Source organism: Ornithorhynchus anatinus, chromosome 20, assembly GCF_004115215.2.
Source record: "Ornithorhynchus anatinus isolate Pmale09 chromosome 20, mOrnAna1.pri.v4, whole genome shotgun sequence".
Taxonomy (NCBI): Eukaryota; Metazoa; Chordata; class Mammalia; order Monotremata; family Ornithorhynchidae; genus Ornithorhynchus; species Ornithorhynchus anatinus.
In genome coordinates, this window is record NC_041747.1 from 20,859,771 (window position 1) to 21,123,260 (window position 263,490).

Here is a 263,490-nt window from a genome sequence, read left to right on the forward strand (position 1 = left end):
TGTTCATTTTTTTGGATTTGTCTGAAAATGTATCCTCATCATTTGCATTCTGTTTAACTGAGTTCCCTGGATAGGTAATACTCAGTCCCATGGATTTGCAGAGTATAGATGGTAGACTCCTGAGTGTTTTCATTCAATTCAATCATATTGACTGCTTTCTGTGTGCAAAACACTGTACTAAGTGCTTAGGAGAGTGCACTGTAACATAAACAGCACATTCCCTGCCTACAATGAGCATACAGTCTAGAGGTGGAGAATTTAATGAGACAAAACACACATTTGTCATTTGTCGCTCCCCAGCGTGGCTTAGTGGCAAGAGCACAGGCTTGGGAGTCAGAGATCGTGGGCCCTAATCCTGACTCCGCCCAAGAGCCCGGGCTTGGGAGTCAGAGGTCATGGGTTTGAATCCCAGCTCTGCCACTTGTCAGCTGTGTGACTGTGGGCGTCACTTCACTTCTCTGTGCCTCAGTTACCTCATCTGTCAAATGGGGATTAACTGTGAGCCTCACTTGGGACGACCTGATTACCCTGTATCTCCCCCAGCGCTTAGAACAGTGCTCTGCACATAGTAAGCGCTTAACAAATACCAACATTATTACTTATCAGCTGTGTGACTTTGGGCTAGTCACTTTACATCTCTTTGTCTCTGATATCTCAGCTTTAAAATGGGGATTAAGTCTGTGAGCCCCACGTGGGACAACCTGATTACCTTGTATCGACCCCAGCGTTTAGAACAGTGCTTGGCCCATAGTAAGAGCTTAACAAATACCATCATTTATCATTCAAGTCTCTGGGAGGCAAAGTTGGTCTGGAGACGATTTCAAGGCTTGTTGTTGGAACAGGCTGATGAGGGAACAACGTTTTACCTAATCCAAAGTACAGCTGTGGTGATTAATCACATGATATACAACCTACACACATTTAGAATAAACATTTAGAACGACAAGCCTTTGCTAGCTGGGATAGCGAACCTCGAGCTTGAATGGAAAAAAGAAAATCCCGAGCCCTCAATTCATGCCACTTGTCTGCTGTGTGGCCTTGGGCAAGTCGCATCACTTCCTCTGTGCCTCAGTTAGCTCAGTTATCTCTAAAATGGGATTTGAGACTGTGAGCCTCACATGGGACAGGGACTGTCCCAACCTGATTTGCTTGTATCCACCCCAGTGTTTAGTACAGTGCCTGGCACATAGAAAGCGCATAATAAATGCCCCCATTGTTGGTATCATAAACAGAGGCTCATGCGTGTATGGCACGGTAAGGTGAGTTTCATAGTTTAGCACAAAGTGTTCAACAGCTCCGGGGTGCTTAAGTTTGGACCGTTGACTGACTATAATTAGTTACTCTGTTCAGAGGCTCAGGGTAAGAGTTCAGAAATAATGGTCCATTCACTACTGCATAGAAATCATTTCTGGGAATATGGGTGTTTTTCTAATGCTGAATTCTAGCCAGAAGCCAACATTTCTAAATAATCTATTATTATTAGGTCAAAAGCTAGAGCCTCTTTGTGTTTCTACAACCCCAAAATAGCCTCTGAGTTTGAAGAAAAGCATTTTCCAACTCAGCACTCCTTAAAATCTCACCTTTCTTTTTTTTGTTCTTAACCCCGTCATCCAAACTAATGATCCTGTCTTTAACCGGTATTTCACCAATTCGAGCCCTTCTCCAATTCTTACTTGCATAAAAAAATATAAAACTACGTGATGGGGATTTTATTTTAAAATGAACTGATTAAGAATGTATTTTCTAGTCTCTGAGTAGTGAAAATGTTTTATTAGAATGCCCATCTCAGTTTCCCATTCCCATTTTCCAGTATGGAATTTATTTTCTTCTGGAGTCCCATGGGATTCTTGAGGTAGGGTCTGTATTCTGGTGTCGGCATTGAACAGGATAGTGGGGAATTTGGGGGGAATAGATTGAGCAGATTCAGGTGCACGTTGTGTTTGAGAATGTTCAGAGAACCACCCGGATGGAATGGCTTGGTCTGAAAGGCATGAGAACCGGGAATTCTAAGCTTGGTTTCAATTTCTGTGTGTCGAGTCTCCTTTGACGATCTTTATTCTAAAAACTTTTTTGACGATGACCGGCGGAGACCATTAGGGCTGCGGGGCGATAACGTTGTTACTGCTGACACTGTGGTCGCTGGTCTCCCGAGTCACAATGGGGAAGGCATCATTAGACCGTGAGCCCCAAGTGGGACGGGGACTGTGTTCCAACCTTATTAGCTCCTATTTACCTCAGGGCTTAGTACAGCACCTAGCACACAGTAAGCACTTAACCAAATACCTATAAAAAGACAGAGTGTGAGGCTGTCCTTGGGAACAGCTTCCTCTATGGGATCCTTCCGATCCTGTAGACTGTAAGCTCGGTGTGAGCAGGGAACATGTCTTCCGACTCTGTTGTACTCTCCCAAGGGTTTAGTACAGTGCTCTGCACCATGGTAAGTGCTCAATAAATATGATTGATTCCCAGTCCTTCTCCAGCCCTCCACCTCCACCCCACCCACCAGGTGAACCCCCTTGGCTTGCAGGCGGAGCTTTGGGTACAGCTAGATCATCATATCAACCAGTGTACTGAGCCCTGGGGAGAGTATAATACCTCAATTATAGACCTGTTCCCTTCCCACAAGGCAGTTACAGTCTAAAGGGGGAGACTGACTTTGTTTTTTCCTCAGTCCCCTTCTCACCCGCTTCTCCCCATTCCCAGGAGCTCCATCCCAAGTTCACCTACCGGTTCAAAATTCAAAATTGGCCGTTCAGGTTCCCGGTGGGCTTGATAATGAAAAGCGAATAAGGCATGTTCTTCAGCTGAATTCTGTTGAAATCCCTCTGTGCAGTCACTTGATACAAGGTTTTATTTTGGGATTCCCCACCCTGTTCCCTCTCCATCCCTAGGGAACAAAACAAATCCAACACCCACCGGAACTCCTCAGCTCGAGCTAAAGTAGATCGGGGGAGCAGATTTGATAACAACCTTCGAAAGATATGAAATGAGCATGATTTATCTGAAACGTAAGCTCAGCTTAAATTTACTCTGTGGTCCCATATTTCAGGAATATATCTTGTCAGGCTGCTACAACTTATGCCATCGTCTTCTTACCAAATCATTCTTTCCGAAGGGAATTTCTAAAATATAAAACACCTCTTAGGCCCTTCTCTGAGGGGAGAGGGTAGAATGACTTCACACTTCAAACATGAAAAGGTTAAGAGAAGATCTATAGTGCATTTCCAGTCATGAATTTCTAACAGAGCAGGTATAACGTGGATAAATTACTTTCATCTGCTCTTGTAAAATAAGGCAGAATAATCGTTGTAATGATCTTGGTATAGTATATGAAAAGAGTGAATGCTCTTCTTTTGTTCACCTCGACAGTCTTCAGCGTCCCTTGTGACAGTGGTTTGAAGAGCATTAAAAGGGTTTCGGGCAAATGTTTAAATACATGCCACTTTTTCTTTGTCAGTCCATTTTTTTTATATTGTCACCTTGTGTTATTTGAGTTCTATTCTTGGTCTTTTTTGGTAAATCAGAGGGGTGCTTATCCATTTCAGTTAATATTCGAAGATCCGTATATTGTTAATGTGAAGGCAGTTTGTTCCGGCGTCAGTTCTTTGGAAGGGAGAAGTCACCTTGGCTTATTACATCCTACCTCAAATCCCTCTAGAGCTTTTCCAGACATTGTGAAAAGCTCAAACTAGACGAAGAAAGGAATTTGGGAGAAGGTAGGTCTGCAGGTTTGGGATTTGGAGCCTCAGAGTAGCCTACCATGACAATGAAAGTAAAGTGGAGCCAAAAGTCACCCTCGTCGGTTTCTTAACGGCACCAGGTAAAACAGCACCAGGCACGGCAAACATTAAAAATAACCAAACCACAAGCGATGGCCCATTTTTGTGTACAACGTGGCCAGAAGGGTGAGTTTCGTATCGGTCGCTTGAGATCCAAATAACTTGATCTAAGAGAGGGGATTTCATCAGCAGAAGGAACCAATCAAGGGGACCTGAACCCTAAAATTCAAGGGGGAAGAATCCAACCTCCAGTGAGATGAACTGAGAGGAGCAGAAGCTAGAGTATTTATTAAGAGTCTACTGCATGCAAAGCACTGTACTAAACACTGGCAAAAGTACAAATTTAAGAATTAGGCAGGGTCCGCGGCCCTCAAGGGAATCAACATTTAACAGTGAAGGCGAGAGAGAGGGCTTAGTGATAGATACAGAAGGAAAGTTGAAATGATCCTTCTCTGATATTCATTGAGTGCTTACTGTAAGCAGCATGGTGTAGTGGATAGTGCATGGGGCTGGGAGTCAGAAGGTCATGGGTTCTGATCCTGGCTCTGCCTGGCTCTGGCCTTGGGCAAGTCACTTCACTTCTCTGGGCCTCAGTTTACCTCTCCTGTAAAATGGAGATTAAGACTGGGTGCCCTAATTGGGACAAGAACTAAGCCCCAATGCTTAGTACAGTGCCTCTCACATAGCAAGGGCTTAGCAAATACCATGGTTACTAAGCACTTTGGGGAGTACAATGTAACAGAGTTGGTAGGCACGTTCCCTGCCTGCAGCGTTCGCTAAAACACAAAACCCGAGTACTGATAAAATCAAAAAGAGCCACGGGGCTCCTCGTGGCTCAGATTCCCTGTGGTACAGCCACAGCTGTGATGTTCTAAAGGTTGAGTAATTCTCTTGCTCCGGCTTCTGCTTCTCCCCCTGTCATTTTGATACAGAGCAGGGGTTGGTGGAAAGTCCATGGCGTCAGGGGAGCCTTTCCCCCTCAGGCTGGGGGAGAAGGGTTCAGGGGAGACACCGCAGCTTCGGTTTCCCACCCAAGACACTGCACCAGAAATGAGGAACCCCAAAACCCCAGCACCCAACACTCAGGAGGTAAAACCATCATAGGTAGGGTTCAACAAGATTTATTGGCACACAGTAAATGCTCAATAAGTACGATTGAATGAATGAATTTGCCACCTGGAAGAGACCGAGCTTTGGGGAGCTGCAGTCTTCACTCTTGGGGAGAAAGCTGAAGGAGAGTCAGTGAATAATTGTTTGCACTTTCCCACGGGAGCTGGGTTGCCATTTGTTAACCAGGTATAAATACATATTACACAATAAAAGCTGGAATTTTGCAAAACTCTCTTGGCCGGTGCAGACTCTAAAAAAGGAAAAGACGAAAAAATCCCGTTCGTTTCCTTGCATTGTTCCGAATTAATCACTTTAAATAGAGCAGTTCAACTTTAGAAGAAGCTGACACCCTTTTGGTCCAAAGGCACTTGGAGATGAGCCGAAAAGACGTAAATCAGTGTCTCTGTAATTCCGATTCAAGACCTTAATCATTGCTGCTATGGCCATTATTCCGTTTAGCTATAAATTATTTAGAAGTTAGAAACAATTCTTCAAATCCCAAACGAATGACTGCATTTTTACTAATTGGAATTCAAGAAATTCAGGTTTTAAATTTTAAAAAAAGTCCTAAATGGATAGTTTTGGGAGGAAGTGATTAATATTTTCTGCCTCTCTCCAGGGGACGCTGCCCCATGGACCTTGAAAGGCAGTGATTTCTGGTGTCAGTTCTATCATCAATGGTATCTATTTGAGCGCCTACTGTGTGCAGAGTGCTTTACTAAGCGCTTGGGAGAGTGCAGTAAAATAGAGTTGGTAGACACATTTCCAGCCCACAATGAGCTTGGAGTTTATAAATTATGCATATGTACATAAGTACTGTGTGGCTGAGGGTGGGGTGAATAAAGGGTGCAAATCCATCTCCCACCTCTCCCTTTCGGATCTCTTACCTCTAATAAACAGTCTAGCTTAGTCCAAAAATCTTCCAGGAAGAGGTCACCCTTCCAGTGGTAAAGCAGTCCAGTGCTTAAAAAACCACCACTCTCCAAAAATTTCCCCAGAATCTAACTGAAATCTCTGCAGTCGACTGAGTCTATTTCCTCTTATCCTGATCTCCACGGAGAAGAGACGATGACCCATCTTCATATATGCCTGAGGACTGATTCTCTTCTTTGGTCTGTCATTCTGGTTATTATGTTATTATTATTATTATTATTACTAAGCATTTACTATGTGTCAAGCACTGTACTAAGCACAAGTTAATCAGGTTGGAAACAGTCCCTGGTCCATTTGGGATTCATAGTCTAAGTAGGAGGGGAAACAAGTATTTAAACCCCTTCCTACAGTTGGGAAAACGGAGGCACAGAGAAGTTAACCGACTTGCCCAAAGTCCCACATCAAGCAATGGGCAAAGCCGGAATTGAAATCCGGTTCCTCCGACGCCTAGGACAGATGCTCTGCACACAGTAAGCGCTCAGTAAATATGATTGAATGAATGAATGCTTTCCAATAGGCCACACGGCTTCTCTGGGCTTGTACTACTGCCGATTGGGATTGTCAAGCCTAAACAGAAGCCATTACTCTTGGGGAAGACGCTGCATTATTACCAAAACATCATTGCAGATATCCTGCAATTCAGTCTGTATTTTCTCCCAATACTCTTTTGCCCATCTGCTGCTGTTCTTTCTCGTTCCGTGTAGATGAATGACGAGGGTATAACCGTGTATGTATGTGTTGTGTGGGCGAGAGAGAGAGACTTTGGGAATTTTTTTTTTAATTACAGTATAGGAAGGAGTTATTGTTCTAGAGGAGCGTTTAGCCTTGATTCAATTGTATCTTCGAGTATTTATTTAACTACTTCATTTATATGTATTTTTATGTCTGCTTTCTCTGTTAAGAGTGTAAAAGCTCCTTGTGGGCAGGGAAGTTGTCACTTATTTACTTTGTACTTCCCAAGTGCTTAGCCCTAGGGCACGGCAGTACAGGGTTGAGGGTCAATAAATTCTAACAGAACTTTTAGAAGACTAAGCTGGTCTTACTCCCTGTACTACAGTGGTATCTGCTGCCCAAAGTGCTTTCTTTTCAAAATGCTCTCCTGCCATGGCTGCTTAGTTCAACCCGTTAGCACACTACCAAATCAAGCCCTCATATATAAAATGTTTTATTGGGGAAATTATTTCTCGGGTAGGAACAGTACTATCATTTAAGCTGCCTACAGAGGAAACAGTCTGTTTGAAAAGTCTAGAAATAAAGTAACTGTTACTCTGTAAAAAGCCTTCAGCCAATTTCCTCAGCCGGTGATAGAGAATATCTCCTGAGGTACTCGTAAAAAACAAACAAAACCGAAAATTTGTGAAGTGCATTTCTATTAGTGGATCCGAGGATGTTTAATGTGCTTCCTTCCAGCAATTTTTAAGTGGGATTTTGAGGTTAGGTTGACTTGTGTTTCCAAGAACAACTCCATTTATTAAGGTAAAACACCAAATATTAATAGACAGCTTAATAAGTATAAACTACTTGAGAGATTAACCTCACACATTCATTCAATTGAAATTTAATATTTGGCGACTGGGCAGCGCTGGTGGATGTATTTAAATTTGTCAATTGTCTTTATTTACAAAGCGAGTGTTCCCCTGGTAATGTGTTTTAGCTTCTTTCATATCCAATTAGACCAGGGGAAAACATGTTTTAAAACTGAGGGAAATAGTTGTATCCTGAATATATAATTCGAGGAGAGATTTATTTTCTTTAGTAGACTCGACAGTTTAGAAGATTGTACGCAGGCAGGAGTACCGAGGTATTCTCTTCTCCTGTCACACTGTCTGAATCAAAACATTTCTCCACAAACTGTATGACTTCAGTAACCTTTGTGGCCAGTATGTGGCTGTGATGAAACAAGTGACCATGACATAGATGTTCAAGGATTTGCTTGTCATCTCCATTGTAGATTCCCTTTGGGATGATTCGTGGGCTTCAGAAATCTGTCAGCGTCTAATCTGTTTGAATGTCAAGGAAAGCCGGGGCCGGAAGCTTGATGTATGAATCTTCTGGGCTGATCGCTCTCCGCGAGCTTGACGAATGCGTAAAAAAGCTGCAGATGAGTGGTGTTTTGATTACCTGTGCATACTCAAGCTTCAGTGAGATTGTATATTGTCTGCTGGCTGTCTCTTGTGGGCTGAATTCTCATTTAAAGCTTTCGCGTCTAGCTGGAAATTCAGAGTTCTCTCTCACACTGGAGTGTACAATGAAGATCCAAATCAGATGAAATGTAGTGTTAGGAAAGTTAGGTAATATTTCCCGTCCCTGTAAGTAGCTCTGAAATGGAATTTCTTCAGTGCTGAAAACTTTTGGTTCAATCTGCATAAATGCACTGCTGCTTAACAAAATACAAAACATTTTATCTCCACATCCCCGTGGGAGTTATGCTCAGGCATATATTTGTTCCCAAGCACTGAGCTGCTTCTGTGTAGCTAGTCGACATTAGCTTCTGTTAGGAAGGCAATTTGAATGCATTGGAATCGCTTCTAACACAGATGCGGTCACCGCATTCATCAGAACAACCAGGACTACCCTCACCGCAGGACCTGATTCACATGGAGTTTATGCAGAAATGCAAGCCAGTGTGTGTCTGTTTACCAGCAAATGGAGATCCACATTTAAGTCTTTGAAATTTAGCATTCTGTAGGAGGGCAAAATCAAACATTCTTTCGTGTAGGTCGTCGGAGCGTAGCTCATACGACTTTTCCAAAGAGTCATCTAGTTCTAGCTATACCCATATTTTAATGTCTGCCACCCGCACTGGATTGAAAGGTTCTTGAGGGTCACGTCTGCCGACTCTATTGTACTCTCCCAAGTGCTTGAGCAGTGCTCTGCACACAGTAAGAGCTCAATACATACCACTGATTTGACCGGTTCAGAGTCAAGGTAGACATTCCACTCACAAGCTCCTTTAGTAGAGTGCTCTGCACACAGTAAGCGCTCAGTAAATGCCATCGATTTGACTGATTGAGGGTCAAGATGTTCTACCCACAAGGCCTTGCACTGCAGCAAGGCTACTAATGTCAGTCTACCTAATGCTAGTGTGCATCCATGAGCCTCTCCTTTTCCGTAAAGAGTGTTAGGGTTGGGTTTTGGGCAAGTCAAAATCAGTCAAGGTGCCTTGGTTATAATGCAGTTGGACTTCTTGCACAGTTGGACCTAGAGCCTGTGAATGTGTTCCTGTGGCCAGTCTTCCCCCTGCTATCGGAACATGCTTCTTAATTATTAGGCGAATCAGAGAATCTCTTTTTCACCCAGGCCTAACACAGTCACACTGGTGTGTCAGTGTGGTGTTTGCGCTGTTTAGCTTTGGAGAGTGATTAGAGGTGAGGTTTAAGTAATATGCTCCAAAAAGCACTTGGTTCGATTGTCTGTTTCCTGTTTTAAAAAAAAAAATAGGTTCTGGTTTCAAACACTTTGCAGAGTAGCTATTGCTCCGTTGATAGAAGCAAGTTCTCTCTCTCTCCCCCCATTTCCTAATCAGCCCTTATTGTGTAGGGAAAGATTTTATGGACTACACAGCCATCATGCTGCTTTGAACATGCTGCAAGGGAGCTCAAACAATAGTATCTACTGAGCACCTATTGTGTGCAGAGCTTTAGACTCAATCAAATGTTGACAGGAAGGAAGAACCGACAGGAGGTAGAAAGGGACTGAATATAAGAGTTGAAAGAGAGGGAGGAGACAAAAGTGTCTCCAAATTATGGGATTGAGAGACAGGAAAGATGTGATGTTGACTGTGAAATCTAGCCAACCAGCTCCTTTACCAACCAGTTTTTGACCCAAGCTGATTGGGAAGGTGTGAAAGCACACTACTCGCACCCAAAAAATAACTAACAATAAGTGGGCTGGAAGGTTATGTGAGTATAGCCACACCCATATGCATGCAATGTATCTCAACATCAATAACAATAATTATGGTATTTGTTAAGCACTTACTGTGGGCGGAGCACTGTTCTAACACCTAGGGTTAATCGGGTCCCTGTCTCACATTGGGCTCATACCCTTAATCCCCGTTTTTTACAGATGAGGTAACTGAGGCACAGAGAAGTTGTGACTTGCCCAAGGTCACTCAGCAGACCCGAGCCAGGGTCGGGATTACAATAGAATCCTCTTTGATAGGAAGAGTAGCTTTCCCTCTCTTCCTCCCCTTCTCCCATCTTTCCCCTCCTTTCTTTCTCCCTCTCTTTCTCCCTCCTTCCTCTCCACACCCAAACACACACACACATGTATAGCTATATACCCACAGACATACTTGTGGACTGTCATTCCAGGGCATAAACATCACAAACTATTCTGAGTTGTCTACTCATACCTTGGATCCCTCAGCCAGTCTGATGATGGGAATTTGGCCCATGTTGAAAACAAAAATCAGGAAATTTCATTTTCCTGGAATTGCTATTTTCTAGGCTAATGAACACTATAAAAAAAAAACCCCAACAGCCTTTTGAAGCCTTTTTTTCCTTCTCACTGGAACGGGCCCCCTCTTGCCTTTTTTGAAATCCGATCAGCCTCTCCGGGGACCTCAAATTCTCCTCAGGTCTTTTGGACAGTGAGGCCTTCAGGGACATGGCTGAAGGCTGCAGCTGCCGCTCTCTAGCTGACCTACCGCTTTTTGGATGATTCAGCTCAAACCCGCTCCTTTGGCTCACTCTTTCCTTCTTCCTTGTTGACTTTGGCTGCCGCGAGGTCTGTCTGTCCATCCATCTGTCTGTGTTTTCGCCTGGAGTCTGGGCTCTCCCGGGGCTGGATTCCTTGGCTGATCCATCCTTCGGCTTGGCCGGGTCTCCACGGAAATGAATGGGTTCAGAGATGAGGGAAATGGGGCCGGAAGAGAGATGGGTTTTTTTAGGTGGTGTACCCTCTTCCCACGAGACACCCAGAGAAGGAAATGGAATGGGGAAAGATCACAAGTGCTCTGAAATAATGTTGGGAAGATGATCAAGGAAAAGAACAGCATGGCCTACTGGCAAAATCACGGGCCTGGGAGCGACCTAGTGGATAGAGCAGGGGTCTGGGAGTCAGACAGATCTGGGTTCTAATCCTGATTCTGCCATTTGCCTACTGTGTGATCTCAGGCAAGTTGCTTCCTTTCTCTGTGCCTGTTACCTCATTTGTAAAATGGGGATTGAGATGGGGAGCCTGTATGTGGGACAGGCACTGTGTCCAAACTGTATCTTGCACCTATCCCAGCACTTAGAACAGTGTTTGACACACAATAAGCACTTAACTCTTTCTTCTCTTCCTCTCTTCTTTCTTCTTTTTCATAATACTAACCATTCCAGCTTCACCACCTGTCTGCTCTACGACCTCGGTCCACTCACTTAACTTCGCTGTGCCTCAGTTACCGCATCTGTAAAATGGGGATCAAGACTAGGGGATCCATATGAGATTGGGACGGTGTCCAACCTATTTACCTTGTATCTACTCCAACACTTAGTACAGTGCCTGGCACACAGTAAGCACTTAACAAAAAAAAAACCAAAAACAACAAAAAGAAATGGTTGCCTAGAGCATGGAAATAGGGGTTATGCCAAACTCCAGCCCCTTCCCAACATTTCCCTCATGCTGTTCTCAGCCTCAGAAACCATAAGAAGCTCAGAGCCACCAGTACCCTCGCTGCTTCTGGACACATGCTAACACTTTCAGGATGCTCTATTTTTTTTTTTATGGTACTCATTAAACTTATTTTGCGCTATACTAAGCACTAGGGTTTATACAAGATAATCAGGTTGGACACAGTCACTGTCCTACATAGGACTCGGAGCCTATGTGGGAGAAAGAACAGGTATTGAATCCCCAATTTGCAGATGAGGGAACTAAGGCACATAAGTCATTTGGCCAAGATCACATAAGCAGGCAAGTGGTGGAACTAGGATTAGAATCCAGGTCCTTTCACTCCCAGGGCTGGGGTCTTTCCTAGTCCACGAGAGGAAAAAAAGTAGCTATGGAATGGTTGGATTTTCTTGTTTGGTGTTACATTCCAAGCAAGCACAGAGAGATCACCACCAGATTCTGAAGAAACAAAGCTTTGTCTCCAAACCTTTTTGGTTTCTGGGGAGACGGGGATACTTTGAGCAGCCTAGTCAGAGTGAAGTGAATTCTTTTAAGTTGTTGGCAAAACTATACTTCATCTGTTAAATGGAGATTAAGACTGTGAGCGCCATGTGGGACACGGACTGTGTCCTATCCGATTAGCTTGTATCTACCCCAGCACTTAGTACAGTGCCTGGCACATAATAAGTGCTAATAAATAGCATTTTAAAAAAGAAAAAAGGATGGGTTGATCGCGGGTGATATTTTGCATTTATTTTAATCCCTGAAAAATGGGGTGAGACCATCGAGTTCTTTCTAAACTTCTCAAGTATCAAAGGAAGAGTCAGAGAGGAGGAGAGTTACTCAGGCCTTGCGTGTTGGCATTGTGTGGAGATGAGGGGTGTGCCGTGATTGTGTGCCGTGTAATGTCCACAAGCTGCTAGCACTTTAATCAGCTCACAACAGGAGACCCCACTGTTGCTCTGGGGAAAGTTGGTCACTTCTCATTCCTTCTTCTCAGACTACGGAAACACTCTAGACTCTAAACTTGTAATGGGTAGGGAATGTGTCTGCTAATTCTCTTGCATTGCATCAATCATTCATATTTACTGAGCACTTATTGTGCGCAAAACACTGTACTAAGTTTTTGGGAGAGTGCAACACAACAATACAGCAGACACATGCCCTGCCCACAGCGAGTTTACAGTCTGAGACAGACCTGAATAGAGATAAATTACAGATATGTACAAAAGTGCTGGAAGGCTGGGGGGAAAGTGGGGTGAATAAAGAGCAAGGCAGGGCGACATAGAAGGGAGTGGGAAAAGAGGAAACGAGGGCTTAGTCAGGGAAGGCCTCTGGGAGGAGGTGGGCCTTTCAATAAGGCTCTGAAGTTGGCGAGAGTCACTGTCTGTCAGATACAAAGAGGGAAGGCATTCCAGGCCGGAGGCAGGACTTGAGAGGTCTGCGGCAACATAGAAGAGATGGAGGTAAAGTGAGTAGGTTGGCATTAGAGGAGCGAAGTGTGTGGGCTGGGTTGTAGAACTTTCCCAAGCCCTTAGAACAGTTCTCTGCACATAGAAAGCACTCAGTAAATACCGTTGATTGATCATTACCTGGAGTTTGGAATCCTGACTCCAAAAGGCAGAGCAGCTCCTGGGAAAGAGGTGGCAAACAATCACGCCCTAGCTTGTAAAGTCTCTGAGGGCAGGGATCATGTCTACCAGCTCCTCCAGCACTTAGTTCAGTGCTCTGCACACAGAAGGCACTCAGTAAATACCATCTACTGATTAATTGTATTCAATGGATGGAGCACAGGCTTGGGAGTCGGGAAGACCTAGGTTCTAGTCCTGGCTCTGTCACTTGCCTGCTGTGTGACCTTGGGCAAATCACTTAACTACTCTGGGCCTCAGTTACCTCCCTGTAAAATGGGGATGAAGACTGGGAGCCTCATTTAGGACAGGGACTGGACCCAACCTGATTACCTTGTATCCACCCCAGTGCTTAGAACAGTGCCTGGCCCACAGCGCTTAACAAACCATAAAAAAAAATCACTTTGTACAGGGGTCAGCATAGCAAGCACTCCATTCCTGTTTGCCATTAAGATCCCTACAGTGGAGAAAAAGTTCTTTGAATGCTGTTGTTCCAAGCAGCTTTTGGAGGAGGAAGCAAGAAAGTTAGTAGTGGAAGTCCTATGATCCTTACTTGTTTTCATTTGTCAAAAAATCCTGCGGTAGCTAAGAAAAGTCCCCGGCAAATGTTCAGAATGTCAGTGGGAGACTGAGGGAGGAGGTGCACCTCCATTTTGTCATGCACTGGGGGGAGGGTCAGAGGACAGTCAAACCAAGCTGAGTAACAGGCCTTTACCTACTTCCAAAACATCATTCAATCACCCACTGATTGATTCTTCTTCCGCGACTGCCGCCTTCTGAGATCTATTTTCTCACCTGAGCGAGGGTCGTGGTTTTCCACAGTAGGTCTCCTCCTCTTCCTTTCGCCCGGAGGGTCTGACTCCCTTCCACTGATTCTCAGGGCTCACAGTGCACAGCTCCAAAATAAAGCCCCTTCCTGCCTGCCTTATTGAGGTATTTACTCTAGCCAAGTCCGTGTTTCCCCTCCGCTTACTCGTTGAACTCTCCCGGATGGGGGGGGGGGGGGGGGGGACACAGGGACGAAGAGGAGTATGAAAAATCAGGGAAATGTCAACCCCCCACCCCAGTCCAGTGTCCTGAACTCAGGCCCTTCCTGCCTTTGAAGTGAAGCGATCTGTTGTTCCCTTGCCCTCTGGGTGGCCCTGGGTTTGAAGAAACAATAGATTCCCCCTGGTGCAGTTGAGTCCGATGAAGGAAATTTCCTCCTTCAAAGACGGTAGTCTTAAAATTGATGGTTTTTCCTCTGAACAATAGGTAACCGTGATTTTCCATGGAGTGGACCGCTTAGGTAGCTTCGTGGGGAGGAAGTAGGGAACGTTCTGTAAATCCAATGTCATTTTCTAAGGATTAAGGTTTGGGAGAGGCTGAGGTAACTCACTGGGCGCTGAAGGCTTAAAAGCGTGCTGCTCTTTGACTCCATTTATGTTCTCAGCTGTAGGCATTTTTTGTGGTATTTTTTAAGCGCTGAATATGTGCCAGGCACTGTGCTAAGAGCTGGGGGTAGATACAAGCTAATCAGGTTAGACACAATCCCGGTCCCACACCAAGCGCCCGGTCCGAATCCCCATTTTCCAGATGAGGTCATTGAGGACCGGAGGAGTGAAGTGACTTGCCCGAGGTCACACAGCAGACAAGTGGCAGCCAGGATTAGAATCGAGGTCCTTCTGATTCCCAGGCCTGTGCTCTAACCATTAGGTCGTGCTGCTGAGGCAAATGCTGGGGTAGATACAATCACGGGAGACACATCCCCTGTCCCACATAAGACTTTGAATCCTAAGTAGGAGGGAGAGCAGGTATTTAATCCCCATTTTACATCTGAGGAAATGGAGGCACAGGAAAGTTGCATCAGTGGTATTTATTGAGCACTTACTACATGCAGAGAGAGCACTGTACTAAGTGTGTGGGAGACTACACTGCAACAGAGAGAGCAGACACGTTCCCTGCCCACATTGAGTTTACAGAAATGACTTGCCCACGGTCACAAGGCAGGCAAGCGGCGGAGCTGGGAGTAGAACCCAGGTCTCCTAAGTCCCAGCTCTGTGCTCTTTCCACCAGGCCACATCGCTTAACTCCAAACCAGGGACAGCAATACCGTAAGCACTTACGCTTTCTACTGTCAAGGGTAACCACGTATCCAGTGTGTCTTAAAGGTTCCTTCCTTTCATATAGGACATGAAGACTGTGGACTGTAAGCTCTCCGTCCCCGTTTTACAGGTGATGCAGCTGAAGCACAGAGAAGTGAAGTGACTTGTCCAAGGTCACACAGCAGTCAAGTGGCAGAGCCGGGATCAGAACCCACGTCCTCTGACTCTCAAGCCCATGCTCTTGCCAATGTGGCAACAACTAGAGACAGGATGGTCTCCCTCTGCTCCTCATCCCCCCCGTGGCCCCCTCCCCATTCCCTGGAGTGTGGCTTAGTGGAAAGAGCCCGGGCTTGGGAGTCAGAGGTCGTGGGTTCTAATCCCGGCTCTGCCACTTGTCAACCGTGTGACTCTGGAAAAGTCATTTAACTTCTCTGTGCCTCAGTTACCTCATCTGTACTATGGGGATTAAGACGGTGAGACCCACCTGGGACAACCTGATAACCTCATATCTCCCCCGGGGCTTAGAACAGTGCTTGGCACATAGTAAGCACTTAAATACTATCATCATTATGATTATTATTATTATCCTGGCAGCCGGAGAGGGGGAGTCTAGGGAGCTTTCCATCTTTCCAGGCTCTGCTGACAGCGGGGCTGGATGCGCCTCTCCAGACGTTAGATCTTGAAAGGAGCTGAGCTTGGAGAATAAACCCAGGTTTGCCTCGTCATTATTGCCCGGATAACACATATGCTTCCTCTCGTTGGTTTGCCAGCAATGCATTATGAATTACCCTTTTAACTTTAGTGGGTTTTTAGAATAAAACACCGCTCGAGTATCATTTTAAGACTAAAAGCATCTTATTGGAGAGCTTATCTTTTATTAAATACCTTTGATAAAAAGGCTCGGCAGAGGAATGTACATCAATGAATCCCAAAATTCGCTCTATTCAGTCTTGTCGTAGTGGAGCAACATTTTAACAGGAATGACACGGCATTAAAGGGAAGCGCTCTTTACCAGTTAGTGATTTGTGTATTCAGCACGAGCGTCGTAGAACTAGGGTGTTCTCTGAACAGAAAAAAGTTTCCTTAGATCATCTCTCTCCAGAGAAAATTCAAATGCTTTCCTCAGTCTGGGAATGCGGCCCGGTATGGAAAATTCACCTTTCAGATGGAGACGGTGGAGCTGAGGTCTTCAGAGGTGTCTCGGCGAGGCCTGCCGTCCTTTGCCACTACTGATTCTTTAAAAACAGGGCGGCGCCGCACTGAATCCACTGGTCTGGATGGCCTCCACAGGGCACATCAATGTTGGTCACCACCTGCTCCCTCTCGGCACTGGTATAGACAGGCAAGGAGATGCATTCCTCCGGGGAATAAGGACCGTACGCGTCCTGTTGAACAAGCAGAAAGTCATTTACATCGGCAGAGATGGCAAGTGAAGGCCACCAAGTGGCACGATGGCTACAAACCATTTCCTGTTAGTAAGGAATGATAAAGCATCATCACCATCAATGGTATTTGAGCGCTTACTAATTTTAATTGTAACTAAGTTTAATTGTTACAAAATATATCAAAATATTCCTAAAGCCCTAAGGACTCAGACCTGCTTTTAAAATTTTTGTGAATCAAGACTAAGGAGAATTGATATTTATAACAGAAAAAGATAGGAAATTAAAGTGGTAACGTACATTTAAATAGGCATGTGTTAGGAGGGCTATTAGGGTAAAAATAAATATCTCAAAACAGGAAACAGGACTACATGCAAACAATGAATATTTTGAAACACTTTTTTCTGTTTAGAGTGTCTAGTTATTTTTGAATTGCTTTTTGTGGGGAAGCATTTCCCTTAGGTTTTTAATACAAAACTTTAACTCCTAATAGCATTGCAGAGAAAGAAAAAAAAATGGATGGAACCATTGCTATAATACTGCACTTAGAAGTTAAAAACAAAAGGTCAACCTATGCAGGAAGAATGGACATCTGTCTTTCCAGCTACAGAGCTATTTAGTGACCCTACCAGCCATACCATCTCTGAATATGAAGAGCAATTATAATGTAATACTAGATAAACAATTATATTGTGTACACAATATACTGTAAACATTCATTCAGTTTGCATTTCTTGAATGCTTACTATGTGCAGAGCACTGTACTAAGTGCTTAGGAGAGGACAATACAAGAAGAAAGGGACTCAATCCATGCCCACAACCAGGTTACAGTCTAGAGGGAATATATTTTTTCATACACTTACAAGGTAGTGGATATACAAAGCTTGAGAACACATTATTTTCAATCTATTCTTGCTGGTTATAAATCTGTTAGGTGACCAATTATTCTCCCCTTAAAAAAGACAGCAATGGCAGAGTTTGACTTTGGGATGAACAGCTTGCTCTGCCTGAATACCTGGTGATAAGTTGGCAGAGGAGCTGTTCTGGGGCAGTGAATTAGGAACCCATTAGTTATTTACACGATTGCTGCTTCTCCATGTGTAGAATGGAGACAGTTGCACTTTCCCCTCCTTATATTACAGACATATTTGTGCATGGGGCAGTGGTACCGTCTCAGCTCTGTCGGGGCCGACTCTTTCAGGGCACTGAAGTGCGTTAGTGATCTGGGATGAAAACTGCCTCAGTGTCACGAAGGGGCCACATGAGTCTCTCGAGACTCCATTTCTACTTGGGGATGTCTGTGTGGTGCTGGGGGAGAGGGAGGGAGAAAAAGTGTGGCCTGAAGTCAAAATGGAAGGGTGAGCCCCTTTGGCTTTGGAAAAGGAATGATGATATACCCACAGAAGGTATTTGTGTGTCTTTGTTGCTCTCGTTTGCAGACCAGGCTGGTCTCCTGCAAGGCCAATGTTGGGCGTCTGCCAGGGAAGGTACAGTCAGTCAGCTGTATTTATAGGGCACTTTCTCTTTGCAGAGCACTGTACTATTTGGGAGAGACTGACAGACTGACAGAACAAGAAACAGACACATTCCCGGGCCCCAACGAGCTTACAGTCATGATGGGGGCTTCCTTCTCCTCTTCCTGACATTGTCACTTCTATTACAGTTCCCAAATAATGTCCTTTGAGCAAAGCGGTGTCATTAGATGGTCAAAGGAGCAGCTGGTTGGTTGGTTCCTTCTGTTTGACCAATCCCGTGTTGTCATTTTAACAAAATGACATCCTTTTTTCTTCCTTAGGAAGATGTCATTTATGGATTTGTTGTCAGAATCTAAATTATTGCCAAAGATGAGTTGTTAAATAGTTCTAAGTGTTACAGAATCCTTATGAGGCACCTGCCCTCTTCAGATGAAACATCTGTGGCATCTTTAAATCAGAAATCTTGAATTTCAATTGCTCAAAAGCCACTGACTCAGTAAGTGAAGCTGGAAAGGGCCAAGAAAGCAAAGTGATACTGTGGTATATTTAAATCAGAAAAGTGCAGTATGGCCTAAGAACCAACATTTGTTGACACATTGCTTGAAAGTCAAGGTTACACGTGGAATGACTGCCGCTCTCGGCAACTCCGATCAACTTATTTCCCTCTTCCTTTCTCACGTTCTTTGTGAGCTGTGATTTCTGAAAACGATTATGGATTGTGTTTTTGTTTTCTTTTTTTAACTCCCCTCTGACCCTCACCCCTGGCAACTTTGAAAGGCTTGGAAACGATCCTATTGCTATTGCCCCAAGATCAGATTTGTGTGGGCTTCTATTAAGGACAACAAAAGGGTTAGCTGAGAATGATCTATGGGCATAATTCCCTGGGACCTGAAAGCTGAAAGTACATTTTTTGATGAAGAATAGAGGTAAAGTGGAATGTAACTATCGAGAGGAAAAAAAAGTGAGAAAAGAGTTCAGAAACTCAATATTCCAATAAACTTACAGAGGCTAACTGGATTCTCTAAACTAAAGAGTTGTATTCAGGGTGTGCCATTTAACTTGTCAAATGCTATTTCTGAATAAGTTTGTACTCTCAACATATAACTAGAAGCAGCGTGGCTTAGTGGAAAGAGCACGGGCTTGGGAATCAGAGGTTGTGGGTTCTAATTCTGACTCTGCCACTTGTCAGCTGTGTGACTTTGAGCAAGCACTTCACTTCTTTGTGCCTGTTTCCTCATCTGTAAATGCGGGATTAAAACTGTGAGCCCATGTGAGACAACCTGATTACCTTGTATCTACCCAGCGCTTAGAACACTGCTTGGCACATAGTAAATGCTAAACAAATATCATTATTATTCTAATTGTCAGAAGGAAATTGTACTTAGTGTTGATTTCTGCTGCAGTTTGGTTCTGACCTACCAGACTTGGTCAGCAGATCACTCACTATTATAAACATTTCGTATGTTCATTTTAGTATACGGTTCCGTGACCTTTCGGTAAAGGAAAGCCGCTTGGAGTTTTTGCAGATGAAAATAGGAAGGACTCCATCTTGTCATTAGAGGCAAGGCGATTTTATATGATGGAACCGATGAAAAAAAAAAACAGAACATAAGGGAAGTTTCCTCTCAATCTCAGCTGAAACATCTGCTATCACTTCAGAGAAAATCAAGAATGGGAAAAGGGAGAAAAAAAACCCTACCAAATTGTTCATTGGTAAAAACAAACAGTAAAATCTCCTTCTTTTGAACCTATACAGGAATAGAATTCCTGTGGCTACAGCAACTGTAAAATGTGATGAAATCCCCACAGCCCAGTGCAAACTGTCTCCTCCACTAGTTTATATTGAATTTCCACTTTAGTTTGACATACTTTTAGGCAGTTTCAACCCCTCGTCTTTTTCTTCTAGGGGAACTCACTATGCTTTCGTGGTTTGTCTGCATTTTCTGTCGCCTCAAAGGATGATAGTAACTGCTATTTAGGTATTATGGAATTAATTCAGTTCCCTAACTAGCCTGACATATACTGAGTTTTCTCCCTTCACCTTGAAACCGTGATAGCTGTTTTGACTTTAGTGCACAGTTTGTCTGTGCCTGTATTCAAACAAGCAGCCAAACAGGAACTGCAAATTCCTCTTCTGTTTAGGTGAAATTTCTGTGTTTTTTTTCCTTTTTGGTTCTCACAGGTTTACATATTTTAAATATTCTCACTTTGAAAGATTCATTCATTGTATCTGTACTGAAGTAATCCTATTTTTGATCTTTGCTGACAAAATTGTTGTGGAAATCACTACACTTTTTCAACTCTGAACATCTAGGCTGAACAGATTACAGACTCAATCAATAGTTTTTATTCAGTGTGCAGCAGTACGTTGTACTAAGCACTTGGGAGAGTAAGAATAATAATTGTGGTATTTTTAAAGTGCTTATTATGTGCTAGACACTGTTTTTAGTGCTGGGATAGATCGATAGATACAAGCAAATCGGGTTGGACACAGTCCCTGTCCCACATGGGGCTCCTAATCTTAATCACCTTTTTCCATATGAGGTAACTGAAGCACAGAGAAGTGAAGCGACTTGCCCAGGGTCACACAGAAGACAATCGGCAGAGCCGCACTTATGTATGTATCTGTAATTTATATTAAAGTCTGTCTCCCTCTCTAGACTGTAAGCTCATTGCAATCAGCAAATGTCTGTTCATTCTTATACTGTACTCTCCCAAGCGCTTAGAACAGTGTTCTGCACATAGTAAACACTCAATAAATATGATTGAATGACTATCTCAGGTTCTTCTGACTCCCAAACCCCTTGCTTTATCCACTAGGCCATGCTCCTTTTCAAGACACAATACCTGGCCTCCAGGACCTTAGAGTCTAGCAGAGGAGACCGAAACAAAATTATTTACAGAAAGAAGAGGAGAAAAGAAAATTGATCTGTAGGTGAGTGAATGCTTAAATAGTAGGGTAGGTTACAGCACTTCTGTAAGCTCTACTTAGAGGAAAATGACAAGGAGGTGATATTCCATTTTTATTCTGACTGATGCATCTGTAGCTTTTGCTAATTACTGATGTAAATTTTTCAAAGAAATAAGTGTTAGGTTCATCGGAAGTTACCTCTTTGTAACTCATGGAGTGTGTTGGTTTGCCTTTTCTGAAATTAGATTAAGAGATTGAAGTTATTATTCTGGTTTTAAGAAAATTTCTGGATGTGTGTGTTACTTTGCTGCATTGCTTCCTACCAAAACAATTATTAACTGGAAAAGTATCTGTGAATTGCAGAGATTTACTGGAACTACTTCCTTTGAGTAAAGGAAGTGATGTTTCGAAGGTTACTTGGTTTTATTTTTTTAACTCGGATTTTACTTTTTATTTGGATGGGTGCTTAGAAATATATTTTTAAATCATTAATTCTACCTCATCATTTTCCCTGAGCCAAGTTCTGAGTTTTATATTCTCCTGAGCTTTCAAAGAAGGGACATTAAAAAGAATAATGCTTTATGCAGCATTTTCCCAAAGATTTTGCTTCTTCTAATGGGCTATAAAATACTCCCCGCCTAATGACTAGAACAAATCTGATCCCGTAATGGGATAAAACGAAACAAAACAAAAAAAAATCCCTCCGCAACAACAAGAAACAGACAGTGCTGTTCAGAAAAGCTTGTTAAGTTGGAGATGTGATGTCTCTGAAAAAGAGGTCAAGGAATCCTGTTGGAAAACTACTACACAAAGTGCATTATACAACTTTAAAGTTGTCGATTAAGAATTTAGTACCTGAGGAATCCAGGCCATGTAACAAGGGAGCATTGATGACACGCTGGGGGAGTCATGCTGGTTTTCTGACAGTTGATTTCCGTCAAAACTGCATCCTTCCAGTTGCAAGCCGCTGATCTGCCGTGGAAACATAAAATATTCAAATCTGGACCGGGGTCTGAAATGTCAGGACTCATCACATTGGCCCTAATAGGGGCAATGATGCTCTTATTGTGTCCAAGCTTCCAAATAACAGGAAACCAAAGATTATGATACGTGTGAGACTTGGAAACCCGACATTAAACTGAGAGCTGGACTGTTCTTCCCAGAGGGCTTTCTCAGGCCTCGTTCTCAACCAAAGCTCCAAAAAAATACCTGTAAATGTCATCAGTTATGTCACTGTAGGTCCCTGGCATCAGATAAATGGAAACCTAGTGGCCACTGCCAAATCAACATTTATTAACAGTGCCAAGAGACGGGGGGAAAAAAAAGCCCAAACACAATTACTGGATAGCCACGGCTTCCTGCTGGAAAGTTTTGACATCATCTTTTGGAGAACTGAACGCAGCTCTCTATGGCTTTTTAAATAGAGAAACTCAAGTACCTCATATACAAAAAGGACGATGAACTTACCTGGAGAAGTCTGTATAAAGCTACTCAAAGTCTAACGGTGCATTTTTGAAAAATAGATAAGATCCTGGTGACAGTGTCAATCATTGCTCACCTAGAGTTACGTTTGCTCCATGCACTCTCTCTCCTTTAGGCCCATTCTTTCAACTTCTGCAAAGGAATTTTCCCCTGTATTTACCCAAAAGCAACAAAGGAACTGCCAGATTGTGACCTCTAGTTATTTGTTGTTTCTCAGCCTCCTGTTCAAAGCCAGAAATGGCATGGCCTAGTGGAAACTAGTAACAAGTATCTGGGAGTCGAAGGACCTGGGTTCTAAGCCCAGCTCCACCGCTATACTGCAAGTCACAGCTTCTCTGTGCCTCAGTTTTCTCATGTGCAAAATGGGGATTCAGTACCTGTTCTCCTTTCTTAGACCGTGGGATCTGATCACTTTGTTGTATCTTCCCAGCACTTAGTACAGTTCTTGGCACATTATAGATGCTTAACCAGGACCAAAATTATTATAAATAGTAGTACACTTAGCAGAGAGAAACCAAGATTCTTAGCAGTGAGAATATAAAACTGTATTTTTCTATTATAAAATGAATTCTCCCACAGCTTAAGCAACACTGCTTAATACTCTCAAACATTAATTCATTGAAAAGGACCTTTGGAAGCCTGAAGAGTCGATGCAGTTTAAATGTGATGATTATAATAATAATAATTGTGGTATTTAAGCAGTTACTATGTGCCAGGCACTATACTAAGCACAGGGATAGATAGAAGGTTATCAGGTTGGATACAGTCCCTGTCCCACTTGGGGCTCACAGCCTCAATCCTCATTTTACAGATGAGGCACAGAGAAGTGAAGTGATTTACCTAGACAAGGGGCAGAACCAGGATTAGAACCATGACCTTCTGATTCCCAGGCCTGCGCTCTATTCACGACGCCATGCTGTAATTCTCTTCACATCTTCCTGATTGTCCTTGATTCAACCAGAAGATTGACCTGCATGTCTAAGGCCTTAGATAAATCCTGGTGAGTTTAAGGAAGTCAGGCAAAAGGCATAATAAATCAAGCAGTGGTCCTTAAGTCCCCTAGCCTTCTCGGACCTCACACCCTGGCTTGCCAAAAAAGGCTTAATACCCCAGGCCTCCTCCCCTTTCCCCAAGCTGACTTTGAGTCAAGAAAAATTCTCTCCCACTAGCTGGGGTCTCTTCATGACACACCCAAAGGTACAATTGCCCTGGCTGCAGCTGCATCTTCAAACCACGGGACAACTCGACTGGTTTCCAGGTCAGCCCCCTTAGATTGCCATTTCACTTGCCCCAGGAGCTTCCGGCATGGGACGCGTGGGACTGAGGCGGAAGCAGTGTGATCAGCCAGCACTGCTGCGGCGGGCCCAATACGACACATTTGATTCCCGTTCAAGTGCAAGCTGAAGATCTGAGAAACTCTCGATGTCCTGAATGCCACAGTCCATTAGAATGGGGTCTAACAAGTACTGATGTTTAGGGGCAGTCGAAGTGAGTTTCGGATTATACTACTATTACCGCTTAACTTCTCTGTACCTCAGCCATAAAATGGGGATTAAGACGGTGAACCTCATGTGGGAGGAGGACTGTGTCCAACCCGATTAACTTGTATCCACCCCACCACTTACTACAGTGCCTGCCACATAGTAAGTGCTTAACAAATACCATAAAAAAAATTCACCTGCATTACCTTTCTTCTGAATAGCTTTGAGTGCTCTCTATAAACTAGATGCAGGTATTTCCATTTTTTTTTTTTAAACGGATGGAGGAACCCAGGCACGTGGATTTAACTCTGCTAAGGTTACAGAGGCATGAGCAGAAAATTTATCCCAAAGCTTAGTACGGTGTCTATCACATAGTGAGCACTTAACAAATACCACTAAAAAAGGGGGTGATGGCAGGGATGCTTATATTCAAATCTGGACCCGGGTCTGAAATGTCAGGACTCATCACGCTGGCCCTAATGGGGGCAATGATGCTCCTATTGTGTCCAAGCTTCCAAATAACAGGAAACCAAAGATTGATACGTGTGAGACTTGGAAACCCGACATTAAACTGAGAGCTGGACTGTGATGTCTTCGGGTTGTCATGCTACTCTTCCACAAAAGCAATTTCCGGATGGATTTCACCTTGTTCTGATAATGGGAATTTATATTGTGAGTAGAGAAGATGATCTCTGTTGTACTGCTACCGTGAGACAGGAGATGCCCTGACCACTTTTATTATACCCTTGCTAGCTCTTTGCTAGATGCGACGCAATGTTTACGTTTAGCCGCAGTTCAAAATTGGAATTAGTCCAGTACCTTAACTTGGAGTTTTGCTTGTAGTCGACCCTTCCAAGAAGCTACAAATTTCAGACCATCTATGGAACAGCTCATAGCCCTAGAAGAAATGATCACGGTCATTATTATTATTCTTATTAGTATTGTCATTTTTACGGCAGTTAAATTACTTACCGTATGCCAAACACTGTGCTAAGGGCTGGGGTAAAGTTAAGATAGTCACACTGGATACATACCTGTCCCACTTTTGACTCGCAACCCGAGTATTTGGAAAGGAATCATACACCCTATAAAAGGTGGACTTAGTCTATAGCCTAGGCAGTGTTTCAATGTACAAACAATCTTTAAAGAAATAGGTACTGTGTGAATAATAATAATAATGGTATTTTTCAAGTGCTTACTATGTGTGAAGCACTTTTGTAAGCACCGGGGGAGATACAAGGTAATCAGGTTGTCCCATGTAGGGCTCACAGTCTTAATCCCCATTTTTACAGCTGAGGTAACTGAGGCACAGAGAAGTGGCTTGCCCAAGGTCACACAGCAGACAAGTGGTGGAGCCGGAATTAGAACCAATGCCCTCTGACTCCCAGGCCCATGCTCTTGCCACTAGTCCATGCTGCTTCTTGAAGAAAAGAGCCAATTTCTTAAATGCTTAAAAGGTTAACCAACCACTGCATTATTTTCATTTGTTACATAATATAAATTTTAAAGAAAATGGATACCATATCAAAAGGAGTAATTTTCCTTATTTTAAAAGCTATCATCTGATTTACTTAAAAGAACAAGGAAAACCAGAGTGCCTACTAATATTTCGATGTATAATCTCTTTGTTTTCTTCCTCGGCAATCAAGGTTTAGGAATCAAAGGTGAATGAGAAGGAAGATAATTGCTCTAGAGCATGGACCCACAGATCAATTATCTACCTTACCTTGCAGTTTCCTGTCGTAGTGCATTAAGGAATGTGTCAGGGTGAAAGAGCTCTGAAAGGTCAAGTGTATCTGAGAGCAGCACTTGCTTTTCTGCTTTATCTACCCAACTCTGGAAGAAAAAAAAAACACGTACAAGAATTAGCAAAACAAGTAACGCACTTGTACCATACGGAAGACTAACACTGACCCTTAAAAAAACATTTTTCAATAAGACCCTCAATTTGAGAATGGCAACAAGAAATACGCAAAAACATTCCAATTCACAATCTGAAGGCTGCATACATATCATAGTTGGCATGACATCTTAACCTCTGAAAGCTTACTTGGTATAAATTTTCATTCCTACAACTCTAACCTGGATTGTCTTGAGTTATGCAGCGTGGCTCAGTGGAAAGAGCACGGGCTTTGGAGTCAGGGCTCATGAGTTCGAATCCCAGCTCTGCCATTTGTAGGCTGTGTGACTGTGGGCAAGTCACTTAACTTCTCTGTGCCTCAGTTCCCTCATCTGTAAAATGGGGATTAAGACTGTGAGCCCCACGTGGGACAACCTGATTCCCCTATGTCTACCCCAGCGCTTAGAACAGTGCTCGGCACATAGTAAGCGCTTAACAAATACCAACATTATTAACATTATTACATACCTAGATCAGCTTGCTAACTCTGACCTCTAAAAAGAGAGTAGTTGCCCATTGCAGTCATCATCCTGACCATTAATGAGAGTATTTGAGTGCTGGCTATGGGTACAATTAGTACAATAGCTAAGGATGTGGGACCTACAACCCTGAAGCGCCCAAAATCGAACGGGGGAGATAACCATAAGATGAGAAGCAGCATGGCCCAGTGGAGAGACCCCGGGCCTGGGAGTCAAAAGGACCTGGGTTCCAATCCCCCTTCTGCCAATTGCTTGCTGTGTAACCGTGGGCAAGTCACTTACCTTCTCTGTGCCTCAGTCTCCTCAACTGTAAAATGGGGACACCTGTTCTCCTTTCTTCTTAGATGTGACCCCTATGCGGGAGACAGGGACTGTGCCCACCCTAATTAACTGGTACCTAACCCCGTGCTTAGAATGGTGTTTAACACAATTCATTAAGAATTTATTTTGGTAGGAATGAAGGCCTTGGCTGGGGAGTCACTGGAGAGTGAATGCCTCTGTTTATCGTTATATTGTACTCTCCCAAGCGCTTAGTATAGTGCTCTTCACACAGTAAGCAAGGAAAGGAAATATGAAATAGGGAGAAACCTGGTGGAGCCTCAGCTCTTTTCTGTCTTGATCTTGTAGTACTATATTTTGGACCCCGACTCGAAACACTGACCAGAGATCGACAAGAGTCTAGATGTCAATAGATCAATGGTATTTGTGGAGGGTACACTGTGTGAAGAGCACTGTTCTAAGCGCTTGGGAGAACACAGTCCAAAAAAATAGATTTAGAAGGTCCACAAGGAGTTTACCTAGTGACTACTTATGCTGATTCCCTCTCCTGCCTTCTAATACTTTTAATATTCTCTTTGGTCTAAACCTTCTGACTTTGATTCTTTTGAGTATCAATCTGGTTTTCTAAGAAATTTGCAGCAGTTTTTGTGACAGTGTTAAGCAGCACACCTACAGAGGGGTAGTTGGTAAGATGGCGGGGGGAGAAAGGTCAAGAAATTCTCTACCTTCAAGGCTGCAATTTCAGCTGACGATTTTATGTCAGAAATGTTTTGTTGATATCACTTAGAACATATGCCTCTTAGGGCATGTCTGTGTCTTTTAAATCTGTAATCCAATACGCCGTCGTATTCAATGGCTAACCTAAAATGCCCTGGCTAATTCTTGTTTCTCCTCCTTTTTCCAGAGGTGTCAACAGGATAAGGGGCTCCCAAATCAATGATAGTTTGATCAGCATGGCACTCGTCCCAGAATTACATTAGCCTCTCAGGCTCTGCATCGACACGGCCACCTCCTATATTTCCATGTAAGTTGCTCATCGGACCTGCAGGTGACACTAAATGGCAGCGAGTTGCTTTGCTCTTTTCAAAAGAAGAAGAAAATGCAGAGTGACCTATGCAAATTGGAAAGGATGAGGATAAACCCAAAAAAACAGATGGAGTTCAACAGAGCCAAAGAGAAGAGAGTCCAAAAAGACCAACTCACCGAATACAGAATGAGCGGTACAGGCTCGGCACCAGGTTAGCAAAAGAACAAGCGAGCAAAGCCAAGGCCGAGCAATGTCGTAGCATTACTTAAAAAGCCGACGGGTCGCTGGGGTGTTATAAGAAGAATGGGACCTGCCCGATCTGGAAAATGGTCTTTCCGCTACAACCCTAAACCGAGGAGACCCTTATGAGGAGATATGTCATGCTCCAGCTTTAAAAATGATCTAAAGAAACCAGAGAGGATCCAATGAAGGAGGACAAAAAGAAAGAAATGGAAAATGGATTCAGGAGGAAAGGTTAAAGATAGAGAAGTAATAATAATGGTATTTGTTAAGCACTTACTATGTGCCAAGCACTGTTCTAAGCCCTGAACACTGTTCTAAGTAGCATGGCCTAGTGGATAGAGCATGGGCCTGGGAGTCAGAAGGACCTGGGTTCTAATCCCAGCTCCGCCATTCGTCCACTGCATGACTTTGGGCAAGTCACTTTTTAGCGCCTGGGTTACTTCACCTATAAAATGGGGATTGAGACTGTGAGCCCTATGTGAGACAGTGACTGTGTCCAACCTGATTATCTTCTATCTACCCTGGTGCTTAGTACGGTGCCTGGCACAATAGTAAACATTTATCATACACCATAAAAAAAAAATAGAGTTAGCTCAGAGAAGAAGCAGCCAAGGAATTACTTAACAGATGTTCTCCATGACCAAAGATGAAAAAAACAAAATGAAACACAACCAAAACAAATCGGCTTTAAAAATGATTTCAGCTGTAGGTAAGGAAGAACCCCTTAACTATCAAGGTAATAAAACCCCCAAAGAGCCTTCATCCTCAGACATATCTTAAAAAAGAAAAAGAACTGACATTCATTCGTCCTGGATAGTTTAGTCATTTACTGGCTGGAAAAGGGGTCTGCCTGGAGGGAGGTCTGAAGCAGATGATCTATTCGTCTCGAATTCTATGTTTCTATTCTAATTCCCCATTCCATTCTATTAACTCTGGCACAGAGAGCTGTTGTATATCAGCTGAACGATGATTGGTTGAGAGGGAGAAGGAGTCAAGTATTCCTTCTTGGAAGGCCAATTCAAGGTCCCGGTGATAAGGGAAATCTTAAATTTGATAGAGAATTCTATTAGCACCCAATGAAGGGGATATTAGAGCACAGAATGACCTTGGTGGTCTACTTCGACACCTATATCATCTCTAGCTTTCCAGTAACTGCCCTAAGGAAGATACATGATATTCATTCTGGATGTATCACCATGACAAGTCCTTCATTCTAGGTGACAGGATGTCACTTTTCATTTCTTAAAGATTAAAAACAGCTCTGCTTATGGCCACGGCAGCAACCTGGAAAATCGCTAGCAATGAAACAAGTTTCTTTTCTGTCTCATTATTTTGTTAGTGTCTCAAATGTAGCACTCAGCTTCCTGTTGCCAGAATTTCACATCAGAGTGCCCATCAGTGATGTGAAAAATAACAATTCAGTTTAAATACGGGTGCAGGCGGGAACTATTCCCTTATTTTCCTTTCAGGTTCTGAGTCATCAGGTGGTGCCAGTTTATTCTGAATTTGCAATGCTGCGGAATTCACCTCAATGTAGATGTTAGTAGCTCATATCTACTCAACTTAAGTGTTGAACCCACAGACAAACTGTATTTCTCAGGGGTTATTTCCTGCTTGCACTATTTCCTAGATATCTCAATGTAAAGAAAAGAACTGGGTTCCCAGCCCCAGATCCTAGATGAGGAACAAAAAGGTTAATTCAGCAGTCAGTTGTAAAACCAAATATACTCTCACATGCTAAAACATTCCAGAATGCTCATTCACCCTGCAATTTATTTTGCATTGAAAGGAGGTTGGAAAACATTCTGTTTAAGTTATTGCCATGCAGAAAGGATGACACAAGCTGTGTTTCTTCTACTGTAAAGCACTATTATCTACACAACCATTTAAATCTTTGTCAGCCAGAGCTAGGATGGGAGGAAATAAACTCTCCGAAGCCAATGTGTTTGCATAATAACGTATTTCATTGTAGCAAAGGCTCAGACATATTGAAAAATGCAAACTTCTCTGTTTGCCCACTCTGGTAAAAGGGAATCAGCACCAAAGTGGATGAATTTCATAAAAGTGTCGTTGAAAATATGTACTGAATGTAGTATAACTATTTCCTTTCATAAAGTGACAAAACGGTGCTTCAGAATTTTTTTATTTCTTCATTTAATCAAGTGACCTTTAAATGTCACGAATGTAGTTTGCTTACCCTTATCTAAAACTATTATTAATAAGATAGTCTTCTGTTTTCCTCAGCTAAAGGTATGCTGCTAATTGACTTATCTGCCTGGTCTTATCTTTCAAAGTTAATAATGACTCTAAATGCAGATTTTATTGCTATCTTGCCTTAATTATGGATGCTGAGTAGGAAAGATTTTTGTAAATTGAGGTTATCATAAATCTTATAAAACATAACATCGTAGGTAATGCATTTGTTTTGTCAGTAACCATAGAATTTAAATAACACTTAAGAGCTGCCAAGAGACACATGTGGGCATATTTAAAAAATACAAAGGTCAGTGTAAATGATGATCAGATTTCCACTACTTTAAAGTTGAAAAGTCTATGCCTTGCTAAGGTTGAAATATTCTAATAGCAAAATGTTTTCATTAATTTAGATGGGTGAAGAATTTACTAGTCTATTAGGTATGCATGAAAACTGGTGAAAAAAGATCACTTTCAGTATCATTTTCAACAGACTTCAAAATGAAACATTGAAACACCCTAGTTACCACTTTTAATTGGATCCATGAAAATAAAGCATAAAGCAAATGAACTCTAAATGAAGTATAGATTCCCAGAGGAAGCACTGTAATATACATTCACGTGTTCCGAAGATCCAAAAATCTGACCAAAACAATATGAACATTTTTCAAATGAATAAAAACTACACTCCGAGTTAACATAAGACACTAATTTACATGACCAAACAATAATGCAATTATGGTAGTGTTAAAAAATTAGTTTTTAAAATCTAATATTAACGGGCATACACATAAACCATAATTGTTCTCCCTATTTTCCCTGCCTCTCACCCTCAAAAAAAACCCCACCAAACAAGAAACAAAACTCTATGTACATGGGTACATATATTTGACATCCAATCTCAGCCCTGACATCTAAGCCCCTCTAATTTAACTGCCAGACTAACTCTAATGAAGTTGATTTTCTGAGCTGGCAATGGTAGATTTTGCTGTCACGAAGGCGTAGTAGTTGAGAATCCCCTGCATAAAATCAATGCACTCTACTAAGTGCTTCAGAAGTACAGGAAGAGTCAGTCGGTGGGATTTACTGAGCACTTCCTGTGTGCAGAACCATGTACTAAGCGCTTGGGTGAGTACAATACAACATAGTTGGTATACATGTTCCCTGCCCACAACGAACTTACAAGTCTTAAGGACAAGCATTCAAGTCTAAAGGTAAGCGATATGTTCTCTGCCCACATGTTGAAATGTCAACCAGAACCCATTCACCAAATATTAAATTTCCACTGAACACAGACAATTAACCTGAGTGAACAATTTATATTTAGTAGGCCTGACTGCCTCTGACTGGCCTGCCCATTTCTCTCACACTGAGCTACCTCTCTACCCCCACTTGGCATTTGTTCTAAGCGCTTGGGAGAATAACGATTATCTGCTAATATCTTTATTTATTCTAATAAACGGAGTTTTACGCCTAAAGCACAAGTCAACCCAATTTTAAGGTCTCAACACTGCTGGAAGGAAGCAAATTAGATGTATCTGGAGCCACAGACATGCACATTATCAAAACTTGTGCTTTGCTTGTTTTTAGGAATACTTCACCAAATACTCTCTATCATTGACTGAGGAAGTCATCATGGCCACTTTAAAGAGGTATCAGCCTACCCTTGTTTCTTAGACGTTTCAGACAGAATGTTTCCTCCGTAGAGGCAGCTTAAAAGGCAGGACTGTCCGTACTTTGCAAATGATTTCCCCAATAAAACATTTTACACGAGTGTTTCACTCGGTAATGTACTAACAGGCCGAGCTAAGCATCCCTGGCAGGAGAGCATTTGGAAACAAAAACACATACGGCGGCAGAAACTCTAATACTATAGGCATTTAATTAATTACTACAGGCTTAGTCTTTAGGTGAGCCCCAGGTGGCACAGAGATCATTTCCAACCTGATTATCTTATGCTTTCAACAAACAGCATAATTAAGTAGTAGTACTATGGGTATTTATTGAGCACCCACGTACTAAACTAAGGTACTTCACTAAGCACTTGGGAAGGACAAAACAATAATATGTTCCCTGCCTGCGAGGAGCAGTATGGTGTAATAATAATAATAATGATAATGTTGGTACTCGTTAAGTGCTTACTATGTGCAGAGCACTGTTCTAAGCCCTGGGGGAGATTCAGTGTAATCAGGTCCCACATGAGGCTCACAGTTAATCCCCATTTTACAGATGAGGTAACTGAGGCACAGAGAAGTGAAGTGACTTGCCCACAGTCAACACAGCTGACAAGTGGCAGAGCCGGGAGTCGAACCCATGACTTCTGACTCCGAAGCCCGGGCTCTTTCCACTGAGCCACCCTGCAGAGCAGTGGCCTGGGAGTCGGAAAGTCATGGGTTCTAATCCTGACTCTGCCACTTTTCTGCTGTGTGACCCACTTCACTTCTCTGCACCTCAGTTATACCTCATCTGTAAAATTGAGACTGAGCCCTACGTGGGCAGGGATACTGTCCAACCTGATAAACTTGTATCTATGTCCTGTGTTTAGTACAATGCTTGGCCCAAAGTAAGCGCTTAAATATCACAAATACTATTATTATTAGGATCTTACTCTCTACTTGGGGATATATATATATATATATTTACAAATAGAGAAATCAAGAAAAATAAGTAAATGTACAGTTGACTAAACCTACACCCAAAAGGACTGAAGAAAGGTAATTACGTGAATATGGGCTGCTGATGGGTCACACTGCAGACAAGTGGTGGAGCCAGAATTAGAACTCATGACCTACCTCTCATGCTCTATCTACTATGCCACGCTGCTTCCATTTTGACTCCCGGTTTTAGAAACCCTTATAAACCAATCTGGCCAAAATTTGTCTTACTAGAAAGTTCTCAAAAATTCCTATTACAATCCCTGCAGAGGACACTTAAACCATTCAATCGACGGTATTTATTGAGCACTTACTGTTTGGGAGAGCACAATATCAAATCCTTAATTGATAGCTTATTAAAATTCTTTTTCATAATAAAAATCTAGGAGGATTGTCTAAGGCAGGAAAGGGTAGACATTTTGCACATAACATCTATAGGGTGTTTTCTACTTGAAAACAGGGCCTCCTTATCTCCTATAATCACCCTCAGCAAACTGACTGCCTTTTATTGAGCGGCAGTGGAAAGAATTGAACAGATGCTGATGGATTTTCACATTATCATTTATACAACTTAAGGTTCAATTGAACTCCTGTACAGTTTGAATCATGTACTTTCCACTTCATCCTTTAGCTGGTTGGCTGGGGTTGTGAGTATTTTTTTTTAATCTAATGCCAAATGAAACCTTGTATCCAAAAGGCACTTGGAAGATTTTGCTCTTCTCCACTAACACTCTACTTTTCGCCAAACTTTTGAAGTTTTTTTGGCCAGTGTAGGCATGTATGAACTAATAAGGTGACAGCATTTTTATAATAGCTGACAAGAGAAAAATCGAATCCTGCACAATTCTTTTCACAATAATGTCCAAAAGGCAAATTACTTCATACAAGTAAATGCAATGTGTACTCTGTGGGTGTTACAGACTTAGGTTAGTTGTGCAAATCAGTGGTATCAAAGGAAACATGGACGATGAAGTCGAAGTAGAAACTAATTTTGCCTTTAAGTAACAGTGGGATAGAAAATTACATATCTTTATGTTGGGGTGGGCAAAAACATAGCAGTCATATTCCAAATAAGAAAACAAACCAAAAAAATCAACAAGGCCTGATTGTCTTTCTAATGGTGCAGACTCTACAAAGTCTTAGAGCATTTGGATAATTTGAGCTGTTGCAGTTTAAAACTGTATTGCCTGGAATAAACCTCCATGCTTTCCTCTCCAAATGATGTTTAGGAAACATCAGCTGTACATGTATGTTTCCATGCACCCTATGAAGGAATTTGAACCCTTAATCTCAAGGCTACTTTCCATTTCCATCAAACTCAGACCTAATACAGTTAAAACCTCATTTATGCTGAAAATGTATGGCCTTTCTGCTTCTGTGAAAAATCAGAAGATAAAATTACAAAAAAATTTTAATGTTGATGAAGTTGGGATTCTTTTCACTGGAGCAGTCCAGAATGTGAGATATATGTCCCTCAAATATGTAAAATTAAAATATGTCAGTGAACTACACTCCAACAGCATTGGTCTGGAATGCTTTAAATATTGTATTTAAAGATACCCAAAAGAACAACCTCCAAGGGTGTGTCTGCGTGTATACTCCTGGGATGAAATAGTGGCGTAATGCCATCAGCATAAGGCAGGCTTATAAGGAAGTCGATCAGAGATCAAAATGGTGGGGCTAGAAACAAGGTTACAGATAACATGTAATGCCTGCAGCTAAAACCAAAGTCATACATATATATATATATATATATATATATATATATATATATGTATATATCTTGTGTATACACAAACAAAATTTGCATTATTTGCAAATTTGCAAATTTGCATTTGCATCCGACTTGTTCATCCCAAGCGCTTAGTACAGTGCTCTGCACATAGTAAGCGCTCAATAAATACTATTGAATGAGTACTGAATGAATGCATTATATCTACTACATAATAGTTGTGTACTATGCTACATGATACTTGTAAGTATAATGCAAAATTTGTTCATTTATCTTTTTGATGAGCCAGTGTTGATGAACAACATTATCTTGTTGATGAGAAGCAGCGTGGCTTAGTGGAAAGAGCACGGGCCTGGGAATCAGAAGGACCTGAATTCTAATCCTAGCTCTGCCACACGTCTGCTGTGTCTCCTTGGTCAAGTCATTTCACTTCTCCGGGCCTCAGTTACCTCATCTGTAAAACGGGGATTAAGAGTGTGGGACAGGGACTGTGTCCAACCTGACTAACTTGTATCTACCTCAGCACTTAGAACTGTGCTTGGCACATAGCAAGCACCTAACAAGAGCTGTTATTATTAAGGGTTACTAGAGTCTATTCATTCAGGAAACTGGAAAACTTGTTACAGTCAGGAATGTTTGCATTCTAATGCTTTTGTTTGCCCCGGTCTACACAACAACTGGAAATATATTTCACTCTGAATATATTAGATTTCAGTTCAGGACAAATTGTCCTTCATTTCACAAAACTCCCAAGTTCCCAGCAATTTTGTTTGTTTAGACTACTTCCAAAATTAAAAAGGTATATTGATAAAATTCAAAGGTGAGACAGACTGTGGGAAGTAACCACTGAATGTTACTAGTTGACAGAAATCCAGAATGCCTTCCCCCGGCGACTACAAGTAGAGCAAAAAATATATCTAAGTCTGTGAGGAACAATCACCTAATTCATTCAGATATTTACCTGTGTCCAATCACTATGGAATCTAGAGCAGGAGCTGACAACTTTAAATCACATACTCAAGCTTAACAATTTCCAACCTACTGTCTCCTCTAAATGGATCCGAGAGTTCCTAGTTCTGGTTCCAATCCAACATTTGGCTAAGAGCATCTACCCAACATCTGTCCGGAACTACCCTAGCAGATCTAAGTTCATAAGCAGCAATTCTATAAAAAAAACAATAAGCAAGTAGGCACCCGAAACATCAGTCATGTGCACGAGCTCTTCCTCAAGATATGGAACATTGAAGAAATGCCATAGGATTTCCCAGATGCTACCAAGATCACCATTTTCAGGAAGTGGGAGAGCTTAGGGTGAGAAACTACCAGCCACCTTATTACTTCCCATTGCCCATAAGACTCTAGCCAGAATCCTTCTGAATTCCAATCAGACAGCAGAACAAAACACGGGAGTACTAAGTGCTTGGGAATGGTGACTGGAGAACAAGACACATTCCCTGTCCAAAAACAGCTGATGCTGTAATGGAAGAGCTTACAGACGTGAACTCTGTAGCATGACAGACTTGGGAATTGCGCTGGGTGGCAAACCAAGGCTTACAAAATGTTTTCGGAGACATTATAAAATATTTGACCACATCGACTGTTGTATTCTATTCTCCCAAGGGCTTAGTACCATGCTCTGTGCACAGTAAGCATTCAGTAAATACCAATGATTGTCAGACAGATCAACAAAATACAGCTCTGTCAAATTTTAAAGCAAATGAAGTCAGGCTGTGTGTTAAGTCGTCACATTCAACCTATTGGATGCCACTAGACTTAAAAAATAAATCGAGGAGAGGAAGTTAGAGCCAGAATATGCTTCCCATCCACTGAGATTTTCTCTTAGCTCAACTGGCAGCCAACACCATCACATGTCATTGAAGCAGACATCCCGGAATTACTAATAGATGATAATGACAGCTTTTTTTTTTATAAATTTGTTGAGCGCTTACCATGTGGCACATACTGTTCTAAGGGATGGGGGAGATGCAAGTTAATTAGGTTGTACACCCTCCCCATTCCTGATCGAGGCAAATAGAAAAGAAGACATACAGGTTATGACGAATCACTCTACAGAGTTGGCCCGGGGCTAAGACTTCAGAAAATTCGGATTATGTAGTTGACCACACTAAGAAATCAAACACTACACACTACAGAGTTGGCCCGGGGCTAAGACTTCAGAAAATTCGGATTATGTAGTTGACCACACTAAGAGATCAAACACTCAACCAAAAATTGTGATTGGCATTCTGCTCCTGAGGTGATATTCCCAGACCAGCAGTATAGAGCTAGACCAAGAGGTAGAAAAAGAGTAAAAAGGCCAGCTCAGTTTTTGACAGAGAGAAGGGCTCACGTCTCTCCTGAATCGATCCATCATTGGTATTTATGAACTCACTAACAATGCCACATTCCCACGAGGCAGAAGTCCAGGTGACCTCCCTTCAATGAGAGGGAACCATATTAAATATGGTACTTCTGCCTTAGTCTTCGGGTCACAAATAAAAGATGATGGAACAGAATAAACTTGCTGCTCGTTAACTTTTGTGGTACCACGGATAAAAAAACAGAAACCAATGACTTGGGTCTGCAGCTGTGCTGAGTCACAGTTCCTTCCGTATTATACTGACATTATTCTAGCAATGACCTTAACAAGCAATGCCTTCACATAACGCTAACCTCATTCTAATATCAGACATTTCCTATCCTCAAGAATGTGATCATTTAATAGGTTGGGGAATTGCTATAGGCGATTAATATTTAGTAATTTTTTAAACTTAAAATTTCAAACATAAAAATTCTACTCAACACTGATCGCCTATAGCAAAATATCACTCTTGTACTTACGGCATTACATACAAGAGTGGTATTTTGCAAGGGTGGGAGAACTTAATAAAATCTGCCAACCCAACAAAGACTGAGAATACCCGATAGTAAAGAACAAAGCAAAAGTCTAATCTTGCTACCCTAACAAGGACTTAGTCTGTCAGATTGAACAGAAAGCAGCTTATAGAAAAAACACAAGATTTAACTGGGGTGGTTGTATTTTTTAACCAACATCTGACAAGTTTCTATCCTCGGCCAGATTTCCCCAATAAAAACATAGGTGATATTCTGGTTCATAATTAGCAGTATAACCCCTGCCCTCAACCCCCCCAAAAATTATGTGGTTGCATTTTAAAGGTTGATTCAATCTGATATCTATTTTGGAATGTTTGTCGGTCTGTCGTATGCATTCGGTCCCTAGGGGAGCTGGTGCAACCAAATTTGGACAGGGCTCCCCTCGTTCCCGGGAGCATGTTTTAGGCTACTCTTAGACACACATCTGGAAACTGCCTCCTTCTCCAGCTCTTGACTGTAAACTTCTTCTGGACAGGGAACTTGTCCATCAACCCTGTTGTATTGTACTCTCCCTAGCACTTAATACTTTGCTCCACATTCAGTAAGCGCTCAATAAATATGATTGATTTTCTCACAGTTGGTTTCATGTTTCATGTTCAAGGGTTGGGATTGGGAAGAATCTAATAGTTGCTCCTAGGGGAAAAATGAAAAGCCCTATTTTACAACTTGCTTTATAAAACAAAGTTTGCTCTTGTCTTTGTCTAGGTCTAACATCCTCAGGGATTCTAGAGATACACTTTAGACAATACCTAAAATCAATTTAATTTTCCCAGGCAACACCGGAAAGGCAGCTCATTTTCTAGATGAATAGTATGTTGCACCTTTGGAAAGAAGAAGCACTGTCTTCACAGAATTCAGGTTGTTAGGGTCTTTGGAACCAAGGCTTTGTCTCAGTCTCCGATGGAGAAACTATTCAAAGCAATCCTTATCGTCATTCTTTCTTTTAATAGTATTTAAGTGCTTACTATGTGCCAGGCACTGTATTAAGTGCTGGGGTAGATACAAGCTAATCAGGTTGGACAAAATCCTTGTCCCTCACAGGGCTCACAATCTTAATCCCCATTTTACAGGTGAGGTAGCTGATACACAGAGAATAATAATAATAATAATATTGATGATGATGGCATTTGTTAAGCACTTAACTATGGATCAAGCACAGTTCTAAGCACTGGGATAGGTACAAGTTAAACAGGTTTAACACAGTACCTGTCCCACATGTGGCTCACAGTCATAATCCCCATTTTACAGATGAGGTAACCAAGACACAGAGAAGTGAAGTGACTTGTCCAAGGTCACCCAGCAGACATGTGGCAGAGCCAGAATTAGAACCCGGGTCCTTCGACTCTCAGGCCCGGGCTCTCTCCACTAGGCCATGCTCCTTCTCGGGGATCCTTTAATCAACTCAGCTAAAAACCGGGAACAAACAGAACTTCTTGGAAACCTAGGATGTGCGGCATTTTAGCTGAGCTTCCTCAGATAATCAAATTAAATACACAAACACAGAAATAATGAGATTTGGCAGAAGGAACTTGGGACCCCAGAGGCATCGGCCATGTGCAATTCCCATTATCATAATAGGAGTTGTGAATGTCAAACACGAGGAAAGTATCCCTCCTAGCCTTGGAATACAGTTAAATTGGGAGAAAACAGTTTAATTGTGAGATTTATCAGGCATTTAACTGATTTTATCTTCATCGATGCAAATAAACAGATAGGTGTAGAGGCAATTTATTGATTTTAGCAATAAAACGGAGTCTGCTAAGAATTCTGCATTTTCCTATTAGACACCCACGAGGTAGTTCCTTTTGCATTTTTACTGTTGTAGAATACCAAATTAATTTTTATTGGGCTAATTATTTTGTTTGTTCACTTATGGGTGCTTTGAGCCTTTAGAAGACCTCGCCGCTCCACGAAGGACGGGACAAATGAGAGTGGACTGAAATGTCCCAAGGACAGATTTAGGGAGAAGGCAGAAGGAGCCGAGGTGGGAGAAGACTGCATCCCGAGTGGTAGAGGAGGCTGAAATCAACCAGCTGAGGAGAATCTAAAGGAGGACCTTAAGAATTGGCAGGAGGACCAGTGAAGGGAGAAAAACGCCCATTTGAGGCTTGTGAAGCCAGAGTTGCAACAGACAGAAGGGAAGGGCAAGTCAGTCGATTACTCGAACGATCGATCGTATTTATTGAGCGCTTACCCTATGTAGAGCACTGAACTAAGCGCTTGGGAGAGTATGTATGACAGAGTTGGTAGACACTTTCCCGGCCCAAAATGAGCTTACAGTTTAGAGGGGGAGAAAGACACGATTAGAAATAAATTATGGCTATGGCCCGAGGGCTGTGGGGCTGGGGTTAATAAAGGGTGCAAATCCAAGGGCAAGTGCAATAAAGGGAACAATCCAAGTAGGCGGAATGGATCCTCAATCCCTCTTTCATTTGTTTGCTTTACTATGTGCCACGCTCTGTGATATCTACAGGATAGCCAGGTTGGACAGTCTCTGTCCCACAAGGGGCTAACAGCTTAAGTATAAAGGAGAAGGTCTTAATCCCCATCGTACAGATGAAGTAGCTGAGGCACAGAGAAGTGAAGTGATTTGCCGAAGGACACCCAGCAGACAAGTGCCAGACTGGGATAAGAACCCAGGTCCTCTAACTCCCAGGTCTGTGAAAATAGTTCTGGGCTGGTGGCTGGAATTATGATCTGCTTCCTGCTTGGAGAAGCTATCTGACTTTGGTTTCACTAAGATTTCCTCGTTCTCTCAATTAACCAATCCGTGGTACTTATTGAGCATTTACTGTGTGCAGAGCACTGTATTAAGCACTTGGAAAACTATCAGAGTTGGTACACAAGATGCCTGCCTCCAAGGAGCTTAAGCCATTTCCAACTGCTCTCTCTCAGTCTCCTTTCCTGGCTCCTCTTCCTCCCCTCACGCTTTAAATGTGGGTGACCACATGGTTCTGTTTGGGGTCCTCTCCTAACTCTCCTCGTTTTCTTGGGGAAGCTCATTTTCTCACACGGGAACTGAGTGACAGAGAAGTGAAGTGACTTGCTCAAGGCCACACAGCAGGTAAGTGCGAAGCAGAATGGCATAATAATGTTGGTATTTGTTAAGCGCTTACTAGGTGCCGAGCACTGTTCTAAGCGCTGGGGTAGATACAGGGTAATCAGGTTGTCCCACGTGAGGCTCACAGTTAATCCCCATTTCACAGATGAGGTAACTGAGGCACAGAGAAGTTAAGTGACTTGCCCACAGTCACACAGCTGTCAAGTGGCAGAGCTGGGATTCGAACTCATGACCTCTGACTCCCAAGCCCGTGCTCTTTCCACTGAGCCACGCTGCATAGTGGATAGAGCACGGGCCTGGGAGTCAGAGGGTCACAGGTCCGCATCCTGACTCAGCCACTTGTCTTCTGTGTGACCTCGGGCAAGTCACTTCACTTCTCAGTGCCTCATTTCGCTCATCTGTAAAATGGGGATTGAGACTGTGAGACCCACGTGGGACAGGGAATGCGTCCAACTCAATTTGCTTGTATCCAACCCAACACTTAGTAGTGGGTACAGTGCCTGGCACATAGTAACCACTTAAATATCGTTATTATTACGTGGCGGAGCTGGAATTAGCACCCAGGTCCTTTGACTCCCAGGCCTGTGTTCTTTCCACTAGGCCATGCTGTATCTAGTCAGAAGATGGGGTTAGGGTTAACCAGCAAGCCCATTTTTAGAGTCCAAGCTCCATCGTGTGCTGGATTAGCCACAAAACTGCCCTCTACATCAGTGATTTTGCTGTGCTTTTGTCCTAGCAAGCCACAGGAATGGTAATGTGGCTGCAGTCCTAGTTCTCTCTGTAAAAAAAAAAAAAAAAAGATTTGTCTGCCTTCTCTCACTGAGTTCCGTGTTGTCCTGTCCCTACTCTCCGCATTTTATGAGGGACACCATCTGTCGCCTACTGAAGCATTAAGCATTTTCTTCTTAACTCGCCTTGCCTTCTCCACCCTCCCTCTTCAGTTCCCATTTCACTCACCTCACCCCTCCTGTGACTCTTTGAAACATTTGTCCCCGTGGCTCTCCTGGACCTTCCCCTCGTGCCCCATACCCCGAACAAGTCCCACCCCGTCATTTCACCAGTTCCCCCACACTGCACTCTCCCCAGCCCGGCCTCCTGCCTCACAGGCCAGCCACATCACCTGGCTCTTTTTTCCCCTCCCTTTCTTACAGCACTGAGCCTGTTCCTTCCCAGGATTTCCTGTCTTTCCAGTGCTGTGTCTCAAGTGATTTCCCTCTTCCAAAATTAAGGCCCCTCACCTGCAGCAGACATAGGGCTTCAAGATGCCCTTCCTTCTCCTTCTAATGTGCCTCGATCCTACCGCCTCCTCTACGTTCCCCAGTGCCATCTACGATTTCTGTCCAAGCGCTGAGTTATTTTAACGCCGCATAACCTGACCTGTATTCCTAAACCGGGTCTTCATGCCACTCCAGGAAGATAGTGTTGGAATCATTGGTAAAGCCTGTGCGCTTGCATGACGTGAGAAGAGATGGTAAACTTACACCACCAGGGCCCTTTATAATTAATAATAATAATTAAGGTATTTGTTAAGGGCTTACTATGCACCAGGCCCCGGGGTGGACAGAGCAAATGGGGTTGGACACAGTCCGTCCCACGTGGGGCTCACAGTCTTAATCCCCATTTTCCAGATGAGGTAACTGAGGCTCAGAGAAGTAAAACGACATGCCTAAGGTCACACAGCAGACAAGTGGAGGATGACTCCCAGACCCGTGCTCTATACACTACACCATGTTGCTCCAGAGGAAGTAAATACAACGAAAGCACATGATAACAAAAGAATGGCCACTTTATCATTTACTTGCCACATTTGTAGAGTTCTGGCCTTGCACTCAGTGACTGCAAGCCTTTAGGGTAGAAGGTGTGCATCTCTCTTACAAAGTTCCTGATTGGTCATCACGGAGTTCATCCATTGGGCAGTTACTGTCTAGGGATCCTGGCACCTCCTCAGTGACCCTCATTCATTCATTCGATCGTATTTATTGGGTTCTTACTGTGTTTAGGGCACTGTGCTAAGCACTTGGAAAATACAATTAGGCAAATAAGAGAGAGAATCCCTGCCCACACAGGGCTCAGAGTCTAGAAGAGGGGAGACAGACATCAAAACAAATAAACATGCATCAATATAAATGAATAGAATTGTAGATCTATACACATCAGAACAAGGAAACAGCCTCCTGCACTTCCACTGGCCTGTCCAGTATCCGGAGCTGACCCTGAGGTGAGCTCATCCCTGGGGGGCAAGCAATAGGGGAGGGGAACAGTGGAAAAGCTCAAATTGCAGTGCATCGACGAGGCAGATGGGCCGTCATCAAAATTGCTAGGTTCTGGACACCACGCTGTCCAAACGAGCCAGTATTTTACACGTTGCATCAGTTGACTGAACGTCGTTATCAATCAGCAAGCATTTACTGAATTCATTAATTCAGTCGTATTTACTGAGCCCTTAGTGTGCAGAGCACTGGACTAGAGAGCTTGAATATCCCACGATGCAAAACCGGCCACCCTACTGATGGTGATATACTGGACAACGAGGGGGAGATTTAGTCACATTACTGTAGCATTGCATTATCAGGGAATATAATCCTGAGATGTTTAGTAGCCTGGATTTTTGCACTGATAGTAATTCCCTATCAGCTAGACAGAGTGCAGTACCACAAGATCTACATGTTATTGCTTCTTGGAAGAATTGATCACAATTGCTCCCAGTGTTCACCAGTACATACAGAAAAAATGATAGAGAAGCTGAAATGAATTGGATATTACACCGTACAGCTTGTATCTCCTTTGAAGCTCATCTAATATCAATTGCACAACAGAGTGAGAGGTACTTCTCTATACTAGTTTAATGGACTGTAAAAACTGATACCTACACAACAATAATTTGTACTGGAAAAAAAAATAATGTAGCGCTTACACTAATCCTTTAAAAATGTCCAAAGGCATTTAATTTCAAGTGTTAGGGGATTAAAAAAAAATCTTACCCAACAAATGATTTCTTGAACTAGAAACTGTGTATTCAAACAGAATTAATACAAAATACACATTAACATTCATCTTTTTTAGCCATTTCCCTATGGCAGAGTTTTAGGATAAAATTCCCTTCTAGTTGCGATGAGATAGCAGCATAGCACATGAAACATTTTACTATTTCAGGAAAATGTATTATGTTTTATAGACTTGCTTGCTGCTTAAAAGTGTCATTCAGTGGCCATTTCTCTGGGCTTGCGAGTTACGTGCTGCTGAAGCAAAAAATTATAGAATTCCATGCCTACGCATGCTGCTCAGAATAGCGTCGATTAAAGAAGCATACACATTCTGAAATGCATTTCAATCCATAATATTCCAGTGCTTGCTCTATGCAGAACGCTTTACTGAGCACTTGGAAGAGTACAGTAATCTACTAATTTCCCTCAAGGAGCCTACAATCTAGTAGGGGTAACAGAGAGTAAGAGAAAGTTTGAGTAGGAGAAGCAGGAGAGCTAGGTCGTAAGCAGCTCAAAGGCAGGGATCATGTGTCCTAACTCAACTGAACTCTCCCGCATGGGTAGTGTGGTGATTTGTACCGAGTAAGTGCTCAGCCAATCGATGGCATTTATTGAGCACTTACTGAAGTACGTGGCGCATCATCATCAGTGGTAAATACTGAGCACTTACTTTGCACGGACCACTGTACTAGGTGCTTGGAAGAGTATTCATTTATTCATTCCTTCATTCAGTTTTATTTATGGAATGCTTAGTGTGTGCAAAGCACTGTACTAAGCACGTGGGAGAGTACAATTTAATAAACAGACACATTCCCTGCGCACAACGAGCTTACAGTCTAGAGGACGAGCTGACACTACAGAGTAGATGGTCACGATCCCTGCCAAAGAGAAGTTTACAGCATAGAAGGGGAGACACAGTGGTGTAGTGGATAGAGCACGGGCCTGGGAGTCAAAGGTCATGGGTTCTAATCCCAGCTCCGCCACTTGCCTGCTGTGTGGCCTCGGGCAAGTCATTTCACTTCTCTGGGCCTCGATTACCTCCTCTGTAAAATGGGGATGAAGATTGTGAAGATTGCTTCTCCAATTTTACGGGAAGGAACAATGGAAAGGAATCCAGAATCCCCATGATATCCCGTTATTCCTGCCTGGACCATGCACTCCCCTTCCCACTCCCAACAATTAATCAATCAATGGCATTTATTGAGCAGTATTCCAAAATCCTGGGCCAGTACAGCACTAAATGTCCACTAAATCTTGACGAACTGGCAGAAGTGACTAGTCCTGTTCTGTTCAATTTCCTTTAATTTTGCAAACTTAGGCCTAAACTTATAAACTTTCCCTGAAACAACCAGCCTCACTTCCACCAGTTGACTTTATTAGGCAAGAACATGATCTCCCTTTCTCGGGGAGCGATGAGAGTTGAGTAATTCGTACTAGTACTTTAATCAACAGGCACATCGCCCCAGCTAGTGTGATTTCCAATACAAGCCAGAACATATGGTAGGTGCCTTCTTTTTAAAACTTTTATAAGTCAGTTTTTGACAAGCATTAGTCATCTGAAAAGCAATTCATCGCTCAATTGCTTTTACACTTGTTTTTCTTCTTCAGCAAAATGTACTGAAATTAAGGATTTAAGTTAAAATTAAGGAATTCACTGGGAATATCTATGGGACCAATTACTATAGGCTATACTCCTGTTGTTTTGAAAAAAAAAATTGCCTCTTTCCTAGGACTTCTATTGCAATTTTTTTTTTTTTTTTTACTGATTCCTGAGTTGTGAAATCTATTTCATTCTTTGAAATGACAATCTAATCTAACTTCAGTTAAAGGTGATGCCTGTCATGTGGATCGGAGAGGCATTAACTCACTTCTCCCAGCTTAATCACTTTATGCTCATGCTGTCAAGGCATTTTAATTTGCACTCTGGTCTATAAATAACAATTCAAAATCATTCAATAAGCTCACAACGATATGCTAAAATCATTCTTCAGTCCTACCTATAGTTGCCTTGGCAACCAGGAGCATGAAGCTCAAAAATAGATACTTCCAGTGGCCTCAAACTACAATTTAACTTTGGACATCATTTCAGTGGTTAAAAAGTGAGAAAAAAAATCTACAAAATAAGTGAAATTCAGGGATTTTTCAAGCTAAAAAAAAAGCTAACACTAAAAGTGAAGTCATTTTATTTTGAATTCATATTGAATTCCCAAAACACTACTACCGATTTATCATTTCTAGGAAAAGAACATCTACTCGGTGTGCAGGTTCAGATGACCAAAGGAAGCATTCCCAAGCTTTTTCCAAGAGGAAAAGGGAATAATGAAATATCACCTTTAGTACCTGTTCACAATATGAGGAAGTCGGCATGGGTCTCTGTGGAGTAGAGGTATAAATATTGCTAAATGATTATAACTGTAGGAAACATGGAACAAATCAACAGAGAAATCAAATTTTTTTTCAAAGATATTAAGAGATCACAGAATAACAAGGCTAGAAGAGACCTCAATTGGTGATTTAATGAATGTTTCTGCCCCGAGGCAGGCCTGCCCTTCAACAACACTGGAAAAGTAGAAATTTGAATAAGATGACAGAAAGGAGGGGATCAAATGTTGCTAATGGGGTTGCTTTTGTGATATGTAGCAGAAGTTCTTTAGACAAGTTTGTAAAATAAATCTATGACAACAGAAATATTGCCTCTTCTTTCAAAGTAGAAACCATTCTTCCAAGAGAAATCACATAGCTACTAATATAGAAAGGGAATTAAACAATTCACAAAGCATTTTAGGAAAGTCACCTTGGTCTAAAGAGAAAAGCAAATAAAACAACTTCATAGCTTGGGATGCTGAAATCAAGGACAAAACAAAACCGAAATGAGAGCATAGATGCAAAATTCAGAAACGGAATTCCAGGACTAGAGATCAAGCCTATGACAGAGACCAGCAGGAACAAGAAGAATCGGACACTTTTTCGGATGGAGAATTATGCTTGGTATGAAATGATCCATAGGTAATGCATCTTTTGAAAGACTGAAAATAAGGGAGTTCATGTTAAAGTGCTCTAAGGCTGTTTCACAGTAGCAGCCATAATCCTCTGAGAAGTTTCAAGGAAGTTTCAAGCAGACTATTGAAACTGGAGTAACAGAGTTTGTTGTGGCGGGATCAGTAACGGGAACTCCCCAGAAAAATCCTACTGCCCCTATTTCTTAATTTCATATGCTCTACTGCCCATACTTGCCTTTTGTCCTTAGTCAATGCGCTTTTGTACAAATCGACTTACACTCTCTTCAAGTATTCATCCACATATCCATCTTTCCATTCTCTTTCACCCTCCAATCTATACAAACAATTTTGTATTTCCTCCTCCGTTAAGACCGTAAACTCCTTGGGATCTTCTGACTCTACTGTCAGAAGTCAGAAGTTAGGCCTTCTGACTCTACTGTCCTCTCTCAAGTAAAGTGCTCTACATCCTTAAGTAATTAATAAATATTCTTGATTAGTCAACAATTTTAGAAGCAGTATGGTCTGGTGGGGGCCTGGGAGTCAGAGGACCTGGGTTCTAATCCCGGATCCACCCCTTGTCTGCAGTGTGACCTTGGACAAGCCACTTAACTTCTCTAGGCCTCAGTTACCTCATCGGTAAAATGGGGAGTTGTAAGAAGATAAGCCCCACGTGGGACATGGACTGTGTCCCACCTGAATAGCTTGTCTCTACCCCAGCACTTAGTTCAGAGCCTGGCACAGAGTAACACTTAAATACGCTTAAAAAAATTAATAAGGTCACACAGCACGCAGTTGGGCTTACCTGAATTGCAATGGCTCGAGCTATAAGACCTCTGAGATACTGCAGGGGATCTTCTGGACCTTCCCATTTGCTCTGCCAGGTCAAGGGACACTGAAATAAACACACAGGCAAAATTCTTTTTAAAATTAATTCACCTATATCGTTCAACACAAACACTTCTGTAGAACAGTGCAAAGGACTGCCTTCTGGAGATTTTCACTAATCATTACCATGGACTGTGAACTGAATATCGCCTTGTTAAATGAGATTCATAAGGAGGGAAAAAAAATATTATTAGAGGGTCCATCATCCCTTACCATATGATACCTAGAAAGTAGCCTTTCACGCAACCTGCTAGTGGAATATAAATCACCTTGAGGAGGTCAAAGGAAATCTACTATATATGTGCAACATATTTCTGCTTTAATACGAAAACCATTATGATTTATATATTTATACATTGTTTTCGACATCCATTCTTTCAAATGGGTCTGACTTAAAAAATGCTACAGTGAAATCCTTTGTTCCTACCAAGTCATTTTTCTAAATTAAGTTACTAGTGCAAAAGATCATCATTTTTAGTACGGTCAAAAAGGTTTTTTTTATCTTAGCCAAGTATTATGATGTGTGATGGGAAGATGAAGAAATCACCATGGGATGATCTATCCCAGTTTCAAATAGATAACACTGAAAAAGCACATGCCTTTAACAATTTTTAAGCTTCATCTTCACAAAGTAGGTCAGCTACGATCAGACAACAGCAACAAGCAAAACCTGGCATACAATGTCAATGAACTACATTGAAATAAAGGAGGATTTACAAGTATTCAATTACACATAATGAAATCGATGATATCCAGAATGTAAAGTCGTTTTTGAAGACATCACAAAATTAATAGCCATTACTTTTGAGCACTAGTGAAGTACCCAAGAGGAAAATGAAGCTTTAAAAAAAATCAAGAGACATAAAAGAAATACACAAATATATTAAAAAAAAAACATTTCCCCCTACGAAACAATGTATAAATACCAATTTGGCCGTGGGAGGAATAAATCCTAACTAATTTCATTTCCTTCCAGCAGAAGACCACAAGTGACTTTGGAAAAGGAGCAAAAATAATAGGTCTTATCTTTAGAAAGGATTTAGATTCAATCTTCCATGACATACTTAACAGGAAACTGGAGAAATTGAGTATATAAGTATTTCCTAAACTCAGTTTTTCCAGTTTCTTGGTAAGTATACACATGATTTCTGTTTTCAAAGATGTCTCTCCTAATGGTAAGATTCCATCCATCCATGTGAGTGAAGTTGAAAAGAGTAATGGATATCACCACCACATAGTTTGCACTTAGACATCAACCAAGCATTAACAACTAAAAGAAATCATACTGTTCATCGTGATTTCAAGGGTGGGCAAAGGTTTAGGAGGTTCAGGAGGAAGAATGTTCTTCTCTGTAGTGAGCATTAACTCCTGACCACTGGGTTTTCAAGCATGCAATCAGCAATGTTCTCCCTATTTATCCCCCCTTCCTGGTTGCTCTCTCACAACTACGCCTCAATCTCACCAACCTCTTGCTCACACCTTCCTCTTGTTTGAAACTGCCTTCCAAACTGCAGACTGCTACTTTCGCCATCTTCCAAGCCCTCTGAAAATTACATTTCCTCCAGGAGGCCTTCACTGACTAATCTCTCATCTCCTCTATTTCCACCTCTCCTGCCACTTCAATATTTACCCCTCTCCTATGCTTGAGTCCTCTCCTCCTAATAAATGGTACTGACTGAGCGCTTACTGTTTGCAGAGATAGTTTCTACTAGGTATAGTATACTCTCCCAAGTGCCGATTTCAGAGCTCTGCGCAAAGTAAGCTCTCAATGAATATTACTGATTAAGATGGTTCAAACACAAGTGAAAAGTACTCATAGGTTTAGAAGCTGTGACCTTTGCTTCTAGACTTCGTTTCTACCATCTACACTGTTCTTCTGTATTAGAAATTCTGCACAACAACATTTTACAGTGGACTCAGGTGCACTGACTGCAATTTGACATAGTACTAACCATTCGGTCAGGGAAAGTGCTTGTTTATTGTAATATGGTACACTCCCAAGCATTTAGTACACTGCTCTGCACACAGTAAGAGCTCAAAAAATACGACTGAATGAAAGAATTCGGCCCCAACACAAAGCTAATGATCTGATAGTGTTTCTGACACAGAAATACAATGTGAATTGTTTGAAGACATTCATGCTTTGGGTAGCGTTGCCTTAGGATCTCTCACAGCTGTTTGAAAGTGCTATGAGCCCCAATTTTCCTTTCTCATTCTATCCAAATCGGGCCCTAGAAAGTTGTGTTCTGGAGGGAATTATTGTATCATCATGCTTATGACCTTTTCTATCTCTGACTGCCTCAGGATTACTGACTCAGAGAAATTCAGTGGACATTTTACTGAAGGATTGTAAAACCCAAACTACTACGTGCTGACATTCTCAAATCAAAGGATGTGATCTTGGTCTGACTTTCCTACCAACTCCACTGTATTTTTCCCAAGTATTCAGTGCAATGCTCCAAATACAAGAAGTGCTCAATAAACTATTGATTGACTGGGTGAAAAGTCACCCACCCATAGGAGCTGAATCAATTTTTCTGGGCACGACAGCTGTGCAAATCAATTACGTTAAATATCTGAAAGCCCAGAAAAGGAAATTCACCTTATAAGGGAAAAGAGTTTACATTCTAAGAGGTGTTCACCCTCATTTAAAATAGGTTTTGTTAATAAAGATGTTGATTCAATAAATTCATTTGTTGGGACATTTGTTCAGGGTAACATTCTTGCACAGCTACTTCAGAATCACATTTTTGCCTTTCTTCAGCACTGAAAACAGATAATATGATGAGAGTTATTTGACAAAATCGTGGCACACATTTTGATCCCTACTTTCACAACATAGTTTTATAATAACAGACAGCATATTTGTCATCAGGTCTGCTGTGCTTTCAACACATCATCCTAGCTACTAATGAATACGGCATTTGCTTTATAGTCAATACTCTTTCGGCAGACTGACCTGCATGTCGATATATATTAGAGTTGCTGTAAATTAGCTGTCACGTAAATATTGTATTGCTGCAATGAACAGTTTTCTCCAGACTCTGATTTCAACGACTAAGAAGAGAATCCCTACTAGGTGAAAAGTTTCATTTGAACTTTTTGGAAGCTAAGCAGAAATGTGATAAGTGTGTGTATGACTATGATTTTATCACTGCTAAAGGTCAATGTGATTAAAACAAACTCATTCCTGTTCATCCTGTTTTGTACCAATTTATATAACATGTTTGTCTCCCTCTCTAAATTGTAAGCTCATTGTGGGCGGGGAACATGTTTGCTAATTCTGCTGTATTGTGCTCTCTCAAGCGCTTTGTACTGTGACCTGCACATAGTAAGCACTCAATAAATAGGATTGATTGAAGTTTGCTTGGCATATTTGATATTCTATGCCTTCCTCTTCTCTTAAACAGCCTTTTCCATATTTTCAGTGAATAGCTAATATTTTTCTACATAGACAAACATCAAGATATTCATTTCACCTTAAATTACAAAATGCATCCACATAAATTGCTTATGTTTCAATGCCGGCAAATTAGGATGAAACTAAATGGCTCTATGTAATTTATTTCACACTATACAAATGCCGGAGTTTTCAGGTCCGCACTAGCAGTCAAGCAAACAAAAGACAGGCAAATTGTAAGCATCTAAACTTGTTAAGTGCCCCTGCTATTTACCAGGCATGAGACTGCTTCATGAATATTATTTTCTGATGGTTGTGGTACCTCCTGGAGAGTCAAACCCTCAGTATAAACTGTTGGTAATTAACAAAATATTAGTCGATAATAAGTCCATGAGATATTTATATAACATCTTTCCACTTAACCATTCAAAATTCACAAATATAAGCTCATTTTCTTTTCACTACAACCCCGAATAAAAATAATAATAATAATAATGTTGGTATTTGTTAAGCGCTTACTATATGCAGAGCACTGTTCTAAGCGCTGGGGTAGATACAGGGTAATCGGGTTGTCCCACGTGAGGCTCACAGTCCTTATCCCCATTTTACAGATGAGGGAACTGAGGCACAGAGAAGTGAAGTGACTTGCCTAAAGTCACACAGCTGACAAGTGGCAGAGCCGGGATTCAAACTCATGACCTCTGACTCCCAAGCCCAGGCTCTTTCCGCTGAGCCACTACACATCTGTCAGTCAATCATATTTACTGAGCACTTACTGTGAGCACAACACTGTACTAAGTGTTTGGGAGAGTACAATATAGCAATGAACAGACACGTTCCTTGCCCACAACAAGTTTACAGCCTAGTTGAGGGGAGGGTTGGGGGAACAGATATCTCTATTATCTCTGTGGTGGAAAGACGTCTGGTGGTTATTCTCATCCTCTGCTCTTACTGGGCCAAGGTAAGAGTATATACGGCTAAACAAGTGTGATTGGCTACCAAGTCTCCTCCCCGAGGTTATACCACAGCACCCATGATGGATAGAGAGCCAGGATGGGTCTGGCTAGATAGAAAAAAGGAGTGTGGCTGAGCCACTAAGGCCCCCGACCTTTGGAATGAGGTGGTCACTGTAGCAGAGCTGCGTCACAGTGGGAGGCAGCATGGCCTAATGGATAGAGCACGGGCCTGGGAGTCAGAAGGACCTGGGTTCTAATCCCGGCTCTGCCACATCTCAGCTATTTCTCCTTGGGCAAGTTACCTCAGTTACCTCATCTGTAAAATGGGGATTGAGACTGTGAGCCCACTGTGGCGCGGGGACTGTGTCCAACCTGATTACTTTGTATCTCTCTACCCCAGCGGTTAGAACAATGCTTGACACATAGTATGTGCTTACCAAATACCATTGTCAGCAGCAGCAGCAGCAACAAATATGCTGGAAAATGAGATCAGTCAGCTGGTTTCCCTCCAGAGATAGCTCCCCAAACCACTTGGGCATGGATTCATTCAATCATTCATTCGATCGTATTTACTGAGCATTTACTGTGTGCAAAGCACTATACTAAGCGCTTGGGAGATTACAATATCACAATAAACAGACGATTCTCTGCTCACAAGGAGCTCACGGTCTAGGGCCGAGCTTACGGTCTAGAGATGAGCTTACGGATACCAAAATGTGCTCTGTCTTCTATACTTATATCTGTGAGCGCTTCGTAGGCTTCTAAACTGGCAACAGGCACTGACAGGCTTCCAATTCTGGCAGAGTAGATCCTCTCCAGCAAGGTCATTTCGAGATCATCTGCCGTGTCCTGAGATGGAGCCCTGGCTACAATACGGGGGCCCGGTCACCTTAAGATTCGCTCAGTGCTCCAGACTTAATGTTATTCCAGCCCAAGCCGAGGAAGGAAGAACAAAGGGAAAAAGGGGATCTGACGATGCTGCCTCTGAGGGTTTGAAATCTCAAACTGGCGGCCCAGAAGCTAGCGTGACCAGTGGTTTCCAAGTTGCTGCCAAAAGTCAGTTGCCAATCGGGATGTCTTGGCAGGCCACCTTGTGGCACATACAGCAGGGGGTTGGCAACACCTGCCAATTAATCAATTAATATTACTAATTACTCTATATGGCTGGCGGAGTCAAGACTCGTAGAGCTATTTGCTGTGCAAAGCGGAGAAGCTCACAGATTCCCAAATGCTTTTTCTACTTTTGGTTGCACTTGTAATCGGGTTGAAAGCTACCGAATCTGTGCATCACGGGTTCTATTACAGTGGGATGATCAAAGGGTAATGATACTGTGTTTTGATTTCAGTAATTTAACGCTAATCATGTCTAACGAGCCCGAACAATAAGACAAACTTAATTCATTTGTGAAATTCCGTCCCCCCAAATTTCTTGAAATCGTAAATCGGCAGCTAATATAAAATGGCAGAGTGATATTTTAACGGTAATTGTTCATCTCATCACGGCGCGAGTGGTTAATTAATATAAATTAGGGCTTCATTATGGATCAATTGCTAGGCCAAGCTCAACAGCTATTCCTCAGCATTAATGCAACTAATCAATCAGCTGTTGCTGTTGGAATAAAGGAACTTGGGTTCACCCATTGTTTTGATTCCCCCACCCCCGGGTCCACATTCCGCAGCTATTAATTTTGGGGTGAATCCGACCGTCTTCGTATGTATTACTGCTAAGCAGCAGTCTTGGCACTAACCTGAGCACCGGTGCTCTTAAAATTACTCTGGCCTTTGAGAAAATGGAAGTTAAGTAACCTTATTGTGGGCAGGAGACGTGTCTACTGACTTTTTTGCATTGTACTCTCCCAAGAGCTTACTAAGGTGCTCTGCACACACAGTAATTGCCTAATAAATACCACTGATTAAGTGCCTGGTCCAAGGTCACACAGTGGGCAAGTGCCTAGCCAAGTTTAGATCCCAGGTCCTCTGACTCCCAGGCCCGTGTCCTTTCCAGGAGGTTCCAGTTCACAGGCACGCTCTCCCCCAGCTTGCTGGAAGTCATAGATCCCGGAGATAGTTGTTGAGGAGGGTGAGGGAGGCAGCACTGAAACCACACAATTCCCAGGCCACAGTTTTCAAATGGAGGTTTTTTTCCCTCCGAGAACCCTAAAGCCTTCTACCATCGTTAATGTAGAGAGAGGAAAGAGAGAGATTAAATATATTTCCCCCACACATTCTATTTTGTAATTTTTTCTATTCAGGTTGTAGACGGATTTATCTCACAGTTGTGGCTGTTCATTCTCAGTCCCTTTCATAGGCTGTTTCTCTGCCTCCCACCCTCTAACTGTGGGGATCCCTCAAGGTTCAAATCTGGATCCCCATCTACACCCACTCCCTTGGAGAACTCATTCCCTCCCATGGCTTCAACTACAGTCTCTATGCAGATGATTTCCAAATCTACATCTCAGCCCTGATCTCTCACTTTCTCTGCAGTCTCACATTTCCTCCTGCCTTCAGGACATCTTTACTTGGATGTCCCACAAACACCTCCAACTTATCACATCCTAAACAGAACTCCTTATCTTTCCACCCAAACTGGGTCCTCCCTCAACTTTCCTGCTAACGGAGCCGGCACCACCTTCCTCCCCGTTTCAAAGCCCGTAACCTCGGCTCATCTCTCTCCCTCCACCCACAAATTCTATCTTTCACCAAATCCTGTCGGTTCAAACTTCACAACATTGCTAAAATCCACCCTTTCCTCTCCATCTGAACTGCCACCACATTAATCCAAGCACTGATCCTATCCTGCCTCGATTACTGCATCAGCCTCCTCGCTGGCCTCCCTACCTCCTGTCCCTCCTCACTCCAATCCACTCCTCACTCTTCTGCCTGGATCATTTTTCTACAGAATCGTTCAGTCCATGTTTCCCTATTCCTCAAGAACCTCCAGTGGTTGCCCACCATTGCCATTGTTCTTGTCTGTCCGTCTCCCCCGATTAGACTGTAAGCCCAAAGGGCAGGGACTGTATCTGTTACTGATTTGTACATTCCAAGCACTTAGTACAGTGCTCTGCACATAGTAAGCGCTCAATAAATACTATTGAATGAATGAATCCACCTCCATATCAAAGAGAAATCTCTTGCCCTCAGCTTTAAAGCTCTTAATCACCTTGCCCCTTCCTACCTTACCTCCCTGTTTTCCTACTACGATCCAGCCCCTCCTCGTTCCTCTAATGCTAACCTACTCACTCTCTCTCTATCTCGTCTATCTTGCTGCCAACCTCTTGTCCACATCCTGACCCTGGCTTGAACCATCCTCCCTCTTAACATCTAGTGCTTAGTACAGTGCTCTGCACATAGTAAGTGCTCAATAAATACTATTGAATGAATCCTACAGGTGATCACTCTCACCACCTTCAAAGCCTTAATGAAGGCACATCTCCTCCACGAGGCCTTTCCGGAACAGGGCCTTATCTCCTCTTCTCCCGATCCCTTCTGAATAGCCTTTGCACTTAGATTTTCCCTCTTCATTCATTCATTCAATAGTATTTATTGAGCGCTTACTATGTGCAGAGCACTGTACTAAGCACTTGGAAGGTACAAATCGGTAACAGATAGAGACAGTCCCTGCCCTTTGTCAGGCTTACTGTGTAATCGGGGGAGACAGACAAAAACATTAGCAATAAATGCTATTTGTACATATGTACATACGTGTTGTGGGATAAGTGCCGTCTTTGTCTTAAGGGCTAATAAAAATAATATCTTTATTCACCCCTCCCTCAGTCCCACACCCCTTAGGAACATATCCATAATTTATTTATATTATTGCCTATCTCCCTTTCTAGGCTGCAAGCTTATCTTCCAACTCTTATATTGTTGGCCTACTACAGTGCCCTGCCCACAGTAAGGGCTCAACAAATACGATTGAGAGAAATGAAATTAGGATGAAAAAGGGGGAGAGTTTCATTAGGTATTTTTTCAGCAGATTTGGATTAGAGAGTTTGGAATTCAAATATCAAACCTTGCAGACTGCCTTTGCTAATCCTTAACTAATTACTGCTCCCACCAGATAATCACATCACAACGTTGCACAGGCATCAATAAACTTGACTGAGAGTTTTGGTAATCGATCAATCAATAATCCATTGCAAGCTGACTTCTGATCGTTGGGCGACATACTTCAATTGAGATGGATACGATGTCATCTGTCTTGGATATGAATGATTTTAAAAGGACACGTGTACCCATACGTACTGGCTCACTGGTTCACAATATCACTGACAAAAGAAGGATCACAAAACCATTCATTTTGATTAAAAAGGGACATTATATGGATGATTATTCAGCAAGAAATGAAGCGATTCAGCTGAACGCTTTTTGCATGCTCTAATTTAAGAGCCCAAACCTTCATGCTTTTAACCACCAACATTGAAAGAGATACTAATAGAATTTTATAGTTCTTTTCTTCCCCCCCAAATGTTAGAAACGTTGTCTCTTTCTGCCATCCAGTGGCTCAATCAGCAAGGGGCAATATAAAACTATAGAATCACCATGCTCCTTATTGGCATAAGGCCTGTCAGCCTCATTTTCAATTCTTTAAATGGGAGGAGCGGGGGTAGGGATTTGCACTTGAATTTCATACAGCTCAAATGAAATCTGCCTCTTTGAGGGCTATTTACCATTTTTTTTGGTAAAATGGGTTGATAAAAATAATGATTTTCGGGTAGGCCCAAGAAGCTTTTGATGGCTGATTCCCACAAGCTACCTAGAATAGGATGGTAAAGAAGTAGGATTAAGTTTCAACGTAAGTTGGGTGTCCATGAATGAATAACATGGACTAATGTGACTTCTGTACTCTTATCTACCAAAGTTTCCTCCTGAGATTTTACTCAGCACGTCTCTCCACTCCTTAAGTCTCTCCACTCCTTAAAAACCGCTTAATGGCTGCTCATCTCCTTCCACATCAAAAAACAAACCAAAAAAACCTCCTTACCACTGGCTTCAAGGCTCTCTTCCAGCTTATCTTTCTAAGCTTATCTCCTCAACTGCATCAAACTCTTTCACTACATCAAACTCTTCCTCTCACCACCCCCAACCCTTTGGAGCCAGGAGTCCCTCCCCCACCAGCCCTCAGCCCTCCTATTTTCAAAGCCCTCCTAAAAATCCCACCTCCCTCTGGAACCTCCCCTGCCAAAATAAATCCCCAACAGGCCATAGGATATCCTCTCTGCAGCCCCCTCTAATGATAATGGTATTTGTTAAGTGCTTACTATGTACCAGGAACTGTTCTAAGCATTGGGTTAGATAGAAATTAATCAGATTGGACACAGTCCCTGTCCCACGTGGGGCTCACAGTCTTAAACCCCATTTTCCAAACAAGATAACTGATGCCCAGAGGAGTGAAGTGACTTCCTCAAGGTCACACAGCAGACACGTGGCAGAGCTGGGATTAGAACCCCAGTGCTTTTGGCTCCCAGGCCTGTGCTTTATCCACTAAGCCATGCTGCTTCTAGAACTTGGCATTTCTTTATACCCGTCCTCTGCCCTTGTGTATAAAGCGAAGGCCTGGTTCTAAACAACCGCAGATTGTGAAAATCGGAAGCGTCGTCGTGGAGAAGAAGCACGGGCCTGGGAGCCAGAAGATCATGGATCCCAATCCCAGCTCCGCCACATGTTTGCTGTGTGAACTTGGGAAACTGTGTGAACATGTTATTTCACTTCTCGGAGCCTCAGTTACCCCAACTGTAAAATGGGGATTGAGACCGTGAGCCCCACTTGGGACAGGGACTCTGTCCAACCCGATTTGCCTGTATCTACCTCAGCGCTTAGTACACCTGCCTGGCAAATAATAAGCGTTTAACGAATACCATCGCCATGCGCCGACATCTGATGCAGGCCGAGATCGGTCTGCCCCGTCTGCAATGCTGAGGCCAGTGGCTCCAGGGGAGCCATGTCCCGCTACACAAATGACATGCACAGGTGCCGCTCCTGTACCTAAGTCATGGCATCACTGTTGCAGTCATTCATTCACTCAGTGGTATTTACTGAGGGCTTAATGTGTGCAGAGCACTGTACTAAGTGCTTGGGAGAGGACATACAACAATAACCAGACACATTTCCCTGCCTACAACAAGCTGTTGCATCTGCAGGAGAAGGAGCACGACCAAGTGGAAAGAGCCCACGCCTGGGAGTTAGGAGACCCGTGGCTAGGGGAAGCAGCGTGGCTCTTTCCAAGCCCGGGCTTGGGAATCCGAGGTCACGAGTTTGAATCCCGACTCTGCCACTTGTCAGCTGTGTGACTGTGGGCAAGTCACTTCACTTCTCTGGGCCTCAGTTACCTCATCTGTAAAATGGGGATGAAGACTGTGAGCCCCACGTGGGACAACCTGATTACCCTGTATCTACCCAGCGCTTAGAACAGTGCTCTGCACATAGTAAGAGCTTAACAAATACCAACATTATTATTATTCTGACAGTGGCTCTGCCACTTGACTGTTGTGTGGCGTTGAGCAAGTCCCTTCTCTGGGCCTCGATTTCCTCTTCTGTAAAATGGGGATCCAACACCTGTCCTTCCTCCCTCTGCCTTCGGCTGTGAGCACCATGTGGGATGGGGGCTATGTCAAATCTGATTATACTGTATCTATCCCAGGGCTTAGTCGAGTACCTGCCACACAGCAAGTGTTTAACCAATACCTCAATTATTATTAATAGTAATAATAATCACTGTGGCATTTGCTAAAGCCTTACTATGTGCCTTACTAAGCGCTGGGATGGATACAAGCGAATCAGGGTGGACACAGTCCCTCTCCTCACATGGGGTTCACAGTCATCATGGTCCCCGTTTAACAGCTAAGGTAACTGAGGCCCAGAGAAGCCTTCCCTGACTACTCCCTCCTCTCCTCTTCCCAACCCCTTCTGCGCTGCTCTTACCTGTTCCTTCATCATCCTCCCTCCCAGACCCACCTGTGTGTATTACTGTGTATATCTGTCATTTATTTATTTATATTAACATCTGTCTCCCCCCGCTAGACCGTGAGCTCGTTGTGGGCAGGGAATGTGTCTGTTTGATGTTACATTGTACTCTCCCAGGCAGTGCGCGGCACACAGTAAGCGCTCAATAAATACGACAATGAATGAATGAGCGAAAGTTAAGTGACTTACCCAGGATCACACAGAAAAAACAAGCAGCGGAGCCAGGATGAGGACGCAGGTCCTTCTCACTCCCAGGGCCGTGCTCTATCCGCTAGGCCACGCTCCGGTGGCCCCCGGACATCTCAGCCGTTTCAGTCTCGACCCCCCGGCAGCTCGAGTCGTGACTGCGGTGGGCCCCGAGCTCCAGCCTCAGTCCACCAATCCCCAGCCACGCCAGCACCTCTAGGCGCCCGCCAGACGTTCCAGACACGACTAGAGGGTTCCCTACCAGCTTGAGCCACTACCCCGCCTCTCCCCTCACCCCCGCTCCTCGATGCCTGCAGAGCAAGACTTCCCTCCAGACTTGCCAAAGCGCGGGGTCTCCTCTCATCATCCCACGCCTGCCCTACGCAGACCTGGCCAGGGTCAGAGCAATGGGAGCTGTCAGGAAACTACAGCATTCACCGCCTTCCCTCGGCGCATTCCAGCTGGATTCCTGTCAGGCGTGGTAAAGGAAATGCCAAGTGCAGACTTTTGTTTCCTAAAGTAGATCTTGTTTACTTATCTAGACCATCATATGCTTTAATGAAGTAATAGGGATTGAAGTCACAGTCCTACCCGGGAAAACAAGTTTGCTGCCAATTGAAGCAAATAAACTGAATTCTCAAATATTGAACTCTCAATATTAGTGAATCATAAAGTGCATTCCTGACACTGGAGAAAGGCAAACTGATTGCCTTTTTGGGATCATCAAATTTCCTGAAGCATTTTTCTGAAATACTTTCGCTTTAAAAATTACTATGGAGCTTTTCCACATAATTTTTCCTTTTATCTTCAAGCTTCAGTATAATTCCAAGAAGATTTAACACAGACTCATTTCCACTTGTTACAGAAACAAAATCTTTCTAAGGGCTACGGGAATTCGTTTCAAAATAATTGATATTTAGAAAAATACATGTTCATAATGCAATAATATGAAGAGATTCACCCCTCTAGACTGTAAACTCGTTGTGGGCTGGGAATGTGTCTGTTTATTGTTGTAGTGAACTCTCCCAAGTGTTTAGTACACTGTTCTGCACAGAGTAAGCGCTCAATAAGTGATTGAATGAATGAACCCCCGCTGCCAAAGTGCTTTAGTTTAAAAAAAAAAATGTCACGAGGGGGTGTTTTAACAAGGGGCGGGCTTAGCAGATCTCATTTAAAAAAAAGCGAAGCCATACGAAAAACATTTATCGAAAATTCAAATTGTAACAGTCCCTCGTTCCAAATAGGGCATCGGAGCACAGTTCTTTAGAATTCCTGAGTAGCTCCCTTTTGTGGCAGAGAATCAGTTGCCTTAATTTATAACCATCAAGCAAAGTCCACAGATCAACAGGATCAAGGCCTGAAAGAAATTAGGGCAAGACTAAAAAGAAATTGGATGGTAGGCAAGGAAGAATAATGAAAATTGAAAAATATGACTTATAGCCCTAGCCGTTTTAACCCATGAAGCTCTGGAGCTAGACTCCTCAAGCAGGACTAGTTAAGAGGGGACTAGTAGAGAGGTGAGCTTGACCTGGGTGGGCCTCAGATGATAAGCAAGGGAGGGAGATTCCTCAAGGTGCCTAACCAGAAGGGGTGGCAGAACCACCGCAGAGGAGAGGCTTTCCAACTCTGAGAGAACTTTCAGTTGGGAATTTTTTGAAGCTACGTGGTTTGGAGATCCGCTGGCTACGTGGTTCAAATTGTAATAGGTCGCACTGATCCTTCATTTTGACTATAGCTGTATTAGAGATATCGGTTCAGAGGGGCTCCCCCTCGGACACCATTAAGTTGTGCTTCAGGTCCGGGAGAACACATACGAACTCAAGTGTCTGGCTGTGAGGGGGGAATTATTTCCCACCTCAGACAGCCAAATGTCAACCAGTCAGTCAATGGTCTTTACCGAGAGCTTACTATGTGCAGAGCACTGTACTAAGCAATTGGGAGAGCATGATACAACTGAATTAGCAGACATGCTCCCTGCTCATAACGAGCTTATAGGCTAGAGGGAGAAGAGGGAATGAATCCTATAAACTTCATCAACTTAGAGAAGGGCTGAAATAACCAGAAAAAGTATGAACTGTCGGCATATCTTACCTTTTGATTTAATAACGCGCTTGCCAAGCTTTGGACTTCAGAGCTCAAAAGCGTGGTGCCTCTGATGACTTTGCTGAGAGCTGCAAGGGATTGGTGGACACTCTGAACTAAGCGGATGGCGCTGAATTGCTCGAGAACGATGAATGATAATATCGGAGAGCCTTGTTTCTCATTAGGAGGTGTCACTTTCTGATGAATCAGGTTTGAGTTCTAAAACGAGAACAGATATCACTCCTTTAGTACATGAAATGGAAAAAGAGGGCAAACGTATTTTTCTATTTGGTGAGAGATGCAGAATACAATTTTAAAAGGTAAATCAGTTAAACTGTGACAATTCAATATAATCCCAGCATAATAATAGTTGAAAACTCTTTTAATTACCGCTTGGGAGTAGCATATTGTGATGGCCAAAAAGAAGTATGATTTGCTTGGGCATGGCATTTCATTCATCCCCCCTTCCAACCCCACAGCACTATGTACATACCTGTAATTTATTTCTAATAATTTCTGTCTCCCCCTCTAAACTGTGAGGTTGCTGTGGGCAGGGAATGTGTCTATTGTTATATTGTACTCTAAGCAGTTAGAACAGTGCTCTGCCCACGAAAGCACTCTGTAAATATGACTGACTGAAAGAACTGCAGCAGTGGACACAAAGTTTTTATCTCAGATTAGTTTCATTATGCTCTAGCAGACTGGGTAACCCGTGCACTCCCTGTTGCTATGTGTAGCCTCGTTAAGAAAGATGGGACATATTTCCTTGAAAACAATCTACAGTCATAGGAGCCGGTGAATAAAAACGGATGGCAGTGAAAAATCCATCATCAAATATCTGAAATATTACTGTGGTAGTCACAGATCATTTTGTCCCACTTTTGAAAAAGAAAGCTGAGATCTAAAAGGAGAAAAATTTACTCCACCAGTAGCTCTGAATTTTGATAACATAAATCAACTTAATTCACTTTTCATTAGCAATTTGTTTTGTTTTAATCAGAACCTCTGACATTTATTTTGCTCAGAAAAGTACCATGCTTAGGTGTGGGTTGAATTCAAACTTTTTGAGGGTCATGGACCTCTCCACTTAGTGACAATGGTGCCAGACATCAATGGCTAATGTTTAGCTGAACATTCACGAAAACAGGTGGAAATCTGAATTACGGGTAAAGATGGCACAAACAGAGCTGTTTTGAAGTGCCTCAGAGAGGATTATTTGAAGTGAATTGAGAAGGAATGGGAACTTGAAAGGTGTCAAAGGCTTTCTTTTCACCCATAGACCATTAAGTTTACAAAGAAATCCATTTTTATCTCAAGGAGACACACTTAAATGGATTCTGCGAGGCTCACAGGGTACGGAAGTGTAGCATCTGTGAAATACACAACCTTAGACACGGAACTCAAATTGGAAATAAAAAGCTCCGTGTGGATCATCATCATTCATTACCTAGGTTTCCATTATTCCTCTTTCCTGTAATCCTAATAACCAGGGGAGAACATTCAATTTCTTAAAACCAGCCGAACCTCTTCTTAATGGAAATTATTGAAGGTTTTGTCAGCAGAGAGGAGCAGCCCTACAGGTTTAACGCTATTTTTCAGCTCTTAAAGAAAGTCCTAGTGCATGAAAACGCACAGAAACAGCACGCTCTAGGGGTAAGAGCACGGGCCCGAGAATCAGAGGACTTGGGATCTAATCCCGGCTCTGTCAGTTGCCTGCTGTTACACCTTGGGCAAATCACTTCACTTCTCTGTGCCTCAGCTACCTCAAATGTAAAATGAGGATTCAATACCTTTTCACCCTCCTAACAACCTGTGAGCCCCTTGTGGTTACAGGGACTTGCCCAACTTAATTATCTTGTATCTAGACTGTAAATTTCTCTATACCATATGCATAATGTGGGCAAGGAATGAGTCTGTTTACTGTTATATTTTACTCTCCCAATCACTGAGTACAGTGCTTGCTCAATAAATACAATTTATTTGTATTTGCTTGCTTGCAGTGCTTGCTCAATAAATACAAGTGCTTAGTACAGTGTTTGGCACACAGTAAGCGCTTAATAAATATGATTGAATAAAATATGGGAGATTAAATCCTTAATCACTGGGGAAGCAAGCAGGGTCTGGGGGGGACTTGCAATCCAGTATGAACAAGAGATTCAATAGTTGGAAGTGATTAATATGCATAAAATAAGTACTGAAATACAGATTTATAATACAAGTAGGTGAAAATGGAAAACCATCTTTTCCTAAACATCAGCAATCTCCTCTTCTTCAAATAACGCTTGAAAATGCAATACTGAGAAGTCATGTTTTTCAAGCATCAAAGATTCTTTCGGGTGACTGATGAATGGGACTCAATCTCAAGTCAATTTATAATTTATTCTTTTAGGAGCAGTTGACTAGAATTTTATTCAAATCAAATCAATCAACAGTATTTATCGAGCACTTTCTTTGTGCAGAGCACTGTGCTATGCACTTAGGCAAGTACCAAAGGATTGGCTGACATGATCCCTGTCCTCTGGGAAGTACTGATGTTTCATATATGAAATATCATTATTCCAGGGGGTCTCACTCTATTCAACCAAGAACTGAAGCTTAGACTCAGATTCACTACTTGAATGGTCTAAATAAATGAGCTTGCCTTTACACTTTTTTAGCATTAGGGAGCATCTTTTATGTTATAAAAGAAGTGCATGTTTTGAGCACCTAGTAGTGTTTAAAGGTTTGTTTCGGTGCTTCTCGAGAAGCAGCGTGGCTCAGTGGAAAGAGCCTGGACTTGGGAGTCAGAGGTCGTGGGTTCGAATCCCGGCTCTGCCACTGGGTGACTGTGGGCAAGTCATTTAACTTCTTTGGGCCTCAGGTACCTCATCTGTAAAATGGGGATTAAGACTTTGAGCCTCACGTGGGACGACCTGATGACCCTGTATCTCCCCCAGCACTTAGAATAGTGATCTGCACATAGTAAGCGCTTAACAAATACCAATATTATTATTCTTGGAACTATATTTATTATAAATTATTCATTTATATTAACTTCTGCCCCCCTCAAGACTGGAAGTTCACTGTGGGCAGGGAACTTGTCTACCAACTCTGTTGTATTGTATTCTCTCAAGCACTTAGTTACAGTGTTCTACAACCAAGAAATACATTTGAATGATTATTTTCTACCCTTTAGGCTTCATCTGCCAAATGAAGAATGGACCATGCTGCAAATTATGAACTGAGAAACTTAACCAGCACTCTGTGCTATTGCTTTATGCTAAGGAATAACCACCATCCCACAATATACCATCTTAAGATGGTAACCTCATTTCACTCTTTCAAGGATTCCACTCAACCCTCTCATTGGATTAGCACGAAATCCTTCTAATTTAGCAGAAAGGGAAACTTCCATTGCATTTGCTAAATTTGGGTGAAAAGAATGTAACGGTCTTTCCTGTTTTCAAGTTGCTCGCTAAGTTAAAAGTGGGGACAGAGAGGCTTTCAGCAGGATGAGTAACGGCACGCTATCCAGTTTCTGTTTCAAATTTAGCCTGGGTTTTGATGTTTCTTCTGGAAGTAGCTCATAACTTTCTGAAGAGCTCTCCTAGAAATAGATCTTCAAGAATTAAATAGGAGCTTAAAATATTAGTTTGCCACAAAGGCTTAATCTCTTGATACGGTCTGCTCTACTCACTTCCTTTACATTTAAAGGAAGCTACCCACACTTTTAAAAATAAGCAGAAGATTCCGAGAGCTAAGGAGGATGTCACTTCTGATCCGATCTTGGGACTGAAAAAGTTAACGGGGACCCAAAACGTTGTCGTCCATTTCCAAGGGGCAGGGTGACATAATCGGTCAATCAATGGCATTTATTGAGGGTTCCTTGAGCGCAGAGCACGGAACCAAGCACTTAGGGGAGTATAATACAACAGAATTGGTAGACATGTTCTGTTCCTGCAGGAAGCTTACAGTCTGGTTGGGGAGACAGTAAAATAAACTCTGGCTATGAACCTAAGTGCTGTGAGGCCGAGGGTGAAGTAAATACCAAGTGTTTAACGGGTGCAGATGCAAATGCATAGGTGAAGCAGAAGGGAAAGGAGCGGGGGTAACAGAGCTCAGTCGAGAAAAGCCTCCCCTGAATCATGGAGGAAAAAAAATTCCCTCCGTTTCACCTTTTTTCCTTCCCCCTTCCTTTTTCTCTTCCTGCTATATTAATTCATTTGATTCTATTCATTGAGCACTTACTGTGTGCAAAGCACTGTACTAAGCACTTGGGCGAGTACTACAACCATAAGCAGATACATTCCTTGCCATAAAAGGACCATTTTTTTATTCAATTCTAACAATATATCAGAATTTAGTAAATCGGGGGGGCAACAAATGAGCAACCTGTCAGAGGTGTTTTGTGAATTTTTAGGTAATGATAATAAAAATCATGGCATTTGTTAACCACTTACCATTTGTCAAGCACTGTTCTAACCACTGGGGTAGATGCAAGTTTATCAGGTGAGACCCGATCTCTGTCCCACATGGGGCTCACGGTCTAAGCAGGAGAGTGAAAAGGTATTTAATCCCCATTTTACTGATAAGGAATTTGACGCACAGAGAAGTTGAGCGACTTGCCCAAGGTCACGTTGCAAGGAATCGGCAGAGCCGGAATTAGAACCAAGGTCCTCTGACTCGCAAGCCTGTGCTCTTTAGGACAAGCAGTGTGGCTTAATGGAAAGAGCATAGGTTTGGGAGTCAGAGGTCCTGCTTTCTAATCCTGACTCCACCTCTCTTTTTTTTCTTAGTGATAACGGTTAAGGGCTTATTATATGTCAAACTGTTCTAAGCGCTGGAGTAGGAACAAGTTAATTAGGTTGGACAGAGTTCATGTCCCACATAAGGCTCAGAGTCTAAATAGCTCTGCTGTTCTTCCTCGTACTTAGATTGTGAGCCCCATGTGGGACTTATGTTGTATCTTCCCCATGCTTGTACCGTGTTGGACACATAGTAAGCGCGTACCAAATACCACAGTTATTAATCAACCAATTATTGAGTGCTTACTGCGTGCAGAGCACTGTACTACGAGCTTATCTTCTATCTATCTCAATGCTTAGTACATTGCCTGCCACAGAGTGAGCACTTAAATACCATAAAAAAGCGACACACGACAGAATATGTTCTGACACCCACAGAGCCTGAGATTACATCAGACAGTGGTAAGACATCGTCACACCGTGCTGCTTCACGACCAGATGAAAGAGCAAATTTCCCGACGTCATCGACCTGGGTCTCACAGCATCCTGAAAGCTCCCACTCAGGTCACCAAGCAAACTAGACTTGGGGTTGGGTCTGCCCCATCTCTCCCCAAACAGTGGGGACTAACTCTACATCTGAAAATATAACATACCCAGGACAGAAGAAAGGAAGTAAAGAGCAAGGAAATGAAAAACCTATGGGAAATCCATGCAAGATGAAGCAAAAACCAGACGATATGGAATAGCTCTTTCCCAGGACTCAAAATACGCTGTTGGTCTATCGGTCATTAAAAATAATGATCTGCTCGAAGGTTCAGCTGGCAGCTCCTTCATTTAAAACCCCATTTTTTTTTAATCAGTATTCAGCCGACAACTCACTTAATAGGTAATTTAATTAGGATTCTGGAGTGACCTCTTGTATTAAACGGAACCATATTTCTCTAAAGACCCATGTTCTTCCAACTAATTAGTGTTAGCCACTTCGTTAATTACATCTTCCAGATAAATGCTGCAAAACCTATACTACTCTCTTCTGTCTTTTGTTTAAGTATAAATGAGACACTATGCATATTACTTCGTTAATCCACAGACCTGGTTTTAATGGATTATACTGGGAACCAAACTCAAATGGTTTAAACATTTTTTTTTTAATATTCCCTGACCACTGTCACACAGATGGACAAAAATGAATAGTGGGAAAACAGCGAGCAAGGATATAACAAAGTAATACAAATCTATCAGAATAATTCAACCTGTTTTGTAGTATCTCCAAATGGAATTCAGCTGATCTGTTAAGAAAGTGACTAATAATTACGGGCAAATCTCCCTTTCATTGCCTGGAAAGTGCGACTGCTGTTTCCGCCATTATTTAGGAATCCCCCGGAAATTTTGGCTGTCTTTACTCCAAATATTGAGAAATGCTAAACTGGAAAAAAAAAATCCAAAAAGTTTTTATTTATTGTGGGCATTTTGAATCTACTGGTGTGGGGAAAGGATTTTTGTTTTTTAATTTCCCATGAGAAAATTTTGGTTTTGGCCCCGATCTGGCACTGGCCTCACTTAACTTTACAGACCAACAACACAACAGTGGGGATTGGGTCCTACTGTCCAAGGGAATGTTGGCCTAGGCCCGTGCTCTATCCACTAAGCCATGCTGCTTTGTTGCGGTGTTATGGTTAGTACTGATTTCTCTTTTGCCTTCTTGTCTCTTTCCAGGCCAAGGTTTCGCTCAAAGAAAGCCACTCCCTTCTTGATGGCGGTTTATCCGAGCATGCGTTTGGACTTTTACGCATCTTGGATCATCAATTCCTAGGGGACTAGAACTACTCTCTAATGAAAACAGATTTTATTCATAGATACGGAGACTTATTTATTGAATCCCTGACAATGAGCCTCTGTCCTGAGGCTTTCAAATAGAGAAAACAGGGACTTGACTGCCTCAGGATGAGACTTGTAGATTGAAATCAGTAAAGTTGAAAGATGCACCATCACTAACTAGCATTTTCAATTCTAACTGAACTTTTTTTTTTTCATTTTAAAGAGGGGAATATAATTGTTAATTGAGTTTAGAGACATTAGAAAAACAAAGCTGTCATGCAAATGGCCCTTGATGAGAGTTGTTTAACCAGGGAACTTGATGGAGGGATAATGAGTGTGGAAAATCTCTCAGACAATTAAGTCACACTGCACACTTACTTATTCTAAAGTCCTAATTTAAGAATAGAAATTGGAAGAAGTTGGGGGAAAAAAAATTCAGGGTGAATATTTAATCAGGAAATGGAAAAATCATGATTTGGGTTGCAACTTCAAAATTAAACTCAGGTGGCGTATGCCAAGAATGAAAGAAGATAAACTGATTTTTATAAAGGAAAAAACAATGTTCAAAATAAATTCCCTTTGTAATTGAAGTTGACTACTTCACATAAACATTAAAGCAATTAAACTTACCAATTTCCTATTTATACATAATGTAAGTGCTTGGTAATGGCTTAGTTCTCCTTTTTGCCTGGGTGAATTTGCATCAGTAGACTATTATTTTTTTTATGTTGGTCTTCGTTAATGTTGCCCGTTTCTGAGCAAATAACTTACTAGATTTCCTTAACTTGCCTTGCAGAAGGTCCACTAAAAGTAGTATGCATATTAATCAAGTCTTTCTTATGATGATAGCATTATACTTTCAGTGACTTCAGTGTCAGTTTATTTTTTAATTTTTTTTTTTAACAAAACATGCAGACCTATTTCCAAGGTATCAATTAGGGAGGTTATAGAAGCAGGTTGGATGACTTGGATATCAACTGTTAATCTCTCAGGATTTTCTACAAAGGAGACAGATGCCTGGAATTGATTGTGTTGCCTTGGTAACAACCTCACCCAACAATCATAAAATAGCTGGTGACGGGGGGAAAAAAAAATATCAAGATGAAAATCGGAAGGATGAATATAAGAAACTGACATCAAAAGCAGGTGATTAAATATTAACACACAACATCAACTCCTCAGAACTTCCCACTTAAAGGTATGTCTTGATTAGGGACCACCTCTATTAACCCTTTATTTATCTTCCTCAAAAAAAAAATCTTAAAGAAGCTGGGACGAACTGAAGCTGCCTTTTAAATTTTTTTTTTTTTGTCATTTGACACGGTGGTCACTGTTTTGCTCAACTGCCTGCTGATCCCTGGGATCTTGTCGTCACCACCGATGTCCTCCAAAGTGCAGCTCAAGCTAGTTGGCATTTAATATCCTCTTTGTCGCTGACTGTTGTGGGGTAGTGATGACAACACTGTAGCCAGGGCAACTGACAATTTGCATAAATAGATACCCAACTCACTGAACTGCCAGGTCTCTCTGCCTATAATTTTGACTCAGTCTTACTTCGGTTTCCTTTCTAAAATAACATAGAAACAGTTTGCAAGTTTTATTTTAAAGTTCCCACTTTTCCTTGAATTTGAGGCTCAACAGTAGATTTCTTTTTCCTTTTTTAAAGTAGTATCTGTTAAGCACTTTCTATGTGCCAAGCACTGGGGAAGCTAATCAAGTTGGACACAGCCCATGTCCCACATGGGGGCTTACAGTATTATTCCTCATTTTACAGATACCATTGAGGCACATTCAATCGCATTTGAGCGCTTTCTATGTGCAGAGCACTGTACTAAGTGTTTGGAAAGTACAATTCAACAATAAAGAGACTTGCTTGCAGTTACACACAAAGCAGACAAGGGGCAGAGTCAGAATTAGAACCCAGGTCCTTCTGACTGCCAGACCCGTGCTCTATCCACTAGGCTTCACTTTTTCTCTTTCCTTACCAGGGAATTCCCTGTAGAAGTTGCCCCACCCAACTTGCAAGTTTATACAGTTAGGCAAGAGGAATTTTTACTGTTACTCAGTTTCATGGACCAAACTAGATCTGCTTTTATGTCATAGTTGATTGAGACTAACCAACAGAATTCATGGAAGTTGGAGAAAACAAAGTATCGGCTGTAAAAAGAAGACAAAAATCAACCATATCGACATATTGTTTATGATCATCGTTCCGTTCCTCATTTGAAATATGCTATGGAAATTCTAAAGAATCAAATAAAAATAAATTCTTTAAAAATGACACCGTGGTCCAACAAAACACACACTCTCTCTCTCTCTCTCTCTTTCCTCCCTACCCCCAAAATCACACTTAAAGCTGAGATGCCATATGAGAAGAGGATATAAAAGCCACAATGGATTATTTTGTTAATGAAAATGCTTTAGAGGAATATAAAGAACCATAGAAGAATCTTTAAAGATTATCTCCTCCCATAATTTTAAATGAAGAAAAGTGTTGGAGCTCAAAAAAAAAAAATTTGCTTTTCCTAAAGAGCAAATAATGGTAACAAGAGAGATGATGACAACACAGGATTACTGAAATACTGATGATCAAAAATAACTGAGAATGTCTTAATATGAAAATATAGCCCAAAGAAACTATTTGCTCACACATACACATGAGCAAAAAGTTCATCGATCACAAATAATTGTGCACAGTGTTTGGAGAGTGAAATGTCAACATTTGGACAATGCTAAGTTAATTAATTGATCAATAGTACTTATCAAGGATTTACTGTTGGCATTGCTGCATTGCACTCGGCACTCGGATATCCTACCTGATTAAGTTTCTTCCAGAGACTGAGGATGGGCGAAAGCTCATTTGACCAGATTTCTCGATCAAATTTGCAGCCGGCGGTTACTGACCTGCCCAGGGTCCTCAGCTGGGAAATGACCTGAGGGATGAAAAGGGAAGTACTAAATTAATGCGGCACATCAATCAATCAATCCTATTTATTGGGTACTTACTGCAGGCAGAACACTGTACTAAGTGCTTAGCGCATCTCTGGCAGAGCCAGGAGGAACAAGCGAGAAGCAGCGTGGCTTAGTGGAAAGAGCATGGGCCTGGAATTCAGAAGACTTGGATTCTAATCCCAGCTCTGTCATTTACCTACAGTGTGACCTTGGGCCAGTCACTTCACTTCTCAGCACATCGGTTACCTCATCTGTAAAACCTTGGACATGGATTTTGTCCAAAACGATTAGCTTATATCTACCCCACTGCTTAGAAACAGTGCCTGGTATGTAGTAAGCACTTAAATATCAGAAAAAAAAAGGTACGGAACAACAAAAACAGTTATGGATTTAATTTATAATCGAGACAAAAAAAGTCCAGTAAACAGATTTTCAACCCTAACATTTGAATTTCTATCATTTCCTTGGTCATCTACACCAAGAATTAAAAAGAAAACTTTTTTCTTAATATTGAGGCTGACTGCCAAATCAGAGTGCGTAGTGCTTTGGGTAGCTTGAGATCTTTCCTGATCCTGGTGTCTAATCATGTGCACTGTCTGTACTGGTTATTCATCTGAAAATTGCAGAACCACCTTCCAGGATATTGCAAAGGAACTTATCTTTTTCATTTATTTGGGCTAGGTTGGAACCCTTTCAAAATATTGAGGAATAATGGCTAGGTAGTATAAGAGAGAGAAATCATAAAAATGGTCACAAAACACTAGAACATAGAAAAAAGCTCCACATAAAGGCTAAAAAAAAAAAAAAATCCCTGACATCTAGGGCTGACCGATTTTTTTGTAAAGGAGGCTACCTGGAGTGAGAACTCAGCCGTGCGTGGAGCGAGATTGAAAAGAAAGGGCCTGACTGACACTTCCTCCCACACTGCGCACGCATAAAAAGAGCTACTTGCTGTGAAACTCTGTTTACCCCCCATCCAGAGCCTGTCAGAATTCTCCTCCATGTCACCATCCAGAGCCTCGTCCTTAAACCTCAGAACACACCCCGCCATTGCTCAACCCTCTCCAATGGTTCCCCTTTTCCGCTCGCATCGAACTCCGGATACGTGCTTTCGAAACACTCCACCAATTCTCGCCTTCCGGCATTTCCGCTATCTTCACCCACTACACCCCATTTTGTTCTCTTTGCTAAATTAATCGGTGGTATTTACTGGGTGCTTACTGTGTGAAGAGCACTATACTAAGCACATGGGAGAGTACAATGCAATAGAGTTGGTAGACACGTTCCCTTCCCACAAGGATCTTACAGTCCAGAGGGTGAAATGGACAATAATAGAAATAAATTACAGATAATGTACAAGTGCTACACAAAAATCAGCGTGGCTTCAGAACACAACACAATGACCTCCGCAAGACATTCCACACACGACAAGCATAAGCAGCAGCATGAAGACGTTCACCGACGATTACTCTCTTGCACTGTACTCTCCAAAGTGCTTAGAACAGTGCTCCGCACATAATAAGCGCACAATAAATCCCACCAATTGATATGGAAGTGTTTGACCATATCGGCGGATCTCTACTCTTTGGAAACTACTGGAAACGTTTGGCTCCCCTGAAAAATCGATCCAGTTTGTGAGGCTATTTCTCCATGGCCTGGTTGGCCCCGGCAGGATGAGAGATGCCCGGTCCTCTGCATTTCCCTCCGCCAGTGGGGTAAGGAGGAGACTGATTGTCCGCAGGCACGCTGGGAGGTGCCACGGCAGATCTGGTTGCACTTAATAAAATACGCTTCCTCTCCTCTGGAAAATTCTTTCATCTCAACACACTTTGAGAGAAGCAGCATGGCCTAGAGGCCAGAGCCTAGCGTTGGGAGTCAGAGGACCTGGGTTCCAATCCCCGCTCAGCCACGAGTCTGCGAGGTGACCTTGGACAAGTCACTTCTCTTCTGAGCCTCGGTTCCCTCATCTGAAAAATGGGGAATTAGACTGAGCGCCCCATGGGAGACTGCGACTGTGTCCAACCCAATTTGCTTCTATCCCCTCCACCGCCCATGGCACTTAATACTGTGCCCGGCACATAATAAGCGCTTAACAAATACTATTATCATCATTTGAGCATCATCCAAAATCCTACAGCCAGTCATGCCAGAATTACTGCTTGTAGATGGCCTGATTTCTCTCTATACCGTTTACTTGTTCTGGGCAGGGAATGTGTCTCCCAACTCTGTTATACTGTTCTCTCTCAAGTGCTTAGTACAGTGCTCTGCACACAATAAGCGCTCAGTAAATATCATTGAATGATTGATTGAGATTCACACCCAAGGAGGTATGTGAATAACTGTAAACTGCTTGGCCAAGTCAGCCAGGAATTGTGGTCTGAAAATAAACTGAGGATTACCAAAGGGATGTATCATCCTGCCCCAGTCAATGGTATTTACTGAGCGCTTACTATGTGCAGAGCACTGTACTAAGTGCTCAAGAGAGTAGAATACAACGGAATTAGTGGACACAGTCCCTGTCCGTAATGAGAAGCATCACAGCCTAGTGGAAAGAGCACAGGCCTGTAAGTCCAAGGACATGGGTTCTAATTCCAGCTCTGCCACATCTATGTGACCTTGGGCAAGTCACTTCACTTCTCTGTTCCTCAGTTCTTTCATCTGTAAAATGGGGATTAAGACTGTGAACCCCATGTGGGACAGGGACTTGTCTGACCCGATTACTTGTATCTACCCCAGAGTTTAGTACAATGCCTGAAACCTTGTAAGCACTTAATTACCATTATTATTATATTATTAACAAGCTTACAAGGCAGCCATACACACAACCAACAACAAAAACTGGCAATCAAAAACTGCCTCCTTTCGGCATTCACACCTAGCTGAAGCTTCCTCAGGGCCATGGCAGGAGGCAGGAAGCTTAGTAGTTCATTTTAAGTTTCGTTTCAAAAGCAATGGTTTTCAAGAGTATTTGGTCTGCGATATTGCCTTATTTAAAATTCAGTGGAAATAACACATATGCAAGGAAATGGATAAACAATTCACCGACTGATATGCTAACTGGTTTTTGGTTCTTTCTTGTTCAAGACATGTTAGGTGTTCACTAAAAAAAACCCAAAAAACAAAAAACCTTGTGTACACCAACTTCCTGTTTTGTCGAGTTCCACGCTGGTAAGAGTTTGTAATAAAAAAGAGTCCATTAATCTTTCAGAATGAATGTGCTATTTAATTGTTAAGTATCCACAATCATGCAGTTATAGTCAGATTGCTTCTGGAGTCTTTGATTGATTTTCTAATCTTGAAAAATGCGTGATGATACAGTGTTTCATTTTCTTTTGTTTCCCTGATAAATTATTTTCATTTGCTTGAGCTGAACCCTCCAACGGCATCTAATTTATCAGCCTCGCCCGACCACAAGGCATCACGAGTTGGTAGGCTCAGACAGTACTATTTTAACTCAGAAACATTTGATATCACTCGTTTCAAATTTGTCAAACATGACAGAAAACAATTAAGAAATGCAGAGAAAGAGAAGGCTGTGACTAATTTGAATGAAGGTAAATTTCAATGAAAACTTTAAATGGTATTTTTGATGAAGGTAAAGCTAGTTTAATTTTAAGGAACTACTTGCCACTCAAAATACTTCTCATCTTTTATAGCTTCACAAGTACCATGTAAGAATATGACAACACCACAAAATGGAGAATTGCAATAATGCAATATCCTTCAGTTCCCAAAGCATCATAGAAATCAGCATTAAAGTGAGGAAAAAAGATCATCATGTCTCTGGGGCTTTAACTGATACTATCTAGATTCATAATGAGAATAACTTTACCGATCAAGGTCAATCAATCATTCAGTGGTATTTACCGAGCATTTACCATTTGCAGAGCACTGTACAATAGAACAGAGTTGATAGATGTGTTTCCTGCCCACGAAGAGCTGACAGTCTTATTATACTTACTGTACATAATCTTTAAGATGTCTATTCCAATATAAATTTATCTTTGGAGTATGCGAAAATTGAACATTTGTTCTAAATCATGTTTAAAACACTCTCATGAAACAGTTTTCATTCATCGTGCTTTATTTGAAAACACGATATGTATAACATTTCTGTATCTACTCTTCAGCTCCACTGTAATTAGGTGACCTCAGTAGCACTGTCAATTCTTTCTACTGACAGCAGTAATAATAATTATGGTATTTAAGCACTTATGTGCCAGGCACTGTTCTAAACACTGGGGTAGATACAAGGTAATCAGGTTGTCCCACATGGGACTTACAGTTTTAATCCCCATTTTACAGACGAGGTAACTGAGGCACAGAGAAGTTAAGTGGCTTGCTCAAGATCACACAGCAGGCACGTGGTGGAGCCGGGATTAAAACCCAGGTCTCCTGACTCCCAAGCCCGTGCTCTTTCCACTAAGCCAACGCTGCAGTATAGAGATATAGAATTATTTATCATATTCCAGAGATTCCTGTTCTCTAGATTTTTGGCACAAATATACTTACTGCCTTACTATTCTTAAAGAGACTGAGACATATCTTCCTGCAATACTATTAAGTATTTTTACAGGATGAAACTCACCATTGGTTATGATTTATCTTTTTGGCAAACAACCTCTTTATGGCATTTGTTAAGCACTTACTATGTGTCAGGCACTGTACTAAGCACTGAGGTGGATATAAGCAAATCAGATTGACACAATCCCTGTTCCAGATGGAGCTCAAAGTTCAATCCCTATTCTACAGATGAGCTAACAGGCACAGAGAAGTTAAGTGGCTGGCACAAGGTCACACAGCGGACAGGTGTCAGAGCCAGGATTAGAAACCAGGTCCTTCTGAGTCCCAGTCCCGTGCTCTATCCACTAGACCACACTGCTTCTCAATCTTCCCTACAATCAATGATTCGGCAATATATTTTCCTATATATGTAAACGATATTCTAGAGCAAAAGTATGTGACTACTCATTTTTTACTCTCCATTATACTAAAATTTCAGAGCTCGAGTTTCAGGGCAGAGAATAACGCTTCCAAAATATTATATTTTTCAAGCTGCATCCTACAATGGCTGGAAAGTGAGTTAAGGAATTTACTACTCACTGAAAGCTACAGATTCCAGAGGTACTTCTTCAATTTGGTGCCCAGTACTGAATATTAATATTTCTATTAGACAGAGTCAATACCCAGTCTCAATTTGAAACATACCAGTGTTCTTCAGGATTTAGCAGTAAATTAAAATAGCTACAATAGGAAAAGTAGCAGTAGACATTCTTTAAAGACAGGAAATGGCGCAGTCATCTTCATCCTCATCAACAATATTTTTTTAGCAATTAGTCATAGCAAAATCAGATTGAATCTCTAAGTGATAATCTTTACGTGAAAAAGGTAAATTAGAACCCCCACTGGTCTGGTGGAGGCCAATTTTGCTTTACTCAATGCATTCTCGCATTTTGACGAGAGGACGATTAAATTTTGAAAGCCTAGGTGTGTTAAATGGAATCTGCATGCTAAAAACACCTAAGTGGGAATGACTAAATGGTACTTCCTCAGTGAGAGTAAAGGGAGAGTAATTATTGAAGCCAATGAATGTCACACTCCGCTGCAGGCTTCCCTACAAATGAAAAAACTTGAGGGATAAGGGATATCACCTATTACTGGTGACACGGACCAAAAGAAGCATCTCAACTTCAGAGCGTTCCTATGTTGAAATGAGATCGTCATCCACGTGGTAATGTACTTTCCCAAGCGCTTAGTCTTGCACTCTGCACTTAGGTGTCATCCACGTCTGAGGAACCAGCAAGCACCCATAAGCGAAGGTTTTTAGAAAATACGTTATTTATACCTTTTTGTTAAAAATATAGGCCTGAAACGTGAATGTGGCTTGAAAAGTGGAGCCTTCCTCTGAATATTACCGATAAACTGTGCATTGTTCTATATGCCACCTGTGTACATGACATAAACCCCAGCGCTTAGAACAGTGCTCTGCACATAGTAAGTGCTTAACAAATACCAACATTATTATTAAATAGATTTCTTCACACAACAGAGGAAGAATTTCCTCTATTCTCAGAGGCTGCTTGAGGGCAGGGGTTGTGCCTACCATCTCTATTTTATTGTACTCTCCCAAGCACTTAGTACTGCTAAGTATTTAGCTCTGCACCCAATAAGCACCACTGAGTGATTGATTTCTCTTTCCAATAAATTACACCCCTCCACCCTGAAAGCTCACTGTAGGCCGGGAATGTGTCAGGTTATTGTTGCATTGTACTCTCCCAAGCTTTTAGTACAGTGCTCTGCACACAGTAATAATTTCAGTAACAAATTCATCACAGTACAGTGCTCCTCTATACATACAGTAGGTGCTCGAAAAATATTACCAGTGACTGAGAGATTTCAATAAATATCCCTCCCTCCCTAGACTGTAAGCTCATTGTGGGCAAGGAACGTGTCTACCAACTCTGTTGTGTTGTACTCCACCAAGTGCTTAGTACAGTGCTTTGCACACAGTAGCGCTCAATAAATACCACTGTTTAGTACAGTGCTCTGCTTATAGTAAGCACTCAAATACCACTGATTGATATCTGACTTGGGAATTGCTTCTGGTTTTCTTTTTTACTTCATGTTCATTAATACTTTGGACAAAGTGATTGTTAAAATTAGGATGATGCTAAAATTAGAATGAGAATGAAATGGAAGAATGAAGCCAGCAGTTCAGCGATTTATCTGATCTTAAGGGGACATATTAGCCTTCCAAAATCAACAGCTGCTTTTTCAACCTACATGTTTTAATGCTTTAAATCAATAAGAGTAAGAATTTTTAAATAACACAAACTCATCATCTCTCCTGACAAGCAAATCTGAAGAAGTTCCCATATGATTTAACACCGCATTTTAGAGAGATTTGCGATCACTCTAACCAGATCTGAATGCTGTATGGAGACTAAGGTAATGAGAAGTTAATCTCATTTGTGACAAACATGACCAAAAAGGGATCATGAGGGGTTTCCTTTCCTTCTTTAAATTACGAGAAGACAAGTTCACATATAAAAGGGTATCCTTTTATACTGACTAGCTGAAATTATATTAGAATAAAGTGATATGGTTAGGAATATGAATATTTCCCTTCTTACAGGGAAATCATTTTTGCCCTACCTATACAAAGCTGGTCCCTTCTCAGGAAAAGAGGGAGGGAGGAAGGAATAGCACTAAGTGCAGAGTGCGAGACTAAGCGCTTGGGAAAGTACATTACAAAGGAATCGGCAGGCACGTTCCCGGCCCATACAAGCCTACAGTCTAGAGACAGTAGAGTCTAGAGAGGAAACCTTCCTGGAGAAATGCTTCAAACTAGATATTTTCTGTTAATTAGTTTTCCTTCTGATCTCCTATTTGATACTGTTTCCAAACTACAATTCTTTACCAAAATTAAAGGAAGAAAATAATAATTTCAACGGTGGAGATTTTGAAATAAAAAAACAACTAGTGAATGATACTGAGGATGCGGAAATGCCTACCTGTACATTGCTTTCATTAGAGACAGTTTTATAATATATGATTTATTAAAATTAGTTTCGTAAAAGCTCTGAAATCAGTCTACCATCATACGATACACTATTAACAACCAAAGCAGGAGGGAGCTGGCAGAAATTACAGCAATTTAAATGGGATTTCAATGGGGCGGTACTCGGCTCCATGGATTCACTGATTTCTGGGGAAAGTGAGTTGATTATTTGCAAACTGCACTCAATTTCACTGCACCATTTGCTTGAATCTATTAGCACTCTGTCACAGCTTCCACACCTATATGTACAAAGCCTTAAAAACATTTAATAGAAGGTTGTTCTCCTGCATGACTTCGGGTAACATGACAATTGCTATTTAGCTTTTGAATAGCTTGACTGTTCACCACTGAGATACCATGCTTGGCAATTAATCCACACTTAAGTACTACCAAAGACAGCATCTCATCATCAGAAACATATTCTTTGAAAATGAAGGGCAGTTATATAATCTAAGAGATTAGTTTTGACTCATACAATTTGATCTTCGCAAAACTATGTTTGCTGCTTCCTCGCAAAGCCTGACCTTTTGGCTGGCTGCAAAGGAATCTTTGTTTCTTCTATTATCTTCTTTCAGTATGGATGCTAAATGGGCTGGCCATCCATTACTAGGATCTTCTCTTGTCCCTTTTTCATGTTGGGCATGTTATTGACTCTTTTCCACAATAATAATAATAATGATAATCACAGTGGTATTTGTTAAGCACTTACTACGTGCCAGGCACTGTAATAAGCGCTGTAGGAGATACAACAAAATTGGGTTGGATGCAGTCCCTGTACCACATGATACTGATGATGATGGTATCATCAGTGCTTACTATGTACTAAGGAGTCTTCTAAACGCTTGGGGTAGATACAAGGTAATCAGGGTGTCCCACGTGAGGCTCACCGTCTTAAACCCCATTTTACAGATGAAGTAACAGAGGCACGGAGAAGTTAAGTGACTTGCCCAAAGTCAAACAGCTGACAAGTCGCGGAGCCGGAATTAGAACGAACGACCTCTGCCTCGCAAGCCTGTGCTCTTAATAATAGTAATGTTGGTATTTGTTAAGCGCTTACTATGTGCAGAGCACTGTTCTAAGCGCTGGGGTAAACACAGGGGAATCAGGTTGTCCCACGTGGGGCTCACAGTCTTAATCCCCATTTTACAGATGAGGGAACTGAGGCACAGAGAAGTTAAGTGACTTGCCCACAGTCACACAGCTGACAACTGGCAGAGCTGGGATTCGAACTCATGAGCCCTGACTCCAAAGCCCATGCTCTTTCCACTGCGCCACGCTGCTTCTCTTAGGGCTCACAGTCTTAATCCTCATTTTACAGATGAGGGAATTGAGGCACAGAGGAAGTGAAGCGACTTGCCCAAGGTCATACAGCAGATGAGTGGCAGAGCTTGGATTAGAAACCAGATCCTTCTGACTCCTCTGTGACCTCATCTGTAAAATAGGGATTAAGACTGTAAACCCTATATGGGACATATATCTTGTATCTACGTGAGTGTTTAGAAGAGTGCCTGGCACATAGTAAGCTCTTAACAAATACCAACCTTATCATTATTATAATTAGGTTAAACAAAGGCACCCAGTTTAAGTAGGAAGGAAAATGATTCCTGCTTTCCAGATGAGGAAACTGAGGTACAGAGAAGTTAAGTAACTTGGCCAAGGTCACAAAAGTAGGCAAGGGGCACAGCTGAGATTATACCTCAAGTCCTCTGGCTTCCTGTCCTGCTCTTTCCACTACACCATGAGACCTTTTCTCCTGTTCTGTGGTGGGAATGAGATGGAGGCAAGATGGAGGTTTAATATGAAGCACTCGAGGGTGTTGCCGTTTGCAAACTTTGAAGAATTACTTACCTAATGGGAGAAGCCCTTTCCTAGCAATCAAAAGGCTGAAGACCTAGATCACAGTTCTGCCACTACCTTGAAAAGAAGCTTATCTTCCCTCCACCAGGGTTCCTAGGGTAGACCGACGTACCTCGCAGAAAGATTACAAACGAGGAAATGAATCCTTGAAACAGTTTCATGTTTTAAAAGTACAGACTTAGAAAAGAAAGAAGGTTTACCCACAGAACAAGGAACCAAAACTCCAATCTGTAATCCTCTTCCAAAATCAGATGCTTTGACTTACACTGAGTCTGAGAAGGAAAGTATTTTAAATTCTTGTGGGCAACTGATTTAGGAATGTTTTTTTCTTTTTGGTAAATATCCCCTTGTGTCTCTCTGATCTTTGGTGTTCAGCAGGAATTAGTGAAGATGACTGTAAGGCTGCCTGCGTCTCTGCAGCCTGCTGCATTGGTCTGCACCAAATCTCTCTATTCAGCCTTGCAAAACAGTCAGGCTGCAGGAGCAAGAATCCTCCTATTGGCTACCGCTCTGCAGAGGCGGATTTGCCAAGTGTTTAAATATTATCTCTTCCCAGGAGAGAAAGAAAATAAACTTGGGAAAAATATAAGATGGGGACTGCGCTTTAGTGGGCCATGTTATATGTGGAGAAATTCATAAATAAGAAGCACTTACTCTATGTAGTTGACTGTACTAAGCACTTGGGAGAGTACAATATAGGAGTTGGTAGACATGTGGCCTGCCCGTGAGTGGTAATTTCAGGAAATTCACCCAAAACTGTCTGAACTGATTTCAATTAAGTAGGTTTGAGCTTGAAGAGAACTAAAGATGTGCTACTCTAGCGTGGCAAAGGTATAAATGAAGGAAATTTGGGCTTCAAAAAATGATAAAAAATAATACAGATTCTTAGCTCCTGAATCAATATTAAGAGCCAAGGGAACTAAACAGGAGGAAACGTTAAAGAGAGGCAGCGTGGTCTAGTGGAAAGATTCCAGGCCTGGGAGTCAGAAGACACTGGTTCTAATCCTGGCTCTCACACTTCTCTGTTATGTGACCTTGGGCAAATCATTTAGCTTCTCGGGGCCTTAGTTACCTCATCTGTAAAATGGGACTAAGACTGTGAGTCCCTCTTGGGATACGGACTATATCCAACCTGATTCTCTTGTATCTAACCCAGAGTTTAGTACAGTGCCCGGCCCATAGCAATTATCAAAAGCTATTTTAAAAAAAATAGCCCTTCCTATTGGAAGGCATCAGGGTCTGATTTATTATCAATCACATTTATTGAGGGTTTAAGGTGCCAGAGTTTAGTACAGTGCCCGGCCCATAGCAATTATCAAAAGCTATTTAAAAAAAAATAGCCCTTCCTATTGGAAGGCATCAGGGTCTGATTTATTATCAATCACATTTATTGAGGGTTTACGGTGTGCAAAGCACTTGGGAGAGTACAACACAAAAATATGAGACATGTTGCCTGCCCACAACAAGATTATCAATTTAAGGGATGACCAGCCAACCCCGGCCAAAAGCGAGGCTTGAAAGGAAGCCCTAGAGGAAGCTGTCGGGAGAATACAAGACTGCCAAAGGAGACAAGCAGCTGGAGCCGCTCTCTTTCCTTGAATCCCTGGTTTCCACACTCACTGACTCCTTCTGTGGCCCCCACTCCCCGGAGACAGACTGTTCTCTCAGAAATCTCCAAATCGGGTCACGGCGGCTTGTCAGGTTTACATGACAATTTGATCTTGGATCTGCCATCTGCCTTCCACCTTAGCGACTCGGATAAATTGAGGTCAGCAAGGTGGCATGCCTGGGACCCGTGCGCAGCCGCCATTCAAAATGACGGAAACCAAGGCAACGGTTCCCTCACTTCTACCTTTTAGCTCGTCTTATGACAATTCCCCAACAAAATGTCCGAACTGGAAAATATTTTCATTTGAACTACTGCAGCTCTCCACCATACTTCTCAAATGAAGGGCATCGTGGAAGGCTTACTTGGTGGGTTATTACTTTCACTGAGATCTTGGGACTCAGTGGAGCTAGGGAAGCTGTATGGAGTAGTGGATAGAGCACGGGCCCAGAAGTCAGAAGGTCGTGGGTTCTAATCCTAGCTCTGCCGCTTCTCTGCTGTGTGATCTTGGGCGAGTCACTTAACTTCTCTGTGCCTCAGTTATCTCATCTGTAAAATGGGGATTAAGCCTGTGAGCCCCATGTGGGACAGGGACTGTGCCCGACCCCATTTGCTTGTATCCACCCCAGCGTTTAGTACAGTGCTGGTCACAGAGTAAGCGCTTAACAAGTACCACAATTATTATTATTAGCGCTTGGATGGTGGGGCAGCTGCCTGAGAACAGCCCCAAGGGATGCAGAATGAGGTACAGAGCTCCAGATTCCTAATTATTTGGCTTCTGGTTATTTAAAGTATGTGCGCAGTGGTTGACCTTTTTCCCCAAAAGCCAACTATCTAGTTACGCTAGACTTCTCACATTTCCTCCGGGGAATTGTTTGCCCAGGATTCTCCCTGGAAGAATAAGTGAACTACTGAATGGAATTGCACAGCAAAATTTCAGGTTTGTTGGGAGGAAGACCTATTTTAAAATCTTCATACCTAAATTTGAAGTAAACATCTTTTCTCTCTCCAAGCCTCAATTACTTCATATTCCAACTGCTTAATAGATGTGACTGGTGCATAATATATTCTCAGAAAAAAGGTTGAGAGATTTTTTTTTTGACAGCACAAATAGGAAACAGTCTTTTAGTCTGTACGCCTGGTATGGGCGGGGATTGTTTCTGCTACACTGTACTTTCCAAGTCCTTAGTACATTGCTCTGCACACAATAAACACTCAGTGAATATAATTGAATGAATGAAAAAGGCTTTGTTGGTAGAGTGGAAATGCAACAGATTTAGATGAGCCTAAAGCAAAATCCTGTAAAGCTGTAGGTGTCCAACTTGATCAGTCCACGAATTTTAATTCTGAGATTATCAATGTAAGGGAAAAAAAGAAGAATGCATTTACTTGCTTTTTTTCCAACCTTTATATTGCTAACAACATTGTCCATGTTAACATCTTATTTTTAATCTTATGTTCAAGAAAACTGGAAGTTGATGGCACACTTCACTTCACATACCTCATACACACAGATTCACACTCTCTTTCTACATTCTCTTAGCACCAAAACCACGTTTGTTTCTGTGAATGCCCAGAAATATTACCCAGTGGAAAAATATGGCCATAGTTTTTCTGACCCGGCAATTAGTACAGTGCTTGGCACATAGTAAGCACTTAAATACCCCTACACCACAGTACCCGCCATCCTCCCTCATGCCTTTCATTCAATCTAATGTACTGAGTGCTTACAGTATGCAGAGCGCTGTACTAAGCGCTTGGGAGAGTACAGTATAACAATAAACAGGATGTTCCCTGCCCACAGCAAGCAAGGTTCCCTCTTCCCGACAAGCCCTGTTCATGCTGTGCTGTGGAGAAAAGCTGCTCTGGCCTGCTCTCAGACTCCTCTGGACAGAAGAGCAAATCGAGGTAACTTCCCTTTCATCGCTGAGGGCCCCCACTCTAGGCAGTCTCTGTGTTCACCGCTCTCGCACACTCTTGGATTTTTTCCCATCACTGCTGAGAAAAAGCGCCATGGTAACCACCGTCTTCCCTCCCGCCGAGGGTCCCTGCTCTTGGCACACACCGTGATGGAAATAACTGTTCCCATCCACCCTCATACCCCTCCTTCGCCACTGAGAAAAATCCCCATGGTAACCCTCGCCTTCCCTCCCGTCTCAAAGGGTCTCCGTTCCCGAGATGCACTTTGCACACAGGGACGGAGAGAAAATCCACTCCAAAGTTCTTCCATCACCACCAAGAAAAACAGTTCCGTAACTGCCTTCAACATCGAGATTCAGAGTCTCCGCTCCCGGCATGTTCCGTGCCCGTCGGCATAAAAGAGGTTTCCGGGTGCTCCCGGACCTCTCCATCCCGGCTGAGAAGGGCACTGTGCTAACCGCCGCTTTCCCTCAGATCACCGACTTGCTCCCAGATGCTCTCAGTCTCCTCCATTATTGCCAAGACTTGGAGCCTCTGGTGTCTTTTAGGCTGTGTTGGGTTTTAAGGTTGCATCTTTCCTGGCCTGTTCTGCCTCCGATCTCTTCTCCTCATAGTAATAATAATAATCATCATCCTGGTACTCGTTAAGCACTTACTATGGGCCAAGCGTTGTTCTAAGCCCTGGAGTCGATACAAGTCAGGTTGGACACAGTCCCTTGTCTCTCACTGGGCTCCCAGTTTTATTCCCCATTTTATAGATGAGGTTAACTGAGGTATACTGTCATATTGTACTCTCTCAGGCACTTAGTATAAATGCTCTGCATACAGTAACTGCTCAATAAGTACAATGGATTGATTGATCAATGACTGCTTAAGCAGTAGATACGATGCCACGGCCAAGTTGACACCACAGCACAGAGTAGCGAAGTGGAAGAAAATCGCATTAACATTAAAACAGAATATAGACAATTGTACCCATTTTAAAAAAGGGTAAACAGAAGGAAGAGCACAATATTGACTCAGCAATGATCGATGACATTAAGCCTCAGGAAGAATCATTGCTCAAATTCTTCATATGGCCTCAGAAATTACAGAATGAGGTAAAGGTCTTTTAAAACGTCTGGAAATCGAGTTGAGAATGGCTCACTGCTTTGCTTTTTTCAACCAAACCACCATATTCAGGGATCATATTCATATTCATCTCTGATGGCGATGATTCAGAATGCCCTTCTTAATTATGGGAGGGGAATGTGTCCGTTTATTATATTGTACTCTCCCAAGCGCTTACCACAGTAAGCACATATTAAGCGCTCAATAAATATGATTGAATATGAACTTATTCAAGCAGCACAAATTGTAAAAGCTTACCAGAGAGCTGATCATGCGTTGAGACGAGCGGGCGATATTGGCAGGCAAACCAAAAAAACCGGGCTTATCATCTTCCGGAAGGCTTTCAATTACAGCACGATAGTCCTAAAGAAGCATACAGACTGTCAGCTCATTGTGGGCAGGAAACATCTACCAACTCTGTTGAACTGTACTCTCTCAAGCATTTGGAACAGGGCTCTACACACAGTAAGCGCTCAATAAATACCCTTGACTGAAACAGAGGTTGCATTTGGCATTTTAAAAGTAACAAAAATCAGCAAGTACTGATATTTAAAATGCTATGCAAATATGAATGTATTATTGTATTAATGATGATTGATAATTAATATGAATTCTTATATTGTAGACCTCACTTTGCCCTACTTCTGCCAAAACCCCTTCCAGGGTTATACAACCTCAGCTTAAAGAGCACAGCAGGGACAACTGTGATGAAGGAATTTGATATCCTCCTTCAGTGGAAACCTTACTTCAGTGCCTCCAAACATATTTGAACTCAGTAATGCGACTAAAATGATTCGAAGCAAGAGTTTTTTGAATTTGTTTTGTCTCAGGTAATAAAGTACAAATGAATTGTTCTACAAAGCGTTTTGCTGTTAACATCACAAAGCACTTACAAGTGTTATTTCCTTCTGTTGTGATACACATTTTGGGGAAATATACTTTCAATTTTAGTAGCATCTACATGCAGCCAGCTACTATTCCATACGAAATAGAGATTGTTAATTTGCTGACATCCCCCAAATATCCACTATCTTAAAATAAAGCACATAGACCTAATGTTGATATGCTCTCAAAAGCTGTACCTCCACATTTTCTTGATGGTTTGAAAATCATTTGCACTTTCTCTTTTAGTGCCATTTACCCAAAATTTATTCTCCAAAACAAATTTCAAAGTGTCTGCACAAGGTGAGCATTTACAAAATGGAATTTTCCATTGGAATAAATGGAAAATTTGCTCCTAGAAACTGTCCTGGCAACGCTAATGTAAGTTCTTGGACTCAACACAGAGAATGTCTAGCTTTCCCCACTATCATTCCCTATATTTAATCAAGTTCCACTCAATTCAAAGGGGCTGGGGTAATTAAGAGAAGGGAGAGCCACATCAAATAGAAATGCCCACAGAAACATTGAAACTGGAATTTACGATACCTATTCCTACCTATCTACTCCTTTATCACTCCAAAACTCATTTTCTCACTCTGCTTCTTCCCCCTTGTTCACACCTCTCATGCCTGAGACTCTTTCTCTTTTTTAATCCACTTGGTGCTCACAGACTAGGGAAATTGAGGCTTCACAAGTCTCAGCTCTACCACATATTCGAGGATTCCCTAAATCCCACCTCCTCCAGGAGGCCGTCTGGGATCATTTTTTTTCCTTCTGTGGTTACATCATCCTATCGACTCGGGACTTCTGCATTCATAGCCTCCGCTGGCACGTTTCTACACGTATCGAACTCGCATACTCTGCTACTTCAGCACTTTTTCCTCTTCTCTTTAATCATTATGTGGCTGTGTCCCCATTAGATCGTAAGTTTATTGTGGGCTGGCAAAGTTGCCTCTATTATATCGACATCTTAATGAAATCTACTGTACTCTCTGAACCACCTGAAAAGCTTCCCAACGGATCAAATCGACAGCCAATTTTGTTCAGGATTCCGCTTCAGATAATGGCATCAAAAGATCCTGGAGGAACAGTGAGACTGTTGCCTTTCTTGCATTGATCCTAGTAGTTAGGGATGCATCAAATTCATACCCCTAACCTAAATCTCATCCTGGACCTACTGAACATGTAGTTAAGGAAGAACCACTTAGCGTTCCTAACAGTTCCCCCTCAAAACTCAACTCGAAACTATTGTTCATGGATCTTTTGAAAGTCTTTTTCAACCTTCTAGCATTTCTCAATTTCTCTCATAATCTGTTATGGATTTTCCTTTCAATTTTCTTATAGATAGTAGTAAACTTAGCCCCTTGGTGGTTAACTTGAGCTCTGCATTGGTTTGGTTCGAGATCCAAATCATAACATTCCCTTTCGTGGCATTTCAGAGAAACATTCCCGGGCATTGAAACATTTCTTAGCTTAGTTAAATTTTACTTCTCCTTATGTTCTGGCATTCACGAATAACATACCACACAATTAGTTACTATTAACTTCATAATCCTGAACAAGGAAATAAGACCTATTTTAAAAAATGCAGATGAATACTTCAAAACTACTTACCAAAATGTTGCAGGAATTAGGTAATGAGATGGAATTAGGGAAACCGCTTTTCTTCCTCCCGTGATGTGAGCCACTGATCACTGAGGAATTAAAAAACTGTTCCAGATAGGACCGGAGGACTCTCAGATCAAAGTAGTTATCTATGCGGCCTCCATAAATAGCATTTTCCAACAATCCGTGCACAAATTCCCACTGAAAATCTTTGGTACCTGTGAATTTAGATATTTTCGTTAGCTTTGGCCTACTGGGAAGAACACAGGCTTGGGAGTCGGAGGACCTGGGTTCTAATCCCAGCTTGACCACTTATCTGCCGTGTGACCTTGGGCAAGTCACAACTTCTCAATGCCTCAATCTCCTCAATCTTGTTCTCCTTCCTATATATCACAGAGACTGTGTCCGTCCTGGTGACCTTGTATCTACCCCAAGCACTAAGCAAGACCACAATTATTAAACCAACCTGATGCCTTAGGGCAACCACATCAGAAGAACACTACACCAAGTCTTCAGAGATTCATTTAATCGTATTTGAGCACTTACTGTAAGCAGAGCACTGTACTATGCTCTTGGGAGAGTATAATTAAACCATAAACACATTCCCTGCCCATACTGCAGTCCCATACAAAATAATGCAGAGTAAATTAATGTGTTCCCAGGATCCAAAAAATTGACCAAAACAATATAGACATATCACAAAAGTGATTAAAATGTATAAGAAATATAATTTTATGATCACATAGCAACAACTGGCCTAGGGGAAAGACCAGAGGCCAGCGAGTCAGAGGACTTGGGCTCTAATCCCGGCTCTGCCACCCATCTGCGGTATGGCCTTGGACAAGTCACAACTTCTTTAGGCCGCAGTTTCTCCATCTCTAAAATGGGGATTCAGTATCTGTTCTTCCTCCCACCTAGGCCGTGAGTCCCATGTGGGATAGGGTATGTGTCCGACCTGATTATTCTCTAACTACCCCAGTGCTTAATAAATTCTTGGCATATAATAAGCACTTAAATACCATAATTAATATAAATATGAACCAATACCAAAACACTTTGAATTATCAATCAGAGGTATTTATTGAGCACCAGTGAGCAGAACACAGTACTAAGTGCTTGGGAGAGGTCAACAGAATTAGGAAAAAGGATCCCAGCCCTAGATGAACCAGAACGATCAAACGGCCCTTTAGGGGAGAACTCCAAAACATACCTCCAAAACATAAAGAATGCCCTAGGTCCTAACGACAAAGTTAGGCTATGAGAGAATTCCAGAGATGTGAAAATTTTATGGAAAACAAACTGGCTCATGAATTTTCCAAGATTCAAATGTGTTGACAGTATTAAATACCATTCTAGTTCTTAATTACAGACGTAAAACCCTGAGGCAATGTCTAACCCTTGTCCCAGAAGGGCCTCAGGCTTAAGCCAATCAAATGCAAGGGGTTGTGTGGGGATTAAATGCAAGTGTGATATGGCCCACACTGTTTATATCTTCCAGGATACTTGCTCTCTGGGGCAACGATTGCAGAGACTTAACTTGGCTTTCTGGGCTCAATCCTCCAAACTTCCATTCCAGCACAAGTCTGAAATTGAGCCCCACAGAATGCCTAATTACACCCCGAGAACTCCATCACTTCTTAACCTCATTTCTTAAACATTTTAAGAGGTTAGGTGAGGCTCGTTTAAAACCTTGAGGGTCTGACCAGAATTCTCCCTATGACCCCACCCCAAATTATGTCATTAAGGCCAGCAAGATACCCAGAGACTTTTTCTTTTTTAAAAATTAAGAAACACTGGTTTACAATGAGAAAAGAATCATCAGTAAAAAACTCACCGTCAAAGAGCCGATCGATAATGTTATATCCTGCCCGGAGGTCTGATAAAGAAAATTCATAAAACTTGGTCCAACCCTGCCATTCAAAAAGAAAAAGGAAAATGAAAAGGGAGAGGTGTACTTTAAACCTACTGACTCTTGTATTCACGGCATTAGTGAATGCTGTAACTGTGCCAATTCTTAAACTTAAGATTTAAACAAATTCATTTGACTGTTATGATACACCTTAAGGAAGGATTTAGTTAATCTAGATTTGCTTGTTCATGTGGGTGATTTATATGTAACTAGTTCTCTGCCTTCTAAGATATATGAGTAGTGTACTTTGACTATGTCACATATTATATAGGCAGAAACTAGAAGATTCTGTTTTAATAAAGCCATCTTTAGTTGTATATCCACCTGAAGACTCCTCTTGGGTGGCTAGAGGGAATTTTAAACTCATTGTATACATTTTATGTGGAAGTGGCACGGGCCTGGGAGTCTGAGGATGTGGGATCTAATTCCAGCTCCGCCACTTGTCTGCTATGTGACCTTGGACAAGTCACTTAACTTCTCTGTGCCTCAGATACCTCATCTGGAAAAGGAGGATTGACAGTGAGCCCCAAGTGGGACAACCTGATTACCTTGTAACTACCCCAGCGCTTTGAAGAGTGCTTGACACGTTGTAAGCACTTAACAAATAGCACCATTATCATCAGTATAATACAGGACATTAATCACAGCCAATTATTTTTCAATTTCTAACCAACATGAAATGAGGTCAAAGTGAATTGTGTTTTGGGTTTAATATTATTGGGGAGCCCTAGGCATGCAGAAGAGACACGCCAGGGAATATTCAGAGAGAAAAGCAAGAGTGAATGAGATTTATTGGTCTTCATATATGTTTCACAGTAGATAGAAAGACAAATGACTGTGGGCTAATAAAGGTCTTGTCTTTCAAGTCTGTTTGCAAAAATCCTACCTCATGGTAATGAATTTTCCCCAAAAAGATCTAATCTAATTTAATACCTTCGGTATCACTCTGTTGGTAAAGCTTATTTGTTGGGAAAAAAAACAAACAAAAACAAACCCAGCTAAGTCATGTCTTTTAGAAAATTGAGATTAAAGGTATTTGTTAATTCCATTAAATTGATGATGCCATTGATCATTAGATCCCGATAACAAGACATGAGTTCATTTCCCTCGCTCCAATCTTTACGAGAAGTTTGTGATTTAATTTCTTCATTTTCTTCTCCGCACACTTCTAACCCCTTTGTTTAAAATGTTCAACATTTTCACTACATCCTGGAGTGGCTTTTAAATAGAATTATTTTTGTGGCAATCACGAAGACTCTTCTTTAAAAAGGTATCTCTTGGGTGATGCAGGCTCTAGCTAAATAGCTAAATTTTCTCTGATCTTTGTAGAAATGGCCAGATTTATCTGCCCCAGTACAGAAATATTTTCATGAAAAGATTCCATAGAAACAAATCCCTTCCAAGAAATTCTTTTGCTTACTTGAGGAATGTAATTTCTTCTTTCTTGGCAGGCAGCGTGAAACCAAGCCAAGCTGAAGAGAGCATGTGCTCGAGACAAAACATCTTTTTTATTAATTTGCTCAGGAGTCCAAGATTCATAAGTTCGCATTAGGTTCTTCTTCAAACCAGGGGGTGCCTGGAAAGTTAAAAAAAAAAAAAAAAAGGATTTTTACTCATTTCCCCACCTTTTTGGCATATTTCATGAAATATTTAGCTTTGAAGTGAAATTTTAATTAAAAGTTACAACTGAATTTTCAAATATCACTGAAATATTACAAAGGAAGGGCTGCCTGATATTTTTCTCCAAATAGGAAAAAATGTATTTAAAGCTTTTCATCCAAGGATCTCAAGGTGAGCTATAAGACCATTACTCTTCACTACCCGGCGTTAGTTATTTCTACTCCCTTTGTAAGGAACTGAGACCCAAGCAAGTTGTCATTTATGATTTATCTGAAAAAGACTACACTATAAATCTTTGGGGAAGTTGCTCCAACAATCTGATACCCTCCAAAGGGGTGCTTTAAATGATTTACTGCACCAGGCTATTTGGCATGGCTGAATTAAAAGGCCCTGGGCCATTTATGCCATCCAAAACTAGGCATGGAGCCAGTCAGGCAATCACACTGTCCATAGGACCTACACCCTCCCAGCCTCCAGGCCGGGTAGTTTCAAAGCCCCTAGGATTGTCCCGTGCTATGAGTTTGTGTAGATCCATCAGATTCAGAATGGGCTCCAGAACATTGCCATTTCTGAGACTTTTCCAGCTACCTGATGCAAGTCCAGACTTCCTAAAACTTGACTGACCAGCCCAGATTCCTTGGAGAGAGTTCAGGGGAGATCCAAAATCTACTGATGGTATTTATCGAGTGTCTGCTAAGTGCGGAGCACTGTGTTAAGTTTTTGGAAAAGTACAATAGAGGTAAAAGACACAATCCCTGCCCTTGGGGAGTTTACAACAGACTGTGGTGGGCTTGACACAAACTGTAATTGATATCTGTAATTTATTTATTGACATTAATGTCAGTCTCCCCCTCTAAACTTTCAGCTTGTTGTGGGCAGGGAATGTGTTTGTTTATTGCTGTACTGTACTCTCCCAAGCACTTAGTTCAGTACTCTGCACATGGTAAGCACTCAATAAATACAACTGAGTGATGAATATGGGTCATAGTTATGAGTGAGATCTGCAGGGTAAATCATTTTAAAAAAATCTGTGGGTAAATTAACCCAAGCTAGGGGGAATGATGAGATGGGAGAAGAAGAGAAGAGAGAGGAGAAGAAAGAAGAGAAGAGAATTAACCTGTTTGTTGTCTGTCCAACAGGTTTTTAGACTATGCAGTTTTGCAAAACCTACAACTGGATCAATATTTTACATTCACCCAACAGGCATCTAAGTTTATGACCAAAACATTACCTCATAGGTTATCTTCAAACTTGACTGAAGTAAGATGGGAGTAAATTTGGGATGAACTTCGGCAGTGAGCCACAGGCGAAAGTTTTCTTTTGGTTGGAGTGTATTCAGTTCCTTAAAAAAAAAATTGCACCGCACACACACATCACTTGTTTAAGAGATAAAAACTGAGACCCTGGTCTATTAGAAAAATGTATACTATGAGAATGAATTTCTGTGGGATTTGGTTTGACAAGGGGTGTTTCACAGCAGTGACTCTTACAATTCTGACCATAGCCAGAAACTGACTAGAGCAAATTACAGATTAGTCAGAGCCTGGAGCAAGTCTTTATTTAACCTCATAACTAACAGAAACCAAAAACTCAATAAGCCCAGTGATGATAGATTGAGACAGGCTAAGGGAATCTTGTGAGATTTCATCTGATTGAAGCCTCAGTGGTTAAAAAAAAATAAAATGGGAGTTTTTGTGGGGGGTTCCCCCGCCCCCCAAGTGTGATTCATGACCAGTCTAAAAGTATGCATCTTCTATTCTGGTCAAAATTCTCCATTTCACAAATCCACAATTTTACTAAAAATACAAACAAATTGATATTAATAGGATCTATATGCTGACAATCATGGCCTCATTAAATATACACTCACTGTTTCCTAGAGAGATGCTACCAACAATCCTGTGTTTTCTAGTCTTTTCAATTATCATCATTCAACAAAACCGTGTCTTATATGAGTATCTTGTTTGCAAAATATTTGGCTACTAGTTATTTGTTAAGTCTGATTAGACTTCATCCACAAGTTAGCTGAACATTAAAACACAGACATAAGACTGTGAACTGGTTGTGGGCAGGGAATGTCTCTCTGTTGTTGTGCTGCACTCTCTCAAGCGCTTAATACAGTGCTCTGCACCCTGTAAGCACTCAATAAATATGCCTGAATCAAATTAAGACTGCAAGCCAAGAGGATCTTCTGGAGAGCTGATGGAAAAGCTTGAAATAAGTCCATGAGCCTTGAGTTCCAGCCCCTACTAAAAGGTTCACAGTAAATTCATGAATCAAGAGATAGCTATGCTCTCTGGGTCCTGGACCTATTCAAACTGAAGCTGTCTGAATTGGGGAAAAGTAATCTTTTCACCAATGTTACATATAAACCTACATTTTCCAAAATGGGCAGCCAGGAAACCACAAGATGCAGGTTCTTTAAGCAGAGCCATTCTCCGTTCTGTGCACATTCTTTTAGCATTTGTATGGCTAGATCAGCTTGCCCCTGGCCCATTGCAACCTGAAAAAAAGGGGGGGGGGGAGGAGAATACATAGCATAATGCATAAATAATGACATTTTCCATTTTTCCATTTTGTTTAGGACAGTGGCTATGCTTACTTTGTCTGGCTATTTTGTAACATGTGCGAGCTTATTTACTACTCTTCCTTACTGTTCAGTGGCTAGCATTCTAATAGATCACCAACAATAAATTTACAGGTAAATACGATGTATGGAAAGAAATATTCAGGGGGCAAAGGAAAGAACTGTAAAAACGACCCCCTGAAACAGATTTTAAAATATAACTGTTGGAAATAATTCTGAATTTAACTTGTCGTCAAATTCCCAAGCCATCCTCAACCTGCTGCTTGCAGGAAAAATAATCAGAAAAGATGGGACAAGAGCCCTCAATCTCTGGACTCTTAGAGGTTGTTGCTTTTCTCAAAATAAAGGACTCTCTGCTACAGTAGAGAAAAAACGACATCCTCTCTTCTCTCCAGTGCTTTAGGAGATAGATATTGTTTGGAATAAACAAAACATCTCCTAAAGGTTAATTTAATTAGATTCATAATGTAAAATAGAGAAAATTGATACCAAATGGTTCTCCTAGCAGGGGAAAATAGTGGAGTCATAAAAAGGGCCACAGTCTCTGGGAGCTAGGTCTTTTATTAGGGAACAAGGGTATTTGAAGCTGCTGGAAACAGGAAACTTGGTTTGACATGACAAAAGATTCACATGAATTACAGCATTTTAAGTTTTTAAATAACTGGGAAAATTATGTATCGGATACCGCTGAGAACCAATATTAATTCTGTCTAAAACTCTCAATTTTCTTGGCTCCTCTCAGACCAGTTTGAATTCTGGACTTGAATGACATTCCATACTAGTTTTAGGCAACACAGATTTTCCTCTAAGGGATGTCAGTGGAAGTAAACATGGCTAATACACATTGGAAGCAGCATAGTCTAGTGGATAGAGCACGGGCCTGGGAGTCAGAAGGACCTGGGTTCTAATCCCGGTTCTGCCACTTGTCTGCTTTGTGACTGTGGGCAAGTCACTTCACTTGATTGATAGCTAGAAGAAGCAAATGTTTAATGTCAACCTGATGATAACATTCTCCACTTCTTTCAGCATTAGCAAGTTCTTGTAGTTCTTGGGAAGGATCAGCCCCAGGTGAAATAATGATCAAGATGGGTTCAATCTCCAGGGTCTCCCTGTACAACCGTTTCAAATTCAGAGGGGGTGGAGATAACTCTTTGATTCCTAAAATGATAAAGAAATAAAGACAATTATATTCATCTCTGCTCGCTGAGAGAAATGAATTGAAATATTTCCCAGAGCAGTCCTACAAATTGCACAATTCAAGAGGTACAAAGGACAACATACGTTACAACAATGGGGGGATGGACGGTACTTATTGAGTGCTTTCTCTGTGCTGAGCACTGCACTGAGTGCTTGGGAGAATATCGCAGAGCCTAATAAGACCTTCTTCTTGGCTTCTTCTAAACCCTAAGAGGATAAATGGGCTGAATTATTTATGACTGTTCCTATTTACTGGATTGAATAGCACATTATTGGTATCTAAAATTCCTCACACTTTATAGAGAAAATAGCCGCAACTGTAGACGGTGAGCTTCTTGTGGAGAGGGAATGTGTCTACCAGTTCTGTTGTATTCTACTAGCCCAAGCGTTTAGAACAGTGCCCTGCATGAAGTAAGCACTCCAATACCACTGACTGATAATTTTCAGATTCCTAGGAGTGAACAACAACAGTAGGCTCACTCCTCATTTTGATGGACTCTACCTGCTTCCCTGATTATCAGTGTCCATATTCAGACTTATAAAATCATCTGAATGAGAACTCCGGTTATTCCGAGGCACTTTTAGATTTTAAAAAAGCCATCCTTTGCCGGTGGGAACATGAGTGTGGCCGTGTTGAACAAGATAAGAAAATGAAGGTCTGCAGAAATATCCAGTTCACTGGAAACTGTAATATCAACTCAGGGGCACAGCAAGATATTTCAAGTTATGTTCGACAACCTCCAATCATCGGGAAATCAAGGCCTAAGGCCAAATTTCAACACCAGTGTGCTACTGCATGAGTGTTATATTTAACTGTGGCATTTTTGAATGGATTTTCAGTGGAAAACTTGAGCCGCAATTTGTGTTCTTAAAAAGGTTCAAATCAAATTAATGCAGCCATTTGCTTTAGAGGGCTTGCCACCATGAAGTATTTGATGAAAATAAATTGAGCAATATACATATGACATGTCATTTTTCTTTTTTACTAGAGGGTTTTTAAGAAAACATTTAGTATAAACACAATTTATACTGCTTAATGTCAGTGTTAATAAGAAAATGTATTTTTTGTGTTTAAACTACTCTAATACATTGAAACTCCTTCTGGGCAATCTTAACTCCCAAGGTGACTAAGTTATTTCTTAAGCATTTATTATGTGCCAGATGCTATACTAAGCACTGGGGTAGTGGACACATTTCATTTCCTATGGGGGCTTACAGTTTTAATCCCCATTTTACAGATGAGATAACCGAGGCCCGCTCCCGGCTCTCGCCGCTGCACGAATTGTGTTGCCGAATAGCACATCCCTCCAAACTACCACATCCTCCTTCTCTTCCCACAGTTCCTCGAGCCTTTCCTAACCTGACCAACTGCAGTTCTCCCACAGATTCCTCCTAAAATCCTCTCACCCCCAACAATACTTCTTCAATTAGTTGCCGGAACTCCAGTTTGTACATACCTTTGGCCAAGGCCAACGTTTTTGCACCTATTTATTTTTGCCTATTTCTTATTGCCGTCAGTGACTTTCTTTTGATTACTCTATTTGTAAACATTTTTAACACCTGCCTCCCCCATTAGTTTGTAAGCTCCCTGTGGGTAGGCAAAGTGTCATTTCTTGGTTGAACACTTGGTTCCCAAGTGTTTCTTTCAGTGCACTGTACTCGATGGATGCTAAGTGCTATCATTACTATTATAATGGAGCGATGTTCTCCGATCAGCACTTAGAAGGATGTTATTTGCAATTCTATATTAGATTGAGGAGGCTAAAACCTGGGACCCTGTCAGAGAGCATGGAAATGTAGGAAGATTTAGTGTTAATGAAACCTTTCTTTCATAAGTCTTTAAAAATCTCATGCGATTCATGACATACAAAAGATCCAACATTTTCTTTTAAGTCCTTGCTCAGAGCCAAATTCCTTTTCACGGCCCTTGTTGACAGTTTTTTCAAACTCTCCCGGCACAAATAGACGCCTAGCCAGTTCTTTTACTGAGTGATGAGACTTTAATTAGTGGGGATGGATAAGCCCAACTGAGAAGTATAGCCAAAACTGATTATTTATTTTGATTATCTAAAATAGTTATGGGGGTCACCTGCTACTGGCATTTGTTAAACCTAAGCAGAAGTTCACAGTGGTAAAGTGATCTAAATATCCCAACCGGGCGCTTAGAACAGTGCTTTGACACATAGTAAGTGCTTAACAGATTCCAAAGAAAAAAACAAAAAACAAGACGAAAAAAATTAAACCAGTGTCTAAGTCTTGACGGGTCATCAGAATACTAAATTGAGTTTCAATCGTTTTAGTACATTAACCAGTACTGATTAGGCATAGCCGTTTTTACCTAACATAGAAAATATGAGTCTCTAAGGATTGAGGAAGCCATCAATTACTTGCATTATGAAATATTTTTTTAAAAAACTTTCAGAGAAAAGATTCAATTTATTAGGAGGTAAATATCCAAATGGAAACGGCCCTTAGCCATATCTCTAATTACACCGTGCCCACTGCATTTCTTAATTTTCCTCTGTCAGGGGGAAAAGAGGCTCAGGACCAATTATTCCAAAATGTCATCGCTGACATTTAAAATCAAATATACCTTCATTCAGGAAAATGTCATGCTCAAAGTGGAGCAGAGGAAGAGGTATAAATAGTGTGATACTCCAACTTTGGTTAGTGACAAGATCCCAAGAAGGCGGGTGAGACAACTTTAGACAATCTAAGAAGTCTGGGGTTGGAAGCATAAAGTTCAACATGGGAGTTATATTGTACTCTCCCTAGTGCTTAGTACAGTGCTTTGCACACAGCAAGAGCTCATACATACGATTCATTGAATGAATGACTAAATGAATGCTAAATTTAGGCTGCTCTATGCTGGGCTGCTTTGGGTTGAAATTTCACTGGGCACTGTGTTGACTCCCTAGGCAGGGCAGTTGTCTGACCTGCGGCTTCTGATAAAAAAGGCTGGTGATGCTGTCGTATAGGTGCCTGAGTTTATTTAGGTTGGTCTCCCTAGGGCGACTGTGCTGACTCTGGGAATCACGTATTGATTTTCCGTGAAAACCCAGTGATGCAATGATATCCGACGGCTCTCGCGGTTTGATGTCTGTCGATAAGGTGCAGTGAGAGACATCAAGTCGGTGGAGGCACGAATCCTTCCAAACGACGTCCTTTGCCACTTTAGAAAAACTTTAGAGACCTCTAAAAGGTTGTGGCAGAGCCTACGACTGAGCCTTTCCACACTGCAAGAGCGATATTTTGATGCAATCGATGTGGTAGAGAGCTCAGCCTCCCCTGACTTAATTCTCAGTCCAAAACAAGCAATGGCAGAAAGAGAAAGGAATAAACAGCTAAATGGAGCAGTGGATAACTGACGAGTGCATCCGTATGCTCCCACTGATAGTGGAGTTTTCTAGCGGGAATGATGGATGGGTTTGATCCTGAGGCTTCAGAGACGGAGAATCTGGGCAAAGAAATTCATTCTAATGTTAGTAGTTTGTGCCGTGTTTGCTCTCCTATCCGAATTCTAGCTGGGACATGGAAAACAAGAATAATAACTGCGGTATTCGCTGAACACTCTTACGTGTCTAAGCACTGGGATCGATACAAGATAATTGGGTCCCACATGGGGTCAAGATAATTGGGTTGGACACAGTCTCTGTTCCACATAAGCCTTAAAGTCTCAATTCCCATTTTATGGATGAGGTGGCTGAGGCACAGAGAAGTTCAGTGACTTGCCCAAGGTCACACAGCAGGCAAGTGGAGGAGCTGGGATTAGAACCCAGATCCTCTGATTCCCAGGTCTGTGCTCTTTCCTCTGGGCCATGCTGCTTCTCTGGAAAAGTAAGTGGGCAGGGGTGCGATTTATTTTAACGTCCGTCTCTGCTAGAGTGGACCTCTTGAGGGCAGGGATCTGGTCTACTAATTCAATTATACTGGGGCAAACAGGACAATGGTATATAAATACTATTGATTTATTGATTTTCTAGTCAGAACTATCACCCTGGAGGGAATCTATTCCTTTTATAGTTAAGGAAAATACAGACCCAGGAAGTCAGTTGCTTGTTGCGGCAGGAAAGATGTCTACCAACTCTGTTGGATTGTACTCTCCCAAACGCTTAGTAGAGTACACTTAAAGAAAGCAGCATGGAGTAGTGGGTAGAGGCCTGGGAGTCAGAAGGTCATGGGTTCTAATCCCAGCTCTGCCACTTGACTGGTGTGTGACCTTGGGCAAGTCACTTCACTTCTCTGGGACTGGGTTCCCTCATCTGTAAAATGGGGATTGAGACTGTGAGCCGCCACGTGGGACAGGGACTGTGTCCAACCCGATATGCTTGTATCCACCCCAGTGCTTAGTGCTGTGCCTGGCACATGGTAAGCACTTAAACAATAACAAAAACAATAATAGTAATTATGATTATTGCAATGCTCTGCACCCAGTAAGCACTCACCAAATACCACTGATGATAGCCATGAGGTGAATCACTGGCCAATTCACAACCTAATCTAGGCTTTTGATTTCTCAAAAAAACCTGCCATTCTGAAAAGCCCAACACACCTTGTAGAAAACGGGATATGGTAGAAAGTAACAAGAAAACCTTAAAATGTTTTCTATAAAATTATACCAGAGGAAATGTAAAAAAAACCAACAAAATGAGAGGATATAGTGTGTATGGCTTCCACAGAATGAAAATAGTATTCTTACCCAGAGCTGTGCATGCAAAAAGGGCCATGGCACTTTGAAGTCTATCTGGTCTGAGAGCCTGTACCACAAGAACCTTGGGATAAAAAGTAAAGAATAAATAGAGTTCAGTCCTCTACCTTGTAGACATCACGCACCAATGGACCAAATTTGTTATTCTTTTTTTTTTTTTTTTTAAGAGCCTTTTCTCAAACATTTAATCTCCGAAAATATTATCAAGGGGGCTTTACTTTGTGACATGTCCTAGAATTTGACCAAATAGAATTATCATTGGTTAGGAAGAAGGTGTAAACAACGGGGAGTGTGGAAGAGAAGATTTGTGCCTGAACGACAGACAATTCCTTTCACTTTTTGGTAAAGACAGACCTTGCAGTTGTCCTTCCCCTGACTTTCCAATCACTGTAGACAGCACCACCATCCTTCCCGTCTCACAAACCTATAACCTTGGCGTTATCCTTGACTCGTCTCTCATTCAACACACATATTCATCGCTAAATCCTGTCAGTTCAACCTCCACGACATCGCTAAAATCCGTCCTCTCCTCTCCATCCTAACTGCTACCACGTTAATCCAAGCACCGATCCTATCCCGCCTTGATAGGGTCAGCCTCCCTGCTGACCTCCCTGCCTCCTGTCTGTCCTCAGTACAGTCCACACTTCACTCTGCTGCCTAGATCCTTCCTCCACAAAAACGTTCAGTCCGAATTTCCCCACTAAGGATCTCCGGTGTTTGCCCGTCCACTTCCACATCAAAGAGAAACCCCCTTCCATAGGCTTTAAAGCACTCAGTCGCCTTGGCCTCGTACCTCACTTTGTTAATCTCCCACTACGACCCAGATGGCACACTCTGCTTCTCGAATCCCAACCGACTCACCGTACCTGGATCTCGGCTAGCTCACCGCTGACCTCTTGCTCACATCCGGCCTCTGGTCTGGAACTTCCTTCCACTTCATATCAGAGACATAACTACCTACTCTCCCCACATTCAAAGCCTTCTTATTCAAAGCACATCTCCTCCAAGAGGCCTTCCCTGCTTAAGCCCTTTTTTCCTTTTCTTCCACTCCCTTCTATGACAACCAGACTCCCCCCGCCCCAGCCTTGCAGCACTTATGTACATATCCGTAATTCATTTATAGTAATGTCTGACTCACCCTCTAGACTATAAGTCTGTCTGGGCAGGGAACACGTCAATTATATTGTACTCTCCCATGTGCTTAGTACAGTGCTCCGCACAAGGTAAGCGCTCAATAAATACAATTATTTGCCATTGTTTTACCATGCTTTACCATGCTCTTGCCATGCTTATCTTCCCATAGTTTATTCTAATAGAGCTGCCAATTCCAGATGGCTACACATGAAGCCGATTTATCCATCACCCTTTGTCTCTCAGCAGTCCACAGATATGCCCATCATTTAAGGATAGTTTCTCTCTCACTTTAAAATGTTTTTTTCTTCCTTCCCCACTTCTATTCCCACTCTCAGACTTAATCTATAGTAACTGTGACCCGATACTTTGCTCTCCTCTAAAGCACTTCTAAAAATCTCTCTGTAGCCTCCTCAAAGCTGTACACACAAACAGTGTTACCACAAAGAAGAGGGGAATGGTAATAGAATTATAGGTAAAATTGCACGTTACCCTAAAGTAAAAATAATCCCATTGAAAAAAAAAAGTAAACCAAAAAGTCAGCCTGAACACCAATGTCACAGAACGAGCATTTGGCCTTGGTCTAAAAAAAACCCAACAACACACATATTTTATTTACTGATTAGGATTTTCAACTTTCCACCTTTTCCACAGGGCAGTACCGGTTCTTAATCGGAAGATGGGTTTAGGGATATTTAAAAATCCTTTAGGACTAAGTTTTACCTGTTGAAACTGGGACACTTTCTTTCTGAGGATGGTTGGGAACTCTTGTTCACAAACAGAGTTCTGGTAATAAGGACGCCACAGCCCGACATCTTCGAGGCAGAGTTTCTGATAGAGACCTGGAAGGGAGATCTAAAAGGCAGACAAGCACATGCATAAGCCCATTTTTAAATGACAGCAGCTACACTGCCACAGCTTCTATCAAGCAGTTTGAAAGCTGAGTCTAGGCTACATATTTCCACGATCTACTATGGATTTGTGTTACAAAGTTCTTTTTCTATCACATCAATGGCTTTCTAGCGATTATTCAAAATTACACACCCTCGTCTCCACAGGTCATGCATCACTACTTTCTTGTAAGTTAGGAAAAATATTTCAGGAGACATAAAATGATCGATAAAAACAATGAAATGCACTTATACTTTTCACCTCGGACCTGTGCTGCCTCTGAGATAAAAGTGTTCAGGAAGACTAGCAAACAAACTCAGAACTGAAGAATACAAAATACTATTTCCACCCGGTTAATGCATTTTTAAACATCCTCTTTATCGAGAAGAAATCAGTTCATCTTTTCATTCACCAAGGCTACAGAATTGTCCTTACCCTGTCGAGGGAAGTGTTGTCATGACAACTAGGTGGAAAATTAGTAGAATTTATTCGACTGAGCACCAATTCTGGGGTGTTTTAGTGTTTGTCGACTGAAATGTGTTTTGTATTTCACATCCCATGATTTTCTCAAGTAGGTCTCTCTGAACCCTAAAAAAAATCTATCAATTTGCCTTAAATTAAAATTAGCTACCTATTTGGACATACAGTTTAATAGAATCTTTTGATAATGTAGATAGTAGGGAAATTAGATGGATCTCTCTGCTGCGGGTTAAGCCCGTTCTTTCTTGTCTTATCTTTGGAAACCAAGAGTTTTGTTCAGTTTGGACTGATGCAAATGAATAACTGATATCCGTAAGCCTTGGCAGCAGGGGATCGTTTGACTTCAATAGTAGAAATAACTGTCTGACTGTGATTTGTGAGACGTTAGAATGCTTTTTGCCAAGTTTCATTGGTGCATTCTCCTTTTTCAGGGCAGAATCTGCTTTTTTAAAGAGTAGACCAGTGTTTGTCTGGACTGTTTTGAATGTAGCCCGCCTCAAGGAAACGGGATAAGTTAGAGTATATTTTCTAACCCTTTGATTTTATCTTAATAAAACCAATGATATATAAACTTACCTTGGATACTATGAACCTCCTAAATTTAATTAAAATATAGCTAAAAGGTATAGATGTGCATAACAACTGCAACCCTTCTCTCTCCAGGAAATAAGGCTCATTCAATAACCTTTAGGTGTTTTTTTTTTTCCTTTAAGACTGAACGACCAGAATTAGCAAATAGTTTTAAAAACAGTCATTACATGTAACCTTTGAAAATAACATTATCTTTACCTAAAAGGGATCTCTCAATAAAAACACTTCACCCTACAGCCCTGCCAACACAGGACAGACGTGTTTGAAGAAAAGAAATATTTATTCCAAAGAACCTCAGAAGGGCAAATCCCAATGTCATAGTAGCAGGAACCGTGCCATGTAATAAGTCAATCCGTAGTATTTATTGAACAGTCATTGTGGGCAGAATACTGAGTCGGGTAATCAACGCTAACCTTTAGGGCACTGGTTCAAAAGGTCCTGACTCCGAGGCTGACACAAAAATTATCTATTTATTCATATGCAAGTCCGTCTCCCCCATGGACTGTAAGCTCATTTTGAGCAGGGAATGTGTTTATTGTTATACTGTACTCTCCCAAGTGCTTAGTACGGTGCTTGGCACAGAATAAGTGCTCAATAAATATGACTGAATAAATGAATTTTCTTGCATTGTATTCTCCCAAGCACTTAGAAGAGTGCTCTGCATATAGTAAGCGCTCACTAAATACCACTGATTGGTCAACACCTCCCAAATTCTCATGTCAGTACATCTTCCTGACTGAAAAATGTCATTTCAAGCTTTACCACCCACTGCCCAAGCAAAATGGTGGAGGGATGCAAGGAAGAGTGACACACACACCTCAAGTCCATGGCCCTCACTCAGAAATTCCCGGGGCCCATTAGGAAATTTGGACAAGACAACGATATTGCAATGAAACTACTTTCTAGATAATTGCAACTGAATATTTTTCTGCTCGACTGGGTCCAACTGGGTTACAAAGTACCCAGAAACTTTACCTAGCATTAGCTAATGACAGAGTTGCCATTAGTAATCAATTATTTTCTTCAACCTACCATTAGATTGTCCCAAGCAGACATGGCCTGTTTCTAAGCAATTTGTAAAAGCTGTTGTGATAACTCTCGGTTAGAACTGGCAAGTGCAGTTCTCAAGAGTGATTCTATGACTTGGATGTTGGGGGAGCCTCTATTCTTCTATCCTGGTGCAGTGGTTAGAACATGAGACCGGCAGTCAGAAGGTCATGGGTTCTAATCCCACCTCTGCCACTTATAATAATAATGTTGGCATTTGTTAAGTGCTTACTATGTGCAGAGCAGTGTTCTAAGCACTGGGGTAGATACAGGGTAATCAGGTTATCCTATATGAGGCTCACAGTCTGAACCCCCATTTTACAGATGTGGTAACTGAGGCACAGAGAAGTGAAGTGACTTGCCCCAGTCACACAGCTGACAAGTGGTGGAGCCGGGATTCGAACCCATGACCCCCAAGCCCGTGCTTTTTCCACTGAGCCCCGCTGCTTCTCTGCTGTGTGGCCTTGGGCCAGCCACTTCACTTCTCTGTGCCTCAGTTACTTCACCTGTAAAATGGGGTTTGAGACTGGGAGCCCCATGTGGGCTAGGGACTGTGTCCAACCCCATTTGCTTGTCTCCACCCCAGCGCTTCGTACAGTGCTTGGCACATAGTAAGTGCTTAACAAATACCGCAATTATTATTATTATTATCCTTGCCAACTAATTCCAAGTGGTCCCAGGTATAATGGATTGGATAAAATTGGTACTATCACTTTGAATTTGGAATCTTCGTCATTCTCGAAGCCCATCCAAAGTGAAAGAGAACAAAAGTATCTTTACAGCCTAAGCACTTAAGTACTCACCCAAAGTTACTCCCAGCAGCACTTACTATTACTGTTATTATTTGTATTGGTTAAGCACACACTGTGCGTCAAGCACCGTTCTAAGTGTCAGGGGTGGGTTACGAGTTCATCAGAGCAGATAGCCCCTGTCCCACCTGGGGCTTATGGTCTAAGTAGGAAGGGAAACAGGCATTGAACCCCCATTTTATAGATAAGGAAACTGAGGCCCGGAGAAGTTAAGTGACTTGTCCAAGGTCACACTTCTGTGCATACCTTGATATCTGGTATGCTTTGCAGCCTGTAAGTTTTTATCTTTTCCATCTTTTTTTTTTTACCTTTCCTCTCCAGCTCCTTCACTGTCTGCAAGTGCCACTTGCATTTCAGAGCTCTTTCTAATCAGGGCTCAGTCCTCAATTAACTGTCTTCTTTCAGCTCATATCCTCCCACCTGAGCACTTATGAGCCAACCACTTTCTTTTTTCCATATCAATTTATGCAGTCTATTATGTAAGCACTTATTCATTCACCTAGCCTTTTATCTTTTCCCTCTCTAAACTATTTTTGTACTCCATTAAATCATCAGCTCCTTGAGGGTAGGATTCGTGTTTTCTATTTCTATTATATTTTTTCAGGTGCACCTAGTTGATGCTCAATAAAATACCCCCCACTGATGGATCCTGGATAGAAACGGCCAACTATCAACTGTGAATGCTTATAAACAAGTACGGTCGAGTGAATTAAGCAATCCAATAGTGATAAGTCCAATAAGTCAATAGTAATAATTGAGCCACTATTTTACGCAGAGCACTGTACTAAGAGTTTAAGAGTTAGAAGAGATGATTCCTGCCCTCAAAAAGCTTAGTCTCATCAGGGAGACAAACTTATTTATTGAAAAAAGCTAAAGAAAAAATGAATATTTAGATGAGTTAAGCACTCAAAGGATTTGCACGAAATGCTATCTGTTGAATCTTTCTGCGTTCAGTTGCTAATTCACCCTACTACAACAGCAGAATCTGTTTTAGTGGGGCTTTTTTTAAATCATCTGATGGCTGATTTGCTCTATGCATGGGTTATCTGTGTCTTAGCGGCCTGTGGGTTTCTTGCTGTTTTCTTACCCGTGCATCAGTGTGTGTTCCCTAAAGCTCCACGGACCAGTGGAGAGAACACGGTCCTGGGAGTTAGAGTTCACACTCTGTTCCCGATCTGCTTAGTGACCTTGGAAAAGTCACACTCTCTTTGTACTTTGGTTTCTTTATCAGTCAAATGGGGATAAGCTCCTCACCGCTCACTGTGAGCTTCACCTTTAACACAATGCTTTAGCACACGGTGTTTAATACCTACCGTAATCATTACTGTTAGAATACTTGAACAGTGGATCATTCATATCAGGTGATGTGACCTCCCACTCCTAAATCACTGGATATATTAATCCAAGAACCAAAGGGATTACATTCTCCATCCTTACTATTACCTTTAAAGTGGCCACTGCCCAACTCCGTTCCTGATCTATCCAGGATGGAAGCTGATCACAAATTTTTTGTTGTGAATCCTTAGGAGAATGAAACAAAATACATTCTTGTAAACATTTAAGAGGATAAAGGTGGAAAAATCAAGCATGATAACTGACTTGCTTCTGAATCAAAACACAGGTGCAAAAAAAAAAAAAAATCAGCAAGGAAAAAACCACTCCATCAAGTGACAATCCAGTAGTGGATCCAGCAGTGGTGACGGCTGCTTTAGGCAGCATCCTTGAATCCTCTCTTTCATTCAACCCACATATTCAATTCCCCTCTTCAAAACCCTACTTAAAACTCACCTCCTCCAAGAGGCCTTCCCAGACTGAGCTCCCCTTTTCCTCTGCTCCCTCTACCCCCCCTTCACCTCTCCGCCGCTAAACCCTCTTCTCCCCCCATTTCCCTCTGGTCCTCCCCCTCTCCCTTCCCCTCGGCACTGTACTCGTCCGCTCAACTGTATATATTTTCATTACCCTATTTATTTTGTTAATGAAATGTACCTCGCCTCGATTCTGTTTATTTGCTATTGTCTTAATGAGATGTTCATCCCCTTGATTCTATTTATCGCTATTGTTCTTGAACGTCCGTCTCCCCCGATTAGACCGTAAGCCCGTCAAAAGGCAGGGACTGTCTCTGTTACCGATTTGTCCATTCCAAGGGCTGAGTACAGTGCTCTTCGCATAGTAAGCACTCAATAAATACTATTGAATGAATGAATTCAATCCTTCACTAAATCCTGGCGGTTTGACCTTCACAATATTGCTGAGGTCCATCCTTTCCCCTCCATCCAAACTGCTACCACGTTAATCCGAGCACTTATCCTATCCCACCTTGATTACGCTATCAGCCTCCTCGCTGCCCTCCCTGCCTCTTGTCTCTCCCCACTCCGGTCCATACTTCACTCTGTTGCCCGGATCATCTTTCTACAGAAACGTTCAGGCCGTATTTCCCCACTCCTCGGGAACCTCCGGTGAGTGGTTGCCCACCCGCCTCTGCATCAAACCATCCTCACCACTGGCTTCAAAGCAGTCAGTCGCTTTGCTCCCTCCTACCTCACATCACTGCTCTCCAACTACAAGCCAGCTCACACACTTCCCTCCTCTAACGCCAACCTACTCACTGTACCTCAATCTCGTCTATCTCGCCGCCGCCGACCACTTACCCACATCCTGCCGCTGGCCTGGAACGTCCTCCCTCCTCATATCTGACAAAGACTCTCTCCCTCTTCAAAGCCTTATTGAAGGCACATCTCCTCCAAGAGGCCTTCCCTGATTAGGCCCCCGCCCCGTCTTCTTCTCCCACTCCCTTCGGCGTCACTTTTGACTCGCTTCCTGTATTCGCCAACTCCCACCTCCAGCCCCACAGCACTTATGCACATATATTTTTTGTATTAATGTCTGTGTTCCCCTCTAGACTAAGTTCGCTGTGGACAGGGAATGTGTTATATTGTTGTGTTGTGCTTAGTACAGTGCCCTGCACATAGTAAGTGCTCCATAAATACAATTGAATGACTGAGTTGCACACATGAGGCCCAGCACTGTTTCCACAGAAGCCTCCCTCAAGACTCCATTATTCATACATTAATCATTCAATGGTATTCACTGACCGTTTAGTGGATGCAGAGAACTGTACTAAGTGCTAGGGACAATACAATATATGGAGTTGGTAGATGCAATCCCTTCCCACAAATGCTCAGGACAGTGATCTGAACAGAGTAGACGTTCCCGCTCTCTGCGTGTGTGTATATATGTGTGTGTGTATATATGTGCGTGTGTGTATACGTAATAATGTTGGCATTTGTTAAGCGCTTACTATGCGCCGAGCACTGTTCTAAGCACTAGGGAAGATTCAGGGTAATCAGGTTGTCCCACATGAGGCTCAGTCTTAATCCCCATTTTACAGATGAGGTATCTGAGGCACAGAGAAGTTAAGTGACTTGCCCACAGTCACACAGCTGCCAAATGGCAGAGTGGGGATTCGAACCCATGACCTCTGACTCCCAAGCCCGGGCTCTTTCCACTGAACCACGATATGTGAAGGATGTATAAACAATCATATATAATAATAATAATAATAATGATGGCATTTGTTAAGTGTTTACTAAGTGCCAAGCACTGTTCTAAGCACTGGGACAGATACAAGGTAATCAGGTTGTCCCAGGTGGGGCTCACAGTCTTAATCCCCATTTTACAGAAGAGGTAACTGAGGCCTAAAGAAGTTAAGTGACTTGCCCAAAGTCACCCAGCTGAGAAGTGGCAGAAACGGGATTAGAACCCATGACCTCTGTCTCCCAAGCCTGAGCTCTTTCTACTGAGCCATGTTGCTTCTTAATGTATATACAATCAGTTAATATATGTGTGCATATATGCATATACATATATACATGTATTCATTCAATTGTACTTATTGAGCGCTTACTGTGTGCAGAGCACTGTACTGCACATGTACATATGCCCAGACATTAATTGATTCTGCACCATCCTTCAAATGAACTTGCAACGACAGATGTAGAAAAATGGGTACTTTTAGCCCCATTTTACAGATGGAGAAATCTATATATCAAATTCTCTCTCTTACCAGGTGCTAACCGATAGTTTTAAAATGCATGAAAACAAATTACATTCTACAAAGACAATAGTTTTTCTTCCCATTTCACTGTTTAAAAACCTAGACAAACACTTACCGCTTTCCTTAACATATCTCCAACAATCACACCTGTAAATGTATCCCATTCCTATTGAAAATAAATCAGATCATGAGAAGCACAACATACATTCACGAACAGAGAGTTTACCATCAGAACAGTATTTTAACGTCTCATTTTTTTTTTTTTAAGAAAAATACTAAACTTAAAGCCCCAATTAAAACTGATCATTGCTTCTTTTGAAAATGAAGTGTTATCTGCGAATCGAATTAAGAGAAATTTCAAATCTATACAGGATGGTAGAAAAGTAACCTCTTTTATTTACCCAAGGATGAGTAGTCAATTGTTTTTGTCTGATGTCTGGGTAAACATTTTGACTTTGTTTTCTAATGTGGCCTGGTGTTTTATATTGTTTGCTTTTACTTTGCGGTTTGTGGTTTGAGTTGGGGAGTTCTGGAAGAAATGTGTCCATGGTGTTGCTATGGTTCCCAGACGACTAGACAGCATAAGACAAGACCACTCTCGTTGCCCCTAAAGGTCTTTTTTTTCCAGGATTTGTTAAGCACTCACTATGGGTCAAGCACTGTTCTAAGTACTGGGGTAAATACAAGATAATCAGATTGGACACAGTCCCTGGGCCCACGTAGGGCTAATAGAGCCAATCGGAGGGAGGAGGATTTAATCCCCATTTTACACATGACATAATTGAGGCACAGAAAAATGAAAAGACTTGGCCAAGGTCTCAGAGCAGATAAATGGAGGAGCCAGGATTAAAACTGAAATGCTAACTCCCAGGCTCATGCTCTCCCCAACAGGGCAAACTGCTTCTCATGCCAAGTACGTATAATATGATTTTTTGCTAAATTCGAATTCAATTCTATAATTTGGACTATTATCAGGGAAATATAAAATCATATTTCTTTTTGAAACTTAACGCAGACTCCCAGTACATATCACTAAAGCTCTACTTCTTCTGCTTCCACTTACGTTTTCTTGAAAAAGTTCAGGGTGCATGCCTCGCACAAAATGTAAAGCAAACATCAGTTGATCGGCCTGAAAGAAATGAAATAAGGGAAGATGTGAATAATTTTATCCCCATCTCACAGATGAGGAAACTGAGGCACAGCCGAGTTTAGGGACTTGCCCAAGATCATTCAGCCAGCAACTAGAGGCAGCCAGGATTGGAACCCAGCTCTCCTGACCCCCCAGTCCTGGGCTCTTTCCATTAAACTGCCCTGTCTCCATGGCTCTAAAGGGTCCTGGAAACCCCAACCTCCACCCCTGGGAATGGCTTTGGAATATGGGTATTAATTCTGTTTGCTTTTTATCTCAACTAGTTACCTGTCTCAGGCACTAAGCTGGGAGAGAATGCCGGCGTGGTGGTCAAGAGTGACTCCATCTTGGTAATGCAGAAGGCAATTTCGAAGACACTAGTCTTTGACCCCATGGGCAACAAAGTCAAAGGAAGAATTGGAGGGGAAACTGTATTATCTTGCTGAAAAGTGATGCAGAAGACTTTAGGACTAGTTATTCGTGCTCTGGCATTCTCTCAAGCCGGGTGTTTGCTCCATCACAGCTAGTTACCTGTCTCAGGCATTAAGCTGAGAGGGAGGATCAGGGCTATTATTTGGGAACTGGCACTCTCATAACCAGGCTGTGTTGGAGATCAAATTTACTAACCTTTGATTGGAGAGAAACAAGCTAGCACACCTAAATTCAAACTTTTAAACAATTTGTTCAAATGCAGTTTAGTTCATTAAAATGTCTAAATTTACTGTCATCTGTTTTTTTTTTGGTCAGGTCACCAGACTTACAGTTCAATGTGTTGTGCATACTATTAGCCCAAATCCTAGTTGTTCTCTTATTCATTCATTCAATCATATTTATTGAGCATTTACTCTGTGCAAAGCACTGTACTATACGCTTGGGAGAGTACGGTATAACAACAGACACATTCCTGCCCAAAACGAGCTCACACTTTAGAGGGCTGTCACATTGTCAGCAATCAATGGCATTTACTGAGTGCTTACTGTGAGCAGAACACCATACTAAGCGCTTAGGAGACCACAATACAACCAAGTTGGTAGACACGTTCCTTGCCCACAAGGGGTTTACATAATCAACAAAAACAGCAAGGTGGCAAACTTTGCTATACAGTTTAATGCTGTGCTGATGGCTGAAAGCCAAAATCCTCTCTCTAAAATATAGAGTAGTTTATATCCTTTCTAAGGTCAGTGTTTTAAATCTTGAAAAACACAGCTCATTACTTGATGATTAATGTGCTTGCAGATTTTTCTATGCACATGAGAATCTCTATTGGACACAGAATACATCACGCATTTTAAAAATTGCTTACATAGAAGTATGAATTTTACAAAATGGGTGCTATAACTCCAATTACAAACATGCCTTGGGTGTTGTAAACCAAAGCATTTCTTTGATGATCCTATGCTGTAAACAGAAGAAAAGCATTATTCACATTAAAAAACAAACAATTCAGTCTTATTAAATGTTAAGAATGCCAAATTTCTACACTTGAATCTTTTTGCACATGAAAAATCTACCTTGATTGGTCCAAGTTTAGATATGTTTCATTTGGGGAATGTCATAATTATTGGATTACATTGCTGCATGGAATCATATGAATCTAGAACATGGGTTACAGCAGTCCAATTAGTAATAATACTAACAATAATAATGATGATGATGGTATTTGTTAAGCGCTTCCTATGTGCCAAGCACTGTTCCAAGCACTGGGGTAGATACAAGGTTATCAGGTTGTCCCACATGGGGCTCACAGACTTAATCCCCATTTTAGAGCTGTGGTAACTGAGGCACAGAGAAATTAAGCGACTATCTGACCTCTGACTCTCAAGCCTGTGCTCTTTCCATTAAGCCAAGCTTCCCCCTATTAAAAGCTACAATATGGGATAGATTAGGATCAAACGTAAGGGAGTGAATACTCAAACAGGGCGATAGCAAATTCCCTTCCTTAAAAATAGTGTTTGTCTCCTGCTCTAGACTGCTTGTTGTGGGCAGAGAATGTGTCTGTTATAGTGATATATTATACTCTCCCAAGCGCTGAGTACAGTGCTCTGCACAAAGTAAGTGCTCAATAAATACCACTGACGGCTACTCTCTACCTATCTTCACGAACCTCCTATGATCTCATCTTCTCCAGGAAGCTTTCCCTAACAAATCTCTTATCTTCCCTCCCTATTTCTCCCCCTATTGCATCTTCATCAATGGTATTTACTGAACGCTTACTGGGTGCAAGGCTCTTTACTAAGTGCTTGGGGGAGTACACTCTAACAGAGTTGGTAGACACGTTCCCTGCTCACCCCGACCTTGCCGTCTAGAGGATCACTTATGTACTTGAGTCCTCGCCCCCTAAGCACTTTATTCAACCCATCCAGGGACCTATGTATGTATCCTTCAACTCCACTGCCCATATTTTAGATTGACAGTACTTTGAGGGCAAGGATCATGTTTATCAATCTCCTTGTAATCTACCAAGCATTTAATTCAATGGCCTGCACAGAGTAAAAGCTCAATATTGTTTTAAATGGTACTTAAGTGCTCACTATATGCCAAGCTCTGTATTAAGCACTGAGGCAGGTAGAAGATGAACAGGTCCAACACAGTCCCTGTCCCACGTGAAGCTCACAGCCTAAGCAGGAGGAAATAGGATTGAATCCCCATTTTACAGATGAAGTAACTGAGAAGCTAAATGACTTGTCCAAGATGAAACACGGCGGACAAGTGGCGGGGCTGAGGTTAAAACACGTGTTTCCCGACTCCCAGGCCCTTGCTCTCTCCATTAGGCCACGCTGCTTCCCTTTCCTAGTGACCGCATGGTTCTCCAGGGGTAAATTTTAGTGCCTTCCACTACTGATGACGGGGAAGTGGTGAGACAAGATCCCGGCCTCACCAACACAATCACATACCGCCGAGGTACGCAATGGTCTTCAAACTCTGGTAACTGACTCCGGGCAAGAAAAACACAGAATAACTGCCAGAGGGTAAATCTTTCGACAGAATGAAAACACCTCACTAAATACATTTCTTTAAATGCTTTAAACCTCTCTCCCCTTGCACAATCCCTGTCCCAGATGGGGTTCGCAGTCTAAAAAGAAGGGAGAGCGGGTATTTTACAGATGGGACGGCGAGGCACAGAGAAGTTAAATGACCTACCCAGAGTCACACACAAGACATGAGACAGGTTTGGAAATAGAACTCAGGTCCTCTGACTCTCAGGCCCACGTTCTTTCCCTTAGGCCATGCTGGGTGCCTTACAAGGGTGAAGGAGAGTCAGAGTACAATAAAAATAGTTTTTAGCCTTCCAGAAAAATATAAAGAATTTTATGAGGCAATGCAAACTCAGCATCATGTGTAAAATCGTAAAATGTGAAGATGTAGATTCCATTTCAGATATGACGAGGCCAATTACCCATACCTCATTTAAGTCCTGATTGTCTCCCCTCAAGCACTGGCACGGAATTTAGGTTTTGGCAAAAATTTCCCAACAAATACTTCTCTAAGCAGCAGGATTACCTTGGAGGGCGAAGGAATCTTATTTTTGGATTTCCCTTTCAAAATATTTGGTGTCGGAGCCTGCTGGACTCTAAGATGCGGCTCATCTTGTCAGCTAGCAAAGCGCATTCTGTCCTTATAACGAGCCATTTTAAAATAATCCAGGGATTTTTATAATAAAAATACATCTGCAAGGGCTACATTCCTGGAAAGACTATGCAGATGGCAACACCACAGTTGATAAGACCAAAGAATTATGGGAAAATGGGGGTTAGGGCCTGTCTGCCTTTCAACACGCCAAGTGAAACTCAAGGTTTGTGGAAAAACAACCACCGCAAAACAAAGGCTCACATTATGTTTAAACATCACGGTTACCATATGTTTACTTGTAACAGTGAATTTTAACTAGTTACAAGTGATACAGTCAGTGAAGGACAATTCTATATCGAAATCAACTGGCTTGAAATGACAGTTACTCTAAATCTTAGCCAAGAAAAACCACAGTTATGCAAAACTATACCATAGGAGCCAGAATGATTAAAAAAAAATAAAAATAACGGACAGGGATACATAAAAACCTCAGAAAAAAACTCTACTTGGCAAGGGAAATCTACAACGCCTAGTACATTGGAATTTAAACAAAATGAGACATACGGGTAAAAGTTGCAGTTTCATGCATTGAAGGAGTCCGGTTCTACTTGGTGTTTCCAAAGCAATCATAAGGAACCTTACCTTAAACAAACAGCGACACACGTATTCATACACCATATGTTTTAATGAGCTGATAAGAGACTGGATCCTCTGGTCAGTATCTGAAGAATCCTGGGCAAGAAAATTTGAAAAATCAAAAGGAGTAACAGACACTTCTCCCTCTGTGAGCTCCCTGAGGGCAGGGAATGTAATAACAATAATAATTATGATATCTGTTAAGCGCTTACTATGTGCCAGAACTACTAAGCGCTTTACTAAGTTCTTGGGTGGATTAAAAAGCACACACTGAGTTGGACACAGCCCCGTAATACAAAGGGCTCACGGTCTTAATTCCCATTTTGCCGAAGAGGTAACTGAGGCCCAGAGAAGTGAAGTGACTTGCTCAAGGTCACAGAGCCAACAAGTGGTGGAGCCGGCATTAGAACCCATGACCTTCTGACTCTCAGGGCCGGGCTCTATCCACTATGCCAGGCTGCTTCTCTACGCCAGGCATGAGCTCCCCCCAAAGCACAAATTAGTTCCTTAGTTCTTTGGAATTTTATTTGAAATTCTTTTATAGATACGACTTCAACAATGGCACTATATAGTGAAAACATTTTCAAAGTAGGCCTGAACTTTGTTTACTTTTAAATGAAGGATTTTCAGAATGACACATCTATGAAAAAAAATCACAACTCATCAGATAAACATATGCTAAGCAAATCCACGAGGTTGTTTATATAAACTCCCCAGTGATACGAGGTAGCAGCTTCCTCAGATAAAGCTAAAATGTCAGGTTTTTATTGCTTCATAAATTTGTTTTTAGTTGATTTTAAAATCTTTCGCTCTTCGGGAAAACAAACCTGCTTTCTGTTATTTATATTTTCAATGTATGACGATTGGCGCTCTAAAAGCAGAATTAATCTCATCGACGACCACGTGAAGTTTGCAGGGAGGCGACTGTCCAAGGCCATAAAAAAAAAAAAAAGTATCTTTGCACCGCATTTGTACAGTTCTAGAGTCTAAGGGGCATACCTGTTTGTTCAGCAGAGCTCTTTGGAAAAGCCTAAGGAATGCAGCCAGGCTAAAACGGTACATGTTATTAATTTTGGACAAGTCCGAGATAATAAAGTACATTTTGCTGGCACTTTCTGCTAGAGGTAGGTAGGCATCCCGCTCCTGTGGATAAAACCAAAAACAGGACGTTTCAAAAACTAGCACTTTACTGCCATCTAGAGAGGGGTCACCGGATAAAAAACTATACAATATTTTCCCAATTTTAGGGTTTTAGGCCACAGCTGCTAACACGTTCACATTTCCCCTGCTCAAATACAGGATTACATACGACCCCATCAGAAAGCATATAACAGGGCACACAAGGGGGCTAAACGTCTTATAAATTCTACATCCAAGAAAGCCCTATTGGAAATTGGGTTGCGCCTTTTATATTGCTTTCTGCAAGTGAAACGCAACCCACTCTTCCTGAAGTATTGTAACTACTTAACAAAAACGGGACTCATTTTCTTTTCTCTAAAGTGGGTAGGTTAAAAAAAAATAGTTGTGCCTCGGAGAGGGAGATTTAGGAACGGATTTTTATTTATGCATTGTACAACACAAAATTAGCTTTAGGTTCTCAAGTACAATATCTGACCTTCAAGAATTTAGCATATTGAGGTGAAATGTAGCCCAATAAGGAAGTAGTCTAGAACTCAGACCACTTCTTCTAGTTTTGAGGGTTTGTTTTATTCACTCATGTGCAGCATCATGGGAATAATAACAGCTTCTAAAATTCAAATGCTGTTAGACTACCTAAGGTGCCAATCCTGCATTTTGCAATGCGTCAGGGCTGATGGTGAAATTCTCTCCGAGGCCATAGGAGTGACTGGCTGAAAAGAACAACCACGTTTGGGGAATGAGAGTGCCTAACTGGGCTGACAAATTTGGCTGTCTCTGTTTTTGTGGAGGCCTCTTGGGTTCCTTAACTTTGTAAATCCTCAGCTGGGGGCATTCTTTGTCCCAGTTACTGCTCTCCAGGCTATCAATCCATCCATCAGTGGTATTTATTGAGCACCGTGTGCACAGCACTACACTAAGCGCTTGGGAGTATATAATAAAACAGTAAACAGACATTTCCCGCCCACAGTGAGCTTATAGTCTATAGGTTAGTCTTTCCATAATGGTGCTTGCTAATACAGCGCCTTATTTGTCACCGTACTTCACTAGATCTTTCACGTGTTTGTACTTCACCTCCTTTAGGACGTGACCGGGGAATTTTTCTACTCCCTCCACAAATCCCACACAGCAAAACCGTGTCGCTGGAAGCACTGTATTCCAGCACTGTTGGTAATTTTGTTCAGCCATTTGACCAGGCTGAGTATAGTTCAGGTGTGATGCTGACAAAACTGCTCAAGACACACCAGATGTGTCTTCTATGATAGATCAAGGTCTCACGAGCATACAAAGGGAAGACTACAATTTTCCATTTTGGTAAGATACTTGATTCTCCATTTTTTCCCAAAAGCCAGGCTGCCACTTTGATTAAGTTTGCTGGATTTTTTTTTTTTGTTTATTCCTCTATCTTTACATAGTGTACTGTGGCAGGCACTAATTCGGTACCAGAAATGTGGTGTTTTGCAGATGGCAATCTTTAACATGGGGTTTCCTGAGGAGTGAGCAGGTAAATTAACCAGGCTTCAAGTTTATTGTCAATCTTTAGTGCTACAGCAAATCTGTAAAGTGATTTTCCTTTGCCACCTGTCATAGAGAAGCAGTGTGGCTTAGTGGAAAGAGCACGGGCTCGGGATTCAGGGGTTGTGGGTTCTAATCCCGGTTCTGCCACTTGTCTTCTGTGTGACCTTGGCAAGCCACTTCACTTCTCTGTGCTTCAGTTATCTCATCTGTAAAATGGGGATTAAGACAGTGAGACCCACGTGCGACAACCTGATTACCTTATAGTTACCCCAGCCCTCAGAACAGTGCTTGGTACAAAGTAAGTGCTTAACAAATACAATAATTCTTCTTATTATTCCAACAGGTGTTCTCAAGTTTCTATTCCAGTACATTTCATCCATGTGCATGTTTTATCAATTCTTCCCAACTTAGTGTTTGATCAGATTCTCAATGATGTCTTTCTTTTAAAAAAACAAATCATATTTGTTAAGCACTTCCTATGTTCCAGGCACTGTACTAAGCACTGGAGCAGATACGAGATGATCGGGTTGAACAAAATCCAGTCCCGGAGAGGACTCACAGTCTTAATCCCCATTTTACATATGAGGGAACTGAGGCACAGAGACGTTAAGTGACTTGCCCGAGGTAACACAGCAGGCAAGTGGAGGAGCTGGGATCAGAACCCAGGTCCTACCCACTTAAGACTCACCTCTTTCAAGGTAGCTGAACTGTAGAATACGACTGTTTCAAGGCAGTTCCTTAATGGCATATTAATATGGTCTAGTCTATTGCTAAAGCAGATTTCCTCATTACTAATTTGTCATTCCCAGTAAAGGCAAGATTGAAATCAAAAAGTCCTTTCTTGGAAGATGAATTCGGCTTGGAGTTTGTTTTCTTACAACTGCCAAGTTCAACTAGAGGATTTGGCAATTTGTGAAAATGCCTTTATTCTTATATGAAATCACCACAAACGGTAAAAAAAATTCTTAATATTTAAAATCCTCTTGTGAAATGAAGAGCCAGGATATGAGTCAAGCTAGGCTGGAAAAACTGAGTGAGCCCAAGACCCAGCTGAATTTCTAAAGCATCTTCCCACTGTGTCCGGGAGTCGAGTTTTGAGAGAGGTATGCCAACTAGTTGAATTCAAAACATGTAGAAATAGATTATTCAAATTAAGACAAGAACGAGAGAATCTGATTTACCTGATCGAGAGAACTCTGAAGTTTGTGAGATTCGAGAAGTGACTCTTGAATGAGTGCACTGCTGGCTTTAGTCTGATTCAAAGATTCAATCAGATCCTTGTTTTCCAAAATATTGCCTTGAGATGTCGCAAGAGTCTGAAGGAAAAAGATAAATTGCATACTGACAAATATGTATATGGGAAAATGACACCCAATATGATTTTGAGGAAATGTTTAGGTGAATTTCCTTACTGATTGTTTGTAGAGGACTTGGTATCTAATTATGGTATTTGTTAAGCGCCTACTACGTGCCAAGCACCTTTCTAAATGCTAGGGTAGATACTAAATCAGATTGGATGCAGTTTCTGTCCACATGGGGCTCACAGTCTTCATCCCCATTTTCCAGAAGAGTTAACTGAGGCCAGAGAAGTGAAGCAGCTTGCCCAAAGTCACACAGCAGACAAGTGCCACAGCCGGGATTAGAAGCCATGACCTTCCGACTCCTAGGTCCGTGCTCTACCCACTAAGCCACGCTGCTTCTCTCATCTGACCTTAACTAAAACAAAACCTGGATTTTGTCTCTAAATAATAGATAACAATAATAATGTTGGTATTTGTTAAGCGCTTACTATGTGCAGAGCACTGTTCTAAGCACTGGGATAGACAGAGGGAGATCAAGTTGTCCCAAGTGGGGCTCACAGTTTTAATCCCCATTTTCCAGATGAGGTAACTGAGGCACAGAAAAGTTAAGTGACTTGCCCACAGTCACGCAGCTGACAAGTGGCAGAGCCGGGATTCGAACCCATGACCTCTGACTCCCAAGCCTGGGCTCTTTCCACTGAGCCACGCTGCTTCTCTATAATAATATTATATAATAGTATAAAATTATATAATATAATAATAATAGTGATAATAATAAGGGTATTTGTTAAGTGCTTACTCTGTGGCAAACACTGCTCAAAGGTGGATACAATGCAGTCTGATCAGAAATGGTTTCGATCTCACAGGGGCCTCACAGCCTCAGGAGGAAGAAGAGGCACCGAATCTCCATTTTACAGATGAGGAAACAAACACAGAGAATTCAAGTGACTTGCCCCTGGTCCCAAGAGCAGGGCAACGGCAGGTCTTTCCACTAGGCAACTCTGCTTCTCACTGAATACTTTCAACAGTCAGCACCCGGCTTCCAGTGCTCCGATACCCCAGCTTCTATCTCCACCATCATTTGGGAAGACAAGAGGCCACCAATACAGAGAAGCAGCTTGGTAAAAGAGACTTCACTACTTGCTCACCATGTGGTCCAAAGAGACTCTGCCTCTAATTTGCTGTGTGACCTGAGGAATGCCACTAAACTTCTCTGTGCCTCTCATTTCCTCATCTGCAAAATGAGGAATCAATACCTGTTGCCCCTCCCCTCAGTCTGTGAGCCCCTTGGGTAATCAGGTATCCGACCTGGTTATCTTCCATCTCCTGCAGTGCTTACTTATTGCGGTACCTGGCCCATAGTAAGCGCATAACAAATATCACAAGCAATGAGGTCCAGAGGCAGTGAAGGGCTAGATATGCTCGGCCTCTATTATATCATTCATTATTATGTTACCCTGCAAACCATGCACATATGTCATTGAGGAGGAAGACGAGGGAAGGAGAAGGAAAACTCTACTACACTGAGCGAGTGCAGACATCCAAGGTTCCTTAGAGAATTAAGACAATACAAAAAGAAAATTAGAGGCACAACACTGCTCTGGAAGGGAATTCTATTATGTTTAATTGATTTCTAAACTCAAATCTCAAATTATGAGTGTTGAAATTTTAATCCTGGAAAGGCAACCAGCAAATAGTGACAATGGTTTGATCTACATTATGCTTTTAATATAAAAAAATTATGATAGTAGGCACGGTTATTCTAGAAGTCAATATTTCTGTTAATAAAAGCACTCCATCAAAAATTTGTTTAATACATTCTTACCTCTAAAAGAGATTCCTCAAGTTTGGCCAACTGTATTTTCTTGTCCTCCTCCTGTTGTAATAGTTTAGTTTTCTGCTCTTCTAGATCTGGTTTCTCATGTTGGATAGTTAAAGCTAAAAGCTGGAATAGAAGAGGCTATTCAGGGAGACGATGAAAACAATCTTTTCAATGCCATAAAAATAAGCTGAATTTTGACTATTTGCCTCATACAGAGATGAAATGTAAAAGTTGCTTCTTGGTCAGGAATTTTTCGCCTTACCTATCCTTTCCTTTCATCCACTAAACCAGTTTGAACCATTTGTTCACCTCTTGCTATATTCTAACTGAACTTTGCTCTCATGTCTTCCATTTTCAGGCCCTGAACAGGCCCTGCTTAAAACTTTCTTCTGCTCCTTCAGATCCAACAGTTCTTTCCCCATCTCCAAAGCTATCCTCAAAACCCCAGGAAGCATTCTCCACCTAATTGCCACTGACTCCAGTAATGTTTTTTTCCCATTTATTTTTCATTCTGTTGTTACTACTACTGGGACAAGGTGGGACTTGAGTGCAAACAGCATACCTTCTCCATTTCAGATCATTCAGAAGACTGTGGCTCTGGTTTTTGCGACTCAGGAAGCAGCGTGGCTTAGTGGATAGAGCATGGGGCTGGGAGTCAGAAAGAACTGGATTCTAATCCCAGCTCCACCTCTTGTCTGCTATGTGATTTGCCCAAGGGCAAGTCACTTCACTTGAAGAGTACCCTGGGGATTAAAAGTGCCTTGTGCGGGACAGGGACTGTGTCCAACCCGATTAACTATCTATCACAGTGCTTAGAACATAGTAAGTGCTCAACAAGTACATTATTATTTTATTGTTGTTGTGAAGCTTGGACTATTGTGACAAATACCTGAAAATGGCTCTAAAGAGTTACAATGTCCTCCAGCATTTTTTGTATTTATCATCCACATTTTTGTGTTGCACGCTATTCTATTTCTATTGAGAAGCAGCGTTTCCTAATGGAGAAACCACAGGCCTGGGAGTCAGAAGGACCTGGGTTCTTATGCCGCTGCAGCCACTTGTCTGCTGTGTGACCTTGGGCAAGTCGCTTCATTTCCCTGTGCCTCAGATATCTTAAGCGTGCAGTAAGGGCTCAACAAATATAACCTTTTGTGATGTAGTTGACCTGACACAAATTACTGTGAAGGCTAGGACTGACTCCATGGTCCAGCAGAGTCAAATGGTTCTCGCCTCAGGCTTCAGAAACTCAAGTTCAGTCGTATTTATTGAGCGCTTACTGTGTGAAAAGCACTGTACTAAGCCCTTGAGAACCGTATGAATTGTTCTTATGTTTCTGGAGGCAATCGCTTCAGTGTCCCAATCCTCTCCAATCGAAGAAACATTTGAGTTACACTGGAGATATACATTTAAGCAAATGGAACAATCTAGGGCTCTAGGGAGACTTGAGCCACTCTCAAAAAACCTAAACGAATGTCTAAATGAACATACCTGTCCTCTTAATCCACTTCTTGTTGTAGTGAAGTTAACTTCAGTGATAATGGAAGCCGCATCAGGTGGAATGAAGGGATTTGGATTTCGAGTTGACAGAAATAAGCGGAATTCTTCATTATAGTCGATTATTTTGTCGCCTATTTGCACAACATAACGTGGCCCTAATGTTTTAAAGATAAAAATTTAGATTCAAATGTAAACAGCTGGATATGAAATTTGGATTTGTGGGGTTGTAAAAGTCTACTGCACTTGTATTAAATCAGAATGACTTTTTAAAACACCTTTAAATGCAGTTGCATGCACCTAAAAATCAACATGTGCAAGATTCCAAATGTATCTGTCAATACAAAAAGCTTGTACTGCATACCCTGGGCACTAAGTGGTGGCCTGGGTATAACAAATTACATAGAGTTGGCTCCTGCCGTATAGAGGAATATTGTCTAAAACCCACCACACTGATTAAAGCAAACATGAAAAGACACAGAGAAAAGCATCAGTTATACAAATACCACAATCAGTCCACCAATTGCATTTAATGAGTGCTTAGTGTACTCAGAGCACTGTACTAAACGCTTGGGAAAGTAAAATATAACAGAGTTGGTAGACACGTTCCCTGTCCACCCTGAGCTTATAGCTTTATATGGAAACATAATAGATATAATTTAGTTTTAACCAGAGTAGAAGTGGTGAATGTGAAGAGTTGGTAAATTGGAAAAAAGGAAATGGATGAAACTTCATGGTTGACAGAAAGAATGAACCTTGGACATGTGGGAAGGGGAAATCAATGAATGAATCAATGGCATTCACTGAGTGCTTACTGCATGCATAGCACTGTACTAAGCGGTTGGGAGAGTACAAAACAACAGAGTTAGTAGATACGTCCCCTGCCCACAGTGAGTTTATAGCTCCAAGAAACCACAGGATATTTACCTTGAGCGACAAGATCCTTTCTCAACAATGGGTAAAGGACTGGCTCGACTCCATCCATTTCTTGGATAATAAGTGTTTTCCCAAAGCGAACTGCTAGCTCGACAGCTGTGATAAAGTTAGGGTCCTATAATTGCAAGAAAATGCATGGTTTCCTTATTACAAAGGATTGAGAAAATGTTACTGTGGTGCAAGCCCTCTAAACGTTACTTTGAAAATGCATGTTTTAAGAATCTGAATTCTTCCCAAATTATCCCAATGAAGACAGAAAAGAAGGATGAACTCATTTGAATGAATAAAAATTCTGGCATTTTTAAAAGTTTTGGATCTGCTTAACGCTGGGGTCACTGGAGAATCAGATTGTTAGCTCCATGTGACACAGGGATCAATCTGAATTGAGAAAGAGAAGGCATCTTACTCCCATTTCCCAGATGAGGAAGCTGAGGCTCTAAGAGGTTAAGTGACTCGCCAAAGATCACACTGCAAGTTAGGGGACCAGCTGGGATTAGAAATCCAGTCTCCTGATTCCCAACTTCATGTTCTTTTCTCTACATCATGCTACCTTCCCTGTGAGCCCATTGTTGGGCAGGGATTGTCTCCATCTGTTGCTGAATTGTACATTCCAAGCGCTTAGTACAGTGCTCTGCACATAGAAAGCACTCAATAAATATGACTGAATTAATGAATTGATTAATAATTGCACTTCATGATGTTCAATGCTCCTGCAACCTCTGTATTTGCAACTCACCTGAAATAAGAGACGAAGAAATGTTAAAAAAAAACCTTGGTTCAAATGGAGTCCTACTTGAGTGGAAACAATATATTCTAAATATTAATACTATTTACATACAGCCTACACAGTCTATCCCAAGGATAATGGAGTGAAGTAGAGGTGGGGAGTGGAAGGAGACCAAAGACACCTCTTATCCACTAGTGTCATGAGGTGAGAGGGAGGAAAGATTTCTGGCTCTTCCTGGATGTGTACACTGATGGGCACAACTGGGTATTTGCTTAAAATGTGCACTTCACTTTGTGTTTGTATTTGTGTATACTATTTTTCACAAATACTTTGACAGCAAATAAGACTAATGCATACATTTGAGGGCAAATGTTTGGGAAGTGGTTGCCCTTTCTTGTCTATCTTTCGTTTGCACCTTCATATACAAACATGTGTCTCTGCCTCGTTAGGAGAGTTTGGGGGCCTGAAGCCTCCTGATTGGTTGTCAGTGTGGTTAGCGGCCCCCTGACAGCTTATCTCTAAAAACTGCTCCAACTCCATGAAAGATAAACAATACTGAGAAAAAAACAGAGGGGGAGAGATGGAGAAAAATAGAGAGGAAACTGGAGAGGGAAAAAAAAAAACTGGGGGTGGGAGGGCGGGGAGGGAGCTAAATTGAACGAGTGTTAGTTACTTCACCAAGGAATTTTTGGTAGGGGAAGCTCAACTGGGAGTTAAAATACCCCAAAATGAGATTCATTCAATAACCCACATCCTTCCACTCTCTAAAAGGGCAGAGTTTAGTGGGGAGGACCAGAAAACTAGGAATGAGTCCAGAGCTGTAACGGAAATCTTAAAACCTTGTAAGAATATGAAAGCAAAAAAGTTAAACCTTAACCAAGAAAAAAAATCTCAATTTTTTAATCTCTATTTATTCCTTCTTGACACATAAAAAAATAGATTCGGATGACCACAATACAGCTAATTCTGGCTTCCCCTACCTCTAGTGATTACTGCTCCTTTTCCCCTCCTGCCCTTCACCTGACATATTATTCACTCTTAATAATGCTAGTGCTCCAAAGGAGGCTTTGTATTATGTTCCCTTTTTATTTTTTTTTAACTTTAAACACCATTTTGTTTTGAGTACATAAATAAGGTTGCATAAGGGTTTTGTCTAGATTGTGGAATCCCAATTCTAAAATAAACGATAATAGCAGAAACACATCGAACAAAAACATATTCTCGGTCTTCTTTAGCCATCATTTTACTCAAATTAGGATTCACATATCAACTGTCAGTCAAGAACAAAAAAAACCAAAATTGTAACAAGTACTAATGTAAATTTAGACAATTCATAAAGTGGTCATTGTTCAGATAACAGTAGTCCAATCAGGGGAACTGACTGTGGTAAGTACCTGCCTAACACTACAGACTCTTGAAAAAGCCAAAGATCCCTCATTTTCACTAGAGATAAAGATAGAGAAAAATGAAGAAGCTGGTTTAATATTTGAATGATGTGTCATAAAAAATACCTGTTGGTTGATAACCTCCAATCGTGATTCTTTCAAATGTGTCTTTAACCACTCTGTAGCTTGAGAAGAAGGGTCTATAAGAAATGGGCAAACTCGACTCTGGTTATAAAACAAAAACGATGAAGAAACAACAGAAGTTAGAGTATTTTGGCTGAAAGCTGAAAAACGTTCACATTCCTCTCAATTTTCCAAGAATGAGTTGCGATAAATATCATTGTTAATAATTTATTATTATCCACTCAAATAGCAGAACTGAAGTATTATTATGAAGAAGATAAACTGCATCTTACAATTATATATATTAACACCTGTCACCCCCTCTAGACTGTAAGCTCATTATGGGCAGGGAATGTGGCGGCTAATTCTGGTGTAGTGTACTCTCCCAAGTGCTTAGCAGTAAGCTCTCGATAAATACCATGGATAGACTGATTATTACTGCTGTTACATCAGCACCGACTTTGTACAAAGCAATGCATTAGGCGCTTGGGAACGTACAAAGAAGAAATACATTTTAAACCAGAATCTTTATACAGAATTTACAATCTTGGGGCGGGAGAAGGGAAGGTGCCAAAACACAGAAACAACAATTAAACACGGAAGCTCCCATATGTCGATCCTGACTCCATACCCTTTGTAAACTTTGGTGGATGGCAAAGGCCCGTCATTGCAAAACACTCTTCACTTTAGCTAGGGGTCAGGTCTTAGGTGCCGTAATAATTGTGATATTGTTAAGTGCTTATTATGTGCCAGGCACTGTGCTAAGCACTGAGGTAGCCAGGATAATCAGGTTGGACACAGTCCCTGTCCCATATGGTACTCACAGTCTTAATCCCCATTTTACATATGAGGAAACTGAGGCGCAGAGAAGTGAAGTGACTTTTCTCAGGTCACAAAGCAGATGGGCAGAACTGGATTAGAACCCAGGTCCCTCTGACTCCCAGGCTCACGCTCTATCCACGAGGCCATGCTGCCTGCCATAATTCATTGGTTCCTTCAAGCATATTTATTGAGCGCTGACCGTGGGCAGAACACTGTACTAAGCACTTGGGAAAGTACAATTCAACAATAAACAACACATTTCCCGCCCACAACGAGTTAACAGTTTAGAGCTTACTGGGGGGCAGGTCCTGAGTCAGTGGGGCCAAAGCCTCGAACCCCACAACAGCCTGGCTGAAATGGAAGAGTGGGCAGGTGGGCAGGGAAAGTGTCTACTAACACTGCTGTATTGCCCTCTCCCAAGGGCTTACTACAGTGCTCTGCACACAGTAAGTGCGCAATAAATACCACTGATTGCTTCCCCTTGGCTCCATTCCTTTCCAATCCCTCACCTGTCTCGAAATGTTATTTAGTTACCCCACTATTTATCCGTTTGTGTACTTGTTACTGATTCAACTGCATCTATTAGCACAGTAAGCGCTCCATAAATACAACTGCATGAATGAATCTATTACTGGAATCTACTATCCCACCTTCAACTAAAATATCCCTCAGTAATTCATGTCTACTCTGATTCCCAACAGACTGTAAACTACTTGAAGGCTACTGAAGCTACTTGAAGGATCATATGTTTATTTTGGGGACTATTCCCCAAGTGCCTAAAAGTGCTCTATTAAGATCGGGTGTTCAACAAAATATTTCAGACATGGATACCTTCAAATGCAGGAATAGAAGAGATTTTAAAAAAAAAACAACCCTCTAAAACCAGATCCCTTTGTGCAGTGGCAGCTGGGGTTGGGTAAAGCTTCTTATAGAAGAAATACACTGCATTTTTCAAAGCAGCTCTCTATATACTTGAGTGTAGGAAGTCCTCAAGGAAATGTTTACCAGTGAAATGCACTGAGTATTCATGAAAAAGGGGTGAGGGCACGAGTAATATGGGGAAAGGAAGGCGTGATTTATATTATTTCATTATAAAATTACAAAACCAAAAATTAAAAATCCAGAACTGATTTGAAATTGATAAATGTGGAGGACACTTAACTATCCCAAAGCATTCATTTACCACGAGAAGACAATTTTGTAGATTCGTTTAATCAACAGAGGAAGAATTTTGCTGTATTGTATCCTGGATCCCTGAAAGAGGGAGGTGTCCCTCTCCATTGAAAGTCATTTCCATCCCCCGCCCCCCCAGCCACCCCCAAGAACTATTCACATTAATTCAGGTCATTAAATCAGAATGAATCCCTCAGAACAGCTGCAAAAACCTGGTAGTATTCTTGATGATTTGGGAAATGTAAGGTGAGAAGTAAATTTCTTGTCTTTTTATTCTAAGTAGTAAAACCCCATAAATTTGAGGTTCTGGCAAGCAGGGAGATGAGTCAGTGAAATATGGGAATGTCATGCATACAGCTAAATATACATCAAGTACAAATGACAGATGCTTTTACATAAAAAAACATGCTCTCTCAGCAATAGATGGCATAGCATGAAGTGTTCCAAAATCTACTACATTTTGGCTATCATTCACCGATTTAAATCAAATACATCCTTACCCATGATTTGAAATCAATGATCTGAAGCAGGAAAACAAAAGAGAAATTCAAATTCAATATAAGAATAGTTTTAAATATTTGATTTAGATCTTAAAAGTGGTTCCTATACTATCACCTAGCAATGCAAAAGTTCAATATTCCTACAAAATGATGGGCTATTTTTTTTCTTGTTTTTGCTTTCTAAATTAGTGCAATTCAGCTATTACAACATACAACACTGTTTCGGGAACAATTTCTCAAGAGGCATGCTGAACTTTTTAAGGTAGACAACCATTCACAGCCCTACAATCAATCATGTTTATTGAGTGCTTACTAGGTGCAGAGCACTGTACTAAGTGCTTGGGAGAGTACAACAAAATTAGCAAACATGTTCTATGCCCATAAGCTTAGATTCTAGAGGGGGAGATAGACATTAATATGAATAAATAAGTTCTAATATATAAAGATATGTACATAACTGTTGGAGGGTTGGAGTTCAATTGATCAAAGGTCACAGACTGAAGTGCATAAAAAATGCAGAAGGGAGAACAAGCTGGGGAAAGAGGGTTTAATCTGGGAAGGCCTCTTGGAGGAGATAATAATGATAACGTTGGTATCTGTTAAGCACTTACTATGTGCAGAGCACTGTTCTAAGCACTGGGGTAGATACAGGGTAATCAGATTGTCCCACATGAGGCTCACAGTCTTCTTCCCCATTTTACAGATGAATTAACTGAGGCACAGAAGAGTTCAGTGACTTGCCCACAGTCACACAGCTGAATGTGGCAGAGCTGGGATCCAAACCCATGACCTCTGACTCCCAAGTCCGGGCTCTTTCAACTGAGCCATGGTGCTTCCCATAGCACACAGATGTGAACTCTATGGATCCGCTACCAGAACGATTGCAATGGAGAGCGGGGCGTTCTGAGAGAGATGTGTCCATGGTGCCGCTATGGGTTGGAAGCGACTCGACGGCATAAGACAAGACATACATTCTAGCTAACAATTAGGCTACCGTCACAGGTGAAAAAATGAAGTTGACTTAAGACCAATATTACCAGTGTCCTTAAAACTTGCCTTCCGGGCTCTATGCCGCTTCTCCCCTTCTTCCATTCTGGTTATTTTCACTTTTTCTCACCAGCTCACAGTATTCACTCCCTACCCGTTCACTTTCTAATCATACCTAGATTTCAAGATTGCCACCTCTGATCCCTTGTTCCACCTTTTCCCTGATCTGAAACTCCTTTCCCCAACCCAAATCCCCCAAGCCATCGTTCTCACCATCTTCAAAGTTCTCCTAAAATCCGTCCTCCTCCAGAAAGCCTTCCTCAATTAACCTGCAATGAGTCGCGTTTCCCAACAGCATCTTTAGCGCATAAGTTTTGTCCCTTCTCCGCTTTCCTGTGTACTGTGCGGAGCCCATTGTATATTCAATTATTCACCAATTCAAACCTGACAAACTCCTGAAGCCTGGATTCCTTGCCCATTCATTAATTCAATCGTATTTACTGAGCACTTCCTGTGTGTGGAGCACTGTACTACCGTAAGCCCGTCAAAGGGCAGGAACTGTCTCTATCTGTTGCCGATTTGTACATTCCAAGCGCTTAGTACAGTGCTCTGCACATAGTAAGCTACTGAATGAATCAAAGTACAATTCAGCAGCAAAACCATTTTCCAGCTCCTACTCTTCAAAGTCTCTTACTCATCAGAGGGCAAGGAAAGAGTGTTCGGCCTTTGCTGTACTCATTCACCCTCTTGCTACAAGGCTCTGAATTGTAATAATAATAAAATAATTATGGTATTTAAGTGCTTACTATGTGTGCTAGGCACTATACTAAATGCTGGGCTAAATACAAGTAAATCAGTTTTGACACAGTTGCCATGTGGGGCTCACAGTTTCAATCCCTATTTCACAGATGAGGTAACTGAGGCACAGAGAAATAGAGTGACTTGCCCAAGGTCACATAGCAAATGTGGTGGAGCGGGGATTAGAACCCATGATCTTCTGACTCCCAGGCCCGGGCTTTATCCACTGCGCCATGCTGCTTCTCTCCACAAGCACTCAATAAAACACAGTAAGCACTCAATAGCCGGGGCAAGAGAGAACTATGGCTAAAACTCAAATCTGTTTTCCAGAGCAGTCACCAAATTCAGAGAGAAATACTACACATTGAAGGATTCACAGAAAACACCTTGAAGGAACAAAAATGAACTAAAGAGGCGATGTGTTACCTGTAATATCACCAGAGCATTTTCTATGGAAAGGTCATCAGATGGCAGGCCTTCACTTTTCCAAATTAACTGCTCACTCTCCGTGCAAAGAAACCGCCTTAAATCAAATTCTGCAAAATGCAATGATTAACTCATTATGTTCAACCTCACTAGGACTGTTTTGCCTGGACTTAAATTTGAATGCATAGAAATAAAATGTCAATTATCGTTGATGGTTGATGGTTAAACAATTCAAAACCTCAGGAAAATTCCTTTGAAAATTTGCTACAATCTTGCTGTATAGCAAAAGAAAAGCCCTACACCAGAAGTGTTATGGCCTAATGGATGAAGCACAAGCCTGGAGCTCACGGTCTTCATCCACATTTTCCAGATGAGGTAACTGAGGCAAGGAGAAGTTAAATGACTTGTTCAAGGTCACACAGCTGACAAGTGGCGGAGCCGGGATTAGAACCCACGACCTCTCATCTTCGACTCCCAGGCCCTCGTTCCTTCCACACTGATCTCTTAGGGACCACTGCTTCCCGGACTTATCCTAAGCTGGGGGACTTTTTGGTGGCAAAGAGGTTCGGAGGTATTCCTGGGAAGGACAAGTTCTGCCGTTCAAAGACAAATAGCCAGTGCTTGGCTAGTAAGCAGTCTGATCTTCAAGGGATCTCCAAACCTCCTCTCTGATTGACCAGGTCTGACAAAGGCCCTCCCAAGATGGTTTGGATGAATTTCAATCTTTCCTCCAAACTCAGAGCCACCCTGGGGGTTCTCTAGGGCAGGCCAAGAATACCTCCAAGCCTGGATAAGACCATCAGTTGCCTAATTAGCCTACACCCATCAGGGAATATAGTCACTGGCCATATCCTGAATAGTCACGGTAGATTTTCGTGACTGTTATAGTGTGGAATCCTTGTGTCCCTAGAGCTTCCCTGTCAATGTATTTTTGTAGATGCTATCTACATCCATGAGCCAAAAAAACTTCAGAAAAACGACAACCAAGGTCCACTTATTTTTTTAAGCCTATAATGGAATACCTACTTTCAAGGCCAGCTGATTTTGTCCACTCATCCAAACTGGCTTTCCTCTGGCTCTCGGGGGCAGCGGAAAGATATGTAATAAAAGCAGCAGCCAATTGAGCTCTTTTAGGAAGGGTAGCTAGTTCTTCTGTTATCTCTAAAACCTGGGGGAAAAAAAACAAAACAAAAAATGGATGTACATATTCATAAGGCTAACCAAAAAAATTAAAGTCCACTAAAACAATTTCTTCCTCCAACACAGATTAGTTTTACAGTGAAGCATGATTTTTGTTTTCAGTCATTAACTGTTGGCGATGATTCATGGAAAGGCACGTTCTGGTGAATCAGGTCCCCATCTTACCCAAAAGATCACACAAATCTATCGAAAACAATCACAATCATGTCCTTGTTCTTAACCCAATCCCAGGACTAATAGGATTTAAAGAACTGATTTTATCTGGGCACTTATTAAACCAAATATCACGAAATACATTTAAGATTTTTTAAAAAAACAACTTTCATATAGACTTAAAACCTTGTAGATGCTCAGTAGTTAAGATCGTCAAATGTGGATTCTATCGAAATGATCGCTGGGTTTGGGGAGATGCTAAACTGAAAGCGAATATGCGGTTATCCTGGCACTGCGTGCAGAATGGGAGTAGAGAAAGGAAAAGGAGGACTGAACAAAAGGAGTTGGATTTATTCCCCCACATCCATGCTGTACAGGGTGTTGCGCAGCATACACGATCCAGATGCTGAGGAAAAACATTCAGCGGACAACATTTTTGGCTACTGCCCATCATTAAATTTGGTGATTTTTCAGAGAACAATAACGACTTGTGTGGCTGTTCTGGTGTCACGTTTTGAAGCAAATGAACTGGACAGCATTCATCACGTCTGTAAAAGCAAAGTTTCCTTTTTGAAGTCTTTCGTGACAAACCTGTGCATTCCATCTTTTGTGTTCCCTGTCAAGTTGATTAATCAAGATCTCAGCTGCTTTTATCGTTTCTTGGGCTTTGCTGACTTCTGCTTCAAGTTTTGCTGCTTCTGTAGTTCTACTCTGGAATCTGCAGGATAATTATATTTTTAATTTAAAAGGCCAGGAAAGTCATCATTGGATTATGGAGAAAAAGAATGATGTCAGCAAACTGAAATTGTTTGGCACTTTAACAAAAAATATTTGAAATCAGGAACAGATTACACGCAGGGCATTTCAAAAAGGCATCAAAGATACACAAAAATCCATTCCTTTTTAAGAATCTGCTTTAAAAAAAAAAAAAAAAAAAAGAGCTTCCTCCTTCAAGGTGAGAAAAACTTTTGGATCAACTGGAAAGATCCCAGGACTGTGAGTCAGGAGCCCAAATACTAATTGCAATTCTACAAAATCATGGACAAGTCAAAAATTCTGGACCACAGTTCCTTTTCTGTAAAATGGGCATAAAATAAGCCCATCATTCTGCCCTCACAACCTTATAATAAAACTTAGCAGACTGTAAATTTTTAATGTCAGAATTATTACCACTATTACTCCCCATAAAGTTGTAGGGGTCACTGGAGCTCTCAGGACAGTTGAATTTTATTGTTGTTGTTTTTAAGACAGGGAATGCAGAAATTAAGCTCTGGTGATTTAATACGATTGATTTATTTTGATGTGCTGCATATTAATTTCTTTTTCTTTGCCCACTTTTTAATTGCTCTTCATGGTTGAATGGATAATTCAAGGACCTTGAGCATGAATGGAAATTTGGCTCGAATAAATGCAACTCCAGTAAATATGACTATTTCTAGGAAAGCCGGGTACGTTGTCTCTTTTATGAACATCTGTCATCTCAAATTTATATTCCACTTGCATCTGAATAAATTATCAGATAGTGTCCTTGCTGCTCGCAAGCAACCGCATTAATGAAATTTCCACATTTTCTCGGCCCCCACATGTCAGAATCTGCCTAGTAACTCTGTCTACCAAATTGGGAGCAGTTCATTGATCGCTTACTGCTCTCTATCATCAATCCAAGAAAACAACAACAACAAAAAACCTCAGAGCAGAGGCTGAAAGAAATCCATCATGTCAAGATGCATAATCATCACATTCCCAATCCTTCCTTTTTTTCATACCGAGTGGCCCAAACTAAAAAGCCAGATGAAATTGAAAGCAGAGAATTGGAGGCAGTTTCAGCTGTTCTAGCTTCCGTTTGACAGCTATTAATTTTCAATTCGCTAATGATGTAGCCGGCTTGGACATTTAAATAGTACTGAGTACATAATTAGTCAATTAATGCCATTTATTGAGCCCAGAGTAGTGTACTAAGTACTTGGGAGAACACGATAGATTTGGTAGTCATCACCCCACCCCTCAAGGGGCTTGCAATCAGGCGGGGGGCGAGATAGATATTAAAATAAACTATGGAGAGCAGTAGCCAAGAAGCCAACAATTCCTAGAATTCCTACATTAATATAAATAAAAGACACAAACATAAATGCTATGGGGACTGAGGGAGGGGTGAATAAAGGGTGCAAAACCCAGTGCAATAAGTAATGATGAAAAATAATTATGCAGTCAGAAGTAGATTGGAAGAACGACTGCTGAAGAGAAGCAATCTCAAAAACTTGTATCCACCTTAATTCTTAGAACAGTGCTTGACACCGAGTAAGCGCTTTAACAAATGCCATCATTATTATTATTTTCTGACCATTTTAGGATGGTCTGACATCAGGCACATAAAGCCTATTCTCACTCACTGCTCTTCTTTTTGTGGTTCCGGTTGATCAACTGTTTTACTGAATTATTATGGCTTCATATTGAATTTGCCCTGTTCTCCCCCGACTACTGTTTTAACGTTTGTAGCTCCTGTGGTTCCAGGAGCTGTCAGATCAAGATCCTCGTAATTTTTTCCCGCACTTAGTACCTGCTCCTGAGCAACTACCAAAAAACGTCACTAACCATCTGTTCCCTCTCTAGCGACAGAGCTTTAGGCTACAGAGGTGGACTGTAAATATAATTTCTGCTGAACGCCATTTACAGAAGTGTAGGGAATAACACGGATGGCAACACGTCAGTGCTTTCGACAAGAGCATTTAACACAACCTGGCAACCGAGGCTTTGGAAACCGCTAAATACGTTTGAAAAATCTAGACCTTAAAACTCCTCGTCTGTCAATCGAGGGCATTTATGGAGCATTTACTACACGCAGAGCACTGTGCAAAGCACTTGGGAGAGTACACTCCAACAGAATCAGCAGCTTACAGTGACAAGCTTACAGTCTAGAGGGGGGAAACAGAGTCACGGGAATGAATAACATCAACAACATCGCAGGCCAAATCAGAACCAAAGGGCGTTTAGTTTTTCTGCGTCACCAATGGAATCGAACAGAGATGAGTGGATCCTAATGGAAAGGACACTGGTCTGGGAGTCAGAGGACCTGGGTTCTAATCCCGGGTATGCCCCTGGGCCTTAGGACCCCAGTACTTAGCACAGTGCTAGGCACACAGTAAGTGCTTAACAAATACCAGACTAATAATAATAAGCAGGATCAAAATGCATGGCTTTCTGGCCTTGAGTCCTTCAAAGCCTTCCAGCCACTCCCAAGCCTATCGCGCTTGTTTCCGGCTAAGATCCTGCCTCCCTTTTCATCCCTTCATTCAGTACGGAAAGCCACCTCCTCTACTGGACTATTCCCTTCTAGCAGCTTTGAAACTTTACTACACGGCACAGGTAAGATGAATGGACAGACGGACTCCCAATTAGACGCTTTAAAGTGACCAGTAACCTGGATATGTGGCGCGTCCCTGCACATAGTAAGTGCTCAATGAATGATTCATTGTGCAAAAGAGGAGTGGCATGGCCTAGTGGATAGAGCCTGTGGGAGTCAGATGGACATGGGTTCTCACCCTGGCTCTGCCACTTGCTGGCTGTGTGACCTTAGGCTAGTCATTTCTCTCTGCCTCAATTACCTCATCTGTAATATGGGGATTAATGTTGTGAGTCCTATGTGGGATAAGGACTGTGTCCAACCTGTTTAGTCTGTATGTACCCCACAGCTTAGTACTTGGCCTGGAACACAGTAAGCGCTTAACAGTACTATAAAAAAAACAAAACACCAAAGACAGAAAAGAGAAGTATTCTAAAACAAGTAAAATCAGAGGACAGCACTGTCAGTCATGTGACTGATCTTTACAGTCAAATTTGCCCACATAGATACAAAGCTCCCAACCAGTCATATCATATTGAAATATTTTACAGTTACTTCAATGGAATAGTTGGAGGTTTCCTCTTTATGAGAAAATAATGAATTTTGACAGCTTTCTTGCATGCCAATGGTTTTTCTTTATCCCATTACAAGTAAAAGTTTTAATAATGTACCTTAACCTTTCTAAAGGGAAGAAAAGACTTAGGCAGCCTTTGAAGAGATATTTGACTCAAGTAACTGTTTTATGCTGAAATGACTATATTGCATTTGAACTCTTTCAAACGTTGAGATCAAAACAGGATGCCTCATTTAAAACCTCAAAAGTAAATAGATTTGAAAATGAACTTACTTATCTTTTAGTTCTGATACTTTCTGTCCAACAGAGTTAAGCATGTCTTCAAGTTTCTTTTTTCTGGCCTCAGTCTTCTTCAAATTCCTAAAATGCAGCAATATCTTACCAAGCTTTGAATTCTGGCCATATCACCGAGAAAGTACAAACTACCTAAATTTCAACTAACAGTGTTTAGGAAATGGAATACCTACACAAGAAAACAATCTTTTTTTTTTTTTTTTTAAAAGAATCAATTAAGAATCCAGCCCCTCTCACCCCACCCCAAAATCCTTAATGATTCCACTACTGTGACTAAATCCTTCGACCATTTTGAGCTACAGCTCCACATGTAATCATACTTTCATACCGACTTTGGGATCGCACAGTACTAAAAGTACTACTGACTATTGGCCAATTCCTGAACAATTTATCTACCCCTTAATGCATTCTTTTTAATTATTATACTAGTGTTTTGTAGCCAGTATCCCACGTGGGCTACTGGCTTCATTGAAAACTGTCATCTCTACATACATAAGTCATTTTCTTATTTTCCATACTCAACTTCAAGTTCCTGGAGGTTGAATTGTGCGCCCTCTGACTGAGCAATAGAACACAAATATCATGTCTTCTAATAATTCCAGTAGAAATGTGCTCCCTTGCATTGTAATTTATTTACAAGGTTCCCACTCTTAGGACACAGATCTCTTCTGATAAACAAAAATGGGCTGAAACTACAATTCTGACTCCTATTTAATACATTATCAAAAGGAAAGTGAGTTGGGAGAGTTGCCGAATGAAATATCTGCACCTACGCTTCTAATCCTGCTTGTTCGGCTTCGAGGGGTTGAATTCGCTCTAAGACATGGGAATACTGGACATTAGCTTTGACCCAAACAGCTAATGGAGCAGCTGCGGTACTGGCACGTTTAGCGTTCTAAAAGAATGAAAAAAGAAAGAAAAAATAATTGATCCCAAATTATCAATATCTTTTACCTAATACCACAGTGGATACATGAAAGCAAAGATTTTACTTAAGCATCTATTTTGGAATTTGAGCCTCTACTTACGAATCCTCTCTCTCTTCCTAAAGCTGAGATGAACTGAAATTAAATGTGCTGGTTTAGATTAAACAACCGTGAACCCTACTTTTTGTTTACTAATAAATCATCTCCTCTGCATCTGAAATTACTGTCAGCACAGAGATTTCTATCGGTATAAGTAATTACTTCATTAGGTGGATTAGTCTCAGTCATATAGCAATATTCAGCACGTTTACAAAGAATGTATAAAGTGCTAGAGCTATTCTCCCAGTTAAGATAGCATTTTCCCCATAGGTATAGCAGACGTAAGCACTTTTACACCAAGATTTCTTCCCCTTTCCCATTCAACGGGCCTAATTTTTTCAAGTGAATTAACCTACCATGATGTAATAAAGAGATCAAGCTTTCACCTCGCTGATATTTCAGGGTGTGTAGAGGCACACCCGCTCTTCCTATTTGAAGATGACAATACTTATAGGGAAATCTTAACCGGGCACGTGAATTTGAAGAGACAAACCGACACATCGTTATATTTGGTCTGCTCGTACAAGCCGTTCCTTGTCAGCTTGCCATTGCCGACTCCTCCGCCTCTGGGAATGCCGATCTTTGCTCAAGGCTAGAAATTCTCCTGATTGGCCTATTCCAAGAATCTTGCTAACCAGCCCTGACGGTGGTAATACAATTATACCACGTGACAGGCTGAAGTTGCCAACCTTCAGTTGAAAGAGGGAGACAAAGGAGATTGGGAGAGTAACTGCACCTCATTGTCAGCTCTGGATGGCTCACTGTTGTGACAGGCAGGAGAGGAGAAAAGGGGTCAAAAGTTTGTTCTGTGGCTTGGATGGCTCTCAGCCTCGTTGCTGAAATTTGTTCCAAGGAATATTAAACTTGCGGTTAATTGACATTGCTTGGGCTCTTCCCCGAGACAGATAATTGCTCTCCTCCACTTCAAAACCTTATTGGAATCATATCTCCTCCAAGAATCTTTCCCTGACTTAGCCCTACTCTCCTCTTCTCCCACACCCTCCTGAGCTGCTCTTACTTGCTCCTTCATTCATTTTTCCTTCCAACCACACAGCACGTGCATTTATCTGTATATATCTATCATTTATTTATATTAATGTCTGTCTCCCCTTTTAGACTATGAGCTCATTGTGGGCAGGAATGTGTCCATTTGTTGTTATACTGTACCCTTCCAAGCGCTTAGTACAGGGCTTTGCACACAGTAAGTGTTCAATAAATACGATTGAATGAAGAGGTAGAAATGAAGTGTACACTTTCCCAGCTACAGAAGGATACAACTATAATTTTTTATAGTATTTTTTAAGCACTTACTATGTACCAGGTAAGTACTACACCCTGGACAGAAACACAAGTTGGACCTGGTCCATGTCCCACAAGGGGCTCGCAGTCTCAATCCCCATTTTATACATGAGGCAACAGGCACAGAGGAGTTAAATGACCTGCCTGAGGTCACACAGCAGGCAAGTGGTGGAGTCAGGATTATAATCCAGGTCCTCTGACCCCCACGCTCTTTTCACTGGGCCATGAGAATGATTTCTAATTCAGAATGCCCAGACCTTAGGCAAACTACATTCCACTTATAGACATCTCCTTTTCTTCCAGGGTGAATGAAATCCTAGGTAACAATGAAAGATTTTTTTTTTCTATTGGGGAAATTAAGTCACAGTATTAAATAAATTGATGGGGTAATTTGGACCCAAAAAACTGCACAAAGCATTTAATTAGGGACTAATTGGGTTTTCAGGCCACAGAAGATAATAAGATAAATATTTTGGAAACTGTAACTAATGAAGAAAAAGCCATGGTATGCCCAGAATACATACAGAAATGAGGGCATTCATTAGATGCATACAACACCTTCCCAACTACCAGTAAGTTCGGAACAGAGAATTTAGGTTTGGCTTTTCATTTCTTTGGAGTTCAGTCAGGTTTAATTACAGCATTTAGGCTATTATCCTCTGTATTATGCTCTTACAAGTAGTTAGTACAATGCTCTGCACACAATAAGCACTCAATAAATATGATGGATTGATTAACATTGTAAGGACGGCAATCTTTTAAAATCATAATATCCAAAATAAAAATAAGCAAGAGATGGAGTATTCACCCAAGTCAATTGCTCACAATTCATTTTTTTAACTGAGCTATTCATTTTATGTCATATAGAATGTGTCAATGAAAAAATTACCTTCGAATCAAAAGATGCTTTATTTTTAAAAAGAAGTTCTTCAACACTCTCTCTTATTTCCCTTGGAATATTCCGAGCGTCAAAGGTAGCAATATCTTCTCTCACACCTCTTTTGGCAAGGAAACTACAAACGGAATCATACATTAAACAGAAAAGCCTGATCGAGACTTTCAATTGAAATAGAAACTGCCAGTTGAGACTATATCATCAATTTAACAGAAAGTTTGCATGAACTACTTTAAAATAATAATTTAATACTAGGCCCGATTCCTGGCCTTTCAGGTTTCTTGCGGAGCAGGCCAATTACTGTTTAAATACTATTATTATTGTTGTTATTAACATCAGCTCTCCTTCCTCTCCTCTAGAGAGACAATTTGATTAAAATGATTTATCCAACACCTTTCCCATGAAAAGAGACTGACAATATTCCTCCCCAAATACTGAAACTTTACCTTTTCATGCTGACCCAGGAGGTATCAAAGATCCCCATCAGCCTTAAGACACCCTCCAGAATATCTCTAATTATGTCGGGAGGCATACGTAATGAGCGAATTTCTGATAAAGATTCAGGTTTGATATTTCCAACTGCTAATTTTGCTTCATTAACCAAAGGCTGCAAAGAAATTCAAGACAGAGAGACTTCGTAATTTGGTTACATATTCTTAATTCCTTTTCTATGTCACCAGTTTTCTTGCATTTGGACTGATTACTAGGCAAAAAAACTGCATCAACTACCAAGTCCCCTGAGCATTTGCAACACTGTTCAAACATTTAAGAGGACCTATTAGTACTACAAAATTGGATATGACTGAGCCAAATAAGAATACTTCCCAAGTGCTTAGTACAGTGCTCTGCACACAGTAAGCGTTCAAAAAAAATGATTGAATGAATATCGAAAACAACATTTTTGGACCCTAGTTACAACCACCTGGAGAATACAATCCGATTTGAGTTCAACTGTCCTATTCGGAAATGCTTGCCTAGTGATGAATATGTAATTTTATTTTCCAAACTTATGAGTGTGCACTGTACCAAAAACACACTTTTCACAGTGAAATCGGGTCTAGCGCTAAACATGGGCTCAGGCTCTGAAAGATTTTCCATGCTTAACTTCATGAACCAGTTTTTAATCTGGAAAGAAAACCAATAGAAAGCAAGTCAGAGAAATCCCACCTTGTCATTTATCGCTTTGCTTGCTGGTATGAGGGAAAACACTCTTTGCATCAGGACAAACGAAAAATCCAAGATCAAGGGAAACTGAGAACATCAACTATCCCATTTCGACCACCAACAAAAACTCTCTAAAACCCAAAACAGCTGAGAGAAGGATGGGGACTTTGAAAAGCAGTTTTGTTTGTTCTTTGCTCTCACCTGAACCTCTTTCAACTCATCGTCAATTTTACTTTTTCTTTCTTCAATCTTCACTACTTCTTCTGCTATCTTGTGTTTAAGCCTTTCCAGTTCTGTTTTTTGCTCGCTGGCATCCTATAAAAATAACCCCAAGAGATCACTAATTCTTTTTCCATTCAATACCTGTAAATATGTTATTCCCAGATTGAAACCATTGCTCTCTTTAACCCGGCACCCTGAATTTACATCGATATGAAAGTATGAAAAGATGTCAAGTACGTTTTAGACTGGATGCTGTGTAAAATATACTATAGAACTTGGGAAAAGTGATTGACCTAATCGATTGAATGCTAAAATGAATTTTTTAATGGCATTTGTTAAGTGCTATGTGCTTACTTACTAAAAATTACAAACAAGTTTTTCATTCCTTCATTCGTTTGTATTTATTGAGCACTTTGTACAGAGCACTGTACTAAGCCCTTGGACACAATATTTCCACTGGGCCTCACTGCTCAGGTAAAATAAACAGTGGTCATGTGTCCATGTGTAAATTGGCCCACATCTCAGGGTCACTCCCGAGATGACTGGCTGTGTTGGCTTTTCTTCTTGATTCTCCTACCGAGGCAGGCAAAGTCTCCTTCATGACATTTTCTGAACTCAATCTATGCATTTACCTGCATCGACACTGTGATCTCCTGGAGGGCGGCATCTGCTTCCTCTTGTTTGGTTTTCAGTAATATGCTTTGCTCTCCAGCTTTCCTATTCAGCTCATCCACCAGAGCTTTAGCTTCATTTAGTTTAGACACTCCAGCCTTCCAAAACAAAAAATCAACAGTATTTATTGAGCACTCAACTATGCACAGAGCACTCTAAACACTTGGGAGACACACTAGCAGACACAATCCCTGCCCATAATGAACTTAAAATTAAAATTGTTTGGCTCCACGAATCAAAGTTTTCACAGCAGACGTAGTCAAGATCAAAAGGAGAAGACATTTTACTAAGTACACAATAATGATGATTATAGTACAAACTAATTAATAATTCTGATATTTAAATGCTTACTATGTGGCAAGCACTCTGCTAAATGCTGGGATGAGTACACTCCAATTAGTTTAGAAGAGTCCCTGCCCAACATGGGGCTCACAGCCTAATGGGGAGAGAGAACAGGTATTAAATCCTTATTTTACAGATGTAGAAAGTGAAGTGTAGAGAAGTTAAGACCCTAAACTCATTGTGTGCAGGGGCTATGACTAACAATTCTGTTATACTGTACTCTCCCAAGCGCTCAACAAATACGATCGATTGATTGACTTGCCCAAGGTCACAAAGCAGGTAAGTGGAGGACACAGCCATACTGCTTCTCCCTATCAATCAATGATATTTATCGAGCACTTACTGTGAGCAGAGCCCTGAACTAAGCACTTGGGAGAGTTCAATACAACAGAGTTGCTAGGTATGTTACCCTAGGCCATGACTGCACAGAGTATTGGCAAGTTTCTGAAAAGAACAGAATTGATTTTAATTTCCACCACTCTTTCCTTAAAACAAACAACCCATCCTAACATCGTATTGTTAAACAGCTATACGGGTTTTAAATAAATAAGAATGTACCTGCAAATGGCTTTGCCTTTTTAATAGTTCTGTTTTCTTGCTGCTATTAATGGCGCCGTACACACGTAAGAAGGTCATGTATCGACTTGGGGTGGCCCCATATGCTTTACAAGTCTCATGGATGGACAAAAAGGATTTTAAAAAATCAGGATCACCTAGAGAAAGACGGAAAACAAGTCCAATTTAATATTTTGATGCTTCCTTTAGAGCTAGATCGGAGGCTAACTCTACCCTAATTTACGCTGAATTGAATTCTCCTCCTCCTCCTCTCCAAGCCTTGGATATTACTACTACTAATAATATTCACGATAATAATAATTGCTAAGTACTTCCTGTGTGCCAAGCACTACACTAAGCACTGGGGTAGGTACAAGATAATTAGGTCAGACACAGTTCCCTGTCTCACATGGGGTTTGCAGTCTAAGGACAAACTAAGGACTCTCCTTCCTAAACTCAAGCTCATAAGCTCTGGTCACGCTCTGTCATTAGGCAGGAAAGAGGAGTGGGGAGTGAAGTGCTTAATGGTGTCTTCTGGTTCTTTGGAAACAGAGAAAAGACCACCTTGATACATACAACTTGGGCATCTATTCCTTGGTGGCATATAAAACTCTAGTGCCCCAGAGACACAAAGTGGAGAATTCACCATGTCTACATATCTCCAGCAAAGGAGAGGGCTAAGTGATTTTTAGAGACGTTTGAGCAGTCTAGACAGGCAATCCGGATCACCCAAGGTCTGCATTTAAGCTTTTGCTTCTGTCAACAATTTGGCACCTACCCTATTTTACTGAGTGACTGCTTAATGGTTTTTGTCCATATGAAGGGTCAGAGGGGGGAAAAGACATTATGACTCCTTTAAATTGTTAGAAGATTCCACTCATCATAGAAAAGTATGCTAATCCCGAATGGGCTGGTAAGAGGATAGCCAAAGACTGAATCTCAAATAGTTATTGATAAATTTTGCAGGATTTTAGATGGCATTCCAATGTTGGAAACCGGTGGATGAATTTCTCCAATTTAATCAAGCGTTCATCATCGGGTTTCTAATGTCCCTTATGTATTACTTTGTTTTAAAAATCTGGGTATGATAACATACTTTGAATGGCAGCATTGGTTATTTTAATTGTTCAACAGATAAAACTGTAAAATAACAAATGTATAAAAAAGGGCATGTGTAATGTTTAATTACATTCTGTGAAGCAAATTCTGCGGAGCCCAAGAACAATATCAATTTTGTAAAATACTTACCATGGGATTTTTTGGTTTTTTCTCTGTTTCTTCTATCAGTTCTCTCATTGAACAGCATTTCGGGTATCTAAAATATGTCAAAAATACATGTAAAAATACAGGCAAGAGATAAAACAAAGTCTAGCCTTATAATATAAGGTTATAATTATAACACTTTATAATGGTCTCAGCTATTGCTAAACCACATCTTTGAAAACTTAAGCTTTCTTTATGAGTTTTTCCGGGATGAAAGAAAAGAAAGTGAATCGACCATTCAATTTCAAAAATGATTCTCTACAAAAGACCTTGACAAGACGCGACTAATAACTAGCTATAATGAAAGAATGGAGACTAAATCTAAAGTCAAGTTAGACTGTTCTAAAAACTCAAAGCGGTGGCAAATCATTTGGTTGTATATGGCTCTTAGAACAGTGCTCTGCACATAGTAAGCGCTTAACAAATACCAACATTATTATAAGTGCCAACTCAGTAATCACCCAATTGAGTACTTGGTCCCTGACAGTGGCAAAAAAGATTAATCTGCTGGCATATGCAAGCCATAGAAAACAGAGGAAAGGGGAAATGTTTTACAGCACATCAAACCAGTGATAAGGCATACATCACAAAAATGCTTAATTTCTTCCAATAAACACGTCTATGAGCCTAATCATCTCTTAACTGCCCAATTGTTAAGGAAGTATGATTGTCCAAAAAAAGGTGGGAGGAGAAAATTATCGTTTGTTGAATTCACTCCTCCTTCAGCCCAAAAGCACTTATGTACCTATCGATAATTTATTTATATTAATGACTCCTCCCCCTCTAGACTGTGAGCTCCCTGTGGGCAGAGAATGGGTCTACCAACTCTGTTATACTGTACTCTCCCAAGTGTTTAGCACAGTGCTCTGCATACAGAAAGGGCTCAATAAATACAACTGAATGACTAATGCTGTGCGTGTGGTTTTAGAACAGTCATTAATAGCCAATAAAGACTTCAATCAATGGTATTTACTGAGCGCTTACTGTGTTGTGTGCAGACCACTGTACTTAGCACTTAAAGCACTGTGGGCTATTAGAGGAATCAAAATATTAGGGGTGATATGGATGCCCTAAAATCGATTGCTGCTACTTTATTTGGAAGCTCCAAAAGACAGGTGTTTGGTTTTTTGTTGTTGTTTTTTTTTTTTTTTTTTTTTGTAAAGTAAAATGGATTGAAGGAAACACCCCAGATTAATTACGGTGCCAGAAGGCTCAGACCCTGAGTTCCAGTACACCGAGAAGGCGTGCAATATAGCCTGATAGCCACCTAGCAAGTGGCGCCTCTTAGTCAATATCCATTTGGACTCATCTCCTCCTACCATACTCCCTCTCCCCAAACCCTTCACCACCAACCTAAGCTAGTACAATATGCCAAACTTACTTTTTTCATACTGCTGTCGGACCAACTTTCCATCCACAGGACCTGGCATTTCTTATGGAAGGCTGGATTACTTTCGCAGTTGATTGTGAAATTTATATTGGCAGAATCCATAATCAAGACGATGTGCAAGTTCTGTTGGATCCCTGAAGTATTTATTTTTCAAAATGCAAATGACAACTATTTCAGAGTCTCCAGCATTACACCTAAAGAACTTTATTCCTATGAGCTTTTTTTTTTTTTATAAAGTAGAGGGGGAAAAAAAAAAACCTTTCCAAATAAAGAGAAAATTTAAAAAGCATGCAATTCATTGCTTGCACTTATAAGCAAGAATACTGGGAAATGCTTATGTTGACCATTTAATTCAATATTTACAATAAACCAGGTATTGTACAGTAAAAGTGAACAATCTAAAAGACCAACACCACGCCTTTCAGAATTTACATTTTAGCAGGACGAGATCCTCATCTTGTTTTACTTTGGGAGGAATGTCAGAAATGCTCTGTTTAGAAAAGTTGGTCCACTTGTATATTCCACTAAATCGGAGTGATTTAGGAGACAGTCCAATTAATTAGCAGAAGATGGGTAAACTCTGTTTTTCCATCAGAGCTATTTTCCTTGGCAGGATTTCAGGTGAATTGTGAAGGAGCTGAGGCCGGTAGCTTTGATGATGTGGAGGTTTGAGATGGTTTTAGCCAGAGACCCGCAGAAAAAGGGACAGAGAAAAGGTGGGAGAAGGCAAGAAAATAAATGAGAGAAAAGGAACTTTACATGCTTGGCTAAGGGAGCGGGATCCAAAAGGAGGAGAAGGGGGGAAAAATAGAGAATTTTGAAACCTAATGAAAGAAGCTTGAATTTTATGAGCTTCTCTGTTGGGTTAAAGATCCTAACATGATAGGTTTGGAAAATATCTGAGCTTAAGTAATTTCTTATTAAAAGCTACCCCAAACAGCAAGAACTACCAATTGTCAAATGGTCCCTAAATGCAAAACATTTGAAAATATCACAGAGAAGTTAATCCCTTTAATAGCTACATATAGTTTACGCTATATATAAGCTACAGGGCTTAAATTCCAAATCCACATCACTTACTATATGTGAAGTAATTCAGGACTGGTCCAGTAAAGCCATCCTGTGAAGCTTGATCTTTTAGAGGAGAGAGCAACGGTTCCAATTCTTCTAGAGTGTATAGCCCAGGAACTTCACCTGAAAATAGAACGGGTGTTTCAAAATTCTATCCAGAAGAGTTTACTTTGATCAAGTCTTTCTCAACGAGACTGCAAACATTTGCTTGAAAGAGAAATAACTGAACAAGACGAGCATATTGGAAAAGACACTGAAATGTTTAAACGTCTACTTCCACACCACCCCTTCTGTAAATGAGAGATTCTTGGAGCGATGTATCTGAGCGTCACAGGAGAGTCCAGGGTGGTAGCACTGCCATCTTGGATGCCATGGCATATGAGCTCCCAGTGAGGAAGTATGTCCGGACAGGACATGAGCAGTGGTAACCGAGAAGGCTATGCTCATACAACGCCAACGAGAAGCTCAGTTCCCCAGGCCCGTGGTCTATTTCCTAGGCCACACCTGCTTACCCGATGCCAAAAGGCTGTTGACCATCTCCAAAAAGGCGGGGTGAACAAACTGATAGTCCTCGAGAAGCAAGACCACCTGTTGTGCTTCGATACCAGCAAGATGCAGCACCTGCCAAGTAGGGTAACCATTTTAGATTTCAGGGTGATAAAGTTTCCCTGCCAATTGTATAAGCATTTTTAATAAGCATTTTTTTAACTTCCCGAGGTTTCCAAATCTGAAATTTTAGAATTATAAAATTGACCATTAAATGTCTGACACGTAAGACCTCATTCTACTTAAAAAATGACTGCTAAAATTGAGGTTTAGCTATGCTTGATTCTTAAAACTAGGGAGAATTTTTTTTTTAAATGACAGACTTTAGTGTCTACAAATAGATCTGCCGAACTATAATGTTAGGAAAAGTCCATACTTAACATAATGAATAACTTAATTTTTGCTCAACACGGAACCTACTTCGGGACAGGGAACATGTCTACCAACTACGTTGCATTGTACTCTCCCATCTGCTTAGAACAATGCTCTGCACAAAGTAAGAGCTCAATAATAATAATAATAATAATAATGATATTAGTTGAGAACTTACTATGTCCCAGGCACTGTTCTAAGTACTGGGGTAGATACAAGACAGTTGGGTTGGACACAGTCCCTGACCCACATAAGGCTCTCAATCTTAATCCCCATTTTACTGATGAGGGAACTGAGGCCCAGAGAAAGCAGCTTCCATTTCACAAATGGAAAATAAAGTAAAAAAAGAGAGAAGTGTAGATGCTGAAATTGGAACTGTTTTGGGCAATGGTGAACCACAGCCCTTCCACATTTTGGGTCAAACTGGCCTTAATAATAATGATGGCATTTGTTAAGCACTTACCATGGGTCAAGCACCGTTCTAAGCACAGGGATGGTTACAAGCTAATCAGGGTGGACACAGTCCCTGTCCCACATGGGCCTCACAGTCTTAATTCCCATTTTCAAAATGAGGTGACTAAGGCATAGAGATTTTAAGTGACTTGCACAAGGTCACACAGTAGACAAGTGGCGGGATCAGGATTAGAACCCAGGTCCTTCTGACTCCCAGGCCTGCGCTCTATCCACTAGGCCATGCTGCTTCTCCAGGCAACATGATTGCTGTGTCAGCCACGACACTTAGAAAAAGACTTGATTTGAGAGGAATTGAATGACAAATAATGTTGATGTGATCAAAACTGTAGATTCCCAAGCAATATGGAAAAGCTAGGGCAGACGTAGATGTAATTCAAATTGCTCATCAAATATGGCATGCCTTTATGCTTTCACTGAACACTACTCAGACGACGAGTCACCATAACTTAAGGTGGGTCCATTATGGCACTTGCTTACTCTAAGTAAGTGCTGCCATATGTCCCAGCCTTAACCCAAGAATCCTGTCACAACAAACAAAATCGCCATAGGCTTAAGGCAATTTCTGCACATCTTGCAATCACATGTACATCCTATGCCTTCCGGTATCAAAAGAAGATCATGCTGTTATAGTGTACGCTCCCACATGCTTAGAACAGTGCTCTACACACAGCAAGCACTCAATAAATATGATTGAATGAATGAATGAATGGAAGGATCCTAACTTTGCCTCTGGGAGGGCGAGTTCTTTATGGAACTCATTTCAAGAACATCTCAAAACAACAATTAGATGTTCTGCCGCAAGCTTTCAAATGTTACTGGAGAAGGCAAAGACCGAGATTCTGTACATATTCTAGTTTTAATCGCATAAAGTGAAAACAGCGAAGCGCTTCGAGTAACTTACGTGTTTAAGATCATTTTTGAATTGCTTCAATTCATATCCTCTAGAGATCTTGGGGGAAAGCAGAACGGCTCCGTGCATGTGACTGACTAAAGAAGTGATAATCCGACGCCCCACACCACTTCGTCCTGCTAACAGGAGGGACCCTCCGGGAAAACTCAGCACTCGATCGACCCTGGACATATACTCTAAGACTTCTTGGAAAAGTAAAATATCTAAATCCTGATTATCCCGTCCATAATGAATAATGCCCTAGAAAAAAATAAGAAGGATTTTTGGGTTATTCCATCATCAAGATTATTTAAAATCCAAATCCCTGCCTACATACACTATTGTTGAAAGTACAAACCGCAATGTTGAGGTCCCATTAAATTGTGTTTTCATTCTGAAAGCTTGTACAACAGTAATTTTGATCCTTTTCCTACCATAAACTGGATGCTAAATTTCCCAAATCGAATGAAGTCTGAATATTGCTTTCCAAAGTGCATTTTGAAGGGAAGTGTGAAATTCCTCCCTTTTGGAGCTAGAATTGATTTAGGTAAAATGCCAACTGTCAGAAGCCGAAGAGCAAATGGTTACCCAGAGTCTACAGTGAGTCTAAGCCGTGGACATTCCCAAAATCTCCAACATGGGAAACTTTGGAAGACTTTGGGAGTTTAGATGAGGCTCACGGATACCCTCGGAAGTATTCTACGCCGGACCTGGAACATACCCAAGAGCTTGGATGCTTCTACAGAGCCTCTGAAAGGGATTTGAAGAGGACGGGCAGGTCTGAACTCCATCCACAATCCTCCTTAAAACATGTGAAATCCTCAGAATTACCTAGCCCATCAATGGCTCTGTAAATTCATTCAATCGTATTTACTGAGCCCTTACTGTGTGCAGAGCACTGTACTAAGCGCTTGGAAAGTACAAGAGCCCCAAAAATGACTTCAACCCTAACTCCATAATCCTCTTCTCTCATCTCTCCCCATTAGCTGGATTCTGAACATCAACCTGAGCTCCAGTCAAAACTTTTGAAGGTACCTGGAAAAAAACAGAGGTAATTTAGCAGGTTGGCTTATTGAAAATTTTGAAAGTCCACCTCACTGTGGCTGGGAGAGGTAGAATCCTTCTCTTTAACTCTTATATGGTATTTGCAAGTTTACGCAAATTGGGGTCAGGGAAAATTTACTCTTATTCAGAAAAGGGCTCCGTTGCGGAGATGTGATTTCAGAACCCACATGAAAGTGAAGGGAGAGAGATGACCTGGACTGGGATGAGAGTGACATTCAGAGTAGAGATTGGAGGTGGTGATGAGATGATCAAGCACTTAGTACAGTGCTTTGCGCACAGTAAGCGCTCAATAAATATGATTAATAATAATCAAGCAAGGAAATTTAAGGAATAAGGGGTGGTCACAATGTATTATATTGTCATATTGTACTCTCCCAAGGGTAGGGATTGTGTCTGTTGCCGAACTGTACTTCCCAAGTGCTTAGTACAGTGCTCTGCACACAGTAAGTGCTCAATAAATATGATTGAATGCATGAATTAACTTAGTATAGTATTCTGCTCACACTAAGCGTTCAATAAATACTATTGACTGTCTGGGCTAGGGAGAAGGACAACTAAAGGGCATCCTTGTAAAGACTTGCAAAGCACCGAAAATGTCTCTCTTATATAATCTCCCAAATCCCTGTTCAGTCAGAGGGCAGTCGGTACATGGATGAAGACAGCTGAAGACGATAACGACGGAGGTGATGAAATTCTAGATCAAATTCCCTATCCTTGACATACCTTTTTAATAACTTCCTTTAGATCTGCTGAGTTCAGTTTTCCAAGTGGTTTTCCGTGATGGGGTAAGGGCTGCCCAGGTGCTACTGCTGTTCTGGTCTTATGCTGAGCTCCCCACGTTACATAGAAACTATCTATGGTAATACAGAACAAAAAAAGGAATTAATTAGTAAATATTACTATTACTAAATATTATCCTTTCAATCTCCAAGGGCAGGAATTTTCAACACACTGTTTTTTCTGAATTTAGAAAAATCTCTGGGATTATTCAAAGGTTATGAGCATGAAATGTGCAAAAGTTTTTGTTAATCCTTTTATTGAGCACCTACTTTGTGCCGAGCACTTGGGAGAATACAGAGTTGGCAGACACGTTTCCTGCCCACAAGGTGCTTACAGTCTTAAAGAGGGACACAGACATCAAGATAAATTACAGATACGTACATAAGTTAAGATCAAAAGGTCGCATAAAGCACGGTATTGAACATATGATCACCTAAAAACTGCTCAAACTCTCTAGAGACACGTGCTAAAATTTAGCTACTGTTCACATATGTCCATATACTTTTAATTCATCTTACCTGCCATATTTTCCAATATATCCGAACTCCAGTCGCCCTTAAAGACTGAGGTCAAAATATTATCAAATACACGGAGTTCCTTTACTCCCACAATTTTGTCCCGGAACAGACGCCGAGCTTCGTAGGCTACGATCTCCAACACGTAATCTAAGGATTGTTTTGTTGACCCTAAGACGGGTAACACACACGTTTTAATATTCCAGGATAAAACAGAAATGGCTTCCAATTATTCTATTGCAACATAAAATGAAAGTAAAAAAGAAGAAAAAAGGACTACATACCCAACATGGCCGCATCAGAGAGATGCAATAAAGAACAAATGATTTATTAAAATTTTACACTAGTAAGTTGCAATGTGACATGCAATATTAAATTAGCCCATTACCCATGTAGGACAACATTTTGGGATGTCATAAGCACAGTATATGACAATAATTATGGCATTTATCAAAAGTTTACTATGTAACAAGCCCCAAGGTACCTAACAAAATAATCCTAGACCAGATGGGCTCCTGAAGAACCTTTCGGATCAGTGAAGCTCTGCTTGGGTGAATACTTCATGTCTTTCACTACCCAAATACATCTGTAGAAGGGAGGGTGCCTTACTCTAGCCTTTAGACTCGCTGTGGTCAGGGAATATGTCTGCTAATTCTGTTGTATTATGCTCTCCCAAGCGCTTAGTACAATGCTCTGCACACAGTAATAATAATTATGATATTTGTTAAGCACTTACTATGTGCTAAGCAAGGTAATCAGGTTGTCCCACAGTCTTAATCCACATTTTTCAGATCAGGTTTACTTTTCATAGTAAGCACTGAGTTAATAGGATTGATTGATTACTATAAAAATGAGTTAATGAATTTGGGTAACTTTTTTACTCCCTGGCTTTCCTTATATATCCAAAAATAAAAAGAGCAGATTAAAAAATCCATTTCAGAAAATACACCACTTGAGAACCAAGTTTTTCTACAGAAATTTACCAGGACATATCAATCAACCAATGTTATTTACTGAGTGTAACAGCACCTGCGCTAAATGCTTGTGAGAGTACAGACTTTGTAGACATATTCCCTGCCCATAGTGGACTTTCAGTCTAAAAATAATGATGGTATTTGTTAAGTGCTTACTATGTGCCAAGCACTGTTCTAAACGTCGGGATAGATACAAGGTAATCAGGTTGTCCCCCGTGGGGCTCACAGATCTTAATCCCCATTTTAGAGATGAGGTAACTGCTGCACAGAGAAGTGATTTGCCCAAGGTCACACAGCAGGCGAGTGACAGAGCTGGGATTAGAACCCACGTCCTCTGAATCCCAAACCCGTGCTCTTGCCATTAAGCCACGCTGCTTCTCTGGAGACCATGGAGAGACAGAGACTGTATATCTTACATAAACCTTACAACTTGGGAAAAACACTTTATGCTTGAACTGCTTAATGCCAAAAAGATTGCACGTAAGGAAAATAACAATGTAAAAAGAGGTTTCTTATTTCATTGACCTACTTAGAAAGTCAGTGTATCACAGAGATTTAGGTAGCCTTAAAAATATTACATATTATTCGAACTATTGAAAGGGCAACTTACCTCCTGTTAAATCGTATCTGAATAAGCCAAGAACCCACTGAGTAAGAATGCAAGGAGTAAAGAGGTAGTGACTATAATCGTCGACTGTAAATTTTGCTCGAACCTGAAAAAGGAAATTGTCGCTCTGAATGTGCGTCAAAGTAAGCGTGAGCCTCGCTAATTACCGCTAACACCCACAGTACATCTGGTCACAGGTTAGCATCACTCACGCCACGTTATCAAACTTGTTCCTGTATCTGTGGCCAGCGAGGCCACTGACCCTCCCGGCTCTGTACAAAGATGGTAACTCTATCATGCTTCGCCTCCCATCCAGGAGTAGTGTATATCACTATCATTTTGTCACTGCTTCGAGTGATTTCTCATTGCATCTCTCCTTCCTCTAATAACAAGAATGATTAATAATTGTGGCATATACTACACTTACTAGATGCCAAAACTCTGTACTAAGCCCTGGGGTACATTCCCTGTTGTACATGGGGCTCATAGTTTAAGTGGAAGGGAGAACAGATGGTTAATCTCCAGTTTTATAGACGAGGAAACTCCGGCAGAGAGAAGTGACTCGCCCAAGGTCACGGAGGAGGCAAGTGGCAGAGCTGGGATTAGAACCCAGGTCCTCTGACTCCAGGTCTGTGCTTTTTATACTAAGCCACGCTGCTTCTCCATCCAGTGTGGAGTTGTACATTCACACCACTATCTCATCCACCTTCACTCTGGAGTTCATAATATAAATGTCCCTTGGAATTAAGATTGGGATCAATCCCAAGATGGCATTCCCAGCTCCGCCACTTGTCTGTTGTGTGGACTTGGGCAAGTCACCTCACTTCACTGTGCCTCAGTTACCTCATCTGTAAAATGGTGATGCAGACTGTGAGCTCCGTGCGGGACAAGGACTGCGCCCAATTCGATTTGCTTGTAGCCACTCTGCTGCTTAGGTCAGTGCCTGCCCCATAGTAAGTGCTTAACAGATAACCTTAATTGTTATTCTTTGAACTATTTGTTCAAACCTCAGGTCTGTTGAATAAATATGAAAACACAGAGGACCAAAGTAGCAAAATTCTATTTCTCATTTGTTGTGTTCTGTCCTTAAGTTGTTCCCCCCCCCCAACTTGTGAATAAATTGTTCTTCTTTCTGGAAATGCACAAGGAGCACTGTAGATATTATTTTTCACAAACAAGTTATTATATTTTCCACTGAGGAACAATATACTCATTCCCCCAAAATAATAAAATAGAGTTTATTTTTAATTTGAAATAGCTTTTGGGTTTCACATATTCAAATCCCTGGTCACACACTGATTAAATATGGTCTAGTATAAAAGGACTCAGTGCAGAGTGTAATCAGTTGTATGTAGCCTTAGACTGAGATCAGAGATCTATTTCCATTTCTGTCATAGTGATGTCATGTGTGACTTTGGTCAAGTCACTTTCTGAATCCGTTTCCCCATTTCACCACTAAAAAGGAATTTGCAAAAGAAAAAAGCACAAAACTGTAGTTCGCTCCAAAATTAATCAGTGTAAACTTCAGTATTACATCATCGGATGTAAAGCATTACTACACAGTGCTAGAGAGCACACACAACTCCACGTAGACAATTTGTGGAGCCTTGGGGTTTAGGAAACCTTTAGGATAGGGTTTCAGAACTGCACACTTAAAAATTGCAAATGAAATGAGAAAGGGACGTGCCAAAGAGGCCAGGATATTTAGTTTGACCTTGGGAAAAGTCCAAATTGCATAATTACTCAGTCTTCAATTTCTGTAAAAGCCCACAGTATAAGAAAGCTCACTTTACAGTAAGACCAGCTTGATCAGTGCTTCATGCAGGCATGTAACTATTTCTTTCCCCAACACCGCCTGCTGTTCTAGTCAAGACGAAGTGTATTGTTTGACTCAGTCAACCCCTGGATGCTTCGTGTGTGCAAAGCACTGTTCTAAGCACTTAGGAGACTTCAGAAGGCTTGGTAGACAGGATCCCCACTCTCAGAGAGCTTACAGTCTAGTGAGAACAACATTCCTTTAACTCCCTAACACGTTTTCTATTCAAACCATGAAGTAAAAACATGTTATCAAAGAAATAAATCTATAGAGGATTATTCTATTTGGGAACTCTTTGAGTCAACCTTCAAAAAGAACATAAGATAAAGAAATAGAATTCTGTTAAGGGCAAAATAGGAAGCCTGAGGCCAAGCAATATATCCAGAGTTTTGACCAAAATTAAATTTGCTGCCCAAGCCTATGAAGAATGGGGAATCCTGCTGCCTGGAGCCACAGTTCTCTAGAAAAGAGTATCTGGGGGAGTTATAGGGATTTGTGTTATTTTGGAAGCCCACGTACGGGATTAATTTATATGTTTCAAGGTTCAATTTTGGGGAAAAATCTCATACAAAAATGTCAAGCCATGATTCAGAACATCTCCCGTTCACTCTTCATTCTGATTGGGCAGGGGTACAGGGGAATAAGCTCTGCTCGTTAGCGTCACCGGAATCGCTTTAAAATAAACATAAAACCAGGCAGCTGTAGCAAACTCAAAAGCTTTTGCTGTTTTGCGATCATTCCATTATAATTAGGAGACCAAAATGGAGTATTTATTTGTGGATACTTGGAGAACACTTATATTTTGACCAATATGCCACCAATGTTAATGTGTAAAACCAGAGATTCAGAGGTATTTTTACACACTAATACTATCGAAACAACAACGGAAAAAGGAATTCAAAAATTCCTACCTGTTCGTACACTTGCACCATAGATCCTGCTAACTGATGAATCTTAGAAATGGAACCCCAGAGAGAGTGATCTTTGAGATTTTTGTGAAGCACAGGTTCAAGATACGCTCCGTATATAGTTTGTAACTGCTCTCTTTCTGGATAACTGAAGACGACACATATAAGCAGGTGAAATCGTTACCCAGTGTGATATTTGGGGGCAATTTTTATTACGGACATCTATTCCGACAATCACTGAATAGCACTTATTGCACACATACTGCGTGCAGACCACAGCGCAAAGGACCTGGGAGAGTACGATAGAATTAGTAGACCCTCAGGGAGCTAGTGGGGGAGAGAGATGCTAAAATTACAGAGACAAAGAAGAAGCAAAAAGAGATACGAATATGAATTAGTACTAGTAAGAAGTTATGTAAAATATACACTTAAGGAGTGGGGAAGGTTGAAAGGGAGCTGAGGAGGTGAGAGTAAGGGCTTGGGTAGCTCAGGCCGATGGTTTCGGTTTGGTCAGCAAAGTAGTTGGGAAGATCTTCGGGGATGATGGGTGAGGGATAGGGAGCTGGGAGCACTGGGAGTTTTCAGGAGGGAGTTACAGGTCTGGAATAATTGATGGAGGTGATGGACATGGGAGTCGATGAGGGAGAAGAAGTAGCATTGCTGAGCCGAAAAGAGTGCAGTTACAGCGGGTTAGGATGAACTGGAAGTGGCCCAAGTCGGCCTGGTTTCTGAATTTCTGTCAACGGCGCTCTGTGGCAGGAGATTGAGGTTTTAACACAGCCTTTTGGTCAAAGCTGGAGACATCTCTAATATTACTAAACTAGCACATTCAAGCTGAACTACAAAATATAAAGTTTCATAATTTTAAAGGGCCAACTCATTTTGTTATGGCCGTAAATACATTTACTTTCCAAGAATCTATATTGCAGAACTAGGCCTCTGACATTTCTAGTGCTGGAAAAAAGTAATGTGAGCAGGCTAGCAGAAGCAGCACTAAATTATAGGCAGTTTTCTGAATGCAAGAATTGTTCTCTCCAACCCTAGAGCTCTGGATACAAATTGTTTATTTAAGAGAGAAAATGAAAAGAGGGCAAAATTGGTTATTTGATATATGTGGTTTATTGCACTTTACATCTATGGCTTGACTTCTTATTTGAACAAAGAGAATCAAAGTGAGGAAAATCTCTCCTCAGAGACAGGCATCCTCCCTCACTAGACGTAGAATTCTTGCCCTCAAGGAGCCTATCTATTCACTCACTCCACTGTACTTTCCCAAGTGCCGACAGTACATGCTAAATAAATTCCAGTGATTGCTTGTCCCTCACACCTCTATACACACAAATATAGGAAAAACAGATACTTACTCAACTGCACAGAGACGAACAACAGAAGTAAATCTAGTGGTGAGTTTATGCCTTCCCAGGGTTCCTCCAGCTGTCATAGAAGCCACAACTTGGATATTTTCCAAACCAACCCATTCTAGATTTTCATCGTAAAATCCTTGATATGTTAGCACCTTTATCAAAACACAGCAAAGTAGCAAAGAAAAAAACATAATATACTTTGGAACTGAGAAGCAACTCATCCAGAGTTACTTCCTCTAATCATATTTAGAGGTTTCCCTCACCAATCTCTGCTCTGAGTACCATTGCTTAATCTTCTGTACACCATTTTAAGTGCCACAGTATGGTCTTAAGTAACCATGGTCTGCAATGGCCGATCATCAAGTTACCTTCTCTTCAGTTTGCTATATTTTCATTCACTATCCCCAGAATTCCCATTACATTGTACTTTTTGTCATTACTGTATGATTAGCTCATTAACTTCACACCGAAACTAGTCTTAACACTGAACTTTAGATAGCGACAGCCTAGCACCAAACTATTGGTAACCACAAACTTATCTCTGCAATGTATAAGACACCAAGTTTTTACTGTGCATTTGGGCTACCATGCAGTGATAGAATTAAGGAACTGTTTTTCACAAGTGTGTCTCTCTAGATAAAGGGTGTTCAGTTTCTTTTAAAAAAGTTGAGTGCATGTATGCAGCAGCAGAGTACTGTAAGTTTTCCTTTAATTTAGGGAACACCATCCTGAATATATTATGGCAACTGCATAATGATCAACTAAAAGTCCTTAAAAGACAAAAGAATAGATTTTGACATTACCCTGATATTTATTATGTTTAATATAAGCATAGTAGAAGGCTCCCTTTTGACTGTCACCTAACCTGAATTTCCTCCTGTGACATAAACCATGGATCAACTAATCTCCTGTGACCCATGTGTCTTTGTTCTGATCAAATTTATCATCCAGGGGTAAACCTCAATCCCCTATAAGTCAGGGGTTGCCTTCTTGCAAAATCCCACGCTAAGGAAAACTCACATTGTTGTACTTTCCATGTCAGGTTCCTCAAACGTATTCCCAAATGTTTCTCTGATTCTGGATTCTACGATATCAAGACAGGCTCGCATTGTCAAAAGAATGTTCCTAATTCTGCCAAAATATGTAGCGAAACCCACATTCTGGCAGAACTCATGACCAAAACCACATCCAGCCCTTGGAGAGCTAAACCTGCATTTCAGAGTAATATAGAAATCTGCTGGGACAGGAATAGAAATAGTTTTTCTTTTTGTTTTACTCTAACAATGGCTTATAGATTAAAACCTTTGGGTGAGATTGGAACAGACCGTTTCAACCGTTTCCCACACACTTTCTAGGTGAGATAACAGAACAGCTCGAGAGCAAGGGAAATCTAAGAGATGTATGGGGCTCTGTAACGTGACCAACTGGCTACAGCTTCTAGAGGGATGGCTCCAATAGCCAGGCAAATCCGCTCTCACTCAAAGAGGTCCCTGATGAGGAACCAAGAGGAAGGCATAGGTCAGAATGTAAAATTCCTAATTCCCTGCCAGGGAAATCTGAATTCCCTGGACCCAGAATCTTGGGAGACAACTTCCATGGAATTCTGCCTGCTACAGACATCCTTGAAATACCTGACATTCCTGGGTCACTCCTCTTTCTCTCATATGGCCCCAACTCCTGATCCCACTGACTTTTCCTGACCAGTTCCTTCCTTGTCTCAAGACTGGGAAAAGAAGCAGAGGAAAATCTCCACCAGGGAGATCTCTTCAAGGGCAAATTCACTTCACACAGTGCCAAACTGCTGCCTCTTTCTGACCCCCCCGAGCTCAAGCAAAGGACTCGCTGATTTCTTGGCCAAGGTTCAAATGCAGCAAACGCTACAGTTTTTAAGGGCAGCGGGGCCCACTGAGAAGCAGTGTGGCCTAGTGCATAGAGCCCGGGGCTGGGAGTCAGAGGATCTGAGTTCTAATCCCGGCCCTGCCACTTATCTGTTGTGTGACCTTGGGAACGTCATTTCTCTGTTTCAGTTACCTCATCTGTAAAATGGGGATTAAGACTGCAAGCTCCCCAATTAGCTTGCATCTACCCCAGCTCTTAGTACAGTGCCTGGCACATAGTAAGCGCTTAACCTATACCATAAAAAAACCCAGGGCAGAAACTATTAGGAACATGGCTGTTTCTACTTCTCACCACTCCACCAAAGAGTGAAGCTACTTGGTGTATCTTGTACTGAGTCTTCTCTAAGAATCAAAAGGATTTCTAGGGGAGAAAGCCACTAAGCCAATCAAAAACACCTTCTGCAGAAGTTAGGATGGGAGAGACCTGTTTCCTGAATGACAAAATAACATGAGAAGTGATGTTGTCTGAAATTGAAAAATAAAAAACAAAAATAAACTTGCTCACCTGCTGGAGAAAGGCTACCAAAGTGCTAGTTCCCCATTTGTCGAGCTTTGGCAGGTTGATATCTTTCAGATACAGAACGAGTCTTTCACAGTCTTTCGGCCTGTATACCCGACCGGTATTGGTACTGATTACCATGCAAGTCTGGCTCAGTTTCTGCAGGAGATGCCGAGAAGTGGTCTGGGCACTGCAGTGAATCGTGGCAATTTGGGTGGAACGGAGTTGGGAAAAAGCATATCGAAGCAGCATTCTAGAAAGACAGCCAATGTTTAAAAGTGTCAATGATTAAACATCTACTAAATACCAAAACTAAAACCCGCCGTATTCTAACAAATCCATCTAGTTGGGATGGCATCTGACGGGCACAGGATATGAGTCTTCTTTCAATGGTCAACATTAAAAGCATCTATTGTGTGTCTGTAGAAATCTAAGCCTCTTTTCATGTCTGGAGTCTGAATGACCGGCAGTGTTTGATTATTATTAAAGTCATTTGAAATTGAGAGCTTTATGAATCACATGGTGATAAGCGGTCTGAGGTAAACTAGAAGCAAGTACCCTGTTATGTTTACTGCCCATAAACAGCAACCAACCCTCAGCAGTTGAAAAAAGAAAAACAGATTTCCAAAAGCTTAAGATGAGTAAATAAAATGGTTGTTGATTTAGATAAATAAGTCATTAAATTTCAATAAAAAGTATCCGGTTAAACTCACGACTTCGCTATTTAAAACCTCTACACAACATAGTTTTATATATTCATATACCAGTGTATTATAAATCCACATCTTTTCCAATAAAAGATTGTTTACATGCTTTTACGAACTAAAATTTCAAGATGCCTAAGTCACTGGGTACACAGCGACATGGAGTTAGTAGCTAGAAAATAAAACCACTAGGAAGAAAAAGGAGTCTGTATTTCTTCATCTCTGTACTACAGATTGTCCCCGACAGTTATGCCAAAATATTATCCCTGAAATATTTTGATCATTTACCAAAAGAGCCATTGGGACTATGGCAGCAGTTCTGAAATGCTGATGGAATAGTGTAACTACTCAATTTAGGAATAAACCAAAGGGGTATTTCAGTCTGAGTTTCTCGGCTCTTACCCTTTTCCACATCCTTCAGGTCCAACGAGAATAAACGGCTGCTTAGTTTCAGAGCGCAACCACGGTTTGAAATAATCTAGGCCTCTTTGCATGTCTGGAGTCTGAATGACGGGCAGGGTTTGAATATTATTAAAGTCTTCAGCCCTCAGGTTTTCCGGCTTCTTTAGCTTATACGATGCTAGACGACCAGTATTGGAGTCATAGTACGTGTCCAGTGGCTTGTGGGGATCTGGTGGAGAGTCTCGTGCCCAGCTGAAAATCTGATAAGAAAAAGGTTCGGAAGGATTTGTATTCTGTGGGATCGAGCCTAGCAAATGCCGACCCCGATTCCCCACCTGCATTAGAAGAGACAAAGGCAAGATAATTGTGCGGAAACTATTGTCTTTAGGGATTTACAAATGGGAAGGAAAAGAATTCACATCCCCAAAGTGTATACACGAATATACCCACCTTACTCTCTCTAGACTGTAAGCGTGTAAGCTGTACTCTCCCAAGCACTTAGTACAGTGCTCTGCACACGGTAAGCACTCAATAAATACAACTGACTGAGAAGCAGCGTGGAAATTTACTTCCAATTTACTTCTTTGGGCCTCAATTACCTCATCTGTAAAATGGGGATAAAGACTGTGTCCAACCCGATTTGCTTGTATCCACCCCAGGGTTCAGAACACTGCTTGGCACATAGTAAATGCTTAAAAAATGTCATGATGATAATTATTAATTGATAATAATTATAATTATTATTACTCCCAGGTACCTCTGATGTCAACAGTGCTGTTTAAGGGAAAGGCCCAAAAAGCAGCAGAGAAACTGCTGGAATTGGGGCTTTCTCAGTCCTAGCCTTCTGTCTCCACATTCACAAGGTACAAACCCTTCAGTCCCAGACAAGGGGTACCCTCAGTTTCCCAAAATCAGATATAGAAAGAGAGAGAGGAAAAGGAAGTATTTTTCCCACTCATATTTCTCTTGCAAATAATTTCAAGCGATCTTGAAAACACGCAAATCCCAGGCTTTTTTTTGACAAGAGAGAGACCTGTAACAATCGATTTTCAGATATTCACCAGGATGTGAGAGGTTCTGAAATTATAGAGTGAAATGAATTGCAGAACAAAGTCAACCTCTTTTGTTAAAAAAAGATTTGGTAAGAGCCTCTATTACCTCTCTTGTGAGTTCTAATCGTGATTTCATGTTGAGGTTTCCACCAAGTCCTCTTATCAAACTGATAATAAATTGATCTCGATTTCTGGACCCATGGAGATGAGACAACCCATTCATCACCGTTCCGACTAGACTTGTTTCTACCACAAAGTCATTCTGGAGATCGATCATCATAGGAAAAACAAAAGATGGAGAGCAGCCATTAAAAATAGGATATATCCTATTGGTGAAAGGCTTCCAAGTTATTCTTTCCAAATACTTAAATCTTTCTAAAGCCAGGCACAGAATTGATCTTTCCATCCCAATTCTAGAGTACTGAATTATATTTCTTTGAAAAAATCTATTCTTTAAGATTTTAAACCGGCTATAAGAAAAGAACAAGTTAAAATCCCCCCACCCATCCGACTGTGTGCTGGTTAACCACCATGGAAGTCAAGTGCGGGTGGCTATCACTGAGAACACAGGAATATACAGAACATATATAGAGTATATAGCATTGGGTTAATCTGTTTCCTATCTTTAGGCGTTCATTATCTCTACTTCCTCCTCCCCACAACTAACAGAGGGCCCAGAGAAAGTACCTGCCTAAGTGGATATAGTACGGGCCTGGGAGTCGGAAGGACCTGGTTCTAATCCCAGCTCCACCACTTGTCTGCTGCGTGACCTTGAACAAGTCATTAACTCCTCTCTGCCTCCGTTACCCCACCTGTAAACCTCATCTGCAAAATGGGTATTGAGACTGGGAGTCCTATGAGGGTCAGGGAATGTGTCCAACCCAATCAACCACCCCGGCACTTAGTACAATACCAAGAACATTGTAAATGCGAAACAAACACCACAATTATTATTACTACCACCTGATTGGGAAAGGTCCAGTTGAAGAGGGAAGAGGTCCCAGGAGGAACCTACTCACATCGTTAATGGTGTTTAGGATGAATAATTTTTGGACAATCTTCTTAATTAATAAGGCTTATCATTTCAGGATTATTTCTCCTTAGACATTAAACCCATCACATAAACTGGTACATCTGACCACATAATGCTGATCATTTGAGGGTACTTTTTTCTCACACAGAACTGCGTCAAATAAACTGATCCGCCTGCCTATTTAATGCCTATCATTTGAGTATAATTTCCTTTTAGACATGAACACACCACATAACCTGGTATAAGTACCATGCTGGCAATTGGCTTAAATGTATCCTAAGAAAACGCCTGAAAAACCAAATTAGATTAACTGTGTACAGAGGTTTCTCAAAGATAGCTCAGAAAGATTTAGGAAATGCTAATTGAAATCAGAAAGCTATTTCTATACACGATGGGGCCTCCAATCAAAAACAGTCAGAGATATGGACAGGTTAGGAAACTGTTCATTCATTTAAAAAACATAACTGTTACAAATTACATCAGATCATAAAAGACAACTAAATACTACGATATTGTGGTAAACTGACCTGCTTTAAAACCCACTGTAAAGCCTTTTCAAAATAATCTCCAATCCAGTTTTCAAGATCATCTCTATATTTTTCAGGCTGGTTTCTCAACCAGGATTTTATTAATGAATTAATATCAGTCTCTTCATCACTAGAAAAAATATATTTCTGGTTAATACGGACATCAAATAGATCCTTAGAGTGAACAACAAGGGACAAAAATTTCTCTCTACCACTTCTATACCAAGGAAAAAACAATCAGAAGATGATCAACTTAAAAAATGGATGCTTTTCATTCAGACTGGATGTCCTCAATTTATGTAACCTTGAACATAAGCTTCACTCTCCCATTCTCGAATAATGCACCTTAGGAAAAGCATTATTTTTTACACCACTCAGAGAACTTCAACGTCTAAGTGGCATACGAGCACTGGAGTGAGGCACTCAATGGCCCCCGAATAGTTTAAAATAGTAACTGTGACCCTAAAATACCCAAATTAATACCAGAATGTAGCTTAAAGCACTAGGCAAAGAGGCACAGGCTAAAGTCCATGGGTAACAAAGACTTCAAATACACACATCAAAACTGGAATTCATTAGTTAGCCCACAAGCATTTATTATGTGTCCACAGTATCCAACAATGTCTATGTCCCTATCGACCTGGAAAATACATCTTTTTATCTGCCTTCAAAACAAAAATTATGCTCTCCTAAATCAAATAATAATTCCCAAATTAGCTAACCGAGATAACAAGTAACCTTAGAGAGAGAGCTTTAATATAGTAAGAGGAAGCAAAAATCACTTTGTATGTTTTGAATACTTGTTATGGTGAGCACTTTGTGCAAGATTTCGTAATAACCTGAGAACAAGATTTCTTGCATAAGTTTGCAAATTTTTAACATTCACCTAAAAACTTTTGTCATTTCAATGAGACTGATAACCTACCTTCCAAATCAGCTAACAGCATACCTGATTATGCCTTAGGGGAATCTAGTTCCTTAGAAAACTGGTGATTTCAACTACACCTTTTACGATAACATATATCCCCACCAAAAATATGTAATGCATTGAATAACGAAGGAAATAAGAAAGATGTGAATCAGTGTGACTCCAGACACTCAGTTTCCAGGCCTTTAAGAAGAAAATTTAGTCTCCTAAAATGACCCGGGTCTCTATGGAAAGTATCTTGGCCTACTGGAAAAAGGCTGAGCCTGGGAGTCAGAAGGACCTGGGTTCTGATCCTGCCTCTGCCTTTCGATTGTTGGGTGACCTTGGGGCAAGTCAGTCAGCTTCTCTGTGCTTCAGTTAATCTCATCTGAAAATGGGGATTAAACACTTCTTCTCCCTCCCACTTAGACTATGAGTCCCACGTGGGATAGGGATCGTGTGTCAGCCGATTATCCTGTATCTACCCCAGCACTTGGCACCTAGTAAGTGCTTAACAAAAACTATGATTATTATTTACACGGGCCAATAGGCACAGAGGTAAATATGAAATCCCAAACAGGGCTCAAGGAGCATAAATTTTCTCAGATCGCAGTGAGAAACAATAATTGCTAATCTAAGTATCCTAGATTATCAATGCTTCATCGATAAAGCTTTTTTATTTGCATTCTTGTGCCACATTCTTATTCCCACCCTGCCTTTTATCATGGGAATCTACAGGAAAGGGAGGGAAAATCTTAAGAAGTCACAGTTTAGGCATTAAATGTACCAACCCTTCTTGGTACTAGCTGGAAAATACATGAAAGAATCTTAATTAGGAGAAAAATTTAGTAAGGGGCGGGGGGGCGGGGCGGAAGAGGAGAAAATTTTTTAATTCTCTCTCCAAGCTCTCATTTTGGTTTATTTGGCTGGCTGATATTACAAGGAAAGAGAAAATCCATTTGTATAAATTCAAGAGCAGAAATAATGGAAACCTTCTCAGTCGGCCAGAGAACTATGACAAATGAAACCCAAGGAATAAGCCCTCTAATTTAAGGGGTATTTGACCAAACTAAGACATCTAACAAAAATTTTGGATGCAAAATGACTCATGTACATTTCAAATGCCCTGGCATCTCACCTGAGAAATATCATTCCCATTCTAGATATCGTGGCAGGGGATGCACAGCTTAAATCATGGGTTTCAAATACAAAATTCACATTTGGGCCAAACTGAATTCTCTCCCCACTGGGCATAGTGAGTAGCCGGTTGTCATCCAGCACAGAATTGAGAGATTCAATCCACTCGGGGTCAATATCTCCATCACAGATTATCCATGAGCTTACATCTGTTTTGAGTGAAAGCAGAAGAATAAGTGAATGAACATGCCGGTCACAATTTTTTTTTAAAAAAGTGAACCCAAATCACACAGAAATCTGTTGTCCTCCCTTAAAATTCAAAATACTTTGCTTGAGATACTGAGTTGAACATCATCATCTGTAATTGTGAGAGATCTCTCTAATTTTTATTTTACTTCAAAATAAAACTCCTGAGCCATCTCTGTACCCAAGGAGACACTGTTCTTGAGCTGAGCAATCAAATAAATTCCTTCAGCAAAATGTTCTGATTCAATTCACTAAAATTAATATCGTCAGACACTGTCAAAATTTATTGGTTGCACGGAACCCCATGGAGTTTAAGGATGCCATAATAATAATAGCGGTATTCGTTAAGTGCTTACTATGTGCTAAGCACTAAGTGATGGAGTAGATAAGAGGTAATCAGGTCGGACACAGTCCCTGTCCCACATGGGGCTCACAGTCTTAATCCCCATTTTACAGGCGAGGTGACTGAGGCCCAGTGACTGCTGTGTGACCTTGGGTAACACAATTCACTTCTCTGTGCCTCAGTTCCCTCATCTGTAAAATGGGGATAGAGAATGTGGGCCCCACATGGGACAGGGACTGTGTACAGATCGATTTGCTTGTATCCACCAATAGCATTTATTACATACAGTGCCTGGCACCTAGAAGGCACTTGCCTGCCATTATCATCATCTGATCACAGTTAAAACAAATCATTCACCCTTCATCAGGACCCACCCTGAGGTTCTCTCACGACTTGTCGAGCGCTGTTTGTCAAAACCCCATCCGACCATTCCCTCGTGTCCATGTCGATGTAGCCTAACAACTGGTGCCGAGGCATGGCTTTAGGATTCATCGTGTACTGTTTCACCGTTTTGCCCACTTTACACAGGGCTGCCCGCAGCATTCGCCACAGGGTTGATTTGCCAGTGCCGCTTGGACCAACGATAACGACCCCCGTCCTCTGACGTAACTGTTCGTACAATTCCAGAGCTTTCTTAATCTGGAAAGAAAAATAAATCATATCAATCATATTTGTTGAGTGCTTACTGCGTGCAAAGCACTGTACTACACACTTGGGAGACTGCAATAAAAGAACAGACATATTCCCTGCCCACAATGAGCTTTCAGTCTAGACAGGGAGACAGGCATTAATGTAAATAATTTTCAGATATGGACATAAGAATCAAGAAGTCATATTTTTAATGGTAGTGGTTAAGTGCTGACTATGTGTCAAACACTGTGCGGACACAGTCCCCAAATCCCTGTCCCACAGTGGAACTCACACTCGAAGTAGGGTTTTTTGAGCACTTATTGTGGGCAGAGCACCTTGTGTTGGGATTACAGCAATAAAATAATAATAATTCAAGTTGAGCTCCTTAGGGTACAGAATAAAATTAGTATTTTTTTTTTACCAAATGCTTTTTCAACATTCCACCTAAGCTTTATTCAACAGCACTGATTCAACCTTTCTTTATGGTATTTGTTAAGTGCTTACTATATGTCAAACACTGTTCTAAGAGCTGATGTAAATACAAGTTGATTTAAAAAAAAAAACACGGTATTTCAGACACTTATAAAGAGGGACTGGGTTTTTCCTCATCTTTCAGAGGAAGTAGGTAAGCAATTAAAGAAATTTGAGAAGTTACTAGGTCCCGAGCACTGTACTAAACTCTTGGTAGAAAACAAGAATCAGTGAACACAATCCCTGCCTGTGAATAATCATAAATAATAATAATAATGGTATTTGTTAAGTGCTTGGACACAGTCCCTGCCCCACAAAGGGCTCACAGTCTTATCTCCATTTTACAGATGAGGGCCCTAAGACCCAGAGAAGCAAAGTGACTTACCCACGGTCACATAACAGACCAGTAGCAGAGCAGGGATTAGAACCCATGACCTTCCAACTCCCAGGCCCGTGCTCTATCCGCTAGGCCATGCTGCTTGAGCTTACATTCTAGCTGTGGTTACTCTAAAACAAGTTTATATAGCGTTGTTCATATCGAATTACGTGTTGCTTACTAGATTCACGTAACACCTTACCTCTGATGAACTGTGTGTGTAAGGAGAGGCGTAATCAGAGGTTCATAATTGATTTCGCAAATTAAAAGAGTTGCATCTGCACTTTCATACCTTTCAGAAAAAATCTGCCCAGTCACCCAGAACACTTCATCCATTGTGAAAATAGGTTTTGATAGTTACCTGGGTGGGGATAATTTCAAAATTGGCATCCTCAAAGACTTGCTTTAAAGCAGCACTTAGCTCATCATATTCCACATCCTTGAAGTCGACTCCAGGAAAGACATCTTTAATCAGTGCATCAAACCGTATGCAGTCAGCAAAAGTAAACTTTGACATCGTATTGAGCCGCAAAGCTTGTATCACGATATGACTTTCATTAACTGGGGAAAAAAGTAATCTCACATGAATTTAACCCTCTTTTATAAACGTCACCGTCTGTCATTCAAACTGCCACCTGAAAAAAAATGCCACGTTTAAAACTATTTGGAACTAAACAGTGCCCACATTAAATGGACAATTGTGAAAAATAATTATTATTACTATGATAAATTATTTCTGCCAAGATCATTTTTGCTTCTCAGAAAGAGGAGCAAAGGAAGAAGAGCAAAACCAGAAGAGGTTGAGAAGCAGTATGGCCTAGAGGAAAGAGCACAGGCCTGGGAGTCAGAGGACCTGGGCTCTAATTTCAGGTTCCACCACTTAATCTGTGTAGCCTTCGGCCAGTCACTTGGGAAGCGCCTACTATGTGCCAAGCTCTAAGCGCTGGGGTAGCTACAAGTTAATCATTTTGAACTCAGTCCATGTCCCATATGGGACTCACACTCTTAATCCCCATTTTACAGATGAGGTATCTGAAGCACAGAGAAGTGAAGTGACTTTCCCCAGGTCCCACAGAAGCTAAGTGGCGGAGCTCGGATTAGAACCCAAGTTCTTCTGACTCCCAGGCCCCTGCTCTATCACTAGGCTGCGATGCCTCTCACCAGGTCCCCCAAAGTTGTAGGACGAGTGCCTTTTGTTTCTGTGCCAATAAAAGACAGTTGCAGTTATCTGCAGAACCACACACTCGTCCTGTCTTGGTAGCGGCTACTGCTGGAAAGTCTGGGGAAGCAGCATGGCTGAGACAACACCATGGCCCATTATTCATTCATTCAGTCCTTTTTTTCCGAGTGCTTACTGTGTGCAGAACATTGAACTAAGTACTTGGAAGAGTACGATACAACCACAGAAACATATTCCCTGCCTACAATGAGCTTACAGTTTAGACAACTGTTAGATTTGCTACTCAGGAGCCTCAAAGAAAATTTAGCACTGTTTTGATGAAACCATAGTAAAACCAATACTATTTGGCTGAGTTCAGTACATTTCATCAGAATGAAAGGGACTTCAAAATACACTTCTCATAAATGAAATATAATTAAGGCATCCCTACTTTCACCTCATTTTTTTTTTTAATCCTTTTTACTCCCCAACTCCAACCCCCGCCCCACCTACTCCTCCTATTTCGGCTCCAGTCATTTTTCTTCACCCTTTAAAACTTGGAATCTCTTTGGACTTCCCATGGAAAAGAGAGCCCTAGTGAGAAGGGACACAGAGGATACAAGTTGGATCTGGTAGGAGAAATAGAACAACTTTCCCGATCCAAGTAGGGCTTGGACAAAAAGCTTGCGGGTCTGGATCGGGAATCAATGAACGGTATTCATTGAGTGCTTACTGTGTGCAGTACACTGTACTTAGCGCTTGGGAGAATGCAATAAAACAGAGTCGGTAGACACGGAAGTGGGTGCAAAATATTCATGCAGGTCTGGATTTCTGAGAACATCAAGCCTCTGCACTCCGGGTGCGATAATGCTACACTAATCCCGCCACAAGCAATCTTACCTCTCTCCTTGACGCCATTCTTCTTCAGCTGCCGAAGAAGATTTCCACTTCCTCTCAGGACGGTCTTCAGTGCTCTTAAACCCCAGTCGTAATGCTGCTGAGGTGTCAAAAGTTCCCTGAGATTTTAAGACATTAAAAGGTTAATATTTCAGCTCCCTTAATTGTTGCTTTTCCCTTCACTGAACATAGAATAGAAATAATAATAAAGCGGACAGAAAGTTGCTGCTCTCCTCTACTAATTTCACCGACTCAAAGAAAATGATGTACTACTCAATGATTTTGAGTAAAATTGTGAATCAAAGTGGGTAAAGGAGTTTCCTTTATAATTTTTCCCCATTGTGATCTCATAGCTGCATCAATCAATGGTATTTATTTCATTTTAGTTTATGGTATTTATTAAGCACTTACTCATAAGTTCCAAGCAGGAAAGGAGGGGATGAGCGAGGGATCCATGGCGAGAGAGGAGAGAGTAGGGCACTAATTTTCTCTCCAAATACTAAACAGATAATAATCAATAACAAATAATAAACAGAGCTGTTTATTCGGGAGAATTAAATGCCTTTGGGTAAATGTTAGTATCAAGAGTCTTAGCAGGGAAGAGAAACCAGTGGGCCCAAAACTACAAATTGAAGCTAAGAAAATCTCTTACCTGGGGAAGAGTCACTCAGTAGCAATCAACTCTCGATTCATCAAGTAGGGCATCTTTTACTGACTAGTTTGCTCTCCAAATTCACTACTTGGGGCCCTGCAAACTCAACCCATGCCTATTCTTGTTGTTCATACTGAAGCCTTGTCAAACATTGACAGAATTACGCTATTACCAATCATTTCTACTACTATTACGACGACGATCACCACCACCACTTCCTATCACTGCCACCAAGGATCAGAATCAAAATTCTTAGGCAGCAGGAAAGAATCGAGATTTTGATACGCATCTAAATGTTCACTACTGTGAGTGCTGTATTTATATTTGAGCATGGGGGACTTCAAGGAGGTGGCACAATGGCTATTGGAGTGACAGAACTAGTAGATGAGGTCCTTATAGGGTTGGAAATGCACCTGCCTGGCCCCAGATCCACAGGGAGAAGAAAAGACTCAGGCTTCGGCCTAGAACCTGAGAGGAGAAAAAGTTTCAAGTTGTTCTAGAGCCCACTAGGAATTTCTGAGTGTCTGGCACAGCCTACGCCAGGCTCCAGGCCCAAATGAGGAATATCTGCCACAGTGAATGGTATTCATTGAGCGCTTACTATCTGCAGAGCACTGTACTAAGCGCTTGGGAGACTACAATACGACCCAATTAGAGGTGTTACCCGCTTATAAACGACCTAACAGTCTTAAATGGGGAGACAGATACTAATATGAGGACAGATATTAATACGAAGTCGAGTGGAGGCAAAACAGATGTCTGGTCGTAGGGTGCAACTTGAAGTGAAGCACCCTCCCAAGCTGTGGGCACTAAACCAAAATGGTTTGTTCTTCCAAAATCCCAATGCCCTTCCTTGCCACCCAGGAGTTGGAGCCCTTGATCACTGATAACCGCTCAGACAGAATGATAAAAAACAAAACCAAAATGCTCACTCACCTAGAAAGATTAAAAATAGCCACCAATTTTCTGCCCAATATCTGGGCATCTTTAAAGCCTTCCGAGTAGAGAATAACTTCGGCAATGAGTTCATTGTCGGGACGAGACATAGCCACTGGCCTGAAAAGTTGCTTCAAGTTATCGGGTAATTTCTGTCTTCCTCCGTAGCCTTTTCCAGCAGGATTCATCGTGATAAAAATTCCAGAGTTCGAATCCATTTTCACCTGAAGTTAAAAACAGTAAATTACAAATGTGGTCTTTTGCTCAAATGTACTTTTTGCTCAAAATGCTACTCTTTGCTCAGAAGAAGTGGGGCCTAGTGGGAAAAGCAGAGGCCTGGGAGTCAGAGAACCTGAGTTCTAACCCTGGCTCCAACATTTGCCTGCTGTGAGACCTTAAGTAAGTCACTTCTCAGTGCCTCAGTTTCCTCACCTCTAAAATGGGGATTCAATTTCTTATTCTCTCCCAATTAGACTCTGAGTCCTATGTGGAAAAGGGATTATTTTGTATCTACAGCAGAATTTAGTCATGTGCTTAGCACATAAAAATACCACGATGGCTTAACTAATAGAGTTATTATGAATATTTGAAATCACATTAAAAGTTAGTGAAATCCTACTCTAACAGGCATATGAATTCATATGAACTGAGTCTTTTTAATGACATTTAAGTGCTTCCTATATGTCAAGCACTGTTAAGCACTGGGGTAGAAAAAAGATAATCAGGTTGGATAGTCCCTGCTCCTTATGAGGCTCACAGTCTAAGCAGGAGGGAGAAAAGGCATTTAATCCCCATTTTACTGAAGAAGAAACTGAGGCACAGAGAAGTTAAATGACTTATCCAAGGCCACATGGCAGGCAATTGGTGGAGCAGAGATTAGAACCCAGGTCCTCTAAACTACCAGGCCAAAGCTCCTTCCATTAGATAATGCTGCTACTGAGCAAAAAGTGCATTTGAGAAAGATACAACGTTTATAACTGACAGCTCTTCAGGAGCCAAATGGTAATAAATACACTAACAAAAGCTTAGAAAAATTGATTGAGTACTCTCAAGCTACTTTTTATAGCCATTTTATAGTAAGCTTGCCAGGTTTCCTTTAAAACAAAGTTTGAAGGAGTATGGCTTTTGCATATTTTAGTTCAATGAACATTTTGTTTTCATATTTTAAAACTTGACTTCCCTTCCCCTCTTCTCTTTCCAGGAAAAAAAAACATAATGATGACACCTCTGGTATTAAACAGTCATTTTGTGCCAACCACCAGGGTAAATTAAAATGATCAACTAAGGCCTCATTCCTGTCCCATTCTGGACACAGTGCCTAAGCAATGGGGAGACTAGATATCTTTACCCCAGATAATACTGATGCACAAAGTAATCAAGTGTCTTGTCCAAGAACATACATAATCTGATGGAATACCTGACTAATATACATTTGCTTTCTATTAATTCCTGACATAAATGCATTTGATGTGTTCAGAACTGCAGGTGGAATGACACCTTTTTCCACTCCAAGAAGATTCTAAATTGTACCCCCAAATACCTTAAGCCAGGGCAAACTGGGATACTCTTTTTAAAAAAAAAAAAAAAAATGCTGAACTGCTTACTTTCCGAATAATAAAATTAAAGTCAACACGGTACCTCTTTTCCAAGTAGTTCGCAAACTGGTCTATGATTCTTCAAAGCGTCTTGAATTGTCTGGATTTGCATAGATACTGCGGATAAAACTGCTTCTTCCAGCCTATTGAACTCATCAAAACAACCCCAGGCTCCACACTTTACCAAACCAACAAATATGCGCCCCATTGACTTCACATCGATACCCTGAAAAGCAAAATTTTTTTTGTTTAAATTCTTCCCCATTCCTGGTTTTTTTTGTATCTTCATGTAGTTTTGATTTATTTTCCCCTAGGCCCTTACTCTTATTCCATTAGAATTACAGTGAAAAATCTTAGCACATCCAAATTGTTCACTCAAGACTAGTAAAAACATTTTCAATGTGTTTACTGAATGTATTTTTCAACAATCCTACATTTCCATTTAAAATGAAAAAGTAAATACAACTGAACAAATTTTACCAATGCATCTTGGGTGGATGAAACTATTTTGCTTCTTTTAAAAACATAGCTCCTTTTATACAAAGTTTACCTTTGTCCAGAAGATTGTACATTAACTTGAGAGCTTTACTGTTTCCTGTAACTACTATCCTCCTTTGTCCTTAAGATTCTAATCTAATAGAAGCTAAGGTTGCAGGAGAGGAAAAGCTCAATTCTTCGACTGCATTAACTTGAGAATTCCAAATATAATGTTACGAAATTAGGCAGACTATCTTTTTACTGGGAAAGTACAGAGCTAAATCACGCTTCGGTAAGGAGTCATTTCTTCACCTCATCACAGTTAAAAACTAAAACTTGTCTTCCAAGAAGTCCTCCCAGAGCCTTCACCGACTCGGTTTTGCCAGTTCCGGCTGGTCCGTAGGGATTTCCTCCGAGACCCATCTTCATGGCTTGGGTGAGCGTGAGGTAGCATTTATCAGTCAATGGCGTGTACACCAATCTGGGTGCGTTACCCTGTAAACACGGGATAATACTTCAAGTCATGTATTTCCTCCAATCTTAGCCTACTGTTCTTGTAACTTATTTCTTACAAATTTATAATCCAAGTGTGTTAGAGAAAGAATAAGATGAAATTTGCATCTCAGAATAGATGAGAGAAAAACAAGTTTCACAGCACTTCCGCTAAAATAGAAATTATCTTTTTTCCCCAGAATACCTTAAGTTTAGGATGGAGATCAGAAATTGGAACTCCACTAATATCACCTCCATTATCTGACTCTATTACAATGACTGCAATAGCCAAAAAATATGGCAGGAAATAAAACCAGTAAATCTAGTTAAAAAAAATTAATGTCTTACCACAACAATCTGTTTTCTATTAGAAAAGATTTCAGCAATCATTGCTTACAAACCAGTGCATTTTTTTTTGGGGGGGGGGGGACGGACTGTCAGTCATTTCATTGCTTCCAAGTACTTAGTACAGTGAATACAGTAAGCACTTAATAAATACCATTAATTGACTGTTCTCATACATCCTAGTGTGTAATTCAGTAACAAGGTTGGAGACAGATGCCTCAGGCTGCGGACAGCTTGGATACCCTCCTGAGTCTGCCCTGAAAGCTTCAGACTGCAAGGGATGATCTGCCGAGATGCTTGGTAGCTTAGCAGATGCTCAGTAGCTTGGCAAGATGCTCCGAACATAGTGAATGCTCGATAAATACAATTGATCGATTGCCAGCAGACTTATTGGGGACTCTAAAATTTGGAAGGAGGCACCAAAACATCTTTGCTTCAAGCAAGGATATTCTCCTCTCGCTTCCTTGCGAGGTCATTTCAGAACACACACACCCTTCCTCTTTAATTATGTAATTTGGGGAAGGAGGCAGTAGACGTAATCATCTGGCAGTTAAATCGGCAAGGATATTTCAGCACGGCACACGGACAGGAAAGGAGCACATCTTTTCAAGCAGAAGCTTTGTAATAATAATAATGAACATGGCATCTGTTAAGTGTTTACTAGGTGCCAGACACTGTAGTAAGCTCTGGGGTGGATAAAAGCAAATCCAGTTGGACACAGACCCTGTCCTACATGGGGCTCGCAGTCTCAATCCCCATTTTACAGATGGGGTCACAGACCCAGAGAAGGGACGTGACTTGCCAAAGGTCACACAGCAGACAAGTAGCAGAGCCGGAATTAGAACGCATGACCCTCTGACTCCCAGGCCCGTGCTCTATCCGCTACCCCACGCTGCTTCCCATGAGATCATGAGACAAGGAGGCAGTAAGAGTGAAAACAGCACCATGCACTAAAAACAAACCCAACAGCCCAGCAAAAGACAGTCCCTGTAGGTGCACCACTCGGTTGGAAAGGAGGGTCCTGGATTTCCCTATCTGTAATCTGATAATTAATATTAATTATGGTATTTGTAAAGTGCATATTATGTGCCAAGCCCAGTTCTAAGCACTGGGGTAAGGTAAGGTAAGGTAAGCAGGTTGTCCACGATGGGCTCACAGTCTTAATGCCCATTTTACAGATGAGGTAACAGACCCAGAGAAGTTAAGTGGCTTGCCCAAGATCACACAGCAGGCAAGTGGCAGAGCTGGGATTAGAACCCACGACCTCTGACTCCCAAGCCCGTGCTCTTTCCACTGAGCCACGCTGCTTCTGTATTTCAGGTACTGAGGACACCTATGTAGTTCCTCAATTTAGAGTGAATTTTCTCCAAGAAAATTTTATGCAGCCTCTTTACAAACGTTGGGCTAACCACTGGATTCCAATCAGTCAATCAATATTTATCGAGCACTTACTGGGCTCAGAGCGCCGTTCTAAGCACATTGGGAAAGTAACAATGTTACAGAGTTGGCACACACATCCAAAACAAGCTAATTATAAAGGAATTTACTTCCAAACATAAAAATGCAACACAAATAAAAAAACCGTACCTGATACTCATATGTGTATTGCAGTTCCGAATCCACCATTTGAATGTAACATTTCAGATCATTTTTCATATAGAATCTAACTTGTTTTTTCCAGAACCAGTCTTCAGTACTCTGAATCTGCACATGGTTTAACTGCTTCACCACATCAATGTTGTGGATGATGTCGAGAATAAGAGCTTTAAGCTTGAGCTCAAGGATTCCGGATTCTGCCAACAAATGTAAACATGAAGAAAATAACTGGAGACTTTTCAGAGAACCACCTGTTAAAGTTTACAAAGACTAAAGATAAAGGAATGACCACTTATCTAAAAGCTGATCAACGTAAACAGTAATTCTGATGCCAAACTTCACATCACTTGAGTAGACTAATGTGGTTGAAACAGCATCATTAATCAGTCAAATCGGCGGTATTTACTTAGCACTTACTATAATAATCACACTGGTATTTGTTAAGTGCTTACTATGTGCAGAGCCCTGTTTTAAGTGCTGGGGGAGATACAGGGTAATCAGGTTGTCCCACGTGAGACTCACAGTTAATCCCCATTTTACAGATGAGGTAACTGAGGCACAGAGAAGTCAAGTGACTTGCTCACAGTCACACAGCTGACAAGTGGCAGAGCCAGGATTCTAACCCATGACCTCTGTCTCCCAAGCCCGGGCTCTTTCCACTGAGCCACCGTATGTGCAGAGTGAAGCTCTTGGGAGAGTACAACAGAGTACTGACAGACACAGTCCCTGCCCACAGGGAGCTTTTAAATCGAGACGGGGAGACAGACATGGAGGAAGGCAACTCCATCACAGAACTATATGTCGTTTGACGTTTACTTGATTTTTAGTTTGTATAGTAAGGTATAGCCAAAGCTGGATCATCCAGCACTTACTCATAAGAAAGTTCTACTGACTGGCCCCTGTAAAGCTCCACACGAAGGCAATTTTAGTCAGCCGGACCTTGAGTGGAGAAGGAAACTAGGTTTGCCAATATCAGTGGCCGACGGCTTGGCCCTTGCCGGTGAACTCTTTCCCAACTATGGCAAATTCCTCCACCTCAGGATGAATGGGCTAACGAGATTAGCAAATGGAACTTCCTCCCTCACCCCTCCGGCAGTATGTTTCAGCGACAGTGGATCAGCAAATAGTTCCGATTAATCTCTAAATTTGAGCGTGGCCAGGATTCAAGGTGTTGGCTGCGTGCGGATCTTTCTGAGGTTTCTGGGGGAACTTTACCCAAGCCCTCTCTAACTTGTCACAGGATTTCCTTTTCTGTTGAAATTTTAAATCAACAGTCCTCACCTAATGAACTTTGGGTGAGTCACTTAACTTCTCTGTGCCTCAGTCACCTCATCTGTAAAACAGGGATTAAAACGGGGAGCCTCACGGTGGGGCAGGGACTGTGTCCAACCTGATTAGCTTGTATCTACTCCAGCACTTAGAACAGTGCTTGGCAGAGTGCTTAACAATACCATAATTATCATTATTACTACTACTACTAACTTCACTTCTCTGGGTATCAGTTACCTCATCTGCAAAATAGCATTTAAGACTGGGAGCCCCATGTGAGACTTGGACTGTCTCCACACTGATTAGCTTGAATCTACCTCAGTGCTTAGTACAGTGCCTGACGCATAGTAAGTGCTTAACAAATACCTTAAAAAAAAAAAAAAAAGCAATCCCTCCCCCAAAAGAGCTAAGAGTCTACAAGGGGAAACAGACTTAAAATAGATTAGGCAGAGAGGAAACAGACCCTCCTGCATCTTCTAGAGAGACAAGTCCTCTGTATGACTATGCAAAGTCCCCTCAGTAGGCCTGACTTTAAGGCAATTACCGTTTTAGAATAACCAGTCTCTCCCACTCTCCACTATTCTGGAAAACACAATTCCTACTCTGTTGGTGAAAAACTGTCACTCTAATAATTATATGAAATAGAACTTGTCTTCGGAGTTCTTCCGACGTCCAACCTTTGTTAATGGTGTGTATCCCCATACATGACTATAAAATATACAGTGAATACCGTTGGTGTTACCTTTAGAGTTAACTATTTTCTAACATGGAAATTTGGTAGAAAAGTAGTGAGCGCTTAATACAGTGCTCTGCTCACAGTAAGTGCTCAATACATACAATTGAGTGAAAGAATGAATGATTGAAATCATCCTGGCTCAACCGAGTTTTAGGATGTCTCCCCATAATCCTTGAAAGCCCAAAAGTAAACCATGCTTTGAATTTACTTTGAGCTCAGTTTTGATCAGTGTTTTATTTGAACTGCATATGAATTCTAAACATGCGCCAGTATTTTTTTTTAAATGAGAACACTTTAAGACAACTGTTACCTTTTATACCAAAGCAAATATTACGATAAGAATAGATTAGGGATTCCACAAGTTTCTCATTTTTAAAATTGGCCAATACTTCAAATACCTGGATTTCCCGGATCTTCGGAACTCGTATCTATGTTGGTATAGTGTTCTAGTTTAGCCATGAGCTCGATTTCTAGCTGATGAAGGCTGTGGCCTCTGATGGCCTTTTCTACATCTTCGGTGAAATGAATCTGTTCCGCCAAGGACAGGATCTTTTTAAGGGAGAAAGAAAAAATTGTATTGAGCAAACAAAAATTCTTCTAAGTCTACATTTCCGAGTAACTGGCAGAATTCCCGTTTTGAAAAACGAGATGTTCCCTGTGGTGTGACCGGGTGCGAAGCTCAAGTATCCTTATGATTTTCAGTGGCAAACCACACTTCAGGAAGCTAGAAAGTAAGCCGACTATTGAAATTCAGCATTCATTCATTCGATCATATTTATTAAGTGCTTACTGTGTGCAAGACACTGAACTAAGCTCTTGGGAGACTACAATACAAGAACATATTCCCTGCCCACAGTGAGCTCACAGTGTAGAGGTAGCTGACCAAACCCAAGAACCTCTATGGGGTATCCACGATATCGCTTACGGAATGATTTACAGTCTGAATTCTGGGGGAACTAGTCTTACGCCACACATACAAATGCCAAAACAATTATTGTTACATTTACCCAGGGGATACATTCCAGCATTCTCCAGTGGCGGCGGCTATTCTAAAATTCCCTCGAACATTCTGATGGGCTCGAGGAGGATCTGTAAGCAACCAAGTGGAACTTCAGTCCTATTCTGGTCTCCCCTGACCCATGAGAATGTTTGGGAGATGGGGAGGTCTCTCAGTCGGAAGTCATCCCTAAATAGAGCAGGTCTCTCAACCTAGCTTTTTTTTAAAATGGTATTTGCTAAGTGCTTACTAGGTGCCAGGCACCATACTAAGCGCTGGGGTAGATACAAGCTTTTCACTTTGGACACAATCCTTGTCCCACATGGAGCCCACAGTCGTCTTCCCCATTTTTACAGAGGAGGCAGCTGAAGAACAGAGAAGTCAAGACACTTGGCCAAGGTCACACCGCAGACAAGCGGTGGAACCGGCATTAGAACCCAGCTCCTTCCGACTCCCCGGTCCGTGCTTTATCTACTAGGCCAGGCTGCTTCTCTATTTCAGGACACCCAAAGCTGTCCTGGAGTTTTGGAGGGGGAAGTGCAGAGGGAAGGAATGGAGAACATCTTGCTCATTGCCCGGGTCAGTGAATACCACAAGTTGGCTCTCAGGCTGCCTAGGTTGTTTTTATAATCCATCTTTCAATTTTCAAACAAAAACCAAAAAAAAGCAAAAAAACATGGCTAGTCCATGAACCAGCATAGGTCACTCAGTTATCAGGTGCTCCTCCACACTAAATCACATTAGCATTACTATTCAAATTTAATAAGTGATAATATACAGCTCTCCCCCAAAATAATGATTTTAATCAATGAATATGGTATTACCTCGTGGGATGCGATCTCTTTCAATTCAGCTCAAGGTGGCACATTCCATTTTATGATTAGCCTAGACATAAAGGTGAAAGCCTGTCCCTCTACATTGTGAGCTTGTTGTGGGCAGGGAATGCTACATTGTACTCTCCCCAGAGATTAGTACAATGCTTTGCACACCGTAAGCTCTCAAATACTACTGAATGAATTATACTGAGAAGAGCTCAGTGATTCTGAATTTTATTTAGGGAGAAATTATTCAGGAATCAATTTGACAGAATCAGGCTATACTTATAAAACTCAAAATACTACTAAGAGGCCCTTGGTCAAGCAGCAAGAGAGTTCAGTTAAAATAATCCACTCATGGATTATTTCCATCAAAAGCTTGCCCTTAAAACTCCTTTGTAAATATCTCAAAAAAGAGACCTAAGAAGGTCAGAAATGGTTGCCTTATCGTTATGGTAACAATCATCAAAACTAAATCCTTACTTGTGAGGGGAAGAGTGAGGGGTCGATGGAGACTTGAGCTCTTCTCCCGGCTGTAACACATTCCACTAGTAACTGTTTCAAAGTCTCCTTCATTTCTGAGGCCAAACCGTTTAGCCAAATCTGAATATAGAAGTCAGACAGCAATATTTGTATTCAGGTGAAACTATTCAGAAAAATCAGTTACGGTATCCTTGAATTTCACATACCTCAACATCATTTGACAGAAGAATTTTATTTTTAAAAGGCACAATTTCTCCCTCTAATGATTTCATCGCAGTTATATGCTTACACTCCTCATCAAAGCACACACTGTTAATGCCTATAACCGTGAGAACAAAAGCCTTATTAGATTCAAATTCGATGAAATACCTCCCCTCAAACACAACACAGAAAAGTAGGTCCTGTGGTTTTTCTTCGCACTTTTCATTCAAGCCTTCATCTCCATTAACTCTAAATAGGTTATAAATCGAATTACATGCACAATATTGACCGCTGTCTTACCAGCAAAAAGTTTCTTGAGGTGAGACTGAATAACAGTAGGATTAGTCGACTGGCCCAATATTTCTAACAGGTCGTCGTCACCAATGAAATAGAACCTGGGAAATGCCGAGCGCTTTTCCTGTTCAAGAGAAATCAGAAATAGGTTTCTCTTACCAAATCATTCATTCATTCAATAGTATTTATTGAGCGCTTACTATGTGCAGAGCACTGTACTAAGCGCTTGGAATGAACAAGTCGGCAACAGATAGACAGTCCCTGCCATTTGACGGGCTTACAGTCTAATCGGGGGAAATCAGTAAACTAGTCCCATTTTTAGTCGACAAGCATCCTCAGACCCTAAATGCCTTACCTCCAAAAACTCATTCAGTGATTTTTGACATCTCTGAAGTTGATCCAGGATGGTAATCAAGGCGTTTCTCATTCCTGCTTGAGTGGTCAATGATGTCACCCTGTTGTCTCTCTTGATGTCTGCCATGATTGATCTGAAGAAATTAAACCATTTGCCAATTGTTCTATCACGTCAATCGTATTCATTGAGCGCTTCCTGTGTGCAGAGCACTGTACTACGTGCTTGGGAGAGTAAGTGAATATACGGGCCTACTCCAGGTTACTGCCACTCCATAATCCACGCAATCTCAGGAAACATTCTGCACTAGACTGTAAACTCATTATGAACAGGGAACACGTCTGCTAATTCTGTTGCACTGCACTCTCCCAAGCACTTAGTACAGTGCTCTGTACATAAGGGCTCAAGAAATACCACCGATTGATCTGATTTACTCCCACAGATGAAATTACTAATTGCTCCATCATCCCACTCTTATCCCAGACCTCCCATTTCCAGTGGCTTTCCTGCCCCACTTTCCATACCTCCTCTTCCTCCCATCTCCCCAGTCTCCTCATTAGAGAAGCCGAATGGCGTAGTGGAAAGACACCGGGCCTGGGAGTCAGAAGGTTATGGGTTCTAATCCCAGCTCCTCCACTTGTCTGCTGGGTGACTTTGAGTAAGTCACTTCACTTCTATGGGCCTCAATTACCTAATCTGTAAACTGGGGATTGAAAGAAAGAATGATCCCCAGGTGGAACAGGGACTGTGTCCAACCTGATTAGCTTGTATCCACCCCAGTGCTTAGTACAGTGCCTGGCACATAGTAAGAACTTTAATAATAATAATCATGATATTTAACAACTAGCTCCAATATTATTCATCTAGTTTTTTGGGTTTTTTAAAGAAAAACTATTCACAGTAACATGGACAGCAGCTGTTGCAAGCCAAGGCAGTCACTGGCCCTCCTGCCTCTTTTCCCTGCCCAGAAACAGGTATAAAGACATACTAGGGCAGGAACGGAAGGGTCTGGGGAGGAAAGAGCAGCATGGCTCTGTCCAAAGCTGCTAATCTCTCTTCCTGCCCATTTTACTTTTCCCAAAGAGGAGACATGGACCACAATCAAGAAGCAAACTGGGTTGCCAGGAGCTGTCACTATGGCTTTTTTGTTGTATTTTTTTAAATGGCATTTCTTAAGCACTTACTGTGTGTCAAACACTGTTCTAAGCGCTGGGGCAGGTACAAGCTAATTAGCTTGGACAACATTCCTGTCCTGCCTGGAAATCACAGTCTAAGTAAATCTGCGGCCAGACTATGGTTGTTTAGAAAGAGAATGAAAATAGTGGAGCTCGGTGGCAGGGGGAAGGGGAAGGGGAGAGAAGATGGAGGACCCAAAGACACGGGCGAGAATGGTGAGCTGGGAGCGGTTACAGGGGGAGAGAAAGGGAGTAGGAACCTGCTGGGAATAGGGAAGATGGAAGGAGGAAAGGGAAAGGACTTGCCAAGGATTTTCAATTACCTGTAGTGCTCAGCCACCACATGAGGTTCTGGAACTGACCTCACTTAACTGCACCCAATACGTTATTTATAAAGCTAGCCACCTTATAGCGTAGTCATATTAAGAAGCATGAAGCAGAGGAATGAAACTACTTGCAAAGATATCTTGTGTTAGATTAAAGGGTGCTGCCAGTGGGGCCAGAAAAATGGAAGCAGGGGTGACACAGAGACGAACGGACAGAGACGGCCGTGATCTAGGATTTCAGAGGAGCTGCCCCGAATTCAGGCCCTTTACACTGGAAACCGAGCTCCCAGTGGCTGCATCTATTCTTCCTCCTCGATCCTTGCTACACTGGCCACAGGGAGCTTAATAGCCACCCATCCGCTTAAAAATGCCTCCAGTACAATGTCTTAGAACCAACTGAAAAGTACACAACAGATACCGCAATTATTAGAGGTTAAGTGCTTACTCTATGTGAAGCACTGGTTTTAAGCACTGGCAAACACCACCCTTCTGATTCTAAGCAGAAACACACCTCTCTGATTACACTTACCTAAAATCTTCATCGACTCTGTTGAAGCGGGCTTGTTCTTTTGGCAAGGCACCCCGCCCGAAAATAGGCTCCAAATACACCCACTTCCTTTGAATGTGGTTTAAGTTCTGCAGGTACTCGTCTAATTCAGCAAGTTTTCTCTCCCAGATAGACACCTTATCTTCAAATCCTTTGTAATAAGGAGAGTCCTTCAGCGACTGCAGAAGACAGCGATTATCTCCGACCTGGTTCACTATGTCTTTCCAATCTTTAATCAGCTTCAGGGTTCTGCCTTGGCTGTCTTCGTAATCCGTTAAAGAAAACACCGCTCCCACTCCCCAGAGGTCAAGCTCACGCAAAGCTTCTCGGATCGTGACTTCGCCCTGTGCCCGACTGTTCAGATCCTATTTGACGCGAGGCACAGACAAGAGATGAAAGACCAAGATGGGATTAACGACGTATTTCAAGATCTCTGGACAACTCAGACTGTGCCCACCCTGATAATCTCGCATCTACCGCAGTGCTTAGCACAGAGTAGGCACTTACTACTACTGTTCACCATTTGAAAATAAAATTTTCGTAAGAAAGTTGGCCTTTAGTTCAATGGAAAAAAATGGTTTAAAACGCCCTGCTTTAATGATGATGAAAATATGAATAAGCAGCAGGGTCTAGTGGAAAGTGCATGAACCTGGGAGTCTGAAGGACCTGGGTTCCAATCCCAACCCCTCCACTTGTCTGCTCTGTGACCTAGGGCAAGTCACTTCACTTCTCTGGGCCTCAGTTACCTCATCTGTAAAATGGGGATGAAGACTGCAAGCCCCATGTGAGATGTGGACTGTGTCCAACCTGATTAAGTTGCATCTACCCCAGTACTTAGTACAGTACCTGAAACATAGTAAGTACTTAAATACCATTTAAATAAAAATGAATGGGGCTCAGTCTAAGTAACTACGCAGACAGACTACGGTTGTTTCGAAAACAAAATAGTGGGGCTTGGTGACGGAGGGGGGAAGAGAGCAAGAGGGGTCCAAAGAGATGGTTCATTCATTCACTCAACCATATTTCTTGAGTACTTACTGTGTGCAAAGCACTAAGTGCTTGGGAAGGTACAATCTAACATTGCTATTTTGTGGGCAGGGACACAATTCCCTGCCCATAACCATCTTACAGTCTAGAGAGGGAGACAGACACTAATATAAATTACAGATACAATCAAGACATTACAGTGAATTTAATTAGATCTATTTAAATTACAGCTATAATTAAATCACAGCTACAGTAAATTACAGATACAGAGATATACAGGTAAGGGAGAGTACGTGCTTAGTAGAGTGCTCTGCACATAGTAAGCACTCAATAAATACGACTGAATGAATAAATGGTCAATGGGGAGTAGTTAATAGGAAATAATACTGTGTCCAACAACGGTCTCGAGTGCACAATCAGTGACTTTATATATAAAAGGAAGTCATACCTTAAGCTCGGCAGCTTTGGCCACAATCACGTCGGCTACTCGGAGCAGATCTCCAAACAATAATTTTTCTAGGCTGGTTCCCCTAGGGAGGCCAAGTAGACGAAACAGGTCAAGCCAATGATCTGGAGAGAGATGCTCTCCCCTAACGTATTTCAGGACTGGGGTTGTCATCTGAAAAGGAAAGAAAAAGGAAATTAAAAAAAACCCCACAGATATACAAGATTACCACCCCATTTGCCCACTCTATTATATCTGCTAAAATTGTCATTTCAAATACAACTCAAGAGCTACGCTGAATGAATTTAAATATTATACTCAAAGTTCTCAATATAAAAACACAAGCTATTAAATCTTTTTTTTGAAGCCCTCTAGCACAATCTACATTTCTAAAACTCTTACTTTGTATTTATCAATTTCTGACTGTAACTTCACGGTCATTACTGAGTGTTCTTCCATTTTCCTCAGCCTGTCATGCCAAATCATCAAAAATTCATCAAAAAGGTAAGTCTTACTCCTGTAAAATAAGAAGAAATGTATCTTAAAACGTGCAGTATAAAAATCAGTTGGAAACATTACAAAGATTATATGAAAATCAAACCTAAAGGTAATCCAATCCTCTTTGGCTTTATCCTGGAACTCTTGATTGAACTCTTCATATAGTGCCCAAACTTCTGCACTACTCTCAATATCTTTACAGATGTCATGTGCCAATGAGAAATTAGGCTCTTCCAGGCCAAAATGACAGCAATCCTCCCTTATTAAAAAAAGAGAAAAGAAAAAACATAAGTATAAGGACGCAATGTAAATCTTAGAAAAACGGTCCACTATAATCCCTTCTTAAAGAACAAGGCATGTTGATTTGTGAGATTATCTACTAAACAATTTAGGCATATTCTCAACAAATAGTTTGACTATTTTAAAAGCAATAGTGTCATTTTAAGACCAGTTTTCAATTTGGAAGAAAAAAATTTGATCCACACCAGCACTGGGCAAGCTTAAGTCAAGTGCAAATCTGATGTTAATGGCAATTGCACTATGCAGAGATAATTAAAAACTTTTAGAGCTGTACTCCTCTGATACCAAGATACCAGGCTGACAACAGAAAGAATTCCAACCTTCTCCACGACCACCAACACCAGTTCTGAAACACTCCACTTAATTGCTGCCCTCTAAATTTCAAACAGCCTGGGGATGTGGATCTTCTGTCTTTTTATAGCCCTAAAACAAGGGCCAGATTTAACGCAGGAGCTCGTTGGATTTATGTACAGTTGTCCCCACCCCAGGAGACCCACAATATAGTCCTCTACTCTCCACTTCAATCAGCTCCCCCTCCCCTAAACACCTCCCAGGTGTGGCCACTTTTAACCTCATTCTCACTCCAGAGCCTTCATTTCCCTGCAGCTGGGGGCAGCTCCGAGAGGCCTGAAAGAGTCCTAGCCCTGGGCAACCCGGTTTAGCTGCGGGAAATCGGGGAGGGGAAAGCCCCCCAAGCCTGCAGGGAGAGAAGTGGAAGCAGAAGATTTACCACCTCACTTATCCTCTCTCCCCCTTCCTCCAGATCCCTCAGTTTTGAGGAAGCCAACCCACGTGGATGAAGCCCTGAGAAAGCCACAGGCGTAACAGCTACATCGATTAGCTAGTTAAAAGCTCCCACTACCTCGTGGTCCTGCTCGTTAGCCTTAATTAGTTCATAGCTGGGGGCTTAGTGAATGTTAATTAGAAAGTCCAGTCCTGACTGGGCTAGGAGAAAGGCCTCAAACCACCTTGCTTGATGGGAATCATTCAAAGCAGTGCACTGATCTAGAGTGAGTCAGTTTCTAAAGGAAAGAACAAAATTTAGCTGTTTTAAACGTGAATGAATGTACATCAGCTTCTTCCTGGTGGCTTCAAGGTCATCGAACTCGGCTTTTTTCTCCTTTATAGACTGAGCACTTCTCTCGAGGGCGTCTTGCTGGCCGGTTTCAATGATGTCGTCGCTTGGCTTCAGCTGATCCCAACGAGCTTTAAACTTTTCTAATTCTTGCCAGTAGACCTTGAGGCGTGACTTCACGTTTCCTTTCATCACTTCAATCTACAAACCATTATAGTTGGAAAAGAATAAGTGAGAATTCCAGTAACCTACCGACATTGGTTAAAATGACCACTTCCTAGTAATTCAAGGAATTTATCAGTTGAGCAGTGATATTTATCTCTGGGAAGTCCAGAACAGCAAGCAAATCCAGTAGGAAATTTCACACATGCCAGATGATTTCCGCAATTTAAAATCCTTACCCATTGACCTGCTTAGCAATCCAACAAACTACTGTCAAAGCAAAGTTGAAATCGTTTTGAGCTGCAGCTTTTTTATAATGAGAAAATTCTTAAAGTCATCTACTCGAAAGCATTAAGCACGTACCTGAATTCCCAACACTTCATTCTCTCTTACCTGATCTTTAATCATAAGTTGGTGACTTTCCATCATTAATTCAAATTTATCCCACTTAGCTCTCAGGTTACTAATTGTTTCTAAACCTCCACCTGCCACAGTCCTTAAAAGTCTGTTTTTATCTTCGGCTTCTTGGAACAGTGGCAAAATCTAAACATTGAAAAGGCATTTGGGAAACACATTCATACTTCATTCTTTGAAAACTTTATGCATTTTTTTTAATGTATACTTAGTCATTTTAACCGGTTTAGGAATTTCTATAGTAAATTATTATACATAGTTGTCCTTTGTGTTTGAAATGTCAAAAGTCATTGGGAAACAACAGGCAAAGATATTTTCCCTTTACTTCCACTGTAATCTACACATTTAGTCTGTGAGCCCCAAGTGGGACAGGGACTGTGTCCAACCCTATTTGCTTGTATTCAGCCAGTGCTTAGTACAGTGCCTGGCACACAGAGTAAGCACTTAAATACCATAATTATTACTATTTAGACGAGTGCTCAGCACACTGTAGGCAAATATGATTGACTGAGTGCTTTCAGGACTAACTGAATGTTTCCCGAGTTGGTCTCATTGATGCTCAGATTTAAATCTCTACTATTTAAAGACTCAACTGAACCCAAATACGTCCTTAGACTGCAAGCTCCCCGTGGATCAGGATAAATTCTACCATGTTGCACTGTACTTTCCCAAGCACTTGGCACAATGCTCTGCACATAGTAAGTGCTCAATAAATACCACTGATTGAAATAGTCCTTGGCCTGCTCTTACTTCATCTTTTTAAATACTTTCCAGAAAACAACTGTTCTAAGTTAAGCCTGGAGGTAAGGAGTGGCTAGGCCAACTAAACATTACCTGACCGATTTTTAACCGACAATAACAAGAGAACGGAGAGGAAACAATTACAAAATAATGATGGAACTTTAGCTTTCACTGCTAATGGCCAAGTGCAAACATTAGTTTCCTTGGACTGATTTTTTAAAAATGCTTACCTCTGGCTTCCTTGCTTGAAGTTTGGCATATTGTAAATTCGCATCACCTATTTCATCCACAGTCTGGGGCATAACTGTTAATGATTCCATAGCATTTGTGACAAATGAATCAATTTCTTGTAAATGAGCTGTGGGAATGGCAGAGTAGAGATTTAATTTCAACAAAATTATCCCTCATTGTAAATAGTTTACAAAAACTCTTTTGTTCCAGTATTACATGAGGCATCCTTTTTTGTGTTGTTAAGTGCTGGGTGAGATACAAGCTAATCAAATTGAACACCGTCCAGGTTGCACATGGGGCTCACAGTCTTAATCCCCATTTTACAGAGGAGGTAACTGAGGCACAGAGAAGAAGTGAAATGACTTGCCCAGGATCATACCACAGACAAGTGACAGAGCGTGGATTAGAACATGGTTCCTTCTGATTCCCAGCCCTGTGTTCTTTCCTCTAGACCATGATGCTTCTCCTATATTGCCAGAAAGGGACAGGAAGATTGTACATTCCAAGCGCTTAGTACAGTGCTCTGCACATAGTAAGCGCTCAATAAATACTATTGAATGAATGAATGAATGAAGAGAGCAGCAGAATCAGTGAACTGAGAATCCCAAACCATCTTCCCTCCAGAATCGGTGAACTGAGAATTGCAAACTTGCTTCCCGGCAGAATCAGTGAACTGAGAATCCTGAACAACCTAGTTATTCTGCATGGAAATTTCCATTCAAGTGGTTAGTCTCAGATCATCCTTATTACTTACATGTTAACTCAGAAAGCCTACATGGAACAAGCCCTTCTTCCTACAAGGATTTCTAAAGATAATTAAGTTAGATGTCTTGTTGGTGCTCTCCCTTGGGCACTAGAGACTATCTTCAGTTATGGGTGTTTGAGTGAAAAAGGAAGGGGTATAGACTGTAAATTTGTTGTGCGCAGGGAACATTTCAACCAACTCTGTTGTACTGTCATCTCCCAAGTGCTTAGTATAGTGCTCTGCACACAGTAAGCACTTAATAAATACCACTGATAGGTTAGATTAGGAAAAGGAAAGAGAAATCAAGTGGCTGAAAAGAAAATCTGAAGGGTTTCCTGTCTCACTATTAACAAGTGTTCCTTGTTTTCCACTATTTTACTTTCTGCAGCACTAAAAAAGTATGAGATCTTACATATAAATGATCTGACATGAAGTGCTCACAAGACAGACATTTTTAACTTAAATTAGTGATTTGTATTCTTGGTCCAAGACACTCTTAAGCTAACAGTCACTACTTCCTTCATTTTTAGACAGGGAGGGAGGGAAGGACTTTTAAGCTCCAAAAGCCTTGGAGGCAAAAGAAAAAAGAGGTGTAGGTCAAGAAAAACTTTTGCTTTAAGCCAACAGAATATTCCTTCCCTTATCCTTTTAACAAACGCCAGAGGTAGAATTAGAGTGGGAGGTACGTACGTGTACCACATAAAGGACTCAAGCTAATTTATATGCAGGATTCCATTGCATTTTTTTCCATTTTCATTCTCCCCCTCGAAACTCAAAGCTCCTTGTGGGCAGGGAACATCCCTACTGACTCTTGTCCTGTACTATCCTGAGTGCTTAGTACAGTGCTCTGCACACAGTAGTGCTCAGTAAACACCATTCGTTGATTTTCAAATTAGGACACATAACCTGCAGCTAATGTAGGTTCTTAAATATATGTGAGTGTTCTTTAGTTCATCTTTTTTTTTTACTTTAGGGGGCTAAACCATTTTCATTAAGAAACAAACATCTGTCCACACGTGAAAAGTGAGAGGGGTTGAAGATCCTAAAACTTTTTTGGGTTTTGTTTTGTTTTGTTTTTTCTTACCTTGAATAGACTTTCTCAAAGACAGAACAAGGGTATCGAATAACTTCTGGATAAGATCATCAATCACAGTCTTCACAGGGTTGCAATTAATATTTAAACAATCCACCTTGACAGTGCTGCAAAATTGAAAGTGACAGATTCTGAGGTAAACAAGACTGACTGAAGGTAACATTCTCATTAGAACAATGTGCTCTAATAAACTTTCTGAAAACCCTTACTTTAGGAGTCTTTAAATCGTGTTAAATTGCATCAAGCAAAAACACCTTGTCTGAAATGTTAACAAAGTAATGACTTTGGGTAATTCACTGAAATTTCTAATCCTCTAATGGCCTTTTTCAAAAACAGACATAATACTGCTTTAGAAATTCATAAATCAAATCCCCGAAATAGCCGATTTTAAATATTTGCTCAATCGAGCTCCAGGTGGTTACTTAAATGTTTACTAGAAATTATGTCTTAAGTCCAACCATGAAAAATAACATCCATTAAGAACAAAAGAGCAAGATAAATGACCTAAGAAAACTAAGGAAAGTTTACAGACCACCTAGGTAAGAATGCTAAAAATCTACTTTAGAGCTTCAAGGAAATCATTAGAAATCCGGTGGCATGCCAGAATTGTTAAATATTCAGTTGTAAAAATATTCATTTTACTTGGGTCAACAATTTAAACTGTGAATTTTGCAGTTCTATAAATGATTACCTAAAGTTATGGAATGGGGCATAAATCTGATAGAATAATATAAGGGGAAAATGTGGAGGATTTTTAAAAAATGGAAAATTAAATAATTAGAAAAGCAACAATTCACCAGGAATTTCCAAGCTATACTGATTGTATATACATAAAAATGATCAGAAGAGAGCACGGGCAGTAACGTTGCAAGAAACACTGTGGCTCAGTGGATATGGCACAGGCCTGGGAGTCGGCAGGACCCGGGTTCTGACCCCGGCTCTCCCGCTTGTCGGCTGTGTGACCTTGGACGTGTCACTTCACTTCTCTGTGCCTCAGTTACCTCATCTGTAAAATGGGGATTGAGACTGTGAGCCCAGTGTGGGACAGGGACTGTGTCCAACCCGATTAACCTGCATGTGCGCTAGCGCTTAGTACAGTGTCTGGCACATAGTAAGCAGTTTACAGATACCATTTAAAACAAAAATTCAAGCGATTAAATGCCATGTAAAGGGGATAATCTGCAGGAAGTCTTCCATGAAGCTAAATAAGAGGGTTCAAAACCAGCACGTGAGCAAGTACATGGTAATACACCAAGAAAAATAATCCTAACTATATGAGTACTCGGTGATAGGCCCTGAGCTACCAGTCACAATTCGGGAAAGGCAGTTTGATATCATTAGTGATCGTTCCTGTAAAAGGAGTCAAAAAAGAAAACCAAATGATCGGTATCATAGGCAGGAAATTAAAAAACCAAAGATCAAACATGTGAAGTGCATGTAGTCTGGTCACTCCATTTTAGGAAAGGATGACAGAACTGGAGAAAGTTCAGAAAAAGCCAACCGAGGTGATCAGACGGAAAGAGAAGCTTCCAAATGAGAGGCGGCTGAAAAGGATAATAATAATGATGACAATAATACTGATGGTATTTGTTAAGTGCTTACTCTGCGCCAAGCACTGTTCAAAGTACTGGGATTGAACAGGTTATCGGATTGTCATTCATTCATTCATTCAATAGTATTTAGTGAGCGCTTACTATGTGCAGAGCACTGTACTAAGCGCTTGGGATAAACAAGTCGGCAACAGGATTGTCCCACGTGGGGCTCACAGTTTTAATCCCCATTTTACAGACGACCTAACTGAAGCCCAGAGAAGTTAAGTGACTTAGCCAAAGTCACACAGCTGACACCTGGCGGAGCCGGGATTAGAACCCACGACCTCTGACTCCCAAGTCCGGGCACTTTCCACTGGGCCACGCTGCTTCTCTTTCAAAGCCTTATTCAAATCTCATCTCCTCCAAAAGGCCTACCCCTAGTGCTTAGAACAGTGCTCTGCATACGCTAAGTGCTTAATAAATACTATTTCTACCCAACTACTATTCCACCTCCACTCCTGTAAAATAAGCGCTATGGGTCGCTCACTGTGCAGAGCACTGGGGTAGGTACTATACAATCAGATGGGACTCAGTCCTTGATCCGCATGGGGCTCACAGTCTATAAGGGAGAGACAGACCAGGTGTCCTACATGACCACTAAAATTAAAAAAAATACATTTTTATTTACACAAATATCTCCCTACGAACACCTCTTCCAGAATATCTAGTTTCTCATGCAACCCCCCCCCCCACTATTATCCTCATACCTTGGAAGTTGTTCCACTTCTTTTCCCTTTCCTTTTAGTGCTTTAAAGTTTTTCTCCCAATCTTGAACAGTGAAGAGGTGTTTCTCCACTAGAGCTTCCATATCTACTTGTCCAATTACTACCCATTCCTTTTCAAAACAAAAAACAATTTTGATTATTTAGAAAGACAGCACCATAAGAAACAATGACAAACAACTCTATCAATTACTATTCGAAAGATTAGGATTTGCCTAGCGAACTGCTTTAGAAAAACCAGTGTAACGCAAAAAAATAAGCTGCGGTCTAGGAATTCAGAAGGCTATTCATTCTAACCACTTTTCCGTGACTGACTCACTTGCCATGTTTTCATAAGCGGAGAAACCCAGAACGTAATTTAGACCGAACGATAAATCCTGGAAAATTTTCACCACTCGACTGAGAGACTAAACGGATCAATGGCCATGGTCAGAATCCATTACTCTTATTAGAATCACATTTCTGAGCAGCCAACCATCCATGTTCTTCCACTGATGAAGACAAGGATGCTGTCCGGTTTAGGATAAATCATTTTTAATCCCTTCATGCCTCCAATCTTTGAGCTTTCGACTGTGGACAACACCTACCAATTTCATCTGGTTTGTAAAAGCTGAAAAATGGACAGAGTGTTTTACAGACTTGACGTGCACGAAAAAGAGTAGTTCAAAGATGAAAACTTGCTCCTCTCGCTCCTAACGTTGCTTTGGCTTTTAATGCCTGGATCGATTCAACAGAACTCCAAACGGACAACTTGGTGGCTGTAGTATTCATTACTTTATTGAATCTTTTTCGGTCTAGCCTGATGAGAAATGGCTATATTATGGTTAATAATTAATAATAATACTTACGTACTATGTGCCAGGCACTGAACTAAGCACTGGGGTGGAGTCCATGTCCGACATGGCGCTCATAGTCTCGATCCCCATTTTACAGATGAGGTAACTGAGGATCAGAGAAGAAGTGACTTGCCCAAGGTCACACAGCAGACAAGTGGCAGAGGCAGGTTTAGAACCCATGACCTTCTTACTCCCAGGCCGACGCTCTATCCACTAGGCCACGTTGCTTCTATACCCTTTTTCAACTTTAAACTCAAGTCAATTCTCCTTAGCAAAGAGCCTAAGAACATCATCAACATTTCTAATTTTCACTACCCGGGCAAGCAGGGTGAAAAGAAACTAGGAGAAGTGGAAGGGGCCTGAAGGTTTCCTCTGCCACCAGACTGCCAAATCCCATAGCTTGGGAGATAATGTGCCCAGCCCTTACACCACTGGATCTTCCTATCATCCCCTGCTCCAGCCCCGGAAGGGATAAAGCGGCACGGACAATTGGAGGCCGCCTCAATTTTCCTTAAGGTCGAGAAGGCTGGGGCTGCCGTGAATGTTGGATGCCGAATCACAAAGAGCCTGCACTTGATCTTTCTTACCGTATTTATCGCTGTCATTTTTTATGCTGTTTTTGTTTTATTGCTTCATCTTTCCTTACGGGACAACCACCAGCCTCCTTTCCCTATTTTGCTCTTCAACTGTGAGCCCCTTGCGACCAAGCACCATGACAATTTCACCTGTGATTTTATTCCGAGCACTTAGGTGCTTTGCATTAAGTGGGTACTTAAATATTATTATTTCTACTAATCCTCACTACGCTCCACTTAAAATAGCACTCTAAACTGCGCACTATATTGAAGTGCAGTGTTTAGCAGTAGACTGAACTTTGTTGGGTTTTTCTGGAGGGGTTTTTTAGCACAGTGCTACACAGGAGGGTCTTTCTCACCCTCGGCTTCCCGAGTCACCATTGACAACAGATCCTGGGATATTTCACTCAATTCAAAACCTTATCTCTAAAAGATCGCCCCAACTACCCTCTTCTGGAAACTCTGCAGAGGCGATGAAAGCGGACGTCAGAATTAAATGCCCTAAGGGAACAGGTAGGGAATAGCTAATCTTATTGGTCGTGGTGCACGCTGTGGACATATAAAGAGGTTAAGTGATTTCTTATCGTCATGTCAAAATGGAAGCCTAGGAGCCAGATAAGCAGCCTTCAAGTCAGGATAACGATCTTCCAGCATTGCGGCTATTCTGGCTGACACGCTCTGCTAGCAGGCTCAGGGAATCTGATAGATAAATCAATACTGACTGTCACTTCTTATTTCACTGAGGAGGATTTGCTTGGTGTAGTGACTCACTGGATTGCAAAGTCCACTCAACAAATGTCTGTGGAGGAGAATGCTGGCACCAAGAAAAAACGCAAGTGGACTCTAGTCTTTATTACAGAAGGTTTACGATAAATACAAGACCTACATAAAACATTAGGTATAAATGCATTTCAGCGAACTACAGTGGGAAAAAAAATACATATTTTATACCTAAAACAACATGAAGACAAACAAAAACGTAAGCAGCAGAAACTACAGTATAGGCTTTCTTACGTGAGGTTCACATGCCTCAGGTTAGAGAAGTGGTGTTGCTACAGCCAAGGGATCTAAACAATAGGGATGGTTTGACAATGATGGAAGCTCCAGAGCTATGAAGATGGAAAATGAGAATTTTCATGGTGAAATCGTTAATGAAAACGAGGCATTTTAACTTCAAAGATATGTCATTTCTGAAACAGGAGGTCAAAGAGCCTGTAGGTCTCCGTGCATAACGAGAACCCGATTTTTTCCCCATCAACGATTTGTATTTATTGAGCATTTACTGTGTGCAGAACACTGTATTTAGCACTTGGGAGAATACAATATAAAAAATATAACACAGTCGCTGCCCACAATGAGCTTTCCCTTTAAAAACGTACAGCGTAGAGTTGAGAGCAATCTCTTTTAAATTCAGAATATTTAAAACAAACTCATATCTAATAACGGACTATTCCAAATTTTAAGACGACAGAAGTAGAAGCAGATATTACCAGGGTGAGGATGCCAACTTTAGAATTCCTCTCTCCCTTGCTCTCTAACCAAGTTCTAATGTCCTTAGCTTCAAGGTTGAGACTTAATCTACAGTCAAAATGTAGGTGGCTTGAGAATTTGGAACCTGCTTTGCGGCATTCTCCTAGATTATATCACGCACGCTGTCAGAGGAACTGTCAATCCTACTTCTAGTTCAATCAAGAACCTGAAGTGCATCTGTAGGAACGATCTGGAATAAGCTGCCCAAAGTCATAATATCCGGTACCTTAAGTTGGTCAGAAACTGAAGCCAATCTTCTAAACAGATCCTCTGCTTTGCTGAAAATGGTCACGAATCCACTTGCGTTTCTCTCGATCATAACGGTGAAAATGCACTCATCTCCTGCCTCACCCACCCCCTTAAACTGGTTTGGAATACAGATGAATCTCTTCATTTCCCTGTAATACCTGGCCCGGACTTCTTCGAACGGAGGTTTGAATTGTAATCTTCCTTGCCTAAAGAATCGAGCACATCATTTTCAATTTTAGGTTTGTGGAATATCTTTAGGCAAAGCATTAACAGGATGAAAAAGGTCTTACTTGTAAATTAAATCGATGTTTATTTCTGGCAGATTCTCATTAAGTGCTTCTAAACCCATCTGATACTGATGCTCTAGAGCTTTGTACAGTTGATGATTCCAATGCTGCTTCCACGCGTGCATATCACTTGCTTGGAAACCCTAAAATTGTTTTAAAATAACAATCTTTTCATCACCTTTTAGTGATACTTGGGTTATAATCTGTCCTTTCCTTCATTCACCTAGCGCTTAGTAGGTGTGCATAGGAGAGTACAATTCTACAGAATTGGCAGACAGGCTCCCCGCCCACCCCACAGTGAGTTTCATGGGAAGCTAATGCATTAAGTAAAATGTTACACGCTTTAAATGTACCATATTTTTACCCTATGAGCTGGGAGCACGTGATCTGACTTTGATTCTGAGACTTTAAAGGCTTCTTTAAACATATTCATCGCTATCAGTAAACTCAAAGTTCAAATTTAACTCAGTAAGAACTAGAGGTTCTTGTCACCTACATGTTTACGATCTAACTATCACAGTCAGTCAATCGTATTTATTGAGCGCTTACTGTGTGCAGAGCACTGTACGAAGCACTTGGGAGAGGACTGTGTCTCCCAGCATTTGCAGACTATTAGACAAAATCAGGATCCCCACAGCTTCAGCTTCACAAATCAGATTGGTAGAGACTAGAAGTTTCAGGTAGCCAAGAGAGTTTTCAAGATAAAGCTAACCTTCCAGTAGCTGCACAATTATCAATATTTTAATGGGAAACCAAGAATCCTAAATTGAAGGTATGACATTGCAGTGAAAGAGGAATTGATCTGCAGACAAGGTGCTGCAATATAAAAGTGCTGCCAGGACATTAAGCAGGTCTTATATATTTCCGCTGATAGATCTTAAATATTTCGATTATCTTTCAAAAGCTTGATAATACCACTTTTATCATTTTTATTATAGGCTCACCTCCTACTGAGGAATCCCTAAATCCAGATTTCCCCCATTCTAGACTGTAAACTTGTTGTGGGCAGGGAACGTGTCTATCGACTCAGTTACACTGTACTTTCCCAAGCGCTCAGTACAGTGTTCTGCACACAGAAAGTGCTCAATCAGTACGACTGACTGATTGACTTCATCAACTGCTGATGGCTGCAAAAGAGTTAAAGAGTCGATTCGGTACCTGGGCTTCCACACTAGCTAAGCCAGTTCTCAATTCCTGTAGCCCATCTTTCCACCGCTGCTGCTGCCGGAGTAGATCAATATTCATAAGAGCGACGACCTGTGAAGAAATTGAAAAAGACTGCTTTGAAAAAGGAGCAGCTCCACAGATTCTGCTTCATAATTCTTCTCCAAATGCCGTCGAGTCTTTTCCGATCCACGGCAACTCCACCCACCCACCCCTATTTCCAGAATGTCCCATCCTCAACCAAAAAATCGTACCGGTATGTGAATCCACAGAGGTTTCCTGGTAAAAATATGAAAAATATGCCTTCTTCCACACTTCATAATTAAACCATACCTTTTCACAAAAGGTCGCGTGCCACTTTCTTAGTTTTCTATTTTCAGTGGCAAGTCTTTCAGCTGCACTTTGGAGTTTCTGAATGTAGACTTCTAATTCTTTAGGATTATCCCAGGTTATTTGAGACTTTTCCCCAGAGGCAGCTTTGGAATGCTAGAATTAAAAGAGAAAAACAATTCTTAAGCTGTATGGGGTTTTCAAAGCATCTCTATCCCCAAAGCTCAGAACCAATTTCTACGTTAGGCCTGGATTTAGGTGTCGTCATTATTACCCTCGTTCTATAAAAAGAGATGTACGGCGGTAAGAGGTGAAATGCCATACCTTAATTATCTGTTCAAATGCTAAAGCAGACTTTAGCATCATTGGTCTCTGGCTTTGAATCATCTGCTGATCAATAGAATTATAAAAGTGTGCCACCTATGAAAAGAAGTAGATAATCCATAACTGATACGGGATCGATTTTTTACATTAAGTTTTGATCACTTGAATTTCTCCCCATTCTCAAATCCTTGCCAAAAAGCAGTCCCCAAAACTGAAAACTTCCATTTCAATATTCAATTCTACTCTTGCTAGTCCATAACTTAAAAATGGTTTAAACAGCTAAATTTTCTGCACTACATCAGCTCGTTTGCATTGCCTATTATTTGCTTTTTCACTATAAATATTCCTAACCTAAATGTCTCTGAGGTTTTCACAGTTTTGTGTCCTTATCCTTAATAAAACTGAACTGCCTTTTGCAGGGCTTTTCCCCGTTCGTGTGGGAATACATCCTGAAACTCTAAGCTCCTTGAGGGCAGCGATCTTTATTGAGCCCTTACTGCGTTCAGAACACTTTACTAAGCACTTGGGGGAGAACAGTACAAGAGTTGGTAGACACGTTCCCTGCCCACAGAGAGCTTACGGTAACATCTTCCATTTTGAGAGGCAGTTAAGCACATACAGAACAATGCAGGTTCAAAGAATAAAAAGATTTTCTCCAAACGTGAGCCGAGTCCTGCCCTATGCCACTGGAGGGGTTCTGTGTACACACCATCTATGAAGTGTGACAAGAACCTGCGGTCATAAGATATAAGGAAGATTTGTAAGCAAATCAATACTTTTTTCTGAATCAAAAAAATGTTGCCTACCCTGGCTTCTCTTTCCCCCTGTGGCTTCACACCTTTCACATGTCTGCTTAGTGCCCTTCCCCTAAAGTGTTCATTTACTATTGAGTGTGTGATTTGCTCTAGATTCAGGATGTAAATGTGTATTTCAAATAATGAAAAGTAGAGCCCGGACTTGGGAGTCAGAGGTCATGGATTCGAATCCAGGCTCTGCCACTTGTCAGCTGTGTGACTTTGGGCAAGTCACTTCACTTCTCTGTGCCTCAGTTACCTCATCTGTAAAACGGGGATGAAGACTGTGAGGTTCATGTGGGACAACCTGATCACCCTGTATCCTCCCCAGCACTTAGAACAGTGCTCTGCACATAGTAAGCACTTAACGAATACCAATATTATTATTATCATTATTGTTCGCAGAATTATACTTCCCCGTATAGACTGAGCCTGTGGGAATTTCACCTTCGTCACTAACAAAAGTTACTCTGAAAAGCCCTAACATAACACGACGCGGTACTTGCGATAATAACGAGAACGAGTCATTGCTTCAGATGCAGAGAAGAGCATAGCCTAGCAGATAGAGCACGGGCCTGGGAGTCAAAATCATCTGGGTTCTAAACCCGGCTCAGCCCCTTCTCCGCTCTATGGCCTCGGACACATCATTTCTCTTTTTTGTGCCTCTGTTACCTCGTCGGTAAAATGAGGATTCGGATTGTGAGCTCCATGTGGATCATGGACTGTGTCCAACCTGATCAGCTTGTATCTACCCCAGTACTTGGTATCATGCCTGGCACACGGTAAGCATTTAACAAATACCCCCCAAAAAATGTAAACACCACAGCACTTGAAATCTAGGAACCGGATGAAGCATCTGCTCCGCAAATTTACTCACCAACTAATAATAATAATAATAATAATGTTGGTATTTGTTAAGCGCTTACTATGTGCAGAGCACTGTTCTAAGCGCTGGGGTAGACATAGGGGAATCAGGTTGTCCCACATGGGGCTCACAGTCTTAATCCCCATTTTACAGATGAGGTAACTGAGGCCCAGAGAAGTTAAGTGACTTGCCCACAGTCACACAGCTGACAAGTGGCAGACCCGGGATTCGAACTCATGACCTCTGACTCCAAAGCCCGTGCTCTTTCCACTGAGCCACGCTGCTTCTCACTGAGGACTTGCAGGAACTAAGACAGAGTGACAAAACTTTAAAAATTCCAGATGCTCCTTTCAAGAGAGGCCCTGACTCTTTCGTCTAGAGAATTACTTAGAATCATCCCGGCACAAAAAATGAAAATAAACACTGCCAATCTATTTCTCAATTGCCTTTTGAAAGAACTATAATGGCTTAACCCAAATGACCCACAAGCTGGAAATAACAAAAGGACATAGAATGGCTTTGAAATGTTTTGTTATCAGCATAGTGAAATCCCGGCAAGTAAAGGTGTTAATAGAATATTATCTCATACTTGTTTGAGGATAATCGCTTGCTTGCAGAATTTTTGTGCCATGTTTGCAACTTGCTGGATTTTGGCAGGAATAACGAAGCCAAGGGCAGAAAGCTGACGCACTTCTCTCAGAAGAACCACCAAGCGATCGGAATAATGTATTTTTAACGCGCCATCGCAAGGATCCAATTCCATAATGCGACTATTAGCCTGGATACTAAGACAAAAATATAACCAATTGAAAAGTTTCAAATACGTTCCCGCTTTTCATGCCATCTGATATATTTCAGCATTGTATGGACGCTGATCTGGTCCTCTAAGAAGGAGAGTTTTGAAATTCCTTAATTGTTATTCCAGTAACTTCCAGCCAACACTATTAAAGAGCAGCATCGATCATCCTGAAATAAACTTGATTCAAGACCTTCATTAAAAATTTTCATTCCCAGCAGACAATAAACCTAAAAGAAATCCCACACTTGTTTTTAGTTTTTCCCATTACACCCAGAAAAGGGGATTCCACAATATCAATTCATTCCGACATGTGTAAGTCCTCATTGTCCTGAAATTATTCGCCTAAATTCCCACGTCAGTCACGGTCAGTCTTTTGGGGAGAGGTGTGTGTAATCAGAAGTCTACTGAAAGCGGCAAGGAAAGTGTGGGGTAGCCAAGGGGAATAGTACACACCCCATTCATTCATTCATTCATTCATTCATTCAATAGTATTTATTGAGCGCTTACTATGTGCAGAGCACTGTACTGTACTAAGCGCTTGGAATGGACAAATCGGTGACAGATAGAGACAGTCCCTGCCCTTTGACGGGCTTACAGACTAATCGGGGGAGACGGACAGACAAGACCGATGGCAATAAACAGAATCAAGGGGAAGAACATCTCAGAGAAACAGCATAGCCTAGTGGATAGACCATGGACCTGGGAGTCAGAAAGACCTGGGTTCCAATCCCGGCTCTGCCACTTGTCTGCCATGTGACTCTGAGCAAGTCATTTCATTTCTCTGGAAAAAGGGAATTAAGTCGGTGAGCCCCAGGTGGGACAGGGACTTTGCCCGACCCGGTTTGCTTGTATCCTCCCCGCTGCTCAGTACAGAGCCGGGCACATAGTGAATGCTTAACCAATACCACAGTTATTATTATTATCATCATTATTATTCCAAGAGCAAAGGGATTGCTTGCCTATATTATCCAGCGGCCATTAGGGCTTCCTGGGCGGAGTTTGTTTTCACAGCCAAAGGAGTGAAATTGCAAAAAATTCAAAGCATTTCCTATCCAGACTGCTCCAAGCCCCTCTGATTCTGCTAGGAGAAGATACGCTCCTGCCTTTGTTGCCAAAATAACACAGGCCAGGGACACAGTAATAACAGTATTTTATACGCACTTACTGCGTCCAGAGCATTGTGCTAAGAGCCGGGAAAGAACACACAGGTGAAAATCAGACAGAGTTGTCCTTTGGAACTTAGAATTTCTTCCTTTTTCCCAGCAAAAGGCTTACAGCCCATGTACTCTGAGATCTCCAAGAAGCATCCCCGATTCATTCATTTTGATCCACTACACGCACACGTGCATGGGTGTGTGGCTAGAAATCTCCATCCACATTCTTTTTCCATTTGACTCCCTGAATCTGTTTCAAATTGTACGGAATGGTTTAAAATATACTTACCACAAGCCAGATTTAGAATCGGATAAGGCTGCCTGAATATCCCGGGACCAGTCATCAAACTGTTCTTGCTCGTACGTTTTAAACTGCTCCAGGAGATCGTCGGCACTTCGACGGAAAGATCGAAATCCTGTCAGGTCAGACAAAAGAGCCTCTGCGATCTTGATAGTGTCATCCACCTGTAGAGTCAGAATGGTATGCATTTTTTTTTAAAAAAGCAACTGGATGATCAATTTAGCATAAAAATACATACAATGCATTCCTTCTCTCTCTATATGTTTTTAAGCGGTCTGAAAGAATGCTAGCCATTGCTGTAAATTGTTTCTCTTCTGTTCCTGAGAGCAGAACTACCATCACCACTTAATATTTATCGACAGGCCTCCAGACACATGGAATTGCCTCAAACGCCAACAGATAAATTGATCAGAGGCTTAGATCAGTCCAAAACTAAGTGCTAGGCACTCTACTAAGAGCTGGGGTAGATACAAGGCAATGGGGTTGGACAAAGTCCCTGTCCCACAAGGGGCTCCGTCACTTGTCTGCTGTGTGACCTTGGGCAAGTCACTTCACTTCTCCGGGCCTCAGTTCCCTCATCTGTAAAATCGGGATGAAGACTGTGAGCCCCACATGGGACAACCTGATTACCTTGCATCTAGAGTGCTTGACAGGTAATACGCGCTGAACTAAAGTCATAATCATGATTATTAATCCTCATTGAATGATTTATTGAGAGTAGGCAACTGAGCCAAAGAGAAGTGAAGTGACTTGTCCAAGGTGGAGCAGGGAACAACCCCACGTGCTCCAACTCCCAGGCCCGTGTTCTTTTCACTAGGCCACGCTGGTCTCTGTAAAATTGCAAAAGGGAATCATAAATGTTGTCGTGTACCCGTCGTTTAGGACTGGTGATGGTGGAGTAACCCTCAGAGAACAGCGGGGGAACCTCAGCGGGGTGAAGAACCACTCACACCCTCTCTCCTTCCTGCCGGTTCTCAAGGCCAAGCGTGTAACTAAGACGCCCCCCAGAACGCATTTAAACCAGTACCTTCAGTTCCAGCTGACGGACCCAAACTATATTATTGACAACTTCAGAAAGATTTCTGCCGGAAAGTGGCCCGGATAATTCGCCGGGGGCACCGTGGCATCGATGGTCAAAGTCTGTTCGAAAATCTGTAAGACGTAAATCATACGAATCCTCACTTAATTCACTGCATTTTGAAATGACGTCGACGTCGTCGTCTTACGCTGTCGAGTCTTGTCCAACCCATAGCGACTCCAGGGACACATCTTTTCCAGAAAGCCCCACCTCCATCTGCAATCGTTCTGGAGGTGGATCCATAGAGTTTTCTCGGTAAAAATCCGGAAGCGGTTTACCGTCGCCTCCTTCCGCGCAGTAAACCCGAGTCTCCGCCCTCGACTCTCTCCCGTGCCGCTGCTGCCCAGCACAGGGGAGTTTCGACATGTAGGCGATGGCCCGCCACTCGCTAGCCACTGGCCAAGCGAGGAATGGAATGGACAGGCCTCTGCTTGCTCTCCCTCCCACAGTCGAGACCGGTAGAGTACCGGAAACTCCCCAGGCGTGACCCTGAGAAATAATGTTAGTTTGGGGAAAATAAAATGTAATGGGCACTCTTTTCCCCCTAGTCAATCCATCAATAGGATTTATTGAGTGTTTACTGTGTACAGGCCACTGAACTACGTGCTTGGAAGAGTACGATGCAGAGTTGCTAGACGTGTTCCCTGCCCACGACGAGCTTACCGTCTTTGGGAGAGATTCACCCCAAAGCACGGCTGAAAATAACCATTTTGTTATGTAATTAACTTTTTTACCTTTGACTGAACCCACAAGTCTTGCTAGCAGAGTTTCTCGTTCTACAATCAATTCTTTGCTTATAGTTGGACGTTTCACCAGTTCCTTGTATTTCAGAAATGCCTGAAGAAGCTAGAATGATTCAAAGCCATGTTTTTGCTATGAAAACAGTGTTTTGGATAATAATAATCATAATCATAATAATAGTATTTGTTAAGCACTTACTATGTGCCAGGCGCTGTTCTAAGCGCTGGGGTAGATATCAGATAATCGGGTTGGACACAGAAATACCGTGCGTGATTTATCTGCCCTATATTAATATTCCCTTAAAAGCATAAAGGCAAATTTTAAAAGAAAATCAGAATAGCACACACCTGCTGGGGACTATCTTGAATTTCTGAAAAATAGGTTTTTAACTTCCCTGCTATTTTTTCTTCTGCTGGTGCAATAATTTTTTCATACCGAGACACTGCTGATTTCCACAGAGGCTAAAACCAAGGAATGAATTGGTTAGTTCGGTATATATACACAATTGCTCACCGTAATAATAAAAAAAAATTGACATCCATATGTCTATCTACACATATACATTCATATACCTCAGTGTAGGGATTATACTGCACAGGATTCAGGCCAGTAAAGGGTTCAAACACTTGAGCGTGGCACTTGACTTTTTCTTCGCCAACGGGCAAGAAATAGATGAGTTTTTCATGAACCGTTCTAATGGCCAAGATCTGCAAAATGAAAAGAGTATTTTCATTATTTTGATGACCCATCATTTCAAGTCAACCAATCGTGGAATTTACTATGAAAACTCCAACGGCCCCTGATGTGCCGTCGGAACCGCATTGCCAAAAGACGATCAGAAGAATGCCGAAGTGTATTTTTTTTTAAATGTTATTGGTTAAGCACTTCCTATGGGTCAAGCACTGTTCTAAGCACTGGGGTAGATATAAGTCGATCGGGCCGGGCACGTGGGGCTCACAGTCCAAGCTGAAATCAAGAAGACGGTGCAGTTATGGACTGAAACGGTTACCTCCTCCAGGCGTCTGCCAAGCCGGTCAAGAGCTTCCGGGAAATATTTCCCATTTTTCCACGGATGAGGAATATACCGTTGCCACACCTGTCCAGTTAAATGATCGCAGGCGGCTAGCCACTGTTCACAGATCGTTATCCCGGCCTTCAGGTTTTCCTTCACAAGATGGAAAGCATCCTCCCAGAGGTTCAAAGAACCCAGTTTTTTTCTGAACGAACCTTCCAGGGAACCCCCCTGCAAACAACATAAAAAAGACATGCGACGGCCCCTGAGCAAAAGTCCACAAGCATTAGCCGACGGCCCCCGTAAGGGAAGTCGGGGATAACGATCGTGGTACTTGTGAGCGCGTACTACGTGTCAGGCACCGTACTGAGCGCCGGGGTAGAAAATAATAATAATGTTGGTATTTGTTAAGCGCTTACTATGTGCAGAGCACTGTTCTAAGCGCTGCGGTAGATACAGGGTCATCAGGTTGTCCCACGTGAGGCTCACGGTCTTAATCCCCATTTTACAGATGAGGGAGCTGAGGCCCAGAGAAGCCAAGTGACTAGCCCAAAGTCACACAGCTGACAAGTGGCATAAGGTAACCGGGTTGGACCCGGCCTCTGTCCCACACGGGGCTCGCGGTCTTCATCCCCGTTTCACAGATGAGGTAACTGAGGCCCAGGGAAGTGAAGTGACTTGCCCAAAGTCACACAGCAGATAACTGGCGGGGCCCGGAGAAGAACCCGGGTGCCCTGACTCCCGGCCCGGTGTCCCATCCGTGCCGCTTCACTCAGTTTCTCCCTCCATCTCGACAAGCCCCCCCCTCAGATGACCAAAATGTCCACTGTTTTCAGTCAGGGAAAGGCCTCCCTCAAACAGCGGGCGGAAGCCGGAATCCAAACATCTCAGAGAGGCGAGGGAGAGAACTGCTCCAAGACAGAGGTCAGCAGAGAGCTGGGAGAACAAGAGAGAGAGCGCGAGAATCCGTCAGACACGGGTGGATGTACAGGAGCGACACGCCTAGGCGAAAGAACCCGGGTCTGGGAGTCAAGAGGACGTGGCTTCTAATCCGGCTCCGCCACGTGTCTGGCGGTTGACGTTGGGCAAGTCGCTTGGAGGGGCGCGTGGCTCGGTGGAAAGAGCCCGGGCTTTGGGAGTCAGAGGTCAGGGGTTCGAATCCCGCCTCTGCCACCTATCAGTTGTGTGACTGCGGGCGAGTCACTTCACTTCTCTGGGCCTCGGTTCCCTCATCTGTAAAATGGGGATTAAGACCGGGAGCCTCACGTGGGGCAACCTATTTCCCCGTATCTACCCAGCGCTTAGAATGCTCTGCACATAGTAAGCGCTTAACAAACATTGTTATTATTATTACTTGGCTTCTCTGGGCCTCATGTTACCTTCATTTGAACAATGGGGATGAAAGATGTGGAGCCCCACGTGGGATGGGGATTGTGGCCACCCTCATATCTATCCCCAGCGCTTAGACCGGTGCTTGGCACGTGGCAAGAACTTGATATCGCAATTATTATTGTTATTAGAGAACAGGGAACAAACGGGGAGATGGATAGGGAGATTGCACTCTTCCCCACTCCCACTTTCGTCACCTAAACGCTCCCAGGACTCTGACTTTAAAGCTCCCCAAAATACCCACTGGAGACAGGTTCTCCCTGTCGACTGAAACTGAGGCGCAGACTAACTTCATTTCCCAGATTGCAACGCAAGGCATATTAGTCCCGCTTAGATTTGTCTAGAGTTACCGATGTATACATTCCAAGCGCTTAGTACAGTGCTCTGCACACAGTAAGCACTCAATAATTACTATCGAATGAATCTGCCTCAGCTTGCGGTATCAGCCGTATGTCCATCCAGCCCCTTCCCCGCCGGTACCGATGACATTCAGAAGGTGCAGCATGCGCGACTCGGGGTAATGGTCATGTTTCGGTTTGCCTCCAGACGTCATCCACGGTGTCCCGGGTCGTCTCCACTAAGTCCACCACTTCCAGTAAGGACAGGTTATCCAAATTGTAGAAATCCTAGAGATCAAAACGTAAGACTTTTAGAAACGCAGCGGACAGAAAAAATACACGCCTTCGTCCGGTATAATAATTATTGATACTTAAGCGCTTACTGTGTGCCGAGCACTGTTCTAAGCGTCTGAAACTTATAAGCTAAGACTATATCGACAATTGATAATGATAATTACAGTACTTAAGTGCTTACTACGTGTCAGGCACCGTTCTAAAGCACCGGCGTAGATACTAGGGAGTCGGACTGGCCGCAGTCCCGTCCCACACGGGGCCCGCAGCCTTAATCCCCATTTTCCAGATGAGGTAACCGAGGCCCGGAGAAGTGAAGTGACTCGTCCCAGGTCACACAGCGGACATGTGGCGGATCCGGGTTAGAACCCCCGACCTTCTGACTCCCAGGCCCGGGCTCTAGCCACGAATCCCTGCTATTTCTCCATAGTCTTCCCACCGGCTCTTCCACCTGTCTGCTGTGTGACTCTGGGCAAGTCGCTTCACTTCTCCGTGCCTCAGTTACCTCAGCTGGGAAAGGGGAAGACGTGAGCCCCACGTGCGCCACGGGCTGTGTCCAACCTGATTAGTCCTGTATCCACCCAGGACTCAGCACAATGCCAGCACGTAGCAAGCACGTTACAAACAGCATTTTAAAAAAAGCATCTGGGAGCTAACCGATTCTCAACTTACTTCCAAAACTGCCCAGGAAACTCTGGCACGACCAGGTCACTGTGCCGCCTCCTCTGTCAGCTTCAGTAACCTCGAGGAGACGCTGGAGTCTTTGAAGTCCTCCATCAAATTCCCCCTCCTACCTCACCACTTTCCTACTACATCCCAGCCTGCCCACTTGACTCCTCTCGATCACCCCGTCTCACCGCCGACCTCTTGCCCACGTCCTGCCCCTGGCCCGGACGGCCCTCCCTCCTTTAATCCGACAGTGACTCTCCAAGTCTTATTGAAGGCCCCTCTCCTCCAAGAGGCCTTCCCTGACTAAGCCCTCCTTTCCTCATCTCCCACTCCCTTTATACATCCTTCAGCAGCTACACACATAACAGTAATTGATTTGTATTTCTTATTAAGATCTGTTTCCCCCCTCTAGACTGTAAGCTCCGCTGTGGGCAAGGGAGATGTCTGCTTAGTGTTTTTTTGTACTCTCCCAAGTGCTTAGTACAACGCTCTGCACCCGGTGAGCGTGCCTTAAAATAGGATTGACCTGTTTAGAGCCCAGATTGGCCAGTGGGCGTGGAGAACTAAACCCTCTTTTCCCCCATTTTCCTCTGCTCCTCCCCCTCTCCCGTCCCATCCCCTCAGCATTGTACTCGTCTGCTACAACTATGTTTTCATTACCCCTATTTATTCTGCTAAAGAAATGTACACTCGCCTCGATTCTATTGATTGCTATTGTTTTAATGAGACGTTCATCCCCTCGATTCTATCTATTGCTATTGTTCTCGTTCTGTCCGTCTCCCCCGATTAGACCGTGAGCCCGTCCAAAGGGCAGGGACTGTCTCTATCTGTTACCGATTTGTCCATTCCAAGCGCTTAGTACAGTGCTCCTGCACATAGTAAGCGCTCAATAAATAACTATTGAATGAATGAATGAATGAATGAATAAATGAATGAGAAGAGGGCTTCCAGACTTCACAGCCACCTGCTAGCAATTACGTGCCCTTCCAGACCAGAGGCAGCCAGGAGGACAGCAATTCCACAGAATGACTGCCCTGCCTCTACTGATCTTAAAAACACAGGTTTTGACTTGGGATTAGCAGGGATTGATCCGGGACAAGAAGTTCTGCGTTATCGACCTACAGAGAGTTCATCTGAAAATCAGGCTGGAGACACCTGCATTAAGAGGCAGGCTCCGCTCAGATGTTTTTCTGGGTTTTGCTCGGCCTTTCAATTTCTCTGCTTTGGAGCTGAAAATCAAGATGTGCGATCGTTTGGTGGCTCACCCCAAGGGAAAAAAAACAACACCCCGTCATTGAAGCAAACTAATAACTGGAATTTTCAAGCTCTGCTCTGTGTTTTGACAATAAGAACCATCTTTTTCAACGTGTTACTGTGGAAATTGACCTCACTCCACCACCACCTTCATTTTTTCCAACTTAAATATATTTTCCATATATAAAGAAGAGAATTGGCCCAATGGGAACTTTCAATATTGCAGATTATTTCAAAATAGTTATTCAAATCTTCAGGTCAGAGGATCTAATGGGCACATTATAGGCCAATAAACATCAAAAACAGCTTCGTAAAATGACAGATCAACGATTCATAAGTGAACTTCTTCATTGCTGGTGGTCTCTTCCTTTCGCCTTTTCTGATATTCAGACCTCGAGTAGGAAAAGAAGTTAACTTTGGGGGCGGGGGGGGGCAGGAAATGATAAAGAACGCTATTTCGCCCCAAACTTCAACTGAATTATTACCGTGGGTTCCGGTCATTCGTTTGTTTTGGAAGACAGACTGAACACCCCCATCTCGCCCAGGTTCAGCCAAGGAATTAATTCTGCCCTGGGTGGGGAGGCTCCGACGGGGAGAAGTAGTTCGAATGGGAACGACAGTCTAAAGAGGAGCAATACGCCCTTTAGGGGGGTTTCCGTCTACCCCCATTTTAGGAGTAACGGCCTAAGGTCACCAGGCTCCGTCGCCAGTTCCGCGAGCAATGGCCCCGGCCACAAGTGCCAATGGATAAATCCCAAGAAGCCTGGGCCCAAGTTCTGCTGTCTCTTCACTGAACGTATTAGAATGCTGGTAAATGGCTGGGGACAAACTCCGTTCCCTGGCATTTTCCAATCTGACAGAAATCTACCGAGCAGTAATCCCTAAAATCTGGGTGGGATTTCAAATATAACATAAAGGAAATACATACCCTTGAAACCGTTTCAAACAGTTCTTTAAAATATAACGGCTCTATCTCTGTTACTTGATTTATTTCCTCGGTGGGCATGTTCTATCCAAAACTGGAATTCGTCGCTTGGTGTAAGGATTCCTGAAAAAGATAACGGGAGAGACACGGCATGGCCCCTACTGGTCTGTTATTAGACACTCCTGTGCGTGCAGAGCAAGAGTCTGATCAATCCGCGTCTTTCCCGCGGTCATCCTGAGGCGTGTCTAGATGGGGCCTTTTCCAACCCTCCTTCTCCCAAATTCCCTAGCTCAGCTCACTGCGGCTGCTACTGTCCACACCTCTCCCTCCGCCACCTCAGATTTTTTAGTTTTTTGGAGTGTTTTTTTTAAATGGTATTTGTTAAGTACTCACTCTATGCCAGGCACGGTTCTAAGGCTTGGGGTAGATCCAAGGTAATCAGGTTGGACAGAATCCAACGCAGCCCCGTCCCGTGTGGGGCTCACAGTCTCAATCCCCATTTTACAGGTGGGGTAACGGAGGCGCAGAGAAGTTAAAAGACATGCCCCAAGTCACACAGCAGACAAGTGGTGGAGCCAGGACTAGAATCCAGGTCCTCCTGACTCCCAGGCCCGTACTCTCCCCGCGAAGACTCGCTGCTTCTCTGATGATGGACTTCTCACACTATTCACAGAAAAATTCTACCAGAAGCAGCCCCCATAATTCTTGTAGCTTCTCTCCCTGATTGGATCAGAGCAACATGGGTTCGAATCCCGGCTCTACCACCCGTCGCTGTGTGACTGGTGGGCAAGTGGCTTTTCTTTCTCTGTGCCTCAGTTCCCTCATCTGTAAAATGGGGATGAAGACTGTGAGCCTCACGTGGGACAACCCGATGACCCCGTATCTCCCCCAGCGCTTAGAACAGTGCTCTGCACATAGTAAGCGCTTAACAAATACCAAATAAAAAAAAATTCTGGAGAGATGCGAGGAATCTTTTTAAATTTTAAATAAAATCACCCAACTCAGTAACCCCCTAAACATTTGCAAGCCTCACAATCACACTATTCTGCTTACATTTCATTTAAGTATGCTTGCTTCGGTTACGTGTTTTTACTTGTCTATGTACATCATATATAGGCAACAAACAAAGTGTTTCTATATAGGAAGAGAACATAGACAAACCAAAAAAAATTATATAAACATACAGAGATGTAGGCAAAACAAAAAATAACACGCTAGTCCGAAACAAGCGCATTCAAGTAAAATGTAAGCACGACTGTGAGGATCGCCAAACCTTTAGATGGGTTATTTTATTTTATGTATATTAGCAGCATAGTAAAAGGGAATGATTTTAGGCTGGGGGAGAATCCCCTCTTTCTACTAATTTCTTTAAGGTGATATATTGACTCTCAGATATCTATTCTGGAGTTCAGAAAAGGTAAGGGCTTTTAAGCATAAAGTGCACGCAGGGCAGCATTTTCTGAAGTCCTGATTCATTCATTCAATATTCATTCAATAGTATTTAACTGAGCGCTTACTATGTGCAGAGCACTGTACTAGGCGCTTGGAATGGACAAATCGGTGAACAGATAGAGACAGTGCCTGCCCTCTTATGGGCTTCCGGTCTAATCGGGGGAGACGACAGACAACAATGGCAAAAATAGAATCGAGATAAACAGAATCTGATAAAATAAAAGCTAAGACAAATACAACACAGTATGAAACAAACTCTGTTACAAGATTTATAATCTCTGGCAGGCGTTATGAGAACTATCTACAAACACAGAATTAAATTCACGCCTTCCTCTAATTCCCAAGATGCCATTTTGAATGCAAAATTCCATTAAGTCAACTCAGAGCGGAGCAGCTCCAAGAGGGTACAGAAAGGTCTGAATTTCCCACTGAGAGGCTCCGTCAAGCTTTCTGCAAATTAAATCTAAGTTGTCACCGACCCTCGAACGTCGTTTCCTTGAATTTCAACTTGGATAAATTGGGATGAGATCTACGTAGAACGATCCCCAAGCCAGCTTCAAGTTCACTCAGAAGACTCGGAGCTTGGATCAAAGTTTTGCTCCATTCTTCGTCCTAGAGGAGAACAGAATCCAGCCAACGGTCGTCACTGAATATACTTCCCAGAAAAGAGAAAGAGCAGCAAATTCATTCTGTCTTCATCATCTACTAGAAATACGAAGTCATAGGGGTGAGTAAGAATCTGCTGTTCGACATGATCTGTACAAGGATGTTCTAGAAGTACGGGTTTGTCGTTTGATCTGTTTGAAAAAGGAAAAGACCGAACTGACCGGTTTCTATCGGCCCCTATCCCCTAGGGAATGTAATAATAATGATGACGACGATAATAATAATAACGGTATTTGCTAAACGCTTACTTAGTGCCAGTCGCCGTTCTCAGCGCTGGAGTGGATTCAAGCAAATCGGGTTGGACGCGGTCCCTGTCCCACATGGGACGATCTCCATTTTACAGATGAGGGAACTGCAGCACGGAGAAGGGAGGTGACTCGTCCGGGGTCGCCCAGGCAGACAAGTGACAGGGCTAGAACCCAGGTCCTTCTGACTCCCGGGCCCGGGCTCCATCCACGAGGCCACAGCAGCATCTAGAACACTGGCCCTTCTGGGAAAACTGTCTCTTTCAGCAGAAATGGACTTTGGTTTTTGTTGTCACGGTCGATGTGGTTTTTTGCCTCATTTAACCTATTATTTCCATCAATCAAATTTATCGAGTGCTTACTATGGGCGAAGCACTGTACTAAATACTTAGGAAAGTACAGTGTCATTTCTTTCCCCGGGAGCCAGTTGGTCACTTTTCCCCTGCTCCAGGCAATCACCAGGAAAGAAATCTGAATAAAGTCGCTCCCATCAAGGACTCGAAGTCCTCGAACAGTGTGAAATCATCAAGATAATGGGAAAACTGTGACGTTAAGGTCCTTCCAGAGAATTAACACAACAAAATGATGCTTAAATATCTGTCTTTCTGCTAAAGGTAAACCTGTCACGGTACGGGACTTAGATAAATAGTATGAACATAGCTGTAAAAAGATATCCACTAAAATGTATTACCTTTGACAACATCGGTGCAAATACTTGCCGTACTGCTTGATAAAGAGAACTAATCGGCGAATCTAACGTAGATGACACGAGGATATTGCTGTGAAGGTTATCCTCTGTAATCGCTTCAGGCCGCAACTTAAAAAACACCAATACTTTATCTTTCGTATCTCCGACGTCGATCTGAAACGGCCAAATGAACACAGCCGAGTCGTCATAATTATTGTTCGTCAGAACGGAGAAATGCTTTTGACAACGGCCGAAAGCTAAGTCAGCTTAGAAAAGGGGGAATTCTTTTTGAAATACATTCAGAAGCATGAAAAGGGGTGTTCTTCGAAAACAAAGATCTGATTGTCACGATCCCAGCCAGCGCTAAACACGGAGCCTGGCGCCTAGTAAGTGCTTAACAAATAACACAATCATCAGTATAATTATTATTATTATTATTATTATTATTACCCTCTCGCTCCCCAGAACAAACAGATGGCCCACACTGATCCAGCTTGTTGTAAACTGAAACCTCACTGCTCAGAAACCGCAGGAGGGAAGGAATAAATGGAAGCAATAATAATAATGTTGGTATTCGTTAAGCGCTTACTAGGTGCAGAGCACCGTTCTAAGCGCTGGGGTAGATACAGGGTCATCAGGTCGTCCCACGTGAGGCTCCCAGGTAATCCCCATTTTACAGATGAGGAAACTGAGGCCCAGAGAAGTGAAGTGACTCGCCCCCAGTCACACGGCCGACGAGCGGCGGAGCCGGGATTCGAACACACGACCCGTGACTCCCAAGCCCGGGCTCTTTCCACTGAGCCACGCTGCAAGGACTAAGTAACCGTCTTTTCAAAGTTTCGCGGGCTGGATTGTGCCGACCAATTTCTCGGGCCTCTCCCCGGTTCTTGGTACAGCGCACTGCACAGAGTATAGGGCTTTTCCAAGTTTTCGATACAGGGCACCGCACAGCGTATGGGTCTCGCCCAAGCTCTTGATACAGCGCTCCGCTCGGAGCACGGATCCTTCCCAAGTTTTGACTCGGTGCTCTGCACAGCACACGGGTCTTCCCCTAGTTTTCGTTACGATGCTTTGCACAGGTCTCTCCCAAGTTCTTGCCACAGTGCTCTGCACAGGGCATGGGTCTTTCCCAAGTCTTTGACGCAGTGCTCTGCACAGGGCATGGGCCTTTCCCAAATCTTGGGCACAGTGCTCTGCACAGAGCATAGATCTTTCCAAAGTTTCAATACAGTGCTCCTCACAGAGCACGGGTCTTCTAGTTTTCGCTACAATGCTTTGCACAGTGACTTGCCCCAAGTCCCACAGCTGACAAGTGGCAGGGGCGGGATTAGAACCCACGACCTCCGACTCCCAAACCCGTGTTCTTTCCACTGAGCCCCGCTGCTTCTCCTACGTTTCGCTCCAGCGCTTTGCCCAGCGCATTGGTCTCTTCCGAGTTCCGACACGAGTCCCAGCACGGAGCGAGGGTCTTCCCCCCGTTTTGGACACAACGCTTTGCACAGTCCTTCCCGAATTCCTCGACCCGGGGCTCTGCGGGGCCTCCCCCCCTTGCGGCTCCCTGCTCTGCCCGGGGCATCGGCCTCTCGCCAGTTTCGGCCCGCAGGGTGAGCGCGCCGGGAAGAGGGATGGGCAGGCGGGGGCGATACCGTGTTGGAGAGGGCGAGCCCGCCGGGCGACCGCTGGACGGTGAGGAGCAGCTGGTTGCCGTCGTCCAGGAAGCTGTCGAGCTCGGGGCGGCGGCCGCCGGGCCACCAGCTCTCCTGGGCCTCCGCCGGCAGCCCCAGGTAGTCCCGCGTCGTGGCCAGGATGAACATCTTCCGAGCGTCGCCCGCCATCGTCCCCGCCGGGGCCCAGAAGGATGGGGAAGGACCAGCCGCTTCTCCGTTGCCAGGGGCGTCGCTATGGAGACCGCCCTCGGCCGCCTCCCTTCCGCGCCTGCGCCGTCGCCCGGGGAGGGAGGGGGGCCGCCCGTGCGCCTGCGCAGTGGGTCGGAGGGGGAGAGGCCGCGCCTGCGCCGTAGCGCGGAGGGAGGACCGGCCGCGCCCGCGCCTGCGCCGTAGCGCGGAGGCGCGGAGGGAGGGGCGGCCGCGCCTGCGCCGTGGGCCAGCTTCGAGGAGCGCAAGCTGCGCATGCGCGTCCGTCCCCATTGGCGAGCGAGGAGCCGACACCGGTCCTGTGGACCGGCGGATGCTCACGTCGTCATGGGAACGCACGGCTAAGGAGGGGCAGAAGTTTTTATGATCCTTATTAAGCGCTCATTACGTGCTTTGGGTGCCTCCCCCCGAGCCTGTGAGCAGGGATCGTCCCTATTGGCTTTCCTGTGATAATGATGTTGGTATTTGTTAAGCGCTTACTATGTGCAGAGCCCTGTTCTAAGCGCTGGGGGAGAGACGGGGTCATCAGGTTGTCCCACGTGAGGCTCCCAGTCTTCTTCCCAATCTTCAAGATGAGGGAACTGAGGCCCAGAGAAGTGAAATGACTTACCCACGGTGTCCCAGCTGACAAGCGGCCGAACCGGGATTCGAACCCATGACCTCTGCCTCCCAAGCCCGGGCTCTTTCCACTGAGCCACGCTGCTAAGGAGGGGCAGAAGTTTTTATGATCTCTATTAAGCGCTCGTTACGCGCTTTGGGTGCCTCCCCCCGAGACTGTGAGCAGGGATCGTCCCTATTGGCTTTATTGTAATAATATTGGTATTTGTTAAGCGCTTACTACGTGCCGAGCACTGTTCTAAGCGCTGGGGGAGATACAGGGGGATCAGGTCGTCCCACGTGAGGCTCACAGTCTTCATCCCCATCTTCCAGATGAGGGGCCTGAGGCCCAGAGAAGTGAAGTGACTCGCCCACGGTCACACAGCTGACAAGCGGCAGGGCCGGGATTCAAACTCGTGACCTCTGGGACAGAGAATTGGCTCTGATGGTATGTTTTTCCCCTAGATTCTATTTATCGCCATTGTTCTTGTCTGTCCGGCTCCCCCGATTAGACGGTAAGCCCGTCCAAGGGCAGGGACTGTCTCTACCCGTTACCGATTTGTCCATTCCAAGCGCTTAGTCCAGTGCTCTGCACATAGTAAGCGCTCAATAGATACTATTGAACGAATGAATGAATGCTTGGCCCAGGAACTACTTAATACCGCAACTATGAGGTGGGGATTTTAGACCTGATGATCATCAAGTGGCCTCACTCCTTCCGAACTCCAAAAAGTGGCCGACTGATCGATGGACAAACTTTCGCTTCCACCTCAGCCCGGGGAGTCTCATCTCACCGTCTGTATTTAGCGCGGCGACGAGGTTGTCCCGACTGTGTGGGTTTCGTACGGGTTATAAAAGAAAGCTCCTCATTCCAGCCTGTGCTGTTTTATCTCTGGAGACGCAAGTGTCGTGAAATTAACAGAGCTGAATCTATACGCGCTGCGTAATAAGAGCAATCGAAATTTCCATCCGTTGTATTTATGGAGCACTCAGCGGGTGCAGAGCGCTGTGCTGAGATCACTTAATCTTTCGAGACTGGTGATTGCGAACGACGGGTAAGTGCGTTTGGAGGGTGAGGTCCTTTACACGGAGATTCCTGTGATTTATTTAATCGTAGGCAAGGGGCAGAGTGGGTCGAGTCAAACTCTGACGTCCAGCGGCCAAACGGGGCCGTGGGCAGAACTTGTCTCCCGATTCCAATAAACCGCGAAGGCGTTTTGCTCTCCCGGTATTGGAGAAGCCGCTCTCCCAATTCCACGGAGATGAAAGTGGGAATGAAACGAAGAACAGGTTAATTAGATTTACAGAGGATGCCTTGCCGTTTGGATGACAGAACATCGGAACGACAGGAAAAGGACATAATTTTTATCTCGGTTCTGACAGTTCTGCCGTGACTGTACGCGTCGCCTGTCCTTCCGACGGCCTCGGTTTCCATGGTTATTAAGTGACTGCGGTAATGCCCCAACTGTCACTTTCCTGAGGGGTTATGAGATAATGATCTCAAGGCGCGTGTTGCTAGTTGAAACGAAAATGTTTAAAAGGGGGAAAATTCAAATATTCAATAATTCAAATCATTTTGAATTCAAAAATTCAATAAATAGAATAAAATTCCATTTATTTGCCGTTGTTTTTAGGAGATGTTCTTCTCCTCGACTCCTATTTATTGCCACCGTCTCGTCTGCCCGTCTCCCCCGATTAGACCTTGAGCCCGTCGGAGGGCAGGGACCGTCTCTGTCTGTTGCCGACTTGTCCATTCCAAGCGCTTAGTACGGTGCTCTGCCCAGAGTAAGCGCTCCGTAAATACTATTGAATGAAAGTGAGGATGGAAATGCGCTCTAATACGAAAGAACTTGGAGGAAATTTATGGAAAACGAGAAGTGATTCTCCATCTGCAGAAAAATCGAAGGCCGGCGTCACGACGGGAAAACCCCGAGGAGCGCAGCAATCTGTTCGGGCCGCCGGTTTCCTTTCCGGACGAATAAGGACGAGCCCGTCGGCCCTCCGAAGAGTGACGGCGACCTGTTTACACATCCACGAGCGAGGGCGAATAGAGCGATGGATTCTCATCCGCACGGTACAGAAGGAACGTGAACGGTTCTCCGGGATGCCGGCCGGAAAGAAAGGCGGGCCGCCATTTAAAAATGAGACCAAGCCTCCGGATCGCACGCGGTCCCTTACCGTCTTGGGAACAGTCGACTGCGGGCCCACTGAAGTCGCCTGAGCAGCGGTGTGGCCCAGTGGAAAGACCACACGGACCCGGGCGTCGGAGGACCTGGGTTCTGATCCCTGCTCCACGGGTGTCTGCTGTGGGACCTTGAGCAAGTCACTTAGCTCCTCCGTCGCCTCATCTAGAAAACGGACTCCGAGCCCCACGCGGGGCAGGGACCGTAGCTAACCCGACCAGCTCACGGCTGCCCAGTCGATCATCAGTCGATCGTATTTATTGAAGCGCTGTACTTTGGGAGAGCACCGTGGTAACAAGGTGGTATTCGCGTTCCCTGCCGCAGCGAGCTCACAGTCTCGAGGGGTAGACGACATACTCCCCGACCTTAGTACGGTGTCTGTACTAGGTACGATAAACAGCAGTATATATATATACATATGTAAATATATGGTATATTCCACCATATTACCCTAAAGAAATGGGTATATATACTATATATATATAAATATATGGTAATAATATCACCTATGACCTCAAGAAATGGTGTAACTGATTGTAAATCTTTGCAGGGGGATACAGAGGTAGAGGGTTGTGGGCTGTTGTCGTGTTTTTACAACTTCTGCAAAGAGATCACCGGGAGTAAAATCAGCCGAATGGACCTTGGGCCAGTGACTGGGCCGGGCGATCCGGTAACCCTCCTCCCAGCCCTCTTTAGATTTCCCCCAATCTCCTCCCCTATCGTGACTTGAAAATACATTTCCTCACCTCCCCAGTGCTCCCATCCACACATCTAGCGCCACACAAAAGGAGGCCGGTGTTATAAAGTCAAGACCAAGGCACTGTAAAACTAAAACGGCTTATACAAGTTAGACATTTTGCGGAGCCGTCAGGTTGCCAACCTCTCGACGGAGGGCCTCCTTTACGGACTCATCGGCCGGAGTTTCTAATCCCGCAGCCCCCTTTGATTGTTGTGAACTAAATAATGCCTTGTTCCCCCCCTTTTTTTCTACACCTGTTAATTGAAGATGCCCTCGCACGAAGAGGCGGCGAGAGGAAAAACTAAATGAAGAAATTGCAGACGGGCACATTTCTAGGACGTTATCTTTGACCGGCCTAGGACGAAGTAGCAAATTAAAGAGAGAAGTTTTCCTCACCCTGATTTTTCACGCTATCGACGCCGAGAAGCTCAAACATCCTTCCAGGATGCCATGCGGATGGATGTCGGCTCTTTGGTTAAACCCCGTTCTTCTTATGAGGGAACGAACGGGTGGATGGATGAAGGAATGAGCGAGCGAATGAGTGAATTGGTGAATAGACGAATGAGTGAATGAACGGATGGATGAATGAGTGAGTGAATGAGCGAGTAAATGGATGGATGGATGGATGAGTGAGCGAATGAATGGATAGATGAGTGAATGAATGAATTGAGGAATAGATGGATGGATGAATGGATGGATGAATGAGTGAGTAAATGAATGATTGAATGAATAGATGGATGAATGAGGGAGTAAATGAATGAATAAATGGATGGATGGATGAGGGAGTGAATGAACGAACGAGTTGAAGGATAGATAGGTAGATGGATGAATGGATGGCTGAATGAACGAGTGAGTAAATGACCGATTGAATGAGCGAAGGAACGATTGAGTGAATAAATGGATGGGTGAATGAATGAATAGCTGGATGGATGAATGAGTGGATGGATGGATGGATGGATGGATGAGTGAGTGAATGAATGATCGATCGAGTGAATGAATGAATGAATAAACGGACGGATGAGTGAGCGAGGGAATGAATGATCGAGTGAGTGGGCGAATGAATAAATAAATGGGTGGATGAATGAATGAGTGAATTGATGGATGGATGGTTGGATGAATGAATGATCGCTTGAGTGAACGAATGAATAAATGGATGGATGAATGAGCGAGGGAATGAATCATCGATTGAGTGGACGAATGAATAAATAAATGGATGGATGAATGAGTGAATTGATTGGATGGATGGATGGATGGATGGATGGATGGATGGATGGATGGATGGATGGATGGATGGATGGATGGATGGATGGATGGATGGATGAGCGAGGGAATGAATGAATCGATGACTGGATGGACGGATGGATGGATGGATGGATGGATGAGCGAGGGAATGAATGAATCGATGACTGGATGGACGGACGGATGGATGGATGGATGGATGGATGGATGGATGGACGGACGGACGGATGGATGGACGGATGAGCGAGCGAATGAATGACGAGATGAATGAATGAGCGAGCGAGTGGCTGAACCCCCGTAAGGTGGGAGGGGGCGTGTCCCGGGCGCCGAGGCCCCGCCCCCCTCGCGGCCGCGGCCAATGGGAGGAGGCCCGGCGGCCCGGGACCCGCCCCCGGCGCCCCCATTGGTTCCCTTCCGATCGCTTCCGGGTCGCCGCCGGCCGCTTCCGGGTGGCGCCCGCGCCCGCCCGCCCGCTCGCTCCCCCTCCCTCCCTCCCTCCCCCCCCTTCCTTCCTTCCTTCCTTCCTTCTTCTTCCTTCCTTCCTTCCTTCCTTCCTTCCTTCCTTCCTTCCTTCCTTCTTCCTTCCTTCCTTCCTTCCTTCCTTCCTTCCTTCCTTCCTTCCGCTGGGCCGGGGAGGGCGGAAGATGCCGGTGAAGAAGAAAAGAAAATCCTCGGCGGCGGCGGCGGCGGCGGCGGCGGCGGAGGAGGCCGCCCTGAAGAAGTGCAAGATCTCCAGGTAGCCCCCGCACCCCCCCCCCCCCCTTCTCCCCCCCATCCCCCTCCCCCGACCCCCATCCTCCACCCCCCACCTCCCACCCCCACCTCCCATCCCCCCACCTCCACCCCCACTCCCATCCCCCCACCTCCCTTCCCCCCACCTCCTTCCCCCATCTCCCTTCCCCCATCTCCCTTCCCCCACCTCCCTTCTCCCCCATCTCCCTCCTCCCCATCTCCCTTCTCCCCATCTCCCTTCCCCCATCCTCCTCCCCCATCTCCCTTCCCCCCTCCTCCTTCCCCCCCATCCCCCTCCCCCCCATCCTCCCACCGCCCCCATCTCCCCCCCATCCCCCCCTCCCCCGACCCCCATCCTTCCACCCCCCCATCTCCCCCCTTTCACCCGCCCACCCCGACCCCCATCCTCCCATCTCCTCCATCCCCCATCCTCCCATCACCCCTATTCTCCCATCTCCTCCCAACCCCCCCCCCAATCTCCCTTCCCCCCCACCCCCCATCGCCCCCATCTCCCCCCACCGCCTCCTACCCCGACCCACCCCCCCACCGCCCCATCCTCCCGACCCCATCCTTCCGTCCCCTCCAACCGTCATCGTCCCTATCCTCCCGTCCCCCCAGTCCCCATCCCTCTATTCCCCCATTCTCCATCCTCCCGACCCCCCAACTCCCCTTCTCCCACCCCCCATCCTCCCACCCCCATCCTCTCATCCCCCCATCCTCTCATCCCCCCATCCTCTCATCCCCCCATCCTCCCATCCTCCCCCCCCTTCTCCCCACCCCATCCTTCCATTCTCCCCATCCCCTCCGTCCCCATCCTCCCATCCCCTCCGTCCCCATCCTCCATCCCCTCCAACTCCCATCCCCTCCGTCCCCCATCCTCCCATCCCTCCAACCCCCATCCCCCCACCCCCATCCTCCCATCCGCTCCAACCCCATCCCCTCCATCCCCATCTCCCCATCCCCCCACCCTGCCTGCCCACCCAAAAACCCTCCCCCTTGCCCCTTCCCTCGTCGACCCCACCCGAGGGTCACCGCTCCGGGACCCGGCCCGCCCCCCCGACACAGGCCCGCCTGCCTCCTCCGGGACCGAGGGCCCTCGGCTGCTGCCATCCTCCTCCTCCTCCTCCTCCTCTTCCTCCTCCTCTTCCTTCCTCTCCTCGTCCCTCCCGGCCAGTCGGTTCGGCTCCCGACCGTAGCCTTGCCCCGGGGACGCCGGATGGATGGGCGCCCGCCCCCGGGGCTCAGCCCCTCCGCCCCGCGGTGGGTCGTCCTCCCTACGCTCCCAGCCCCTCGTCGGGCGGGCATCGTCTCCGCCCGTGGCCCGACGGCCCCGTCCCAGCGCTTGGCGTACGGTGCCGTGCGCGCGGCGAGCGCTCGGTCGGTGCCGCCGGGCGGACGGACCCCCCGGCCCCCCGCGGACCCGAGTCGGAGCACGGCGACGGAGACGGAGCGCTCGGAAACTTCGACGGCGGCATCTTCTTCGTCCCGTCCCGTCCCGTCCTCCGCCTCTGGCTCTCCGTGGGGTTTGCGGGGAGGGGCGGGGCGCCGAGCCACCTCTGCCCTGGAGTCTCTCTTTCGGCGGAACGAGTTTTCTTCTCCCCGCCGTCTGCCGTCTCGCGGGGAGTCGCGAGGAGGCTTCCCTCCCCATCCGCCGCCCCCGTTTTAAAGCTCGACGCTGTGGCTTCGAAGGCGTGGGCTCCTCGGCGAGTTGGCGATCGACCCGTCCCTTCATCCCGGCCGCCCGGATCCCTCGTGGCCGCGTCTTCGCTCGACGGCCCCCCGCCCCCGGGCGTCGGCGACCCCGATGCTCGGCCCGCTCCCCTTAAACGTCCGTCGGCGATGCCCCGCCGGACGTGATCACGTTGGCGTTTGTTAAGCGCTTACGACGTGCAGAGCGCCGTCCTGAGCGCCGGGGTAGGTGCGGGGTCGTCGGGTCGTCCCACGTGAGGCTCCCGGTCTTCGTCCCCTTTGACGGATGAGGTGACCGAGGGACAGGGAAGTGAAGCGACTCGCCCACGGTCCCCCAGCTGACGAGGGGCGGAGGCGGGAGTCGAACTCATGACCTCTGACTCCGAAGCCCGGGCTCTTTCCGCTGAGCCACGCTGCCGAAGGAGTCTCCCCGAATCTGGGCTCGTCTTGCTGACCCCGACGGACTCGCCCGGGAAGGCGCCCGGGTCCCCGGGACGGGCCGTCGGGGACCGTTGCGGTGTCTTCGATTTCGTCGGAGAGCGGGGAGGCCGGCCGGCCGCGGCCGGCGCTTTTCCCCCGGTCGTGGGTTGACAGCGCCGGATCTCTGAGGTTGGGATGATGACCTCTCTTGCGTCGTAATGGTGGCTCGTGTGTTTGAAAGATAGGGGGTTTTCTAAAAAGAGAACGAAAATGGTTGAATCGCCCGGCTCTGCGTTTTAGTCAGAACGTTCTGTCTTGAGAATATTTTCTCAAGAGGATGTTCGTGCGGAGGAGAGCTTGCAGTGAAGAAAATGCCGCTTGGACCGGTGGGTCATCTGACCGTTATCTGTACTTCACGCAGTTTCGGGTCACGGGTCGGTTGCGCTTTCTTCTCTGTTGGGAGTTTACGCCGACTGTATCTCGTGGCCTCTCGTCGACTGCTTCCGGAAGCGGGTGTATCCCCCAAGTTAGCAGAAACCTAAACAGTAATCTGTTCGATTCGAGGGTGGGGAGGGGGGAGAGAGAGTAAGTGAGAGATGGCTACGGACTGTTGGTTTTCCGCACCGTTGGGGATGCGCGATCCGATTCGTTCCCCGGGCAGGTGGGTAAGTATGACGACCGATGCCTCGAAAATGAGGGGACTCGGGTAGCCGAAGGCCACCCGCCTCCGGTCCCGAAGCCAGGTTTGGTCTAGAGACGTTCTCGACGTCCGGGCGCGTGTTCGGACGGCTCGGTTCTGCCGCTCGCCTGTGGTCTTCGGGAGTTCTGGGCCACGAGAGTCGGCCTTTTATTTTCACAAGGCGATAGCCAGACATCCTTCCCCCCGAGTGGGGCTTTTAGTGTTAACGTCGGGTTTTTTGATTCTCTGCTCACGTTGAAGCGGATTTCGGTGTTCCCACGCGTGCCCTTCAAAATTACCCCGAGACCCGTGTGTGATTATGTTCCGACTTGATCGCGGCCCTGTTTTTATTAAGAGTTTGGCCTGTGTGATATTTCAGGCATCTCTCTCTCTCTCTCTCTCTGTTTTTCTAAGTTATTGCAGATCACAAGCCTCTGCTCGACTGATAAGTGGAGACGAGCATTTTTCAAGTAAGAAGTGCCTGGCTTGGTTTTACGAGTATGCAGGTAATTAAAGTAGCGATGCCGTTTTTCAGCCGCGCGATTGTCTCGATGAGTACCGCGTGTAAGAAAAACAACGCCCGTCTTCAGTTTCGTTCCGTTGGTTAAACGGGGCCCCCTCGCTGGTCCGGAGGATCGTCCCGAGACTCGGATTTTTGTCCTCCGGATTCTCCTCCGCCTCCGTCCTCTCGGGCCTGTTTGTCGCCTTGAACCTCGGAGGGCTGCGTCGTTCACGGTGGTTCCGTTTAAAATAGTGCAAGTGGAATGCCTATTTTTACGGCGCTGATCTAGATTACGTATCAGGGTCACCTCGCGAAAGGTGTGAATCGAAGTGTCGGATATATTCTATTTTTGACGCAGTGATTTCTCCTCGCTTTTCCTGCGTAGATTTCAGCTGAGCAATCCCCCTCTCAAGCTGATGCCGAGGTATTCGGTAACCTGGAGCCTTGATTTACACTAAACGAGGGACAGCCTTCCTGTCCGGCGACCCGGGAAGCCAATAACCCGATGTAGAGACGAGTGGAAGCCGAGTACTTTTTTCGCCTCCCCCCGGAGAAGACGGTGACCCGTGCTTCAAAATGTCGGGTGTGTTGACTCGGACCTGGCTTGTCAAGTCAGGAACTGAAGAACCAAAACCGACCTCTCGTCTTAGTTCCCTTCTTTGTCCAAACTGCGCTCCCTCCCCCCCCCCCCCCCCCCCCCAAATATTCCTCTCTCTGCTTGGGCCCGACTCCTCGACGTCTCATTCTTTTCTGGAGCGATACGCAATCTAGTCAAGCCTGTAAGATTTTCCCCAAGATGATAGAGGCCGATGACACCGGGCTGAAAACTGGGCCACCGTCCTAAAATTGAGCACTGTTCTTCCCTTCCCCCCCCCCCCGGCGGCCACGAGGGCGGGGATGGGGGCCGAGGGTGGAGTGGTAGCGTCCCGGTATTCTGAAACCTTTCAGGTTCACGTCACGGGATCTGAAACGGGGAAGCGGCGTGTCCGCTCCAGCCCAGACGAGCGCATCCGAGGATCGAAAGCGGGTAGGACCGTCCGGCAGCTGGCGGGAGGAAGGCCGGCCGGTTGGGCGCGGACGATCCCTCCACGAATCCCGGCCTGCCCTGCCTAAAAGGAAACGGTCCCTCTGAGTTCGACGGCTCCTCCGAGGACCGTGCGTCTTCCCCGCGCCTTTTGGACGGACTGCCGGTGGGGAGTCGGGCGGCCCGAGATCTAATCGGAATCTCCCGATTCAACCCCCCGGTTTTAACGCGCACCCGCCCGAGCAGTGCGTGAAGCGACGACGGACGGGAGGGCGGCGTGTTTAAGGCCCGGGTACTCCCCACGTGGATTTTCCGTAAGGAGGAGAGGTTCTTCGAGTACACGATCTCCGGGTTATCGGGATAAGGAAAATCATTTGTCCAAGTGGAGTGGCATTTTCGAGTGCGTTTTCCCAGGGCTCAGTTTTTCATTTTGGGTCGAGCAGGGAATCCCGAGCGTTCCGTGCACGTAGGTGTGGTGCTTGTAGGCTTAATTTGCTCTTGGTAGAGGGGCGGGCTTACGTTCAATCGAGTAAGCTCGGCGTGCTTAGCGATTCATTCGGCCGTATCTATCGAGCGCTTACCGTGTGCGGAGCACTGTACCGGGCGCTTGGAGAGTACAGTTCGGCAACAGAGAGGGGCAGTCCCTGCCCACACTGGGTAGAAGTGTGGCGTGGGCACAGTAAGTGCTCGATGAAAAGACGTGAATGAATGAAAAGGACCCACCTTAGCAAGATGGTTTCCTTTTTTTTAAAAAAAAAATGTAAGCGGTTGGCAGCATTTGAGACGTACGTTCTGTCTGAATAAATGGTCATCTCTTCCGAAAGGAGACGGCTGCTTAAAAAGACTCGTTGGCTTACGTCAAAGGTATTGTATTTTTAAAAATGAAAACAGAAGGATTTTAGTTCCTATTTTTGCTTGTAATAAAGTCATTATAATACTCTCAGCATGCGTAGGTGGCAGGTTGCTCTTATTTCGCAGTTGTTCCATCGAAAGTAAAAAAAAAAAAAAAAAGTCAATAGGGTCATACCCACATCCGTCCTGCCATTCCTCATAGAGGTGCTGATTTTACTCTCGCGTGAGCCCTTTCATCCCTGGATCTGAGGAGACTGGCCAGGTCAGATGGGATCCAATGCTCCACTTGGCACTTCATTAGACAAAAGTAAAGAGTGTAGAATTGGCTTCGAAAAGAGGGACCAGTCCCAGGTAACGGAGAGGTTAACTCGAAGCCTTATCAGCGCGGCGCCCTGCTGTTAAATATCGCCGCGCGTTCGGTGATGATCATGCAGCCCGCTTTCTAGGAAGCAGGTATCTGCTTTCTAACTAATGCCCTCTGCCACGTTGACAACCTGAGCTCATGGCATCTAATCCGTTGCCTTCCCTGTCGGAGTCGAGGCCGTCTGGGGAAGAGCTTTAAACGACCGTTTCTCTCTTCACTCCCTTTTCTCGTGGATAGGAAGAGTCGTTCGTTATCTGCCATAGAGCCCAAAATTCACTTCCGTTTTCGTTTCCTACAATGACCTTCGGTTGGATTGCGAGGCGTTCGCCCCTCCGAGCCAAACGGAGAAAGCTACAGAGTAACGGAGAGAGGCTCTGAGTTCTTCGAGGACGGTTTTAACTTAGTCGCGCTTGCCACCGTAGATGAGAAAAAGGCAGCGGGGCTGACGTCGGACCGTCCGTGTTTCAGGGTTGTAAGTCGTAGCGGATGCGTTTCTGCGTTGACTGTTTCGTAGGATCCCAACCGCCTTGATGCCAGCGAGCGGGTTTATTCGATGGTTTTTCATTCGGGGGTATTTACTGAGCGCTCACCGCCTGCGGAGCACCGAAGGAGCGCTCGGGAGAGTACAGCGCAGCAGTCAACGGGGATCGATCGATCGATCGATCCACGGGGGCATAGCCCTCCACTAGGCGGGACTCCTCAGTCACAAGTGCTGCGTCAGGAGAGGGTTGCAACCGGAAAGCCACCGGGCGCTGGCCTGGTGCCGTCGGAGCGTCCCCGCGGTCGTTCTGGACGCTGCCACGAAAGCGAGCCTGGCTTGGCTCCTGGGCCGCGAGATGCCGGCCGGGTTTTCGCTTCCCGGGAAAGGGACGTCTTCCGTCCGGCAGGCCGGCTCCGGCCGTTTTAAGAAGGACGTTTCAGGAGGGCCGTAAATCCTCCTCAGCCTCTTTGGAATGGAAGAACGGTAACCGTAGGATGAGCATCCCGGGAGCGATGATATAACTCACTTCAACCTTCCACGGTCACGGAGGAGACCGAGCTCCAGCTTAGTTGGCGTTATTCTCCTCCGCTAGTGTCCAAGATGAATCGTATGCGATCTGACTTCCTGGCACAACGTCAGAGAGCCCAAGAGGAAATAATGGGAAGGCACCCGCAGAAATATTTGAGGGAAAGAATAACGGGACGGTGACGGATAGATACGTTCCACGTGGTATTTCCAAATGTCTCTTTTTTTAAAAAAAAAAAAATGCACCAGGCTTACGAATTGGTTGATAAAGAAACTAAAATAACGTATTGGGGAAAACAAACGTTCGGTCCAATTTACCATTTGAATAATGCTGATTCCGGCCTGCGAGTTAACAGCGTTATATCACTGTCGTAATTAGTAATAGCGATTAATTAAATGTTGATGCGGATTTGTTACTCTACTTTCCAGAATTACAAATTCATCTGGTTCTGAAGAACGTATTTAATTTCGGGCTACGGCTGCTCGATGGTTTTTTTGGCGTGTGTTTTGTCCCTGTCCTTCCTTTTGCGTTTGTCCCTCTGCCTCTGAAACAGGGAGTGCAGACCCGATTCTCATCCAGGCAGAGAGCGGTCTTTACCGTCTAAACGCGTGGGTTTATCTCTTGTAATATTGCTTGTTGGGAATGTTTATTTTAAACTGAGGAAGAAATTCAGGCTCAGGCGGAGACCTAACTCAGGTCGTCCCCTATATCCACATTGAACTTTGATCTTTTGTCCCAGAGACCTAACCCCAGCGACCCATGTTGCGGCCGCTCCCAGATGTAGGATTGGGAGACAGAGAACGTTAACTTCTTACCTCCTTTTGGTATAGACTCTAACGATTGAAAGGGTATTTGCGTAGCTGGTGCGAACCCTGTAAATGCAGGATAAAATTAGAACTCTTAGATATGTTTTTTAAAAAAACAACAAAACGAAATTGGTTTTTGAAGTCACATTTTTACCATTCTTCTTTTCATTTAGTTCTATGCTGTAACTTGGCCACCTTCATTGTGCGAACGTTTCAGGATGCTAAAAGTTCTTGATAGTATTCCAAGAGTTTACACTGTTTGAAAGCGATAACATCAAAGCGCGAGTGTCTGCAAAGTATGCTGTAGGCATAGTTCAAAATACTACTAATCTGGATCTTATTTTGATGTGGACTTGAAGTTTTTTTTTTTCCCCATTTTTGTCATTCATCGTTAATGAACTCTTTTTATATTTGAAGGTCCTGATGAAGTAGTAGGGCCTGAAGGAATGGAAAAGTTTTGTGAAGACATTGGCGTTGAACCCGAAAATGTAGGTTTTAATCCTGAGTGAGCATGGTGGGAGCTAAGGAGAGAACTTTTTTTGAAAATTATGATGATTGGATCCTCTGATAAATTGAAAACAAATTTTTGACTGTGTAGAGCATTTTTGTTCCTGTATTTCGTTTGGAATTAGATGTTTTCCCTTCCTTTCCCCCAGAGAGAAATCCCGTATATCGTTCAGAATCCACTCGCGTTAGCGTTTTATCCCGTGAGGTCGGTTAAACCCCTTATTACTCGCTGTTTCGTAATTTGTACCTCGTATTAATGGAAATATTCCCCCATATCGAAATGCTCTCCAAAGTAAACTGTGGACATGACTGTTAATTGCTGACTCTTCTCCCCTATCCTTATGTTTTGTTCTTTTCAGATTATTATGTTAGTTTTAGCCTGGAAATTGGAGGCTGAAAGCATGGGATTTTTTACCAAGGAAGAGTGGTTAAAGGGGATGACTTCATTACAGTAAGGGCTTTTTTCACAACAAATTTGAGAGTTGTTATTTGACGATCTTAATTGCTGTTCTGTGTTTCGTGACCCTCCCATTGGAACGTGCAGAAAGAATACGAAACCGCTCACCTCCAAGTGATCGGTTCAATCTGGGGCTCGAGGGGCGGTAGCCGGTTGGGTGAAAATGGCAGCCGGCGGGATGTTTTAGTGAAAAACCCTCTGTAGTCCCACGATTAGTGGCATTTAGTGAGCGCTCACTGGCTGCAGAGGACTGTACAGAAGCGCTCGGACAAGTGCGGCACAATAGAGTTGCGAGGCACGTCCCTGCCCACGGGGTTTGTGAGGGGAAGGCGGACGTTAAAGCCCGTTGCAGATGGGAGGGAGAGTCGCGTGTAAAGCTACGTCCAGAAGTGCCGTAGGGCTCGGGGAGATTCCAAGGGCTTGAGACACGCAGCCAAACCCAGAGGTGATCGGGGAGACCGAAGCCCTGGTAGGAAAGCCCTCTTGAGGGGGATGTGGTGGAAGGAATCACCGGCCCAAATTGGTCCAGGTGCATTCTAGGGTACTTTTCCTTAGGGTTCAGAAATACTTTGTTAGTCATTCGTTCATTGTCGTATTTACTGAGCGCTTGCTGTGTGCAGGGCACCGTACTGAGCGCTTGGAAGAGTAGAGTATAACGATAAACAGAGACACATTCCCTGCCCACACCGAGCGTACAGTCTAAAGACGAGCTTACAGCAATTGAGATATGCCAGGGTTCCTTTCTCCCTTTTTTTTTTTCGCCCTCCTCCTTCCCCCACGGTCCAGTCTTATCCTTGGGACGGTTTCGACAACGAGGTCCTGGAATAAATCCGTATAGTTTTGACGTTTTATTTGCCACATCATTACAAAGGTTAAGATTAGTAGATCAGATAGGAATTTTGCCTTGCTAACACACACCCTGAGCCACTTCTACGGATAGGCGTGTTGTCCTATAAACTCACTCCATAGTACCGCGCTTTTAAAAACTTGGAAGATAGAGTAAGGGGATTAGAGTGATTCCTCCAAGAGTACTCCATAAGATTTTAGTATCGGGAAAAAAAAGTCGTCACTGAGGTCAGCTATTTTTTATCTTGCACCCGATGTCTTTCATCTTGAAAGATCTTGATAGATTTTTTTCAAAAAAGAACCTAACATTTAGTCTCTCGGGAAACTCTCCCCCTAGAATAGCGTTTAAGGAAGGCTTAGGGTAAAAATATCTTCCACGTGAAAAACCTGATGTCGGGACCAATCATCCGCATTGTCTCGTGTGGCAAAAGCCTCTATTCACTTGGCACCGTCTCCCTCGCCTTCCTCCCGTTTCTATAGCCCATTAGGCCCCTCAGGTAGTCTCTCAAGAAAATCGGGAGCATGGGGTACGGCAGCGCTTAGAGCTGGGAGACTTTTTCTCATAGCAACGAGCAACGAATGTATTTTTCTCTTTGGATCTGTGCGAGTGTGAAAGCTTTTAATCACAGAGCACGAACGCCTGTCTCCATTAGAAGTTTCTGAACTGCACAAGATGGAGTCTGTAGGTTGCAGAATAGATACCGGTTTTCATCACGGTATTTATGCCTGAAATGGCTCTGTTTTCAACAGTATAATGCCCTATTTTAATATTAGTGTTCAAAATTGATCATTTGGATTTATGTGCCTTGTGGTTAAATGAGCATTTTTTGGGGGGAAAAAAATGATCTTTTTGAGTTTTGCGAGGAGTAAAGTGTTTCCTGTTGGGAGGCATTTTTTTTAACGTGGATATTTTAAGCAGCTGAATTATAAAAATGCTGTTATGTGCACAGGCCATTCCAAAGAACTCATAGAAATTCATTTTAAATGAATGAAAAAGATAATTGTAAATCTGATGTCATAGAGTGCCATAGTCTGTACTTCTATTATAAAATACCTTAGGGTTACCTATTAACCGTGTAACTTTTGTCGTTTAATTTCATAATGCCGTTTGTGCTTCCATGTCACTGCTCTGCTCATAGTTGTTTGTGAAACACGAAATGTCACGACAGTTCTGTGCATATACAAATAGGTATCGGTTCAATCAGTGATCCCACTGTAGTGTTAACCCACAGAGTATTTTTTCAGTATTGTCCCCAGTAGCAACCGATCGAATACAACCGTACAGAAATATCAGTAGCTTGCTAGACTTCAACAGTTTTCCCTCCTCTCGCCCTCCCCCAAGAGATTGCTCACGCGACTAAATCATCTCGCTCTTTAGTACTCCAAAGTTCCGTACAGTAGATCAGAGTTGTTAGATCTCCACCTATTCCCTTCAGATTTTGCCTTAGCGCATTCTGGCTTTCCCCAGAGATCAGCAGTACGGCACCCTCTGAGCTGCATCTGAGCATTTCTTCGCCTCCCGCCCGGCCCAATAAAACCCCCAAAATTACCCCTTTGCAATTTGGAGGCCCAGTGATTTTGAGACCCGCAGTGATTTGACCCTTTGGGGTCAGTTTTCTGCTATTTGTAGGAAGGGTGAAAAGGGCAGGCCTTGCCATCCGAGTCTTTCACTAAAATTAGCTGCCAAATTGAAGGGTAGTTAAACGCCAAATTAGGGAGCACTAGAATAATGTAAGCACTCCTGGGCAAGTAAAGGGGTTTTTTTTGGTTTAGTTTTGTTTTGTTTTTTTTTAAAAAAAAAAAAAGCAACCTCCTCTTCCAAGGGCTTTGGGATATTACACGCCAAACAGATTTTCTTACACACTCAATCTCATTTTGAGTAGAAGCTCGTGGGCGTAGAATAAACTCCAAGGCTCAGGGAAAGGTTAAAGTGATTTTGGTTTGACTTCATTATTTTGATTTAGAGTGCAGTCTCGCTCGGGCTGATTTATTTAAATGCACTCACCTGATACGGAAGTGATAGGATCAGCTTCGGATTTCCGTAGCCCGGGTGGGTCCGGACTGAGTCGAGAAACCGTGTAGATGGCCCGCTCGCTTCATCCGATCGAAGTCAGGGGCCTAACGAGATAGTTCTGGGCCCGAATCGTTCTTGTTGGCATTCTTGAGGGGCTGTTTGGGAGATTAGTGAAGTGCAGTGAACATCTGCTCCAGACCCCACTTCATCCTAACCGGAAAAACCTGGACCAGAACCCAAGAGAGCTCTGAGAAATTGTTCCCTCCCGAACTTAGTTGTCCTTTTTATGGGGGAGCAGGGAAACTCCGTACCCCATAGAGTTTGGGAGTTCCAGTTTTTGTACTTAAAAGGGTTGGTTCCCCCAGGTTCATTCATTCATTCCGTTGTATTTATTGAGCGCTTACTGTGTGCAGAGCACTGTACTGAGCGCGTTGGAAAGTGCCATTCAGCAAACAGATAGAGACCATCCGTGCCCACAACGGCCCTCACAGTCTGGGGGGGGAGGGGGGATCAGACATCAGATGCCATATCTCTTCCTGGTATTCCAGTCCATTTTATCGGAGTAACTGCTTTTTGTTTCTCACACAACGAAATTCTGTTACGGATAGATTGCACTACCGTTCCTAATAGCGCTTCCCCTTCAGAGTAAGGAAATAGAACCAGAATCGTAGGCATAGTGATTGTGGTCTGTGGTTAGTACTTATATTCCAAGCCATGGGGTAGATACAAGTTAATCAGGTCAGACACAGTCCCTGTCCCTCGTGGGGTTCGCGGGCCAGGTAGGAGGGAGAACGGGGAAGAATTCCCATTTTGCAGATGAGGAAACGGAGGCACAGAAAAGTTAAGTGATTTGCCCAGGGTCTCGCAGCAGGCAGAGTGGGTTTAGAACTCAGGTCCCGGGTTCTCCGGCTCCTGGGCCTGGGCTCTTTCCAGGTAGGCCACGCCACTTCTCCAATTGCAAGACACGAGAATGGGTCTGCAGACCTGCAACTAGTTTTTATTTATAATAATGACAGTAATGGTGGCATTTAAGTGCTTACTCTGTGCCAAGCGCTGTTCTAAGCACTGGGGTAGATGCACGTTAATCAGGTTGGACACAGCCCCTGCCCCCCTGGGGGCTCGCACTCTCAATCCCCGTTTTCCAGATGAGGTCACTGAGTCCCACCCAGAGAAGTGAAGTGTCTTGCCCAGGGTCACACAGCAGTCATGTGGTGGAGCCTGGATTAGAACCCGGGGCCTTCTGACTCCCAGCCCCGTGCTCCGTCCACTGAGCCACGCTGCTTCGTCCGATCCGTCCTTCTGCCTTCCCGAAAGGGTAATCTCAGTTAGACCAAAGTCTACCCTAGTTATTGCGGGCCTCCAGGGAAGGAAACTCAACAGCCTTTTGTATCTATTGCTAATCTAGCTAATTTCTTTTATATGTATGAGTGTATATATATATCAGAAATTACCTATGTGCATATATATATATATACACATATATATATATAGACACACATATATGTATATATATCCTTTCTAGTTAACTCTAATTGCCAGATTTCCCCACCACACTCCCAGGGCTCTCCCAAGTCACCTCATTTCCTCGATCCCCGCGAATCCGCCTCGGAGACGGGTTCGGTATAAGCCCCGCCCTGGTATCAGAAAGCTCCTCCTCCCGCTAGACTCAGATTAAATATGTGTGCTGACGCTGCGACGTCGTTCAGCTGCCTGTACACCATTGAGCATAAATTTTTTTGGTTTGTGTGCAGACTCCAGCGGGAGTGGATGAAGTTGTGCTGCAGTGGCTACACCCTTTCTTTGAGAAGAGAACAGTAATGGGCAGCTGTTCATCTGTCCCGTGGGTCGGATCGTGTTGAGTGCTCGTCCTTTCTGCTCAATGGTTCTGTGGGGCCGTTAGGAGAGAGATAAGACGGTTTTAGCAGTGCCATCGGAGTCCCGATGCCAGCTTGGCCCTCACCCCGTTTCGTCCAACCTACACGGTTCAGCTCTCTGAACCGCGGGCCCAAGTAGATGCGCAATCATCTCCACCCGGCTGCCGCCTCGCTGACGTGGGGGAAAGCGAGCGTATCTGGAGGCTGAGGTGTGGGGAGAAAGTAACGGTGGCCGCCGGATTCTTGTCCGCTCGGGTGTCTTCAGATGGGGACGTCCAGGAGTTCCTATATTATTATTATGATGATGATGATGTTTTTTTTAAACCTTCAAAATTCTGCTTCAGCCACTTCCCGATACGGAGCTCTGAAACTTGGCCGTATTCGGTCGGTCGATGGTATTTACCGAGCGCTTACTACGTGCGGAGCACTGGACCGAGCGCTTGGGAGAGTCCCGTACGGCAGAACTAGCAGACAGGTTCCCTGCCCGTAACGAGCTTAGAGTCCAGAGATCCTACTTTAGCCGTTATTCTTCCAAAGACGATTTTTATGACTGAAGCACTCTTACGTGCTTCGACCTTCAGTCACACTAGTTCAGAGACAGATCGCCAAACACCTCAACGTCTCTTAGGCCTCGTTAATGATAATTATAGTAGTGATAATTCTGTGTATTTTAGAACTGGCACCCTCTTTGTAGATATGCTTTCCAGTGGGGACTAGTCAATTATAATTTTGTCTTGAGTTTTTTTTTGTTTTTCTAAGGCAGTTAATCCGTTTGGGACTGTTGTGGGGGAGGGCCTCCGAATGTGACGTTTTGAATTGCAAACGAAACGTTCGACTTTTCCGGGCCTTATTCTTAAAGGGCTTAACCAGACGAGTGGCTAGCTCAAACAGGATCTGTTGAGTTCCATGTACCGTAGCGCTGTCATCGGTTGTTCTGGCTTGATACGATGCGAGGGAGGTCAGAGAATTCACTTTTTAATCTCACTGTTTTTAAAGATCTGTGTAACTGTATTTTTTTTTATTTTTATCGGCCAATGGTTTTGATATAGAAAAGTCATCCAAGAAGTGACCTTCCAAGTGCGTCCCTGGGTATTTTTAGATTTTCTGCCTTTAATGCCATCGCACGGTACTTAAAAAGCCCGCAAGCATGTTCCATAGTGCAAATTTGGAAACTCTCGACTATCTCTATAATTTGAACGTTGAAACCCACTCATCCTGCCCCCGTGCTTCCCTGCCCCGCCACCCTTGCCAATTCCCCTAAAAAAAGGTTTTCCTTTTTTTTCTTGATATATATAATTTGTTTGATTTTTGTTTAAGGTGTGACTGCACAGAAAAGTTACAGAGCAAATTTGACTTTTTGCGCTCACAGTTGAACGATATTTCAGCTTTTAAGAATATCTACAGATATGCCTTTGATTTTGCAAGGGTAGGTGGCCTTTCTGTGTTTGGTCATTTGAGAAACCTGGATGTTAAGACGGGCTGCTCGAATTCTAATTTCTTTTTTTTTCCTCCCCTTCTTTTCCCGAATATTAGGATAAAGACCAGAGAAGTCTTGATATCGATACTGCAAAATCTATGTTAGCTCTTTTGCTCGGAAGGACCTGGCCACTGTTTTCAGTATTCTACCAGTACTTGGAGGTATACGTGTTTTGGGGAGGAGCGGGAGGCACTATATGATCCAGCTGCCACAGGGTTCAACTTAAAAAGTAGTGAGTCTTTCTCTCTGGTATCCACACATCCACTGCAGTTTATGTAATGGTTAACTCCTTATCAGCCTATCGCAGAAGTAGTGTGGAGTAGAAGTCCCGTTGCTAAATTTAATTGGAAATAGGATGAGAATCAGGTCCCGTCCTCCATGCTGGGGTTAGAAAGCGGATGTGATTCAAAGAGATAGTGGATCGGACACATGAGTCTGCATGTAACCTCGGTGCGTAGGACCAGTAATGGTTCTGGGGGGAAAAAACCAGGAATATCTGTGGGGTAGCAAGATTCCCGCTCTGTAGCTGCCCTTGCTAGCCATTTAGCCTAAGTTCAGTACTTTAAAATCTCGGTATTTCATTTTTCCTAGCAATCAAAATATCGAGTTATGAACAAAGATCAATGGTACAACGTCTTAGAATTCAGCAGAACCGTTCACGCGGATCTTAGTAACTACGACGAAGACGGCGCATGTAAGTGTTCACCTTTTAATGTGAGAATGAATCGTGTTCTTGGAAATAGAGTACTGTCAGATAGCATTTTGTAATCTGTGCTGCTGTCATTTTTATCGTTCTTATTCCAGTTTTTTATGATGGGCTTTGATCGGGACGTTAGTGAATGAAAGTGTGTTTAGTACTTGAATCGACAGTCAGTCGATGGTATTTATTGAGCAGTTACTGTGAGCACAGTGCTTGGGAGAGGATACGACACAGCCGAGCTGGTAGGCGTGTGCCTTGCCCACGAGGAGCTCACTCATTCATTGTCCTGTTGATTGAGCGCTCGCTGCGGGCAGGGCGCCGTACTAAGCGTTTGGGAGAGTACAATATAACAATAAGCGGACACAGTCCCTGCCCACCGTGAGCTTCTTCAGGTCACTCCGTGGCTTAATTGCTGTGGGCGCATAAAGTTCGTTTTCTGCCCACCGTACTCATCGTTTAAAAAAAAAGGTAGATTAGCTAATATATTGTGGGGAACCCACAGTAACTGCAGATTGAGAAACTGAAAGACTCAGTTGCAAAGCTGAATTTTTAACTCCAACTCCCATTTGAAAGGTGCCCTGTGGTAGATTTGATGAGGAGTATACCACAGGATCATCTCCAGGTTGGATCATGAGAAACAAAAGTGAAAATACAGAATGGCTTTCTGTGTTTAAAGATTGTTTCTTACCGGAGGATAGTTTTAATACCGTTTTTTTACGCACCTTACCAAGAGGTATTTTACCAGCAAAAATTTTTCTACTGCCTTTTGTTTGAAAGTTGTTTCTTTATTTCTAGGGCCAGTTCTTCTTGATGAATTTGTTGAGTGGCAAAAAGTCCGTCAAGCGTCATAGCAAAAACTACTCTGAAGAAAATGCAGTCCTTTTGATGCCCACCTGAATACAAACTAATATGAATCGAAGAAAAACACATGGGGTGCATTTTCAGCTTTATGAAAGACTTCTTACAGTACTTTTTTTTTTCCTTTTTTTTTTAAAGGAAGTTTTCTTGTTACATGTGATAAATGGGCATTGAACCACACCTCTTCCGAGACTGAAAATTGAGGTTTCTGTTTTAGGTTATGTTTATAACATTTATTTCAGAACAATAAAGATCAGATTTGTGACAGAACTAAAGCGAAGCTCTCCCTTGAGTTTGAGCATGGTATTATCTTTGAACAACCAAAAATTCAAGGTGCTGATTCCCTGAAGATCTTCTCCCCCTCCTCCCCATTTCAGAAATTCAGCTCACTGGCACTGTAGTTTGCTGATCATAATCCACCACGTGCTGTGGGGAAGAATATTTGTTGATTTTGAACCCCACGAGCATGTTTATCATCCTTGCCTTTTTGGAACGTGGGAATATTTGGTATTTTGGCTCCAGGTATATTATAAAGATTTTTTTTTTTAAGGTGTAACATTTCATGCACGCACTGCTGAACTGAGTTTTTTATTGGAAATTCTTTATGTATGTTGGTTTTCATTGCACTAAATGTCATAAAAATTCAAATTCAAATTGTGCGCTATGTATTGATGTGGATTAGAGCTCTCTGGGTGTACCCCGTCCGTCGGAAGTCTCCACTCAACAGGTCTCCGGTGACCTTAGCAGACGTCGGCTCGGTGGACAGACGCTCCAGCCTTGTTGGAAATCAGATACTTATAGCCTGCCCTTGCGGTATCTCAGGCGGGATCCTTCCCCTTCAAGTCTCGTTGAACTTGAAAGGAGATGCAGTGTTGAGGATGAACCTGTTTAATCCGGAAGATGAAAAGGAAAGGGGTAAGGAAAGGTGAAAGAGCCAAGTCAGTAGTAGTTTCTGAGCACTTACTCTGTGCAGACACTGTACTGAGCCCTTAGATAAGAGTGGAACACTGCTCTTGACATCCCACAGTCAGTAGTAATAATAATAATTATCATAATTAAGCCATTAGTATGTGTCGAGCACCCTTCTGAGCGCTGGGTTAGATACAAGTTAATCAGGTTGGACTCAGTCCCTGTCCCCCACGGGGCTCAAGCTCTTAATCCCCATTTTAAAGATGAGGTAACAGTCCCAGAGATGTGAAGTGACTTGCTGAAGCTCCCACAGACATGTGGAGCTGGGATTAGAACCCAGGTCCTTCTGATTCCCAGGCCCGTCCCCTGTCCACTAAGCCGTGCCGCAGTTGAGAGTATCAGTCCTTCAGGTCCCTGGGAGGGGAACGTAGAGATCTGTGTACCATACAGATTCTCTGAAGTTAGGGTAGTGTCGGGTGGGAAGGAATTTTGCTGGAGTTGATTGCATCGGGAACAATTACGTTACCGCTCTTCAGGTCTGTATTCCGGCGATAAGGCAAGAGAAAATGACCACCCTCTTGAAGAAGCCATTCGCGCGCAGCTGAATATCTTCCGTACTTCTGTGGAACCGGCTTCCTTAGGGCCCTCCGGAATTTAAAAACCAAAGTTTACTTGTAGTATTTGCCTTTGAGTCAAAGGGTTTCAAATGTGCAGCATTAATTGTCCCCGTGACAATGCTTTCATTTGCCCCCATCTGTCTCTCGATGTCGCCACCTTCACAGAACGTCTGCTCGAGAGATTGGCTAGAATACGGCTGGGGATGGGCTCGGCAGCGTAGTAAAGGACAGTCATCTTCAAACACGAAGATTGCTTCACTGCTGTAAGCACGCTTCCTGGAACGTTGCATCGGCTGAGCTCACGAGATTGTTTTGTTTCACCAAACCGTTTGAGGGAAGGTCGGTTCCATTTTCAGAGGTGGTAGGATTCCAGCCAGGTGCAGAGCATCGCGTCTGTCAACGGGCTCGACTCTTCTGCGGAAACTAAAAGTTCAACAGGAAATGGGGAACAGAGCTTGATGACAGTTGTCTGATGGTGAAGAGATGGGCTGATACTGTACACTGGTTCTGTTAGGTGAAGTAATTTTAAATTTTACGTTCCGCTAACGAAACTCACTCGATAAATGTAGTCTGCCAGTGACTTATTTTCAGAAAGCCCTACGTTGAGGTTTTGCAAATTCAGAAGAACTTTCGTAGGGTTGAAAAGATTAATGTGCAAACTGTAAATTCACGGGATGTGGAAGTTCAAGTCCTTTGCATTGAGTCCTTTGCAAAATCAGTGTCAGTTAATGGTATTTATTGAGCATTTTTTGGGTGCAGAGCACTGTACCAGCACTTAGGAGAGTAGCACTTATCTATGCGCCTTTGCATTATTACAAATTACCTATTCCTATTAATGTCTGTCCCTTTCACCAGACTGTAAGCCCATTATGGGCAGGGAAAATGTCTGCTAATTTCTCTTGTACTCTCCAAAGTGCTCAGAACAGTGCTCTGCACACAGTAAGCACTCAGTAGATGCCATCGATCGATTATAATTCAATAGAGCTGTTAGGGCCGATCCCTGCCCTCAAAGAGCCTGCAAGCTAGTCGGGAGAAGAGATATTCAACTGGGGAAAGCGGCAGGATATACAGATTTGTACGTAAATGCTTTCATACTAGGGCGAGTATCCAAGTGCTTAAGGGGGAACAGATCTAACCTACTGCATTGAAAGTATCTGCTCTGAAGCAATGTATTTTATGGAGATGAATTTTTCTGGAAGAGCAGCCTCTTATCACGTGGAACAAGCTTGTTGCCGTGACCTTTCAATCACCGTCTCCTGCAAGGTGCGGAGGCCAGCGTCACGCGTGCCGTCTCCGAATTCTCAGGTATCAGCCTGAGGAGGAGTTGAACCTCAGATGTGTCCATCTGCTAGTCCCGGTCTCCTGCCGTCCTAGCAGGGTTCAGCCTTCCCCGTCGTGCAGGTGGGCCGGTGACCGGGTTAGCGTGGCACCACGCCGTGCAGAGACCGGCCATCCCATCCGGGATCTGCCTCTCCCGCAGAAGCAGAGGCTATGTCGTTTTTTGCCATTGAATTGAATTGCAACCAGATGGACTGGTGGCAAAACCTCCTGGTATTTAGTTGACAGTGAGAGAGGTCACCGAGAAGCTCTTTTAAAATTGCTGCTGGGTTTTTACCATGAGGTCAAGAGCAGACAAGTCACAAGAGTTTGACTCTGTGAAACACAAATAGGAAATTGCCAAGGCAGCTTCCCAAATTGCTTGCAAGCATACCGCACTGGGCCTCGTTCTTGACTCTGCAGCTTCAACTCCGTGCTCACTTCCTCCTTTCCCGTCAAATTCACCAGACCCCACCAGTCTCCATCTCCAAAGCCCTCCCTGAACACTTTCCATGTTGGATTTTACCTTCTCTTCTGGTCGTATCCTTCCCACTACCACCGCGGTGCTTTTGCATACTGGTAATGCATTTATAGCACTTCTGTTCGAAACGATTTGCATGCGCTATTATTAAAGCTCTTGCTTCTCCTTATATCTGTCTTTTCAGTTTCTGCTTCCTCCTAACAGTAAATTATTTTCTGTTGGTCTCTCCGTAAAGTGTAAACTACTCGTGGGGAGGGAGCACGTATTCTATCTCATTGTGTTCTCCCACGAGCTTAGTACAGTGCTCTGCACCTGTTAGACACTTAAATACGGTTAGCGATTCAGCTTTTAAGGTTTCAAAAGTTTCGATGAACACTGCAACAGAGCAAGTTGATCTGTCATGTAATATCTTCTGGCTGACAAAATGTCGTCTGTTATTTAAATTTTCTGAGGTCTTAATAAAAATCCCCTTTTAGAATTTATCTTTAAAGATCAAAGTGGCTTTATAAGTACAAGGAATATAAATGGGCATTTATCAGAACGTAGCATCTATTTCGCACCTACTTTGGGCGATAGGCGGTAGTTGATAACGCCCTCTGATTATGCTTTCTGTGTCTGAGGTGATGGTGACACCTGTCAATGCAGAAACGCGGTGGTTGTTTCTAAAAGTCCTTTTTATATTTTACTGTTATTTTATTTTGCTTCATTTTACTGGGGATTTTACTTCATTCTACCACCTTCAGTCCCGAAAACCCGTCAACTAGGAAATTGGAATTGAGGACTTCTTTGGAGGCCAGGGATCTTCTCTACCACTTCTACCGTTTTGAACTCCCCCAAGTGCTTAGTGCTCAATAAATATCACTGAATGAAAATAAATGTGTTTCCATAGACTGTGTTCTCATAAAATGTTTTAACTAAAGGTCATCTTAAAGAGGAGCTCATTTGTCAGTGCATCCTGAGTGCACTATTCCTTTTGTGTTTTGGAAGAGTGTCTGAGGTATGAAGACTGATTTGTGTTTGGGAACCTGAGAGCTATCAAAAGTATTCACTTGGGCTATGAAGACCTTTTTGAGTAATGTATTTAGGAGGGAAGTGTGAAAGGGTCTCTTTTGAAGTATAATATGCTATATAGACATGGAATTTTACTCCTTGTTAGCCTTGGGAAAAGTTTATTCAGTTTTTAAAGGGCAAGTGGCTGGTCGGTGGCCTTTTGGGGCTTGAGTTTCGAGGCCACACCAAAAATGCTTTCTAAAAGGCTAAAGCTTCAAGGAATCCTCACCCCTAAATGAAGTCCTTTCTTCTGTTCAATCAAGGGAAACAAACACGATTCTTTCTTTTCTTCACCCTCAAGCTCTCCTTAGTCCAGGCTCTGTGAAAAACAATGATCCTTTCACTTCATCCCAGGAGAAAATCAAAGACAATATTGTTCCTTTTTCAGAGGAAGGGGAGGGGAAAAAAAAGATACAGGTTAAATATATGTCCAGTCCTGCTAAACATGAATTTTAATAAAAATGATCAATAAACACAAAAAAACATGGCCTAATGGGAATAGCTCTGGGACTAGGAGTTGGCTGCTCAAAATTTGAGTTCTAGTTGCCAGTGGTGAGCTGAGTGACCTCGGGCAAGTCACTTACCCCCCCGAGCTTGTTTCCTTGCCTGAGAAATAGGAACAGTACTTGCTCTCTCTGCCTTTTAGATTATGACCCCAGGTGGGACAGGGGCTTTTAGATCTGATTATCTTTTATGTGCCCTAATGCTTAGCCCAGTGTTTGGTACATTTTAAATATATATGCCTTTTCAGACATCTATGAAAGCTATGTTTGGTGAAGGGTGATCTGGGCTGACATGCTGAAATTTGAATTTGCTTGTGAGTTCTGACATAAGCATCATTTTTGGGGGGGTGGGGGGGGGTGGGGAACAGCAAAATACTAGGAACACAGAGGGAACTTCTAATTGGTTACAGTCTTAATTCCTTTCCAAGTGTGGTGTGTGTGATTTGATTATCCTTCTTCTTATACTGATTTCTGTCTCCCCCCCCCCCCCCAGGCATCAAGCTTCTTGTAGGCAGGGAACGTTTTTCCTAACTGTGGTATTGTACTCTCCCAAGTGTCTAGAACAGTGCTCTGTACATGGTAGGTGTTCACTAAATACCACGGATTGATTCTCAACCAAGTGAAAGGAGGATATAATAATAATAATGATGATGGCATTTGTTAAGTGCTTACTATGTGCCAAGCACTGTTCTAAGGATATGGTTTCAGAGCAGTTTCTTACAACGAATGATGGTGATGATGGTATTCGTTAAACGCTTGCTATGCACCAAGCACTGTTCTGAGCGCCGGGGCAGATACAAGGTAATCAGGTTATCCCACGTGGGGCTCACGGTCTTAATCCCCATTTTACAGATGAGGGAACTGAGGCACGGAGAAGTTAAGTGGCTCGCCTCGGGTTACACGGCAGACAAGCGGCGGAGCCTGGATCAGAACCCAGGTCCTTTTGACTGGCGGATCCAAGGTCTATCCACTAGGCCAAGCTGCTTCCCAACTCACACAACTAATAATGAAATTGCTTCAGAGGTCACTTTGCGGTAGCCTTACATTAGGTTGAAAATTGCTCCGTAGTTTTGTCTGAAGCGAATGATGCCGAAATGGCACCCAAGTCCGAGCCCCCCAGAGGGCCTTCTTGATTGGTTTTCTATTTACCGGGTCCAAACCACCTAAACCGGAGATGAAATTGTTGTGACCCAACTGGGAGATGGAATTTTAAACACTAGAGGGCAGGCACATCACTGAATTGACTAATTGTTGCTGTTGGGTTTTTAATTCAATGTCGGTCCAGATATCAAAGGACGTGTGTTCTCTCTCCTTCTTGTAAATAAGGCTTAAGGGGCAGGTTTTACCCTAAATCTGCCTGTAGGATTCAGTAATGAAATCAATTTAATGGGATCTACTATAGGGATACCCAAATATACTTTGAATGCAATCCACGAGATGTCCCGACTTTTAAATACCATCTGATCACCTTTCTGAGGAAGAGATGAGAAGGTAATGGGAATGACGGTAACCCGGAACCAGAGAGATGGTGGGAGAATATAGTTTATCAGCTTCTGTTCTCTTTTTGTCTCTGTCTCTCCCCCGTCTCTCTGACTCCTTCCCCAGCTCTGTCTGTCCTGTGCGGGACTTAGCTCTGAAAAGAGTGATAAGGGAGGATTTGGTAAGGAGAGGCAAAGAGAAATCGCTGTCTCCTGCCTCGCCTTCCTGGCTTTTAATGTTTTTTCTCTCTGTGTGTTATTTCTCATCCCCTGCAACTTAATCTTCCAACACAAAGGAATTCGTACCTAGGTGGAAGAAACATCTACAATCTCCAAGGAAGAATGGAGAAAAATAGGAATAAATAGACAGGAGGAGTTCAGTCAGTCAGTGGTATCATGTGCCGGCCACTGCACTAAGCACTTAGGAGAGTACGTTTTAACAGATTCCCTGCCCAGAAGGAACTTACAGTCTAAAGGCGTGGGTGGATGGGGAGAGACAGGGGAGAAAGGGAGATCGATTTGGAAAGGTGGAAATGTTGGATGGGCCTTTCCATTAATCTCTCCAGGATAGTGGAGAGCACCAGATTGAAAGCATCATGATTTATTCATTCAATCAATCGTATGTATTGAGCGCTTACTGTGCGCAGAACACCATGCTAAGCGCTTGGGAGACTACAATACAAGAGTAAACAGACATTCTCTGCCCATAACAAGTTTACAGTCTAGAGGGACAAGCTTACTTAGGCATCTGCATGGGCTGAAAATGATAATTAAAAAAGAAACCAACCCCAAAACATAGCATGTTTCTAATGAAATCTGCCCACTAAAAATAGTATTTGCTACTTGGTTTTTATTGTGGTTTTTCCCAGAAGGTCTGTAAAGCATTGACTTGAAAAGCAGATAGGGTTCTCCTCCCTCCCTTCCATTTCCCGCTTCCCCTTGGATAAGATGATGTCCTTGGCCCGTGCCGCCAATTTGGATGAGGATTTCTTCTGACATTTAAACATGTTTTGACTTTACTCTTGTTTTCCTCTCAAGTATCCGGTAGCCTATCTCGGCAGAGATCCCCTATGCCGAGGAGAGAGCAGAAGCTTCAACTCTCCCTTCTCCTGGGTTTTCCCCCCGCAACCTGGAATTCCTTCTCCCTACATGTCCGCCAGGTCACAACTCTCCTCAGCTTCTAAGCCTTCCTGAAATCCCACCTTCTCCTGGAAGCTTTCCTTGATTAATTTCCACCACTTGAGTCCTCTAAGCACTTAGGTATATATTGACCTCTGTATCCCGGCTCTGCCACTTGTCAGCTGTGTGACTGTGGGCAAGTCACTTAACTTCTCTGTGCCTCAGTTCCCTCATCTGTAAAATGGGGATGAAGACTGTGAGCCCCACGTGGAACAACCTGATTCCCCTGTGTCTACCCCAGCGCTTAGAACGGTGCTCTGCACATAGTAAGCGCTTAACAAATACCAACATTATTATTCTATTTATTTGAGGCCTTCCCCGACTGAAACCTCATTTCCCCTACTCCCTCTCCCTTCCACGTCACCCTTGCGATTGGATTCGTACCCCTTCAGCACTTGATATTCACCCCGCCCTCGGCACTTATGTAAAGTGCCTTAATTTATTTTGATGTCTATCTCCCACTCTAGAGGGTAAGTTCCTTGTGGACAGGGAACATGTCTACCAAATCAATTTTATTGTACTCTTTTAATCAGTTAATGGTATTTATGACTGAGTGCTTACTGTGTGCAGGGCACAGTACTAAGCGTTTGGAAGAGAACAGTACAACAGAGTTGGCAGGCAAATTCTCTGCCCACAGGGAATCTAATGTACAGTGCTCTGCACCCAGTAAGGGTTTGATTATTCATCTTTCATTATTCTTGTCATTGCGTGTTGTAGCATTATTTTCGTCCCTGCTCCCATTATTTGTGTATAATTTGTTCCTACCCATCTCCCAATTCAATGATAAACTCTTTGAAGGCAGGAACCATCTCGTTTGCTTCCACGTTACTTTCCCAAGTGCTTAAATTTGGTGCTGTGCGTTCAACAGGCCCTCAAGTACTCAGAAAATTAAGAGGCCCTCAAGCGCAAACTACTACCACTATGAGAAACCACCCATGCTAGTGTTGAAAATATTGCACAGGGAAAGGAAAAAAGGACACAGTTACATGAAGATAATGAATTCCAGGAGGGGAAAAACTGAAGGGATCTTCATGGGTTTCAGAACAACACATGAGATGATTTAGTCATCTTGCGGTTCTCCTATTGTCACGTCGGCAAAGTCAAACCATAAGATAAGCTCGTGCAGAGAAGCCCGTAAAAACCTGATGTTCATCGAGCAGGATGCGTCCAGCTCCAAATCTTAATGAATCACTTGCTTTTTTTCCAATCAGTTTCTTGAATCACAGTGTCATAAAATAAAGCATTCCAGTTGGGTCACAAGACTGATGACAATGTTCGCTATTTATATTTCAACAGAATTGAAAAGGAAACCCTTCTGAGAGTTGATAATCCGGTTGTTACGGTCACCTCCCGCACCCTAATTTCTCCGACTGCTACTGCTACCCTTTCTCTGGACTTTGTACAAGTGTTTTTCATAACAGTGCTTGGCCCAGAGTGAGGGCTTAAAAACTATTACTACTACTTAGTGAGATTGAAGGTGGGGGGAGAAATAGGAAGGAAAAAGAGGAGGAAAGCTCAGTAGTAATTAGTCCTTCCCAATCTCCTCCTGTAACATTCCATCTATATGTATACACACATTCTATATGTGTATATATAAAATGAAATATGTTTATAAGTACACATACACTTATACATAAAAGGAACTCAGACCCGCTTCCAAACATGTATATTTAGTTATTTACTCCAATGCTTAGAACAGTGCTTGTCACATAAGTATTTAAGAAATATAGTTATTTTTATTTGGTTATTATCCTAAGGGGTTTTTTTGCTGTGCACAGAAGGGAAACTGTGCAAAAATTGCCCTTCCAAGAAAAATGCACAGATGGAAAAAAAAGAAGCAAGACATGTTTCAGAATAAACTGTCGTGAATCTCAAGCAGCCCAAAAGGACTTTATTTTAATTTTATGAACTTGCCATGACATTGGAAAATGTTGTCGGCTCCAAAGTCAATCTTCAGAAAGTAGAGAGGAAAAAAGAATAAGGACAATAAAGTAAGGATTTGGATCCCAGGGTGTAGCCTACCCCTGATTTTTTTTTCATGTGAGTTTAGACAATTTTCTGGTAATTTTAAAAATAATCATTTAAATGACTGTGACAGAAGACTAGCTCTGAATAGTATTTTGAGGAGAGAAAGATCAGTAAAAATGAACTTGAAAGCTGGAACCCACATGATTGTATTTTTGCTTCCTACTGCAAATTCTGGGGAAAGAGTCTAGTTCACACACTGATAGATTCAATGAAAATTTTCAAAATGTGTCTGCCTCCTCCATTAGATTTTAAATACCTTGAGGACAGGGATCATATCTTCTGCTTTGTACTCTCCAGATGCTTAGAATAGGGTAGTCAATGTTTGATAAACGTTTTAATTGATAAGGTTTCTTTGGCTTTCTCTTGATGAGCAGGTAGTTGAAGATTTAATGGGCTGGTACGTGAAAGGCCACACTGAAACTGTGTTGATGGAAGATTATTGTATCGAGGAAAATTTTCAACATCTTTTCATGCCATCTCTCTTGGTTTCCACAGAAATGTTGAAGGCCCTGGAGGATGAATACTAATATCGCCGATGCCCTCAAGGCACAGATCCATAATGAAGTTATATACCGAAGGAGTCACAGACGTAAGACTACATTATCAGCTTCCCTTCAGCTCCTGCCAATTTCTGCAGCTCAGAAGCAGTAGCTGTGGTGGGAGAGAGCTATGGTGGGAACATAATGGCTTTGGAACGGTTGGGAGAGTCGAGATACAATGGAGAAAAACTTCAAGGTTGGGGGGAAACCAGGGGCACATCTGCAGAATCGGGGTCCATATGCATCATCATGTTATTCTGCTTGAGAGCGTGTACCGTATGCTGTCACATGCGTCCTGGTTTCTGATTTTCTTTAGTTTTGTTACCGATCCCCCTGCTGCCTCTGTCTCCCTAGGGTGTAGAGTCAGGCAGTCGGTCAATCGGATTTATTGAGTGCTCACTGTGTGCAGAGCCCCCTATCAATAAATGGACATATTCCCTGCCCACATGGAGGACTCTACGGTCCCAGAGCCAATCTAGAACACCCCCGGCCCGCTGTGGCAAGAGCCGAAGGAGTAAGTAATCGGTCCCATCCCAAACCCGTTTCAGCCAGACCCGGCCCCACCTCAGCATTAAAAAACAAGCCAGGTACTTAATTTGGTTGACAGTTCTCAGTTCCACGTGATTCTTTCAAAAACCCTGTTCATCGTTGACATTCTCTCAATTTAGCTGAAATTTTGTCATCTGGTTATTGGGTGTATCTGTTACTTTCTCCTTATATTATTTCGGTAGATTTTTTTTTTTAATGGTATTTGTTAGGCACTTACTGTGTACCAGGAATGGTACTAACTACTGGGGTAGGTACAAATTAATCTGGTCTGACACAGTCCACGTCCCACAGGGAGCTTGCAGTCTTAATCCCCGTTTTACAGATGAGGCACAGAGAAGTGAAGTGGCTTGCCCCAGTTCGCCCAACAGACAAGTGGCGGAGCTGGGATTAGAACCCGGGTCCCTTATCCATTAGACTATCCTACTTCTCTGGTTGACCGTTTAATTTTCAAGATCTAATTAGCATTTGGAAGATGGTCTGTGTCCGACGTGGCTTAGCGGAAAGAGCACGAGCTTGGGAGTCAGAGAACGTGGGATCTAATCCCGGCTCCACCACTTGTCTGCTGTGCGATTTTGGGTAAGCCGCTTAACTTCTCTGTGCCTGTTACCTCACCTGTAAAATGGGGATTAAGACTGTGAGCCCCACGTGGGACAACCTGATTACCTCGAATCTATCACAGCTCTTAGAATGGTCCTCGGTACATAGTAAGCCCTTAACAAATAACATCATTATGATTATTTCTTTGTATCAACTCCCGTGCTCAGCACACAGTATGTGCTTAAGAAAATGCCACCATCAACTGCCAGGTGAAGCTTAGTCACCTTGCCATCTGAAGAGCAGCTTGTCCATAGGGGTCAGAGAGAGGAGTTTCCCTCTTTCCAAGATCCCTGAAAGAGTAACGTCTTCAAGCGGGCGGGAGTGCTTAGGCAAAAGACCAAAGGTTCTCTTTCAAACCACTAATCTCCACTCGTTAGACGGGCCAAAAGTTCAGTAAGGGCAACCTGGTTTTCTTCAAAACGCATCAGAGTTGATTCTGTTCCAGGATGTTCCGATTGTTATTACTGTAAATGAAGCCTCTCGGTCTGCCTGGACACCAGACTACAGGGTCTCTGGTTAATTTCATTTGTTTGGTTTGGTGATGCACTTGATTTCTGCCAACTGTTCCAGGAGTGGAAACAAAGTCATCCAAAACCCACGGGCCTCTAATGCCCTTAAGCTTGGCGGTCGCCCATTCATGCGTCGCGGTCGTGATATGAAAATATTACAGCACAAAACTGAAAAATAGACATAAAATCAATCGGCGGTATTTATTTTGGGCTTACCGTGGGCAGGGCACTGTACTACGTGCTTGGGAGAGTAGTAGACCACGGAGTTGGTAGGAATAACCCCTGCCCACGAGAAACTTACAGTCTGCAGGGGAAGACAGATGTAATAATAAATTACCGATGTGTGGGCGAGTATAAGGATTCATTCATTCAATCATATTTATTAAGCACTTACTGTGTGCAGAGCACTGTACTAAGCATTTGGGAAACGAACAGTGACATTCCATGCCGTGTCTGCTGATTCGATTGTATTGTGCTCTTCCAAGCTCTTAGTACAGTGCTCTGCACACAGTAAGCGCTCAATAAATACCATTGATTTGATTTGATAAGCAGAGAAAGGGCACGGTCTAAGTGGAAAAAGTACAAGCCTGGGAGCCAGAGGAGCCTGGTTCTAATCCCAGCTCTGTCCTTTCCCTGCTGTGTGACCTTGGACCTCAGTCTGCTGGTCTACGAAATGGGGGTTCAAATACATATTACTCTTCTACTTAGACTGAGGGACAGGGACCGAGTCCAACCTGATTGTCTTGTATCTACTCCAGTGCTCGGCACGTAGTAGGAGCTTTCCAGATACCGCCGCTATTATTCTTTGGTTGTGCACTCACATCACTGGGCTACTCTGCTGAGAACTTCTGGAACCAAATTCATTCTCAGATTGAAAGTGGCACGGGATCATCTATCTTGGGAAAACTTTAGCTTAAGTAGAGCCTTGCAGGTCAGATGTTTCCATTTAATAATAGTTTGTTGACTGACTGATAGGGTTGGAATGAACCCTTTTTCCTGCCTCCTGACCAGGCTGAATCGTCCCTGAAAGCTAAACTGTTTCCTAAAAATCTTCTAGGATTTCCAAATCACCTCTTAGTGTCTCATACCCACCCTGGGGTTAGGAAGTGTTTCCCAATAAATAGCCTAAATCCTCCATGCTTCCTCCATCTGACCACTCTGAACCCCTCAGCACTTACGTACGGAACTGTAATTTATTTTAATATCTGTCTCCCTGTCTAGATTGTGAAGTCCTTGGGGGCACTCTTCCGAGCGCTTAGTACAGTGTACTGCCCCGAGCAAGCGCTTAGTAAATACAATCGATTGACTTGAGAACCGATTCCTCTTGTCCTGTCCAAAATATAACAACTGGAGAGTTGGTCAACCTCAAAGATCTCACCAAAATGACTGGTTCTGAAACACAGCTCCTTAACCTCTCTTTGAGCTCTTCAGAAGTTTGGTTTTACTAACCCAGCCCTCTCCTAGTGGTCCCTTGTCGGTCATGGGTTCTAATTCTGGCTCTGCCACATGTCTGCTGTGTGATTGGGCAAGTCACTTCACTTCTCTGGGCTTCAATTACCTCATCTGTAAAATGAGGATTGAGACTGTGAGCCCCGTGTGGGACAGGGACTGTGTCCAACTCAATTTGCTGGTATCCACCCCAGCCCTTAGCACAGTGCTTGGAACATAGTAAGTGCTTAATAAATACCATTACTATTTATTGTTATGATTATTACTAAAGTAGCCCAGTCCATCCTCTTAAGGAAATCCCAGGCATTCTTAGACCTTTAGGGACCAACTTCAATCAGCCCCGAATTTTGCCAAATGAAAAGAAAGAATGCCTCAGGGCTGCTCCATTTCAAGTTTGAATTAACGGGCCTCCTTAACCCGGATGAGCCAATGTCTTATTGGTTCTTTTATTGCTCTTCCTTTTCCAAGTTCTCACCCCTTCCTCTACAGACGACAATGAAATTACTTTGGAGAAAATACATAGGGTACCATCCAAAAGCCTGATTTCAGCACATCGACCTCCTCTTTCTCATCCTCCACCTCCTTGCCCATCTAGGGTTTGGATTCAATTTTCTGGAAGGCAGGTTCAGTGAAGTAGCTGATTAGCAATATTGTTTGGCTTGAGTCAGGTTTTCTTTCACAAATGCTTCTGAAACATTCTACAAAGCCTCTGCTGTTTCCTGTATTTTGGAGACTGGTAATTGGTTTCCAGATGGAAAATGTGCATCATGGTCTTAGAGCTTTGCTAATTTGTAGTTTGAAAATAAATAGTTTAATGGATGCATTTCCTTGTTTATATTCATTCTTTTTAATATACTGCAACCCACAGGGATAGGATCGTACTTTCAATGACGTCATTTTTGCGACTGAGGAATAGCTCTATATCTTATTTTTATAAAGCGTGTTCAGTTTAGTGCCTCAGTGCAACAACGTACCCTTCAGTATTTGTGCCTTGTGGTTGTTTTTATGTTTTTCTCCGATTTTGCAATTTGGGATGGCAATCAGTTCTCGTGAGGCGTCTTCTAACTTTGCAGTTGTGTAAGTATGTTCGGATTAGAGCTTGGCATGATGCACTGTAAAACAGTGGTATTTAAGGAGCGTTTAATATGTGCAGAGTACCGAACTCAGCCCCCTCTCAGGGTCGCACCTGGAGAGTTTCCAGGACTCTACCCGTCTCGGCTAGGCGAGGGAGAGTCAGGCAGAGGCAGACCCTTCCCATTCCTAGCTTTAGGCAGTGGCTAGCGAGTGGCAGGCAATCTGCTACATGTCAAAACTCACCCATGCTGGACAGCAGCTGCACGGGAGAGAGTCAAGAGCGGGGACAAGAGTTTACTGTGTGGAAGGCGGCAGTGGTAAACCATTTCTGTATTTTTACTGAGAAAACGCTTTGGATCCACTACTAGAATGATTACAGATGGAGAGCGGGGCTTTCTGGAAGATTCATTCATTCGGTAGTATTTATTGAGTGCTTACTATGTGCAGAGCACTGTACTAAGCGCTTGGAATGAACAGATGCGCCCATGGTGTAGCTATGGGTCAAAAACGACTCGACGGCATAAGACAAGACTGAACTAAACACTTGGGAGAGAAGAATTGGTAGACACGTTCCCTGCCCACAATGAGCTTACAGTCTAGTGGGGAGACAGACATGAATATAAATAACGATGGTATTTGTTAAGCACTTACTTCGTGCCGAGCACTGTTCTAAGCGTTGTGGTAGATACAAGGTAAGTGGGTTGTCCCACTTGGAGCTCACAGTCTCATTTCCCACTTTACAGACGAGGTAACTGGGGCACAGAGAGGTGAAGTGCTCAAAGTCACACAGCTGATAAGTGGCGGAGCGGGGATTAGAACCCACGTCCTCTGACTCCCAAGCCCGGGCTCTTCCACTAAGCTATGCTGCTTCTCTATAGTAATAGAGAAAGCAATTTATGATATGTAACTTTAAGATACGTGCCTAGGTGCTGCGGGGTTGAGGGTGGGGTGAATATCCAATACCTAAAGATCACAGATCCATGTGCGAAGGGAGAGCGAGCTGAGAAATGAGGGCTGCGGGTGATAAGCCCCAAAATCCTAGACACTAAACTCCTTGTCTATCAACTCTGTTGTCTTGTACTCCCCTAAGCGCCTAGAACAATGCTCTGCACACAGTAACAATGCTCTGCACATTGGTCGATTGCTAACTCTTAGGGGCAAATGGGTAGAAGGTGTTTAGCAAAAGGAACTCTGAACAATTCTCAGGAAGGCGTAGTCTCCCTCCTAGCTCTTACTTCCCTCCTCCTCGGGGAAAGCTTACTAATAATGATTGTGTTATTTATTAATTGCTTACTATGTGCCAAATTAATCAATGGTATCTAATGAGCGCTAACTATAGAGAAGCAACGTGGCTCAGTGGAAACAGCCTGGGCTTGGGAGTCAGAGGTTATGGGTTCTAATCCTGGTTCTGCCACTTATCAGCTGTGTGACCTTAGGCAAGTCACTTAACTTCTCTGTGCCTCAGCTACCTCATCTGTAAAATGGGGATTAAGACTGTGAGACCCACGTGGAACCACCTGATTACCTTGTGCGAACAGTGCTTGGCACATAGTAAGCGCTTAGTCAATGCCATCATTATTATGTACAGAACATTCATTCATTCAACTGTATTATTTAGTATTTAATCATATTTATAGTACAGAGCACTGAACTAAGCACTTGGGAGAGTAAAATACAACAGAATTGGCAGATCTATTCCCTGCCCATAATGAACTTACAATCTACGGGGGGAGACAGACATTAATGTGAATAAGTAAATTGTAATATATAATTTAAAGATATGTATGTGAGTGCTGTGGGGTGAAACCCTTTACTAAAGCCAAACACAGTAATAAGCACTAGGGTCGATACAAGATAATCAGGTAGGGCACGGTCCCTTTCCCACATGGGGTTCACATCGTCAGGTCCTTGAGGAGAGGGACTGAGTACTAATTATCTAGTGATCTCCCATGTTCTTAATACAACACCCTGCACAGACTAAGCTCTCAAAACATCCTATTGATTGATTTTTACTTTGCTGTAGTATTGTAGTTTAAAATGTCATTAGAACAGCACAACAGCTTCCTCCAGTTTGGCAAGCAGCCATGAGAGAGTGCCAAATGCATTCATTCTTTCATTCAGTTGTATTTATTGAGCGCCTACTGTGTGCAAAGCACTGTTTTAAGTGCTTGGGAGAGTACAGCATAACAAGAAACAGACGCGTTTCCTGCCCACTGTGAACTCCCAGTCTAGAGGGGGAGGCAGACATTGATATGAATAGTGTTCTTAGCAGTAGGCTAATTGCCATAGATCTTGCCCATATTCAGTCCAAGGAATAACACACTGACTTGTCATGATGAAAAGAACTCTTGTTTTAAAATTCTCATTTGGGCACACATGATCTGCCAATTCTGAGATCCCATGAGGTGAGAGTTTTCATTTCAGAGCCAGCTGGGGCAAGACATATTTCACTTGGCTTCTTGAAATAGCCACGGGTCTTTGGAGAGACCTCTTGCCTCACAATTCTTCATCTGTCCCTTGTTTTAACAATGGTGTGATCACTCCCGTGACATTCATTGTTTTCTTTGTCATTTATTGTCGTCCTACCATGAACGTGCTTAGAGTCTATATTAGGAATGACAGCTGTTCTCTGGAAGTAAGAATAATAATAGTAACTGGGGCATTGGTTAAGCACTTGCTAGGTGGCAGGCACTGTACTGGGAGCTGAGGTAGATACAAGCTAATCAGATAAGACACAGTCCCTGTCCCACACGGGACTCGCAGTCATAATCCCCATTTTCCAGATGAGGTAACTGAGGCACAGAGAAGTTGAGTGACTTGTCCAAAGTCAGACAGCAGATATAAGGCAGAGCCAGGATTAGAACCCAGGTCCTTCTGACGCCCAGCCCGTGCTCTTTCTGCTAGGGCATGCTGCTTCTCATTTGGGATACGTGAAGAGAGCTGGTCCCAACTACTGTAAGTGCTATCAGTGTCCTAGATGGGATGCAAAAAGCAGATTCCCCTTGGCCGCCTAGTGCTCTGGATCGAAATTCTTAAGTGTCAGGTGTTTCTTCTGTCCCTCACGGAACCAGAACAAAGACATCAGTTTCCAACACAAAAGATCCCATCAGTCATTCAGTTGTATTTATTGCCTCCTTACTCTATATAGAGCACGATAGTTTACGCTTGGAAGAGTACAATAGAATGGCTCTGGCCACTATCCTCAAAATGTTAATAATCTCAGCAGGGGAGACAAATACAAATAAATTACTGGTAGGGGGAAGCAACCTTGTTTAAAGATATGTTTGTAAATGCTCCATGGGGGAGTAGGGTAGGGTATCCAAGTGCCTAGGTGATGTGGAAGAGGTGAAGTGGTAAGGGGGGAAGATGAGAGATTAATCAGGGAAGACCTCCTGGTGGAGACATCACTAAAAGGCTACTTCTGAAATCCAAAAGAACACTGGTTCTCTCCTCTTTTCCCCAGGGATGAGGTGACTACGGTGAATGAAATCCCGGCCTTGTGCGTGGTAAGAGCCGAGCGGTCCGCTCACTGGGTCTTTGAAAGATTTTCATTGCTCCTTGGCAAGAAATTCTTCTGCATGTGAAAGAGGAGCATGTCGCGAGATTAGTCAGAACAATAAATTCTGCTTCATCTTTGAGTGCAGAGAAGCAAAAAAGCTCAGCTGCTGGGAATAAACTATTAAATTAATAATTTCCTCATCCAAGTGAGACAAATGTTTATCTAGAGACTTGTTGGGGAGGAGGAGGAGGAGGGAGAAAGGATGGTTGAAGACGACATTAATTTGGTTTACTGAACAAATGACCTCAGTTGAGCAGGATGAGTACAAAAAGCACTGGATTCCAAGAGTTATGACTTTCAACTGTTTCGCCGTCTTCAGTTTATGGTAAATAGAGGCTCTCTAATCTCCTTGACTCCTATTTATTGCATCATAGGAATTTTCTCCTTTTAAGAGGTCATCACCTAACTGAGGCAGTGATTTTGTTCCCAAGAAGAAAGTTTTACTCTCCCTGTTCCCTCTAGACTGTAAACTCCTTGAGGGCTGGGATCCTGTCTTTTATGTCTATTATACTCTCCCACGTGCTTAGCACGGGGTTCTGTACATGGTAGGTGCTAAATAAAATAATTGATTTAATACATATCAAGTTATAAATCACCTCTCAGGGTCATACCTGGAGCATTTCCGGTACTCTACCAGTCTCAGCTACAGGAGGGAGAGTCAAGCAGAGGCCTGTCCTCTCCATTCCTAGCTTGGGCAGTGGCTAGCGAGCGGTAGGCCATCGGCTACAAGTCAAAACTCACCAGTTCTGGGCGGCAGCGGCATGGGAGAGAGTCAAGGGCAGAGACTCAAGGTGACTGTGTGGAAAGAGGCAGTGGTAAACCACTTCTGGAATTTTACCAGGAAAACTCTCTAGAGATGCTACCAGAAATATTGCAGGTGGAAATGGGGCGTTTGGGAAAGATGTGTCCATGGGGTCTTTAGGGGTCGGACATGACTCGACAGCGTAAGACAACTATAGCAACAAGTTATAAATATTAACATAATTAGAATTATTGCATTCAATTATATTGATATAGTTTTTTAAGTGACGTGAGCAAGAAAGACTTAACTCCCTAAAACCTTCTGGATTAGTAACTCTGTAGGCTGACTTCTTGGTTTAACAGGTTATTTCAGCTTGAACATTTCATGAGGAACAGAAGAGAAAGAAAACTATTCCTATAGCTGAAAAAACCTGCTTGATGCTTCCTTTGGTACTCAATATGAATCTAGTCGTCTCCCTGGGGGATTTGGACAGTGTCCAAACTGATTTGCTTGTATCTACCCTAGTGCTTAGTAGAATGCCTGGCACATAGTAAGCGCTTAACATATGCCAGTAAAAGAAAAGATAGCAGAGGCCAAGCCAAAGGATTGTGCTAAGTCAGGACTGTATTACTTAAATGCAAAATGTAAGCTGGAAGTAGGAAGAAAACCCAGCTGAGTTTTTTGCATGTTGCAATGATGGGATGTAGGCATTTTTCAAAAAAGAGCTGACTGAAAATATTGTTCCGAAGAAGCGAGATCATCCGCCAAGAAGTGCTTTGGAAAACATTTCACTCAGGGCCTCAAACCTTTTACGGTTTTCCCAGCCACGGAAGTTTCGAGAGAAATATCTCATGTGGTTCCTGGTGATTCTTGCAAAACTCAACCGTCTATTCTTGAATACGGGAGCTGTTTCGGAAAAAGGTCATGAGAGGTGAATAAACAGTGTAGAATCTTTTCTTTTTATACTGAATCCAGTAAAAACCTTTCAAAGATATTTATCAAGAGTCCAGTTATTGATGATATCTTTACAGAGTAATTTCTGGGTGACTTGGAAATCATGACCACGTAAACTCTGCCTTTGAAAAACATGATGAAGGCAAACGTTTGGAGCAGAATCTTCTCGAGGGCTTTCCTCTGTCAGTGACTAGATTCAAGTGGACGCAGTTTTCCAAACAAACTCTTCCAGTTGACTTTCCAAACATGTTTAAGTTGAAAATATATTTCAGCACAATGATTACCCCTGTCAAAATTGTCGGGAAGTGGACTTAAATGCAAGCCAAATCCAGCTTTCCTCTTACGAGACGATCGCTCTCTTGCTAAAACTTGTGCCGGAAAACTCACGCTGGTCTGGTATTTCCCCGTTCTGCTGTTGTTATAACCTGGAATCCCAAGCCTCAGTAACCTGACAGTGTCGGCAGAGTGATCCCCAATTCCCTGATTGAGTTCTAGCCAAAACAGAGTGAAAACATACGGTGCAGCAGAACTGATTTTTCTCATCTCCCATCTCGACTTCTACTACTATTTAGTGTCTCCATCTCCTACATCATCCTCTCCTCCCTCCAGTCTACACTTCACTCTTCTGCCCAGATCATTTTTCTAAAACACTGCTCCGCTTGTATGTCTCCCACCCCTCAAAATCACCCCTGTCCGATGCAAGGAGAAACTCCTCGCTATCGGCTTTAAGGAACTCAGTCAGTTTTCTCGCCTTTATTTTCCTCCCCCCTCTCCCGCTATAGCCAGGCCTTCAAACTCTGCTCCTCTGATACCAGCCGAACTACTGCGCTTAGATCTCCTCTATCTCACCACTGACCCCTTGCTCACATCCTCCTTCTTGTCTGGAACTCCCTCGTCACATCCACTTCTCTCCCCATCTGGCTACTGACGTACACATCCTCCAGGAAGCCTTTCCTGACTAATCTCTGATCTCCCCATTCTATTTCCCTTCCCTACTGTGTCATCTTTTCCCTTGAATACTCAACCTCCCTAAATCCCATAGGTACTCACCCATGGGGTGTATGCGTGTGCATATGCACACTGTGGGAGAGTATCCACATAGGTATCACATAGCATCACAGAGGTACAGTATCACTTAGTATCACATAGCTACTTTACCACAGCATGTACACACACGTATGCATACATATTTACACAGAGGTATGTGTGCGTGTTTGCATGAGAAGCAGTGTGGCTCAGTGGAAAGAGCACGGGCTTGAGAGTCAGAGGTCATGGGTTCGAATCCCGGCTCTGCCACTTGTCAGCTGTGTGACTGTGGGCAAGTCACTTTACTTCTCCGTGCTTCAGTTCCCTCATCTGTAAAATGGGGATTAAGACGGTGAGCCTCACGTGGGACAACCTGATTACCCTGTATCTACCCCAGGGGCTATTTTATTTATCTGTCTCCCCTGCCCACCGAGCAGCCACAGACTGCGAGCTCGTTGTGGGCAGGCAATGTCATTTTTTATTTTTGTATTATACTCTCCCAGTGCTTAGAAGAGTTCTCTGCACACAGTAAGCGCTTAATAAAAGTGAATGAATGAGTATGGTGCTTGGCATAGAGTAAGTGCTTAACAAATACCGCACGAAAAAAGTACAGATCCAAGTGCATAGCTTTATCTATAAGCGCAGAAGGAATGTTTTCACTACTAACTTCAATCTGAAATGGTTCCCTTTTTTTCCATGACTCTTAGGTAGTGATGTGCCTAAACACCTTTGTTTTCAACACTCTCTTTCCCCTCCACTAGACATGCAGGGAAGGTGAAGCAAACTTTATGGGCTTGTGGAGCAGGCTGGGGATCATTTTACCTTCTGGGAATAAATTCGTAAACTATACCATCCCTAAAAGAGAAAAAAAAAAATCCCCCAACTCTGACCTCAACGATTTCCCCTCCCATCTGTGCATACACCGCATTCAGTGTTTTTGTCAAAACCATAAGCCATTTCTTAGGAAGTGTTCTTTTTATGCCCTTCCGGATCAGGCGTCAGCAACCAAAAAATGATTGCCGTGTCGAAACCGGTGGTGAGGGGTAGGAGGAAGGAGGCAGATAAGGTGGGCCACTCGTCGGCTGCCGGACGTGGGGCAATTCGCTTAACCTCTCTGTGTCTCGGTTTCCTCTTCCGTAAAATGGGAATTAAATCCTACTCCCTTCTAATTAGACTGTGAGTCAGTCAGTCAATCATATTTATTGAGTGCTTACTCTGTGCAGAGCACTGTACTAAGCACTTGGGAGAGTACCGTATGACAATATAACGGACATGTGCCCCACCCACATCGAGCTTAAAGTCTACCCATATGAGGCACGGGCTGTGTCCAACCTGATTATTTTGTATCTACCTCATGCTTAATATGGTGCCTGGCACATAGCAAGTGCTTAATAAGTGAAAGAATTATTGGCATTTGATGCCTTTCATACTCCCCGAGAGAACGGCTGCTAACTTGGGGCTGCTCCTGTCGCTTTTGGCTGGTCAAAGCTTGGTCTGTAACCCTGGCTAGTCTCTTTGAGGCTCCCCAGGTCACCCTCGACACCCTTGCCGGGCACGGGAACTAAGAGATTCAAAGAGGAGACAGTCAAGGCAGTCCTTCGATCGTATTTATGGAGCACTTATCGTACGCAGAGCACAGCTTCAGCGCTTGGGAGAGAATAATACAACTATGCGACAGTTATATTTCCTGTCCACAACGAGCTTACGGTCTAGAGGGAGAGGCGGGCATTAACAGAAATAAATAAATTATGGCTACGTACGTTAGTGCTGTGGGGCTGAGAGGAGATGAGTAAAGGGAGCAAGTCAGGTGATACAGAAGGGAGGGGGAGAAGAGGATGGAGGGCTTAGTCAGGAAAGGTCTCCTGGAGGAGATGTGCATTCAGTAAAGCTTTGAAGCCCGGCAGAGTCATCGTCAGAGGAGGGAGGGCGTTCCTGGATAGAGGCGGGACGTGGGTGAGAGGTCAGTGGCGAGAAGACAAGATTGAGGTACAGTGAGAAGGTTGGTATTAGAGGAGTGAAGTGTGCAGGCTGAGTTGTTGTAGGGGAGTTGCGAGGTGAGGTAGGAGGGACGGGACCCAGGCCATGGCACTGTCTTTGTGATGGACTTCTCCGACCAGAGAATGTCCCCTAGCAGTGAGCCTCATTGCCTCTGGAGTGGCCACGAGACTGGCTTACTGTCTCCTGGGGGTTGTCAACCCTTGCTCTAAGATTTTTGTTTGGAATATATACATCAATTAATCAATCACGTTTTTTGAGTGCTTACTGTGTGCAGGGCACTGTTCTAAGCTCTGGGGAGAGTACAGTAGAGCAATAAAACAAAGTCGATAGACTTATTCCATGCCCACAGAGAGCTCACAGTCGAGAGGGTAAACACGAACACGCAAACACACACATCTATATAGATACATATATTTATATATATGAATATGCACGCATCTATCTATATACATATAGAGAGATGTGGTTTTGTTTTGGTGTTTTTTCTGATATTTGTTAAGGACTTACTATGTGCCAGGCACTGTACTAAGCACTGGGACAGATACAAGCCTGAAGATCAAAAGAGGAATTTTCTGCTAAAGAATCAATTTGGACCCAGTCCCCGCCCCACATAAGGCTCACAGTCTTAATTCCCATTTTACAGATGAGGTAACTGAGGCACAGAAAAGTAAAATGACTCGCCCAAAGTCACACAGCAGACAAGCGGTGGAGCCGGGATTAGAACCCAGGTCCTCTTTACTCCCAAGCCATTATATCTTCCTATATAATGACTAGTATGCAGACAAATTACTCAGGTCAGCACATTTCCTGGGGAATCAGAAGAACAGCCTTTATGCTTGTTTGTTCAGAACCCAAATGGCCCAGCTGCTGAAAGATAAACTAACCAAACGCTGCCCCGGAAGCCAGTTCTCGTCCTTGAAAATTTTGGGTTGGCTTCACGGAGGTTTTCACTTTACCAGAAATTGTAACCACAGGAATTGTCCTCTGGGCGATAAAACTAGAGGTCCAGAAAGGAAGGTTGCTCCTTGTTAGAGTCGAGGCGAAGAAAAAGCGGAATCAAGCAAACATTCAATCAGTGAATCCTTACTGGGGAAGCAGTGTGGCTCAGTGGATAGAGCTTGGGCATGGGTGTCGTAGGACCTCCTAATCATTAGATAACTTTCTGGAAAATAGTAACTTGGGGATTACAAAGATAAAATGCAGAAGCAAAATTGTTGCAAATCATTTATATCTAAATGCAGTTCCTGGGATGAGAAATAGTTCTGCAGAAGGAATGTCCAGGAGGAATCTGAGTTTGGAGTTCTAAAGATAGTTGTAATGATAATTATTGTATTTGTTAAGTGCTTACTATGTGCCAAGCACTGACCTAAGCACTGGGGTAGGTACAAGGTGATCAGGTTGTCCCACTTGGGGCTCACAGTCTTTATCCCCATTTTACAGGTGAGGTAACTGAGGCATGGAGAAGTTAGTGGCTTGCCCAAGGTCACACAGCAGACAAGTGGCAGAGGTGGAATTAGAACAGTGTCCTCTGACTCCCAAGCCCGCGCTCTTTCCACTAAGCCGCACTGCTTCTCATTATGGCTCCCATTTGGAACCAACTCCTGACTAAAAATTGGTTATTTATCATTCAGGAATTTCCGTGGGGTAAAGTGAAATGTAGCATCTCTTTTTTCACTGGGGAGACCAGAGGAATTACAGGGCATACATGACCTGTGAAGTTCAGTGCACATTTCAGCTATTTATAGAGACTAAGATCCCAAGGGTATCAAGACAGTTCACCATCAAATATTCATTACGTTCCTACTGTTTGCAGAGCTCTTTTTGGAAGCATGATGAGCAGCAATCCCTATCTTTGAAGAGTCTGTGAAGAAGACTGAGATATCAATTGAGGAAAATACAAATAATTCGAAGAGGATCAGAATAGGGTAGAAAATAAAGGCTAACGAGCCCCAAATAACCAATGAATAGGTAAACTGATAAATATAGAGGATTGATTAGGTGGCGGAGGGAATGGTACGGATAGGAAAATGGAGGGCTAGTTAGGGAATGTCTCCCGGAGGAGGTGACCTTTTTGGAAGTCTTTGAAGGAGAGGGGAGATACTTGGGTATTGAGGACCGATTCATGTCATTTATCCAAGCTTCCCATTGCCGTTCTTGGAGCCATAAATATCGGGATGGAGGCAGGATTGGTATATCCTCTATCCTTATAGAGGATAACTTGGCGGGGAGAGAGGGGTAAGAGCATCCTGGGTCTAATTTCAATCTTTCTGTGAATTCGAAGATTATCACTTCCTCTCTCCTTGGACCGTGTTACGGGGTTATTTATTTCTACAGAATATTGTACCAGTGATGACTTAGCATCCAGGTCCTCATGGAGCAAGGGGCAGTTTTTTAGCAGGAAATCCCTCTTTCGATCTTCAGGCGCACGAAAACCAATCCGACGGTCGGGGCCGGGGAGCGCACTATCCGGACAGAATTAATATTCGCCGAGCCACATACCGAGAGTATCACCGTGGCATCTGCAGAGGGAACCATGGTGTCAGCAAACTCCACCTGATGGGTAGAGAGCATTTTGGGCAAGAACTGATAGAAAAATGTGAACTCCACAAGGATTTTATACGCTTCTCTCTCGCTTTCCAAAATGCTTCATGCAGTTCATTGCATCCTTTAATACGACGGCAGGTTTGAGCTGTGAAGTGGGAAAGGGAAAACTTGCCCAATGTCCTTATTTGTGGGGATAAGGACTAGATAGCTTTTTTCAGTTATTATTATTATTATGGTATTTGTTAAGCTCTTACTAGGCGGCAAGCACTGTTTCTAGCACTGTGGTAGATACAAGATACTCAGGTCAGACACAGTCCCTGTCCCCCTGTGGAGAACAGGTACTGAATCTCCATTTGACAGAGGAGGAAACTGAAGCGCAGAGAAGTCGTGACTTGCCCAAAGTCACACAGCAGGCATCTGGTAGAGCCCGGGATTAAAACCCAGGTCCTCTGAGTCTCAGGTCCTTGCTCTTTCCACTAGACAACACTGCTCTGCTCAACTCCATGATTGGTCCCTTCTCAGACCGCACAGGAGGGTACAGGTTCAGGAAACTTCCTCATCAAAGACATCCAGGCTTTATTCCAAAGGACGCTTTTTTTTTTTTTAACATCCCAGGACAAAGGACTTCATTCAACCCAGGATGTAACCTGGAACAAGCTTTTGCAGACCAATGGAATGGCTGGTTTCTGCATAACTGTTTACTCATGAAGAGAAAAATCCCAAGCGATGTAAGTCCAACTGTGGTCTCACTTTCCAAAATGACCACAGCAGGAACAGGAAGGTGAGCAGACCGCTTTTCACATTCCATAATTAGGAGGAGGACTCCATCGTATATAGCCTTCAGGTCACTTGGACTCAGCCCTGTTCTGGGTACAGTTTTGTTTTTTTCTTTCCTCTTCTGGGAAAGTTAGCGTGTTTGAAGAGTAAGTTGGAGATTCAGTCCAAGCGTGTGCTCAAAAAGGTTTGGAGAACTCATTGAAATATTCACCCCTCTTTGAAATATTCAAAGTAATTTCAATAATATTTACTAATGGGATAAATAGACGCCATGATAACCCCTCAAAACCCATCCAGTCTCCTGCCCTTCTTTTGCCCCTTATTCATCCCTTAAAAGGGAGCGTGATCTGTCTTTCCGCTTTACCCTCCTCCCAAGAGTCGGGCATCTTGGGGTTAGGCTGTTGTTTGTCTCTAGAATGCTTCCCCCTTTATGTCAAGTCTCGTATGGACTGGGCTTTGAAAGGGGTACGATGTCCTAGCCTCGCCACGTATGCAAGGAAGTGCATAGTGGCATCCTTTAGTGTACCAAAGAACACCCTCCGACCCATTATATTATAGATCCGTTGCATTCACATTTAAAAACTGACTGAAAAAGGCATAACAAAATTTGTCACCAACGTTTAAGCAATAATTCTCCATAGTTCCCCCCCCCCCTAATTAATCCTGGTTGCTGTCTGACTTTGATGACAGGATATGAGTCATAATATTTTATTTGTTATTGTTCACTTGTCTAGCATGCTAATGGAATGGCCCAGCCTGAAGACATGCATGATTACAACTGTTAATTGCTTTTCAGATTCGGGATGAGCAATCATCTAGTTGGCCACCCCCACGTTTGCTCTCAGGGTTAATTTTTGAGATTTCGGCATTTCTATGAGGCGATGCGTCAAGAGGCCTGATTTGTGTCTGTTGGGTTGGTTCCATAAGGGGTCAGAGGCAGCGTGATCTAGTGGAACAGAGCACTGGCCCGGCAGTCAGAAGGACCTGGGTTCTAATCCCGGCTCTGTCGCTTGTCTGCCAGGTGACCTTGGTCAAGTCACTTCTCTAGGCCTTAGTCACCTCATCTGTAAAATGCGAATCAAGACCGTGAGCCCTATGTGGGACAACACGATCATCTTGTATCCACCCCAGCACTTAGAACAGTGCCTGGCACATAGTAAGTGCTTAAAAAATACCATTTATACAGGGATTATCACTCTTTATTGCTATATTGAACTTTCCAGGTGCTTAGTACAGTGCTCTGCACACAGTAAGCACTCAATAAATATGTATGATGGAATATGTATATATATATATATATATACATATTCAATTCGAATATAACAAATATATAGGCAGCCCAGAGCAGGACTGGTTAGGATAGCCAGTGGTTGAGTCAGAATGAGCCAGAGGAGCTTTAGAGAAGCCAAGATATTTGCCTGGAGGTGTGAGGAATAATAATAATAATTATAATAATAATATTATCTAAGTGCTTACTCTGTGCCAAGGACTTAAGAGCTGGAGTAGATACAAGATAATCAGGTCCCACATGGTGCTCAGAGTTTAAATAGGAGGGAGAACAGGTATTGAATCCCCACTTTACAGATGAGGGGACTGAGGCCCAGAGAAGTGAAATGACTTGCCCAAGATCATACAGCAGACAAGTGGTTGAAGCAGGATTATAACTCAAGCCCTCTGACTCCCAGGCCTGGGTTCTTTCCACTAAACCACACCAAATCTCAGATTTCTCCCAAAGGAAGGGTGAAGGCGTAATTAATGCTGGGTCCCGCTTTCTCAGAGTAAGATGTTACTGCCTGGGAGTGGGAGAGGTCTGACCCCCCAACTGACCACCTTTAATTTCCTTGAATTGACCAGCTCTTCGCAAAGTCCAAATCTGAGGGGTTTTGGACAGTTTAGCAAGCAGAAAAATGATCAGGCTTCCCAGTTCACGGACAGCACTCCACCCACTAACCGACCTCTGGTCAACCAGCACAAATTATAGACCGTGGGGAGAGAAGGATTCCAATTGGAGAAGAGCGGATGAAGAGTCCAACCAAAAGATCTTTCCTCCTGTAGAGAAGCATGCCAACGTCAATGAGCGGTAGTGGGGTTGTTTCCAGGAAGCCAAGGAAAGCATTATTTTTATATAATTTCTGCCCAGTGACAAACGTTCTTCAAGACAGAAGCAATGAAATGTCCGTCTCACTGGCAGATGGCAGGTTGTGGGTTTGAATGAGCGTCCCAGGTTCGATTTTCATTTCTTTTAGTTCGCCTCCTTTGGTTTTTCCTTAATGCTGGTCAGTTTCTAATTGGTTTAACAAGATGGGAACTTCCTGATTCCTCATCTTCTTTTTCTTTTCCAACTTTGAGGAGTTACAGTGCTTGGCACATAGTAAGCGCTTAAATGCCATCATCGTTATTATTATTACAGCCCTTGGGTGTGCTTAACACTCAGTAAGTATTTAATAAATACTCCCCTCTGCTCTCCTGGGCCTGAAAAAGCCAAGTTGGCTTAGCTCAAAAAGGACTTCTGGGAAAACCCCCAGAATCCTAGTATCTTAGTGGGGCTGAAGCTATAAACCTTGTTTATAACCCTAACAATTCAACATGGTGCAGGAGAAGGACCTGAGTTCTAATGCCGACTCCACCTCTTGTCTGCTGTGTGACCTTGGGGAAAGCATTTCACTCCTCTGGGCCTCATCTGTAAAATGGGAATTAAGAGTGTGAGCTCCATATGGGACAGAGACTGTGTCCAACCTGATTAGCTTGTATCTGCCCCACTGCTTAGTCAGTAATAATAATAATAATAATGTTGGTATTTGTTAAGCGCTTACTATGTGCAGAGCACTGTTCTAAGCGCTGGGGTAAACACAGGGGAATCAGGTTGTCCCACGTGGGGCTCACAGTGCTTGGTGCATAGTAAGCACTTAAGAAGTACCATAATTATTTTAGAAGAGTGAACCCTCCAGATTGGTCTGGGATTTCTTGGCTTGGCAGCTGATTTCTGGATAGATTGATCATCAATTAATTGACAGATTTTATTGAGCACCTAGAGTGCTAGACACTGTACTAAACACTTAGGAGAAGACAGTAGCGGCAAGACATGTTTCCTGCCCTCAGGCTTACAATCTAATAAGAGGTTCAGGAAAGGTTTTCCGGAGGATTTGTGATGATTTACAATTTAGATAAAATAATAATCATAATAATGAGTATAACTTCACCGTTCATCTCCCCAGAGGAACAAGAAAAGCTCAAGGCTTGGCTCCAAAGATTAGATTGACTCTGGGCAGATTTCAGTTAAAAATACTGTATACTATTTGAAAATTGTTAAGCACTTATGTCCAGTCCTGTACTAAAAGCTGGGGTAGATACAAGATAATCAGGTCAGACAGACTCCCTGTCCCTCACAGTCTACATAGAAGGAAAAACAGGTAGCAAATCCCTATAGGTAACCGAGGGCAAAGAGAAGTTAAGTGACATATCCAAGGTCACAAAGCAGGCAAGTGGCAGAGCCAGAAGAAGAACCCTGAGCCTCTACCTCCCAGCCCTGTGTTCTTTCAACTAGACCACAGGGCTTCTCGGAAAAGACTCCTCGCACTGTATAAACCTGGCCACAGACTAAAGCTCACTCTCCCAAGTGCTTAGTACAGTGCTCTGCACAGAGTAAGTATTTAGTAAATACCACTGAGGATGATGACGATGATGAAGATGAATGAGAGGGTTAAGGTGGACATTTCAAAATCATGATTCACTTTTCAATCGGCTCCTGCTTCTAACACTTATTAAGGACTCTGCTAGGTTAACTTTCCCCAAATTCATGGCTTCAGTCAGGTTTCTGATCTTTCTTAGAAGGAACTTGATGGTCAATCTTGTTTGCCTTTTCCTGTGGGCTTGGAAGCAGCTCCTCATAGGTTTTTCCTTTTAATAAATCAATAATTCCCTGGTAGTTGCTTTTACCAGTTTATCTGCGACCAGAGGGATACAAAAGCAGCTCAAGCATTCCGGGAGAGTTAAAAACAGACTTTTTATCCCTGTCTAACACCGCACAGGGTAGTTAGGGTGGCTGAAAGAACAACTCCAGCGATACCCAAGGACGCCTTGACTTTTATAAGCTCACATTGTCTATCTCTTGCCTCCTGTTCCTTTCCTAGTGATCCACTGTTGGAGTCCTTGTTCAAGGCCAGCAGTGTGGCCTAGTGGAAAGAACACGGGCCCGGGAGTCAGAGGATCTGTGTTCTAATCCCGGCTCTGCCGCTTGCCTGCTGGGCAACCCTGGGTAAATCACTTCACTTCTCTGTGCCTCAGTGACCTCATCTGTAAAATGGGGAGATGACACTTGGACTGTGAGCCCATATGAGGCAGGGACTGATTAACTTGTATCTACCCCAGCACTTAAAACGGTGCTTGATGCATAGTAAGCACTTGACAGTGGCAATTATAAAAAAAAAAGGCCAGCCCTCCTTGAATCAATCAGGCCCACTTTTTAGTTAACAGTCCTCGATAGTGTTTGGAAACCAGTTCATCTCTTTGTTAGAGCCCAATTTTAGCCATCTATCACTGCTTAACTAGCCATTTCTCTTGATGGTGGTGGTTCAGGCGGGTACTCTTGGTAAAGCTCTTTGACCTGGTTCGAGGACCTTGGCATTCGGGTAACAGATACCCGTGCCCAGAAATGGCAACAGCTCCGGCTGATTTCATTCGTGCTTCATCTTGCCACTAGGATTTCCACCTCTCCGGCCCAGATGCCAGCTGGACCAGTGATAGCAACACGGAGGAAGAGGAAGAGGAGAAGGAGGAGAAGAAGAAGAAGGTGACATTATGGTCATGGTGGTGGTGGGTCGGTAGCAGTGGATGAATTTATCCTCTTCCAGTCCCTCTTGTTACCATCTCTCTCTGCCCATCTCTTCTCTTCTTTCCCTTTCTCTTCCTCTGTGTTTTTTTTCCTTTCCCTCTTTTTGGTTGCTTCTCTCCTTTTTTCTTTCTTCCTCCTTCCTCTCTGTCTCGTCCCCTTCCTGTTCTCCCCACTTCTTCCTTCTCCCTGTACCCCTGATCGCAAGAGTAAGTTTCCATTCTGGAAAGAGGAAAAAGGAAAAAGTCAAAGAGCCCTGTGTTTTTTCTAAAAAGCAAGTTCGTGAGGGAAGGTGTGTGAAATCCAAGAGTAATTTTTACCCCACGTGAATATAGTTGAAATAAAAGAATCAGCCCATAGAAGAACTTAATAAACACCACTGCTCCTACAGAAGGTTAACATTTGGAATTTTAAAAAAAGTCTCACGATAGGATTTAAGTCAAATTAGCTCTTAGTCCCTGATGCCGCTCTCATCTAATTGTTCTTAAAGTTCTAAATGGAAAAAAAGTGCATCCCCCTTCTCTTTAGTTCAGAAAATCATTTCATTTTTCCCTGAGATTTTATCAGGCCGTAAGTGGTTTGAAGGATATAAGTATTTATCTCAGGCCTTTGCTTAATCTAGGCCACTGTGGAAAATCCAGGAGTGAATCACATGTCTTAAAATTAACTTGAAAATATTTGCTAAAGGTATGGAGCACCCTCCACCTTTGCCCAAGGGCA

General features: G+C 42.9%; 2 protein-coding genes across 6 annotated transcripts; one reads left to right on the top strand and one right to left on the bottom strand.

Annotated features, from left to right (window-relative positions):
• Positions 1-15,965: 15,965 nt before the first annotated feature.
• DYNC2H1 (dynein cytoplasmic 2 heavy chain 1) lies at positions 15,966-210,526 on the bottom strand. The gene is given in 93 exon segments (XM_007666838.4): positions 15,966-16,517; positions 21,756-21,872; positions 24,683-24,761; positions 25,590-25,699; positions 47,112-47,201; positions 60,791-61,000; positions 70,140-70,256; positions 84,588-84,692; positions 86,826-87,034; positions 88,651-88,726; positions 90,146-90,301; positions 91,577-91,687; positions 92,723-92,848; positions 93,930-94,090; positions 98,829-98,901; positions 100,692-100,823; positions 105,230-105,307; positions 107,956-108,006; positions 108,904-108,969; positions 113,182-113,271; positions 114,175-114,318; positions 117,012-117,146; positions 118,957-119,076; positions 120,442-120,605; positions 121,375-121,498; positions 123,622-123,720; positions 126,114-126,134; positions 128,325-128,434; positions 129,351-129,492; positions 130,269-130,395; positions 133,865-133,951; positions 134,659-134,780; positions 137,099-137,222; positions 137,551-137,711; positions 138,470-138,583; positions 139,123-139,260; positions 140,063-140,217; positions 141,308-141,374; positions 142,704-142,846; positions 143,793-143,906; positions 144,296-144,404; positions 146,077-146,325; positions 147,853-147,983; positions 148,428-148,595; positions 150,009-150,111; positions 152,733-152,877; positions 154,094-154,245; positions 156,497-156,743; positions 157,597-157,856; positions 158,755-158,910; positions 160,209-160,338; positions 162,254-162,461; positions 163,216-163,480; positions 164,680-164,879; positions 166,378-166,493; positions 167,963-168,186; positions 169,601-169,783; positions 170,347-170,529; positions 172,459-172,664; positions 174,871-175,021; positions 176,768-176,887; positions 176,974-177,086; positions 177,269-177,386; positions 177,618-177,750; positions 179,645-180,027; positions 181,098-181,268; positions 181,497-181,611; positions 181,696-181,851; positions 182,963-183,168; positions 183,523-183,672; positions 184,515-184,642; positions 186,345-186,460; positions 188,653-188,780; positions 191,835-192,063; positions 192,148-192,287; positions 193,303-193,401; positions 193,642-193,794; positions 193,963-194,058; positions 196,211-196,406; positions 197,864-198,039; positions 198,903-199,027; positions 199,688-199,799; positions 200,042-200,155; positions 200,267-200,401; positions 200,704-200,910; positions 200,912-200,937; positions 202,576-202,624; positions 202,626-202,721; positions 205,576-205,611; positions 205,613-205,695; positions 207,504-207,636; positions 208,627-208,797; positions 210,270-210,526. Coding segments are annotated over 93 exon segments (12,915 nt in total). The 5' UTR covers positions 210,459-210,526; the 3' UTR covers positions 15,966-16,358.
• A 5,365-nt stretch (positions 210,527-215,891) lies between these two features.
• DCUN1D5 (defective in cullin neddylation 1 domain containing 5) lies at positions 215,892-232,711 on the top strand. Of its 5 annotated transcripts, none has more exons than XM_029048061.2 (8): positions 215,892-215,991; positions 219,190-219,281; positions 223,748-223,818; positions 224,197-224,288; positions 230,346-230,454; positions 230,562-230,666; positions 231,097-231,199; positions 232,001-232,711. In XM_029048061.2, the coding sequence occupies exons 1-8, from the start codon at positions 215,900-215,902 to the stop codon at positions 232,054-232,056; spliced, it is 720 nt and encodes a 239-aa protein (XP_028903894.1). In that variant the 5' UTR covers positions 215,892-215,899; the 3' UTR covers positions 232,057-232,711. The 5 variants fall into 5 exon arrangements, with proteins under 5 accessions (XP_028903894.1, XP_028903896.1, XP_028903897.1 ...); XM_029048064.2 differs by lacking the exon at positions 215,892-215,991 and adding an exon at positions 218,210-218,285; XM_016227278.3 differs by lacking the exon at positions 215,892-215,991 and adding an exon at positions 219,663-219,860.
• Positions 232,712-263,490: the final 30,779 nt, after the last annotated feature.

Excerpts from the sequence above, each read along its gene's own strand:
- DCUN1D5 (XM_029048061.2), top strand. The coding sequence starts at position 215,900 with ATGCCGGTGAAGAAGAAAAGAAAATCCTCGGCGGCGGCGGCGGCGGCG. Across the intron at positions 230,667-231,096 it reads TATTCTACCAGTACTTGGAG|CAATCAAAATATCGAGTTAT; the intron begins GTATACGTGTTT and ends CATTTTTCCTAG. Across the intron at positions 231,200-232,000 it reads CTACGACGAAGACGGCGCAT|GGCCAGTTCTTCTTGATGAA; the intron begins GTAAGTGTTCAC and ends CTTTATTTCTAG.